Raw genomic sequence first — 255,215 nt, forward strand, 5'->3', positions numbered from 1 at the left:
ATTGACTTTTTCCTCTAGAAGTGAATCATGTCTCCCAAGACTGGCAAGAGTGCCCTTAGGATACTGGAAGGCCCCAGAAGCAGACAAAGCGATAAGACTGTCAAATAGCCTAAGGGTGATGGCTGCAAAGACAAGGCGAGATGTTTCCTGGGGAGAAGGTATACAGACTTTAGCTCAGACGTTTGAGGTGGGCAGATTGGAAGATCTTTATGCTAATTTTATCTCTAATACCATACAGCAAGGAGAAAAGCCTATTGAGTTTTTCTTCAGGGTGGAACAATGTGTACAGAGACTAAAAGAGACAGGAGCTGTGGACTCTGAGAATGCAGGAAAAATTACACTGAAGAAATTGTTCGGGGGCTTGGTACATGACCTTCATGCAACTGACATCATCAGAGCTATGCAGACACAGAAACCACTGCCCACTATGGTGTTCATACATCTTTTTGTCAGAGGTAATAAGCATCACTGTTTCTGCCATAGGTTGAAATAACAGATGTTGAATTAATTTGATGTCTTGGTAATCCATGGCCAAGGAGTCTTGATTCCATTCAAGAAAACACCTGAAGAATTCTTAGTTCACTTCTTAAAGCATCTTCTGAATATTTTTTGTTGAAACCTGATGTGATACTCCTACAATTCAGTTGACAAGACAGGATACATTTCCTACACTGCCATCTAGTGGAACTAGGATTTCCTTTGCTCACTGGAGCCCTCCAGCAAGCTGATGGCACCAAGGAGATTTCTCCCCCTTTGTGTGAGTATATGTATTCAATTAGGTGATGACAAGTGGAGATATGTTAGCATGAAGAAATTCGGGTTTTCCAAATGGTGAGGAAAGAATTTGGAATTAGCAAGCTTCAAGCTCCATAACCATGTGGCCAGAATTGAAAGCAGGTGTCCATTCTTTCATTCTCTGTACTCTTTCCAACAGGCACTACCAGAAGGGCACCATCCCAGAGATGTCTGTTCATGCTAAGGAGTGTTAAGAAGTATTACCAACTTGAATACCAGTAGACATAGATAAGCATGTTAGAAATAATTTGAATCTATTGTGAGAGCAGTCTAACTCACACAATGGAAAAAGGGAGACATGACTTGAATCTTTGGGGGAAACTGCGCATCTAAGTGGCATAGGGAATGAAGTGCTAACCTCAGAGTCAGAAAGACTTATATTCAAATCCTATCTCAAGCCACGAGCTATATGACTCTGGGAAAGACATTTAAGCTCTCTCAACCTCAGTTTTCTCATCTATAAAATGAAGAGGTTGGATTTAATGTCCTCCAAAGTATCTTCCATGTCTACATCTATGGTTGTAAGTTAGTTGTTGTTTTTTTTTCCTATAAGGTTTTGTTTGCTCTTTGTGAGAATACATATTTGTAGGTATAGGGAAGCTTCAACTTATGAATGCTCCATACATCCCACCAGCTGCGGAGCCTTTCCCATTGCTTCCAGAGCCCTCTCTTCCCTTTCTCTCAAATCTCCATGCTACAGAAACCGGAGAACTAGCTCAACTTGTCCTGTTCCATCATTGCCCAAAACTGAGGCCCTCACTAACTTCTCCCATACTGTGCAGAATTCATACTCTCAACTGTTGAATTATTTCCTGATATAGCTTGGTGTTTTGCTAAACTGCCAGAGTCCCTGCCAGGTCCCTCTCTTCTCTCCTTCCCTAGTCAGTCAGTCAATAAACATTTATTAATAACGTTTATGTGCCATGCATTGTGCTAAGTGCTGGGGTTATAAACATAAAAGAGGAAAAACATCTTTTGAGCAACTTGTGATCTAATGCAGGAAGACCACAGGAAAGAAGGGTGAAAGCCGGGGTGGGATGAAGAGGGAGAGGAAGAGTACCAGCATGGCAGCATGATGGAGTCCAATCCAAAGGGGTGCAAGCTGGTGGGAAATGAAGAGATGGACAGCCTGGGAGCCCCCTTTAAATGGAAGCAGGAGGAGTTCTTTACTTTGTCCTTCAATCAGCCAATAAACATTTATTAAGTACCCACTATCTGCCAAGCATTGTGGTAAGCCCTGGGGATATAAAATGAGGCAAAAGACAGTCTTGTCCTCAAGGAGCTTGAAATCTAATGGGAGACAACTTGCAAACAACTATACAAAGCAAGCTTTATCAGAATAAATAGGAAATAATTAACAAGGAAGGAACTGGAATTAAAAGGGGTTGGGAAAGGATTCCAGCTCTCTAATCAGAAGGATTGAGGGTACTGGTGAGATGCAAGAACTAAAATCGATGCAGTCTCACAGGAGGATGAGTTTCCTGATGAGGGCATGGGAAAAGGAGAGGTCCACTCTAAGGCGTGCAAGCTGGTGGGACCATTAATAGGAGTTTAGGTTTAGAGTTCATAAGATTGCTATTCAGCTTCATTTGATATTAAACAGGCTATTATCAGCTACCCTGGATAGCTAAACATGATTTAGAATAGGATTTCTGTGGGAAATGTATTCCAAGCTCCAAGCAACCAGCTTACAAATGAGGACTTGTAGAAAATGACTCATTTTAGAATGGGGAATTCAATGCCTATAAACATATAAATCTCCAGAGAGTAAAATTCATTTGTTCAATTTAGCTACAATATCAGTTAGTTATAAAAATGTCATGTGCTTTAAATGAAGTTTGAGAGGCAATGTAGTAGAGTGGATAGAAAGTAGGTATTAAAATCTGGAAGACCTACTTCGAAGTCCCACCTCTGACAGGTGCTGATTGGATGACCCTGGGTAATCTAATCTCTCAGTGCTCCAGGCAATTCTCTAAGACTCTTAAATTGCTGAGTGGTAAACTCTGCAATGACTCAAAGCAACATAAGGCATTATTAGTATTTAAGATAATTTTATTTTGTATAATTTTTATACTTTTGTCTAATATTTTTCTTCCTCTTTTGGGGTGGAGGGCTATGCTGATTAGTCTTTCAATACTTTCACCCAGTGTTTCAGTAAATTTCTTTTTCAGGTGCCTACATATTGCAAATATAAACTCTTTTTAAAATGTGTATTTTATTATAATTTACTCTAGCAGGTAGTTCAAGCACTGTGTTATTCCTGATAATTCAGATACTGAGCAATCAGAATTGCAAGATTTAGCAGTTATGACTATAAAGAACTGGAGAACATGAAATTAGGCATATTCCAAAAGAAAAAAGTCTACAACCCAAAAAAGCTTAGCTAGCAAATTGAGTATAATCTTATAGGGGGAAAAAATGAAACTTCAATGAAATGGAAGACTCAAATATTCCTGATGGAAAAGACCAGAGCTGCAAAGAAACTTTGAAATACAGATACATGAATCAAGAGAAAATTAAAAGTCTCCTCTGTAATCAGAAGAGTCTTCATAAGGATGAATTGTTTACATTCTAATGGAGGAGGGAAATGTTGAAAGGGTTCTTTCAGAATCCTGTCAGAAGAGGTCAGAAAGGTAGTCAATTGAGATAGAGACCTATAGATAGTTTTGAAGATGCTTTAAGAAGAAAGAAAAGTGGAGAAGAATACAGTGGAGAAAAATGAGAAGAAATGTTGAAGAGGTTGTTAATATGCATAATTGGGTTGTACACATAAAACCATATACAAACATAAAAAGGGGAGGAAGAACAGCTCTTACTTGAACTTCATTTTTGCCTAAACTGGTCAAAAAAGGGCAGAACCCATACACAGAGTTTGAGGTAAAAATACATTCAACTCAACACATATACACATAGAAACAGGAAGAGAGTAGAGGAGTAGATTCTGGGAGGAATTAATGATAAGTAGAACATTGTAGATGAGATAGTAAATAAAAGGTGAAAAAGAAAAAAAAGGTAATAACTTGAAATAAACAGGAAAGAAGGGACATCAAGAAGAAAATTTATAAGAGAATAGGATAGAGGGAAATAAACAATTAATTACACAACTGTGAATGGAATTGCCTCACCCATAAAATGGAAGAGATCAATAGGACGAACTAGAAAACTAAATCCAACTATGTGCTGTTTACCAGAAACATACTAGAAACATAAAGATTCACACAGAATTAAATAAGGAGTTGGAGCAAAATCTATTATGCCTTACCTGAACACAAAAAAAGCCAAAGTAATAGTTATGATTTCAGACTAGGAAACAGCATTATTCACTGTCACCACTTTTATTTGACATAGTACCCAAAATAATGGCAATAGCAATGAGACAAGAAGAAACTAATATTTTAACAACAATGCTGCTTGCAGCTGCTGTGGAGGTGTAAGGCCAATAACACCAGCACAGAGGAGGGCTGCTAGGACAAGTTCATTGATCTGCTTTTCTAAGGAAAGCAGCTTTAAGGGGTTTACAATCACATTTTAATTAAACATACATGTATCATTCACTTAGTTTAGGGGAAAAAGTCAGCACCCTGAACTTCAGAGAAAACACAAACAGAAATTACGAACGGAGAAAATATAAACAGAGCAAATAACACAAATCAACAGATAGCGCTTTTAACTGTCTGTCCATGGCAATACATACATAGTTACCAGAGAGAGAAGCACCAACATCTGCGTTTTCAAAGCCAGGGTTGAGGGGGGGGGCGCTCCTTAAAGGCTACCAGAGTCTTGTCTGGCCAAATCACACAAACGCTCTTCCAATGAGTGAGCCCCAAAGCAAAATGCTAACCTCAGAGTATATGTATATATATATATATATATATATATATATATATATATATATATATATATATATATGTATATATATATATACTCACTCAAGGACTCAATTCAGTCAAAGACTCTTGATTCAAACAAAGGCAAGACTCAATCAAAGGTACTTGATTGCCTTAGTGCTGAGAAGCACTCCAAAAGAAAAAACAGCAAAAAGTCCCACTTTGCTTCCCAATTACAAATATACATAAGTAAATATGAAATAAGAGTATCAGTTTTTGCTGGATATGATGGTATACTTAAAGACTCCTAGTCAACTAAAAATTAATCAAAACTATAACTTCAGCAAACTTGTAAATTATAAAATAAATACATACGAATCAACATTTCTGTATAACACCAATAAAACCCAACAGGAAGTGAAAGAAAAAGAAATTTGGTTTAAAACAATTATAGAATGTATCAAATACTTGGGAGTCTTAACTTCCAAGAAATGAGAACTATATAAATACAATTACAAACCACTATTGACAAGAATAAAAATAGCCCTAAATAGTTGGAAAAATATTAATTTTTCATTGGTAGAATAAATCAATATGATAAAAATTACAATGCCATCTAAATTAATTTGCTTATTCAATGACATACCAATCAAATTACCAATGATCACTTTATAGAACTAGAAAAAATAATAATAAAGTTCATATAGAGGCAAAAAAGAATAAGAATCTTAAGGGAAATAATGAAAAGAAGTGAGATCAGATATCAAAATATACTACAAAGCAGTAACTCTCAAAACAACTTGATACTCATTTAAAAAACAGAGAGATTGAGTGATGGAACATATTAGTTATACAACATACAAAAGGAAATGTATTTAGTAATTGAGTTTTCTATAAACACAAAGACCCCAGCCATTGGGGTAAAGACTCACTATTTAACAAAAACTGCTAAGAAAATGTGACAGAAGCATAAAAGAAATTAGATTTAGACCAATGCCTCACACCTTAAAACAAGATGACAAGATAAGCTCCAAATCAATATGTGACCTAGATAGAAAAGGTCACATCATGCACAGATGTTTTAAAGTTTTGTTGTATTATAAGCATTATGAGATCTTCAACACTTTGTGAATGGTCTCTTATAACAAAATAAAACAAATAAAATAATAATTCAGTAATTCCCTTCCTCCACCTCTCTATTTAAAAAAAAAAAGAACATAAATATTTTCTCTCCCTGTTGCATGCACCATGCGGAAAAATGAATAAACAAAGTAGAGAAACCTGGGGAAAATTACCTGTGAGATCTGTAAATATTATCTCAGGCAGCAGAGAGCAGTGGATAGAGTGCTAGGCCTGGAGTCAAAAACACCTGAGTTCAATTCTCATCTCAGATACTAGCTGTGTGACCTTGGGCAAGTCATTTAATTGCTGCTTGCCTCAGTTTCCTCTTCTGTAAAATGGGGGAGTGGGCAGTGATAATAACATCTATCTTTCAGGGTTGTTGTGAGGATCACTGTGAGACAATAATTGTTAAGTGATTAGCATAGTGCCTGGCACGTAGTAGGTGCTTTGTAGGTGATAGCTATTATCGCTCTCATCATCATTTGATCCTCCAAATAACCTTAGGAGGTAGGTGCTATTATTATTAATCCCATTTTACAGATGAGGAAACTGAGGCTGAGAGAAGTAACTTGTCCAGGGTGATACTACCAGCAAGTGTCTGAGGCAAGATTTAAACTTAGGTCTTCATGGCTCCAGGTCAAGCACTCTATCTATTGTACCACCTAACTGCTACTTCGCAGTGTGAGCCAATGGTCATTTTTAAAGATGGTAGTTACCAGTTTAAAACAAACTATTAAATTAAGTACAGAAGTATCAACAAAAGGCATAATCTAGTACTTCTTGAATTAGTTGATTTACCTTACTATCTGTCTACAATTTGGCTAATGCTTTTATTCCACCGTTGGTTCTATAGACGTGTGTCCTTTCATGTATGATAGTATAAGCTGCTAGGGAGCAGGAATTGTGTGTGAACTCTATTAAGGACTACAGCACCTGTCACAATGCCACCCAATGCCAGTCTCCTGGCATCTTTTTCATTTGCTAGTGTCTTATTTTCACTTCTGTGATGTACTTCATGGTTTAGGGTACTACTGATAGGTTAATTTCTATCTGTAGAAATAAAGCTGTGATGGATCAAACCATTGTTGTTGTTATTAATATTATCATTACTTACTGTCTTATTGGCATCGAGATGACACTGAATAGAGTGCTGAGCCTAGAGTCAGGAAGACCTGAGTTCAAATCCAGCCTCAGACACTTACTAACAGTGTGACCCTGGGCAAGTTACTCGAGCTTTCTCAGCCTTGGTTTCTTATCTGTAAAATGGGGAACATAATAACGTCTACCTCACAGAGTTGTGAAGAGCAAATGAGATAAAAGCACATTTTAAAAAACTTAAAGCACTAAATAAATGCTAGCTATTATGATGACGATGATTTATATCCCCGATGATTTGGCTCATTTACAGCATATCTAAGGAAACTGCAGGTACCGTATCCATTTGTTATTGCATTAAGCATGGTGTACTGTAATTCCTTTCTGCTTGCATGTTAACAGTTAATAGTTTTCTTTACAGCATAGCTGGCAGTAGCCTCAACAGTCCGCTTGCTAAAAAGTTCAAAAGGGTTTTTTTTCCTTTTCTTGTAACTTCTGCAAAATGCCTTTCCCACTCACCCAAACCACCACCACCACACACACACACACACACACACACACACACACACACACACACACACACACACAGAAACTCTAAGACAGGGGTTTTTAATCTGAGGTCCATGAACTTCTTCATACATAATTTTTATGCACTTTAAAACATTATTCTGAAAAGGGGTTCATAGACTTCACCAGACTGCCGGAGGGATCCATGACACTAAAAAAAAAGAAAGGTTAAGAATCCTTACTTTTTAAAAAAAAGTAGCTTCTGTCAAGGTGATTTTCAGATATTTATGAGTATCCAAGATGAGCTGACTGGCCGTGCTAAGAAAACTGCCACCTCCCAATGTCACCAACTATGTATCATCTTTAGATTAATTATGAGAACCAGCCTATCCTAGGTTTTCTTCCAGACAAAGGCACCTATCTCTAAGACTGTTGAAGATCTTGAATATGTGCCAGGGCCATGCTATCAATTATAAATGTGGAAAAGACTGTCCATGAGCTAGGCTTCTTATGCCCTTGCTAATTAATGCTCATAAATCTTCAAAAAAAACCTGAAGAGGAGAAGTCCTTACTTAAAAGGACTGATATCAGAAATGGAACTTATTCAGCCCAAATCAATATATATTGCTAACTGAAGACTCTTCTTCAAGCAAAGCACTGCTGCTTATATAGAAATGGAGAAAATTGGAGGAGGAACAGAAACTTCACAAAGCTAGAGAAGCACATCCATATATGGAAACATTCACAAAGGAAGCTTTGGTAGCATTCACACTCCCTGTTTACCTTTTCAAGGAACGAACTGTTGAGTTCACTGTAATTCAAATCTTTCAATAAACACTATTGAAATATGTTCATTCAATTGTGCTTTCACTTTTAGTGGTTTGTAGACAATGCTTACCACACAGCTATTCACTTTAATTTTATTTCAGTTTAAGCATTTGCTGTTAAATATTGAGCAGTGATCTGGAGAACTGGTTCACCTTTCCAACTCTTAGAATTATCCCTACAAACCAAGAACAACCAGGCATATTCAGCTGCCTAATAGTTTTGTAAATATGTAAATATTTTTGCAATGATGATAGTAGACTTATAAATCCCACTGCTGCTCTAATATGAAAACTATCTGTAATAGAATTTTTTTGAAAACCGAAATCAAATTCTAATCACTTATAATGTTGTTTTCCTAAGAAATAAAAGGCAAGTTCTATTTATGTCCCATTTTTCCACTTGAGCAACTGAGGCACAGAGATAATACATGATTTTTCCCAAACCACAGAATGTACCAATGTTTCAAGCCAATTCATGAGACCAGACTTTTGACATAGTTAATTTTAAGAAGAATGATGGAAAAATTTAGGCTTTATCTATAGATTGTAATGCCTCTGTTTATTTCTCATTGTGGATGACTAAAGTAGGTGAGCAAGCATCCCCTAAGGCATAATAGTTAATCCTCAAGGGAAGAAAAAGTGACTGAAGCATTAAGTTGGGAATTGGGAAAAGGATTAGCTTCAGTTCAATAAATATTTGTTAAGGACCTACTATGCCTGGCATCAAAGACATAAACCAAAAATGAAACAATTCCTGGCCTCGATGAGCTTACGTTCTATTAGAATCACTCCAGGGAAATGAGAGAGATTTAAGAAGATGACTAAGAATCAAAACCATGAACAAGAAATAGTTTTGCTAAAGATCAGGGGAAAATTGACAATTTGATGAGTTTCATTTTGAAACTCATTTAACCCCTAAACTCAAATCGAAACTCAAGAGGGTGTGAACTCACAGGAATCAAAACAATAACAGGTTTGCTCAAGTGCCCTACAAAGCAAAAAGTGGATTTTCACATAGCTTTACTTATCACCACCAAACTCGTGACTTCTTTTTTGAATTCTGAAGAAAGAAAAACAATGGTTTAGGGCATGTGTGTTTGTCTTCCACATTGTTGGTATGTTTTTGTGAGAGTGTTCTAAAATACCATTTGTGGTGATCTTCACAGATTGCCCTTTCACATTGTGGTAAAAGGAAACTGACAGAAGGTTCGTGCTTTTGTTTTGGCTGGGAAACTTAGATACTGCAAAGACAATGCCTTTGTGGATCTTAGGGTTTTCAGTTATTTTATTTATGTCTCCATATGGTTGCTCTTTTCTATGAGCCCCTCTTTTGTATTAGCTTCCTCTCTGTATGAACCTCACAACTAAGGTTGGAAAGCCTGGCACACTGTCTGCCTGTATTAGGGAATATCAGGCCATTTCTATTACCCACCCTGACCCTTGGTTCTTCTGGTGCTGGATCAATACAGCACATTCCAGATTTAGAAGAGAAAAACAATACCCCCAAAAGATTTAGATATGATACAGGATCAGAGGGTCATTGATTTATATCTGGAAGGAACCTTACAGGCCATCTAGTTCAACCTCCTCATTTTACAGATGAAGAAATAGAGGCCCAGAAAAATAAAGCGAATTAGCAAAATCATACAAGTATTAAATGGCAAAGGAAGGATTCAGATCCGGGTCCTTTGGCTCTCAATATGACACTCTTTCTATTGTATTGAGCTGAATCCCAAACAAATCCAGGGAAGTTGAGTGATTTGACCAAGGTTACATAGATGACTGATGGTAGGGCTAGGATTAGAACCCTGGTTTTCTGACTTCCAATCAAAGGTGCTATTCCTCTATACCACAATTGTGTGTGATGCTGCCATGATTGGCACTCCCTCTTTTACAGACTTTGTCCCCAAAACAGAGTCAAATAGGGATCCACCAAAAGAAGCATCAGCATCTTAGTGCTGCCTCCAGGTTTTGGTGTAGTGGGAACTATGCTGGACTTCTTTTTTTGTAATGGATAAATTTTGGGTCAGCAAATCATAGGAATCCCAGAAAACTTCTAATTCAGGGCCAAATAACAATTTCTATTCCCCCAAAACAATTAAGCAAAAAGCATAAAAGTGATTGTGACTAATGGAACATACAACCTCATACTTTAGTAGTTTACCATTTGTTAAAACAAAGGAAGGCATGCATACTTTACCTTTAATCATGATGTTTAAAAAACTAATCAGCAAATATTTATTAACTACTATGTGCCCAGTGTTGTGTGGCAAAAAAAAAGTGTTTAACACCACTGATATACAGGTAATTAATATATTTTCATTCTAGTTTATAGTATCTTATCTCAATTTAACAAATAACTAGTAAATATTTATTGACTGACAGTTTCATTGCCATTTAAGGTAATCTTCATTTATAGAGTTGTAATGATTTGCTGTAGCATTCTTTTAGTTCTGCTTTCTTCATTCTGCATCACTTCACACAAGTCTTCATGCCTGCATGCTTCGCATCTCATCCAGCTGTCCACTCTGGCCCTCTTGCCATCAGCATCTCTAGAACAAACTGCCAGAAAAATGCCTCCAACCCCTGGGGGAATTAATGCACTCAGCTTTAGAATTCCTATCCTGAACAAAACTGTCTTGATTGATGAATATAACCTCAACTATATGTAGCTAGCTTTGGATCACCAGACACACATTCCATTCCACCTGGTCATACTTCCATCCACCCACTACCATGTTCATGCTACCTATCTCATGCTATACCTCTATCAAATATCCCCTTGCTGTATAAGTCCAACAAAAGGATCACTTGGTCAAGGATATGAACATTTTTATAACTTTTCTTGCATAACTTTACATTGTTTCAGACCAGATGGGCCAAATCTTAAATTCACCTGTTTTCTGATAAACCTATCAACTTTGATTTATTTTTCTCTTTTACAATCTTTGCCAATTTCAAGGCTGTGAGATAATAACTCAAAATGTTTTAATGTGTATTTCCTTGTCCATTACCAGTTTAGAGCACTTTTCATGTGGCTATTTGTTTGTATTTCTTCTTTTGAAAATTATTTGTTCATAATCATTTCTTTTTTAATTTAATATCCTCTTAACAACTTATCTCTGGGGAAATGACACAATTATACGGATTTATGTCAATTCCTTATAAATTTTAAGTATTAGAGTTTTACCAGGGATCTATAATGCAAATATTTTCCTTGGTCCATATCTTTTCTTCTTCTAGCTTCATTGGTTTTACTCATATAAAAGGCTTTTCTTTCCATATATACTCATCTATTTTGTGTTTTATAGTCTGATCCATATTATGACCAATTACAAATTCATCCCAACAGTTGTGAAAGCTATAACTTTATGTTCTCTTCTAATTTTTCTTAATATGTGATGTTTTATTTTTAGGCCATTTAGCCAATTGGAATTTTTTGTGATATAAATGCAAGATGTAAATCAATTTTCCATAAAACTACTATTTCCCCCACCAGTTCTTTTTGAATTAAAAATTCTTCTTTACCCAGTTTTTGTGTTCATAGGTTTGATGGACTGTTTTATTGTACTCACTTTCTTCTAAGGCTTGCTCTACTGATCAACATTTCTGTTCATTTTTAAAACCAAGAGCAGGTATTTTTGATAATGACTTTATCAAAGTCATTTTATAATGACTTTATAATACAGTCTGAAATCTAGTGATATAAACCCACTTTTCTTGTTTTTTTTAAAAATTTCCCTTATTAGTTGACCTTTTGTCCCTCCATATCAATTCTGTCATTGTTTTATTTAAGGCTCTAAATTATTCTCATGATAAATTTATTGGTATAGAGTTAAATATGTAGGTTAATTTGGGAACTACAATTCTTATATTGGTATAGCCCAGCTACAAACACAATATTACTACAATTATTTAAGTCTTTATTTCTGAGACCATTGTTTTGTAATATTAACATAAATTCTCTGTGTTTTGGCTAGCTCCCAAGAATTTAGTATATTTTGTTGTTATTTTAAATGTTATTTTTCCACTTCTTCCTGGTTTTGTTAGCAATATACAAAAATGTTGATGATTTCTGTGGACTTATTCTGAATTTTGCTCCTTTGCTATAATTTTTGTTGATATTCTAGGGTTTTCTAAGAAAACAATCAACTTCTCAATTAGAAATAATTTTGCTTCTTCTGCTAATGTATATGTCCTTTATTTCTTTTTCTTATTTTATTATTATAATAATGATTGGTAGTAGACATCTTCACTTTTCTCCAGATCTTAATGAGAAAGCTTCTGATGTTTCTCCATTACAAATAATGTTAGTTCTTGGTTTTAGAAAATGCTTTTGATATATTAAGGACAGGTCCTTTCATTCCTATACTTTTTAACATATATCATTATAGTATTTTATAGAAGAATTCATGCATCTATTGATATAATCATGTAGATTTATGTGTTCAGAATGCTTACTAAATAAATTTAGTTTGTTTAAATGCAATTTAAATGATTTAATATATAAACATGAATTACTGAATAAGTATGTTTTCTTAATGTTGAGCCATTATAAATTCTACTTGGTTATTACAAATTATTTACGGATATGTTGCTGTAATTTCTTTGCCATTGTTTTATCTAATATCCATTAATTATATTGGTCTATAATTTTCATTCTCTGATTTATGCTTCCCTGGGTTGGAAATCTGGACATGTTTGTCTCATACAAAGATAATAGTAAAGTGACTTTTTTCCTCTATTTTAAAAATAGTGTTCATGTAGCAGATGGATTATTTATTCTTTAAATGTTTGATAGAATTCACTTGTAAATCTATCTTGCTTTGGAGCTTTTATCTTGTGGCAGTTTATTTATGGATTGTTCAGTGTTTGAGCTTGGGTTATTTAGGGTATCTATTGCCCATCTTGTTAATTTTGATATTTTATATTTTTACAGAACAATTTCATTCAAATTTTTAGTGCTTTTGCCATATGAATCCATTTGAAAGGTTCTGATGATTCCATTTCCACTCCACATATCATAAATTACCCTTATTTTTTATTTTGATAATTTGGTTTTAAGGGTATAGATGTCACATAAAATTAGTTAATTTTATCAATTTTCAGTCTTTTCAGAAATAGATTTTTGTTTGTTCATTTTTTTAAATGTTGAATTTGTTTATCATTATCTTAAATTTTCAAAGTCTTTTTCATTCTTGCATTAGGATTGAAAATTTATTGACTTTCTAGTTTTTAAGAAATTTAATACACAGTTGATTAGTCTTCTATTTTTCTTTTTTGTTAGTATAAATGATCACTCAAAAAATTTTCTAAGGATTGCTTTAGCAGCATGCTATAAAGGTTGGTATGTTGTCATATTATCAATCACTCTAATATAACTTTTGATTATTTCTACAAGTTTGCCTTTAACATAGTCATTATTTAATATATCATTTTATTAATATATCATTTTAATTATATAGTTAATGTATCATGTTAGACTCCATTTCAGCATTCACCTTTTGTTCAAATTTCCTTTATTATATACACCTTTTATTGCATTTATTTATAAAAGGTGTTAGAGATTTTTGTATTTGTTGATGCATTTCTTATGCCCTGGAATATTTGTATAAGTCCCATGGAGAAGGGAACTCTCATTCAAGAAGTCTTCATAGGCCAATCAAAAACAATTTTTCTAATACTCTGATCATTCAAATTTGATCTTATTTACCTTTCTATTGGATTTTTCAAGCTCTGACAAAAAACATCAAATTCAGCTGCAATTAGGACCTTATCATTTAGGTCTTTTTTCAGTTTGCCTTTCCTTTGATAATTTTGTGCATTCAGTACCTATATGTTTAATATTAATATTGTTTTGTTATCTCTATTTGCCTTTGAAAATAATGTAATCTTCCTGTCTGCATATTTTAATACTGTCTATATTTGCTACCACTCTATCCAAAATCATTATTATAGTATCTGGGTTTTTTTTTAATTTTACTGAAGCATAATAAGTATTATTCTAGTCATTCACCTTGAATATGTCTGAGTCTCTGCTTTAGGTGCATTCTTCAATAGCAAACTGACTGTCAGGCTTTGATTTCTTATCTATTCTGCAACTTGCTTCCATTGTCGTTGATAAATTTAAACTATTAGCATTCAATGTTACAATTAATTCTTCAGTTTAATTTTTTTCCCTATGCCATGTTCTGTTCTATCACTTAAGGTTATCAGAACAGGTTGCCACTTAGTCAGCCTTGCTTATAATAATTGCTTTTAATCCTTGAACTCAGAAACGTTTCTTTAGGTTCTTCCTCACTTTCACCCTCAACTTTAAACTAAAGCAAAGATGTATCTTTACACATCTCAATATCCTAATTTTACGGAAATCCTATTTTTTTTACACTCTTCTCCACTTTACCCAGAAAAGAACATGGTTTAGGAATCATTCAATTTACCCTCACTCTCCACCTCTTTGTTTAACTGACCTTTTACTTACAGTGCTCAATTTCAAGGAAAAAAAAACATTTACTTCTCTTTCAACTTTTACTCCCTTCAGTCATCAAGATGATCTATTGCTGATTGTTGCTTTCCTAAGGGACTTTGCCCTCAAATTCTTAGACTTTGTATTTTCATTGACCCTCATGCAAAGTATGACTTCAAAGCGTTATTCTTATTCCTTTCTTAGAGCTCACAGAGATTCACTATTTACTCATTTTTTTGCTTTCAGAATTATTTACTTTCCTAAGTTTCTGATGTTTGATCAATTTGCATGCAGAGGCTTTGCCCAATTTTAATCATTTTAGTAGGAAATTAATGAGTTTTATTAAGCACCTACTATGTATGAAGTATAGGAAAAAAAATAAATTTTTGGATTTAACTGGAAACCTGTCCTTTCTCATGATGGAGAATGCTCAGATTTACAGAACAGGCTATTCTGGGGGGGCACAAGCTGATTTCCAAGTATGCTAAATACCAGCATCTCCCCTTATTTCTTTTCATCAGTGAATAATCTTGCAGGACTTGATTTGGTGCATTTTCATATGTTAATTACTTTTTCCTGATCACTTGCAATGGTAGCAATGTAAAAGATCTTTGAGATTTCTACGTTTCTGCCTTTGTTGGTACATTCTTTATGTCTTAGCATGTGATTGAAGGCATGATTGGAAAGTAGGTTTTTTTCTAAGAAATATCCTGAAGTATTGTGAGTCATTATGGTCTTTAGATATTGAAGCTTTAGATATTGAAGTTGGACTTTGGCAACTTTATTTCTGGTTAAATTAAACTTGGTGTTTATATCTGTTTTTGTCCTTTGGAGCTATATCGATTTCTACCGTCTTCTGTTTTCATTATTTCAGGACAAATTTCTCATATGGTTTTCTGAAAAGAAATATTAAGAGTCTCCATATTCCTTGTTTGTTTTCTGAGAGATCAGTAATTTTCATATGGTCTCAATTGTTTGTAGTGATTAGTTTTCTTCTACTTGTGTCAAATTATTCTTATTGTTATTCCAAACTTGTGTTTTTGTACTCTGTCTGAGCCATTCTTTTTCTCACAAATTATTAATAATTAATCCTTATCTTTTCTATGATGTTGATTTTCATGTCTTTCTTCTTACATCATTCCTGCAATAACATTATTTCAATTCTTATAGATGTCAAATCTTTTTCATAACTCTTACTAAGATTTCTTTAAGTGTTTGTTTGTTGATTGGTTTTGTAATTTGCCCTTCTCTCTTCTGGAGGTCTGGTTATTGTTGTTGCAGTCTTATTCTTTCTGTGTATTTCTCTCACATTATATATATATATATATACATATATATATATATATTTTTTTTCTTTTACCTCATGGTACTTAATCATTTTATTCTGGTCTCCTTATAGCTCCTCATTCCTTAAAGTTTCTATTAGGATTCTTTCAAGATTTCCTTTTAGCATTTATTTCTTTCTCTCACATTTTATTTTCTGCTTTTCTGTATGATTTGTTACATTTGTCATTGTTTTGAGGTGATGCAGAAAAGCTAGACTTATCATGACATCAGTATTGTTTTCCTCTTTTTAACATACGAGAAAAATGAGACTCAAAGGAGTTGAATGACTTGCCCAAGGTCTCAGAGCTAATAAACAGCAGAACTAGAACTATCAATCAATGTCAAAAAAATTTATTAAGTACCTACCATTATGTCAGGCACTGGAATGCACTAGTGATACAATTACAAAGAATGTACTCTCTTACATTCTAACCGAGGTGACTAGTACAAATATGTAGTATATATAGTGTATGCAAGTATATAATATATAAAAGTACATAAGTACTATATATATATATATCTAAGTATAACATGTAAACATATAGATGATGTGAATACATAATATATACTTCTATGTTACACATATGTGTATATATATAGCATATGTAAATATATATACCAGTATATACAGAGTAAATATAAAATGAATAAATACAAAGTAGCTAAATATAAGGCAGTTTGATAAGAGGACTTTAGAAGTTGGGAGATGGTATCAGGAAAGGCTTCATGTAGAAGGTTTGAAAATAGTCCTCAAGCTGCATCTTGAAGAAAGGAAGGGATTCTATGAGGCAGAAGTGAGGGGGAAATGTATTCCAGGTATGGAGAATGGCCAGTGCAGAGGCATGGAGACAGGAAATGGAGTGTCATGTGTTAGGAACTGAGAGTAGGCTAGCTTTATCCTAAAGGAAATAGGGACCCCCTGGAACTTATTGAATAAGGGGAGCAGCATGGTCAGAACTGAACTTAGGAAAAATCACTCTGGCAATAATCTGTAAAGTAGGTTAGAGAGTTGAGAGACTTGAGGTAGGAAGACGATTTAGAAGGCTGTTACAGGACTGCTGAGTAAAGCAATGGATAATAGCACTGGCCTCGGAGTTAGGAGGACCTGAGTTCAAATCCAGCCTCAGACTCTAGCTGCGTGCCCCTAGTCAAGTCCCTTAATCCTGATTGCTGAAGAAGAAGGAGAAGAAGAAAAAGGAGGAAGAAGAAGACGGTTGTTAACAGCAATCAAGGTGAAAGATGATAAGGGTTTGAGCTAAGGTGGTAGCTGTGTGAATAGAAAGAAGGGATGCAAGGAAATTTTTGGAAGTAGAAATGGCAACTCATTGACTATGTGAGGAAAAGGAGAGAGATGACTAGAGGATACTATGGAATGTTTGAAACTGGGAGCCTGGGAATATGGTGGTACCCTTGACAGAAATAGGAAATTTTGGAAGAGGATACTTTGCCAATGCAGGGGAGGAGTAATGAGTTCAGTTTTAGACTTGTTGAATTTGAGACATCTCCTGGATATCCAGTTTGAAATGCCTAATAGGCAATTGATGATGGAGGACTAAAGTTCAGGTCAGAGAGAGGGGCTGGATCTGTGATTAAAGATGTGGCTTAGAGATTATAAAAGAATCCAAATTATCTGACAGGGTCATCAAGAGAGAATGTAGAAAGAGGGAAGTAGGGAGCCTGAGATAGAGCCTTGAAAACAGTCACAATTAGGGAACATGATCTATGATGACCCATGAAGAGACTGAGGAGCAGTTAGCCATGTAGAATGAGAACCAGGAGAAACTAATGTCATGAAAATCCAGAGAGAATATTCAAGAGGAGGAGGCAGTCAATAGTATTAAATGAAGCAGATGCTGAGGATGAGAAATGAAAAAAGATAATCAAATCTGGTTATTAAGAGATTATTGGTAACTTTAGAGAGAGATTGAGGTGGAGGTTGGAAACCAGATTACAAAGGGTTGAGGAGTGAGAGTAGAGTATGTGGAGGCAGTGAATCCTAACAGATTTTTCTTGGAATTTAGCTAAGTAAGGGAATAGAGGTACAGGAAGCTATCTTGAGGGGATGATGAGTCTAGTGAAAGTATTTTAAGAATGAGGGAGACTTGGACATATTTGAAAGAAGTAGATAAGTAACCAATAAATAGAGAGTTTGAAGATTAAAGAAAGATGGAGAATGCTTGATGTTACAATTTGCTTTTGTAGACGGGGGGAACAAGCAGCCCAAGAAGATTTGGCCTTGGCAAAAAGGGGCCTCTTTATTATCAGAGGAGAGCATTGAGGTAAATTTCAAAGGGTTTTTGAGAGGAAAAAAAAAGGAAGAAGGAGTTCAGGTCAAATGGTCTTAATTTTCTTTTTTTTCCTTTTTTTCAATTAACAAGCATTTATTTTCTCTCCCATCTACCTCCTTCACCTCCACACATCTCAATCGAAAAAGAAACAACTCTTATAACAAACATGCATAGTAAATCAAAAGCAAATTCCAGAATTGGTCATGACCAAAAATTTATGTCTCATTTTGCATCTTGAATGCATCAGCTCTCACTCAGGAGGCAGGCAGTCTCAATTTTCTCAGTGCAGTAAGGGTCAAGGTCCTGAGATGAGGGGGAGTGGCATGGCATCATGGGGGATGAGTATCAAAGACCTTAGGGGAGACAAAAGGTTTAGTAGAGCTACTATGGATAGTGAGACAAGGGCAGAAAAGGTGTTGTTTTGCTGATTGTTTAGAGTTAAGAAAATGGTGGAGAAAATATTAATAATTCATATTAAGTTTAGAAGTGGGTCATGGGTACAGGCTGTTGGTTTTTTCTCCCATAGAGTTGGTTGTTAAACATTTACCCACACACCCCTGAACTGAGGCCGTGTGACATCACATCAGACCCACTGCTCTTTCCACTACACCACAGCAGCCTACGTTGGAAACAGTCAGACATCGCGCCAGAATGAACACCTAAGAAATGCTGATGGTGATTGTGAAGACATTTGGCCATTTAATTCTTTCCATCCTATCAGAAGAAGTGATAATCTTGCTCCTATTACTACTACTTCAGAAAGAGCCTGGATGTTGCATTTTGACCTGAGGGATGCCCCATAAGGATATCCTTGCTGCTTGAGTTCCCCATACATGCAGTGGAAATGAATCAGGACTTTTGAACTGTTGAGCAATTTGTGATTAAAAGAATAATTTAGTTTCAGATGGAGCAGTGGGTTTTTGTGGTGGGCTCTTTTCCTGCCACTGCTGTTGTGGTTTTACTGTCTACCTGAGTGTTCTAAGCTGCTTGACAATATTTAGCAAATTAGTTTCAAGCATGAATTAGTTTCTCTTCCCATACTATTCCACACAGCATATCTAGCCCTCTGCAAAACACACACACACACACACCCCAAACCCTGTTTTGAAATCAATTAAGTACAAGAATTTGCCAAATGCCTACTGTGTGCCAAGCACTATCCTAGGCAATGGGGATCCTAAGGAAAACAAAACAAAACCATTTCTGCTCTCAAAGGGATTACGTTCTACTGAGGGAAAACAGCATGTTCACAAATTAAGAAAACACAAAGTAATTTTAGAGAAGGGCACTAGAAACTGGGAATGGAGAGGTTAGGAACAGCCTCAGAGAGCAGATAGCATTTTAGGGGATACTTAAAGTGAATATGTGGTGGTGTTTGTCCTTTGTTCTCAAAGAGGACCATGACATCAGGGAAATGATGATGTGACTTGCAGTTGACTTTGATTTGGGTGAAGGGGGGCCATGCAAGGTCACCAGCCTCACTTTCTCCTCCAGAGCCATCTGGATCCAGTGGCCTGATATTCACCAGGATGACTGGAGATGGCCCAGGATGCAATGGGAGAACCTGGCCCTTTTAGGCAAAGGCCTTTTCATGTACTTACTTAGAGTAAGGTAACACCCATTCAGTGAATAGGCCTCTTTAAGAAGTGAGTCAAAGAAAAAAGAAAAATAAATGAAGCTGGGAGGGGAAGACCCTTAGGGTTGCTGTTCCAAAGAGAAACAGTTCCCATTGACATTCACTCTAAGCCAGGAGGACCCAAAATATATCCATTAGTGAAGCTTGGGCAAGGACCTATTGTAGTCCAATCTATGAGCTTCAGAGTGAAATGGATCAGAAAAGAGAAAGAAAGAGAAAACTAGAGGAAGGAAAGAAGGAAGGAAGGAAGGAAGGAAGGAAGGAAGGAAGGAAGGAAGGAAGGAAGGAAGGAAGGAAGGAAGGAAGGAAGGAAGGAAAGAACAAATATGTTAAATTAAGAGGTATGTGGCAGTGATGATAAGAACACTACTTCAAAAAATCCATTATCCTTTTTTTTTCCCTTTTTCTATCTTTTGTTTTTGTTTTGGAGTTGGTTTGTTTTTTTGGTCCTGTTTCTTCTTTCTCATGATTCATTTCATTGGTCATAATTCTTCTCCATAACTTGAGTAATGCGAAGTTATACGTGGAAGTTATATGGGATTCCATGCCGTCTTGGGGAGGGAGGTGGGGAGGGAGGGAAGAAAATCTGGAACTCAAAATTATGTAGAACTGAGTGTTGTAAACTAAAAATAAAAAAAATATTTAAAAAAAAAGCGTACAAAAAAAATCCATTATTCCATCAGAGTGAATATTCCCTCCATTGATGGAGTTTGTAACCTTTAGTAGTCAGTCTTTGTGATGTACTGTAGCCTCCACACTGCCAAATCATCTGTTAGTGACCAATTTGCCTTGGAAAAAATAATGTTGATGACAATGATACACAATATTAATAACTTATTGACATAGTACTTTTCAATTACAAAGCACTTTCGCTTAGATTCTCTCATTTGATCACAGCAGAATGTAAGCTCCTTGAGAAATGGCAGAAAATGTCTCACTTCTGTCATTGTGTCCTAGTGCCTGGTATGTAGCAAGTGTTTAATTAATTTCTATTGAATTATGATCCTCAGAAAACCCCTGCAAGGTAGTTCTTGCAAATATTATTATGAACATTTTACATATGAAGAAACTGAGACACAAGGAAAACCACTTGACCAGGCTCCAATTCTATTAAGAAGTGGGTTGGGACCCAGACCATGATCTGATTTCCAGTGGTCTGGAGTAGATCAGGAGAATCATTGTAGGGACCTCATCTAGCTTTCAGCTTGGTTTCTATTCTAAAAAGAGCAACTTGGGAAAAGTTCGAATTGTCATGCTGGAAATGATTTCTCAGCACAGCTGACTAAAATCAACTATAAAACCAGGCAGCCCCAAAGGGATGTACTAATATAGATGCAGGCTAACGCTTAACTGGAAACGACGAGCTTTGTTAGACGCACATGCCAACAGAGCTGCCAGCCAGCACACCCCCAAGAAACTGGGAAGTTTCTTTGAAGGATACAGGGCATGCCTGTAGGACAGCAAAGCTAATTGGGAGAAAATAAATTAAAGAGAGGACAGGAAAAGGAAACTGTGAAAAGAAATGGTGCCAAGAAGACTCTTAGACACTGTCAAATGACCCACATAGGCTACTGCTTTTTTTATTTTTAGAAACAGCTTGGACACTCTTCAAAATTCAGCCTTTTTGTTATAATTCTCAACCTCAGCTTATCCCATCCAGTTAACCAACCATCCACCCAGGCCATCTCATCATCTTCTGACCTGCCCCTCTCCACCTGAACCAGAACTTTCCACACCCAAACCAGAGTCATGGATCTTCATACCAAGGTCTTCCTGCTTTTATGCCATGGTCCCTAGAAAAGTATCCCCTAAACCTGGAGCTCCTGCCTTGACACAGTTGATTGGTGATTGAATGAGCTTAACACACCTCTCCATTACCTGTATAGTCTTTCTCTAAGCTCCTTGAGGGCAGGGTCCGGTCTCTTTTCTTAATCTTCCATATCTCCAGTGTTTAACACGATGCCTAGCATTTAGTGACCATTTAATAATTTTTTTTTATTTATTCAGTGTCTTGAGCTCATCCAGGCATCATGACATAGTGAAGAGACCTGAGGATTAGAAGTCAAGAGGACTGGATTTCTAGTCCCAGCTCTGCTGGAAACTTAATTTGAGACTTCGAGTAAATCACTCCTCCTCTATAGAATATGAAAGTTGGACTAGGTAGTCCCAAAGGTCTCTTCCAGCACTGACCAAAGTCAGTCTCTAAACTAATCTTTAAAATTAAGAATGAAGTCAAGCTATCTTGAGTTCTAGAGTGTTTATGTTCACTTCCTACAGAAAAATGGAGATGATTTCCTGATTTGGGAATTACTTTTACTTTGAGTAGTTTCATTATGCTAAGTTTATTAAGCTCCCTTCCAACTCCAAGGACCCAGTTGCCATCTGGGTGAGGGCAAAGAACAGAACCCCTATATCTGATGCTTCTTCGCAGTAAAATGCTGTTATGGCTAAGCCAATTGGCACCATTTCAGTTGGCCCATTTATCTACTTCTAATTTCTATACAATGTGGTGACCAGAGTTATTATAAGAACTAATTAATTCAGTGTTAATGAATTCTTTTTAATTGTGTACAAGCTATTGCACAACCTAGCTTTTGGCCATTTGAAGGAGCTGCTAGTTCCTTTCATTCAAGGTCTGATGCAGGCCAGGGTCTCTTGCTTGCGGCTCTTGCTTTTGAGGAACCCACCCTTTATTGAACAGTTTCAATCAATGTACAATTTTACTATAGCATATTGAATATATTATTCCATGTGCACTTAATGAGTCAAAAAATAATAGATTCATTCTTTCCATTCTCAAATCATTCCACTTTATTAATTCCTTGGTCGCAAAGGTTGCTTATTTTTCCAATTTGTAATGTTCATTCATTATTTTCCAGTTACCCCATGAAAGCTTACTTTTCTGGACTCCAGTGAAGTCATTCTTCCTCAGATTGCCCCTGGGAATCCATTCTGGAAGAAGAGATCCATGGAGAATGTAGGTAAGGATCTAGACCCGGTCTTAACATGTGGTCCTATTGTATATATCTTTGGAAAGTTGGAGAGAGACACAACTCTGTATGTTGGCTGTATGGAATGCCACCCATGGAACATTAAAAAGTGTTTACTCAACAAGTGGAAGTCTGGGTGAGAGGTGTGTGTGTGTGTGTGTGTGTGTGTGTGTGTGTGTGTGTGTGTTTTCTAATGTACATCAAGCTGATTTAAAGTGTAAATGTTAGGATTCCAGTTTCAGATAAATTTCCTATAAGAAGACTTAGAAAAATCAAATTTTCCTAGAAATTTACACCTCAGTGGAATTTAAAGGTCATCTAGTTCAATCTCCTCATTTTCCCAATCATGAAACTGAGACCCATCAAGGTGATGTGACTTGACCAAGGTGTAGCCACCAATTAGTAGTAGAGGCAGAACTAAGCCTGTATCTTGGTATTTGTGTTCTCATTTGTCTGCTCCACTCCCACTTTAAACTTCTTTCATCTTTTAATTTTTTGTGGGGTTAGGTTTTTTTTTGCCAATTTCAACTGAACTAAAAAGAAGGATAAAGCCATGCTTGGTGCCTCATGAATATAATCTTTGTAAGGCACTAGAGAAATGATTATGACCCCTTTGTTCTCCCATATTCCCTTCATCCTGCACTACTGCAAGCTTACACTGACCATGACTGTTTTAGTTTCTTTTTTTCATCAGTAATAGTTCCCGCAAGTTCATGCACAAAGTATTATTTAGAGGTGATAGTCTAAGAGGGTCCAAGGGATAATTTAAGTAATATAGTCAAAATATATAATTTCAGTCAGCCATAAGAAAACCAAACTAAAATATAGGCAAAACATGGTCCAGCTGATGCTTCTATCCGTTCTGGAGTTGGCTACTTACTAGCTAGCCTCAGAACCCAGAAAAGGAATCATTTCAGGCCTGTGTTACTATCTATTACCTATGATTTTGAACCATTTGGAGATAAAATCAAAGGCTTAATTCTAAAAGTGATACTCCCTCCCTCCAAAAACAAACAAAGAAGTCACACTTGCCTGAAAATGATTACTTACATTTAGCTTGGCATTGGAAAGGTTTTATTTCTCCTTGGAGATCTGGCCTACAATTAGAGGCAAGTTATTCCTGTGTTAGCCAAGTAGTTTATAGATTTTTATTAAATTATGTATTTAATATTATTTATAATATATTATAGTATAGTTTGGGGACTTAATGTCAAGGAATTTTCTCACAGAGTTATGGCAAGGAAAAAACATTGTAAACCTTAAGGTTCTTGAGGGCAGAGATTGTTGCATGTTTTGTCTTTGTATCTCTAGTGCCTAGTACAGTAACTGACACAGTAGGTGCTCAATAAATGCTTGCTGAATGGTTGATAGATAGAAATATAATCTTTAAATCATTAGTACAAAAGGGACCATGTGTCAGTCAACTAGCATCTATTAAGCTCTGTCTTGGTGCCCAGAACTCTTCCAAGGTTTGGAGATACAGAGAAAAGCAAAAAATAGTCCTTGTCCTCAAGGAGGTGACAATCTAATGGGGGAAACAACATACAAACTATGTATAAACAAGAGGAGTCTCAGAATGAAGGCACTAAGATTAAGGAGGCCTGGGAAAGGCTTTTCTAAAAAGGTGAGATGAGCTGACATGTAAAGGAAGCTAGGGAAGCCAGGTGATGGAGATGAGGAGGGAGAGAGGTCCAGGCAAGGGGAATGAAAGGGAAGAACAGCCAGTGAACCCTCTCAGAGTCAGGAGATGTGGTGTCTTGTGTGAGGAGAAGCAGGAAGGTGGATATTACTGGATCACAGAGAATATGCAAGGGAATAAGGTGTAAGAACACTAGGAAAGCAAGAAGAGGCAGGATTGTGACCTTTAAAAACCAAACGTTATTTCTGACACTGCAGGTAATAGGGAGCCACTGGAGTTTATTGTATGAGGAGAGGGGAGCAATATGATCAGACCTACCTTTAGAAACATTAATTTGTCAGCTGAGTGGAGGATATTTTGAAGTGGGGAGAGACTTGAGGCAGGGAGACCAACCAGTAAGCTATTGCAATAATCCAGGCTTGAAGTGATATGGGCCTGTACCAGGGTGGTGGCAGTTTCAGAAGAAAGAAGCATATGTAAGAGATGTAACAAAGGTAGACATGGCAAGATAAGCACTATTTGGATACTGAGAGTGAGAGAAATTGAGGAGTTTGGGATGATACATAGATTGCAAGCCTGGGTGACTGTAAGGATGGTGATACCCTCGAGAGTAATAGGGAAGTTAGGAAGAGGGGGAGGGTATAGGGGAAAATATAATGAGTTCAGTTTTTGAGATGTCGAGTTTATGGTGTGGATGGGACTTCCAGTTCAAGTTGTCTAATAGGCAGTTGCAGATACAAGACTGGAGGTTAGGAGAAAGGTTTGGACTGGTCAAGTAGATTTGAAAGTCATCTGCATAGAGATGATAATTGTAAACCTTAGGAGTTGATGAGATCACCAAGTGAAATAGTATTGAGAGAGAAGAGAAGAAGGCCCAGGCCAGGGTTCTGGGGGACCCTCATGGCAGAGTGAGTGAAGTGTTGCCCTTTGAGTCAAGAATATGTGGGCTTAAGTCCTGTCTCAGCTCAGGGACCCTGAGTAATTCACTTAACATCTCAGGGTCCCAGACAGCTCTCTAATCCTAAATTACAGATGAGTTTACCTTAGAGATCCCTATGCTGATGAAATCACAAGTCTGGACCAGCAACAAAACTGGTTGCAATATTAATTGCTGTTATTTTGTGACCAAGACCTTGCTTGAGGTGACAGTGTTGCCAAACTGCTTTTTTTTCTTTCTAATTTTTTATTCTTTATTTTAAGGGTGGTTCTTGCAGTTTGAGAGGTGAAATGGGAAATTAAGGTGATGCAAAAACAAAATATATCAATAAAAATTTTAAAACAGTTAATGATTGTTACCAATCATGCTAATCTTAGATTCAGCACAAAATCATGCATTTTCATGCTAAAAAATTAAAATAATTAGCAAATGTCAAAATAATTTAACAACCTTCTAGAAACATAAACCTTTGAAGTAAACAAACATAAGCAAGCTTTGTACAGAAAATCATAAACTTCTACCTTTTACAATCTAAAAAAAATATGTAATTTAATTTAACAAAATAATATCAAACTCCCTATTTGTTTTCATGCCCACTTTTTATCCCTCATTTTCTATATATTTTCCAGATTTTGCTAGTGTCATTACTACTGACATCTATATAATCAGCATCTATATTGGTCTTTTTATTCTAATTTCTTCATTCTATGTCACTTCATAACAGCCATAAATTTTCCACTTGACATAATTTTCCATCAAAAATATGGCTCACTTTACAACATCATCCTGTATTTCAAAAGAATGCTTTTATTAAGAAAGGTCTTGGTTCAATGCCTTTAATTATTAAGCTGTGTCATCCCTATTCTGTCAATGGCTCTTGGACATAGTAACTGTGTGACCTTGAGCAAGTAACTTAATCTACACAGGCTTCAATTTTCTCATCTGTAAAACGAGATTAATTAATTCTGTATTTAGAATGTTTTCTTAACAGAGACTAAAGGGAGATACCAAGGAAATAGAATGGGAAAGGGGTATAATGAGGGGGATGTTGCAAGAAAGAGTAACAAGAATATTGGAATAATATGTGTTTATTTAAAGTTAAAACTCTGGCCATAGGGGCTGTCTTCTTTGTAGTCACAGATCTGCCCAGTGTATGGAAAGTCCTCTCTTAAAATGGTGAGGTTATGGGAATAAACTTATTTTGCCACATTATTACCTGCAAACTTTTACTTCTGAGGCCCCAGGATTTGATCCATTCCAGGGCTTCAAAACCTAACAGGAAACCATTTTTGCAGCAAAGGTTTGAAGTAGTTGTTTAACTGGTCTGTTTGCCGTTTCCACCCCACTCCCAAACCCTAGGACATTTCATCTTCCACCTGTGCTTCTGCACCAACTGTCTTTGATGACAAGGATGCTGTCTGCTCACCTCTTACTCTCGAATCCCTAGCAGAAAAAGAAAAAAAGTTCCTGTCTTTTAAGAAGCTTATATTCTAATGGACAAGATAACGTGTAAATAGGACAAGGGAAAGGCCAGTTCCCTCCATTGCTTCCTTTTCAAGGAGGTAGAAGAAACAGGTTTCTACCTGCCCCATGACTCCCTTTTCCAATCAAGAGAACGCTTCCCTCCGTCTGACTTCCATTTATTGCTTAATTCAGTACAAGCTTATTCCCCTCCTCAACATGTTTAATCGATCATTTAAATGAATCTTGGGTAAATTAAGTTGTTGATTCAACTGTTCCCCTAGCAACCATCATTTCTGACACAGATGCTTTTGAAATAGGTTAGAGTTAGAAAAAACTACTTCTTACAAGGGCCAATGCTTCTTTTAGAAGAAAAAAATATATATTGCATTTAAACAGAACAAAGCTTTTATTGTTACAATGGCTTTACTACAGTACTAATGAGGATGACTTACCTGACTACTAAGGGTCTCTTAGCTTAGTCAAAGAAAAACTCTCTTTTTTCCAGTCACAGATGATAGCACTAAACTCTGAAGACTTCTTGGAAATAAATGCTGTTGGTCAATGGAGCCACTCTCAGAGATGAGAAAATTTGGCTCACGATCCATCATCACCATAGGAATAGCAGTTCAAGGATCATCTCTTGCTGACTGTCAGGTCAGTGGCACTGTTGTGTAAAAAGTAAATTAGTGTCAGAGCCAGGTCTTGAACTGGATTCCCATTCTAATGGATCTGCTATTATTAGGTTATTTGCCTCATTCATTGTATGATAATAGCACCTTCAGAAGGGGGAAGAAAAGACAACTCAGGTGCTCAGATTCTTCTATCATTTCCTAATGATGCCTTGAGAAGAACCTAAGAGAATAGATTTGCTTTTGTAAAAATAAATTTTAATCATGTCTTTATTTTTTAACATCACTAAAAATTTTCTTCTGCATTTTTACCACTTCCCAGCCATCTCATATTCTAAAACAGAAAAAGAGAAAAAAATCAGCAAAACTGATCAGTGCCAAAAAACATCTGAAAATATATACAATGTAACATACCTGTGGACCTCCCACTTCTGCAAAAAGGTAGGCAAGGGATGTCTTCTCATATCTCTTTTTGGAGTAGCTCTTGTGCTTTATAATCTTGCGACATTCGCTTCTGATTGTTTTCTGGTTGTTCGTCACTGTTACATTGTAGTTATTGTATATATTGTTTTCTTGGCCCTGCTAGCTTTACTTTGCATTAGTTCATGTAAATCTTTCCATGCTTCTCTATATCCATCATAGAAATATTTCATTACATTCATGTACCACATTTGTTTGCCATTTCCTAATCAATGAGCATCTACCTTGTTTTCTAGTTCTTTGCTATCACAAAAAGTACTGCTGTAAAAATATAAGTGTATATGAGGATTTTCTTTTTATCAGTGGCCTCCTTGGGGCATGAGTTTTCCAGAATAATGTAGTCTCATTGTTTATTTCTTTTTATTTTGTGAATATTCATCTTTTATTTGTCTGATAGCATGATTTCTGCTACTGCTTTTTGGATTTGCCTGATACATTTGTTCTAGCTCCTTATTTTTATTCTGTATATGTCTTCAATTTTTACATGTGTTTCTTGTAAACAACAGATTGTGGGATTTTTTTTCCAATCTAACACTCTTTTTCATTTTATTGGATTGTTTAAACCATACACATTTAAAGTTATGCACTAGGTTTATATTTTCCTCCATTTCTCTCTAATTTGGATTTTTTAAATTAATATTTTTCTGCTTTTCCTCCATAAAGACAGTACTTTAGTCTCTTCAGTTAGTTTAGTTTAATCACTTTAATGTAACTCTATTCCTACTAGTTTTCTTTCCCTCGCCCTCAAATCTCTTTCCCCAACACCCCTCTCTTCTGTCACCCCTTTCTCTCATTTTAGAATTTTGCTTAACTCATTCAATCCTTTTTTTGCCCTTTTAGCTAGTTAGCTAATTTTTTTTCTTCCCAGTAAAGGAATCAGTTAAAATCTCCCTTCTTTTCCTCCCTTTCACCTTATTTTTATTTCATTTCCTGCACCTCTTTCTGTAAAGAATTTCTTTCCCTCATTCTCATCATTATTTCCCTTCTCTTTCTATCTATTCTAGATTTTTATTCTCTGATTCATAGCTCTTATAATTATGTATTCCTTCTTTAGATCCTGAATTTTTAAGGGAATCAACTGTCTTAAGGTACAAATTTTGAGTTCTCTTTTTTTTAAAGTTTTTTTTATTTCCTTTGCACATCTTGCTTCCATTTTTTTTCCACTGTGCCTCACTAATGGAAATACCAATTCCTTCAGAAGACAGAGAGGATAGAAGTATTGCCCTACAGTAGAAACTTTCCTATACCTCTAATTGTGCAGTTTCTTAGTACCCTTTCCATTCCCTATGATTATTTTTCCCCATTTACCATGAAATCTCCTCTCTAGATCCATGCCCACCCACTTTTCTGGGTGTTATTTTCTCCCTAGTAGATCTGGTTCTGAAATGAATGGTCTCTCTAAGCACTAAATTCCTACAGATTATACCCATTATAAGGTTGTCATTTCCCATTATAGAATATATCTCTCCCCTTCATTTATAACATTATTCATTGGAACCATCTCTCACCACTGAAACAAGATTTCCTCTTTCCCCCCTCTTTCAATCCCTCTCTTTTACCACCTTAACCAGTTTTTTACAGGCCCTCTTCTTCCTGAAAAATTACAGAGTTATTTTCCCTTCATTATTAACCTTTAACTTGTAAGATTACATCACATATTCCCTTCTGTGTTTATCCTCCTCCTCTTCTTTTATGTGCCTCCCCCTTCTGCAGTATAGTTCCACAAAAAACATTGATTCATCTGTAGGCAGGTGTTGTGAGGTTTAGACCACAATGTTTTAGTCCTATTCATCTACCATCACTTCTTCTATTTGATTTCTGCTTTCACCCTTGTCTCCTTTTAGGAAAAAAAAATATCTTTAGGGTTTCTCTATTACTATTTTGTTATTGTTGTTGCTAACCCCATAAATGTCTTTCTCTTTCTCTTTTTCCCTTTTTTTCTAAAGTTCATTTCATCAAATATGCCTTTCTAAGTAGCTGTTACTGTTTACTTTTATTGTATTTCTATCATCTGAGGTGTTTGCAAAGCAAATAATCTGCTCAGATCTAATTTCCTTTTAGGAATGCTTTAAGTATCTCTTTTGTATTTAATGTCCATTCATTTGTTTCTAACCCGAAATTCATTTCTAATTACAAATTCTAAATTCATCTCCAACCCTAAAGGCCATACTCCCTTTTGTTATTAATATCTCCCCTTTTGGTTTTTGTATACTAATGATCAATGACTTTAACCTAGTTTTCTTCCTCCTGAGATTTTTTTGGTAATTTAATCTTTCTTCTTTATATTTTCCTATAGCTCACTTTCTGGCTCTTTCCCTTCTGATAGTAGTTTCCCTGGAAGGCTAGACCTCAAGACTGTTTAAACCTCCTCTTATGTTGAGGAATTTATATTTCACCAGCCTCAGTCTCTGCCTAAAGTAGCTTCTAGGAGGATAGAATTGGCAACATCTGGATGCCAGTCCCTTTTCCTCTAGGCCCAACGGAATGCCACACACACTAGTACCATACCCTAGTTCACTTTGTCCCTCAATTCTCTGAGTGAGTACTGTTGAAGCACAAGGTATTTGCTGTTCCTGGTAGAGTAAGCCTTTTGGCTTTCCATGGTGCATTGGGGTGGTGAGAGAAGAATTCTGTCACAAGCTCCTGGGTAGGCTTGGGTAGCCCTGCCAGAATATGGTGGCCAGTGGAGGAGGGAGCTGAGTGAGCCATTAGCAATAAGGGAATTAGCTTTTTCTGAGGTTATTTAATTGGATTGTTTCCTCTTTAAGGTTTCTGGTGTTTTAGATTGTGGAGACAACTGAAATTTCTTTGTCCATTTGTAAAGCCAATCAGTAAGTGAAAAGATCTTTCTTGACCATTGAATAGGCTTCAGGTGGGGCCAACTAAGGGAGGTCTGATTAGGTGTGAGGCCCCAGGCTGGTTAGCAAACTAGTTTTAGAGAGGCAGGAAGCCCTCAGGGCCCTAAGAGGAATTGCTAAGACCAGAGCCAATGTTCTAGTCAATCAGATGATGTCTAAGGACTATATAAAAAGAGAGAACAGAGCTTGGAAATGGGAGAAGCTACAGAAACTGAGAAACAGAGGACTAGAAGCAAGAAGCTGAAGAAACTGAGAAACAGAGAGCAACAGGATTCAGGAGCGGAGGGCCAGCTTCTAGAGCATGCAGAGCAGAGAGTGCTGAACACAAGAGAGAGTTTTGGAACTTGGAGTCAGTGGAGCTGCAGGAGAGAGAGAGCTGAGCAGGGACTTAGGATTTGTGAGTGATCTTCTTATAGGATGGTTCTAGCATTGATGGGAAGCACAAGTATGGTCTGGCTTGCTGCTATAATATTTTGTTGTAACCTCCTTGTTACTATAGTGAGGTGGGCTTATTGGTTTTGGAATGTTGTTGCCATGGTATTGAATTGGGGGCATTGGTCCTTGGGTCTGATCCTTTGGAGTCTAAATAAATGTTATACTTCCTCTGCCTTCTACCTAGAGAATTCATTATACTCTGTGATTCCAAACCATTCAGGCATCCTCATGGTCCTCTTCAAGGTCATGAATTTTGCTTAATGATATACCATTGTGCATAAATCCTATTTTTAGAGGTTTGAAAAGGCCTGAGGATCAGAAAAAGTATCTATCCCTCCATCTTGTTAGTCAAATGACCCAGAAGCCAAATTTCTTGTTGAGAAAGGTATTTCCTTTCTCTAATGTCCAGAAATTTCTGCTGGCCTACTGGTGTTGGATTATTACAGCCACTCCCTGTTTTGTACCCAGGAATGTTGTCTGGACTAGTCCTGGGGAACCTGGCCTCTAATGAAAGAATGTATTAATAGAATAGCTTAAAACAGAATTCAGTAACAACTTATAACTATTATAGTCTGCTGGGAGACGGTTGCTTAAGCATCATCAGAACATAAAGCAATTATCTTATGTGCAGGACTGCTAGTTAGGCGTTGTACATTTTACATTGCCTCGGCACTGTCCAAACAACTGTTAGTATGTATCCATTGATAAAAGGTCTAGTTTTGGTCCAATGCTCTCATTGGTAATATCTTCTCCAATGCAGAAGCATCCCATACAGCCAGCCACCTCCAATTTTCTGGAACACAGGGCTTCTGGACCTCTAGAGCTTAGCAAATTACCTCCAAGCCTACACACATCCACCCCAATGTTTGAACACTTAATTCAGGGAAGGAAACACAAAACAGAAAAGGCAGCCAGCTCACTTATTTGAATCCATGTACCATACGGGAATAGCAAAAAAAAAGATGAGAGTGAGAGCGCCACATATTTCTCCCACAGTTTTTCCTGGAGAATCTAGGTAGGCACACTGCCTGCCACCCAGGCAAGTTAAAGTGCCTGACCCAGAAGCTATCTCTTCTTTTAATTGATGCAGCATAATACTTCCCTGCCACTATGATGTGGTATAGGGCAGGACTTTTCACTTTATATAATACTGTCAAGTCCTTCCATTGCAGGCCCCAAAGCTTCTACATGGTCAACTGAAACAGTATTGGAAACTCTGAGCATGATTCATGGGCTGGCCCCTACTGCAACTTTTTTTGGGGGGGCGGGGAGGCCTATGCCAGGATTGTCTTTTTTATATATTGTTTTTATTTTTTAAAAAATTTGTTAACATATGAGTTCTAAGCTGTTTCTCTCCTTCCCTCCCAACCTAGAAAAGGCCAATATCTGACACGGATATATATGAAAAACTATGTAATACACACTTCCATATATCAGTTCTTTCTCTGGAGATATATAGCATCTTCCTTCATAGGTCCTTTGTAGCTGATTTGAATATTCATATATCTCAGAATAGCTTAGTTATTCACATTTACTCTTCAAACAATGCTGCTGTTACTGTATACAATGTTGTCTTGGTTCTGCTCATTTCACTTTTCATTATTTCATGCAAGTCTTTCGATGTTTTCATAAAATCAACCCACACATCATTTCTTAGAGACTAGTAGTATTCCTTCACAATCATATATCACAACTTATTCAGCTATTCCCCAAATGATGGACATCCCCTAAATTTCCAGTTCTTTACAATTTTTTAAAAGGCATATTTTTATGTCTGTCCCATTTGGAGAAATGAGAACCTCTCAGAGGAAAGAAACATGCCTGTCCTTAAGAAAATCTTCTTACATTGATTTACGTGTGAAATCTCGGACTCGATTAAATTAAGATTCGTGATATTGTTAACTTTGTAGAGTTGTTGGGAAGAAAGCACATGTGCAAACCTTATGAGGCAGCATGGTGCGTGTACTAGACTTAGAGTATCCATGTGACATGGGTTTGATTCCCCCCTCTGTCACTTATTAGGAATGTAACTATGAAATAATGTCTCTAAACCTCATTTTCTTCATCTGTAAAAGAGGAAAATGTAGCATACTATCTAATAGGGTTATTGAAACGAAAATGCTTTTTAGCTTTAAAGAACTGTAGGACTGTAAGTTATTATTATGAACCCATCTACAAAGTATAGGTTATATTCAAGAATAGGGCTTACCTTTAAATCACTTTTGAACAAAGTGTCTTTAAAACATTTTAGAAGTGCATGTGTACATCAAACAATTGATGTCATTGGCGCTGTTCACTTAGCATTTGTGATGTGACAGACATCCTAATTACACATCATTCTTATCTGTTCATTAAAGCAGGGCCAAGGAATCTCTTTTTTCCCTTGGATAAAGTATTAGTAAGACTTTGTTAATGTTCACCATGTTATGGTACGAACTTGGAAGTGACGAAACTACTTTCTTTGTATCGCCAGGACCCAGCATAGTGCCTGGCACATAGTAAGTGTTTAATTAATGCTTTTTTACTGACCGAGAGACTGACTTTCCTTTTAAAGTTTTTCTTTAGTTCACATTCTCCCCTAATTCAAAATGGCCTTCCCCCAAATCAGCCTGAATTCATGAGATTTTATGGCACAGAAATTATTCAAAAATAGTAGGCAAGAGCTGCTGATTCAGTAGGTTTGAAAAGAGGCAGCAAGATTTCCCCTGGTTTTTACAGTTTGAAGGAAAGAGATCACACAAGAGAAGCCCACGCTACTGATGAAAATCTAAGCTATGTGGCATGTCAGTTCCAAATTTTATCTATGTGCATCTAACAGTATTTGGGAGGAAAAAATAGCTCGCACATAGTACCAGACCACATACTAAGTCATACTAAAGGTGTCTTAACCCCAAAAACAAAAGTTGGGGTACTTATTCTACTTTGAAAACCTTAAAGAAAATATTTATATCATAATTACAAATCTATCCTAGGAATAGATATAACATATAAATATATCTCCTTATCCTTTTACTAAGTTCAGCTAGGTGGCACAGTTGATAGAGCACTGGGCTTGGAGTCAAAAAGACCTCAGTTCAAATCTGGCCTCAGACCCTTGCTGTGTGACCCTGGGCAAGTCACTTAACCCTGTTTGGCTCAGTTCCTCATCTGTAAAATGAGCTGGAAAAGGAGATGGAAAACCACTCTAGTATCTTTGCCAAGAAAGCACCAAATGAAGTCATGAAGAGTCAGACATGACTGAAATAGCTCAACAACAACAGTCCCTTTATTGTGGCAGACTCTGAGAAGATAAAGTTGAGAAAGTGAACCCCAGGTTGAGGAAGACCTAGGTTCAAGTCCTTCCTCAGACACATATATTGACTTGGGACCTTAGGCAAATCACAGAGCACTCTAAAAATACTGGCTAATTGCAGAACAACTATGTTGAAAGTTTAGAAAGTAGAAAGTTTCCTCACCTAGGTCCCTACACCAATAAAATTAGAGGTCTAAACCCAATGAAGTCCCTTTTCCTTCCCACAAAAAAACCCTATTCTAGGTAGAACGAGAGCATTGTAATTATATCTCCATTCCACTCAGTTGTTGAAAAGTGACAAAAGGAGAAAGCCCTCGTAGTCCCAGAACAATTAATAAAGAGTAAAGGGATCCATTCCATTGGTGACCACAAAATATTAAAAGCCATAGAGGGACTCCTCTTACAGAGATTTATAGATCATGGGTTTCTGAACTGGAAGGTTTTTAGAGGCTCAACAAGTCTTATTTTTCTCATTTTATATGTAAGGAAACTGAGACCACAACAAAATTAACTGCCCAAAGTCACACAGGTAGCAAAGCCAAGATCGAAGCCCAGATCTTAAGAATGCAGATCCAGAGGCCTTTCTATTCTGTCACATGGAAGAGGTATGGGCAAGAATTCTCAAGAAGAAGAGGGCATGGGTGTGTTAAGATCTGCGCCAGTGTGGGGTAAGAAGGAGTACACAGATCTGTGAGATCCAGAATCCATCAAAGCATATCGTAGACAGAGAGCACTGAACTGGGAATCAAGCAACTTGGTTTCAGGTTCTGACTTCTAGCTATAGGATCCCGGGCAATTCCCTATCTCAGTTTAATTAGGATAGTAAAAATTGTACTCCCCACTTCACCAAGTTGTTGGAAGAAAAGAGAATCTGTTATCACCTAAGCAGTGCCTCTTGAATTGTAAGTCTGGACTGGGGTTGTACAACTGGATGTGGGAGGCGGGGTGGCAAAAATTTTGGCAATAGTAAAACATTTCTGAACATACAATGACCAAAAATTAATTCAAAATCAAATGTGTAACAAATCCAAGGTGTTTCTGGCAGTGCTTGCCTGTGTTGCATCAAACTACTTCACTGCAGCCTTGGTTCTGAACACACAAGATACGCACTTTGCACTGTGCATGCCATCACGCCACACACCGATGAATGCTGCTGGACATACCTCAGATCAGATTCGAAACTACTGTATGTTATGAATTGCAGTATTTTTACTGTACATACAAAATTGTTAAATGAATTTTGGCTTGGGATTAGGACAGAATTTCCAACAATTTTTGAAATGGCCCTAAACATACTTCTGCCATTTTGTATGAGAAGCAGTGTTCTCAGCATTGATGATTATAAAATCAAAGTATCGCTCAACTATAAAAAACATAGAAGATACTCTATGTCCTGCAGTGCCAAATATTCTGCCAATTCTTTATGTAAAAATAAAGAAGCACATGTATCTCATTAGTATGCAAATTTGCTTTTATCTTTAATAATTAAATGGTAAAATTATATGTATACCAAAGAATTGTTTTAAAATAAATTTCTTTATGATTTATTATCAGTAAATGTTTGATTTGTATGCCTATTTTATATACCTATACACCTGGGGTTGCTAAAAATTTCTTGGGCAAAAAGGGGTGGCAAGTGGAAAAGTCTGAGAAGCCCTGACCTAATGTGTAGAAAGATCTAGTCTTAAAGTGAGGAAGACTTGGGTTTAAATTCTACCTAAGAAGAGGATTCTGGGAAGATGGTGGAGTAGGTCAGAAAATTCCAAGTTCTTAAGATTTTCCCCCCACAAAAGAGATGAAATAATACCTCAAGATGAATATTGAGTGGTAAAAATAAATAAGAATAGGGAGAGAATAGGGGTCCTCCTGGGACAATCAGAGAAGATCTGAAGAAAAGTCCCAGGATGAGGTCTCTGTGAAGAGTAAGCACCTCCAGCCTAGGTCCTGGGCCCACTTAAACAACAAGCAGCAAGCCCTAGGGTTAGCTGGGCTGGGAAGCTACTTTGGCCCCACCCCCAGGAACTTTTAACCCCAAGACAATGAGAGGTGTTGGCCTTCTGAGCCGGGGAAGATCAAGGGAACCTCTGCTGACAAGGAATGCCAGATTCAGATGTGCCGCAGAGACTCAGCTGGGGCTAGACAATTAGCACACACACCCAGTGAGTGCAGAAGCAGTGGGGCAGGGACACTGCTAGCTTATGGGCACTTACAGAAGGCTGGAGGTCTTGGTTCCAGTTCCAGGACAAAAAGGAAAACTGAAGGAGGATGTGAGGCCAGAGGCACCATTCTCCATACCCCAGGACTAGAGGTAATCATAAAAACTAAGCCACTACAAATAAAAAAAAAATGCATGAGGACAGGAGAAAGAATCCAATGATAGAGAGTTTCTATGGGAATAGAGAAGACCAGGATTCATCTTCAGAGGAAGATTCTGAAGCAAAGATACTCTCTTTTATGCCAGAGAGTAATGTCAAATGATCACCCACTCAAAAAGAATTCATAAAAGAACTTAAAAAAAAACTTTAAGGGGCAGCTAGATAGCACAGTAAATAGAGCACTGGCCTTGGAATAAGGAGGACCTGAGTTCCAATTCAGCCTCAGACACTTGACACTTACTAGCTGTGTGACCATCGGCATGTCACTTAACCCAAATTCCCTCACCTCCTCCCTCCAAAAATAAAGACTTTAAAAATCAGATGAGAAAGATTGAGAAAAAACTGGAAAAAAAGAACAATCCAAGAAAAACAAGAAGACTATGAAAAGAAAGTCAATCAATTAGAAAAGGAGATCCAGAGTCTTAAGGAAGAAAATGACTCCTTGAAAATCAGATTTGGGCAAGGGGGAACCGGTGAAGTTATAAGAGATCAAGAAATAATAAAAATATATATATAAAGAATGAAAAAATAGAAGAGAAGGTGAAACATCTCATAAGAAGAACAACTGATCTGGAGAACAGATCAAGAAGAGAAAACATAAGAATAAATGGATTACCTGAAAACTATGATCAAAAAAAGAATCTTGATACAATAATACAAGAAAAAAATAAAGAAAATTGTCCTGAAGCATTAGAACAAGAGGGGAAAGTAGAAATAGAAAAAATCCACCAATCACCACCTGAAAGAGATCCTATGAGGAAAACCCACAGAAATATTATAGTCAAATCTGAAACCCTCCAGCTCAAGGATAAAATATTATGAGCAATAAGGAAAAAAACAATTTAAATATGGTGGTGCCACAATTAGAATCACACAAGACCTAGCAGCAGTGACACTAAAAGACTACAGGTCTCAGAACACTATGTATCAAAGAACAAAATAACGGGGGTCCAGGCTGAAAATATCATACCCAGCAAAGTTAAGCATAATCCTGAATGAAAAAAATGGACATTTAATGAACTATCAGACTTTCAAGACTTTGTTTAAAAAAACAAACAAACCTGAACTTTATAGAAGATTTGACATACAAGAGCCAAGACAAATAAAAGGTACATACCAAAGACTAATTACAAGGGACTCAATAAGGACCGGCTGTTTACCTTTTATGTATATAAAATGTAAAACACATGTCTAAGATTGTTATTAGTAATTGAGTGGTTCATAAGAAAGATTGGGGTAGACCTGAGTATGATATGACTTTGAAAGCAAAACCATTTAGGAACAGCTAAAAAGAGTAATTATTTTATACAAATGAGGTGCAAGAGGAAAAACTGACACAAAGGAATTAGATGGGCGAGGAGGGCTGTTAGTTCTGGAAACCTGCTTTCATCGGGAATGATGTCCAAGAGGGAACAATGCATGTGTATCTAGAAGAGTATAAAAGTTTTCTAAATTCAGGAAGAAACAAAATGGTAAGGGGATGTGGAAGAGGGAGAGGATAAGGGAGGGATCTCTAGAGAGGAGAATGAGGGAATAGGTTAAAGGGGGGATACAGAAGGGTGTTTAGATTAATGGGAATGAGAGGACAAGGAAGGGATCCTTGGGAAAATAAGGAAGGGAATCTTTAGAGGGGAGGGTGAGGGAATAGGTCAAAGGGGGATATAGAAGCGTATTTAGATTTATAGGAATGGGAGGATAGGGAGGGATCCTTGAATGGGGAGGTAAATTAAGTAATAGGAGGGCAAGGTAGCAGGTAGAAGTAGAGGAATTAGAAGGGACAGAAAATAAGAACTATGCACAAACATAAAAAGAAAAATCAGAAGTAGAATTTATTAGGGAAAGTATATGTCTATATATGTGTATGTATGTATATATATGTATACATGTATCTCTATATAAATATATCCGTGCTTAATTGTAGCCTTCTCGGGGGTGGAGGGAGGAAAGGAGAAAAAGAACACAGTAAAAAAATGCACAGCAGAGTACAAAAAAATATTAACAAGGAAGCAAAGAAAAGGTAGTCAGTTCTCAACACAATGCATAGTATTTATTACATAGGCTTTCTTGAAATGGAAATTTATTGTTATATATTTTGAATCCTCTCTCACATTCCGCTATACATATGATAAGCTTTTTTTTTCCTATTTTGTATTTAAGTTTCAATATTTAAGTTCATAATATGTTTCTTTTTCTTTTCTTATTGTGTATTTGTTTCAGTAATAAAAAAAAAGAAAAAATTTTTGCCTAGGACTCATACTGGCTTTGCAATTCTGGCAAGTCATGTAGACCCTGACACATACTGTTTGTGAAACTATTGGCAAGTCACATAACCTCACATTGTTCTAGGCAACTCTTAAAGACTGTAAGTTGTAGAGAATGTGCTATGGACATTAGCAGAGGAATTTTTCTCAAAGCAGAGTACCCTATATCAATGAAATCTCTTCTCCAGGCACTATGCCTATCCTTGTTGCAAGGAAAATGCTTTGTGTAACACGTATATTCAGAACTCTCTACATGTAAAACAAATACAGAACAGACAGGGGTATGCTGGAGCCAGTTCATACAGACCCAGGTACATTAAAGCTGATTGTTAAATTTTCCATGTGAAATTGGTGTTGTAAATTTTCCATGTGAAATTGGCAAATGTTAAAAATTCGGGTTCAATTTATTGTTTTGTTGATTGTCTAGATGTGATGGAGGAAGTGATGCAGAAAATGTAAATTATGCAGATTAAACTCAAAAGAGTTTCTTGTGGCTTTTGTAGAGCCAGTTGATAAATATTTATCAGCACACCCCTGAGAAAAAAGTTCTTAACCTAGAGTCAATGGACCCTTCAGATGTTTGTGAAAAGATTCCAAGAAGTCTGTGAACCTGCATGAGGCAAGGGGGGGCGGGGAGAAAATGTCATTATTTTCACTAATCATTTAGCATTTCCTTCAATAATTTAAAACTTTATTCTGAGAAGATATCGATCACTCCATTGGACTGCCAAAGGGGTCCATGACAAAGGTTAAGAACTCCTGATTCAGACAGAGCACATAAGGAATGTAAGACATGAGTCTCCATTTGTAGCATAGCTATAGAGTTCCACATGTATAAATGGATTCTTGCATACAGAGGAAATTGAAGCACTCATCTGTAAGGAAAGCTCACAAATATAGATAAGATCTCATATATAAAAGGATTTTGAACTGGGTCCCACCTAAAGTTTGCCCACAGATGTAAAAGGAAAGAAGGAAACCACCTACTATGTACCAGGTACTGCCGTATGTGCTTTATAAATATTATCTCATTTGATCCTCACAACAACTCTGAGAGGTAGGTCCCATTATTATCCCCATTTTACAATTAAGGAAACTGAGGCAGAGTGAGGTTCAGGGATTTGCCCAAGGTCACACAGCTAGTAAGTGTCTAAGGCCAGATTTGAGCTCGGGTCTTCCTGAATCTAGGCTCAGCATTCTATACATTGTACCAACTAGCTGCCTCTACGGTTTTCATGTATAATAATGATGCTACTCTAATATATATATATATATGTATATATATATATATATATACATATATATATATATATAGCCTCAGTGATTTTCCTTACTAGGTTTAGGGGTTGATGATAATTTGTATATTTTCTCTAGTGGGCTCTAGGCCTTCTCCCTTCCATACTTCAGCTTTTGCTGAAAAGTAAACATCTTCTATATCTTTTTAAAAGTGTTATTTTCTTCAGCATTTTTTGGGTCTCCTTTAGCAAGCTGTTGACTTGTTTTTAATGACTTTCTTGCATTACTCTTATTTTTCTTCCCAATTTTTCCTCTACTTCTCTTATTTGATTTTCAAAATCCTTTTTGAGCTCTTCCATGGCCTGTGATCAATTCATATTTTTCTTGGAGGCTTTGGATGTAGGAGCTTTGACTTTGTGGTCTTCTTCTGGTTGTATGTTTTGATCTTCCTTGTCACCAAAGCAAGATTCTATAGTCTGATTTTTTTCCCACTGTTTGCTCATTTTCCCAGCCAGTTACTTGACTTTTTAGCTCTTTGTTAAGGTGTATTGTCAATGTATTTTTGCTTAATGGGAAAATTTTTCCCATCCATTAATAGACCCATGTGACCAGCTTAAGTCACATGGAAGCCTAAGTCACATGAAGCCTGTGGTGGGAGGAGCTTGCTGAACAAGTGAAACGGGAAGGGTGGAGCGGGAAGGGTGGAGCAGAACAGAGGAAGTTGGTCAGAGCAGTTAGAGTTGAGGGAGAGAGAGGAAGTAGGCAAGCAGCTAGCTGTAAGTGTTTGTGGGAAGGTCCGAGCAGGGGCAAGGCTTTGGGGTGGCAGTGCCCCCTGCATCGTTATTGTGTATGAATTTCTTTGTCGCTGTGGTGGATTTGGCTTTCTGGTGTTTGAATAAATGTTTTGGTTCTGTCTTCCGTATAGAGAGTCTGTTATATTTTGCAATTCAGAACTACACCAGCATATTCATAGCAGCCATAGGCACTGTGAATATCATGTTAGTGATACATAAGGTAAGACTCTGCTTCCAAGGTGGAGGGCACACTGTTCCAAGCTTCAAGGGTTTTGTGCAGCTATTTTCACTGATATTTCAAGGGACCTGTAAATTTTCAGCTCTTCCAAGGTAGTATGATCAAAGGAGAGGTGTTTACTCCTCTCCTGGCCTGTGCTCTGGTCTATGAGTGACCACAAGCACTCTTTTCTGCCCTGGACCTGTGAGGAGGATTCCATCTCCATCACTGCCACAAGCCCCACCATGCCAGCACTTCTCGCACCAGGACTGGCACTCAGGACTACAACCCAGATCCAAGCAAGGGCAAAGCAAGAGAATCCTGCCTCAGTGCCTGCAAAGAGACCCCTGCCATCCCCTTCTGGTCAGCTGCTTGATCCCCCTACCATCTGTGGGCTGAGAGCTCTGGAAGCAGCCATTGCTTCTGAGGGTGCCACCCTGGGGCTGGGGCCAGACCATGCTCCTCTCTCACCCAGGTCTGAGAGACCTTTCCTACTGACCTTCTAGGTTGTCTTTAGCGTTTGGGGGTTAAGAAGTCTGGAAACCATGGCTGCCAGTGATTCAGTCCCCTGAGGCCTGCTCTGGCCCCATCTGTGCTGGTATGGCCCACACTGGACTGCACTCTTCTCCCAGCCCGGTGCAATAGACCTTTCCTATTGACCTTCCAGGTTGCCTTGGGCTGGAAATTTGTTTCACTCTGTCATTTTGTGGGTTCTGCTGCTCTAGAATTTGGTTAGAGTCATTTTTTACAGCTATTTGGAGGGGTTTGGGGGAGATCTCAAGCAAGTCCCTGCTTTTGCTCCACCCCTCTCTTATATCTTTAAAGACAAAAACCTTCTCTTTCCTAGTCTCTCTCCTGACATCTTATTTACTACATCATTCAGTATTGGTAGCATCTGTTTTCTTTAATACTAATGGGAATAAATTTCTAAATATAAAGAGGGGAGAATTTATCTTCTCCAGCTCAAGATGTAATCACAGAAAGTAAGGGGCAGGTAATGAGGTGTTAAACTAATAGTAAAGACATATCTATGCCCTATATCCCTTCTCAAAGTGTGAAAAAGCTTCTTGATTGAATTAGAAGGGACAACTGACATTGGCTGGCTGGAAATGGGCCGGGTTCTTTATTAGCTCTATACTTAATTCAGACTGGAGTCAGCAGAAGAGAAAGACTCCAGCCACTTAGAAGGAAGTGCTTTTTGTTTCTTAGGGTGGGGAGGGAGAAAAGAAGAAGGGTTTCTTTTTCCCTACCCCATTTATCATGGAAGTCTGTTATTATATAAGAGCTATTCACTTGCAGCCAGCAGTTGGCAGTAGTCAAGCAGTTCAGAGAGTCAAGTAATTTGAGGCAGAGAGCAGAGTACCTACTCTCTTCAGACAGACATAGAGACAGAAAGTCAGCATTAAAGACAGGAAGCAGCCTCATGGAGCATGACCTCTGGCAGCAGAGAAGAGAGCTGACTATGGATTCAAGACAGAACTATCCCTGGCAATCCAGAGTCAAGGAACAGATGCATGGAGCCTAGATAATGGCCCAGAAGAGATGCTGACTGTGGTAGGGAGCATCATGAGCATTTCACAAGAAGAGAAAAATTATGAGGGTCTGGCAGTGCTAGACACGAGCTGCCTTGATTACTTGTGTTCCTTACTACCATTGTACCCTGTATCCACTCTTCCCATGGACACTGTATATTTGTGGGAGAATGCACTCTAAGTTTACGGAAAAGAAGATATTTGAGAATGCTCCTGATCCCCCTTAATGCTAGTGCCTGCCTTTATTGATCCTATATATGGCTTGTTTTATATAGTTGTTTCCATCTCATTACCCCCATTAGTCTGTGAGATCCATGAGAGCAGGGATGGTCTTGCCTTCCTTTGTATTCCAACACTTAGCACAGTGCCTCACAAATAATAGACACTTAATAAATGCTTGCTAACTGAATGACTACACCATTTTAGTAAATACCTTTGCTTTGAGCTAATTGAGCCTACTGGCTTACTGGCTGACTATTAAAGGTAAGCTCACTAGTTCATAAGCTACAGTTTTATGAGTATGAACTATTGAGTATGAGGATAGCAGCCACCCTCTGTAGTAGTAGCTTTGGCAGAAGGCAGCAGCAACAGAAATCAATAGAGTAGATCATTTGTAATCCCAACTATTTTGGCTGGTAGGGGACCAAACAGATTTTTCTCCCTTATCTCCTCCCCTCCCCAAGGAGGAAAAGAGACTAAGAGGCAATGTGGTATAATGGACAGGGTATTGGACTTGGAATCAGGAAGATGGGAGTTCAAATCCTACCTCAGACACTTAATAGATGTGTGACTGGGGCAAGTCACTTAACTTCTACTTGCCTTGGTTTTCTTATCTGTAAAACTGACAGTTGGATTCTAAGGTCCTGACTAGCACTAAATCTATGATCTTAAGAAGATCTTAAGAATTGCAATAATTGTAAGTTGCTTAGCATGGTGTCTGGCTTATAGTAATCGTTACTTAAATGTTAGCTATTATAATTATCATGTCATTTAACTGCTCTGAGCTTCAGCTTCTTTAGCTACAAAATGAACAGACTGGAGTACCGATGGTCACTAACATCCCTTCCAACTCTAAATCTTAAGATTGTGTTACACTACAACCATTTCTTATGACCATTTACTGGCCATGTGAACCTGGGCAAATCACTTAATTTCTCTGCACCTCAGTTTTCTTCTCTGTAAAATGACAGGGTAGGACTCGGTCCAGCCTGAATATTCTATTAGCCTCTGGCCGCATCTGCTTCCTCCAAGTTACCACTTCTTCTAGCACTGTCTAACTCTCCTGGTTGCAATTTGGCTTCCTGAGCAACCAAGCCTTTTTCTCGGGCTCCTTTGCCATACACAGTCCCAGACCTTTCCTTTCTCTTAGGCCAGTTCTCAGGTGTGCAAGTATGCCCCATGTTTCTTCTATTAGCTACAGAAGTCAGATTCATAGATCCTAAAAGAAACAAAAATAGGAAGAGAAAAATATTTTTGGATTGTTCTTTTGCTAAAAAAAATTTTTCTGGGAAAGACCCAAAAGGTACACTATAGCCAAGAATTTCTCTTCAAACTCTCTACCATATTAAAGTGACTTTCCTTGGCATAGTACAATCCAATCATCATTCCTGTTCATTCATGTGGGGCCAAATTTAATCCATCCTCAACCTGTGAATGCAAAGTCAGTTTGCAGCCTTGTATTCCAGGCTGACATGACCAAATGAGTATCCATTAACTTTTAAACAACAGTGGGGTATCTAGTAGATAGAATATATATGTACATTATATATGTATTTATGCGTATGTGTGTATACATATACACATATACTCCATAATCCAAGAACCTAGGTTCAAATTCTGCCTCTGACATTTACTACTTGTGTGACTTTAAGCAGGTCATTTAACTCACTGGGCCTCATTTTCTTCATCTGCAAATTGAGGGAGGTGAACTAGACGGTATCCAAAGTCCTTTCCTGCCCTAGGTCTCTGATACTCTGAAATAATAGTCTTAGGCAAGAGTCTGCTGAAGCCAGCTCTTTGAGAGTTGGTTCTTAAATATCCTATATGTGCATTTAAACCTCAGAAGGCAGTAAATGCTACAAATCAGGACTTGATTTATTGTTTTGTTGCTTGTCTTGATTTAAGATATTTAGAGCTTCAGAGAGTTAGGAGTGAAGTCAAAGAGGGAACTGAATGTGACCTAGGCATCTCATGAAATGCTGCCTGGGGAAAAGGACTTTACTATGAGCAGCGGTCCGCAGAGCAGAGATTTCCAGGTGTGGACAAGTCCAGAGAGCAAAATTGGAGCCAGGAGTCCAGCTCATTTCACTTTTGAGCTCCAAGGGTTAGGAGGTTTTTTGTGTTAAGCCTAAATTTGCTTCTTTTCCACTTTCACCCATTGCTTCTAGGTTCTGCCTTCTGGGAATGAGTAAAATGAGTTTAATCCCCCTTCCAATCGACAGCCTTTCAAATACTAAAGGCAGCTGACATGTCCCTCCAGGAAGTCCTTTTCCCTACCAACTTCATTGGATCATAAATGTAGAGCTAGAAGGGCCTTCAGTAGCCTTTTTATATTTGAGGAAACTAAGTCCAATAATGTTATGGGTTCCTTCAACCATTTCTCATATCACATTATCTTATGGCCCTTCTTCGTCCTTCTTGCCCTCCTCTGGATATCTTATAGCATACCAACATACTTTCTAAAATGTGGTGCCCTGAACTGAGCACAGTACATTAGATAAGATCTGACCTGGGCAAAATGCAGTATAGCTTGCCTCCTCTTCACCGGTGGGAGACAATACTTTGTTGCTCCAAGGCCTGAGGTTTGAGAGTAAATGAGGGAGGACCCTTGTTCCCTGACCATTGGAATAATGGTACTTCCTTAAGGAATAGAGAACTTTTCATAGTGGAAAATAAACGATTAAGTTCCTGCTCAGGTCATTTCATCTGCCGGAGAGTTTCTGTGGTAAACCAGTCTCTCCATCCTGCCGCATTCAGGGGAAGGTGTTATGTTAGTAATTTCCTGCTGAGTTGCTAAAGACAAAGGAGAAAGATGGTGATGTGTATCAGAAACTTGCTGAATGTGAGCTGACTCAGAGTAACACCCAAGTTCTTTTTTTTTTTTTTGGTAAATAGCACTTTATTTTTTTCCAATTACATGTAAAGATAGTTTTCAACATCCATTTTTATAAGATTTTGAATATCAAATTTTTTCTCCCACCCTCTCTTCCATCCCCCTTCCCTAAGATGGCAAGCAATCTGATATAGGTTATACATGTACAATCATGTAAACATATTTCTACATTAGTCATGTTCTGAAGGAAGAAACAGAACAAAAGGGAAAAACCACAAAAACAAAAAAAGTGAAAATATGGGTGCTGTATCCTTCAATCCGCACTCAGACTCCCTAATCCTCTCTCTGGATGTGTATAACATTGTCCATCATAAGTCTTTTGGAATTGTCTTGGATCATTGTATTGCTGACGGGAGCTAAGTTAATCATAGTTGATCATCGCACAATGTTCTTCTGGCTCTGCTCACTTCACTCAGCATCAGTTCAAGTAGCCTTTCCAAGTTTTTCTGAAATCAGCTCATCATTTCTTATGAAACAATAGTGATCCATTATGTTCATAGACCACAACTTGTTCAGCCACTGCCCAATTGATGAATATCCATTCAGTTTCCAGTTCTTTGCCACCACAAAAAGAGCTGCTATAGATATTTTTATACATGTAGGTCTTTTCTCCTTTTTTATGATCTTTGGGATACAGACCTACTGGAGGTATTGCTGGATATGCACAGTATATATGTACGGGCACAGTTTGATTGTCCTTTGGTAATAGTTCCAAATTGCTCTCCAGAATTTTTGGATCAGTTCACAGCTCCACCAAGAATGCATTAGTGTCTCAATTTTCCCACATCTCCAACATTTATCATTTTCCTTTTCTGTCATATTAGCCAATGTGAGGTGGTACCTCAGAGTTGTTTTAATTTGCATTTCTCTAATCAATACTGATTTAGAGCATTTATTTCTTCATCTGAAAACTGCCTTATTATCCTTTGACCACTTATCAATTGGGGGATGACTTATATTCTTATAAATTTGACTCACTTCTCTCCATATTTGACAAATGAGGCCTTTATCAGAAGCACTTGTAAAAATTGTTTCCCATGTTTCGCTTTCCTTCTAATCTTTGTTGCATTGGTTTTGTTTCTGCAAAAACTTTTTTAACTTAGTGTAATCAAAATTAGCAATTTTGCATTTCATAATGTTCTCTATCTCTTGTTTGCTCATAAATTCCTCCCTTCTCCATAGATCTGACAGGCAAACTATCTCTTGCTCTCTGTATTTGTTTATGGTATCACCTTTTATGTCTAAATCATGTGCCTATTTTGACCTTATCTTGGTATACAGTGTGCGATGTTGGTCTATGCTTAGTTTCTGCCATACTACTTTGCAGTTATTCCAACAGTTTTTGTCAACTAGTAAGATCTTATCCCGGAAACTAGAATCTTTGGGTTTATCGAATAGCAGATTGCTATAATAATTTACTACTGTGTCTTATATACCTAATCTATTCCATTGATCCACCACTCTATTTCTTAGCCAGTACCAAATAGTTTTGATGATTGCTTCTTTATAATATAGTTTTAGAACTGGTACAGCTAGATCACCTTCATTTGCATTTTTTTCACGAATTCCCTTGATATTCTTGACCTTTTGTTCTTCCAGATAAATTTTATTATTTTTCTAGCTCTATGAAATAATGTTTTGGTTGTTTGATTGGTATGGCAATGAATAAGTAAATTAATTTAGGCAGAATTGTCATTTTTATTATATTAGCTTGGCCTACCAATGATATTTTTCCAATTGTTTTGATCTGGCTTTATTTATATGAAAAGTGCTTTGTAATTGTGGATTTGTCTTGGCAAGTAAACTCCCAAATATTTTATACTGTCTTTGGTTGTTTTAAATGGAATTTCTCTTTCTATCTCTTCTTGCTGAGCTTTGTTGGTAATATATAGAAATGCTAATGATTTATATGTGTTTATCGTATATCCTGCAACTTTGCTAAAATTGCTAATTATTTCAAGTAGTTGATTTTCTAGGATTCTCTAAATATACCATCATATTATCTTCCAAGAGTGATAACTTTGTTCAAGTTTGTGTAATTCCTTCAATTTCTTTACCTGCTCTTATTGCTAAAGCTAACGTTTCTAGTACAATGTTGAATAACAGTGCTGATAATGGTTATTTTTGTTTCACCCATCATCTTATTGAGAAGGCTTCTAGCTTATCCCCATTATGTATGATGCTTGCTCATAATTTTAGATAGATACTACTTATCATTTTAGGAAAAGCTCCATTAATTCCTTTGCATTCTTGTGTTTTTAATAGGAATGGGTGCTGTGTTTTGTCAAAAGTTTTTTTCTGCATCTATTGAGATAATCATATGATTTCTGGTACTTTTTTATTGATATGGTCAATTATGCTAATAGTTTTACTAATATTAGCCAGCACTGTACTCCTGGTATAAATTTCACCTGGTCATTGCGTATTATCCTTGTAATAAATTGCTGTAATCTCTTTGCTAATGTTTTACTCAAATTTTTTGCATAAATATCCATTACAGAAGTAGGTCTATAATTTTCTCCCTCTGTTTCAGCCCCTCCTGGTTTAGGTATCAGCACCACATTTGTGTCTTAAAAGAAATTTGGTAGAACTCCTACTTCACCTATTTTTCCAAATAGTTTATATAGTATTGGAATTAATGGTTCTTTAAATGTTTGGTAGAATTCACTTGTAAATCCATCTGGCCCTGGAGCTTTTTTCTTAGGGAGTTCATTGATGGCTTGTTCAACTTCTTTTTAATAAAATGGAGTTATTTAAATATTTTATTTCCTCTTCTGTTAATCTGGGAAATCTATATTATTGTAAATATTCATCCATTTCACTTAGATTGTAAAATTTATTAGCAACAGATGGGCAAATATAGCTACTAATTTTTGCTTTAATTTTCTCTGTGGTAAATTCACCCTTTTCATTTTTGATACTGGTAATTTAGTTTCCTTTTTTTTAATCAAATTAACAAAGGGTTTATCTATTTTATTGGGTTTTTCATAAAACCAAAACTCTGTTTTATTTATTAGTTCAATAATTTTCTTACTTTCAAATTTATTAATCTCTCCTTTGATTTTCAGAATTTCTAATTTGATATTTAATTGGGAATTTTTAATTGTTCTTTTTCTAGCTTTTTTTAATTGCATGCCCATTTCATTGATCTGCTATTTTTCTACTTTATTCATGTAAGCATTTAGAGATATAAAATTTCCCTAAGTACTACTTTGGCTGCATCCCATAAATTTTTTGGTATGTTGTCTCATTATTGTCATGCTCTTTGATCAAATTGATTGTTCCTATGATTTGTTATTTGACCCACTCCTTCTTTAGGATTATATTAGTTTTTAATTAATTTTAAATCTATGGCCCTTTATTACATGTAATTTTTATTGCATCATGACCTGAAAGGGATGCATTTAATATTTCTGCCTTTCTGCATTTTATACACATTGGTCAATTTTTGTGTAGCTGCCATGTACTACTGAGAAAAAGGTATATTCCTTTCTATCCCCAGTTTTCTCCAGAGGTACATCATATCTAACTTTTCTAAGATTTTATTCACATCCTTAAATTCTTTCTTGTTTATTTTATGCTTAGATTTATCTAGTTCTGAGAGGGGGAAGTTGAGGTCCCCCACTACTATAGTTTTTCTGTCTATTTCTTCCTATAACTCATTAACTTCTCCTCTAAGAATTTGGATGCTATACCACTTGGCACATATATATTTAGTATTGATATTACTTCATTGTCTATGGTACCTTTTAGCAAAATGTAGTTTCCTTCCTTCTCTCTTTAAATTAGATCAATTTTTGGTTTTGCTTTGTCTGAGATCAGGATTTCTACCCCTGCTTCTTTTTTAACTTGAGCTGAAGCATAGTATATATTCTGTTCCAGCTTTTTACTTTTGCTCTGTATGTATCTCTCTGCTTCAAATGTGTTTCTTGTAAACAGCATATTGCAGGATTCTGGTTTTTAATCCACTCTGCTATTCACTTTAATTTTATGAGAGAGTTCATCCCATTCACTTTCACAGTTATGCTTCCTAATTGTATATTTCCCTCTATCCTATTCCCCCCTCCTTTTTTTAAATTTTTCTCTCTCCTTTCACCCTGACACTCCTTACCAGTCTTTTACTTCTGACCACTGCTGCCACCAATTTGCAATTCTTTCCATTAGCCCCCCTCTTTTCTTTCCCTTTTCCCCTTATATTTCCCTATAGTTTAAGATAGATTTCTCTACCCAACTGAGTGTGTACGTTATTCCCTCTTTGAGCCAAATCTGATGAGAGTAGGGATCAAATAACGTACACTTCATCCCTTCTTTCCCTCTTCTGTTGTTTCCCTCTACCTACTGGTCTTTCATACCTCTTCATGTGATATATTTTACCCCATTCTGCCTCCCCTTTCCTCTTCTCCCAGCACAATCCTTTTTTCTCCCCTTTGTTAATTTTCTTCTATCATCACATCAAAATCAACTTATGCCCATACCCTCTGTCTATATATACTCCTTCTAACTGCCCTAATAGAAATACAGTCCTTAAGAGTTACGAGCATCATTTTCCCATGTAGGGATGTAAACAGTTTAACCATATTGAATATCATGCTTTTTTCTTTTACTTTTCTGTTTATCTTTTTTTTATGCTTCTCTTGAATTTGAAGATCAAATTTTCTAATCCAAGCTCTTTTGCCTTCCAGAATATCTTATTCCTAGCCCTCCAATCCTTTAATGTAGAAGCTGCTAAGTCTTGTGTAATCCTGACAGTGGCTCTTTGATGCTTGAATCATTTCCTTCTGGCTACTTACAGTATTTTTTCCTTGACATGATAATTCTGGAATTTGGCTACCAGTATTCCTTGGATTTTCATTTTGGGATCTCTTTCAGGAGGCAATCAGTGGATTCTTTCAATGACATTTTGCCCTCTTGTTCTAGGTTATCAAGGCAGTTTTCCTTGATAATTTCTTGAAAGATGCTGTCCAGGCTCTTTTTTTGATCACAGCTTTCAGTAGTCCAATATATCTTAAATTATCTCTCCTTAATCTATTTTCCAAGTCAGTTGTTTTTCCAATGAGGTATTTTACATTTTCTTCTATTTTTTCATTCTTTTGATTTTGTTTGACTCATTCTTGATGTCTCATGGAGTCATTAGCTTTTACTTGCCCAATTCTAATTTTTAAGGAATTGTTTTCTTTGGTTAGATTTTGTATCTCCTTTTGCATTTGTCCAATTCTGTTTTTTAAGGAGTTGTTTTCTTCACTCAATATTTGTGCTTCCTTTTCCAAACTGTTGACCCTTTTTTCTTAATTCTCTTGCATAACTCTCATTTCTTTTCCCAACTTTTCTTCTACCTCTCTTACTTGATCTTTAAAATCCTTTTTGAGTTCTTCCAAGACAGATTTTTGGGTTTGAGACCAATTCATATTCCCATTTGAGGCTTTGCATATAGGCATTTTGACATTCTTGTCCTCTCCTGAGTTTGTGTTTTGATCTTTTCTGTCACTATAGTAGCTTTCTGTGGTCAGGGCTCTTTTTTTTTTTTTGCTCATTTTTAAAAGTTGAGCTCCGCTCTTGGGGTACAGGGAACACTGTCCCAAACTTCTTGCACTGGGGACCAGAGGCCTGGTTACTGACTTTCTGTATCAGGGCCTCTGGAGCTAGCAGCTTGCCCACCATGCTAAGGTGGCTCGGTCTAGTCACACCTGTTGTGCCCTGAGTTCCAGGGCTGGCAGTTTGCCTGCTGTGCTAGGACTGGAGGCCTCACAGCTGGCCTGCTGTGCCACTGGACTGCTGAGCCAAGACTCCAGGGCCTTGGTTGCTAATTTGTGCTGTGGTTAAGAGCCTCCTGCTGGCTTACCTAGACTTCACCTTAGGCTGCACTCGCCTTTTATCCAAATGAGACAGACATTTCCTGAAGTCCTTCTAAGTTATTTTGAGCTGGAAAATTGTTTCACTTCATTTTGGGGGTTATTCTGTCACTCCAGAATTCTTTTAGAGGCTTGATGTAATGTTGTTTCTGAGGGAAATTGGGGAGAGCTCCAGCAACTTCCTGGCCTCTCTCTGCCATCTTGACTCCTCCCCCTAGAACAGCCATAACACCCAAGTTCTAAAGAGCACTTATGGGCTCCTTACTGTTTCCTAGGAAAGAGAGATCTTTTTTTCTAAGACTGAACTACTATAGTAGAAAGAACATTGTTTCAAGAGTCAAGAGACCTGGGTTGACTGTGTTCTATGACCAACTCGCTTCCCTTCCCTGGGCCTCATTTTCTTTATTTGTGTAATTAGGGAGTTAGACTCCTTTTCAATTCTCAAATTCTATATAGCCTGACTTAAAGCCTAAGGAAGGATTAGAAGTCAGAGCTTCCCCATATACTTTAGGTGAATTATGCTCCATGGGTGTGGCAACTTTAAGAATTACTAAAGAGACAGCCCATATCTGGGATAGCATTAGTGACTAGTGTAGGTACCTAACAGCCGAAGTTGATTTAGACAATCTCACAAAATGCTCAAGGAGAGAAAATAAGCCCTTGGATCAGAGGAGAATAGTCACTTGAGGTGAGGGGTTGGGGTGGTAAAGGAAACAATTGATAAGAAGTTATTCTACTCAAACATAGATTACTGAAGTCTTGGGCAAGATTCTAAAGACCTTATCATAAACGATACCTTTGGAAAGTTAGTGCTTCTAAAGAGAAATTAGATTTGGGCTACAAATGCCTGATTTTTAAAATGGTTTCTAATAATAGAATACAGATCTATTCTATGGCTTAAAATATAGGAAGGATACAGTAGGCTTTTAGCTTCTAGGGATGGAGTGCATGCAACAAGATCTACTGTGCTATTTTCTTGGACATATGTAGATCTAATAAGGAGAACTTTGACTGAAAATGGATAGAGAGGAGGAAAATGACCCACATCTCTCCACCAAGCAGATCCACAGAGAGAGTCGCAGATAGGATGCAGAAAAAAATTTCAGTGGAAAAGCCCAGTTCACAAGAAGAGAGGTAGTCAGTCCACAAACATTTATTAAATACCTACTATGTTCCAGACATTATGTTTAAGCAATATATGTAACAATAAAGTTCATGACTTCTGATAGCTATGCACAAAGCGTACTCTGTAAAAATATACTAAGCAACATGAATAAGAGACTTTAATGTGAGAGATAAATTCTACCTCATTGGTATTACTAAAACTTGATTAAATGTGAACCATGGCTAGAATATAGAAACAGAAGAGTTTATTGCATTGCAAAGAATAAATTAGGTAAAGGCACAAAAAAATGACATTGCTTTTCAAGATAATACACTAAAATGTGGAAATCCACAAACTGAAAGGAGAAAACATGGCAGAGAGTATTTGGGTGAGGCTCAATGGAAGAAGAAACAAAAGTTAAAATAAGCATAGTTTGGGCAGCTAGGTGGCATGATGGATAGAGTGCCAGGCTGTTTGCCTCAGTTCCTCATCTGCAGTTTTTTTTAATGAATATCAATTTATAATAATCCATTTATCCATTCATGCATTCATTTTGCTTGAAGTCCTCTAGAAAGTGGAAATGAAATACCTCATGTGGCAGTCAATTCTGCTTTTGGATCATAGTGTTAGGAAGTTTTTCCTTATATCAAGACTAAATTTGCTATTTTGCAACAAGTCTAATCCCTCTTCCACATGACAATCCCTTGAATACTTGAAGAGGCATATTGTGCCTCTCCTAACACTTCTCTTTTCACTGCTAATTATACCTAGTTTCTTCATCTGATCCTCAAATGACATCTTGCAGACTTCCACCATCATATTTATCCTCTTGACACTTTCTCGAGTCAACATCCTTTATAAATTGTAGCAGCCAGAACTGAACACAGTACTTAGGACACTGGAACTGTCACCTCCCTAGTCCTATACACTATGCCTCTCTCAATTCAGCTTTAGCTTGTGGGACTGCTATATCTAATTCAAAATGACTTCAACATCAATCTTATACTGAGTTAGGTGTTGTTCATTTGTTTTTTCAGTCATGTCCAACTCTTCGTGACCCCATTTGGGATTTTCTTGGCGAAGATACTGGAGTGGTTTACCATTTCCTTCTCTAGCTTATTTTACACATTAGAAAACTGAGGTAAACAGGATTAAGTGATTTGCCCAGAGTCACACAGCTAGTAAGTGACTGAGGTCAGATTAGAACTCATAGGGATGAGTCTTCCTGACTCTAGACCTAGCACTTTATCTATTGGCACCTATGGAAGCTTAATTCATGTTGAGCCGAGAACCCTTTAAAAATCCCAGCTATTATCTAGCCATCTCATAATTGTAAAGTGGTTTTTTTAAACTCACGATAAGACTTTACATTTATTTCCATTCCATTTTATCCTATTATATTCACCCACAGTATTCTGGCCTGTCAGGATCTTTTTGGATCCATTTTCTGTCTTCCGATGATTTGGGTATCATCTGCAAGATGTGTCATCTGCAAATTATATGACCAAGCCATCTTGCCTCTATACAAATAATTGATAAAAATAGTTGAACAGGGCCAAGTAGAGAACCTAAGGAACCTCCAGTGGGGTAGAGCAGAAAGTTTTAGCCCTTGACTCAGAATGTCTGGAATTAAATCCCATATCTTCTAGTTTTTACCAGTATGACCTCAAGTAATTCACTTAACCTCATTGGTCTTAGTTTCCTTTTCTATAAAATGAAGAGTTGGAGCTAGATGATCTCTGAGATCCCTTCCAGCTCTAAATCTATGATCTATGGTAAGATCTTTGATCTGTCTTCTTCCAAATTGACATCAAACCATTGATGACTAACTTCCTCTCTTCTCCTTTCTCAACTACTTGTAATCTGGTTTATCTCCTTACTCAGGTGAAACTGCTTTCTCCAAAGTTACCAGTGATATCTTCCTTGATAAATCCAGTGACCTTTTCTTAGTCCTCATACTTTTTGACCTCTCTGCAGCCTCTTGACCACTCTTTTATCCCAGATAGAAGCAGCAGTGGACAGACACTATTGGGCCTGTAGTCAGGAAGATGAATTCAAATCCAGCCTCAGACACTTACTAGCTGCATGACCCTGGGCAAGTCACTCACTTAACCTCTGACTCTGGAGAAGAAAATGGAAAAGCACTCTAATATCCTTGCCAAGAAAACCCCATGGACAGTATTGGCATGATACGGCATCAGCAAGAGTCAAACACAACTGATGAGCTAAACAACAACAAAATTCTATATTGGGGGCAGTGGATCACTCAGCACCCAAAAGTTCAAACAAAAAAATCCACCTAATAAAAATATCTTCAAATACCCTTGGTGAAAGCAGTTCCTAAAGTGACTAAAAAGAGGGTCGGGAAGTTAAAGGCAGCTTAGGTGGCACAGCAGATAATGCGCTAGAATTAGATTCAGTTCAAATCCTGCCTAAGACATGAGTGACCCAGGGCAAGACACTTAACCTCTTTCTGTCTGCCCAAGTTTCTTCATCTGTAAAATGGGGAAAAATAATAGCACTTACCTCCCAGGGTTGTTGTGAGGATCCAATAAGATAGCCTTTGTAAAGTGCTTTATGAATCTTAAAGTACTATATAAATGCCATGTATTGCTGTTATAATTATTATGATTATTAATTATTATTTTATAGCAGTTAAAAACCACTTGCAAGGAAGTTAAAAGCAATTGGCAAGGATTTTGCCTGGGGTCACAGGAGCTGCCCCCACCAAAGTCTTAACAACTACTTTTATATTATTTATATTATATTATATTATTTTATATTATTTTTGCTCACAGGGCCCACAGCTAGGTCCCAGATCAATCCACTTCAGGGAAAAGTTAACCCTACTGATACAAATTTGCCCCACTGCTCCCATGCTCACACCAGTCCCAATTAGTACTGTGGGGTGGGGGGGGGGGGTGGAGGAGGACCGTTAACTCATGCCTGCATGGTTGCAGTTGACACACATCATCCTTCCTCTCTGGAGGAAAAAATTCTTTCCTGTTCTGTCATGATTCTCCTCCTCACCTGTCTGATGATTCCTTTTTTAGGTTCCTTTGTTGGATCAGCAATCATGCCCTTCCACCTAATTGTAAGTATTCCCCAAGCCCCAGTCCTAGTCCTTCTCTTTTCTTAGCGATGTCATTAACTTCCATGGGTTCAAACATCATCTTTATGCAGATAACTCCCAGATCTATATCTCCAACCCTATTTTTTCTTCTGAGTTACAATCTAACAACAACAACTGCCTGTTACTTACATGTACAAAAATATTTATAGTAGCCCTTTTTGTAGTGGCAAAATATTGGCAATTGTGGGGATGCCCGTCAATTAGGGAATGGCTGAATAAGCTGTGGCATATGAACATAATGGAATACTATTGTGCAATGAGAAATGATGAGCAGGCAAATTTCAGAAAAACCTGGAAAGACCTGTATGAACTGATGCAAAGTGAAATGAGTAGAACCAGGAAAACATTGTACACAGTATCAGCAATGTTGTGTGATGATCAACTCTGAATGGCTCAGCTCTTCTCAGCAACACAATGATCCAAGACAAGTACAAAGGACTCACAAAGGTAAATGCTATCCATATCCAGATTAAGAACTGATGGACTCTGAATGCAGATCAAAGCATAATTTTTTCACTTACTTCATTTTTTCTCATGGTTTTTTTCCCTTTTGATCTGCTTCTTTTCTCACAAGTGTGACTAATGTGGAAATATTTTTACATGATAGCACATGTATAAACTATATCAAACTGCCTACCATTTTCAGAAGAGGGGAGGGGAAGGAGGGAGAAAAAATCAGAACTCAAAATCTTGTGAAAAATGAATGCAAAAAATTTTCTTGACATTTAACTGGGGAAAAAATAAAATACTATCTTTTTTTTTAAACTGCCTATTGACCTTTTTCCACTGGGTTATCCACACACATCTCAAACTTAATATATTCAAAATAAGACTTGTTATCTTTTCCCTAACATTTTCCCTTCTTCCTAACCCCCTTTTCAAAGGACATACCATGCAAGAGGAAGTATGATACAGGAACTGCCTTGGGGTCAGAGGATCTAGATTCCAGGCCTGCCACTGACATTTACTACTTCTGTGACTTTGGGCAACTCAGTTTCCCTGGGCCTCAGTTTCTACATTTACAAAATTGACACTGGCTTCTACAACATTCCTCCCTCCCCACCCCATATCCAATTAATTGTAAAGTCTTGCCTATACTACCTTCACATATTTAATGTCTGTCCCCCCCCTTCCTCTATCCGAGAGGAGACTTTCATCATAACAATTTCTCTTGGATTATTATAATAGCCTTCAAATAGGTCTCCTTTCATCTAGGTCATCTCCTCTCCAACCCATCCTCCACACAGCTGCCCAACTGACATTCCTAAAGCCATGTGTGACCATGTCATTCCCTTGCTCCAGAAGCTGCAGCAGTTCCTTATTGCCTCTGAGACAAAATAAATAGTTCTTTGTCCTGCAGAATCTGACTCTAACCTACCTTTCTACACTTAATATATGTCTTAATTTTTCTGAAGGCAGCTATGTGGCACAGTGGATAGCGCACTTGGCCCAGAGTCAGGAAGACAGGAGTTCAAATCCAGTCTCAGACATTTACTACCTGTGGAACACCAAGAAAATCACTTAACCCTGTTTACCTGAGTTTCCTCATCCGTAAAGTGAGCAGGAGAAGGAAATGGTAAACAACTCCAGTATCTTTGTCAAGAAACTGACAAATGGGGTCATGAAGAGTCATTCATGACTGAATGACAACTCCCTTTCTAGATAAGGCATATGACATTCCCCTGCTGTTACTGTCAAAAAAGGAAATATTAGTCTGACATGATCTGTTGTTGATGAAGACATACTGACTTTATGGTCACTACTTCCTTTTTTTAGATGTTCACTAACTGTCCTTTTGATAACATTTCTAGAATTGTGCTCAGAATCAATGTCAAGCTCACTGACCTCGAGTATGCAGAATCTCTTCTCTTCTTCCTTCAAAAACTTGAGATGACATTTACTCTTTTCTAATCCAACTGTACTTTTTTTCCATTCTCCATGATTTTTAAAAGACCATTCACTGGAAAGGCCTCAGCAATTACATCTGCCAGGTTTTTTTTTTTCAATCTAAAATGCAGTTCAATGGGATCTAATGACCTGACAATTGCTCTCTTCACAACTCCTTTTTTATCTTGCATATTAGTTCATTATTAGTCATTTTTAAATCTTGTTCTTTCCAGTCCAAAGAATATTCTCCTTGACAAAGAAAACTGAAGCAAATAAGTTAGGCTTATTTGCCTACTTGCTATCATCCTTTATCTTCATCCAATCCTCCTAGAGTTGCACCCTATCCGTTCTTGATCTTCATGTTTTCTCCAGTCTCTGCAAAGAATTAAATATCCTTTGTTGTTCTTAGTTTTCTTTGATAGCATCAGTTCATTTTGTGATTTAGCTATTTTTTACTTTTGCCCTTGTCCTGATACCTATCCTATTTTCTCTAGATGTCTGCATAAAAATTTAAATGGTTGATGAGTTCCCTGTGTATACAACTCATTTCTTTAGGCAACTCCCCCTTTTCCTTCTCAACATTATTGTTGTTCTTTATGTCTTCTGGATTTCCATCTTGAGAATGTCTCATTTTCCTTGGCCAACTTCTTGTATAGAGTTTTAGTTTCTTTTCTCTGAGCCTAGCAAATGGTAAAGAAAACAAAGAAAATGTCTTTTTAGCTATATGCAGCGCAAGATGGTGGTCAAAGAAAGAATATGAGCACTATTCAGAGTAAATGGGATGATATTAACAAATGACAGAGGGCAGGCAGGACCACTCAACTGCCTATAATGGATGGATCCAAATCATTGAGCCTAGAAGAACTGTATTCAGGGAACTGACATAACATAGAGATAGAAATACTGAGGTCATGCTAGTGATCTTTTTTAAATTATAATGAAGAAAAGACATAATGCCAAACTGATGGTGGTCAAATTCCTTGATTTCCAAAAGGAGAAAGAAGTTGCATTCTTCAAAATATAGGCTGATAAACTTGAATTTCATTTCTGGGCAAAATTCAGGACTTTATTTTTAAAGGTGTGGTCTTTAAGCACTAAGAAAGGGAAGTGGTGACTGCTAAGAATCATCATGGGTTCCTAAAGAATAGGTCATGCTAGGCTAACCTCATTTCCTTTTCGACAGAGTTACTAGATTGGTAGAACAGGGGAATTCCATAAACATAGTATACCTAGATTTTAGCAAGACACTTTTACAAAGTCATATCTATGTATATTAAATGGAGAGAAGTGGCCTGGATAAAAATAGGATTAGGTAGGCTTGATTAAATGAACAGAACCAAGGAAAAGTGATTGATAGATTATGGCAACATAGACACTCAAGTATCCTTAAGATCTGTCCTTGGCCTTGTTCTGTTCAACATTTTTTTCAGTGACTTGGATGAAGCCATAGATAATATAGTTTTCAAATTTATGAATGACACAAAGCTGAGAGGGGTAGCTAACAGGTTGGATGATAAGAGTTAAGAGTTAAAGAGTTCTAAGCTAGGACAATGGGCAAAATCTAAAAGGAATAAATGTAATGGGGATAAGCATAAAGTCCTATGTTTGGATTCAAAAAATTAACTGTACAAGTACAAGATTGAGGTGGCATGGCTAGACAAGAGTTCATGTGAAACAAGAATGAGGGGGAAGAGCTTATTCTTTCTCATAATTGAGGTATGTGAAAAGCATAAACACACAAAGAGGAGGGGTGAGGCAAGTAAGAATCTCAAGAGCCTCGTTCTTATTTGACTGGACAAAATAGAGGTAAACTCACAGAATAGGTGGATTAATGTGTTAAATATAAAAACAAGATGGGCCAGGAAGAGAGTAATTTAGAGATAAAATAGAATAGGAATACTTTGGAGAGAATATAGAGTTGGAGAGAGAAGTCACAAGCAAACCCAACTTCAACTTTGGAGACTATATCAAAAATTAGAGTTTAAAGGGAGAGGAGATAGATAGATATCTACATATAGATATCACGATAGATAGATTGAGAGATCAATAGATATACATGTAGACATAGTATTATGGGAAGGATTGGCCAATAAGGGCTCAGTTCTTAGAGTATATACAATGTTCACATAGAGGTTTGGTGACCTTACTTCCAGAAAAGTGTGATGGCAGGGCCCTTTCCCTCTATTTCCTTGAGAATCCATAGGTATTCTAAGATTATCTCTTGTTCACTTATTTCATATTGATAAAAAGCCTTTTAATTGGATGCTGAGCTAGAACTGAATTGAACACAAAAGGCTCAAACAGAGGAACTCTCTTAATTCTTCCTGGGTGGCAAACAAGGCAAGAAATTCTGTAAGACTCCTGTTGTAGGAGAGGTAACAGAGATAGAAGTGACAGCATCCTGCTACCTGCCATTCGCCTCTTTACTTCCCTACCTGGCTGGCATGTGACCATAAATACTTCTGTGTCTTCTTGTCTTTCTTGATCAGATGAAAGAGTAACAAAGTCAAAGTGGACCAGATTACAACCTTGTGAGCTTTGAAAGCTTGGGAAGGCAACAAAGAAGCCCAAAGTCACCAAAGCTGGTAGCTGCAGCAGACAGCCATGACAAGTAAGGATCTGCCCCTGAGGAATGACCTACTTGACCCAACCCAGCAGTGAATTTACCCAGGAGGTGAGATTTTTTTATCATGCAAGCAAGTGAGCAACTGATCCATCAGCTATGCCACACCCAGAAGTGAACTTGGTGGGGGAAATATTTCAAATGCAACCACTTCAAATTGGAGTCCACTTTCCCCAGAGACAAGGTGATAGCAGAGAGTATGTTCCCATTTTGGAGGGTTGTACTTGGTAAACCTTCTCAGTAAATTCTGCCTAGGGAAAAACAGTACTGCATATATGGGCTGAATTCTGACATGGCCAAAAGACAGAACAGGAGCCTTGTCAGATTAATATCAAGCTGCAGAAGCATGAGTGCATGAGTGTCCAGCACTGCCTATATTCTATGACTACTCTGGTTTGGACAGGTTTGGACGAGAGCCCTAGACACCTTTAATGCATTGTTATCGGACAGATGAGATACAATCCATAGTTGACTTTGATCTTTGCTTCCTCTTCGTACTCCTAAAAGTTGAATCAAGACCAGAAATAATTCTAGGGTGTAAAAAGGAGAACCTTGGGTCAGAAAGAGGTATTCTGATTTGCAGATATGCTTTTGTGTAAGTTCTGAGCTTGGACCAACCTACAGATACAGCTCCCCCAGTGTTTGTAGATTTAAAAAAGCCTTTCAGAGGCTGCCTTTCTTCAGATTCAAACTTTAGCTATTTAGCTACATGATCTGACAGGTGATAACATGCTTGTAGTCCCCAAAAAGGCTTTTAGAGAGCCATGAACCCCATGTGAGATACTGGAGTCATTGACTTGCCAACCTCTACCCTGTGCCTATTTGCCAAGCCTGGAGAAGTTTTACAGTGTAAGCTCACTAGAGACAGGCCTCCTGGGGCTTTCTCTGGAACAGACCTCAGAAGTCCCTCCAACTTTTTTTATTTTTTCATTTTACTTGACTAACTCAACTTTGTTAAGTTGGGTCCAAGAGAAGCCTGTCTAAATGGCTGTCTGGGAGTATTCCTCATTGCTGCATGTTGGCCCAGCTCCAGCTGCCAAGCCGAGTCGGCACATACTCAGCCTAAGGCATGTCAGCTCCTGTTGCCAGCCACTAAGTGGCTTTGATCCAGGAATTTGGCAGGAGGACCACATGGTCTCTTCTACATATTTTTACACAGCATCACTGCCCAGGCTGGGCTGCACCCAGGAATTTAGGTTTGGCCTTGGTACTGCAAAATCTATTTCTGGTTTAAAGGCATTGCCATTTCCCTCCTTACGTCTGTGACCTGTACAACCCTCATGCTTTCCAGAGGAGCTTGCTTAGCTCCTAATAAGGCAAAGCCTAGAACCTGTTGACCGAGGCCTTCATGATTAGAAAGAATGACATAAGGGAACAGGATGACAAAAACAAAGACTGGTGGGGAGGTGGTCCTAGAATTAATGCTTAAAACTGTCATACAGAAGAATATACGTATCTTTGAGGAACCAGGAAACTAGATCCTTTTTTCTGGCCCAACTTTGTTATAATAGTAATAATAGAGAGCATTTGTATAGCATTTCAAGGTTTGCAAAGTTCTTTACCTATAATAACTGACTTGATCGTCACAACAACTCTGGGAGGTAGGTGTTGTTATCCCCATATTACCTATGAGGAAACTGATGCAGACAGAGGTTAAGTGCCTTGCCTAGGTCCACACAACTAGCAAGAGTATGAGGTAGAATCTGAACTCAGGTCTCCCTGACTCTAGGGCTAGCCCTCTATACACTGTGCCACCTAGCTGTGGGAATATGTATGTGGTTCTTATCCCCATTTTACAGATCAGGAAACTTAGGCTAAGATCGGTTAAATGACTTCTGCAGGGTCACACAGCTAGTAAGTGTTTGAAGCAGGATTTGAAATCAGGTCTTCCTTGCTCCACACTTTATCTACTCTACCACTTAGACGTGTATGAACTAATGTGGGGAAAAATGATCAGAACCGTAATGACTTACACAATGACTACAATGATGCAAAGGAAATCAAACTACCAAACTGTATTTTAGAACTATGCAAAATCATGACAAAATCCATCTCAAAACACAGAAACTCAAGAACCTCAAGGGAAATAATTTTAAAAATACAAATGAAGGTGACATCACTTCACCAGATCTCAAACTATATTATAAAATGGATATTATCAAAAGTATTTGGTATTGATTAAAAAATAGAGGAGTTGATCAGCAGAGTAGGCTAAGTAGGCAAGATTTAGCAGCAACTGAACAGAGTAGCCTAGTGTTCATTAAACCCATGAACAGAAACTACTGGTGTGAGAATTCCTTGAGTCAACAAGAACTGGGAAAATTGAAAAGCAGTTTGTCAAGAATTAGGTTTAGGCCAATTTCTTACCTCATTTACCACAATCAATCAAGCAAGAAAGCATTTTTAGCAACTTCTATAGTGGAGGTACTTTTAAATCAAAGAATGAAATAATTCCTACAAAATCTTTTGCATGAACAAAATGAATGCTCTACCAGGGATCTAAGTCAAAGAGTCTGAGGGACCCAGTTGTGCAAAAATATTTTATAGCAGCACTCTTTGTTGCATCAATGATTTGGAAACTGACTGTGTGCCCATCAACTGAGGAACAGCTTAACAAATTATGATATATGAATATAATGGGGAATATTATTGAGCTGTAAGAAATGAGGAAAGGAATGGACTCAGAGAAAACCAAAATTCATATGAACAGATGCAGAGTGAAGTAAGTAGAATTTATATAGTGACTACAAAAATATAAAGGATAACAACTTTGAAAACTTTAAAATACTGCACTATCTAGCTGCCTGAAATGTCCTTAAATGCAGAAGATGAAAAAGTCTCAGAGGAGCCCATAGTCAGTCACAAAAAATACATAAAGTATTCAAATGGCCCCAAAGCTTACCTCCAAAGGAAGGAAACTCAGATTTGCCATTCCAGTGAATCCATAGATCTCTCAGAAAGTCTTTTACTATCTCCTGTAGGACTTACAGTGTCACCCTATAGTTTGGAAACCTTCCCCTTACTCCCAAAGCCAATCTACCCTGGAGCTACTGCACCAGCAAGCCCTTTCCCCATCAGAACTACATTCTCTCAATGACTCCCTATACTGGTATAGGGTGTCAAGGTCCTGATCTCTGTCTTCCCTCACACCCAGCTTTGGCCCATAATATGACCTGACTGCTCCTCTGGCTGTAGGAGCCACATGAGCAATCCTCTTCTTTTTCAAGAGGGATGGTACCCAGAGACACTGCTGCTGCTGGGATGGGGGAGGGGTTGTACCACTCTCTGGACCAGAACCCCAAACTCTCAAACTTATAGTTCCCCGTAAGGCAAAATCCAAGGCTGGTACCGCTCAAGAAATTTCTTCTCTGGCTAAGTTAGCTTCTGGGAACATGCTACCTCAGAAACTGAAACTTCCTCCTTCTTCTATACAGGAACACTGTCAATGAACTTCCCTCTTAAACCACCTGGGCCTACCACAATTCTACTTTTGCTTTGTCCTTCTGCAGATACTTATCTGTCATTGCCTCAATTGTTGCCATCTCTTGGGCTTGGAAAATATGCTCTCAGGTCCTATCGGTAAACACATGTCGATTGCTACCATTTCCTTCTGCCTCAAGATGCAGTGGCACTAACTGCTCCCAGGAGATGATGAGGGGGAAAGGGAATCCTCTTCCCCACCAACCCATACCCCATTGTACTCTGAGAGAAAGGCAGAAGGCCTGAGAGTACTCTGCTGCTCTCATTCACAGGCCAACATAGAAGCTATCGTCTGGTGACAGAGTCAGCAATCATCTTGGGGCAGCCCCAATTTCAGAAAACCAATCAGCACTTGTGGAACTGAGTGTTGTAAACTAAAAATAATAAAATGAAATTTAAAAATTAAAATTAAAAAAAAAACCCAATCAGCAGTTTTCTGTGTCCTCTCAACAAGGGACAGTGGGTATCCCCATACTCTCCATGGAGGAGTGCTTTCCAAAACCCATACAGACACTCATACCCAGTTACCTCATCAAGATAATTGCGGAGCTTATCAAAATCATCAGGGAATTCCCCTGATCAACACCCCCCCCCCAAAAAAAAGCCCTTATCTATACTAATGGCTTCTACTTCCTTACCACCTACTCACTCTTAACCTCTACAATGTACCTTCTTCCCCCTCCATACTCCTGAAACTGTTGTCAAAGGTTATTAATGATTTCTCAATACAATCACTTTTTTTCCAGTCCTCATCCTCCTTGACCTCTCTGCAGTATTGATGCTGTTGGCCATACCCTCCTTTTTGATACCTTCTCCTCCCTCACGTTCAGAAATATGATGTACCATGTATAAGCTATATCAGATTGCTTGCCATCTTGGGGAGGGGTGGGGAAGAGGGAGGGAAAAAAATTGGAACTCAAAATATTTCAAAAAGTGAACGTTGAAGATTGTCTTTACATGTAATTGGCAAAAAGAAAATGCCATTAAATAGTGAAAAAAGAAATGTCAGTTGAATTGAACAGAAAGAAAGAAAAAAAGAAAGGAAGGAAGGAAAGAAAGAAAGAAATATGAGGCACTAATGGTTCTCGTCTTACCTATTTGGCTGCTCTTGCTCTTTTTAACCCTTTCCTTGTCTTCTTCCTGACCCTTTAAGATCCTGAAGTTCTGTCCTTGTATTACTTCTCCTCTCTCTTTATATTATCTCCCTTGACAATAGCATTCCCTCCCACTACTTCAATTATCATTTCTATGCTGATGCCTCTAATTAATCAGGGTTCTAGTTCTGCATCTCCAGATACCTACAAGAAAGGTCTGCCTTAATACGGCAACAGCACCTCAAGATCAACACATCCAAAATTATGCTTACTATCTTTTCACCAAAACCTGCTTCTTCTTCTGACTTGATTATTTCTGTCTGTAGTTGATCCCTTAGGGTTATACCTGATTCTGCCCGAAGGAGATCCCTCCTCTGATAATCAATCAATTACAAATTCTACCAATAGCAGCTCAGTAACATTTCATGTATTTAACCCCTCCTCTCTCTTCCCACTTCTACCCTTCCCACAGTGTAATGGACAAACCCTCATTACAACCTGCCTTTCCTTCCTTCTTCCTTCCTTCCTCCCTTCTTTTTTCTTTTCTTTTCTTTTTTCTTTTCTTTTCTTTTCTTCCTTCCTTCCTTTCTTTCTTTCTTTTTTCTTTCTTTCTTCTTTTCTTTCTTCCTTTCTTTCTGTCTTCCTTCCTTTCAAAGCAATCTGGGTTAAGTGACTTGCCCAAGGTCACACAGTTAGTAAGTGTCTGAGGCAGGATTTTGACTTGGGTCTTCCTAGCTGCCACCTAGCTGCCCCTCTGGACTGCTAGTTTTCTCATGGATTTTCCTACCTCCATTCTCTCCCCCCTCCAACCTATCTTTCATAATGCTATCAGTCATTCCATCCATTGATAAGCATTTATTAAGTACTGACTTTGTGACAGGCACTGGGCAAAGCACTGGGCATACAATAAAAAGCCAGGCCATGGCTCCTGCTCTCCAGGAGTTCAGTCTAATCAAAAAGATGATGTGTAGATGATTACACACAGACAAAATATATACAGGATAAATGGAGATAATCATTAGAGGGAAGGCTCTAGCATAAGAGGCATTGTGAAAGGCTTCCTATAGAAGGTCAGATTTTAGCTAGACTTGATGGAAGCCAGGAAACAGAGATGAGAAGGGAGGGTATTTGTGGCATGGGGAACAGCCCTATGGAGATGGAATTCTTTATTTGAGGAAGAGCAAAGAGGTCAGTGTCACTGGATCACAGAGTATAGAATTGGAGGAGGGCAAGAAATAGAGGGTAAGAAGACTAGAAACATATGAGGGGGCCAGGTTGTAAAGAGATTTGAATGCCAAACAGAAGATTTTATATTTAATCCTAGATGTGATAGGGAGCCACTATTGTTTCTTGAATGGGGTGGGGGTATAGGGGTGGCATGATCAGATCTGTGCTCTAAGATAAATCTGACACGTGAGTAGAGGAAGGACTGGAGTGGGCAGAGATTTAAAGCAGGAAGATGAATCAGCTCACCATTGTGCTAGTTTGAGGTGATGAGGACCTGAGCCAGGATGGTGGCAATGCAATCTTTTTCCTTCAGAAATCTGATCATGTCACTCCTCTGCTCAAAGCACGTTAATAACTCCCTTTCTCCTGTAGAATAAAGTTCATGGTAATTTGCCAGGCTCTTAAGCTTTCCACAGTCTGGTGTCCTAATGCCTCTCCAGGTTTCCCATTTTTTATATTCTCCTCAAAGCTCTAACCAAACTATTTTCAGTGCCTTGTACTGTCTTTTGAACTTTGCTAATATTGTTTCCTGTCTCTAGAATGCCCTACATCTAGAATGAGTCAGAGTTCAGATTCCTAGTTCCAGATGCCAGGCAGAAGGAAGGGCATTCTAGGTAAAAGGAATAGCTTGAACCTTTAAAGGTGCAGAGATGTCAGAGAGTAGTGTGTTTGGAGAATAATAAATTATTCAGTTTAGCTAGAACATAGAAAGTGTGAAGAGGAGTAATATATAGTAAGGCTGGAATAGTAAGTTGGCACTGGGGTACAGAGGACCTTGAATGTCAGGTAAAGGAGTTTGAACTTTTTTCATAGAAAGCTATTGAAAATTTTTGCAAAGATTCTTGTTTTTGAATCCCCAGAAACTGGCACAGTAATTTCAAAAACTATAGTATGAAGGATGGATTTGAAAGAGGACAAATTAGAGGTCAATGACCTCTTTAAGGAATCTATTGCAGGTGGGCCTACTCTAGGCTAGTGTCAGTGAGAGTAGGGAGGAGTTAACAGATTCAAGAGACTTTGTGCAGGTAGAAATTGGCATTTTTGTGACATAAATTCTATAATAAATCAGTCCCAAGAAACCTTTAGTCTCATTAGTTATCCTGCTTCCTAATGTAATTATGTCTATATTTACATTTGTATCTGTCAATGTATCTACATCTATGTTTGTATATGTATATCTATATCTGTATCTGAAAATGTATCTCCATCTGTATCTGAATATATATATATATATATGTATCTGAATAGGTATCTATATCTACATCTGTTTATATTTGTGTATCTACAGCTGTGTCTGTGCTTATAATGTATATGTCTATATATCTATATCTATCTATCTATACATCTCAAGCAACCCATATGTCTCATTTAAAAACTGGCCCCATACTTGTGAATCAGTTACTGTTTCCTTGTTGTTTCAGTTGAATACAATCAAAGGAGAGGAGTGGAACCTCTTTTTCTGATTTCTCCCAACTTGGAAAATCCTTAATCTTTTCTCCAATTAGAAATCAGATGATCTGATTTTATATCCTGATTTCTAGCCTGTTAATTGTTTTCTTTTAATGCATAAAAATCGATCTTCCTCTGGGGTCCAGTGCCTAGCTGAGGAGAGCTGGTCCCAAATTGTTGTGTAATTGCATGCTCTGCCAATAAACTGATATGCTCAGAAGCTCAAATCTTTGTTTTCTCAGTTATTTCAGATTTCACCTATTATATATACTTATAGTCTTGACTTGAGAGTATGGCATAGTAACCTTGGATTCAAGAAGACTTGGATTCTAGTCCAGCCCCTTCAACGTGCTGGCCATGTGACCTGTTGTTGAACCTCTCAATGCTCAAAGCTTGAAGCTGACTTTCTGTACTGTTGGAGAAATTTTCCTTACTGGGAAATACCTACAATCAATATTCCATCCAATCTTGGCTTTAAAATGAAAGGTACGGAAACGACACTAACCTCCCACCTCCCGAGACGTAAAGTGGAGAGACTGAGGCTAAAAGCAACATGCCCGTAGCCGTGGGTCCCTACGGACAGTCTCAGCCCACTTGCTTCGACCGAGTGAAGATGGGTTTCGTGATGGGCCGCGCCGTGGGCATGGCGGCCGGGGCGCTGTTCGGCACCTTCTCGTGCCTCAGGATCGGTATGCGGGGCCGGTAGCTGATGGGCGGAATTGGCAAAACCATGATGCAGAGCGGGGGTACCTTCGGCACGTTCATGGCTATTGGAATGGGCATCCGCTGCTGACTGCGGCCGCTCCACCTCTCCCAAAACCCCCTCACACCTCCTTGTGTAATATAATAAAAGGCTTTGAGTAAAAAAAATAAATAAAATAAAATAAAATAAAATGAAAGGTATACTAAATTGTTTCATTTTGTAACCATGATCATTTATTTATACGCTTTCAGTAGTTTTATACTCTTCTCAAGGATGTTGGTTGCCACAGATTTCCACAAAATATATAACATTTTTCCCTTGTGTCTTTTCATTCACATAAGCATGTGTATATATACATCTTTTTGCATATATGTGTATTTGTGTGTATATGTGTGTATTCAACTCATAAGCCTGCTTCCCGCTAGTGACAAGCCTGGGGCATGTTGTAATTACTTCCAGATGCATCTTTTGGACACCATCATCCTAGGCATGTTGATTAAAATTCATATACCACTTTTCATCAGCAACAGTCTAATAGTGAAGGCAAAGGCCAGTGGCTCTACCTGGCAGCCTTGTGCCGACTGGGAGCTTATACAAATATACCACACACACACACACACACACACACACACTCCAAGTAAACCAGTAGAATGAATGAAGCATTTACTAAGCACTTAGTATGCAAAACAGTAGTAACACAAATAGAAGGGGCAGCTAGGTGGCGCACCTGCCGTGGAGTCAGGACGACCTGAGTTCAAATCCGACCTCAGACACTTGACACACTTACTAGCTGTGTGACCTTGGGCTAGTCACTTAGCCCCAATTGCCCTGCCCTCCCCGCTCAAAAAAAAAGTACAAATAGAAAAGCAAGATAGCCTCTGCTCTCAGGGAACTCCCATTTGAATGGAGGAAACAACAGGTTTCGGGTATAAGTCAGATAGAAAGGTCCCATGGTCCTTAGGGTGTAGCAGCAAAGCTCTTCCTTAGTGTCATTTTCACTGATAAAATCATATTAATTTCTGATGTTGAAGTATTTGGACAGTGCCAAGGACTTGGGTGCTGAGAACTCTCCTTTCTGGATCTTCTTTAGCTGGGGCTGACGTACTTGGAGGAGAAGTTGCCAGGCTGCATCTCCACAGGGGTTGTTTTCCAGGATGATAGCTGAGCGCATGGGGCTAAAGCATTGCTATTCCCAAGGCTCTTGGGCTTAGACTCTTGGTCCATCAGGGACTGAGGGGAAATAGTAGTCTAGGTGATGATTTGACTTACCTGACACATGCTACCTCCCGTCTCTACCTTTGGGTACCTTCCTGCTTCAGCTAGACACTATAACAACAAATGTTAACGTTGACAGGACAGAGAAACGATGCTAGCTTTCTTCCAAGAATAGCTCAGAAACCTCCTAAATATGGTGTCAGTGCTCTCCTCTTGACATTGCTTTATATTACCCTATCTACTCTTTTCTATGTACCCCCTAGTAGAATGTAAGCCCTTTGAGGGAAAGGATTACTTCATTTTTGCCTTTGTGTGCCCTCCACCCAGAATAATGCCCTGCACAATTGCAGGGAGGGAAGGGAAGCCAGAAGGGAAATGGCTCAGTGATTCATTGGTGTAGAAAACTACTCATGAAGAAGCTCCCTTGCTACAGGTACTGAGAGGTTAGAGTGACTTGTCTATGGTTGCAAAGATGGTATGGATCTTGAACTCTGGTTTTCCTCACTCCAAAGCCAACTCTTCATTCACCCTGCCATGCTGTTTCTATGCCGCTTTGGATGCAGGTGCTTCATACACACTCATTGGATCATATTCAGTTGAATCTTGTTGCTCATCAACCTTGTGTTTTGTGTTCTAGATAGCCTCTGTTCTCTTGTTCACTTTAGAAACCTTGTCTTTTATTTTTGTGAATGGAGTTCACAGTGGAGGAACGGAAATCTGGGCCTCCGTCCCACCGGCAACTGATCTCCACAATTTCCTTTATTAGTTGTATTCATGAGTGGTTGTGAAACTGGAAGGACAAGGTGTTATAAAAGAGATGCTTGATCTGATCCATAAAATTCATATCTGTCGTCATCTTTCATCCACTGCAGGAGGCCTGTCAACAGGATTGCTTTTCAAAATCTCCCCCAAATGCTTAGAAACATGAAGTCACCCTTTTAACCCACATAAAGAGAAACACCCCAGGGAGAACAGGAAAAATGTGTGTTGACATAAAAAGTAAGTAATCCTGAATAAGCATGGGATCTCTAAGTATCTGCAATTCCTGGGAGGTTGGTCCTTTTTGCTGGAGATTTGCAGGAACATATGTGATGGGTAACGGGATATAGCTCAGAGGCACCACGGGGCAGCTGGATTAATTACACTACCGGAATGGAAAGCGATGGTTCATTGCTGCCAGGGGGAAGGGAAGGTTAAAGACATAAAGAAGATATACACACTTGGGCCTGTGCACATCTACAGATGTGCAGATGGAGAAAAAGACACCACGATGTAGGCCAGTGTTTCCCAACTGCTATTGCATGGACCTATATAGTTGACAAAGTTTTCAGAATGTCTGAAAAAAGGAATTTAACTGTTGGCGCTCTAATTATGAGATCCTTGTCCAATGACTAACAAGTCAATATACTACTGGAAGAAATTAATGATGTCAGTATTGATATTCTTGCAATAAATGTAGCCAGAAGGCAAAAGGAGTTGTGGCTAAAAAAGAAGTTAGTTCACTGCTGTTCCCCATCCCCCTTCCACTTTTCCAAATGCTCCATCCTACCAATTCATACTGTCAGTACATGGAGGCAGCATGGTGCAAGGGAAAGAATTCTGAATTTGGAATCAGAGGACCTGGGTTCAAATATTGACTGTGCCATTTACTATCTATGTGACTTTAGGTGAGTCTCTTAATTCTTCTGGGCTTCAGTTTCTTCATGGGGAAAATGAGAATGACCTTCTAAGGTCCCTTCTAGCTCTCAGTCTAGGATCCTATGGTCCTATAAACAACCCACAAAACTCTTCTTATGAAAAGCGTTTAAGACATCTCAAAGCCTATGAACTTAAAAGAAAAATAAATTACTCATTTCCCACGTGGCTGCACTATTCTGGGATTTGTCTGACTTCTCTATCATACCCCAGGAAGTTTGTTAATAGGAGAACCTCATCATCCAACAAGATGCCATCAGCCTCGGTGCTCTAACGCTCGCTCTCCTCAGCCCTTGTGACTGGGGTGGGCTGGGGTGCCATGAATTCCAAAACCTCCTTCTAAGGACAGAACTCTGCTCACACATCTCTTCATTTCTCATCCAACTTCACTACTCTGGAACTTCTTAGATGTCCCTATGCCTGCTGTGTTTGGATACCTTCCTGCCTCCCCTTTTTGGCCTTTTGTGTGTTGTTTTCCCCAATTAGATTGCAAGTTCCTTGAGGTGTGGAGTCAGGGAATATCTTTTTTCATATTTGTATCCCCAGCATTTAACACAGTGCCTGGTACATCGATGTTTATTGATTCCTATTTCTGGTCCCTGAATCATGCTCTTTCCCTAACTAACTTTTCTTTTTCTTCTCTGTTTTTTGGATTCCATTAGATCGTAAGCTCCTTGAGGGCAGGGATTCTTTTGCCTCTCCTTGTTTCCCCAGCACAGTGATGGCACTTAATAAATATTTATTGATTGCTTATTTGATTGATTCTGATCCCCTCTCCATTTCCTCATGTGTGAAATGAGAGAATTGGACTAAATGGCATTCATGGCCCCTTCCAGAACCAAATCTATGATCTTCTGATCCCATAAACTACCAAAAGTTGACTCTGTGAGGATATGAAATTAAGAAGATTTTTCAATGCAGGATTTAGATGCTTTACTTTTCCACAACATAACGGTTAGAAAATGCTCATATTGCTTCTTGAGGGCAGGATTTGTGGTTATTTCTATCTTTACTTTCCCAGTATTTGTTGTTACTGTTGTTAAGACATGTCAATCTGTCTTGTCTCTTTGTGACCCCATTTGGCAAAGATACCAGAGTGATTTGCCATTTCCTTCTCCAGATTATTTTACAGATGAGGAAACTGAGGCAAACAGGGTTAAGTGGCTTGCCCAGGGTCACACAGCTAGTAAGTGTCTGAGGCCAGATTTGAACTCACAAAGACAGGTCTTCCTGACGCCAGGCCCAGCACTCTATCTGTGGTGCCACCTAGCTTCCCATATCAGTTACTCCATAAATGTTTATTTAATTGAATTATTGTAGCAGATTGTTTCTTTTGTTACCTTTAAAAGGAGTATTTTTAAAAAATTAAATACAATATGATTTTCCAAATTTTAAGTAGATAACTTACTAAGGTTTTATAAACAGCCAGGAGGTTGCTGTTGGTAAAGAATGTTTTCTGGCTTTTGGAAGAGGTACTTATGGGGCTGTCAGTTCTGGGTAGAGACTAATGACAAAGTCATGTAAATAGCTTTGTGAATTACCACATCTAAGCTAAGGTGATTACATAGTAATTCAAAAAACACAAGCCATTCAAAAGGCCTCTTAAAAGGTTCTACACGAAGTACAATTAAATAAAACATTGAGTTATCCCAGAATTTAGGAGCTTATTTTTCCTTGGATAGAGTCTTGGCTTAAAGTCAGAAAAAGAAGGGCAGGAAAAAACAGTAGCCTATTCTTCTGTATGGAGAATTACAAATAGACAAATTCCTATAGGAATCACTGCTAGGAATGGATGCCTTGAACATTTTCATAAATGATATGGAAGAGAGAGCGCATAGTGAAATCCCCAAGACTGCAGATGACAATAAGCTTTTCTGGAGACTGAAATGGCAAACTGATGGAGATAACCTGCAGGGAGTTTTTATAAGGCAGAAAAATGGCAGATCAGCTTCACTGGAGTGTGGTGACAGGGAGAGATGGCAATTTTAAAGTCATATGATTAAGGGAAGATAGTATAAAATATATTTATATACTGATGGGCTCTGAGCACCCATTTATGAAAAAGAGAAAGAACAGAATGTTGGATTGGATAGGCCTTGAGTCTAAGGCACAATGGCAATCCATTTGTCCACTTAACAGCTATGTAGGGCAGTGGAGAGAACAATGGGCCTGGAGTCAGGAAGCCTGAGTTCAAATCCAACCTCAAATACTTACTGGCTCTGTGACCCTGAACAATTTACTCTCTGTTTGCCTCAGTTTCTTCATCTATAAAATGAAGGTAATAATATTTACCTCAAAGGGTTGTTGTGAGGTTTAAATGAGATAATAATTGTAAAGTACTTAGAACACTGGTGTCTGGCACATAATAAGTGTTGTAAAGTGTTAGCCATATTGTTATCATCATCGTCATCATCATGTTGTTACTTGTTCAGAGTTACTGTGTAGATGCTTCAGAAAACTTGACTGAGTCAAATTGATAAGAAAGAGGGCCATTCCTCAGTTGATCGGTGTTCAAAGATTACAAGTAGGCAGTTTTCAAAGGAAGAAATCAAACTATCAATAGCCATAGGAATCACTAATAATTATAGAAATTCACATTACAACAGCTCTGAGGTACCACCATACACCCCTTAAACTAGATAAGATGACAAAAACAGAAGAGGATACACTAATGCATTGCTGTTGGAGCCATGAAGTAGTCCAGCCATTCTAGAAAGCAAATTGGAACTGTGCCCCAAAAGCTACTAAAATGCATCCCTTTGACTCAGCAGTTCCTCCAGTGGGTCTGTACCTCAAAGAGATCGAATAAAGAGGGAAAGGACTCACACGGTATAAAAATATAGCAGTTCTTTTTGTATTGGCAAAGAATTAGAGAATGAAATGTTCATCAGTTGGGGAATTACTGAATAAGTTATGGTATATGAATGTAATGGAATACTATTGTGCTAAATGAAATGAAGAAGATGGTTTCAGAAAAACCTGGGAAGACTTATATGAACTGATGAAATTGAAGTGAGAAGAACTAGGAGACCAATTTATGCAATAACAGCAATATTGTAAAGAAAATCAACTTTAAAAGACTTAAGAACTCTAATCAACACAAGGACTAATCACAATTCCAAAGGACTCATGATGAAATGTGATTTCCACCTCCACATAGAAAGGCAATGAACGTGAGTGCACATGGAAGAAAATATACTTTCTTAAAAAAATTTTTTAGACATGGCTGATGTAGCCATTTTATTTTGCATGGCTACACCTATTTGTAATGGGTTTTACTTTTCTTGCCTTCTCAATGGGTGGGAGAGAAGGAAGAGAGAGAGAATACAGAACTGAAAGTAAAATAAAATTGATTTTTTAAATGGGGAATAAAAGATCAAATGTGACCATGTTCCTAAAATTCCTTTGTATCTCTAAAGCACTCTTTAAATGTTTCGTTGTTGTCATCATTATTTGCTGATACTTCATATTATCGAGATGAAACAGAGAAATTCTGTGATTTCAGCAACTATCAGAAGAAATCTGGGAGAAAAACCTTTTTGCCTTTGATGAAGAGAACAATGGGGAGGTAAATATGCCTAAGGCATTTGCCTCTGAGGAAGGGATCCCCTGTTCTTTATTGATCCAGCTTCCTTCCATCTAGATTCATATTATTTGTTACCTGGCATGGAATGTTTATAAGATATAATAGCCCTCAATATCAGTAAGATCCTTTGTCCTTTGGAGCAAGCCCCAAGCCAGGATAGACTCCTAGAGACCCTGATAGCAGGTGTGAACTTCTATCCCTTTAACTCTAAATTTCTCATACCATTCATTGTTCCCCTTGACCCTGTCTGCCCCCACGCAAATAAAGAAGCCCAGAACCAGAGAGAGTTTATCTATCCAAGTTTGGCATTAATTTTTAAAAGGAAGTAAACATTAAAGAATAGGAAAAATTCTGGATTTCAGATATCTATTCTCTCTTACAAAAGGGAGAAGGGAACTCAAAATTTCACCAACTTCATGAATTCCTAGGGAAAAAAATCACTACCAATGGGATGACCCATCCTTTGCTATATCCTTTGTAACAGTCTTATCAATCATGTCTGACTCCATGGAAGAAAGTGCTGGTAGCCATTGTGGAGCCTATTCATCATCAATACCAGCCAAGACCATCCAATTGGCTGCCCCTCTACTCTTTCTAGAACCATCCCCTCTCCTCCTCACTCTCCCTCAAACAATTTCATTAGAATCCCTCTCATAGCCTTTCTTTTCCCAACCTAGTTTCCCTAGACACACTGGGCTCTTATGGCAACAACTTTGGTGGCTAGCAAGACCTGGCCCGCTACCTTCTGGAACTTCTCTCTACTGCTAGAATTGCACACTTCCAACCCTATGTGTCCATGTCCATACAATCTGTCCCAAGTGTCTCTCGTACTCTTCTAGGATGAGAAGAAATACCAATGCATCTAGACTTTCAGAAACTTTTCTCTTTGCCTGTAAAGAAATCTGTCTCCGCTAAACTTCACTCACTCACTCTCTCTCTCTCTCTCTCTCTCTCTCTCTCTCTCTCTCTCTCCATTTCTCTCTCCCTCTCTCTTTGTCTGTATATATAGATATAAATGTATATACACAATACATACATACACACACGCATATATATATATACACAGACATGTATATGTATATATACACATATGTATATTATATATACGTATATGTATGCATATTATATATGTGTGTGTCTGTGTGTGTATATGTGTACATATATATTTGTATCTCCAATCCTAGCAAACTGCTGTCATATCGTCGTTGTTGTTCAGTTGTGTCCAACTCTTCATGACTCCATGAACCATAGCAGGCCAATACATTCCATGGGGTTTTCTTAGCAAAGATGCTAGAGTGGTTTGCCATTTATTTCTCCAGTGGCTTAAGACAAACAGAGGTTAAGTGACTTAACTGAGGGTCACCCATCCAGTGAATATCTGAAGCTGAATTTGAACTCAGGTCTCCCTGACTCCAGACCCAGTGCTCTATCCACTGACCCACCTAGGTGCCTCCTAGGCAAACAGAGGTTAAGTGACTTGTTCAGGGTCACACAGCTAGCATTTGAGGTCAGATTTGAACTCAGGTCTTCCTGACTCCAGATTAAGCACTCTTTCCACTGTGCCAGTCAGATGTTTCTACTATCATAAAGTACTGCCTCTTAATAAATGCTCAATGATTGCTTAAGTCAAATCAAGTTAAGGAGCTTAAATTATAATGGGAGAAGACAAGTCATACATAAAAGGGAGCTGAAGAGAGGAGATGAGGCCTGATACCTGCACTGTGAAGAATGAAAGATGACTGGTCTGACCCTTTCTTCAAAATGGAAATTCTGAGACCTCAGCAATGAGTAAAAGGGGCCTACAGGCAGTGAGAGAAGGCAGCAGAGGCCTGCTGTTGAAAACTGAACCTCTCAGTGCCTCCTAGGCAACTTTTTAAACCGATACATTACAGGCCCAACATTGCAGATCTGCATTAGTAAATTAGTCAAAAATTAGTAAATCTCACAGGGAGTTTCCCAGTAAAAATGAAATCTCTGTTTCCCCCACACACACTAAAAAAAATCAAATTACTTACTATCATGTTCCTTCAGAGCAAGAAAATCAAGCTATCAACCATGCTTATTTTACAATTCGAGAAACCAAAATCTTGAACAATGAAATGACTTAATGTGTCATCCTGCCCATTCAGTGTGGAATCCCAATCACTTGAGTCCACCCAAACTCTCTATCCACTGTACCTTATGGGTCCAGACCTTCTATCAGGTTCACTTGGACTGTGTCCTGCCTAGCTCTAAATGAGATGGCTGTTATATCTTATAAACAAGCAAAAATACTCCCCCCAATACCAAATTACTTTATTATCACATACCTATGAAACAAGAATCAAGCTATTAACCTTCCCTATTTTACAATGCAAGAAACCAAATCATTAGGCACTAAAATGACTTCCTTGATGTCATTTTCAGAATAGAATTACAGTCACCTGAGTCCACCCCAACCATCCACTGAATCTTATAATACAATAGGAACAAACATTTGGGTTTTAAGAGTAATTTCAGACAATTAGGACCACATCAGTGAAGATTTCACATTGAAAAAGTCACTTCCAGAAATGGGACTGACTTTAAAGGTCAGATGGAAATTTACCCCACTCACCTTCCAAAACTCAACTAAGTAAATTTTTTCATGAGCCCTTTGGGGTTAGCCTCTTCAAGAAAGTGACTGTGGGAAGTCATAAAATGATTGTGGGAAGTTTTCATGTCTTATCTAAGGACTAGACTGTGTGTAGCACTTTTTTAAGAAGTGCATGAATCAAGGAGATGTGGGAGGTGGAAGATTTTCTATTATCTGAGATCATATATCTGGTTTTTGTAATTTCCCATTGAAGCCTCAATTCAAGAATACATATATGCATAATATTATATGTATGTGTGTGTATATATATGTATACCTGTATATACACATACATGTGCACATATGTATATATTCATTGTTAGGCCAAAATTAGCGCAAGCTGCATTGAATGGATCCATACTTTGTTGCATCTCAACCTCAGAGGCTGCATTGAGTATACAATCATCTGCAAACAGAAAATCATGCACCAACACTCCCTCCACTTTGGTCTTGGCTTGTAGCCTTTTCAAATTGAAGAATTTACCATCAATGTGGTAACTGACCTTGATGTTGTGTTTATCCTCATTGAAAGCATTTGACAACATGGCTGAAAGCATCATGCTAAAAAGCATGGGAGCAAGCACGCAGCCTTGTTTCACTCCATTAGTGACTGAGAAGGCACAAGAACATTGCCCATTATCTAGAACCTGGGCAAGTATGCCATCATGAAATTGATGTACAATGCTGATGAACTTCTCCAGGCAACCAAATTTTGACATGATTTTCCATAAGCCCTCATGACTAACAGTATCAAAGGCCTTGGTCAGATCTACAAGCATCGTGAACATACCTCTGTTCTGCTTCTGGCATTTCTTCTGGAGTTGTCAGGCAGCAAACACCATATCAACTGTTCCTTGGCCCTTTCTGAAGTCACACTGGCTCTCAGGTAGATGACCATCTTCTAGGTGAAGGATCAGTCTATTAAGGAGGACTCTGGCAAGAATCTTGCCAGAGATGACCAAGAGAGAGATGCCCCTATGATTGTCACAGGACAACCTATTCCCTTTACCTTTATAGAGATGGACAATGAAGGCATCCTTGAACTCCTGGGGGCCTGACAATTAACACCAAGAAAACACAGGTGCTCCATGAGCCACCACCACACCATCCATATGTGGAACCATCAGTTACAGAAAATGGAGAAATTTTGAATACTGTGGATAAGTTCATTTACCTTGGTAGTGTACTTTCCAGTGATGTACACATTGATAATTAGACTGATTACCAAACTAACACTCTACAGAGCTGTGATGCTGACCTCATTGTTGTATGCCTGTGAAACCTGGACAGTCTACCAGTGCCATGCCAGGAAACTGAATCCCTTCCATCTGAATTGTTTTAGGAAGATTCTGAAGATCACCTGGCAGGATAAGGTACCAGAAACTGAGATCCTCACTCGAACTAAACTGCCAAGCATTCAAACTCTGCTTCAGAGAGCGCAACTCTGATGGGATGGCCACGTTGTTCAAATGCAAAACATACGCTTGCCAAAAAGACTGTTTTAGGGAGAACTCATACAGGGCAAGGGTTCACATGGTGGTCAGAAGAAGCAATACAAGGACACTCTCAAGGTCTCTCTCAAGAACTTTGGAATCGATTGTGAGACATTGGAGACGCTGGCACAGGATCACTCAGCATGCCTTCCCACATCGAAGAAGATGCTGTGCTCTATGAGCAAGGCAGAATTGAAACAGTTCAAAGGAAATGAAGGATATGCAAATTTAGAGAATCCACCCCAAATGTTCACACGGATTATTTGTGCCCAATCTGTGGTAGAGCATTCCGAGCTCATATTGGTCTGATCAGCCACAGTCGAATACACTGAAACTTGACTCTAACAAAGTGATGTCATTTTGGTCCTCTTCAAGAACGAAGGACAACAACCAACCAATATATTCATACATATACATACATACATACATATATACATACATCATACATACATATGTACACATAGATAGATTGATGAAATCCCCAAGGCTCCACTTAGTTCCTCCATTCTATTTACCTGGTGCTGTTCAAATTAGTCTCCCATCATCCAGAAATGAGAAAATTAAATCATAGCTTCTTTCTTTAAGACAACAGCTAATAATCAAGTTCAAATGTTCCTAACGTCCATTTTTCTTCCTCCTAGGGCTTTGTTATTGTTAATAAAACCTAGGCTCTTGCAAATAAAATTGCATTTGGGGGCTACAGATTAGATTGAATCTGCCCACCAATGGGTAGCCATTCCTTTCCAAGGAGTGAAATGAATAATTCAAATATTCAAATATTTTCTGAGTCCCTAGATCCTGTTCTTTTCCTTTTTCTTTCTCACCTTCCCCACCCAGAGCAAGGCCTTTTCTTATTCAGCCCTTCTTTCAAAAGTGCCTTATCTTTTGTGTAGGAGTAATTGAATAGATGAAGTGACAGTCTGTTTCAGCTTCACTGTTCAACATTTTAATTTTGTATGTTTATTTGTCCCATATCTTTTGAAAGAAAAGAAGCATATTATACTGCATACAGTGCCAGGTGTAGCAGTAGAAAGGCCTAGGTTCAAATCAGCCTCTAATATTTACTGCTGTATGATCCCGGGTGCATAATTCGACATCTACGAGCCTCAGACAATTCTCTTATGATTTTAAGATGTAGATTGAGTGGCCAATAACAGCCCAGCCCAAGCTTCTATGGCTCATTGTTTAGCTTTTGATGGCTTTAGAATGAGTGTAAATAGAAACTGTTTTCTGCTCTGGCAGGAAAATTTGAGGGTCTTCCCCTCCCAGATTGATATTTTGTGATAGTAAATTAGTGCATCTTCTGTCTCAATTCATGCCTAGCCCTTGGTCATCGAATAGGCATTGCTTCAGACAAACTCGGGCCTAAGAATTGACCTTAGAAAGGTCAAGGTCATCTACTACATCCTGGGCCATCACCAGTCATCTTGACTTTTGTCTTGCCACTGGACTTCTGTGATTCTGGAGGAGAGAGTGAGGCTGATGACTTTGTACGGCTCTACTTCATTTAAATCCAATTCTTGGATTGTCAAGACATCACCCTTGTGTTGTCTTTGGTCCTCTTCAAAAATGAAGGACAAACAACGACAACAAGATGTAGGTGGACTGCAAGGGATTTTCCATACCAGGCATTCCCGCATGGATGAAATCATAAGTCCTTCCTCGAACTAACTTTTCATACATGGATAGTGGTTCTATTCATAAAATAACATTGAATGAAATCTATAGTTCCCAAAGCTGCTTGCTTATTTAGAATTCTTTGTCTCACCCAGTGAGATCACTGCTAGTCCTATACTCCAAAGAAATCAAAGAAAGAGTAAAAGGACCCATATGTACACAAATATTTATAGAAGCTCTTTTTGTAGAAAGGCTGAATAGTAGCTATCTTTTTATATAGCAGCCAGGCAAAGAACAAGAAATTAAAGGGGTACCCACCAATTGGGGAATGGCTGAACCAACTACAGTATATCAATTCATGGGATACTATTATATTTGTCAATACATGTTGAAAAAGATAGTTTCCAAGAAATCTGGGAAGACTTCATGACCTATTATAGAATGAAGTGAACAGAACCAGGAGAACAATTTATACAGTAACGACAACATCATAAAGACAGATAACTTTGGAAGACTTAAAAACTCTGATCAATGCCATAACTTAGCAGAATTCCAAAGATGAAGAATGCTATCTCCTGACAGAAGGGCGACAGACTCAAGATACAAAATGGGACACACATTTTTGGATGTGTTTGGACACAGCCAGTGTGGAAATTTGTTTTTGCTTGATTATGGATATTTGTTACATCAGTATTATTTTTCTTCCCCCCTGCCCCCGCCTCCTATGGGGTGGTATGGGGGCAGTGGGAAGGAGAGAAAATAAATACTGGTTAATTAGAAATTTTTAAAACAAACAATGAAAAGACTTCTTCATCTCTCTGGCTCCAATTACATGTCCAAGACATGTTGAGTTCCACTCTTTCTATTCAGTCCTTCCATCTCTCTAAGCATAGAGATCCATGATCAAATCAAAGGTGAATGGTAGAAGCAACAAATCCAGGCATGATTTTTATAACTTCATTACAGTCCACAGCTGTCATTTATATTGTATACTTTAAGGAGCCCACCTTGTGCTAAGCATCAGGCATAACTTATAACATATGGAGTCCTTACCGCCAAGGAGCCTTATGCCCTACCTCAGTGTTTCCTAACTGCCAAACTGTGGCTCTGCTATTTGTGCAGTACAAATTTTTACTGGTCTGCAAAAGTTTTATTGCCAAAGGCCTTTGCTAGAAATAATAATTTTTTAAAAAACAGATTCCTCTTCTTCCTCCTTTGATATCTTTCCTCTATTCTGCTCCTCCTAGCCCATCCCCCATGACTCTTACCTTCTACTAAGCTACAGCTATGCTGAAGCTACAATTGTTGTTTAGCTGCTTCTGACTTTTCATGACCCTGTGGACCATAGCCCACCAATACTGTCCACGAGGTTTTCTTGGCAAAGACACTGGAATCATTTGGGCAGAGCAAATTTTGGTGTAATATAGTGGGAATAGTGCTGGATTTGAAGTCAGAAAAACCTATATTCAAATCCTAGCCCTGTCTCTCTCTACCTATGTGACCTTGGGCAAAATATCCACCCTCTCTGGGCTTCAGTTTCCTCGGCCATAATAGGGGAGCAGATTAGATAACCTCAAAAGTCTCTTCCAGCTCGGAATCTAGAATATGTTGATTTCTATGGATCTTTAGTCTGGGATGGGTTGTTCTCCATGCCTACTTCTAATCAGGTGCTGTGGACCGCACAGGGGACGAAAGAGCAGCCCGTCTAGGAAACACACTTTCTCTTCATTCAACATTGGCTTCATTTTTTGTTTAGCAAGAAAGAATGGGTAGGAACTGCACAAAAAGACTTGGCTGTGGACCCAATGGCTAATTCTTTGAGGTAGACTGGGGTTTTCCACTGGCAAACTTTTATTGGCCTCCGAATGTAATGTAATACCTCAAAGCATCCTGTGTAGTGGTCTGCATTCCTAGAGAAGCTGTCTCCAGGCCTGTTACCCTTTAAAACAAGAGCTGGAGGCCTGGAGGATCAGGCAGCTGGGCTGGGCTGGGCAGGGGCCTTGATGAGGTGTGTCAGCAAAGAAGTGTAAAGTTGCCAAAGAAATAGCAAGAACCCCCTCCCTACCCCTGACCCCAATATTCCACAGCCAGGGGTGTGTCCCAAACCCCAGTGTAATTCAACATAGATTTCCAGACAGCCCTGCCTATATGTGGAGCCTTTTGTACAATCATCTGGCCAGCCGACAAAAACTCTTCTTGGATTCAGATTTGAACATTATGGGGTTTTTTTCCCTAAGTGAATGTGAAATGACTTATCCTCTAATTTTCCCTTTTCTTTAAGAAAATGTTTGTTTGGGGTTTTTTTAATCTTTTTTTTTCAAAAATTTTAAACTAGTTAATATGCCTTCCAGATGTTCCAGGGGAAAACACCCTATAGTGAAACGCAAAATTATGTTCAAACAAAGCTTCAAGTCTGACCTAAATGCACAGAATTGAGACAATGAAAAACTCAGGCTCTGTAGCTTTCATCTGATGGCCCTTAGAGACAGCATGGTGCAAGCAAAAAGTGTGATGGATTTAGATCCAGAGCACCGGAGCTTGAATCTCAACTCTGCTGCTATCTAGGGGATCATCAGCAAGTCACTTCCCCTATGAAGGCCTGAATTTCCTCCTCTGTGAAACAACAGGATGGGACGAGATGGCCTCCAAGGTCATTGCTTCTAGCTCCAGAGCTACGTTATGGTGCTGTCTCTAAGTAGTCATCCATCTATTTAATGGATATAGTGCTAGACTTGGAGTCAGAAAGACCTGAGTTAAAATCCTGCCTAAGACACCTACTAGCTATGTGATCTTGCATAAATCTTATAAACTTCTTTGAATTTCTGTTTCCTTGTCTGTAAAATGAAGATAATAATAGGACCTACTTTCCAGACTTGTTATGAAGACCAAATGAGATGATAGAAAGACATGGATAGATAGATAGATAAATAGATAGATAGATAGATAGATAGATAGATAGATAGATGATAGATAGATGATAGATAGATAGAACTTTACCAACCTTAAAGAACTGTGCAAATGTTCACTATAATCATCATCATTAATTTCATGCCTATTACTCAAGGACAGAACTGGAATTAGATATTCCTTGCTCATGAGTTAGATTTGGATACTGACACCTCACCCAAGTTTAGGAAAACAAAACAAAGAAAAATTGGGACTATGTGAAGACCAGCCAGGCAGACTATTTTGAACTCTCATGAGATTAAGTATATTCATGATAAATTTGCGTACGCATATCATTTAACACAGAGAATCTAATCAGGGAAGGGGTGGGGAGTAAATAAGCAATACTCTACTTGGGTTGAGGTGTAGTAAAATTATTTATGGAGTCTATGAAACCTTGGAGTCATTTCTGTTCACCCTTCGTCACCTATCTCTAATCCAAGAGTGCGGAACCTTCAGCCTTGAAGTCACATGTGGCCCTCTAGGTCATCAAGTGCGGCCCTTTGACTGAACCTAAACTTCACAGAACAAATTGGGGCTGCACTTGACCTAGAGCACTATATGTAGCCTTGAGGTCTTAGGTTCCCCATCCCTGTATCTGTCAGCAAATTCTGTTGCTTTTTCCACCAAAATGTTTCAGAGATTCATTCTTTTCTCTGCACTTTCAACTATGGCCATCCTAGACCAGATCTTCATTGCTTCCTATCTGTATGAAATATCATAGCTCTTATGAAAGCCTCTTAGCTTTTTTTCCTGCCTCCAGTTTAGCCCTTCTGCAACCCACACCACTGCCAAGACAATTCTCCTTAACCCCTGGGCATCATTCATTCATTCACCAAACATTAGTTAAGAGAGTGCTAAGTGTTGGGGAAAATGCAAAAAAAAATTTTTAATTCTTAATTTTTATTTTCAATTCCAAATTCTCTTACTCCCTCCCTCTACCCCCTCCTCTACCCATTTAGAAGGCAAGAAATATGATACTTATTATATGAAGCTATACAAAACATTTCCATATTGGCCATGTTGGGGGGAGGGAATAGGAAGAAAAATGATGTGGACAAATGCGCTTTAATCTGTACTCAGAGTTCATCAGTTCTCTTTCTGAAGGTGGATAGAATATTTCATCATGAGTTCTTTGGAATTGTCATGGATCATTGTATCGATCAGAGTAGCTAAGGCTTTTACATTTTATCACCATTAGAATATGACTGTTACTACGTATGATGTTTTCCTAGTTCTGCTCACTTTGCTTTGGTGCAAATATTTTTGAAAGGTTATGTCTCTCCCCCAGTTCAAGGACCTTCAGTGGTTCCCTACTGATTATTATATCTGACTTTAACTCCTCTGCCTCACTTTCAAGGCCATTCATAATTGTGGGATTGTCTGTATTCAGTACTTCAATACAATCTGCTGGTTTGTTGCAGTTTTTTTTGTTCCAAAAGCTGGCCTAAAATCTATAGTGAATTTTTATGAGTCACCAAATTCATGAACTCATTTTCATATTTGCTAGAATCATCCCCTTGGAAAATCCCATCAAATGACCATTCTAGCTCCCAGTGGGTTTCAATGGGTCCTTGCAAAGGTGATTCAGAACTTGTCAATCCAAGTCATGGGCCCAGTAATTCTCATAGATGATTAGGTGTCACCTTTAACCTTCAAAACTACCTACTAAGTCAACTATGTTTACCGTTACTCTCCAATGTACACCTTACACTATTCCAGCTTATCACACTACTCTGTACCACATGGCCATTGTAAGCTTCTTGAAAGTAAAGATTGTTTCATTCTTTGTCTTTATGTTTCCAGCATCTCTCCCAGTGTTTGACATGTAGTAGATACTTTAAAATACTAATTTATTGATGCTGTATTCTTTTCCATAGCCATACCTCCACTTATGCTATTTTCCACACCTTGAAAATCCTTCCTATTCCCTTCTACATATTGCAATTCTACCTACCCTTCAAGGCCTAGATTAATTCTTACTATTTTCATAATTACTAAAACCTACACAGCTTTTTTCCTTCTTTAAGCTCCCATATACATTTATACTTAGAACCACATAGCTTGGCATTTAATTGTTCATTATTTATTTCATGGATGCTCATATTCTCTCCCTGTCTAGAATGTAAACTCCCTAAGAGCAGAGACCATGTCTCAAATTTCTGTGTATTCCACATAGGACCTAGCACAGTACTGGCCCATGATTGGAACTGACTGAGTGATTGATTAGTGGCAGTTTTCACAGCCAATTATCTTGTGACCCCTTTCATTTCTTTAACTGATTAAAATGAAAGCTCAGTAAGTATTCAAAGAATGCTCAGGACCTACTCATCTAAACTATTCCAACTGCACCAATAGAATTTTCATATGTGCTGGTTAAATGCATGAGAAAACTGTGTGTGTTATAGAATGGTAAAACATATACCAGGCCTTTGATGTCAGGTATATATTTTACCATTCTATAATGCACATACCTGCTCCTAAAACTCTTCAGAGAAAATTTATTTCATGTGTGAGTTACCAATGGGGGAAATGGAGGCAGGGTTCCAATCCTCCCAGTAGGATGCAAGCAATAAGAACTCTTGACTTACCCAGAAATATTTTTCTCAGTGTTTAGAGTTGTCTGTCTTGTGCACACATTGTCTCTGGATGCATACTTACCCTGATTTACAGTCACAATTTAACTAACCAGTTGGGGGAAATCCGGCCTACCAGGTCTGACTTCAACAACAATAACCACAAAAAAAGCGAGAGAAAGAGAATTCACAATCCTGGTTTCCACTTTGGCCTTAACTAGCTCCCATTGTGCTCCATATGGCAGGACATATGTTTCTCCCCATATAAATTTAAAACATCTGAAAATAATATTATCTTCATTGGGCTGCATTCAAGAATGAGGCAGCTCTTTTTGAGCCAAGGCTTTAAGCTGATGCTAAATCTATGAGGTAGAATCACACAGAGCAATGGCTTCCAACACCCTTGACATAATAGCTAATCAAAGAACAATTATTGTGGTATTAGAGAAAGAACAACCCCTCTTCCATGAGTTTCTTCAGCCATCTCTCTAGACAGAGAGAAATCACTGGCATGTCACATCAGCTTCAAATATAAATAATTGTAAAAAAAAATGAGAAGAATAAATGTCATCCTCCATGTTCTACATTCCCTGCCTCCATGTCATGGTGGACAGAGGCATTGATACATGGGTAAATGTTTAACAATTGGTTCTCCAGGAGGGAAAATGTACTTATGACACACTTTTAAACATCCTACATTACTAACATTTTCTCCATCACTTTGTTATCCAGTCAAAAAACAATAAATCAAGCCCTGATTTGTAGCATTTGTTGATTTCTAAGGTATAGATAGATGCTCACACTGAAAATTTAACAATTGACTCTCTGACAATTTAACAACTGAACCTGCAGGAACAAGCTCCAGCACAGCCCTTAGACAAGGGTGTGTTAACTCAAAATGAGGTTTAATCAATTTAACTAAGTTGTAGAGATGCTCAGATTTGTTTAAGAAGAAAGTGGCATAAAAATGGACTCCCCAAAGCTACGTTCCTGAGACAACCTGGGGTAATAGCCCTTTACAAGATGCTGGGATTTCCAGATAGTGAAACTAGGAAGTTTGAGAATGCCTATGAGCTCAGAATCTATTGAAAAGAGAAAAGAGATAGAGTAAAAGACTAGTAATAACCCAGATGTACTGATCAGGTTAGAGGGTTCAGCTCAAGGTACTCAAAACAGAAAAAAGGCTGGTCAAAGAATTGATGTGGCTAATGGGTTTAATTATGTGTCTAATAGCCCCTTAATGAAAGAATTTATTCTGTAAAGTTTGGATTCAATCAAAGGGCTACACTTGAGGACCTGGAGGGCCACATGTGGCCTCAAGACCACAGGTTCCCTGCTCCCTCATGAATTAGTGTTCAGCTGGTTTCAAGGAGAGTAGTTCTGACCTGAAGCCAATACTATATCAGGAAAACCAGGACAGCTAAGCTGGTAAAGCATCAAGTCAGTAGCTTCAGTTAGAATTGAAGAGTGTGTCTACCTCTGTCCTACACAGAGACTGTCTAACATCAATACATAAAACCAGAGAGAAACAAGGATTTCTTGCTGGGGTATGAGACTAGCCCTCATGGTGCTGTTGATGTTGTGTCTTATGTTTTGCCTTAGAGAAAGAGAAGGGATATGTGAGGCTTCATCAAAGGATAATATTGAAGCAACAGGGGCAGGAGAGGGGAGGGTCTTTCTAGGCTTCTCTCTGCCTGTATCCTCCCTTTGTTATATATATCCCCAGGAGAGTCTAGCATTCCAGGTGATACTGTCAAGCTTTGAGAGGCTTGAGGTAGACAGACTATCCAAGGGGGCTGAATGTGATAAATGTGCCTCATAAGGTTGGAGAAAGCTACATACTTGACATTCCTTTATGAACCATTCCCTCTTCCCTTCCAGCTCCAAATCATGTAACCACCCTGTAACATTCCTCTTCCTCCTCCGGGAACTTAGACCCTCATCCCGGGGCCCTGAGGTCATTAGGTTCTGGGGTCCAGTAAGTGAGCTTCCACCTGATCTTCCCCAGAACTAGGCCCAACCACTGTCCAGGTCCAAACCATGCTGGGAACTGACTCAGCCAATCCATTGTCCCCATTTCCCAATTCTAGCTTACCTATATACACTGTCTTCCCCTTACAAAAAAGTTCATTGCTTGTATTTGCATTTCCAGGGCTTACATGCTAAGCACTCAATAAATGATTCTCCATCCATTCATTCATTCCTTAGAAAAATGGCTCAAATAGAAATAGGAACTACTAAAGCATACATAAGGATCCATGTTGGAGCACATTGACTTAGAAACCCACGTATTAACATTATCTATGTTTTATCCATTTCGTTAAACGTTTCCCAATTGCATTTTAATCTAATTCTAATTGCACTAGGGAGCATTGTAGGCTACATACAGCTACCTGTTTGACACCTCTGCTTTAGAATCTAAGAAGAGAAGATGTATCTAAGGAAGAAAGATGAAGAGGTATAGCTGGTATAAAGGCAGGAAATGGAATGTTGCATATGAGAAAGAAGGTCAGTTTGGCTACAAAGTTGTGTGCATAAAAGGGAAGTATATATACTGTAATAAGGATGGACAGATAGTTGTGGACCAGGTTGTAAAAATCTTTAAGTGCCAGAGGAGTTTATATTTAATTCCAGAAGCAATAGGGGACCACTGGAGTTTATTGAGTAGAGGAATAAGATGGTCAAGACCTTTGCTTTAGGAAAATCACTTGGGTGCCCACATGGAAGATGGATTCTAGAGGGAAGAGAATTGAGACTGACTTGGAGGCCATTGAAATGGTCCAGGCAAGAGATGATGAGAAAAAGAGAAAGTCCTTACATAGCATCTACTGTATGCCAGGCACTGCACTAAGCAGCTTACAAATATTATCTCATTTTATTGTCTCCTTTGGTGAAGGCCTAAAGCAGAGTGGTGAACGAGACAGATGCAAAAGATGTGATGGAGATATAAATGACAGATCTCACAATGATTGCAGTCAGAAGGCCCAGCAGTATCTAGGGACTTACTCCCATGGTGGCTTACCTACAAGACAAATCAGCAGCTGCTACACTCAAAGCCTACTCCAATTTCCCCTCCTCTGCTTTGGACTCACTATCATGGGTGCTAAGAGAATTACCTACTAGTGCATCTCTCAAGTAGTCAAAAGGAGGATGAAAGAGAGGACAGAGGCCTGGTCTAAGATTTAGGAGTCCTATGGTCTCATCCTAACTCTGCCTCTGTGTGACTTTGGGTAAATCTCCCATTTCTCTGAGTTTCCTCATATATCAAATAAAGGGTCAAATAATCTCAAAGGTCCCTTCCTACTTTGAAATATCATACTTCTGGGCAAAAAAACTAGACTTCCAGGAAAATAATTTGTTTTGCAAGGCCTGTTGGTCACATGAGTGGCTTAATAATTGCTTGTTGACTGACTAATATGATTAAATGATCATTATGGTCTTTTGTTTAGGTCAAGTATTTCAATAATCTACAAGATGCTAGATTACTTATCAAAATTTAGAAGATTAAGAGCGTGCACCCAGAGCATTATTTTTAAGGCAAATATTTGTTGAATACTCAGCCATCAATAAAAGAAACTAAAATTTAGCTAACATTTTTTAATTTTATTTTTTAAATTTAAAAATACAAACTTAAAAAGTGAAATATAACATGTCTTTTTTCTGGAGTCATTAGAGTATATAAAGTCAGAACACTTTTTCTCATGCCTATGTTGTTCATATAAGATTAGATGCACCCCTTTGCAAGTCAAGTCAAGAAGCATTTATTAAGTACCTGCTATGTGCCAGTCACTGTGCTAAGCATTGAGGTTACAAAGAAACTCCAGTCCCAGCACTCAAGTAGCTCGTGGTCTAATTGAGGAAACAATATGCAAATTACTATGTAAAAGGTATATACTGGGTAAATTGGAGATAATCTCTGACGGAAGGCATTAGCATTAAAGGAGATCAGAAAAGGCTTCTTGTAGAAAATGAGATTTTTAGATAGAACTTCAGCTAACATGTATATAGCTCTTAGCATTTGCTAAGCACATTACAATTATCATCTCAATTTACCCTGACAACACCCCTGGGAGGCAGGCGATACCATTATCCCTGTTTTATAGATGAGGACACTGAGATAGACAGAGGTTAAGTGACTTGCCCAGAGTCTATGAAGTTAGGAGGCAGAGATGAGAAAGGAGTGAACTCAAGGTATTGGGGAACCAGTGAACATGCCCAAGTTGGAATGTCTTGTTTGAACCACAGCAAGTAAGTTAGTGTCACTGGATCACAGAGTAGGGGCTGCGAGGGGAGGAGGGGGCAGGGATGGGGGAGGAAGGGGTAAGGTATGAGAAGAATGGGAAAGTAGGATATAGCCAGGTTATAAAGGGCCTTAAATGCCAGAGTATTTTTAATTTGATCCTGGAGGTAACAAGAAGCCAGTGGAGGTTATTGACTGAGGGGTAGTGGGAGGGGGGTTGTGACACAGTCAGACCTATGCTTTGGGAAGGTCAATTTGACAACTGAGTAGAAGATGAACTGGAGTGGGGAGAGATTTGAGGCTCAGAAACCAACCAGCCTACTACTGAAATATAGAAGTAACCCAGAAATGAGGTGATATGGGCTTGTCCTAGGGTCCCAGTAACAGTGCCAGAGAAAAAGAGGGGCATTTATGAGAGATGTCAGAAAGGTAGAAGGCTGACATTTCTGGCAACTGATTGGATATGCGGGTGTGGGGAGAGAGAGTCGAGAATGTCATCTAGGTTTTTAGCCATGGCAGCTGGGAAGATGATAGCAATAGGAAGTTCAAAAAAGGGGAGGATTTGGGGGAAAAGATAGTTTTAGACACGTTGAGTTTAAGGCATCTACAATACATCCAGTTTAAGATGTCAAATAAGCAGTTGGAGATGGGAGACTAATGGTCATGAAAGAGATTAGGGCTGGTTAAATAGATCTGAGAATCATCAACATAGAGATGAAAATTAAATCCCTGGGAGCTGATGAGATCACCAAGTGAAACAGTATAGAGGGAGAAGAGAAGAGGACCCAGGACAGAGCTTGTCTTTGGATCAATAGCTCTACTCTTTATAGTCCTTGGTTCTCTAAAACAGGGCTGTCCAAAATGTGGCCAGTGTGATTTATTCAGCCCTCCTACAAGCATAGAAATGAACATAAATGTTTTAATAAACAAAGCCGAGCTACCGCAGAGCTCTCACTAAGATGGCAAATCAAAATATTTCGTCTATTGTTTCAATGAAAACCTAAGGTTGGACAGCCCTGCTCTGAGACAAAGGTAATGAAGTGGGGTCCACATATTTTGAGTTCAACAAGTGCCATAAAAAGGGAAATTAACCTAATTTTTAAAAATATTTTAACGTATATTTTATTAATGTGCCCCTTTGATTAGATTATGGAGGTTTTTATTGACCAAAGAAACAAATTGTACACCCTACACACACACACACACACACAAGCAAACACTCCTTGAGGGCTTTCTTTTGAGATTCTCTTTTGCCTTTTTGTCTGTCCTGTGTTTAGCACAATGGCTGACACATAGTAGGTGTTTAATGAATGTTTATTAACTCACACACGCACACACACACACACACACACACAAAATCAAAGTGGACAAAACCATCAGAGAACAAACTTCTTTTTTTTTAAATCATCTACAAGTCAATGAAATAGTCTTAGAAAAAATGTAAATATTTTTTCTTTCTATGTTACAGGCAGAGTGTGTTGGAAACAGCTCACTGGGGCTCAAGAGAGTTGATTTTTTTATTTTCAGTGTGAGCATTTACAACTTAGAAATCAGCGAACACTATAAATCATGACTTGATGATTGTGGTGTTGATTGTCAAGACTTAAAGTGATGGATAAAATGTTCATCATGCAGATTAAACTTAAAAGTGTGTTGTGTGTACTTTTTTTGGAGAGCCAGTTGTTAAACGTTTGCCAGCACTGTAACTTACTCATACACAATATAAATGAGATTTCAATGTCTATTTAAAGCCCAACAACTCTAGAACCTAGACATATGTAGCACCATATTACTAAATTAAACAGAACAAAGAAAAACATGAGTAAGGAGAATAAGTCTGAGATTTCCACCATCTCTTCCTACTCTAAAGAACAACTAATTTTCACCAATCTCTTACTATGCATCTTTAGAGTTCCTGACAGGCCATCATTCAATCAACAAACATCTCTTAAGCACTTACAATGTGCCAGACACTGTGCTAAGCACTGGAGTAACAGCAAATAAAACCAGCAAAACCAGTGTCTGATCTTAAGGAGTTTACATTCTAATAGGGGAAACAACCTGTACGATAATTCACAACAAAACAATCTTCAATGATACATAAGAGCCTGACTACCACTTATTACTTATGTGACCCTAGACAAATCCCTCAACCTCTCTGGGTCTCAATTTCTTATGAATAAAATGAGTGGTTTGGCCTAGATGGCCTTTATGTGGTACTGTCTAGCTCTAAATCTATTCTCCTATGAACTCATAAAGCACTATATAAAAATTATTTTTATTACTTGAAGTTTATGATAGTGAAGAGAACAGATCTCCCTCCATTGCCACATAATGTGGAATGTCCTTTCTCTCTAGGATGGAGTCAGAAGGGAGATGATGACTCATAGTGCTGAAGGGATGGGAAAGGGAGGGGTACTCTGCATGTGGGAATCAGAGCCAATCTAGGAGCAACAGGAGAGCCCCCATCTGTGCTGACCTGTGACCCCTGATGAGCAAACTTAGTCCCCCAAGGACTCTGCTTAATGCAAAGAGAGAGACTGAAGCAGAGGAGGAGGGAACATAATGTTGTGGAGGGTAGTATGTCTATGGAGTCAAAGGACCTCAGTTGCATTCCAGTCTTTGGCAGTTACTTCCTTTGGGCAAGTCACTTAATTGCCTCCTGTGTAAACTTTGAGGATTGAACTAGATGGTTTCTATATTTGCACCTATGATAACCAGCAAAAGAGGACTTTTCACATAGGATGTCTCCTTTCTGTGGAGAGTATAAGAATCAAGACAGTTCTTAAGCAGCCTACATTCCATTCTATAGGACCCTCCTCTAAACTCATAGTCCTAGCTCTATGCATCATTCATTAGACGCTGATCATAGAGTCACGAAATGCTGAAATTAGAATTGGGAGAAACCTTAGAGATCATCAAGGCCAGCCCCCTCATCTTATACAAAGGGAAACTGAGGACTTAAGAGATTGTGACTTTTTCACAGAAGTGGTTGTTCATGGTGCGTGTTCAAAGAGGACCCAGTGTCATCACAGGGTGATGACTTGCTGGTGAATTGGATTTAAGTGAGGCAGAGTTGCCCAAAGTCATCAGCCTCATTCTCTCCTCCAGAGTCATCAAGGTCCAGTGGCAAGACAAAAGTCAGGATAACTCGCTGTGGCCCAGGATGCAGTGGATGACCTTGGCATCTTCCACGTCTGACCAAGCTCTAAGTGCTCCACAGCGCTTGCTTCAACTGCCTTCATAGTTGTTGGAACAAATTGTTCTCATCCCACCCATTCCACCATGGAAAGCCTTCACATGCTTGGGGTAGACATCCCCCTAACTCACCAATGGGTTTGAGACAGTTAAGTGCAGAGCTGGGACTAATCCTCGGTGCTCCTAATTCCTCCTTGAGTCCCCTTTCCTCAAACTATGAAATTGCCCTCTATTGTTTATCCTGTTTAAGTTATATTTTCGTATAGACTGTACTTTGTGTTCCTATCTAAGCTTCTTGAAGTCAGAGATCGTATCTTATACTTCTTTTTATTCCTAATGTTCTATGCATAGTAGGTGCTGAATAAATGGATTGTTTGACTAATTTCTCTGAGCCCAACAATCTTCCTACCTGAGACAGCTAGGTGGTGCTGTGGACCTGAAGTCAGGAAGACCTGAGTTCAAATTTGGTCTTAGATACTTACTAGCTGCGTGACCCTAGGTAAATCACTTAACCTCTGTCTGCCTCAGTTTCTTCATCTATTAAAATGGATTATAATAACATGTACCTCCAGGGTTGTTGTAAAGCATTTAGCACAGTGCCTGGCATATTATACATATTTAATAATGCTCGTTTCCTTTTTTCCTTCCTCCCAATGGAATATAAGCTCTTTGAATGCAGTAAATCCTTTGTTTTTGTCTTTGTCTTTTAGTGCCTAGCACAGTGTCTGGCATTAATAGTAGGCACCTAATAAATGCTATGAATTGAATTGAATTGAAGTGGAATATCCTCATCAGGATCCGAGGGATGAGATATAGCATCCTTGGCCCAGGGAAGGAAGGGGAAGGGATTATGAGAAAAGGACTCCATCTAGGAAGTCCTAAGCCTCATTAGTCTGGATGCCTGCCTTAACAAACTCTTTGTGAAACAAGGCAGTTTGGCCTCAGGGATAGAATGCTGAACTGGAAATAGTTGTCTGTTTATGCTTATGGTTTTATGTGTTCATTCTGAAATAGCTTAATTTTTAAATGAACTAGATCCTACCTTAGTTAGAACATGTTCACTTGGGAGAGTATCTGGATGCTAAAGATGAAGAGTGAGGAGTGTTTTCCAATTTTTATTTATGTTTTTGCCTTACTCTTTATTTGTAAGAACATCAAAGTTTAAAAAAATTCAAAACACAGCAAAGCAGTTCATTCTCGGGCATGTTCCCAAGGGAGGATGGGGCATCTTTTTAGCCTGACACTTTCAAGAAAAAAAAAAAGACCTTCTGTCTGAAATGGTCAAAGTGGAAGCAGGGGGATGGACCAGATGACCTGTAGAGATTCCTAGAACCCAGAGTGTTCAAAGCCTAATGGTGGAGGGGAGAGAATGTAGAAAAATTAAATGAAACCCACTGTCATGGTAAAATATTTTCTGCCAAATTGCACCCTGCCATTTGTATGTAGTAAATTGAAATGTTGCTAAATATAGCCCACAAAAGCTGAGTATATTTAGAAAGGGCCTGTTTGCCTTCTTGCACTCTTTCAAGTGCACTATCACAAAAGACATCATTCTTGAAAGGTGTAGGAATTATCTTGAAATGGCTTGGGATCTATTCCAAGCATGAGACTCACATTTATTTTTTCAGGTCTAATGGTTAAAGTCTCCTTCACACCCCCTTCCCTCCCTCTCATTGTCTCTGGACTGGACGCCCCAGTAGCAGGCCCATCTCTGGTTTGACCACAGAATAGATTTAGTCCCCTCTGATACCAATAGTGGCAAGGTGGGTGTCAGAGAGTCAGCTCTCAGCTCTGCCTTGCTGTCACACCTCCTGCACCGAACTCAGAAAAAATGATTGAAGCTCCAGTCACAATCCCCCTTGGAAAAGGTGTGATGTCTGTCAACTCTGTTAAGAGCCGGGGAGCAGCAAATCTTGCACTTTCAAGGCCCGTTGTTTTGCAGAAGTCTTGGGTGAAAACAAAGGGGGGTGGGGGAGATGGTGCTTTGTGAAAAACAATAAAATGCACTCAGATGCAGTTCATTAGTTCCTTCATGCCTTTCTCTTTTGCAAAGATATTGCATCTAGAATCATTCTCCTCTATTAGCCAGTCAGGTACATGTTCAAAACATCTTTTTTTTCCCCCTTAAATTCTTCTCTCCTCCCTTCCACTCCTCAAAAAAAAAAGTCAAATGTAACTTCCTTTTATTTACTCTATCCTACCAAATGCTCACTGGTTAAGGGGATTATTTCCAATGCCATTCCTTTTCCTTGAGAATTAAAGGAGACATGGGAAGCTTTTTCATGGGCTGAGCTTTATGGGAACAGAGTCCAAGGATTCCCAGAAGTATATATTCCTTTGTGCAGCCTGGAGGTTTAAAATAACTCTTCTCTCTACAAATGAAGCAACCCCCATAATCGGAGGGAGATGAGTGGGAAATGGCCTTATGTTTCCCTGCTTGTTTTATTTGTTAGCTATGATTCATCATGAACACCCAGAAACTGGAGATAAAAACAGCTCATTAGGGATCTGCTCTTGTCTCTTCCTAACAAGAAAAGTCTCGGTGCTTCATCTGATAGGGTTTGAAAGATTTCTAAGAAGTCATGCCTGCCTAGGAAGAGGAATTCACCATTAATGAGACTGCAGTTAGGGCTTTTTGCTTCTGGACTCGTGGCTCCAGCTTCTGTAGTTCAAGTTTCCAGAGCCAGTTGAACCAGGTCCAGTTGATGATTCTGGGAAACAGGGAACATCTGATCCCTAAATCACCACTATATGGTAAGACTTTGAAGCCCAGGGTTCATCAATTTCTGGTGTCTAAAAAATGAGCGCAGTTGACTAACCATGCTATCCAGGAGAGGTTAGGATTAAGAGGTTAGGATTCATTCATTCATTCAAGTACCAGCATACCTCAGGGATATTGCAGGTTCCACCACAATAAAATGAATATCACAATAAAGCAAGTCGCACAAACTTTTTGGTTTCCCAGCGCATATAAAAGTTATGTTTATACTATACTGTAGTCTATCGAGTGTGCAGTAGTATTATGGTTTTTTTAAATGCACATACCTTAATTTAAAAATATTTTATTGCTAAAAAATATTGCTAACCATCATCTGAGCCTTCAGTGAGTCATAATCTTTTTGCTGGTGGAGGTGTTGCCTCAATGTTGATGGCAGCTGACTGATCAGGGTGGCTGTTGAAGGTTATTGAAGATTTCTCTGTAGCATGCAATGCTGTTTGATAACACATTACCCATAGGAGAACTTCTTTCAAAATTGGAGTCAATCCTCTCAAACACTGCTGCTGTTTTGTCAACTAAGTTCCTGTAATATTCTTCAATGTTGTTATTTCTCAGCAAATAGGGAGGCTCATGGAAAGGGAGAGAGATGGGGGAATGACTGGTCAATGGAGCAGTCAGAATACATACAACATTTCTCTACATTCACCATCTTATATAGACACAATTTGTGGTGCCCCAGAACAATTACAAAAGTAATATCGAAGATCATTGATCGCAGATCATCATGATAGATATAATAATAATTAGAAAGTATGAAATATTGTGAGAATTACCCAAATGTGACACGCAGATATGATGTGAGCACACGCTGTTGGAAAAATGGCACCAATAGACTTGCTTAACACAGGGTTACCACAAACCATCAATTTGTAAAACAAACAAACCTAAAAAAAAAGTACAACATCTGCAAAGCACACAACAAAGCAGAGTGCAATAAGATGAAGTATACCTGTATTTACTAAGCAACGCACTGTGCTACTTCTCTGGATTTGAAGATAAAAAGAAACAGCCCCTGCCCTCAGAAAGCTTCCATTCTATTGTGAGGAAACACGTACTCGGGTAAATTAATACAAAATATATACAATGTAAATGCAAAGTAATTTGGGAGTGAGAGAGGGCACCAGCAACTGTGGAGATAGGAAAGGCTTTTGTAGGAGGTGGCATTTGAGTTGAGTCTTGCGGAAAGCTAGGGATTCTAAGGGGTGGAGGTGAGGATGGAGGGAAATAAAGGCATGAGGGCATAGCCTGTGAAAAAGGCACAGAGATGGAAGATGTAATGCCATGTATAGGCAATAGAACATAGGTCAATTTGGCTGGCAGGCAGAGTATATGAAGGAGAGTGTGTGGCATCAATCTAGAAAGGCAGGCTGGAGTTAAATAGCAAAGGGCTTTAAATGCGAAACAGAAAGAAGAGTGTATTTTATCCTAGAGGCTGGAAGGAATCATTGGAGCTTCTTGAGCAGATGAATGGCATGGTCAGACCTGTGCTTTAGGAATATCAGAACAAAACAAGACAATGAAAATCCCCACAAGATACACTCGCAAGCAAAAGGCCCTCCTGCCTGGAGAAAGAACCAAAGCAGGTCAAATAGGACAGTTATCCCTTCCGCATTGTGGGGGTTATGGGTGCAGTGCCCCCATGATCTAGAAAATCTGCATAAAATGTTTTGGCCCTCTCTTTTTACCAGAAAAGAAATTGTATAATTATGGTATTAAGAGATAAAATATGTTGATATTATGCAATACTACACATATGTTTTATGCATTTCTGATTTTCTAAAATTTTTTCTGTGTCATCTGCTGGCCTTCACATGTCATCTGTGGCTTCTGCAAAACTCCAAAAAATCCCCACTTAATTTCTTATGCCAACCTAAAACTATGATGGGGAAAGTCAAGATGTGGAAGGCATAACTGTACTTTTCAGGACACTCACAAAACACCACCACTTTATGATCCTAAGAAAGTTCATAGATACCCGTTAGGAGCTGAGCTTCTCAGCCCTAACCAATCCAGGGAAGGGTAGTGACTTGCCCAAGGAAACATAAGAAGTAAATGGCAGAGTTAAGATTTGAACCAAGGTTTTCTGATTCCAAACCCAAAGATCTCTCCACTGCATCCCACTACTTGGAATCTTTTCATTCTGCCTTAAAATGTTGTAGTATAATTGGCTCTACATGGCCCACATCATTCATGTGGCTCTTTGGGCTGTAGAATCCCATAACTGAGGGCTACCATGTTAGACTGAAGCAGCAAAGGCAATCATAGCTTATGTGCATATAGCTGTTTCCAGTTTGCAAAATGTTTTACATGCTTTGTCTTACTTCACCCTCACAACAACATTGTCCTATGATCCTATGTATAAGTATGATCTCCATTCGACAGATGAGAAAACTGAGGCTCACAGAGGTTGAGGGGTTTGCCCAAGGTCACATAACTAGTAAGGAGTGGAGCCATGACTCAAACTCAGGTTTCTGACTTCTAGTTCAATGCTCTTTGCAGTCCAAGGGCTTAATATGGCACCTGGAACATAGTAAATACTTCTTTATTAACTGATTGATTGACCATATTATTTGGTTCCTAACTAAAGGGAAGAAGGAAGGAAGGAAGGACAGAAGGGAAGAAGGAAGAAGGGAAGGAAGGGGGGGAAGGAAGGAAGGAAGAAGGGAGGGAGGGAAGGTAAGAGGGAGGGAAGGAAGGAAGGAAGGAGGGAAGGAAGGAAGGAAGAAGGGAAGGAAGGAGGGAAGAAGGGAAGGAAGGAGGGAAGGAAGGAAGAAGGAAGGAAAGAGGGAAGGAAGGAAGGAGGGAAGGAAGGAAGGAAAGAAGAAGGAAGGAAGGAGGGAAGGAAGGAAGGAAGAAAGGAGGGAAGGAAGAAAGGAGGGAAGGATGGAGGGAGGGAGGGAAGGAAGGAAGGAAGCATTTATTAAGCAGTTATTATGTGCCTGGCACTATGCTAAGCACTTTAAAAATATTCTCATTCCTCAAAAAAGAAGTTATTGCCTCAAGAAGAAATCAATTTTGATTATAAGCTCCATGAAGGCAAGGATGGTGTCATAATTAGCCCTGTAACTCCTCTAGCACCTACCATAGTGCTTTGTACATAGTAACTATCTCTCTGTCTCTGTTCGCTGTCTGCTGTTTCATAAATATTTGTGGAATGAATGAATGAACTTCTAAAGAACAATTCTTTCCTATCTCTACATTTTCTCCAATCCCTAGTGCTTTTCAGCTTGCAAAGAATCCATATTAAAATAAAGTGCCCATTTCTTGTTAGAATCTCAGACAAGATCTATTATTTCTGTATTTCAACAGGTGTATGTAGCCCAAGGCATATTGGCTATTCTTGCCAGAACACTGTCCCTCAAGTTTGCCTTTAATTTGCTTCTTGAATTCCTTCTGGTATTAATTGTTTATTGTACTGTTGAATATTTGTACGTTGGATGGTTTTTCCTTGGATGTACTAATGAGCTTTTTTCAAACTGAATCTCGCATCATGAGGTTCTGCACATCCACCAGACCAGGCTGCATGACTAATGCCAGCAAATGAGTATAAATCCTCTTGCATGTAGTCTATAAAAATGCTAAATAAGTATCTGCTCTCCTACTTAGATTTCCATAATTATTCAAAAGCTAAATAAATTATTTCTCTCAGGTCCCTCTTCCCACTGATCATTTTGTGGCTGCTTGTCATTCATTCATTTGTTCATTCATTCATTCATTCATTCATTCAATAAATGTTTGTTAATTACAGCCTAGGTTCTGGGGGAGACACAAAGAATAGCTATGACACAAAATCCCTGCATTCAAGAAGCTTACAGTCTTGGAAACATCCTGTTCTCACTCTCTACGTCGTCTGTTTGTCTGTTCTTCCAATTCCTGTCTGTCTGTCTGTCTCTGTCTCTGTTTCTCTTCATCTATGTCTCTTTCAATCTCTCTGTCTCTCTGTCTCCTTCTGTGTTTCTCTCTGTATCACTGTATCTTTCTGTCCGTGTCTCTTTTTGCCTCTCTGTGCCCTTCTCTCTCTGTATTTACTTGTCTCTGTAGGTCTGCTATCTGTTTCTGTCTGTCTGTCTGTCTATCTTTCTTCCTTCCCCATCTCACCCTCCCCCTTCAAAGGAAGATTGGCCCTTGTTTTGGGAATACTTGCTTCAGAACCTAGGATCCCCCTGAGTGCACAACTTAAAAGCTATATAGAGATGAACAATCTAAACCCATAGAAAAGATGTAATAAGCTTACCAAGCAACATGTGAATAAGAACAAAGTTATAAGAATGTTATTTGACATATATACTGACTTTAAAGTTTGTAAAGCATTTTACATATATTATCTTTCTTCATCTGACAAATCAAAGGATGGTACCTTATAAGGTAATTTCTATTTATAGAGTGTTATGGTTTAAAAGTACTTACCTCACAACGACATAAGGTAGGAGTGTAAATATTACAGTCCCCACTTTAAAGATGAGGAAATTCAAACATAGAGAAGTTATGCAAATTGTCCATGCTCATACAGTTAGCAAGTGTCAGACTTGGGATTCAAACTCCAATCTCCTGACTTTAGATTCCAAGACAATAGGTCTACAGTCCCTTCCAGATCAAGTATTCTATGTCTCTACCATAATGGGATGGAAGAATTGACAAAGATTTTCTGGAGAGTTGAGCTTTGAGCTCAGTCTGAAGGAAGCAGAGGACATATGAATGTGAGGTACCTCTTCTCATCTTTTGTGTTATTGTTTTTGGAGGGGGGGAAGGCAGGGCAATTGGAGTTAAGTGAGTTGCCTAAGGTCACACAGCTAGTAAGTGTGTCAAGTGTCTGAGGTCACATTTGAACTCAGGTCCTCCTGTCTCCAGGGCCAATGCTCCACTCACTTCACCACCTATCTGCCCCTCTTCTCATCTCTTGTGAGACCCTTCCCCATATTAGTACCTGGTCATTCTCCTCTTATGTTCCTACCTAGATAGAGGCATTTCAAGTAAGTGAAGGAGGAAGAAGATGATGCCACTCTTTGCCTCTTTACTTCCATATGGACCCTTCAGCCCAGCAGCAGTATGCATGAAAGTAAAAGAGAACCATTTCCAGATGAGAGCCAGGTAGAGCCTAGGTGATTCTTTGAAGATCACAGGGTCATAGGATTGTAGAGTTAAGGCTGGTAAAGAACTTAAGGCAAGGATGTACCAGTAAATATTTAACAATAGGATCTCCAAAAAAAAAATGTATACAACACACTTTTAAGTTTAATCTGATTAACATTTTCTCCATCATTTTCTTAAATCTACATAATCAACAAAACAACAAACAAGCCCCAGTTTGTTGTGTTTGCTGATTTCCAAGGTGTAAATGCTAACTCTGAAAATTTAACGACCAATTCTGCAGAGCCCTAGTGAGCTGGCTCCACATCTTAAGAGTTATCTAATTCAATGAGATCCAAAGAGGTTAAATAACTTGTTTAAGGTCATACAGGCAGTGATTAGTACTCAAAGGATTTGAACCCAGACCTTCTGACTTCAATCCAGCACTTGTTTCATTGTCTCTTGTTGCCTGCCCTCACAGAGACAGATTGTGCTTTTACTGCACTGCAGAGCGTTAAATATGCCAAATTTGAAATGTATATGCCTCTTCAGTGTCCTAATACTGCCTCTGTGAGTCTCTAGGACTACTTCAAAATTCTCCAGCCTCACATGAATCTTCCCTTGCCTCCTTCATAGCACATTTTTAGTAACTCCCTTCCAAATGTAAACAGATAACAAATACATCATTAAAAACCACCTTCCCTGACCTACCCATTTAATGTATTCTCCTAGTTCAAACAGTATTTATTTCTCTTAGCTTCACATCTATAAGGTCTTTGTATTCTGGTTTGCGTACTGTAAACAGTACTGGATTTGGAGTCAAGACAGCTGGATTTAAATCCTGGATCTGACACTTCCTAACTGTGTGACCTTGGGTAGGTCACTTAACCTTCCTGCCTCAGGTTCCTCATCTAAAATGAGAGATAATACTACCAGAGAAACAAGACCACTAGATCTGGAGTTAAAGGACCTAGATTCATATCCTGGTTTACTACCTGTGTGACCTTGGGCATACTTAATGCATCTGAGCCTCAGTTTCCTCTTCTGTAAGTTAGAAATTTGGAAAAAAATAATAATATCTCTTCCAGTTCTAAACCTTCTGAGATTAGTTTCTGCATTTAAAACCTTTCATATCTGGCTCCAACCTATCATCTCATATTTATTTCCTATTAGTTCCCACCTTACATCAAACTGAACTCTTTGTTCTTTCCAGTACACAGCATTGTGTTTCCTACTATGCCATCACATAGGCTGTTCCTCATGCCTTGAATGCTTGCCCTCTTTGCCTCTCTTTAGAATCGCTGAGTCCACTCAAGTGCCTTCCTTCATAGCCTTTCCTGATCACCCTAGCTGTTAGCACTTCCTCCAGCCCCTTCTGAAATTTCTTTGTAGTTACTTTGCATATCTTCCTAATTTACTTATCTGTGAGCACATTGCCTTTCCCCCAGTAGAATATAAGTTTCCTAAAGGCAGGGACTTTTTTCATTTTTGTATTTCTTTGCTCAGCTTCTAGCACAGTGTCTGGCACATAGACAGTATTTATTAAATTGAATCCTCTACCTCCTTGAAACCAAGAGATGCAACGGAATCAGGATTATGACATTCAGTGAAAAATTGGGGAAGTGCGAAAATAAATGTGATCAAAGGTACAAAGAATCAACAAACAAGTGGAATCAACAATTAAATCCCTAATATATAAAATTCTAGGTACTATTATAGGCATAGATATATAGATATAGTTGGGGATACAGAAACAAAAGTGAAACAAATAGTTCTTGCCCTCAGTAGTTCTTTATGTTAAAAAAAAAAAGTTGTCCTAATGAGTTATTGAAGGTTACAGAGCAGAGGAGTAACACTAAAGTTTATTCTTTATTAGGAATAATAATTCATATTTATATAGTACTTTAAGGTTTACAAAGTGCTTTCCCCAAAATAGTCCTATGAGGTAGGTAGCACAAGTATTTTTGTACTAATTCTGCTTCTCTTTGAAAGTTTAAGACAGTGGAGGCCAGAATGAATGGAGTAAATCAATGTGTGATACATGCTAAATACAGTGTGCTAAGTGTTGAGGACGTAAATATAAAAAGCAAAGACAGATTCTGAACCTAAGGATCTTACTTTCCAAAGCAGGAGACATCATATGAGGTAAAGCAGGGTCCAGAGAGGGGCCTTTTGGACCAGAAAATTACTAGGATGGTAAATGAGGCCATAAGAAAGTAGATTGACACATTCCAAGTCAGAAACAATGACAGAATTCATTTGATCATGTTTCGTGGTTTCAGAACTGGGATGGAAGTGGGAGATGACTGGGTCAGGGAAAAAAAAAAGGTAGCTACACTGGAAAAGGGGGAGGAAATGGCTGGAGAGTCACAAGTGAAGATCCATTAGAAGGCTATTGCAATAATCTAGATAGACGAGGTAGACAATTGGAATAGAGAAAGAAGGAAGAGATAAGAGAAATATTTTAGAGGAAGAATAGATAGAATTTTGTGACTCACCTAATGGAAGAGAAGGCCCAGATAAAGATCCAAGTTTTCAAGTCTGGATGCTATCTACAGAAATGGGGACAACGAATGAATGAATGAATGAATAAATTAAGGAGGAAAGATAAAGAGTTAGATTTTGCACATATTGAGTCTGAGGTGATGGCAAGAAATGAGCTGAGTACAAAGCTGAGGCTAGAGATAGAGGTTGAAAGTTGTCCATATAGAAGTAATAGCTGAAACCTAGAGAATGAATGCGTTCTCTAGCAGAGATAATGCAGTGAGAAAAGAGCAGAGGGCCAGGACTACTCAAAGGGAGTTCTCATTTCATAACACTCAATAAGTTTTTAAATAAATCAATGCCTTCTTCCACATGACACCATTTTGTTTTACTGGCTCAAAGGCTCTTTCTCTATCAATGGACTCTGCAGGAGCCAAGGATTTGAAAGCATTTTCATACAAATTCAGGAGAAAGTGGTATTCGAACTTCCCTTTTGCTATTGATCATGTCCAATATGACAACTGGAGTCCGGGACTTATCAGTTTCAGAAGAGAGAGATACATGAGTAGAAACATAGCAGAGTTGGTTGGGTTCTGGTCAGGAGTCCTTTACCCTACACTTAGGGAGCCTCCACTAAGGGAAAGTGAGTGATCAAATCAGCCATAGCTGGTCCCTGGCTCTTTTAACACAACCCCTGACAATGTCCTACAAGAGACGGAAGTCATGCCTGCTGCCAAATAATGAGGTGGTAGAAAGCCCTGGAGTTGTCATGTAATGGCATCCACATAGGGAGGGCAAAGTTAGGAAAGAGCAATAAAGAGCCCTACCTTGTAACATGCTGCTTCATCTTGAATCTGCTATTGGGAAGGAACTGTTTGAATTAGCTCTGGATGGGGAAAGGCTGTTTGATGGAGGAAAGAGAAGTGAGGCTGGGAGGATGAAGGAGTTTAGCAAAATATATATATATATATACACACATGTGTGTGTGTGTATGTGTATATATATATATACATATGTACATATACATATACATATATATATATATGTCTCCCAAACAAATCAGAATGAAGGTAGCATGAGTAAAAGGACTAGAGAACAAGCTTCTAACAAATAGGCATAAATGAACAGAGAAGAAGGGAGGGAATCAAAAAAAATTTTTAAATGCAAAAAAAAAAATGGAGGCAGCTAGGCGGTGCAGTGAGTAGAGCACCAGCCCCTGGAGTCAGGAGGACCTGAGTTCAAATCCTGCCTCAGATACTTGACACACTTACTGTGTGACCTTGGGCAAGTCACTTAACCCCAATTGCCCTGCCTTCCCCCCTCAAAAAATGCAAAAAAAAAATGGACTAGATTACTAAATGTAGCCAACTTGGAGGAGAAGAAAGCCTCCAAGGAAGTTATAATAGAGAGGGTATAGCATGCTGTAGTGGAAAGACCTCTGGATTTGGACTCTGAGGTTTCAAATTCATTTTCCACTTACTAGCTATGCAATTCACTCAAGTTCTCTGAGCCTCAGTTTTCCTCCTTCCAATAATGACATTGGACTAGATGCCCTCAAGAGTGCCTAGTAGCTGAAGATCTATAATTCTCTGACTTCTAAGACCCACCAACCAGGAGGGAGAAAGAGTGTGTGGTTTTATTGCCTTGTTTTCTAGAAAGTTCCTGACAAAATTTCAAAAATATGACACTATGATTTGCATAGGGTATAGAAAAACTAGATAAAATAGACACAGACCTCAAATAAATGTTTGTTATATTTTATCTGTAATCAATAACAGCAAATGATGGGTCGTTCTGGCATATTTTACTTAAAAGCTTTTGGAGAGAAATAAAAAATGTGCTTTGTTTTTGACACATGCAGACCAGATATTAATCCATTACTCCTGTAAACACTGAGCTTTAAATTCCCACTTTATTTTATTGCTGGTGCTTTTTCAAATAACATCCTATTAGTTGGTGGTGGGTAAACACTAGTTCTTTGAGGATGAGTTACAAGGAAGAAGGAGGGAGTTAAATGGGGTAGTACCTATTTTTATCATAAAAATTCTAAAACTATCTGCTCATCTGAGTTCTTTAAATGAAGCATCAAAAACAATTCTCTTGGATGCCTGCCTTGTCTTCTGTCTCTCATATGATCTCCACTGGCTGATGCTCTCCTCTGAGCATGCCTTTACATGACAGATCTGTCTTCTTGTTTTCAAGCATCACCTACTTCCCCCGTCTCTCTGGAGCCCCTCTAGGCATATTGGGGGTCCAGATTTTACATTTTCTCTCAGGCCCTATAATTATGTTGTATGGGGGCAGCAGGTTGGAAAGGATGGCAGTTGTAGACATGTCTACCAGCAGATGAGTGTTTAAAAAAACCCTCTCTTGCCTTCTTACACTGGGGATACTGTTCAAAAAGAGCTTATCTAGGTAAAAGAAAATATGACCTCTATCACATTGTCAAGGTCAGCAAAACCCATTGTGATGGGGTACCTTAGTGTCAGCTCTACAACCTTCACCTGCCTAGAGGCAACTTTGGCTTCTACACTCAAATGCAACTAGACAGCACAGTTTCTGAAATCCTAGAGAAAAGTACTCCTCCACTCCTTCCTCTGTCAGTTTATCAAGATTATCTGGAAATTCTCATTTGTTTCTATTTATATATACTCTATCTGTATTTTATCATTTCTAAAAATGTCCATAAATCACCAGGCAACGCTTCACATAATGTTGCGTTGCTTGAACAACAGATAGTCGGATTTCTACCTGACTGATATTGTCACATTAATAATCTTGTGACCTTTTGGAATAAGGAATATATAAATACAAACTGTTCCCACTAAGAATGGTGTTTTCTTCTGCTGTAAGAAAACTAGAAATAATCAAATAAAGAAATACACAGAAAAAATCCTTCCAAGCTTAGAAAAAGCCCGCTTCCTTCATTCCTTCATTTGCTATCACTAGCAAAAAGAATTCCTCAAGGAAGCTACGGAGGGATAGGGAAACCTACAGCCCTGGGATGAATTTTAACCAGTTAAAATGTCTGAAATTAAGGCTCTCAGCTGGCTGCTCTGCCTGGGGCTACCTTAAGTTGGTAAGGACACTAGGACTGCTGCATACTAGGCCACCACTGGCTGATTGGGTGGGTGACGAAAGGCTTCACAGCTGAAGATCATAAGTGAAGTCAGGAACAATATTGATGGATGGAGGAATCAGGGCAAAAGTGGCACATGTTTCTGGAGAGGGTAGAGAAAAGCCAAGAAGCTAGTCTTTCTTTTCCCCTCTCCTCTTTTGCATGAGATTCGTGTCTTTTACTCCATAGGTCTTAGAACTTGAAGCCAATATTCTTATTTTTATAATGATGAAACTGAGGATCAGAGAAGTGAATTGCTCCAGATCACACATAAGAGAATCAGAATTCAAACCCAAATCACAGAATTATAGCTCTAGAGCTGGCTTAGACCTCAGAATTCATCTAGTCCAACATTCTTCATTTTACAAATGAAGAAACCAAGGTCCAGGGAAGGTAAATTATTTGCCTAAGGTCATACAGGTTATAAATATCAGATATAGGATTTGAAGCAGCACCCGCCATTTAGCACAGTGTCTGGCACATGGTAGGTGCATAATAAATGTTAGTGGACTCCCCGACTAACTCTTAGGCCATAGGCTTGCCTCCAGAGCCAGGGCTCTTTTCACAGAGGCACACTGCACACTGCTTCCTCCATTTTGCTATCACACTTTAGGCTATTTACTTCAGCAATAATATAGAGATGGAGCAGATGTTTACTTATTTATCATATTTAGAATTTAATGTTCTTAATTTTAAAAGCAAATGAATGGTACTTTTAAAAAAATCCTCTAAAATAAAAACAAATCTACCCCCCCCATGGGGCAGTGGCCCTTGATAGAAAAAAAAATTTTCCTATCTACCCAAACAAGCTTTTCATCCTAAAATGGGTAGGATGAAAGAAGATAGAAGAGGCAAAAAGATTTTTCAATTAGGCAATCCTCTGTAGAGAACTCTATAACCTTGAAACAGCCTCATCAGTTTTAGAAGTTCTTCAAAGAATACAAACAAAACATTCTTTTACCATGCATAAAGAATTTTTAAAGTCTTCATTGGAAGAGAACCAAAACATCCCAAAAGAAGAAGACGGAGAAGGAAGAGAGGGAGAAGAAGGAAAAAGGAGAAGAAGGAGAAGGAGGAGAAGAAGAAGGAGGAGAAGGAAGAAGAAGAAGAAGGAGAAGAAGGAAGAAGGAGGAGGAGGAGGAGGTGGTGGTGGTGGTGGTGGTGGTGGTGGTGTCAGCGGTGTCAACTCATCTTCTAAAGTATTAGTTCAGTTCTGAGCACCATATTTTAGGAAGGACATTGACAAAGTGGACATCTTTCAAATCAGGGCAATCAATTGGAGAAGGGCCTTGACATCATACCATATGAAGACTGGTCGAAGGAATTGGGTAAATTAAATTTGGAGAAGAAAAGACTGAAGGGAAAGTGACAACAGACCTCAAGTATTTGGTGAACTGAAGAAAAGGATTAAGCTTGGCCTCAGAGCACAGAACAACAGGTGAAAGTTGAAAAGAAGGAAATTTAGGCTTCACTTAAAGAAAAGCTTCATTACATCAACATAACAATTAGGACTTATTTGAACGTGTAATGGGTAAGTCGACTCTCATTAGAGGTGCCCCAAACAAGGCTGATTTTTTTAAAAAATTATTTCGTTTTTCAATTAGTAGATATTTATTTTCTTTCCCTCCTTCCAGTCCTCCCCATTGAAAGAAAGAAAAAGAAAAGAAAGGAAACAAAAAGAACACCTTTATAACAAGAGGACAGTCAAGCAAAATAAATTTCTCACGTTAACCACTTCCAAGAATGCATGTCTCATTCTGCATCCCAAGCAATAAGCCCTTGCTTAGTGTGTTATAGAGGGGATTCCTCATCAGTTATAAGCTAGACCAGATGACCTCTGAGATCCCATCCAACTGAGTCTGTGAATCTGTGTAATATGAAGAACCACACTTTGGAATAGTTTCTGAGTCTAGTTTCTCTTTCTTTCACACTGCTGGAGACAAAAAGCTTAAGTCAGCCCGTGAATGGGTTTCTCAGAAACTCCCCTCAGCCCTAGAGGTGCTAATTGCTACTCCTGCAGTTATTAGAAGATCAAAGAACCACCCACAGACTAGAGCTGCATTTAGTCCTCTAGAGACTAAGCATGTGGAGAGTTGTCACCCTGGGCAGGCTCCTTTCCTTTCCCCCACATCCTTGTTCAGCTCCTCAAATAGTGCAGCACTCAAAAATAGGCATTAAGGAAACTGTTGTGGAATGAATGAATGGATGAACAAATGAATGAGTGAATAACTCCAAGGTTTTATTTGTTTTTCTCAAGCCTAAGTCAGAGTCAGGGGATCTGGGTTCAAATCCTGATGTTAGTATTCACTTACTGTGTGACTATATGCTTCTCTCTCTGTGCCTCAGTTAGAAAACTGCAAAATTCAAGATGATAATACTTACTCTATCTACCTCACACGGTTATCGTAAGAAAATCACTTTGTAAACCATAAAGTGTTATAGAAACATAAGTTATTATTATGATGCCTCCAATAATGTTTTTTGCTGATACTAATTCATCATTGTATGGAGGTGGCCCTGGGTTCTCCAAACCTATGAAAGCAGAGCATAAGCTCTGGTAGATTCATAGGATCTTAGATTTAGAGGTGGACAAAGCCGAGATTCAGGGGATTCTGATTCTCCTGAGATTTCTCCCCACTACACCACCATTCTCAATTGCCTTCTACCCTCTACACCCAGTTCTTCCCAGAACCTCCACTTTGAAGAATGGCCCAGACCAGCCAGTCATCCTTCTCTGGACTTCACTACCATGTATCTCCTGACTTCACACCCCCAAACCTACTTTTAAATTCCCTTTTATGTGTTGTCTTCCCCTATTAGATTGTGAGATCCTTGAGGGTAGAGACTGCTATTCTTTTTGCTTGTATTTGTATTCTCAGAATTTAGCACACTTCAAATCACACAGTCAAAAGCTCAATGAATGGTCATTGAATTGGAAAAGGCCATAGAATTCATCTAGTCCAATCCCCTCATTTTACAGGTGAGGAAATTAAGACCCAAAGAGGTTCTATTATTTATCCAAAGTCACAATTGGTAAGTGGCTCCTTGGGGTGTATGGGGTGTTCAGGGAGGACTAGAACCTCTGGTATGAAGGCTTGCCAAGCCCTTTTCAGAGCTGTTCATCCATCTTTGGTGTCCATCTTTTACCCAACTCTGACCTGTGGCTCCAAAAAACTGTAGCATGTGCAGCAGCCACACTCTGGTAAAACCATCTCAGCAGACAGGCTAAATGAAGTTGAGGGTAACTGACAGGCCTCAAACTCACTGATGAGCTAGAAGGATGTCTGCCCCAAGCATGTGAAGACTTACTCCCTATGGAAAGGGCAGATGAGAACAATTTGTTCCAATGGCCATGCAGGCGGCTGAAGCAGGTGCTGAGGAGTGCTTAGAGCTTGGCCAGACATCAAAGATACCAAGATCATCTGCTGCGTCCTGGGTCATGGTCACTCATCTTGACTTTTGTCCTGCCACTGGACTTTGATGACTCAGGAAGAGAGAGGCTTTGTGCAACTCTGCCTCACTTAAATCCAATTCACAGATGAGTCAAGCCATCACCCCCATGACGTCACTGGTACTCTTCGAAACAAAAGACAAAAAACAAATGACTCCTTACTAACTCAAAATCCAGTATCTTTCCATAGCAAAAAGTGCTAGCAAGCTAGAAAGGTTTTTGGGAATAGGCCTGGCAGCTGACTACAAGTTTATCTTCTGAGAGCCATCCTCTTTCAATTCAGAAAAGCTTATTGCCAAGCCAGCCACAGGGTGATGAATTTGTTTTACCCACAGCAACTTCCGAGGATGGGTTAGAGTCTGTCTCAGTTGAGAAAGTATCTCATATGATGCTAGCACAGATCCTTCAAATCTGGAAGCATCATCATCATCATAATCATTATCACTCAGAAAGCCTTCAAGCCCTAGACAGGAAGCTTCTACCACTTTTCTCTCCCTCACCACCCTCTGGAGATAGAGCAGCAAAATGAATGGGAATTATAGGGCTCACATAGAAGGGCATGATCTTTAGGAGGAGACTAAAAGGGCACAGCAAAGATGGCAGAATCAAGCCACTGTTGGAAAAGAGCCTAACGTAATTCCACTTTGCTACTAGTTTGGTTCTCTGCCTCTCTTCTACAGTGGCACCATCAAGAAGCCCACCTTTGCTGACTTATAAGATACCTCACCACCAGCCTAGATTGGCTCTACTTGCAACTCAGGATTAGACCCAAGCTAAATTATGGAGGTGGAGGTCAATACCTCCCCATTTGGGACCCTTCCTAGAATGAAGGAACCTTGAGGGCAGGATTATACAGAGATATTTTTGTCTTTTCATTCCCAGTGCCTAAAAGAGCACCTAGCATATCATAGGCACTTAATAAATACTTGCTGATCGATCACTTGGTTGATTCTTAAGTCTATTCCCACCATTACCCCCTGGGATTCACTGTGTTCATGGCCTCTCTCTCTCTCTCTCTCTCTCTCTCTCTCTTTTATTTTTTTTCTCCTGGAGTCTCTGCAGGGACTGCACGGGAAGCAAAGCTTTATTGGGGGGGGGGGGGGGTAATGTCAAAGGGAGGGCTGGCCAAGCTGGGGTAGGAAAGCAGTTTGTCTGGGCCTTGGGCTACCCATCCCGGGGTGAGGGCCTCGTCCAGCTCAAAGCCAAAATCATCCTCAACCTTGATCTGGCTGGGACCCAGCTTGGGTTAGCAAAACCCCACCTCGGCGTCCATCCTGGGCCGCCCTCTGCCTCTTTCTTCCACTGGGGCCTTCCCCAGGCAGGGGACTGCTGGGCTCAGGGGGTCGCCGAGGGGGAGGTGACAGGCTTTCCTTTTCTGGAGGCTCATTCTCTGCGTTTCCCTGGGTGGGGGCATCGGGGCCTTGGCTGCCCTCATCCTTCACTCTTGCCTGAGCCTCCTTGTAATTCTCTGCACCTGGTGAAGTCTGTTCAAGACCCGCTCATTCACCCGGCCTGCAGAGGGGCCAGAGGGCCCCAAGGCAGTCCTTCAGCTGCACTCAGTGCCCCACGTCTTGCTGTGTGCAGCCGCCGACGATCTTTTCTCCATGGCCTCTCTCTTTCTCATAATAAAACCTACTTTTAGAAGGGAAACAATCTCATAAGTGTACTCACACTGAATTGTAAAAGACTGATAGCTGTTCTATTACCTTTCCCCAGGGAAATTTGAATTTTAAGAGCATAAGATCTTAAGCCAAAGAAGTGGTTTTCTAATAGTGGATTTTTTCAGGAATAAGAGAAAAAAATTCAACTTGCAGGGCAGGGGGAACCCTCCCAGCTCTCTGAATACATACTACACAAGCATCTATTTAATCTAACTTGCTGCCAACCCTTCCATACTCAACTTTGACATAATAGAGCCCTATGGAGATATTAGGAAGAGAAAGATTCCAATGGCCACCTGAAGCCTTTAATAAGAGAGGCGAACTGGGACACTGCTCCCAGAGATGCAGCCTGCTCCCAGAGGCCCTGGTCTGTCAGACAGATATTTCATATAGGATTGTTTTATATACAAACACATACGTGTTATAGACAAATTTCAAAGTCAAAGGATTTCAGTTTGGATAAAAGAGGTTTGGTTCAAAGGAGTACAGATAAATATGTATAAACTTTTGGATCCTCCTCAGGAACTTGTTCAAGTGCCTTTGATCAAGAAATCAGGTTATAAATCTAAGGAGATTTCCAGGAGTTCCCAATTTCAGGCCAGATGCTGTAAATTCTTTAAAAAAAAAGATTTCTTGAAGTTTTTTTAATTAAGAATATTAACTCTTGTTTATCTTTACTAAAATTAGGAAATGAAATCACTAGCTGCTATCCTCCACACCTTCCACATACACTAAATCTTGTCAAATCAACCCACTGTTTTGCTTTGTTTTCTCTGAAGTTAGGACCAACAGGGAGGGTAAGGATTGAGCTTAATGATTCTGAGTCACTTTTGTAAAAAATTAGAGTTCTGTGTGATGGCTTACAACTGTTGTTAATATTAATAATATTATATAATGTTCAGTAGTTTCAGTTGTGTAGGACTTGTCATGATGCTCAGTGTTATTTATGGGTCACTTAGATTAAGCTAGCTTTAACACTTAGATGACATCTTCCTGAGCACAGGAGCATATAATTTTCCGGAAATGAGGATGAGAGCAAAGGTTCTAAGACTTGTGCTTCCTTCTTTCAAACAAAAGAAAAAGGATGGTTTTCAAATGGAAGTAGCTTAGCCAACTTTCTATAACTACCAGCACCAGACTTAGAATCTCGCAATCCTGGCTTCCCTACTAACTTTCAGTGTTCAATGGATGACAGATTAGATCCGAGGTTCTTAACCTTTCGTGTGTCATGGACCCCACTGGCAGTCTGGGAAAGTACATGGAGCTCTTCTGAAAATGATGTTTTCAAACAAAAAAAAAAAACAAAATACGTAAGATTAAAAAGAAGACATATTGAAATATGGTTACCAAGTTAAAAAAGAAAAATAAATTCATGGGCCTCACCCTAAGATTCTATGATTTTACTAATTTATGATTGTATAACACTTACCAAACCATGCTTAATTACATGGTAGCAAATATTGGTAAGGAGAAATCTGGGTAATTTATGTGTTCCCATACCAACATGTGGCAAGCTCATTGTTGTGGGGAATTTCAATCCATATTTCCAGTGTTGTTGACACATGAAGAAAAGTCATGGGGGTGGCAGGGTGCTAAACAACTGAATAGCAAGTCCCCCCTGATTCATCACATGTGCCAAGCATCAGCTCATAAGAATGAATGCCATCTTCCACTGGCCAGATGGAGAAGGCATCACAGATGCGACCAAAGTGTTGGTAGTAGAAATTCTTTAAATGGGTTGTCAGTCAGTGGTAAGATCTGAAGGATATGAGCCAAAGACATGGTAAAGTCAAAATAACGCTGGACTTGGAGTCCAAAGACCTGAGCTTGAGCCTCAGCTCTGGCCTTAGCACCCTTAGGAGCTATCAGCTTGTTACATGTGACCTTTATGAACCTCAGTTTATTCCACTTGTAAAAGGGAGATAATAATGATTAATATTTGCGAGAAAGGAAGAAGTTGATGTAATAAATAGAGGACAGGCCTTAATGTCAGGATCTAGGGCAAGATCCTGGGTTCAAGTTCTGCCTCAGGCATATGTTGACTATATGGCTAGGGCCAAATTCTTTAACACTTTAGTCCCCCCACCCCCACCCCCAGCAAGTCTCCCATATTCTAAGTTCATAGGTTCATAGGTTTAGTGCTAGAGATATCCTTGAAGGCCATGACTCCAACTCCATGTTACATATGAGGAAACTGAAGCCCAAAGTGGTTAAGTGACTTACCCAGGGTCATATAGCTTATAAATGTCTGAAATTGGATTCAAAGATAAATTGTCCATCTGCATAAACACACCGATTAAATTATAGACCTGGACCAAAAAATAAATTGCAATAATGTTTGTTCTACCTACCTCATTAGAGCTGTAGTGAGAATCAAATATTATCATATACATTGAAAGTGCTTTGCAGTTTAAAAGAACTATATGAATAGAAGATATCAGTATTACCATGGTCATTATGTTTCCCAATTGACAAACCCTCTACTAAGCCATGGAGAAATCACAAACTGCACTTGCTAGTGGAGGGACGCAGTGACATCACAGATCTTTTCAAATAAAATGTAAAAATCAAATCAATCATAAATAACGGCCCATGTTTCTGTAGCTCTTTTCAAGGTGTACAAAGAACTTTCCATATATTTTTCCCCATTCGATCATCACAACAACCCTTTAAAGAAGGTGCTATTATCAATTCCATCTTGTAGAAGAAGAAACAGGCCGAGAGAGATTAAGTGACTTGCTGAGGTTCACATGGCCAGTAGATATCTGAGGAGGCATTTGGGTCGTCTTGACTCAGTCTAGGGTTCCGCCTCCTCCAAAGCTGCCTCTCCACTTTAGCTAACCATTGTGTCACGCTGCCTCTCAAGAATATTGATGATGATGGTAATGATGATGATCTCCATTCTGTAAGGGAGGAATTAACTAGCATTGTTATTATTATTGTTCAAAGTCACTCAGCTATCAAGATGCAAGGTTAGGATTGGAACGCAGGCCTTTTGACTTCAAAATCATTGTTCTTTTCACCTCACCAAGGTGTCTCTCCACCAATACTTTAAGGATCTTATGGGTGTGGGAACGCCGCCCTCCTCTGATGTGGTTTTCTAACATTCCCCACCCCTCTTAGTAGATTGAGGCAGACAGACTCACCAGCTGCCTGTTGCGATTGTCCAGGTATGAGATGATAAGGGTCTGTGCTAGAGTGGTAGCAGTGTTGGAGGAGAGAAGGGGCTGTATTTGAGAAATGTGAAGAGGTGAAATCAGTAGGTCTTAGCAATAGACAGTGACTTGCTGAGCCCACACTCATAGAACTTTCCAGTTTGATAGAGTCTTCCAGAGTCTGCGCTATTTTCATTGGCTCATCTTTCAAGCATGTGGGGTCACCCCAACATCATCATCACTACGAGGCATCAGAGTAGGGCTTTAGTGGAGGATGAAGTCTTGCAACGAGCATCACAAGCCAGGGTTGCATTGTTAGCCATGTAGGCCTATAACACACCCAGTCTGCCAGGCTGGAAGGGAGACTTGCCACATCCCACAGTTCTGCACACTCACAAAGGACTCAGGACGGCAGGATTTCCCAGCTATTAGGTTAGCTGCAGTGGGGCACCTGCCAATGCTGTTAGGACTTCAAAAGAGACAGCATGGCTGTGGAATATAGAGAAGCAGCAGTGGGGGCAGCAGTAGCGGCAAAGACCAACCCAAAATGCTGCCGTCAGAAATGAGCCAACAGTCTTAGACCGAAGACACAAAGCATCCCAAAAAAGAAAACATCAGAACTAAAGCAGTCTCCAGCACATAGGTACTGGCTATCCAAAAGGACCCAGAGCACTATAAAGGAACACAGGGAGGAATGGGAAAGATGAACTAAAAAGGATTTCTTCTCCGGAAAAAATCTCTCCTGGGGTTAGGATCCGGCAGGAGACCAAAGGTGCCTCTTTGGTACTTTATGTAATACTGCCATATAAGGTCAATATGTAGCACAGGGTGTGGCACATAGCAGACTCTTAATAAATATTAATTGATTGATATATACAAAAGGATACCCCTATTCTGCTCCTAGATGTGTGTTTGGACCCCCTCCATTCCCCAAACCTGATGCCATCTCAGTAGGTCCACTTGTTTTGTTTTGTGGAGGGCTGTTTGGTCTTTTTGGTGAACATTCTTATTTATATAGGTAATGTGATAAAAAGGCATGGCTCAGTTTTGATCTGCACCCATAGGAAAAAAAAAACATACATATGAGTCGAGGGGTCCCCTCAAATACTGAATTATTATTTTAATACTTTGTTGTTACTGAGTGTCATTTCAGTTGTGTCCAATTCCTCATGACTCCATTTGGGATTTTCTTGGCAAAGACACTGGAGTAGTTTAACATTTCTTTCTCCATCTCATTTGACATATGAGGAAACTGAGGCAAACAGGGTTAAATGACTTGGGGTCACACAACACTAAATGTGAGTAAAATTAACTAAAATTGGGGAGGCTATTTGATACAGAGGAAAGAATTCTGGCTCTGGAATGAAAAGAACTGAGTTCAAAACTTATATGTGCCATTAACTACTAGGCTACTTGAGACCCATATCACCTCTGGCCTAGACTATTGCAATTGTCAGTCATTTTCCAGTTGCATCTGATTCTTTGTGACCCCATTTGGGGTTTTCTTGGCAAAGTTACTGGAGTGGTTTGCCATTTCCTTCTCCAGTGGTTTAAAGCAAACAGAGGTTAAGTGACTAGCCCAGGGTCACACAGCTAGTAACTGTCTGAGGCCAAATTTGCACTCAGGAACATGAGTCTCCCTGACTTCAGGCCCAGCCCTCTAATCCACTGTATCACCTCATCGCTGTTGCAATAGCTTTATTGGTCTCAAGTTTCTCCTCTTTACTCCATTCTCTGCACTGTTGCCAAAATAATCTTCCTCAAGCACCATTTCACTTCCCTTCCCACCTTCCCTCTCCATCCCCCCACTCCAAAAAGCTTCATCAGCTCCATTTTACTTTCTAGGATAAAACAGCAGTTACTTAGCCTGGAGTTTAAAGTCTTCCACAATCTATCTCCAAACTTTGTGGTGGTTGTTGCTCAGTTTTTTTTCACTTGTGTCCAACTCTTCATGATCCCATTTGGGGTTTTCTTGGTAAAGATACTGGTGTGGTTTGCCATTTCCCTTCCTGGCTCATTTTACAGATAAGGAAACTGAGGCAGCAGTATTAAGTGACTTGCCCAAGGTCACACAGCTAGTAAGTGTCTGAGGTCAGATTGGAACTCATCTTCCTGGCTCCAGGCCCAGGGCTATATCTACTGCACCAGCTCACTCATCTCCAATCTACTTTTCCCAATTTATTTTTTATCATTTAATTCACACCTGCTATGTTCCAGCAAACCTGGAAAATACTAACTGTTCAGTAATTTGCCTTTTCATCTCCTTTACCATGCCTGGAATGTGCTCTCCCTTCACCTGGACTTCCTTCTAGGCTCACCCTGGTGCTTCCACTCTTAAAGCCTTCCTCATCTCCTTCTATCCACCCAATTTTTAGTGCTCCTAACTTTCCCTTACTTAGCTCTCTACGGGTTCTAAACTCCTTGAGGGCAGGGACTTTTCTGGAGTTGTTTCTAGTTTTTTGTTTTTGTATTTTATTTGTCTCTTTGTGTTCCCAATTCAATTCCACAAATGCATTATACCTTCTACATGCAAACCATTACATAGGGTGTCTCTAAAGTCTGGTCACAGGAAAACTGAAGGCAACATGGAGTTATTGCATCGAGTTCACATGAATCTTGCAAAGCACATCAGCCTTTGCATCACAAATGATGGAAATCATATTGGAGATGTTATTTGTTACTATTCCAATTAAATAAAATGTGGTTGAAAATTTCATTCATTTCATTTCCTGAAAATATGCATTTTTGCTTATGTGTCCAGACTTTAGGAACACCCTATGCTAGAAGGGGTAAAAAGAAGAAAAAAAAAAGGTGCTTCCCTCAAGGAGCTTTCATTCTAGTGGAGAAGGGGAAATAAAATAGTTTATAGATAAGTGAATATAAAATATTTTTAGGAGAGAGAGGGAGAATGAAGTACTGAAGGGTAATAATAAAAGGTTTAAAACCTAAGTTCAAATCCGTCCTCAGACAGTTACTAGCTATGTGACCCTGGGCAAGTCACTTAACCTCTGTTCACCTTGATCCACTGGAGAAGGAAATGGCAAACCACTCTAGTGGTTTGGACAGCGTCAGCATGGTCCATGGAGCTATGAAGTAGGACACAGCTGAACAGCTAAACTAGTAACAGCAACAGAAATAAAAGACTTGGGAGGAAGTTATGTCTGGCTTGAAGGAGGATAGGTTGCTATGAGGTGAGGAGGGAGTACCTTCTAGGAAAGCATAAAGAACATGAAGACAGAATAGCTAACAGGCTAGTTTGACTGAAAGTGGGATATGTTCTATTTTTTTTTTCCTTTTTTGGTAAGGCAATTGGGGTTGTGACTCACACAGGGTCACACAGCTAGTAAGTATCAAATGTCTGAGGCTGGATTTGAACTGAGGTTCTCCTAACTCCAGGGTCAGTACCCTATCCACTAGGCCGCCTAGCTGCCCCAAAAGTAAGCGATCTTAAAGGGGAGGAATCGAAATAAGTTCAGAAACTTAAGTGGGAGCCAGACTATGAAAGGTTTTCAGTATCAAGCTTAGTAGTTAGTATTTATTCTAAATGTAATAAAGAACCCTTGAAGTTCTTGAGGAGATGAGTGATTTGATGGAACTTGTCTTTGCAAATGTTTATTTAGCAGCGATATGAAGAAAGGCTTAGAGAGGGTGCTGGGAATAGAAGCAGAAACACCAACTAGGAGACTCTTCCAGGAGTCCACATGAAGTTCTGAACTAGGGTAGTGACTACATGGTTGGAAAGTAGGGGAGAGATTTGAGAAATGTTGAGATAGTAGAATTAACAAGGCTTGGAAACTGATCAGACATAAGGATGAGCAAAAGGAAGACTCAAAGATGAATCTGAGTTTGAGAGCTTGGGTGACTGGAAGGATAAATTTGCCCTCAATAAAAATGGGGAGTTTTAGAGGAGAATTGGGTTTGGGGGGAGGGGAAGACAGTGAGTGCTACTTCAGATATTTTGAGTTTAAGATAGTGCTGTTACATCAAGGTATAGATGTCCAACAATCCCTTGGCAGTGCTGAACTAAAGTTCAGAAGGGAGACCATCTGCCCAGAGATGGAACTATGGAACTGATAAGGTTGCCCACCAGAAAATGTAGAGAGAGAAAAGAAGGGACATAGTCTTGGGATCCGTCTTAAGTAAACAATAGATATATGATAATAATAATCAATAACCATTTATTAAGCACTTGTTATATGTTGGGTCCTGTGCTAAGCTCAACACAATAAAGGAGACTGAGTCAGACAGATAGGTGGAAAGTCAGGACCACACAGTTTCATGGAAGCCAAAGGAAGAGAGTTTTCAGGAGGGAAAAATGATCAACAATGTTGAAAGCTACACAGAGGTCAAGCAGAATAAGGATTGAGAAAAGATGTTGAGAAAAGGATTTAGCAGTTAAGAAATCATTAATAACCTTGGAGAGAGCTATTTCGGGAGAGTAACAAGGGTAAAAGCATGACTTCACGGAGTTGGGAAGCTACTGAGTGAAAGAGGTGGTAATGAAAGCAATAAGTTTATCTTTTTAAATTCTGAACTTAATGAGTACTAAATAAAATTAGCATTTCCTTATTCAGAGTAGAACAGAGGACTGTCCATAGAGCCCTTAATCTCTATTAAGTACAAAGTAACATTAAGATGAGTCTAGCTTAGACTAGTCTGACTCAAGAGTTTGGCTGTAAAAGGAAGAAGAGATAGAATGTTTTGATTTGTTTTTTAATGGGATGGAAGGGTCAAGTGAAGAGGATTTTTTTTAAGGACAGGAAAGATTTGTAGAAAGTAGAGAAGGAAGCTGTGGATAAGAGGAAATTAAAGAGAGACCATACAAGTCAGAGAGTGAGAAAGATATAGATATATAGAGAGATAAGAGGACAGAGATAAAGATAGACATAGATGTTGAAACAGGAGAAAAAGACAGACAGACAGAAAGACAGAGACAGAGAGAGACAGAGAGAGATTGATTGACAGTAATTTGAAGAGGTAAGCCACCGGAAGGGACAGCAGATGAATCAAGGACATGGTTACAAGATTTGGCCTTGGCAAGAAAGGGCACATTTTCCTTAGAATCTTCAATAAAGGAGGAGAAAAATAGGGGGTTGATACAGAAAGGATTTAATGTACAGAAGAGGGCAGAAAATGGAGCTCATGGCAGGTGATCTTAATTATTTTTAGTAAAGTAGGAGGCCGTGTCCATTGCTAAGTGTGAGATGTAGGAAGAGGTGGAAGAGAAAAAAGGGGGTTTAGAATAGCCATTGTGGGAGTTTAATAGAGAATAGATCAAGGAAAAATAAAAAGACCATCACGCAGCAATGAGGGTGCAGGTGAAATTACATCACAGAATTTTATAGTTGGAAGAGTGGTCTTTAATTCAGCCTGTACCCACAAAGGACTCCCCACAACATACCCAACACATTGTTATTCGGTCTCTGCTTCAAGACTTTCAAAGAGGAGGAGTCCACTATTCCTTGAGGCCTCCTGTGATGGGAATAATGTTCTATCCCTTCCTCCATGCAGATTGGGCTGGTTTTCCCCAGTAACATGACCTTTGCAAAGTCACTTCATTCATCAAGACTTCAGTTTCTCCATCTGTAAAATAAGGGGATTGGATTACATACATTCTAAGACTTTTTTTTTTTTCAGCTCTAACGTTTTATAATCCTGTGTTCTGATTTGGAAATCCAATATGGCGTTATGCAAGGTCAGTCAATCAATAGACATTTATCAAATGTCTACTATGTGTCAGGCACTGTGCTAAAGTTGGGGATACAAAGAAAGCTAAGAGATAGTTCTCGTTCTCAAAGAGCTCCTAGTCTAATGGGAAAGACAAGATGAAAACAAGAGTATAGTTATATACAAGCTATATACAGGATAAAGTGGAAATAAGCAACAGAGGGAAGGTACTAGAACTGGGGTGGGGAACCTGTGGCCTTAAGGCCACCTGTGGCCCTCTAGGTCCTCAAGTGCAGCCCTCTGACTGAATCCAAACTTTACAGAATAAATCACCTCAATAAAAGGATTTGTTGTATAAAACTTGCACTGAGTCAAAAGGCTGTACCCAAGGACTTAGAAGGCCACAAGTGGCCTCAAGGCTGCAGATTCCTCACCCTTGTGATAGAATAAAGAGGGATTAAGAAAGTCCTCTACTAAAAAAATGGGATATAGCTCGTATTTAAAAGAAACCAGGGGGCAGCTATGTGGTGCAGTGGACAGAGAGCCAGACCTGGAGTCAGGAAGACTTGAGTTCAAATTCTGCCTCAGACACTTACTAGCTGTGTGAAATGCTAACTTAATCCTGTTTGCCTCAGTTTCCTCATCTGTGAAATGAACTGGAGAAGGAAATGGAAAACCACTCCAATATCTTTGCCAAGAAAACTTCAAATGGGATGAGGAAGAGTTGGAAAAGACTAAAATGACTGAATAACAACATAAGAAAACCAGAGAAGCCAAGAAGAGAAAATTAGGAAGGAGAATATTCTAGGCATTGGGGGACAGCCAGTGAAAATGCCTTAGTGGGGGGAGAGAGAGGGAAGTATAAGAAGACTAAAAAGACGGGGGGGGGCAGGTTATGAAGGGCTTCGAATGCCAGAGGATTTCATATTTGATCCTAGAGATGATAGAGAGTTTATTGAGTAGGGAGATCACATGGTCAGACCCTGCACTTTAGGAAGATCACTTTAACAGCCGAGGATGGAATGGAGTGGTGGAGGAAAGAACCCAGGACTAGGAATAAAGAGGTTGTAGAGCCAGAGATTTAGAGCTTGAAGGGACCTCAGAGGCCATCTAGTCAGTCAGTCAACCAACAAGCATTTATTAAGTGCTGCTATATACTAGGTAGTATACTGAGCACGAACACCAGAAACACTGATCACTGCCTTCAAGAAGGTCTCATTCTAATGAATGATAATATGCAAATAACTATGTACATCTTGATATACACACACACACACACATATATATATATATACATATACATATATATATATATATACATATACATATATATATATATATATATATACACACACACACACACACACACACAGAGTTTTATGGTGTTAATGTGATTAAAGATCTTCCCTGACCATTAATCCCATTAACAGGTCTCAGGTGAAGCTAGTTAAGGGAAGCTTGATTAGGAGAGGCTTGTTTGTAGGAAGGCCCACACCCTTTTGCTAATTAGGTCATGAGGGTTGTGAAGCTCTCGGGCTCTAAGAAGGGTATATAGATTCTGAGGGTAGCTGCTAAGTTCTTTCTCAGAACTGCCGGAGGAGAGGATGCAGGCAAGCAGACAGCTAGGATTTGTGAGTGAGTGTTTACGGGAAGGCCCCAGCAGAGGGAAAGGTTATGGGATGGCTTGGCTCCCTGTTGTGATATTATATTTTAAGTTCCTTGCTGTTATGATGAAGTGCGCTTACCGGTTTGGGGATATAATTGCTTCTATGTTGAATTGGAGTAATTGGTTTTGGGATTTAATCCTCTGGTGTCTGAATAAATGTTTTACTTCTTCTGTCTTCTATATGGAAAGTCTCATAGTCTATGATACAGAACTACACAGACATATTTATGGTCACCATAGATGTTGGGACACTTGCCTTACTGATACAAGTTTAAATGTGCATACATATATACATATGCATACATACACACACACAGAGTTTACAAGGAAGGCAATCTCAGAGGAAAGATACTAGCAATGGGAGGTATGGAAGAAGGAGAAGAGTGGAATTTGAACCAATTCTGAGCTAACTGAGTGGAAGTCAAAGAAGCCAGGAGGTAGAAGGAGGGAGAGCATTTCAGGTATATGATATAGCCAGTGAAAAAGGCCTGAACCCTGTCATCTTGGAGAAACTGAGGCCCAGAAAAGTTAAGTGACTGGCCCAAGGTCATACAGGTTGTATTAGAGATGGCATGTGAGTCCCTATCCTACAGCAATTGCTCTTTCCGCTCCCCACCTCTTGACTCCATGGCTCTCTACCTTGATCTATCACTGACTACATGTGGTAACTCCAGGCAATGCATTTCCTCTCTCTGGGCTTCAATTTCCACCTAGCCCAGATGATTTCTAAGGTCCTTTCCAGTCCAGTCTGTGATTCCAGGATGCAGGGGTAAGAATATCCAAGGACAAAGATTTTTCTCTGTCCTTGAATCCTCAGTGCCTAGCACAGTGCCTTGTACATCGCAGATACAATAAATATGAATTGAATTCAATTAAATTGAATTGCCACAAAGAACCATACATCCTCACCTGATGACTCCCAAACTACAGCCCATCTCCCTGCACTCTCACTAATGAGCCCATTTCTCTCTTGACTTAGTCAGTGTTTTTGGCCCCATGACAGCCATCGGAAATAATCAGGTTTGATCAAAACCATGCTCTACTGGTGAACATAGAATATTTCCGTTGGGTTTGTGAATGCAACCTGCCCTGTCATTTTCCTCCTTATGGGTGATGTAGGGTGGGGGTGGGGGAGTAGTATCAGAACACGGGGAGTTGTATCAGAAAGAAGATAAATTCCATGCTGAGGGGAGAGGGGAATGGTGTTAGCCAGGAATGTGGGAAGAATAGAACCCAGGGGAGAAGAACTCATTCGCTTATGTGGGTAACGGATTGTCTGCCTCTGCCCGACATTAGCCTTTCCCAGCCAGCTCAGAAATCTTGATAAAGAAAGTGATGATGAGATGCTTTCTGCAGCAAGGATTCTGAGGGCTGGGTTTGCCCTCCCACACACCCTGGGTGGGCAGGCAAACCGCATGCTGTCATCTGTGAAGGCAGTCAGCACTGGGTACACTTAATTACTGTGTAAGCAGAATTGGATAACACTTTCTATGCCAAGCCCTGGATTCATTTTTATCATTGCCTTTTTTTTAACATACCCAAATGGAATGAGTCTTACGAGAGTAGCAGAAGCCAGGGCTCTTCTCTCAGGTACTCAGGATCAGACATAAGGCCAAGGGGAATATTGGTTTTCTTTTTTAATTAAATTTAACAAGCATTTATTAAGCTCCTACTATGTGCCAGGCACTGCACTAGGTATTTTAAACTATTATCTCATTTTAATCTCACAACAACCTTAGGAGGTAAGTGCTATTATTATCCCCTTTTTATAGATGAGGAAACTGAGGCAGAGATTAAGGACTTCCCCAGAGTTACATAGCAAGTGTCTGAGGCCAGACTTGAACACAAGTTTTCTTGAATCCAAATCCAGCCCTCTATCCAATGAGCCAACTATTTGTCTCATCTAAGCTCAGAAATTCAGTGCTTTTCTAGTTCCCCCCAATTCTACTTTCTAGTTCTTAATAGCATTTCTATCTCAAAAACCCGAACTGTGGTGGCAGAAATTTGGAACTGTTTCCTAGGGTTGTGTTTTTGCATTCTTCCTCGTTAAGAAGAACTGAGGGTCGGTGTGATACAACGGCAAGAAAACTGTGATGGAAGCAAGGATAGACTGGTAAATGTTTAACAACCGGCTCTCCAGAAAAACTGTACATACACATGACACAATTTTGTATTTTATCTGCATTAATTACATTTTCTCCATCACTTTCTTAAGTCTAGACAATCAACAAAACAATAAATCAAGTCTTGATTTGTCATGTTCACTCATATCTGAGATGTAAATGCTCACACTCACACTGAAAAATTTAAATGTAGGCTCTCCAGAGCCAGTACCAGCTGACTCTAGCACATTCCTGAAATGGAAGTCAAGACATCTGAGTTCTACCCCTGGTTTTCCTTAAGCAGTAAGACAGAGACTCTCAGCAAATCACGCAAATCTTTCTGTGCTTTAACTTCCTCAGCATTCTTTTTCATGTTGACGTAAGGTGAGTGTCACCCACACTTCTCCACTGAATCAATCGAGATTTTGGTATTTATCTAATGCTTTATGGTTACAAAGAGCTTTCCTGCACATCAATAATAATAGTTCACATTTATATAACGCTTTAAAATTTAAAAAAGAATCTACCTATGTTGTCCCATTTGACTCTAACAACAACCCAGTGAGGTATTACTATCACCATTTTAAGTACAACTTAAGGAAACTGAGGCTAGAAAAGTAGTAACTTATCTATGGCAGAGCTGTAACTAGGGCAAGACTGCTAGACCCCAACAAGTTGTCACCAAAGGGTGCAGGGGGGAGGGAGACCATTTCCTTGCTGCGGCAGTCCTCCAATGTGCCTCCACATTTCCTGTCATCAAATCTACTCTCTATGACCCCATTTACCATCCTTGTACCTTTCTGGTACCAAAATGCCCCTCCCTGGCCACTATTCCTCTAAATGTGTTGTCTCCTTCATTTAGAATGTAAGGTCCTATAGGGCAGGAACTGTCTTTACTCTTGTGTTTGTATTCAATCTATCAATCATCAATAAATATTTATTAAGCACCTACTATGTGCCAGGCTCGCTGCTAAATTCTGGGGATATAAAAAAGAGACAAAAGACAGTCCATACCCTTGAGGAGTTTACAATCCCAGAGCTTAGTGTAGTGCTTGAAACAGAATAAGCATTTAATAAGTTATGTTCATTGATTCATTCGTTTGTTCATCCATCCATTCAACTGCCAGCCCCACCGCCTAAGATACAATTGCCCATGACAATCGGCCAAACCTAAACCCCTTCTTGTCATCATAATATTCCTCTTAAGGAGGCCACTTTACCCACCACCACAATACCCCATTCCCCTTTTACTTTCTCCTTTCCCCCTCAGACCTGTAGGGCTTAGGAAATTGAAGAGCGTTTATCATCACCAGGGGATATAGGCCTAACTGTCTTAGGGGTGGGCCAGGCCCTCTTCCAGCACGAGGATATCTAGGTGGACTGAGCTCTACATTCCACTCCCCCAACTGAATTTTCAGAGAGGAAAGGCAAGGAAGAATTTCTGGTTAGGGTATCACCTGTGGTCATATGGATTGGAGATCTAGATTCAAACCCGGGTTTCCTAACTCCATCCCAGAAGTCTTTCTCTAAGGTCCCATCCACCTCCAAAATTCTATGATATCACAATCCTATGAAAGCCGAGCCTAGATCATGTGTTTCTGATGAAATACAGTTACAGCATTCTTCCCTTTCCCAAGATGGGTCCCTTCCACCTGGCTTCCAGCATTATGTCAAAGAGTGCTTTGTAAAGCAGAACGCCTAAGGCGTTTGTAACCTGACACTCAGGCAGACAGTTTGCATGCCCGCCGGTAGGAAAATGACGTGCGTGAAAATAACAACTCGAGTGATGGATAGGGGATTTTTCATTTTGGATGTGCTTTTTTTAAAAAAAAAGTTTGTATTTCCAAATTAGAAAAGCCTAATTATAGACCAGCAAAATTTAAGGATGCAGATTCAAGGTTATTTATTGCAAGTGATTTCCTGAAATATTGAACACATAATGATTGTTATTTTAGTCCTTATAGTCAGAAATAACTTTCTTCTCTTCAAGCTAATTGATCAGCAGCTACACAGCACAGTGGATAGAATGCAGGGCCTAGAATCAGGAGGACTCTTCCTGAGTTCAAATCCAGCCCCAGACACTTACTAGCTGTGTGACCCTGGGCAAGTCACTTAACCTTGTTTACCTCGGTTTCCTAATCTGTAAAAAAATGAGCCGGAGAAGGAAGGAAATAACAAACCACTCCAGTATTTTTGCCAAGAAAACCCCAAACAGGGTCACAAAGAGTCAGGCACACTGGATAACGAAAACAATTTTAAGCTAATTAAATTAGAAAAAATAATTAACATGAGTTGGGTTTGTAGATTTGGAAAGGACCTTGTAGACAATTTAGAACAATGTCTTCATTTAACGTATGAGGAAACTGAGGCCATGTGGCTTGCCCTTTAACAGCAGAGCCAGAAAAGGAACTCAGTCCTCTTGACTCCCTGGTAAGCGCTCTTTCCACCATATATACTATATCATCCTTTGTCTTGTAATTGGGCTACTGCTCCAACAAGTTACTAAAACTATTCAAGCTAAGGCAGGAGTTCTTAACCTTTTTTTGTCATAGGTCCCTTTGGCAGTCTAGTGAAACCTATGGATTCCTTCTCAGAATATTGTTTTTAAATGCATAAAATAAAATGTATAACATTACAAAGGCAATCAGTTATATTGAAATATAGTTATCGAAATATTGAAAAAAACAAGTCCATAGATCTATAGGCTAAGAGCCTCTGTTCTATATATTACAGCAAGAAATGAAATTCCATTTTGATTTTCAAGAGGAATTGTTATTTTTTGATGGTTTCTAGCATTTTGCAATGACAGGGATATTGATGAAACAAACAAAGTCTTTGTTCTTAGACATAATTGAGAGAGTCAAGTTTTCCATGCCTGTCCTTTTTTTCTTTCTGATTGGCTATATGGGGATAAAGAAAACTTTCATCATGCAGTAAAATATGCATGAGTTCCCCCAAATATATTCATGCTCTAATGAGATTTTATTGTTGTAAGTTTGTCCTCTCATGTACTCTACTTCCGATTGCATTGTGTTGCTTCTATGCCTGGTAACCATATGCACAGTACAGTACAGGGAGGAGGAAAGAGGAAGTGGTACAAGGGGATTCCCTTACAAAAAAAGTAACTCTAAGATGGAGCTGTTGTCAGATGAGGAGGAGTTCCTGGGGTAGGGGCAGGCATTTAGAGCAAGTAAAGCAAAGTTTCATTCCAGCATACACAACAGTAATACACATACAACTGAAAAGCTGACTCTGAATAAAATTTCTTTACATCAAAACACAATGTTAGAGTTGGAAGGGATCCTAGAAGTCACCTAGTCCAACACTTGCATTTGAAAGATGAAGAAAACAAGTCCCCAGGAGGTTACATGATTTATTCAAGATCATACAGCTATGAATGGCAGAGCCCATTTCTCTGGACCCCTTCCTAATCTTCTATCAATTGACAAGTATTTATTAAGTTGCTCCTGTGTTCTAGATGCTATTCTAGGTTCTGGGGACACATACAAAGAATGAAGCAATCTCTTACCTCAAGGATCTTAAATAAGTACAGCTAGATCTCTATTAATGTGGGACCTAGCTGTACATACATAAATATCTACAGAATTAACTTTAAAAGAATGTTGTTTAGTCATTTTTCAGTCCTGTCCAACTCTTCGTGACCTCATTTCTTGGCAAAGAAAACCACTCCAGTATCTTCTTCCAAGAAAACCCCAAATGGGGTCATAAAGAGTCAGACACAACTAACCAACTGAACACCAACAACTAGCAAAGATACTGGAGTGGTTTGTCATTTCCTTCTACATCTCAGTTTACAGATGAGGAAACTTAGCCAAACAGGGTTAAGCAACTTGCCCAGGATCACACAGCTAATAAGTGTCTGAGGCCAAATTTGAATTCAAGTCTTCCTAACTCCAGGCCCAGCATTCTATCTGCTGTGCCACCTAGCTGCCCTAAAAAAAAGAATAAATACAAATAAATATATCACAGTCAAATATATAAGAGTTTGAGAGGGAGGACACTAGCAGTTGGGGTGATCAGAAAAAAATTCATGTAGAGAGAAGTGGTACTTGAGCTATGTCTTGAAGGAAAAGAGTGATCCTGTGAGGAATGTTCATCAATTGGAGAATGGCTGAACAAATTGTGGTATATGAAGGTAATGGGATATTATTGTGCTATAAGAAATGATGAGCAGGCAGACTTCAGAAAAACCTGGAAAGACTTATATGAACTGATGCTGAGCGAAGTGAGCAGAACCAGGAGAACATTGTATACAGTAACAGCCACCGTGTGCAATGACTGACTTTGATAGACTTAGCTCTTCTCAGCAATGCAAGGACCTAAAACAATTCCAAAAGACTCATGAGGGGAAATGCCATCCACAACCAGAAAAAGAAACATGAAGTCTGAATGCAGATTGAAGCAGACTGTTTTCTTTTTTTATTTTGTTTTATGTTTTTCTTTCTCATGGTTGTTCCCATTGGTTCTAATTCTTCTATACAACATGACTAATACGAAAATATGTTTAATAGGAATTTGTATGTAGAGTCTATATTGGATTGTACGCCATCTTGGGAAGGGGGAGAGGAGGGAAAGGGAGAAAATTTAAAACAGGAAGTGAATGTTGAAAAATAAAATTAAATAACATAAAAAAGAATGATTCTATGAGGTAAAGGTAAGGAAGGAGTACATACAAAGCATGAGGGATACCAAGGCAAAGGCATGAAGATGAGACATGATTTGCCCAATGTGAGGAACAGAGAGAAGGCCAGTTTGGCTGAATCACAGAGTACAAGATGAGGAGTAAGATACAATAAGGCTATAAAGATACATTGGGTCCAGGTTGTGAAAGTCTTTAAATGCTAAACAGAGTTTATGTTATCCTATTATCAATAGGGCATTACTGAAGTCTATTGAGTAGGGGAGTGATATGGTCAGATCTGTGAATAAGGACAAAAATTTTGGCAGCTTTGTGGAGTGGCGAGAGGTTTGAAGCAGGTAGACCAATTATGAAGCTGTTGCAGTGATCTAGGTGAGAGATAACGAGGGCTTAAATTAAAGTGGTATCTGTGGGAGTGAGTACAGAAAGGATCAAATGCCACATAGGTAAAGATAGGAATACATAGGGTAACTGCCGTGAGGTGATGGAGAGTGAGAAGTGGAAGATGGCAGTGAAGCTAAAAACCTGAGAAACTGAAAAAGTGGTGGAAAGGAGGAAGAAGTGTAAGATGGGGTCGAGGGTTGTTTAAGAGGAAAAGAAAGGGAAAAGGAGCTCATAGCAAATGACCTCCATTTTCTTATTAAAGTCAGAGGCAAGGTCTTCAACTAATAGAGTTGGGAAGGGAAGAAGTGTGTGAGGCTTGAGAAGAAAAGAGATTTGGAATACCATCTTTGAGAAATGAAATAGGAATTAAATGGGGAGAACATAAAGTACATACAGTGGGACCCAAATGAAGTTGGAAAATATTAATTTATAGTGTTCAAAGTCAGCAGAGTTGTGTGGCTTCCTTAAGCTCCTTTCATAAACATAAATGTCCATGCTTATTATTCATCATTACTAAAGTCTTAAAGGAAAAAGGAGATGAAGAGAGTGAATGAAGCATGGAGTTGAATTGGTTAACTATAGGGTAGAGATTTCAAAGACGGGAAAGCCAAGCCACTGTAGCCTGAGTACAGAGGGGTAGAAGAATCATAGCAAGGGTGAAGAAAACATTTAGGAGAACTGAAGCATAGATAGAGACAGAATGATAGGAGGTTAGGTACAGATAGAAGAAATTTACAGTTTTTGTTTAAGAAACTGGAATACTTGGGGGTCAAGGTGAGATAAATGGGGCAACCATCCCTGCATGTGCCTGAGATGTAGTCACAGTGGGTGGATCATGAGATTTAAGATTATAAAATCGGAAATTTAGGAAATTTGAAGGAACATCAAGATTAATCTTGAAGTCCCCTAGTATAAAAACCAAGAGCTGAGGAAAATAGTGAGCCAGGTGCTAAATTCCTTGAGAAAAGACAGAGAATGGCCTGAAAGATAGTAGATAAGTGTGATCAACACATGGATAGGTGTGTGGTAGAAGTGTCTGTTATCACCCCTCACCACATAGGTGGAGAGAGGGGAAGATATGATAGCTGTCTTCAAGTGTAAATATTTGAGGATTGTCATGTGGAAGAATGATTAGATGTGTTCTGCTTGGGTCTGCAGGGCAGAAATAGTAGTAACGGAATGAAGTTGCAAAGAGGCGGGTTTTGGCTTGATATGAGGAAAAACTTCCTCATAATTACTTCTATTCAAAAATGGTATGGCTGCCTTAGGAGGTATTGGGTTCTTTCTCACTAGAGGTCCTCGAGGAGAGATTTAGATGACCATTTGCTGGAGATATTGTGGCTGATTTTCTCTGTTGGAGAGGATTTGGATTAATGGTCTCTGTCATCCCTTCCAGTTCTTTGATTCCCTGATCATAAGAAGAATGAAAGAATTGCCAATGCAGTAATATGGTCCTAAACAGAAATTTGTAGTGGACATGGCATTACTTTGGCATGATTGTCTGACTTCCTCCAGCAACATTCAGCAGTTCAGGAATAGGAGCATAAAGGTAGAAGGTAGAGATAACCCAGGCCTGTGGATGACAGAAAGACGAGAGACTAGGAATTCAAGGACAATGCTGAGTAATGATGAGATCGAGACCAGGAAGAAAAAGAAGTGTGGTCAGGATAGGAAGATGGTCTAGGAGAAATGGAGGAGTGGAAAGACTCAAAGTCACAGTGAAAATGAGGAATAGATTTAGTGGAAGTTATAGGAGAGGAAAAGAATCTGTCAGGGAGAAGAACTTCAGAGTTCAAGATCATGGAAGCAGAACATCTGGGGTGAAGCCTTGGGGCAGGGTGAAACTTTGGGGTGAAACTTCAGGTACGATCACCCCACGGGATGGGGTGTGACTCAGGTAAGCTATAGGGGTTGAATAGGTTAATGAATTGGGAATCCAGAGTGCACAAAGAACCTCAACATAATTGAAATTTCCAAGGACAATAAGTGTAAGTAAGGAGTGGGGTGGAGAGGAAGATTATGCAGCTAGGTGGTACAGTGGATAGAGTGCTGAACCTGGAGTCAGAAAGACCTTGGTTCAAATCTGATCTCAAGCACTTATTAGCTGTGTGACCCTGGGCAAGTCACTTAACCCTGTTTGCCTCAGTTTCCTCATCTGTCAAAAGAGCTGGAGAAGGAAATGGCAAACCACTCCAGTATCTTTGCCAAGAAAACCTCAAAAGGTGTCACAAAGAGTCAGTCAGACATGACTAATGGATTGAACAACAACAAACTGCTTCCTTTGAGAAAGGAGGGACAATGACCAGAAGAAGACAGAGGAGGAGAGGTTACTGAGTGATGGCAATAGAAGAACTTGGAAATAAGGTTGGGAAGTAAAGAATATTCCTCCTCCTCCTCTTGGCCCAATGCATTGGGAGTCATGAAGAAAAAGGGCAACTAGCTTGGAGAGGATGACCAGGGAAAAGTTTCCATAAGAGCCAGAAGATAGAAAGAGTGTAAGAAGATAAGATCCAAGGTGAAGGGGAAATTGTTAATGAAGGAGTGAGGTATCTAGAAGGGACAGTGAAAGAGGAAGGCAAAATAGGAGAGGAACTGGGGAAGAGTGGAGAGCAGTGGGACTGATCTGAAGAGTAATCCAGTACAAGGAGAGTTAGCAGGAGAGAGGACTTTTTATGTTGGCAGAGAGTGACTCTGGCCAGGAATAAAACAAAGAAAAGTACCAAATGACTGTAGTTCTCATTTGATCAGAACTTGCAGGAAATTCCTATAATTAAGGAGGCCACAATGAAGCAGGAGCGCTCACTTTTCTGCTGTTATCCAGTCATTTTATGCCATAATCCTGCACTCTGGCCTCCACCTCTGACCCAGAAGTCCTCAGATTATTCCTACTGTTGGCTGCCTTTGTTACTATTCACATGTTGCTGAACACAACTGGAGGAAAATTATGGAGCCATGCTGACTGAGGATCCAAAAAGTTTATATTGCACAAACCTCAGCTGGGCTCTCACTAAGGCAAGGCAATCCTTTCCTACCTCCCTAATCAATTCACTATCCTACTCCCCATAGTGGCTTTTCTAAAACTTTGTATCCCCCCCCCCCGCCCCGAAACCTCCTCTGGTTCCTCCTACCCCTACATCTTCATCACAATCCTGGTATATTCTAGGACTCTGGTGGAAGCTCAGGCCACAATACTGATGGTGGTGGCAGTGATTCTTCCTTTATCCCAGAGTTGTAACTAGGAATTTTTGTTCCTGGGCCAAGGGCCACAAACTTTAACCTGGGCAAATTGCCCAAAAGTCATCTTTAGTTGAGTTATGTTTATGGAGGAGGGTGGTAGGAGAGGATACCACCAATGGTAGGAATATAGAGACCCTGGGCCACCAGAATGAAACTGCTTACTGGGGAGACTATGGCACGGAGCAGGAAGAAATCAGCCTGGCAACCATCTGGTAGCTTACTAGTTTAACTAATTATTATTGCTAACTTCATACTACACACTGTGGTTTCTGTGTTGTTGAAGAACTACAAATGTGGATGCTCTCAATTCCACACCCTTGTGACACAACTCTCTCCAGACTATCCTAGTTATAGCTCTGTTCTGTCCTCCTGAGTTGTGTATGGCAGAGGGTAAAGAGGGTGTTGATTCCAGATGGTAGTGATAAGCAACAATCAGTGACAGAAGGCAAAGTAAATGCCACTTCTTCAGCTGACAAGGCATCTAGGAAGGCTTTATGGCAAAGAAGCATCTGATTTCATTTTCTTAAGGGGATTAGGGCTAGGGCTTGGCTAGGAACAATTGCATCAGTGTTGATAGCATCTGTGTTTTCTCTATCATCAGCCACAGTGGCCCCCACCTGGGTTGCATGGTAATGATTGAGTATATGAGAAAGTGTTATACAATTGTGAGCTGTTACTTGTTAGCTTATTACTTATTGTGTGGAACTCCAGCTTTGTGGAAATTCCCTTAATCAGTATAGATTAGCAATTCATCTGTTTTAAATAAATTTTTTTACTTCTTTTGTTTTTACATTGCCAGAATTTCTCCCAGAATCCCTCTCTCCACCCCAAGAGCCATCTCATACAACTAATAATTTTTTCCAGAAATAAAAGAAAATGAGGAAGAATAGAAAAAAAATCACAAAAAAGATCAATATGTGAAAAAGTCTGAAAATATATGCCATGTACCAGACAACTCATCTGTTGACTTATAGCCTTAAAGAGTTAGCTGGAGCGTTGACACAGTAGAAAGGGCACTGGATTTGGAATCAGAGGACCTGGGTTCCATCTCTGCTGCTTACTACACTGTGTGACCTTTAAAGTCACCTAACATCAGTAGGCCTCAGTGTCCTCACATTTGAAATGAGAGTGGTCAGTTGATGGCCTCAAAGGTCCCTTCTAGTTCTAAATCTATTATCATACAACTCGTATCTATCAGACCTTCCTAACCCTAAAGCTGGCCCCCTATCCACTACCTGAGAGATTCCTCTCAAGCTACTGTGATGACGGCCCTGATGGTTTCAACTTTTGCCTGCCAATTTAATTCTTCCCTTCAAAGGTCTCCTCAAAATCAGTCCCTTCCAGTAAGTCTTTCCTTGTTTCATCTATCTCCCCAAGCCTGTCCTTCAGTTTGCCCAACCCCTAATTCTCAATTTGATTAGACTTTTCTGCAGTTGTGGTTATTCAAGCAACAAGCTTGGGCAAGGTTTTCCCAAAGCTCCTCTGACAAATACCACATACAATATTTACTTGGATTTCACAATGACAGTCTGTTGAAGTCGTAACAGTGTGGTCTTGAATGTGTTCTTTTGTATAGGATCCAGAATAATGTATGCTATGTGCTCGATAAATATTAACAGATGACAAGAGAGCCAGAGAAAGGCATCTGTGCGCTTTAGGCAAAGTCTGAAAAAGTATACCCCCTGTGTTTAAAAATTGTGCTCCCTGTGAGTTTCTGTCCATCAGAAATTTTAAGCTTTTTTTTTTTTTTTACTTTAACACATGGCGATTGACATCACAAAACAAATGCCCATGTGCCATAGGGAGTAGAATTTTCTGGTATTAAAATATGTAAATTTTTAAAAATTTTAAGTGTCCCTCATTGCATAGGCCCCCCGTGGGCATACTACACCTTAGGCATCTGCTCCCTGTACCTACCCCTAGCTGCAACTCTGTCTGACAGTTTTTAATTTACCTAGGTGTCAAGTCAAATCAATATACCAGATGTTAACTTCTAGAATGTTGTAGGAGTCCTTTAGGAAAAGTAGATTAAGCATGACACAATGAACAGAACCATAACTAGCACAGGGCTAGCAGGTCTTTGCCCCAGAGGGCCAAGGCAAGGCTCTTCCTCTGTCTGTCTGTCTGTTGTTCACTCTCTTTCTCACCAGACCTCTGATTCCATTGGTGTAGGAATCCTATGGTCCAGTGGAATGAGTACACATGTCACCTCACCTCTCTTGGCCTCAGTTTCTTCATCTGTAAAATAAGGAAGTTGTACTAGTACTGTCTATTGCTTTGTATCCTCCACCAGCCCAAGCTGAAATGTGGGGTAACCACTGCCCTTAGACCACCCCCTCTCTCTAGGCTTCCACCACTGTGCCATACTTCTCATGGGCAACCGAGATCCTCAGTCGTCCCCTAACCCAAGATCAACCCTGTCATCTCTTTCCCCTCTCCCACTAGCCAGGGATTCTTGCTGCTAGCTATCTCCGCCTCTCTGTATCTCTCTCTTTCTGTATGTCTCACTGCCTGTCTCTTTGTGTCTGTGTTGGTATATGTGTTTCTCTGTGTGTGTCTCCCTTTCTCTCTGTCGTCTGTCTCTCCCCCTCTCTCTGTCTTCCCCCTCTCTCTCCTTCTCTCTCTCTCTCTCTCTCTCTCTCTCTCTCTCTCTCTCTCTCTCTCTCTCTCCCCCCCTTCCTCCTTTCCTCCCTCCCTCCCTCCTCTTTCTCTTCCCTCCCTCTTCCCCTTCCTATCCCCCCTCCCCCTTTCTCTGTAACTTCACCCATTGCTCCTAATTCTGACCTCTGGGGCCAAGTAGAACAGTTCTGAGAGAGCTAACATCCCGGCTCAAACTTTTCATCGAATAATCAACAAGCATTTATCCTGTGCCACAAACTGAACTCACTAGTTGTATGACCCTGGCCAATCACTTTGCCTTTCTGAGTCTCAGTTTCCACATTTGTAAAGTATAGCAATGGGGTACAATAAAAAGAACACTGGATTTGTAATAGTAGGGCTGGGGTTCAAATCTTCACCCTGCCACAGATTAGCTTTCTGATTTTGGACAAGTCACCCTCTGCTCAATGTTTTTGTCCCAAGTGAAAATATTCCTATTTATAGGTCTACACTCAGAAAACTAATTTATTTTGGCTTTGAAGATTGGCCTTTTGACCACCTCTCACCCCTCATTGGCCTGTGTGCATGGCATGGACTTCAGGGAATTCACATAGCTGCTATCTTCAATGTTTACACTCTCGTAAAGATTTCAAATCCAAGAGTTTGATGTCTCAAAAGTTTGCTCCAAAAGTCATTTCTCACTTTCACGGTCACTGGAATTTTTCCACAGTGTAAGATAAATAATATTAAATCTCTGATAAACAAGCATACAGATGGCAAGAAGAAAATTTATTTCAATACAGCCTAACAAGTTGAAAATGCAATCTCAACAGCTATCACACTAACTACCCATACCAAAGAGCCCATATGGTAGAGTTAAAATGCTAGAGTTGGAGTCACAAAGATCTGGGTTCAAATCTTACCACAAATATTAGATGTGTGACTGTAGGTGAGTCACTTCATCTATTCAGACCTCAGTTTCTTCTTCAGTAAAATGAAGAGTTTAGATTCCATGACCTCTAAAGACCTTTCAAGCTTTAAATCTATGACCCTACTGAAAAAGGAGGGAAGAATTCTTGGACCATACCTTTTGTTTTTAAACCAGAAAACATTAATTTCCACTTCCATTTATTTCTTGCGATCTAGTTGAGCAACTGGGAGGACTGAGATGAGTTAATCTTCCAGTAACACAACGCCTTATATCTCCAAGAAGTAAGGTGGTTTTGTTTTCCCCGCTTGCCTAAATTGTCATTTCTGGACTGCATTGATAGCTTTCCCTTTCACATGGAACTCCCTTCTTCCTCTGGCTGTTTAGTTTCCCCATCACCACTCTGAAATTCATTCATGCATGAGCCCACAGCTGAATCTCAGTTGTGTTAATGCTTTTTTTATTCTACTTAATCTTCTCTTCCCTCTCACCCACGTACAACATTTAAGGCCTCACGCATACTACTGTATTGTGGAACATCAGGGCCCTCCCTTCCACTTGACTGCAAAGGGAATTTTATCCCTCCCTTGATATCCCAACCTGGCTTTTATGCTCCATTCTAATAACACTAGTAGTATGTTTATAAGATGACATGCTTTTAATTGTTTCCCTCGCCCCAGAGATGCGTGGAGTAAGTACTCTAATGGGCTCTGTATCTTCCATCTTTTATTTTTATTGCTAATGGCCTCTCTAGTAATATAAAATGACTGATGAGCACAGTCTGGAAAAAGCAGAAAAATCGATAGTCTGTCCAGACTCCATATTAGTTAAAAGCAGGTGAGGAGCTGGGATTATTAGACAATAGAATTTCCTCTGGGCTTTCAAAAATTTGGGAGGATATTTTCCCCCACAAGCTGTGACCATGAGCAAAGCAGAACTTCCTATAAACACAACAGTGTTTGGACAAAAGACACAAATTGTTTGGGCATCACTTACATATCCAGGAGCTCGTCTGAGCTAACCTCCAGTAGAGGGCAGTGGTATGTGTACACTCTGGGTCACTGCTCTGAGCTGAGCTCTCTAAATAGACTATGTCCCAGCCCTTCTCTTCAAGTCCCAACAAACCATGTGACCAGAGTTTGGTGTGATTGAGCAACTCCACCAGAATCAAAATAGAAAGCATAAACTTTAGCAAACATAAGCATCACTTAAACTATTGACTTTCTGAACCATTCACTTGCTCTTAATAGTCTTAGCGCCCCTTTGATATCCAGTTTTCTGATGTAAACTCCTTGAAGGTAAGGATTGAACTTTGGACCCAATAGCACTTGCCACAGTGTCTGGCATACAGACTCTAAAGTGGGATCATGGTCTGACCCTAAGGGCATGTGACCACCCAACAAGAGGTTGGGAAGATGGGTCAAATTCTATCCTCCCAATTGTAGGGGCTTATCTCCAGCAAAACGGCACCTATCCCTATCCCACACCACTCCCTAACTCTGTCCCTTCTCTCAACCATACAAGCTCCCAAGTGCCACCCTTCTTAGACAGACGTTGGTCCTCAGGGCAATTAAAACTTAACTTCTACTTGGGTACCCACAGCAGCAACTATACAAGTACAATGGGAAAATTCCCCTATCCCCAAGCAGACATCTATGTCTTTATGCCCTGTTTTACCTTGTGACTCTAATGGGCACCCATTCCTTCAATGGTCACCACCTCTGTACTATGGAGCAGAGGACCACCTGTTCCCTTTTTGTTTTAAGTGGGACAGTGATGCTCCCAGGATGAGAAGGCATAGGTGGGTTGGGATCTTCATCTCATTATATCATCTCTTCCCCAAAACCCAACCTTCTGGTCTTCCCTATTCCTGTCAAGGGCACCACCATCCTTCCAGTCACCCAGGCTCACAAGCTCAAAGTCAACAATAACTCCTCACTCTCCCATATATCCAACCAATTTGTCATATCATTTTATTTCTCCCTTCACAACATTTCTCCCTTCTGTCTCCTTCCCTCTACCCTCTCTACATCATGTGCAGACCCTCATCAACTCTCCCTTGAACTATTGCAATACCTTCCTTATACGCCTCCTTGCCTTCAGGCTCTCCCCACAGGAGCCATTCTCCACACAGCTGCCAAAGGGACTTTCATAAAGTATGGTTCTGACCCTGTCACTCACCCATTCAAACTCCAGTGGCTAACTATTGACTCTAGGATAAGAATCATATTTCATCTTCGTATCTATTAATATGTATTTTAGAGGCAGCTAGGTGGTATAGTAGAGTGCTGGTCATGGAATCAGGAAGACCGAGTTCAAATCTGGCCTCAGACATTTACTAACTATGTGACCCTAGGCAAGTCATTTAACCCTATTTACTTTAGTTTCCTCATCTATAAAATGAACTGGAGAAGGAAATGGAAAACCACTCCAGTAACTCTGCCAAGAAAACCCCAAATGGCAACTGAAACCTCCATTTTGATCCAGTTCATCTCTTTTTCTTTCTCTTTATCCAGTCTTCCCTTTCTTGCCTCTCAGTCTGTGCTAACTGTCCTGACTGCATAGAACAATATTCAACTTCTTGGACACTTTCTCAGAATGTCACCCCCTCGTTAGGCAATTCCCTAAATTCAGACTTATCCTTGACACTTTCCTTCACCCCAAGTATCAAAGCAGTTGCCAAATCTTGGTGTTTCTGTCTCTACAATCTCTTTCTATTTACATAGTGGCTACCTAGATTCAGGTACTCTATCCATTGTGCCACATAGCACCCACTATTAACCCTACCTCGCAATTTACCTTGTATTTATTTACTTTGTATTTACTTGTATTTGCTATTTTATATTTCTTCTGTATATCTTTATATTATGTAGATAAGTACATATTTCTCTTTGGTTTTGATGTAAACTCCTCCAAGTAGATATCGTTTTGTTCTTTTTTATTTATATCTCCAGTGCCCAAGTATAGTTCCTGGCACGTAGTAGAAGCTTAATAAATGTTTGTTAATTGATTTTGTTCATCTCACATTCTTATCCTCAGTTCAATGAGAGTATGGAAACTACTCCCTCTGGATTGCTTGCCCATTTCACCCCACCCATTCTTCAGCAGTTCCCAATTCCAAGTTCATCCACTTCGTCTCATCCCACTTCGAAGCACAGGACTTTAGAGTTGGGAGAAACCTTAGAGAGCTTCTAATCCAAATTGCTCATTTTACAAATGAAGAAACTGAAGCCCAGGTAGATTTGGTGACTTCCCCAAGGTCATACAAGTAGTACCATAACTGTGATTCTTCTCGTTGGCTGCATTTGTACAAATTATATTGATTATTGTTGTATTCTAGATTTCCTCTGATCTTAGCAACAGGATTTTAATCACAGACACTAAGTGCCTAGACCAGTGCTATGTACCTAATAAAGACTATACTACTTTAAGAAGATGTAATTGTGTCAGTATGGTTACTCCCTCCACTGATGCAAATTTGCAGTACTTCTGTAGGTGGTCTTTGAAAGTTTCTGTGGCCAAAAGAGTCATCACCCTTTGGTCAGCCTGGTGCTGACTCTCTCTGAAACTAGAAGGGCTGATCTTCACCTAACACACACATCATCCATCACTGGGTCCACGTTTGAAGTCTTTCCAGTGTGGTGGAACCTGACAGTTTATTCTTCACTCAGGGATGTGAACTTCTGAGACATTATTTAATTTTCAGTGTGAGCACATACTCCTCAGGAATTATCAAATACTACAGATCAGGGCTTGATTTATTGTTTTGTTTATTTTCTGGACCTAAGAAAGTGATGAAGAAAATGTTAGTAATTCAGATTGAACTTGAAAATGTGTCAAGTACATTATTTTTCAGAGATCCTATTGTTAAATATTTACCACAATACCCCTTGCTTCACTAGTATAGTCTCTGAGGATATACGGTCATCTTAACACTATGGTGAGACAAACAAGGAGAATTTTATTAAGTAAGAATTCTTAATACTGACTTTATAGATAACTGACATTTGCAAGGGCAGGATTAGGAAGCACTGCCAGTTTTTACATTTGTGAAAAATTTAATAGTCCTATGAGGTAATGGCTCCTTGAACTGGTGGGGGAAAATTTCAAGCATTAAATTAGGCAATAATCATAACTGTCTTTCCATTTTCTTTGGCCGGTGTGCCAACAAAAAAGAAAATTAATCCAGAAAATTTAGCTGAGAGTGTAGGAGCAGTGTGCAAAAGGCATGGGATTGGTATTCAGAGGACTTAGGTTCGAATGCCATTCTGCTTCTCACTACCCATGTGACTTCAGACTCCTAGTCCATTCAAGGAGCATATATTAAGCATCTGATGTGTCCCAGGCATTGTGCAAGAGATACAAAATTAAAAAAAATTCTTCTCAGAGCCCCTATATTATAGCAAGCAGAAATAATGTGTACACAAATAAGTAAATAAAGATAATAGAAGTAAATTCAAATTAACTGGAAGGGGAACTAAACTGGGGAGATCAGGAAAGCCCTCTTGCAGGGGATGGCTCCTGAGCTAATCCTTGAAGAAGACTAGAGATTCCATGGGGCAGAGGGGATAATGAGAGCATTTTAAGCAAAGAAAACAACCTGTAAATGATCATAGGAGTGGGAAAAGGAATGTTAAGTACAGGAAACAGTTAAGTAGGCCAATTTGATTGAAACATAGGTTATGTGAAAGGAAAGAATGTGAAATCATTCTAGGAAGATAGTTTAAAACTAGATTGTGAGGATTTTAAGTGCTAAATAGAAGGGTTGATTACTTATCTTTTAGGTAATGGGGAGCCACAAATGCTTCTTGAGAAAGAGAGTGGCAGAGTCATGCCTGTGTACTATAATTCAGTACCTATATGGAGGATGGATTAGAAGAGAAAGAGCCCAGTTAAGATATTAATGGAATAATCCAGGTAGGAGGTGATGGGGTTCTTAACTAGCGTGATTGTTCTATGAGTGGAGAGAATGGGATGGCCATAACGGATATTGTGGATATAGAACTGATAGGACAATTACTTACTGAATTCATATATAGTCAAGGGTAAGGAAAAATGAAGAGTAAAGGATAATATCATGTTGTGGATTTCAGTGATTAGAAGGATGAAGCTCTTAAAAAGATTGGGTCGGTTCGGGGGCGAAGATGACACTTTCCTGATTTTGGATTTAATTTGAGATACTTAGAGAACATCCATATAAAAATATACAGCAGCAGTTGGTGATACAGTACGGGAGCTTTCAAGAAAGATGAAGTCTAAAATTTGTAGACTTGACAATCCTGTACATAGAAGTGATCATTAAAGCTATTAGGATTATCAAATGAGAGCAAAGAGAGGAAAGTTGGTGGCTCAAAATACAGTTCTAAGATAACCCCTGAATAAAGGCTGACCCCAGGTCTCCCTTTCCTCATCTGTAAATTAAGGAGGTTGTATTATGTGATCTCTAAAGTCCTTTCCAACTCTCACCTGTCAGTATGCTTCCCCTCCTTTCACGACATTTGAAGTTGAGCTCAGCATGCCTCTTGGCTGATATACCCTCACAGCTCATTAACTTATTTAGTATTAATTTAACTTCTAAGTGATTTAATTTCCAGAATTGATCCCTTCATTTCCAAGTCAGAAAGCACAAATATACTATATTCAAATATCACAGTCTAGTTTTTTTCTCTTAAAAATGCATTGGTATCTTGTTTTTATTTCACCTTTATTTCCCAATATATTCTTTCTCCTCCCTTTATAAGAAAAAAATAAAAAAGAAGAGAAAAAAGCATTTCAGTAAAACTAACCAACACATCAATCAAATCCAACAGTATTTATTACGTTCTACCTCACTTCTCTACCTTTGCAAATAATGGAAAGAGGTGTATTCTCATACCTCTACATTAGGACCAATGCATATTATGCTATTTTCACTTTTTTGTATTTTTATTTATTTTGTTAAGTATTTTCCAATTATTATTTTTCAATATTCATCTTTAAAAATTTTGAGTTCCAAATTCTCTCCTTCTCTCCCACCTTTCCCCTACTCATTGAGAAGGCAAGCAATGTGATATCAATTGTACATGTGAGGTCATGGAAAACATATTACCTTTTTTGAAGAAATAAAACAAGTAAAATAAGATGGAAAAGTATGCTTCAATTTATGCTTAAGAGTTCATCAGTTCTCTCTCTGAAGGTAGATCACACTTTTTTTTTAAATCATAGCTCCTTTGCAATTATCTCGGATAATTGTCTTGATCAGAGTAGCTAAGTCTTTTACAATCGATCATCACTACAATATTGCTGTTCCTGTCTACAACATTCTCCTGGTTCTGTTCACTTTGCTTTGCATCAGTTCATTTAAGTCTTCCAAGGTTTTTTCTGAAATCATCCTGCTCATCGTTTCTTATAGAACAAAAGTATTCTATTACAATCACATACCACAACTTGTTCAGCCATTCCCCAATTGATGGGCATCCCCTCAATTTCCAGTTCTTTGCCACCACAAAAAGAGCTACTATAAATATTTTTGTATTTTCCTTTGATCTCTTTGGGATATAGACCTAGATACTGCTGGGTCAAAGGGCGTGCACAGTTTTATAGTCCTTTGAGCAAAGTTCCACATTGTTCTCCAGAATGGTTGGACCAGTTGACAACTCCACCAATGATGAATTTTTTTCACATTTTCAATTTTTCCACATACCCTGCAGCATTTATCATTTTTCGTTTCTGTCATGTTAGCCAATCTGATAGGTGTGCAGCAGTATCTCAATGTTGTTTTAATCTGCACTTCTCTAATCAATAAAGATTTGGGGCATTTTTTTCTTATTTATTTATTTAATTTATTTAACATTTTTAGTTGTCAGCATTGATTTTCATAAGAGTTTGAATTACCAATTTTCTCCCCATTTCTACCCTCCCCCCCACTCCAAGATGGAATATATTTTGGTTGCCCCATTCCCCAGTCAGCCCTCCCTTCTGTCACCCCACTCCCCCCCATCCCATTTTCCCTTACTCTCTTGTAAGGAAGATAAATTTCTATGCCCCATTGCCTGTATATCTTATTTCCTAGTTGCACGCAAAACTTTTTTTTAAACATCTGTTTTTAAAACTTCGAGTTCCAAATTCTCTCCCCTCTTCCCTCCCCATCCACCCTCCCTAAGAAGGAAAGCAATTCAACATAGCCCACATGCATATCATTATGTAAAACCCTTCCACAATACTCATGTTGTGAAAGACTAGCTATATTTTGCTCCTTCCTATCCTATCCCCCTTTATTCAATTTTCTCCCTTGACCCTGTCCCTTTTTGAAAGTGTTTGTTTTTGATTACCTCCTCCCCCTATCTTCCCTCCCTTCTATTGTCCCCCCTTTTTTATTTCCTTCCTCCTTCTTTCCTGTGGAGTAAGATACCCAATTGAATGTGTATGTTATTCCCTCCTTAGGTTAAATCCCATGAGAGCAAGATTTACTCATTCCCCCTCACCTGCCCCCTCTTCCCTTCCAATGAACTGCCTTTGCTTGCCACTTTTATGCGAGATATTTACCCCATTCTATCTCTCCCTTTTTCCCTCTCTCAATATATTCCTCTCTCATCCCTTAATTTGATTTTATTTTTTTAGATATCATCCCTTCATATTCAACTCACCCTGTGCCCTCTGTCTATATATATATACACACACATATATATGTGTGTGTGTGTGTGTGTGTGTGTGTGTGTGTGTGTGTGTGTGTATATATATACATATATATATTCCCTTCAGCTACCCTAATACTGAGGTCTCATGAATCATACACATCATTGTTCCATGTAGGAACATAAACAAAACAGTTCAAATTTAGTAAGTCCCTTATGATTTCTCTTTTTTGTTTACCTTTTCATGCTTCTCTTGATTCTTGTGTTTGAAAGTCAAATTTTCTATTCAGCTCTGGTCTTTTCACTGAGAAAGCTTGAAAGTCTTCTATTTTATTGAAAATCCACATTTTGCCTTGGAGCATGATACTCAGTTTTGCTGGGTAGGTGATTCTTGGTTTTAATCCTAGCTCCATTGACCTCTGGAATATCCTGTTCCAAGCCCTTTGACCCCTTATTGTAGAGGCTGCTAGATCTTGTATTATCCTGATTGTGTTTCCACAATACTCAAATTGTTTCTTTCTGGCTGCTTGCAGTATTTTCTCCTTGATCTGGGAGCTCTGGAATTTGGCAACAATATTCCTAGGAGTTTTCTTTTGGGGATCTTTTTTCAGGAGGCGATCATTGGATTCTTTCAATTTCTATTTTACCCTCTGGCTCTAGAATATCAGGGCAGTTCTCCTTGATAATTTCTTGAAAGATGATATCTAGGCTCTTTTTTTGATCATGGCTTTCAGGTAGTCCAATAATTTTTAAATTCTCTCTCCTGGATCTATTTTCCGGGTCAGTGGTTTTTCCAATGAGATATTTCACATTGTCTTCCATTTTTTCATTCCTTTGGTTCTGTTTTATAATATCTTGATTTCTCATAAAATCACTAGCTTCCACTTGCTCCAGTCTAATTTTTAAGGTAGTATTTTCTTCAGTGGTCTTTTGGACCTCCTTTTCTATTTGGCTAATTCTGCCTTTCAAGGCATTCTTCTCCTCATTGGCTTTTTGGAGCTCTTTTGCCATTTGAGTTAGTCTGTTTTTTAAGGTGTTGTTTTCTTCAATATTTTTTTTTCAGTATTTTTTGGGTCTCCTTTAGCCAGTCATTGACTTGTTTTTTGTGGTTTTCACACATCACTCTCATTTCTCCTCCCAAGTTTTCCTCTAACTTGCTTTTCCAAATCCTTTGTGAGCTATTCCATGGCCTGAGACCAGTTCATGTTTTTCTTGGAGGCTTTTGATGTAGGCTCTTTGACTTTGTTGACTTCTTCTGGCTGTATGTTTTGGTCTTTGTCACCAAAGAAAGATGCAATGTCTGAGTCTGAATCTGAGTCCGTTTTCGCTGCCTGGCCATGTTCCCAGCCAACTTACTTGACCCTTGAGTTTTTTGTGGGGGTATGACTGCTTGTAGAGTATAGAGTACTTTGTCCCAAGCTTGAGGGGCTGTGCTATTCTTTTCAGAGCTATTTCTACACAGCAAGCTCTGCCACACCAGCGCTACTCCTCCCTCAGACAGGACTCAGATCTAAGCTGGCTCTGCACTCCCACTCAGATCTGCCACTTATTTCATCCCACCAGGTGGGTCTGGGGCCAGAAGCAACTGCAGCTGTAGCTCTGTAAGCAGCCTCAGAGCTGCATCACCTCTGCTGCTCCCGGGGGCGGTGGCCAAACCAAGAACTCCTTTCACTCTGTCCCAGAAGCTTTTCCCACCAACCTTCTCTGTTGTCTTTGGTGTTTGTGGGTTGAGAAGTCTGGTAACTGCCATAGCTCACTGATTCAGGGTGCTAGGGCCTATTCCACAGACTCCCAGTCTGGTTGATCCAGGTGCAGCTCATGCTGGGCTCTGCTTCGCTCAGCTCCCAGTGCCCTGCAATAGACCTTACCCTGCAACCATCCAGGCTGTCCTGGGCTGGAGCCCTGCTTGCCTCTGCTATTTTGTGAGTTCGGCAATTCGAGAATTTGTTCATAGCCATTTTTATAGATGTTTGGAGGGACCTGTGGGGGGAGCTCACACAAGTCCCTGCTTTCCAGCCTCCATCTTCTGGGGCATTTTTTCATGTGACCAATTTTAACTTTGATTTCTTCTTCTGAAAACTCCCTGTTCATATCCTTTGGCCATTTATCAGTTGGAGTATGGCTCATATTTTAATAAGTTTGGCTCAGTTCCCTATGTATTTGATAAATGAGACTTATCAGAGAAACTTGCTGCAAATTTTTCCCCAGTTTCCTTCTTTCCTTCTAATTTTGACTGCATTGGTTATGTTTTACAAAAGGTTTTAGTTTCAGGTAATCAGAATTATGATCCTTTCTCTCATTTGGTCGCAAATTTTTCCATTATCCACAGTTCTGACAGGTAAATTTTTCTGTTCCCCTAATCTGCTTATTGTATAACCCTTTATGTCTAAATCATTTACTCATTTTGACCTTATTTTGGTATATGGTATGAGATATTGGTCTATGCCTAGTTTCTACCAAACTGCTTTCCAGTTTTCCCAACAATTTTTGTCAAATGACAAGTGTTTGCCCTAAAAGCTTGCTTCTTTGCATTTATCAAACACTAGATTACTGTGGTCATTTCCTACTGTGTTTCACATAATTAATCTATTCCATTGATCCACCACTCTATTTCTTAGCCAGTGCCAGACTGTTTTGATGACCACCACTTTGTAATATAGTGTGAAATCTCATACTATTAGATGACCTTTCTTTACTTTTTTTTCACTGATTCCCTTGATATTCTTGACCTTTTATTCTTCAAGATGAATTTTGTTATTATTTTTCCTAGCTCTATAAAATAATTCTTTGGTAGTTTGATTGGTATGGCACTGAACAAGCAAATTAATTTAGGTAGAATTGTCATGTTTATTATATTGGTTCAGCTTGCCCATGAGCAATTAATATTTCTCAATTGTTTAGATCTGTCTTTATTTGAGTGAAAAGTGTTTTATAACTGTATTCATATATCCCTGTGTTTGTCTTGACAGGTAAACTCCCAAGTATTTTATATTGTCTGCAATTATTTTAAATGGAATTCCTCTTTCTATCTCTTCCTGCTGGGTTTTGCTGGTAATATATAGAAATGCTGATGATTTGTTTGGGTTTATTTTATATCCTGTAACCTGGCTAAAGTTTTTCATTGTTACAATTAAATTTTTTAGTTGACTCTTTAGGGTTCTCTAAGCATATCATCATATTGTCTGCAAAGAGGGATAGTTTTGTTTCTCATGCCTGTTTTTATTCCTTTAATTTCCTTTTCTTGTCTTACTGCTACAGCTAGCATTTCTAGTACAATATTAAATAATAGTGGTGGTAATGGACATCCTTGGTTCACCTTTGATCTTATTGGAAAGGCTTCTTGTTTATCCCCATTACAGATAATGCTTGCTTTTGGTTTTAGATAGACACTACTTACCATTTAGATAGATATTGCTTACCATTTCACCAGATTCCATTTATTTCTATGTTTCCTAGTGTTTTTAATAGGAAAAAGTGTTGTATTTTGTCAAACACCTTTTCTTCATCTTTTGTATGATTTGTTATTGATATGGTCAATTATATTTATAATTTTCCTAATATTGAAACAATCCTACATTCTTGGAATAAGTCCCACCTGGTCATAGTGTATGATCTTTGTGATGCTGTTCACTTTGGATTTTTATTACTGTTGTCCTTTTCATCTACAGTGTGGTATTCGCTGTGGATATTGTTTTCCTGATTCTGCTCACTTCACTCTGCATCAATTCATGTGGGTCTTACCATGTAGCAATAGTACAATCTTCATATGCATCAACAAAATCTAGTTTAATATTTTTTTTAAAAAGGCGCAGTAACTCACCACAGTAGAATTGTAATTATAAAGCAGTATCAAATAAATAGGAGATCCCAACGGGCCTTTGCCACCCTTTCTTCAGATGATGCTTATTTAGAGAATAAATATATTAAAGAGAGTCATCCCATTATAAAATAATATAACTAAAAATACCCCCCCAAAAAAACAAGAAAACAAAGCAAAACTAGAAAAAATGGAGTATAATTCTGATCATATAAGAAGAAATGTGAATTAGAACAAATGGACATACAATGAATTCTGGCAGGAACTTGGAGTGACTGAAAAACTGTCATTATATTTTATACATTTAAATTCATTAATTTGGAAGAAAATAGTTACTACACAGATCTACTTGGTTTTACTAATGTTCCATATTATGTTTTTAATCGAATATTTAATTTTTGTACTGCAAGTAATAAAAGGAACCCCTGATTTGTTGGACATGTTGTTTTGATACATATTTGAAAGTTACTCCATAGAGAAGGATTGCCCTATGGAGAGACAGTGTGACATACTGGGAATCTAAAGACCTAAATTTATGTCCCACTGCTGACACTGATCTTAGAAAAATTATTTCAACCTTCTAAGCCTGAGTTACTCATGTGCAAGGTGTGGGGTTTGGGGCAAAGTCCTTTTAGGTTCTCCCACCTTATGAAATTCACTTTTCAAAGGTATTTTCACTTCTATTCATCTCCTATTCTGTAGAGACCTATGCTGACGCCTAAGAGAGAGAGATGTATTTACATCTTGAAGTTTTAATTAAGTGTTCTCAATTGTTGAATGAAAGCCTGGGTCACTTGGGATAAAAACCCAGTTGGATAAGAGGGAGGCAGTGAAGATCATCAACTCCTTTAGCAAAGAGACAAATTCCTAAGAGAACTGCCTAATTAGAGGCTTTTTCTCTTACCAGGCATCAAGGGATAGGCACTGTGACCATAAATCTAAGAGGCTGCCATGAAATAGTTAGGAAGGTAGGCATGTAAATCACCAGCCCAGTTATCTTCTATGTTAACAATGTAATTTACCACAATTTGACTCCAACTCCAATCTAAACACCAGGAGATCAGGAGAAAAAGGCTGTGGAAGGAGACTCTAAGCTTGGCTCCCAGAAGGAGAAAAATTAGTAGCTGATCATTTCCCCATTTGACTTAAGGATTTCTCCTTTTCTACTTCTGAGAGTTTTGCCTGGCTGCCCTGGAGAGAGGCAGAGGCGGGGGCAGGTGGCTAGAATCTGCCTTCCTTTGAGAAAGATGCCTCCATTCTGAGGGAAAAGGAAGGTCCTGCTATTTCATTACTTCTGGACAAATGATGTGTTTGAAATTACTTTTGAAACTTAGGGTCATTCCTCATTCTTTTTTTACTTGAAGTTTCTTCTTCAGAGTAGAATCAGCCATTTACTTAAATTTGCTGTGTATTATTTTCTTATTTATTAATTTCTCACTATTTCCAAACCAATCATAAAAATAAGCCCACATCTCTCAGGCTAAAGCTAGTGATAGGACTGTGGGTGAGTCACTTCATGGATCTGAACCTGTTTTCTGTTCTGTAAAATGTGGTAATAATAGCACCTGCCTCACTGGGTTATTGTAAGCATCAACCCTGACCAAATGACCAAAGAGCCACAAAGGCTCAGCAACTGCTGTTAACTCTTGAAAAAAAAAAAAAAACAGAGAGAGCAGCTAGGTAGCAAAGTAGAAAGAGCACCAGCCCTGGAGTCAGGAGGACCTGAGTTCAAATTTGGCTTCAAACACTTGACACTTACTAGCTGTGTGACCTGGGGCAAGTCACTTAACCCTAATTGCCTCACCAAAAAAAAAACAGAGGGCTCACACAGGTTATCACAACCACAGTTAATTCTAAAAATAAAATAAAACAAGACAAAATAAAAACAAAGAGCTTACAGTGGTTATAAGCAAAAAGTTTTTGGAGGAGGGAAACTAGACACCTATGGGGTGCTGCCACCCCACCACCACCACCACCACTAGTAGGAGACCAGCTTGAGTGTGGACAAATCTCAATACTTACACTAGTAGCTGTACAGTGAGCTGTAGCTCTGACAATGAGGGATCACAATAACAATGTGACGAGTTTGATTCACAGCAGGACTTCATGATGGGAACACGAGTACTACAGGCACTTCCAAGCTCAGAGACCACCTGATGCTGGTGTGAAACAGTTCTGGTATTTTTCTGTGGCTGAGATCATCCAGAGGGTGAGCACAAAGGATTGTTGCTATGCCAAGCTCAGAACACAGCTTGCTTGCTGGGCCTTAGCTCTGGGACACAGGGTGTCTCGTAATAGTAAAAAGAGAGGGGTGGTCTTGGCATGGAGATCCTGACATTTCCCCCTTTTGGCCAAAGGGAGAGGGTCTGAAAGAACCCCTCCCACTGTGGCCAATAAAGGAGAGGTAGGTAGATGCCATGAGAGGCCAGTTGGACCAGGATGAGATGTTGAGTTGAGGGACAGTTGTAGGCTTAGATCGATGAGCTTAGGGGTTAAGGTGGTGAATCTAACAATTTGTTTGCCCTTCCCCCTTAGCAATGATGGAATGGCATTTTTATCCCAGGAAGTCAGTTCCTTGAGGGGACCAATCAGGGAAGTGTGCCCCAGGTAGGAAGGCCAAGAATGTAGAGGCGGAAAAAAAAAACCTTCAGCCCTCCTCTGGTATCAGGATAGCTGTCTCATCTGCATGTCAGCTGCTTCTGGGTCCATTCTAGACGGAACCTTGAGGTCCCTGGAGGGTTCTGCCATTCACTCAGTAGTAGGAGCTTTCTTCAGATGGTCCAGGAGTCTTTACCCACAAGTTTGGCAGCTGTGGGAGTAGTCAGGAGGACCTGGCAGGGCCCTCAGAAGCAATGGTTGATGGATCAGTATGGGGTCAGTTTTCAAATAAGACATATGGGTTGCTTGAGATGTACAATTATGAGAAAACGCCTTGCATCAGTCTTTGGATCTGAATGTCTGGTCAGGATAACATAGTTCCTTGGTCCAGTTTCCTAGCCATGCAGGGCTAGGTTCAAACAATGCAATAAGTTTTCTCCCAATTCCCACAATTGAATAAAGTTTTCTCACAAGACAGAAGTTGGACTAAACCCATAATTGAATAGGTACTAAACAAGTTCCAGGACTGAGTCACAAAATGGAGTCAAGGTGGTTCACTCAATTTATATCATTAACCACTTGCTGTCCTAATCCCCTCAATTCACTATAAGCTAAACCTATAAGGTTTTTCATAAGTTCATAATCATAATTACATTAAGTCACATTACATGAATGTCAGCTTACAGATCAAATTACTTAGAGGGTTCACAATGAACTAGTTTTGAGAAGTGGGATTTACAAGTCACCAAGGTGACTAGAAAAACCTAAATATAAACCATGCAAAGCAATACAATAATTATCACCACCATTAACTAACATCAGGTCTCCTTTTATTCTGGTGACCCATTCTCAACATCCATTTAACCAGTACATTTGGAGTCCCAGATGTCTCAGATAGTTGTCTAGTCCCTAGATATCTTTTCTTGGACAATAGGTTTTATTCTCAGGACAGCTCCGAAGGGGCTCTGCTTCTCTGGCTCCAAATGTAGAGGTTCCTAGATAATTCTGACTTAATATAACTTAGTGCAATCACTTAAATTTGGTTGTCCAAGTTTGAAGCTTCAGAGAATTTCAGTTTATATACCATTTTCTGTTTCTATCCTTATATAACAATCTTTTTAAAAATTTATGATGGTTCAACTGTAAAATGACCTCTTCTGTCATTTAAAAATTGTCAGATACTTTGAAAATGGGAAAATAATTTCACTTTCTTTGCCATTATCAATACAATTTATGTGTAAAATCCTTAATCCAATTTTGAGAACTTATTACTAAAACATACTCAAAGCCTGAATTTCCATGATAGATAAATTTGGAAGCCAATCACATGCATATATTTATAGTTCTTAGAGAAAGCAATCTAGGGACAGCTAGGTGGCACAGTGAACAGAGCACCAGTCCTGGAGTCAGGAGGACCTGAGTTCAAATCCGGCCCCAGACACTTGACACGTACTAGCTGTGTGACCTTGGGCAAGTCACTTAACCCCAACTGCCTTGCCTTCCCCCTCAAAAAAGAAAGCAGTCAAATCCTGTTGCCTTCTCAAAGTTTACTATTCCATTTATTTAGAAAACTTTTTCATTACATCTTTGTCTTATTACTTCATCAAATCATTTCCCCCTTAGGAGGATATCATCTCTATGTTTGACCACAAATATAGGTTAAAATCGTAAGATGTTCACACCTACATCCTATTATAGAAACTCAGAGATATTTTAGTATCAATCTACTATTTAATAGATTTAGTATTATACTTATAAAACTTCATTACAGAAATTTGCTATAAAAGAAAAAAGAGGAACACAGTTATAACAGTGCGTAAGAGGAGGGAAAACTCCTGTAGCTCTGCTTGATCCCAGGCATGAGTCATATCTGACAGGCAATTATGTAGTCACAGACTGTTAAAGGCAAGGCTCAGGATTAACCAGGTGGGGAAATTTCCTTTTCAGAAAGGAAATAACACAATGGGGAAATAAAATCAGGGGGATCCTACCTTGGGCCATACCAAAGTCATCCCCAAAACTTTTCCCAGGCACAGACATCCATGTTTAGTAGTGCCCAGACTACGGTACTTGCCATTTTCTACTACTGGCTTTATGACAATTCAAACAACCATTCCCGTAATCAAAGTTCAAAATAATAATAAATTGCGGTCCCAAGAATTTTTACCTTAGATAGCAAAATTTCACTAACCACAACTTAGGGTTTGAATATCTTTCCTGGTGTTTCCCTAAAAGTTAACATTTCATTTATCCTTTACTTATAAATTAAAACTACTCATGTTCTGGGGCTTCAAACATACAGCAAATACCTGATAGTTGACTCATCATTAATATGTCAAAGCTACATCTTTAAACCACTCTATACACTTTCATAATAGCCAAGAATTTCAAATGAAAATTTGCTATTATATATTATTATCTACTTTATAACAAAATATATCTCATTAAATATTTAACAGTTTTCAAATATCTATTTTTATCGCATCCTTTAAAAGCCCAATTCATAAATAATAGCATCCAGATTAAAAAGCTGTTTTGTCTAACAGTATTTGTTACAATGGTCTCCCAAATTTTACAATATAAGAGAATTTAGAAATACAATAATAACACAAACAGTAGCATGTATTTAAAACATGAAATGAAACTTCAGATGATATTAATTCGGTTAAACGCATTTCCAAATTATCCCATATAAAAATCATTAATCTAATAACCTTTGGCATTTTAAATCTACTTTAGATTTAGTCATCAGGTATGAAACAATTACATTCAATTAAAGAAATAATAGTAACATAGCACTTAGCATATGCCCAGTCACTGTGTTAAGCACTCTGCCATCATTATATCATTTTGAATCTCCCAACAACCCTGGGAGGTGGGTACCATTATTATTTTTTCTCTTTACATATCACGAAACTGGGACAAACAGAGATAAGATAACTTGCTTAAGATTACACAGTTAATAAATTTCTACAACCAGGGTACAATTCAAGTTTCCCTACATTTTTCTAACATCTGGGTTTTTAAAATTTATTTATTTTGAGTTTTCAACATTCACTTCCATAAGATTCGAGTTCTAAATTTTCTCCCCCTCCCCAAGACGGCGAGCAATCTGATATAAGCTCTACATATACATTGGTATTAAACATATTTTCATGTTAGTCATGATGTAAAAAAGAATTAGAACCAATGGGAGGAACCACGAGAAAGAAGAAACAAAAGAAAACAAAAAAGAAAGAGCAAATAGTATGGCATTTTTTTTTCAATACTTGTATTTGAGAACCTGATCTGAGATGAGACAGGTGAACAGGATGAGAGGGAGAGAGTCTTTGAACTGGGGGTGGGGGAGTGGGGAGAGTCATAGCAGATCTTTGGTTTAAACAATCTTTTCTCTTTTCATGATCAAGGAAGGGTTAACAAGAGGTTTACCTTTTTTTTTTCTTTTTTCATTCTGGGATTACTTCCAAACTAGCTGCCTTCCTTCACATGGCTCAGATGACATAATGAATGTAAAGCAATTTGCAGACTTTAAGAGGCTATATAAATGTGAGCTATTATTGTCTTTTCATCTTTTTTGATGGAATTCAGGTAGAAATGGTCCAAAGAGAAGTTGCTATCCCGGTATTATTCCTTTATATTTTAGTGTTCTGCAGACCAATTCATGGGTGGATAAAATGTCTGCTTTTGTTTAATTGACTAAGAGAATTGGGAATGTGAGTTCATCTTCTGTAGACTTAAGGAGAGTATCTTTGGTTTAATTCTAGGATCAGAGAGGATAAAGATGACACATGCAGCATTCAGTCCTTGTTTCATTTTAATTTCTCCCACTGGGGAGATCTCCATATTTTGAAAACTTTTAATTCTATGTGGTTTGGACACCATAAGTATTTGGTATACTGAAATGCGGTTGTTTTTTTTTAAAACACACATTGTTCTAAAATGTTTATTATTGTCGTTGTCATCTTTGTAGCCCAGGCAAGTGCTTCACTCACAATAGACCTTTAATAAATGCTATTTGAATTGAATTGCATTGACCTAAAATCTGCTTCCCAACCCCCTTGTATCTTACCCTGGGCATGACTCCTACCACCTCCTTTAAAAAAGTGCCTGTAGGTTGCTAATACAATTATCATTTTGAAGATGGATTGGGGTAAAGTCAGGACCAAACAAAACACAGAAACATGAGGTCTTCTGGAGCCTGAACAGAAGGAGGCTGTGTTCTCCCATTAGTATAGATGGGAGACCTCACAAGATTGTAAGAGGAGTTCTGTAATCTGACCCAGACTTCCTGACTCCCAGCCTGCATCCCTGAAGGGAACCGATCACTCTCTGTCCAACTCTGGGTAGTTTGGAAGTCACCCATGGTGCTTGCTCTTTACACCCTCTCCAGAAGAACTCATGCTCCCCTTTGCTCATTTCCCCCTCCCACTCCCAAACACAGAGATAAGGGAAACCAAGTCTCTTAAAATCCAATCTCTGGCTAGTTTACAGTTTCTGGCAAGTACCCTATGCCCAAGTTTATAAACCTTGGACAATAACATCATGGCTTGTTTTGGGAACTGTGCAAATTAACTCGTTACTGGTAGTAAAAATGTTTGGCAAACATAAAAGCCTCTGTAAATGCTTAGAGATATTTTTTTCCCTTTTCCCTCTTCTTTTAATTTTTTTTAATTGCCTAGCCTGCTGAAACTCCTCTTAACCTACAGTTATATACGTGGTTATAATAAGCAGCAATACAATTTTTGAAAAACAAAAAATAAAAACAAAACCCTAAAAAAACACATGCATACACTCCCATATCTCTATTTTTTTTTTATCCACACGAACAGCATGTTATTTCTTGGATGTGTTGCCAAATATTGCTTGGCACCCCCCATCTATCACGCTGCCTTTTGTGTATATATGGGGCTTAACTAATTGATGCCTTTTGGTGTCATATACATCTTTGCTGCTCAAATTCATCCCACAACAGCCTGGCTAAAGAGCATTTTTTTATGATGTCAATGAACTTAATGTTAGTGGCTGAAAGGGAGGGGTGGGGCACACCATGAAGAGCAGCAGAAAGGCTAAACAGAGATATTTCATTCCGGCGACACTGGCAAGCTGCATCTAGTTCCCTCCCCACCCTCCTCGTCCCTAGCTCCCTACAACCGCCGCTCCCTTCCTTGATTTTACAAAAACACATCCAAACCCATCCAGGGGCCCCCTTTGAGTCAGAGCTGCCAGTGATTCCTAACTTGGTAGCGGTTTTGTAAATGCACAAAATGATACCACAGAGAGACCACCAACTAATTCTTCCATGTAACCTTACTCTGGGATTTGAATCCAGGCCCCCTCAGTACACCTGTTTTCCATATAACTCAGCTGGAGAACACAATAGACACTAACTGCTTAGATTCACTGAAGGAAAGGGGTGTGGGGGGAGTTCACTCCAGCACAGCCTCTGATCTGGAGATTATTATAAATCCTTTAGCACTGTTGAGACAACTAGATCACTTGATTGGCCTTAACATTCCAATCCTATAAATTAGTCTGTTGGGGGTGGGAGGACTCCTGTATGCATTGTTCCAGCATCAACATCAGACTAAAGGAAGAATAGACACATTTTCATTTTTAACTTGATGAAATTATACCCACTTCAGGCTTCGTGACAATCTGAGGAACATCTTTTAAAGCGCTGCTGACAATTTGTAACAAAATTGCATTTGCTCTGTATTTTTTTGTTGTTGTTAAATAACATAAATTGAACTTTAAAATTAACTTTGGTTTCAAAAGCCACTTTTTGGAAATAGATTTTTTTTTATAAACGATAATGTTCTTTCAAAATAGGCTTTTCCAACACCATATTTTTGCAAGTGGCAAACACGGACTATATTATGCAGATTTTCACAAAGCAACGAATGTTGTGTCATTCAACAGTGAAGCACTGTGTCCTTGAGGGTGGGAAGCATTTTTCATTTTGTCTTGTGACCTCAGCATCTAATATAGAGCTTGGCACATTGGAAGGTGCTTAATAATGCTCGTTTGGATTAGATTGGTTTGGTTTACCATCTGCTTTAGCACTCAAAGAAATAGAATATAGGTTCCCTAAAATTACTATCTTAAAAAACAAAAGTATAAAACAGAACTGTATCAACCACTAACCCTTGAAACTAAAAATGTATGTGTCAAAGTCATACATTTTAATATGTATCCAAATATAAATGTATTTTATATTATATGTGAATTTATATCTCACTTATTAGAGGGCATAGAACTGGTGTATGTGGTAGTGATGAACTAGTATCACTGAAGAAGGGAGAAAGCATCTGTTGCCATTCTTCTTCCAAGTTGCCACTCTTTCTCCAAACCTAAAACAGGAACATATCAGGTATGATATAAAATAAAATGACCAAATTTTGCAAGAACGTAACAGAACTTACACAGTGGCAAAAGTATTGATTCAGAAGGCAAGAGATCAGGGTTCAAATCCCACCTCCAATGTTCATTATCCATGTGACCTCAAATAAATCACTTAACTCTCTTGACCTAAATTTCATCATTTTAAAATGAAGGGTTTGAATTAAATGATCTCTGAGGCTTCTTCCATCTCTGTGACCCTATATCCAAATGTGTTATCCCTGTCAAGGTAGGGACCCTGGGAGCAAATTCACTTATTCAAGTGTGAGGGTGTATATTTGTGAAGACTATACTCAGACTTTTGGATGGAATGTTTTTGTAACAAATACCTTTGCAAAAAAAAAAAAAAACTAATTGGCAAACTGTTACTAGGAAACATATAGGTGGGGGCTCATAAGCAATAATAGTAGAAACCCAGCCTAGAGAGTTACCCCTAGCCATCTTGAGAAAATAATCACCGTATTTCACCACATAGTTGTCACAGATTTTATGCCACAATTTTTTTCAAAAAAGTGGGTTGCAACCATTATGTGAAGCTTTTTTTTTAATTGTGCCGGTATTACTTAAAAATCATTTATTACCAAACTGCCTTTGGTGCAAGATTAGGATGCACAGAATACTTGTGAATATAGGTTAAAATTGAATACTGACAATGCACGTGTGCTGAGAATTCTAGGCTCTCAGCTTGCAATGTGAGAGAAATAAATGGGCATCCATATGCCACTGGTGAATACATCGCTGCTCTGTTTACCTTTTAAGCAGCATGATGAACAGAATCATACCATGTGAGGATTTCACAATGAAAGGTCATAAACCAATTTTTGGACTTAAAAACAGGCTGCGATAATTATGTGAGATGCAACGAGTATGCGGTGAAATACAGTAGCTGCCCTCTGGGGAATGAATGGTCAGCGAGTACCAACACACATTGGAAGAGTAGTCAGTCCCAGAGAGGACACTACCCAGGAATGCCACGTTTGCTCCAAACACTTTGGACAGTCCTCTTTTCAAATTGTATTCCAGGGTTTCCAACATGTTAATCTGAATACAGCAGAAACAATTAGGATAAAAGTTTGATTTACATTGTTTAAAAGTTTGTAAAGTACTGTGTATATATTATCTCATTTGACCTTCACAACATCAGTAGGAGGTAGATACTCCTTTTATCTCTATTTTAGGGTTGAGGAAAGTAAGGTTCAGAAATATAAAGTGACTTAATTGGGAATATCTAGCTAATAAGCATTTAGGACACGGGATTTGAACCCAGGCTTTCCTGTTTCCAAATTTAGGGCACCCTCAGTGAAATCAAATCTTACCAAGAGCATGAATTAGTCAACTGGAAATGGTCAGAAGTGATTCTGAACCAAGTCTGATGAATAAGGTGAATAATTAAGTTATATAATACTACTTATAAGAACTTTGACCTGCTCAGTTTCCAACCTGGGTCAAATTGCCCTTCCTTAGGAAAACCTAACATCTCCCCTGCTCCACAGGGCTCACCATATTGGTGCTAGACTCAGTGCAGACACTTCATTGGCTTACTGGTCCTGGAGTCCTGAAGACCTGAATTAAAGTCCCACCCCAGAAACTTACTAGCTGGGTGACCCTGGGTAAGTCACTTAACCTGTTTTCCTCAGTTGCCTCAACTGTAAAATGGGGATAATAACAGTAGCTATCTTGCAGGATTGTTGTGACCAAGTGAAATAATATTTGTGAATTTCTTAGCACAGTGAATGGCATGTAAGAGTCACCATATAAATGCTTATTCCCTTTCCCTTCCCCCTTAACTCCCTGCAGTTCAGTACTCCCCAGCTCAAATGATCCACCAAGCTCAGTCTCTCAAGTCACAAGGATCACAGGCATGTACCACCTCATCTGACTGCTACCTGAGTAATTAATTCTCATCTGGCTAAGGAATTGAGCTGCAGCAAACAGATATCTCCTGTATGTTAAAAGGGTTAAACTAAAGAGTATGTAATATAGAAATGCAGTTTTTGTAGGGCCTTAGCTGCCTCTAAGAGTCTGTAAATAAATATCCCTTGTTGAATTAGGAGAATCTAGAAGGAGAAAAGAGGTTTCTCTATTCTGTGATTTCCAAAGTGTTCTTTTCAAGACCTTCTGCTCCACTCCTTCTTAACCCACTTTAGTCCCAAAACATGCATGCTTTACTTGGGTAAAAATAAATTATGGCAAAATTATTCTACCATACCTGGGTAGAAAAAGCAAGCACTCTGGTATAAAAAATCGGAAGAGAGAGTTAACAGTCTGGTCTGGAATCTGTCACTGACTATGTAACCCTAGGCAAGCCACTGTAACTTTCTTGGCTCAGTTTCTCCCTCTGAAAAATAGAGATAACAACGCTTGTCTCATTTCATGGTTTAACGCTAAAAGAGATGATAGTTGTGAAAGTCCTTTGAGCAGTTCATAAAAAAATGGGCCATATGCGTAAAAATATGTTGTCTTCTTTTGAAGAGTCTGATTCATCCAATAAGTCAGTTTACACAGTACACAGGATCATAGATAGAGAGCTGGAAGGGACCTCAGTCCCTTTTTGTGTCATGGATCCCACTGGCAACCTGGTGAAATGTATAGATCCCTTCTCAGAATAATATTTTAAAATGCATGACAAAATACATAAAATTACAAAGGAAACCAATTATATTGAAATGCAGTTAGCAAAATATTTTAAAAACCAGTTCACGGACTCCAGGTTAAAAACCCCTGGTAGGCCCCGCTACTGTCATAGTATCCAAACTTTTTCATTTACTGGTATTCAGGGCAGCAAATTTGCTATGCAAGTTGGACTAACAGCAAAAAATAAACGACATTACTAATATTACACTAAGTAATTCATTATGATCAGTAGTAACGCTGCACGGTAAAAATGTACTATACACTTCCTTTCTCCAGGTAGGACTCAGTTTTGTCATTTCTGAAATGGGAAGTCTGGACTAGTGATTCTTCAGTTCTACACCAATTCTTATATTCTAGCAATAACTCGGTTTTTTCTTCATGGAATCATAAAACATAAAAGTTACATAGGGTATAGAGATTGTCAAGGTCAATTCCCTTCCAATTCTAGAGTAATGCTATCTCAAATATGTCCATAGCACTTTGTAATGGTAATCAGGGAGGGACTTTTTTGTTTTCTCTTTTAGAATGCTAAGGTAATCAAGTACCTTTGATGAGTCTTGCCTTTCAAATGTAATGGCAAGCAAAGTGGACTTTTTGTTGTCTCTTGTTTCTTTGATTGAATCAAGAATCCTTGACCTGCTTAAGAAACAAGAAAGCCACATAGGTTTGAGCTGCATGGTTATGATGCCCTTTGACCCTGAAGAAGTGTATATAAACTCAGAGGTTAGCACTTTTGCCTTTGGGGGCACACTCCTTGAAAGAGTGTTGGTGACAAGACTCTGGGTAAGCCGTTGAAGCAGCCCCCACCCCCGGCTTTGAACACCCAGATGTTGGTGCTTCTCTGGTAACTATGCATTGTGATTTGGTTAGACAGAAATGTTGATGTGTTTATATTGTCTCTGTAATTTCTGTTCGTATTTGCTCTGAAGTTCAGGGTACTGGCTTTTCTCCCTGAACTGAACGAATGGTATATGTTTATTTAAAGTAAGATTGTTAACCCCTTAAAGTTGCTTTCCTTAGAAAAGCAGACCAAAAGACCTAGGCTAGCAGCCCTCCTGCGTGCTCTTGTTAGTCTTGTGTTGGTCTTTCACCTCCACAGCAACGGCTAGCAACGTTGTTGTTACACACTTAAAGATTTTCAAACATTTTTACATCTTTGCAACAACCCAGTGAGATAGGTTCTCTTATCAGGAGAAAACTGAGACTTTGGGATGTTAAGTGACTTGTTCCATGTCAAATACCTAGGAAGTATTTAAGTCAGGACCCAAACCCAGATCTTCCAATCCACTATTCTGAATATCCATTTTTATTGACTGCTTCCCAATTACACTGTGATTAAGCCAAAAAGAATCTTAGAGATCATCTAACCCACTTATCTTATGTTACAGATGAGGAAATGGAAATCCAAAGGTTCCTAAGGCCATCTAGTCCAACAACTTCTCATTTTACAGATGAGAAAACTGAGGAGAGATGAAATATCTTGACCAGGGTCATACAGCTATTGAGTGTCAGAGAGAGACTTGAACTCAGGTCTTCCTGACTCCAAGTCAAGTGCTCTCCACCATATTGCCATTTTGGGGGGATGATGCAATATGCCTAAAATTACACAGGTTGATTCAGGGTTTGAACCCAGGTCCTTTGGTTCCCTTCTACTATATCCTTGGCAAGTGCCCAGCAAACCTCAGCTTGGATACCTCCAGGGGCATCCCCTACCTAACTGGATAACCCATCCTACTCCTGGGAAGCTCTAATTATTAGAAACTTCCTTATTTTCAGTTGAATTCTGCCTTCCTGCACCTCCTACCTCTTCATCTTCATTCTGCCTTCCCAGAGCTCTTCAGAATAATTAATCCCTTTTCCACATGACAGCCCCTCAAATATCTGAAGACTCATTTGCTTGAAAACTCGCACAGAGAAGTGATTCCATTGCCGTGGGAACATCCTCCACATCTAACTACAATGCTTCCACAGACAGTGTTCTTGAATTTCTGAGGCTGAAAAAAGAATCCATCCCTTAGTTACTGGCCTTCTGGTAATAAGCTTCTCTGAATTTAGCTCGGCCGGTGGTCCCTTGATGCCAGATGTATAGTCAGTTCATTGCCAGGCTTGAACCAGAAGGCTTTCCAGTTCAATAAAGCCTGCCTGATAAAGCCTCGTTCCTCCCTGACATGGCGTTCAGGTAGGGAACCAGGATTGCCTCTACTATTGCAGGATGAGAGGCATTAGCTAGGACTGTAGTGGGATCGCAGGACAATAGCTAGAGACCTTAGAGGTTATCTAATTCAACTCCCTCATTTTATAGATGAGGAAACCAAAGCCCAGAGAAGGGACTTGCTAGGGGTCACACAAGTCATGTGACCAAACTGAGATTTGAACCCAGGGTTGCTAATCCTTTACCATGGAATTAGCATCCCTATCTATAGGGATAGCATAGGTCCTTTCTTTTGTTTTCTTTTATTTTTCAATTAATAAGCATTTATTTTATCTCCCTCCCATTCACCCCCATTTTAAAAACAAAAACAAAGACTTCATTTTCAAAAATGGGCATAGTGGAGCAAAAACAAATTCCTACATTTTCTGTATCCAAACATCAAAACGTTTGTGTCATTCTATATCTTGAATCCACTGGTGAACATCTCTTTTCCAGGCTTCTCCCCACTGTTGAAGTCAAATGTCATGGGATCATAGATTTAGAGCTAGAAAGGACCTTAGAGGCTATTGCGTCCAACCTCTTCATTTACAGATAAGGAAACATGAAGCTGATGAGGTTAAGTGCCCTACCTGAGGTCACCTGGCCCTAGTGTCTGAGACAGGGTGTAGAGCCAGATTTTCCTGACTCCAAGTCCATCTCCCTGGCCACTAGCCAGGCTGCCCCTCAGCATTGGTCATTGTTATTCAGCCTTCATTTTTGAAGAGGACCAATGACGCCACAGGTTATGTCTTGACTTGTGTGCAAATTTAAGTGAGGCAGAGTTACACAGCCTCACTCTCTCTTCCTGAGTCATCGAAGTCCAGTGGCAAGACAAACTTCAGGATAACTGGCATTGGCCCGGGATGCAGCGGATAACCTCGGCGCCTCTGATGTCTAACCACCTCTACGTGCTCCACAGCACCTGCTTTAGCCGCCTTCGTGGCTGTTGAAACAAATTGTTCTCATCCAACCATTCCTCTGGGGGAAGCCTTCACATGCTTAGGACAGACATCCCCCTAACTCACCAAGGTGTTCGAGACCTGTTGGTGATCCTCAGCTTGGATTAGCCTGTCAGCCAAGACAGTTTACCAGGGTTTGGCCACTGCACGTGCTACAGCTTCTTGGAGAAGGTGAGAGTTGGGTGCTGATTGGACACAAAAAGTGTGTAAGCAGCCTTGGAAAGGACTCAGCAAGCCCTCACAACAAAAGTGCTAGTCCTCCCTGAACATGTAGTAGTAGTAGTAGTAGCAGCAGCAGCAGCAGTGTTTATGTAGTACTTGAAGCTTTGTTACGTAGCATTTATCTGGAGAGTTGAGTGAAGGAGTGCAACTTCCCAATTCCCGCGTTTGCTGATACAGACAACAGGTTTTGATTCAAGCTCAAATGACTAAACTATCCTCCAGACCTAGGTGAGTGCTTCCTTTCTGGGTGTGCCCCCCCCCCCCCCGAAGGAAGGGAGATGATGGACTGGGGCTACTTTAGGACACAAGCCAGGTGGAGTCTCAGGCATATTTCACCACAGAGAAGAATCCATCCTCAGATATCAGCAAAGCTTGGGAGAAGCTCCATTCAGCCATCAGAGGAATCCTCACACCTGAGTGACTAAAAACAGTAGTGCTTATAGGAGCAGGGAAGGAATCAAACAACAGGAGCTTTGAAAGGATTACAAAATACAATTGTACCGGGGGCCATGAGCAAACAGTTTCTGAGCCAACAGGAAGAAAGTCTATTATTTTTATTTAACATTTATTCAATGTAAGAGGACTGCAGGACAGGCCCTCACAATCTGAACTCCTTCCTGGCCGAGGGCGTAGCTTGCTTCTTCGCTGTGATTTCAGACGTCTACGTTTTCCCCATTTGCCTTACAAACAAAGATGCTTATTGAGGGGCAGAGGAAGAAATAATACATCATGAACTACAGACTCACGAAAAACCTATTAAATGGATCAGAGGACTCAACCTGTCCGTTGCCCCTTTGTCAACTGCACTGAGGCCCAGGCCTCAGAAATACATTCCATTGGAAAGAATCAAGATCCCAAATGCTGCTGACTGTCCTGATGGGCATAGAGAGAGGCAGAAAAGTCATTGGCTCCAATTCAAAGGATCCTACATTTAGAGCTAGAAGGGCCTTAGAGGCTATCAGATCCAAAACCTGTATTTTATAAGTGAGGAACCCGGACAGGTGAGGTAACTTGACCAGGATACACAATTCCCACACACTATATGCCATATCACCTAGCTCTTCCTTGTTGGTCAGCTATAAAGTCCTTGTGAGCTTGTCCCTGGGCAAAATTGTAAAGGAAGCAGAGTTTGCGTAGGGTGAGGCAGCCAGGTTGCACCGTAATAGAATAGATAGAACTCTGCATCTAAAGTTCAGACATCCTGAGTTCAAATCCAGCCTCAGATATTTCCTAGCTGTATGACCCTGAGACCCTGCCTGTGTTTTCTCATCTGTAAAGTGGAGATAATAATAGTACCTACCTCCCAGGGTTATTGCAAGGATAAAAGGAGGTAACATTTGGTTTTTGGTTGGTTTTTAAAAATTTATTTTATTTTCAATTCACAAGCTTTTCCATAACACAGTAGAATAGAAAAGATGATTGCCCATGAAGCTGCAAATCTACTATGTACAACTGGCTATTCCCTCCAAATATACGGCAAAGAGATTACAAAAATCTTTATTGTTGTTCAGTCATTCTGACTCTGTGTTTTCTTGGCAAAGATCCTGGAGTGGTTTGCCATTTCCTTCTCCAGTGTGTTCCCATTTTACAGATGAGAAACTGAGGCAAATAGGGGTTAAGTGACTGGCCCAAGGTCACACAGTTAGTAAGTGTCCAAGGCCAAAGTCGAACTCAGATCTTCCTAACTCCAGTGCTCTATCCACTGAGCCACCTAGCTGCCCATTATAAAATCTTAAAGTGTTATATAAATGGCAGTGATGATGATGATGATGATGATGCCTCTTCTTCCTACAACCTTCCCTCTCCTCACTCCCTTCCCCTCAGAGGTTAACATTTCTAAGGATAATTTGTTCATCCTACCACCGAGGAGAGAAATCTCATGAATCAGTTTCATTGAGATAAATTGAGGTGTTAATGATTATGTGTTACCTCTCACAGTGGTATTTACAGTTTCAGAGAGGCTATCCAGGAATAAGGAATGCTTAATACATATGTAACAACCTGGAGATGAGCTGGCCGGCCACAAATCTCCTGGAAATTGTAGTTCTCAGTTTGGAAAAAGAGAAAACTAATTAGAGATTAGCCCTTAATGGGGAAGAAGGTTTTTTCACACTGAGCAACCTAGGAGAATGAGGAGAGAAGAAAAGAGAGGTGGCCATCATCCCAGGGCAGTGCCATGAGATGGAACTGCAACTGGTACCACTTCTGTCCTTCCCTTCTGTATGGCCATGTGAGGTGACCTCCATCCGAATGGTTGAGCTGGCAGGTTTTATCGCACACAAGAGACTGTGAGCAGAGGGCTCACTCACCCAGGAATGGAGGAAAACATTCCCTTCAAGAAAGGAACAGTGCAAGAGCCCTATCTTGCCTCAGTCTTACTTCTATTTGTGTTTTTTCTAAAACTTATTGTTAAAGAATACATTTGCTGGATTTTATTTTTCAGAAATACCTGTGGTCAATCCCATCCTCCTGTTTTTGGGTTTACCTTTGTTTGAGGCATGAGATCACAATGGGAACCAAACAGGAGAGAGGGGCCTTTCCTAACACATGGCTGGGATTTCCTAGTACATGGCATTGTTGAAGAGCTCTCTCATCTTGCTAGAGGTATAACCAGGCAGCAAGGTGATCCATGAATAGAGTTCTGGGCTTGGAGTCAGGAAGACATGTCTTCATTAGTCCAGATCTGAACTCAGACACTTACTAGCTGTGAGGTCCTGAGCAAGTCACTTAACCTCGATTGCCTCAGTTCTTCATCTTTAAAAGGAGATGGAGGAGGAAATGGCAAACCACTCCAATACCTCTGCCAACAAAACCCCAAACAGGGGAGATGACAGTCACATGGTTGTTGTCCTTTGTTCTCAAAGAGGACCAAAATGACATCACTATGCTAGAGTCAAGTTTCAGTGTGTCTAACTGTGGCTGGTCAGATAAACATGAGCTCGGAATGTTCTACCACAAGTTGGGCACAAATAGTCCATGTGAACATTTGGGGTGGATATTCTACATTTGCGTATTCTGTGTTTCCTTTGAGCTGTTTCAATTCTGCTTTGCTCATAGAGCACAGCACCTTCTCTAACGTGGGCAGGCCATGCTGAGCAGTCCTGTGCCAATGTCTCCTATGTCTCACAATCAGTTCCAAAGTTCTTGAGAGAGACCTTGAGAGTGTCCTTGTATTGCTTCTTCTGACCACCATGTGAACCCTTGCCCTGTATGAGTTCTCCATAAAACAGTCTTTTTGGCAAGTGTACATTTTGCATTCGAACAATGTGGCCAGCCTATTGGAGTTGCGCTCCCTGAAGCAGAGTTTGAATGCTTGGCAGTTTAGTCCGAGTGAGGATCTCAGTGTCTGGCATCTTATCCTGCCAGGTGATCATCAGAATCTTCCTAGGACAATTCAAATGGAAGCAATCCAGTTTCCTGGCATGGTGCTGGTAGACTGTCCAGGTATCACAGGCATACAACAATGAGGTCAGCACCACAGCTCTGTAGACCTTCAGTTTGGTAATCAGTCTAATACCTCTTCTTATCATACTTTCCTTTGGAGCCTCCGAAACACTGAGCCAACTCTGGCAATGCATTCATCAACCTCATTATCAATATGTACATCCCTGGAGCATACACTACCAAGGTAACTGAATTTATCCACAGCATTCAAAACTTCTCCATTTGCTGTAACTGATGGTTCCACATATGGATGGTGTGATGGTGACTGATGGAGCACCTGTGTTTTCTTGGTGTTAGTTGTTAGGCCAAAATTCCCACAAGCAGCAGAAAAGTGATCCATACTTTGTTCCATTTCAGCTTCAAAGGTTGCAGTTACATAAAAAACAAAGCAGCCTATGAAAGGTGCCTCAGAGAGACATTGGTTTGGAGTTAAGATCACTCACTAGAAGTAGTAGAAGCAGGACTAGAACCCCTGGAGCACTAAATCTATCTAGTTGTGTAATATTGGGCAAACCAAGGCACCATTCTATGCCTTGGTTTCCTAATCTGCTGAATTAATGGGTTAGACTATATGGTCTCTCAGGTCTATCTATAAATTACAAAGACTGTCACTTATGAAACTGGGCATCCATTTTCTAGTAACTCGAGTACTACAGATTTTTTCCACTTATGCTTTACAATTTGCAAAGCTCTCTTCTGGAAGGACAAGTATTTTCATTCCTATTTTTAAAATGAGAAAGAGTTTACCATGGGGCTAAGAGCTGAGGCAGGACCACTGTTGGGCACCTCAGCTGACCTTCCCCTTTATTCTTCCCAGAAGTTCTTCAGAGCAGGCTGGGGACATGGCTTTGAAAGGCAGCTAATGAGGATGTGAAGGCCATGAGGGTGGGGGATGGAGGGAGTGGTAGCAGCAGTCTATGAAGAGGTGGGAGGTTGGGGAAGAAGGAGTCAACTTCGGGTCCCACCTGGGGCATTGGCCTGGCTGTATTGTGTTAGTTCTGGCTTGGATTTTCATTACAAAAACATTTGAATCATTTTTAGACCTTTTTCCTTTTCTCTACTAAAAATGTGAGAGGCATCCTGGCAGAGGGGACAGAGAGCTGGCTTTGGAGCCTAGAAGACCTGAGTGCAAGTCTGACACATAATGACTATGTGACCCTCCCAGTACCCAAGACTATAAACTGCAGAGGAAGTGCTGATCAGCTTTGGAAGAGAGAATTTCCTCATTATAGTTTCAATCCCTATCCTATTAAAAATATATGTAACATACCATATATTTAGTGCAGCACTCTATGTAAAAGACTATTTCTAAGTCAAAAGTTACATTTTAGAATTATATAACCTCTGTTTTAAATGGCATTCAATATTCAAAATTAAGAAGGTTATGCCTAGGTTATAAAAGTATTATTGTCTAAATGCAGGCCTCCTGGATTAGTTACAATGAAGCCTAACAGAATTATTCCCAATGATCATCGAGATGAGATAAGGCAGCCCCATTTTGTGGATGGGGTCACTAAAGGCAAAAAGAGGGAAATATAAAATTCCACAGAGTCACTGGGCAAACATCCAGAATCATTCACAGGAAGCCAATGAGATGCTAGTAAAACACAAGAAGGAAAACCAGTTCATCTGGATTTTCCATAAACCCCAATAAATCTGTCCCCTTTATAGTCTGTGCTATAGTTTGCCAGCATATTTTTTTAAGCAAAATGGGGCTATTTTCTAATGGAAAAAATGTCTCAATCCTAAACTTATTTGGGGGGGGTAGACTATTCCTTAAAACATGAATTCACAGTTCAAAACCAGGCCTTTTCATCAAGTCTCAATCTGGAGTGAGTTTTTCAACACCAAGTTACAGACACCTGAAAGCATGAGGCTGAATGGGCACATTGCTAGGCTCTTAACGAGCAGCTCTAATATTTGCAATTTGCACTATAAATAGCTCTTTGAAGAGCCTGGCTCAGGAGACCAGTTCAGTTAACCACTGACTGGAATGCATTCAGTTTTCCACCTCAAAACATGCTTCCCTGGTACCAGTTTCTGAAAACTTAGCCAGGTGTCATGTCATTTTGTTTCCTAAAACAAAGGTCACATCCCTATAGGCACCAAGAAAGAAGGCCTGATAACCTAGCTTTGAGAAATGTACCTGCAACCAGAGTCATCCTACAATATGATTCATTAGTAGGTGGTCCCTGTACAGTTTCTCTTCCTGAAAGAGTCAAGCCAAACACATCCAGTTGAGGTTATATATTGATTTTCCTTAATCCAAGAACTTCGAAGCTGTTCCCAGTGTTGGTCCAATGATGTCCTTTCCCACAAGGGTTATAGAATATTCTTTGAGAATTTTGTGCCTGTCATCGAATGCAACTCCAGGATATGTGTGCATCTCACAGTTGCTACTATATATATTCCCAAACCATAGTTGATCTTCTAATTCCTTATCTACTCCCCTTCCGCCCCCTGCCTGACTCCCAGTCATGGATACTATTTGTATTCTTGATCTTCATATCTGTCTCTGCCTCTTCTGATTTCATCAGAAGCCTTCAACAGTGCCTAAGATGCACCACACAGTGGGCCTTTATGAGAAAGGAAGTTCTGGTTCTACAATGCTAACCCCAATAGGTTTAAAGATTGTTTCGTGTGCAACAAAAAATTAGTTTTCATTTCTCCAGATACCTCAGGTGACTCTTTAGAAGTTCTAAGGTCCTTGGGACACAGTGGAAAGGGCAGAGGACCTGGATTCAAATCCTGCCTCAGATGATCCTGGATAAGTCATTTAGTCTACCTGGGCCTCAGTTTCTTCAGCTATAAAATGAGGGGGTGGGACTAATGACCATTGAGGTTCCTTGTAGTTCTCTCTCTGTGTGTCTGTCTCTGTCTCATCTCTCTTTTTCTTTCTCTCTCTCTCTCTCTCTCTCTCTCTCTCTCTCTCTCTCTCTCTTTCTCTCTCTCTGTGTCTTACTCTCTGTCTCTCTATCTCTGTCTCTGTGTTTGTCTCTGTTTGTATGTGTATATACACACACACATACATGTATATGCTTTATGAGATCATAGGTGTATATGATCTAATCAAATATATTTTATATAATATGACCACACACATATGCTATATGAGATCATATGTAGACATGATCTCATAAACGATATATATATATATGGAAAGAGAGAACTTTGGTCTTAATGGAAACTTCAAGGGTCCTGTTTCTAGTTCTCCCTCCACACCTTCAGATTCCCAGTCCCTTAAGGCACAGCTGATAACATAGACATGCTGGAAAATAATTCATATGAATATAGAGTTAAAGCTGGAAAGAATCTTAGAGGTCACAGGATCGCAGATCTAGAACTAGAAGGGGCAGTCTAAACCAACCTCATCTTACAGATAAGGAAACTGAGGCATATGGAGGTTAAGTGACTTCCGAGGTCCCACAGATAAGTAACAGCAAACCCCATTCCTCTGAATCCAGCCCCAGTGCTCTTTGACAGTGAGTCAAGAGTGACTCTTTTTTGGAAATCAAGAAAAAAAACAAATGTGTGCTTGGTATTTTTGGTTAGTCCCCAAATTTTCAGAGTCATTTGAGTCTTGAAAACCTTCAAGATTAGAGGGAGGGGAGGAAAAAGGAGGAAAAATGAAGAAATAAAAACATTCCTTCACTGTACTTAATACCTACTAGGCCAGCTTTGAGCTGTCACTGTTATTGGCTGAATCAACTGTGCTTTTTGTTGTTTTGTTTTTTTTTTTTTAATAAAGTAACTGAAGGACTATAAAAAGCTTAAAATTGAAGAAAACAACAAACATCTGTGGAGGATGAGCAACAAACTCTAAAGAAAGAGCCCGTCTGGGTTGCAGAAGGTCACGCTGCTGTAAAAGGAAGTGTTTGAGCATCACTAACGTTTGCATAGCTGGGTGTTTTGCACAAAACAAGCCACCTTTCCCTGACTGTTCAAGCTTCCCCTCCTCCCACCCTTTTCCTCTACTCCCACTCCCCTATTAAGATATAAGGGCAAATACACAGCACCAAAACTCATAGTAATTATTTCCTGAAAACAGTATTTATTTTAAATGAACTCAACCATGTGTTAGGTGCCAGTACGCTTGAGGAGTTCCAAAACATCAGAGTATATAGCACCCCCGTGACACTGCACTTGGATCCGGAGGTATTCACCCTCTGAGTTTCATTCCCTTAGGACTCATGACTCAACTAGCCAAGTGGCCCACAGCTCTCCTCCTCTTTAAACATATACCTCCACTTGTAGGGACTACAGATAGCTCAACGTAATAATTCCCCTTCCTACAAGAAATAGGAAGTATCCCAGGCTCATATCCCCCATCTCTTTACATTGCTTCTTAGCCTGGGGCCTGTCCATTTGTTTTTTTAATATATTTTGATAATTGTATTTCAAAATAATTGGTTTCCTTTTTAATCACATGTATTTTATTCTATGAAGAAGTTCATAGGCTTCACCAGACTGCCAAATAGGTCTGTGACCCAAGACCCCTGCTCTAGGGGAATTCTCACAATCAGGAAAGTGGCAGTTACCATCTGTTCTATGCCTTTGAACACCTGGCAAGCTCCCAGCATTGTACTTGGTACTGTGAAATACGGACCCTTCTACCCATCTCCCTCCCCTGACAGAGAGACATTTGGATTGCTTTACACCAGAAGAGACCTTTAATCTTTGCGTGGTCTTTGCAGGAGCCACTGGAGGTATGTGGCTGCATATTTGTTTCTCTGAGTCTAGTTTTATGTGAACTGGCTCTAGAATTTCGTCTGTTCCCAAACCCAGGCTGCCATCTGCTAGTTCCCATATCCATCGATGAAGCTCTCAAAATTCTTCACTGGGATGTTTGAAGTGTTGACTCCAACAAATGTTTAACCATCAAATTTCATACGTGCTGCCTTGGGCAAGACTTTCACACAAAGAGACTATTTAAGGTCATGTGGGGGAGATGGAAGCACTTTAGAAAGTGTCCATAATGAAGGAATTTTATTTTTAGCTAGATCCTCTCAAACACATGCTATGCAACAACTCCCTACTCTTGATAGCAAATTCACATTCGTTCTCACACAGTCCATTTGGGTAAACAGCAATGTTTAAAAAAAATCACTTTCAGAAAAAGTGAGGATGAGCAATCAACAATGTTGTACAGTGGAAAGAAAGTTGGATTTGGACTCCCAAGACCTTGGTGCAAATCTTGGCTTTCCTAATTATGATCCATGTGACCTTGGCCAAGTCACCTCTCTCTGGACTTTCTTTTCTCTTCTATGAGGGAGGTGCACTAGATCTGTGGTGTCAGACTCAAATAGAAATGGGCCACATTTTGACTTAGTTGTAAAATGTAATGTTGTCTGTGTTTTGTTGTGTTTTCATTTATTTTGTCAATTTCCCGATTACATTTTAATATTGTTGGGGGTGCTTGGAGTACGGCAGCCAGTTGCCTGAGAACTCTGTGTTAGATGATTTCTAAGGTCCTTTCCAGCTATAATTCTTCATGGGCATTTTCTCTCCTGATGTCTATTTTTCCTGGGATGCTAGACTCTGTCCAAACATTTTGTTCCTTATGTATCTGCTGAGCAGAGATATGGTCCAAGAGCACTACTTCTCCCCGAGGAGTATGATTCAGAGTTGTTCAGTAGGTTCCATGTGCCAAACATTGTGCTAAGGACTAGAAGTACAAAGAAAAAAAAGGAAAAATAGTCTTTGTCATAAAGGAGCTTACATTCTAACAAGAAAGATAACATAGGCATAGAGAGAGGTAAATATAAGATACATACAAAATAGATATAAGGCATTCTTAGGAGAGAATGTTCAATCAGTTGGGGGAAACAGGAAAGGCCTCCTTTGGAAGATGGCATTTGATCTGAGTCTTGAAGAAAATCATTCTAGGACTGGGGAACTGCCAGTGCAAAAGCAAAGGGAGGTGGGGGTGGGTGGCCTGTGACAGGAACAAGTAGTATGCGGAAGAGAATAATTTATAAGAAGACTGCAACAAGTAGGAAGGAGTGAGTTCTAAAGGCCTTTAAATACCAGACAGACAAGATTATATATGATTGAGTAGGGGAGTGTCAAATCTTAGCTTTAGTAAAAATCACTTTGGAAGTTCCGTGAGAATAGATTGAAGAAGGGAGAAGTTTGAAAAAGGGAGACCAAATAGAAGACAATTACCATTGTCCAAAAGAACTGGGGTGACTGGGACTTGGTGAGTGAAAAGAACGGATCACGTACTAGGTATGTTGTAGAGAGAGAAATTTCAAGATTTGGTCACTCATTGGCCGTGTGGGAGAAATGAACTTGAGGAGAGAAGATGACACTAAGGTTGTGAACCTGGGTGACTAGAAGAATAAGGTTGCCCTCAACAGGATAATGAAAAATAATGAATTATATTTTTGAAACGTTAAGTTTGAGGTGCTGATGGGACATCGAGTGTGAAATGTCCAGGGGAAGGTTGTTGAGGTGCTGGAGACTAAGACTGGATTTATAGATCTGTGAGTCATCTGTGTAAAGACAATAAGTGAATCCATGGGAATTGGTTGGATCATCAAATGAGATGGTACAGAAAGAAAAGAGAAGAGAGCCTTAGAGAGAAGGATGGAGAAATGGACGAATGAAAAAGCAATTATTTCTTATTAAGCACCAGGCGCTGTGCTAAGTAAAGGGGATAAAGCTAAGCACCAATATAAAAAAGTGAGATAGTCCCTGCCCTCAAGGAGCTTATATTCTAATAGAAAGAGACAAAATATATTAGAGGAGTCGTAGCTACAAACAGGAGTTTTAGTCTGGGGATAGAGTATTCAGTACCATCTAGAACCAAAGGTACTGTACCACAGCAAGAGGAGGAAAGTGGCATGTCAGAAAGGGGGGCAGAAAGTAGAATGGGTGCTTTGATAGAGTAGATGGCAAGATATCCTGGTGGGTGACTAGATGGGATGTAAAGCCTGGTCTGCCCTAGAGCCAGGTACAATGGACTAGGTAAGTTTCTCTTTTAAATTTGAAAATTTAAGTCTCAAATAGATGAGATTTTGTGTAGCAGGTTTATAGTGATGCAAAAGCATATAAAATAACAAGGTTAGAAAACTACTGATATTAATATTTTAATAGCTATAATTTCTTTTCCAGCATTCCATCCATAGGTATAGCAACCACTCAAGCAGTTCCTGTCACTTGGAGACCCATGAAAAAAAAAGGATCTATCCTGGATGGATTCCATATCTGGTGTAATGGACCATTCAGACTATTCAAAACCATTGAGGGCTCAAATAATAAATTTACCAATGATGTACTTGGTGACCCCTAGGTAAAAAAAAAGCCAGAAAAGAGCTTCTATGAGTTCTTGGAAGCCCACTGCTCAGTACATAAAACTGTCTTTATATACTCCTTGACCAAAGGGCCCACAGCTCTGTTTCAAGTCCCATCTCAGGGCTAACATAACTGTGAAGTGCCCTGGATCACAACCTCCTGACTCACAATGGATTTGAGGAGGAGAATAGGGAGAAAGCTAATGCAAGCTGGCCCATGTCTGTATTATAGCACCCTGGTCCATAAAAGTCTTCCAATCACCCAGGGAGGTCAGCATCACAGAGGTCATCTTCACAGCCCAATACCTCCTACCCTCTCATCCTTCATCCTTTCAGCAAATTGGAGGAAGCCCCACTGCCAGCAAGGGCTACCAAGGCACTGCCTGTGTTACTGCTTGTGCTAGTGCCCATGTTACTCAGTCCACCGTGGGTACTCTTATCACCGCCACTCACTTCATTGCTCCTGGTGCTGTCTAAGCTGCGGCCTGAAGGTTTGAGGTCACTGCCTCATGACCAAAATTTTAATAACAGCAATTTCATGGTGGCAGAAAACAGGAAACAAAGCAAGTGCCCGTTGATTGGAGAACAGTTAAACAAATCGTGGTATACAAACATAATAAAATATTACTGAACTGTTTTAAAAAATGAAACTGAAAAATAAAATGTTTAAACCTTCAGGAAGATATATGAATTTATATAGAGTAAAGTGAGCAGGATCAGGAAAAGAATATATACAAGGATAAATAACATAAATGGATAAAAAAAAGAGATAGTGCTTCATAGCTATACTGACCAAGCTTGACCTTAGAGAAGAGCCGAGAAGTACAGCTTTCTCCTTTGTTTGCAGGTGTGGGGAACTATAGGCATAGAACTATTGCTTATACTGTCAGATATTATTAATGTTGACTGGTTTTTCTGAACCTGTTTTTTCTTTTTTTACAAGACTCTCTGGGCAGTAGACAGGAGATATTAAATGAACATAATATAAAAACATAAGGCATTGATACATTGTTTTTAATAAAAAATAAAATTGGCAGTTCTAAGATGGCAGACTGGTAAGTGCCCATTTCATTTTCTTTAAAATAAAAAGGTGAGCTCTTCCCCACCTGGTCCAGTTCCATCCCCTACACAGGTAGACCCCCAGAAACAGCCAGCATTCTAGTCTCTGATGTCTCCCTCCCTATACTAGTGTGCTGGAGTCCCTGACTCCCACCCCAGGCACATATTGTATCATTTCTCTCAGGCACTGTGTATGCTGCTTAGCCCAGGCACAAAAATGTCTAAATCTAGTTTTGCAAACACCATCTTCCAGAAAAAAAAAAAAGAAAAGGGAAAAAAATATAATAATTTTCTCTTTAGATTAGCAAACACATTTAAAACTATGTTACATGCAAACACACAAACTTGAGACTTGCCCATGCAACATGATATAACATCATGGTTTACAATGTCCACTCTTTATCAAGACCAACAATGTTCATTGCAAGCAGAACCCTACCTGGGTAGAATGCAGAAAACAGTTTTTAGTAGTTTTGATGAAGAGCAGCAAATTGCAGCCCATCTCATTGGGTTCCATGGATTCAAGTATCATCGCTAGGTAAATGACCCCCAGATTTATACACTAAGACCTGGTCTCTCTCCTGAGCTCCAGTCCCCATACCAACACTACTTGTCGGATGGCTCTAACTGGACTTCCTATAGGTATTTGAAACTCAACTTACCTCCAAATAGAAATCATCTTTTCCCCTGAGCCCACCCCTCCTCCAAACTTTTCTGCTTTTATTGAGGGCACCCTTATCTTTCTAGTCACACAAGTTCATGACCTCAGAGTCACTCTCAGCTCTTCACTGTTTCTCACCACCACCAACCCTTCCCCAGCCCCATATCCAATCCTGGCAATTCTGCCACGTAACATATCTTGGAGTAAAATACTTCAATATAATCCAACAAGTATTTATTAGGCATCTACTTCATGCAAGGCACTGTACAAGATTATTGGAATACAAAAATAAAATGAAAAACAGACCCTCTCCTCAAGGAGCTTACGTTCTACTGGACGCAAAACATGCAATCATATGCCTGATAATTTGAAGAGGAGGGAGATAACATTAAGGGAGATGGAAAGAGTACTGAACTTGGAGTCAGAGGGCCTGAGTTTGAATTCTGTTCTGTAACTTATAACCTGTGTGACCTTGGGAAAGTGATTTAACTTCTCTTGGCCTCAGTTTCTGATCATGTCACCCCTCTGTAACAATAATGCTACTGGCAGCTGCTGTGGAGGTATAAGGCCAGCATACAGGAGGACATACAGGAGGACAGCTAGCACAGGTTCTTTGATCTGTTTTTCTAAAGAAAGCAACTTTAAGGTGTTAATAATCTTACTTTAATTAAATACACATATATCATTCTCTTAGTTCAGGGAAAAAAGTCAGCACCCTGAACTTCAGAGCAAATACAAACAGAAATTACAAACAGAGAAAATAACACAAATCAACAGATAGGCTTCTGTCTGACCGTAGCAATACATACATAGTTACCAGAGAGAGAAGCACCAACATCTGTGTTTTCAAAGCCAGGGGGCTCCTTAACAACTACCCAGAGACTCCTCTGTTGAAATCATGGGACCACTCTTCCAAAGAGTGAGCCCCCAAAGCAAAATGCTAACCTATACATTTCTTCAGGGTCAGCCCACAGAGGGTGTCGCAACCCTGTGACTCAAACCCATGTGACTTAGGCTTTCTTGTGACTTAAGCAAGTCATCAAAGACTCTTAACTAACCAAAGACTCTTGATTCAAACAAAGGCAAGTGTCAATCAAAGGCACTTGATTGCCTTAGTGCTGAGAAGAACTAGAACTCCAAAAGAAAAAAAGAGCAAAACAAAAAGTCCAACTTTGCTTGCCATTACACCCTCCTACTCAATAAACTCCAGTAGCTCCCTATTGCCTCCAGGAGCAAATACAAAATGTTCTGTTTGGCATTCAAAGCCCTTCATTACCTAGCCCAGTTTTCTTAACACCAAGTACTCTTCAATCTGGTAACACTGGCCTCCCAGCTGTTCTGAAAATAAGACACTTTTGTGTCTCTGATCCAAGCATTCCCTCTGGTTGTCCCTTATGTCTGGAATGTTCTCCCTCCTCTGAATCCACTAATGATCTCCCTGGCTTCCTTTAAGTCCCAACTAAAATTTGACCTTCTTAATTCTAGTGCTTTCTCTCTTTTATTTCCTATTATTTTGGTATATAGCTTGCTTTGTACATATTTGTTTGCATGTTGTCTCCCCCATTAGATTATAAGCTCCTTGAAGTCAGAGACTATCTTTTGCCTCTTTTTGTATCCCCATATAGTAGGAACTTAATAAATGTTAAATGAATGAATGGGTCATATTACACTTCTTGGTAAGGTCCCTTCCGGCTCTCGTTATCTGATCCTGTGATCCTTTGAACTGAAGGTACCACAGCTGATGCATCCTGAACTGAGCCTTAAAAGAAAGCTAGGGATTCATGATAAGGTTGAGTTTATACTCTTGACTTGACGTGGACAATTCTTCTTGGTTTTGAACTCTATGGAATAAGATGCCCCTCCCAAGATAAGCTGATCACTAGAAATCTCATCATCCTCCACTGAGCTGCACTTAACCCCTTCCCAAGTCCCTCAGCCTCCTCTCCCCTCTGAATGGAGGGATAGAGTGTGGAGCACCAAACTCCTCCCAAAGCTTTCCTTTATAGAGGGCAGGATCCGGCCTTTATAATTCACTCTCCACTTGCTATCTACAGTTCTGCTTGATTTGAATTCCACTAAGGCTGGGCAGCTAGGTGGTGTGTAGTGGATAGAGTCCTGGACCTGGAGTCCTGAGTTCAAATCTAGCCTTACTGCATGACCCTGGGCAAGTCATATAACCTTGTTTGCCTCACTGTCCTCATCTGTAAAATGAGCTGGAGAAGGAAATGGCAAACTACTCCAGTATCTTTGCCAGCAAAACTGCAAATGGCATACAAAGAGTCTGAAACAGGGGTAGGGAACCTGCAGCCTTGAGGCCACAAGTGCGGCCCTTTGACTGAATCCAAACTTCAGAGAACAAATCCCCTTAATAAAAGGATTTGTTCCATAAAACTTGGACTTAGTCAAATGGTGACCCCCCAAGGACCTAGACATGTGGCCTTGAGGCTACAAGTTCCCCACCCCTGGGAAACAACTCAACAAATAATCTTTTTTTTTTTGGCAGCTAAGTGGTACAGTAGTTAGAGTGTCAACCCTAGAGTCAGGAGGACCTGGGTTCAAATAGGACCTCAGAGACTTACTAGCTGTGTGACCCTGGGCAAGTCACTTGGTCCTGTTTGCCTTAGTTTCCTCATCTGTAAAATGAGCTGGAGAAAGAAATGGCAAACCATTCCAGTATCTTTGCCAAGAAAATCCCAAATGGGGTCATAGAGAATCAGACATGACTAAAAGGATTGAACAACAACAAAAAGGCTGAGGATCCCTTGATGTCTCTTATCCCTTACATGTTCCAGATTCCTTTTGTTTTCCCCCATTAAACTGCAAACTCCTTGAGGGCAGGAACTGTCTTTATTTTATTTGTATCCCCAATGCTTAGCACAGTGCCTAGTATGTAGTAGTAGTAGTAATAAATAATAATAATACTTTGTAACTAATTAATAAAGTTAATTAATAATAAAGCTTAATAAATATTTATTGAATTAAATTGGAGTTGCAATAGGCTCAGCAGCTAGGTGGCATGGTGGATAGAGAGCAGGACTTGGCAGTAAGGAAGACCTAAATTCAAATCCTGCCTCCAACACTTTCTAGCAGTGTGACTGTGGACAAGTCATCTAACCTTTCTTAGCCTCAGTTTCCTTACCCATGAAATGAAGATAAGAATAGTGCCTACTTCACGAGATTATTGTGAAGAGTGAAAGAGACCACCTATGTAAAGCATTAGAAAAATGCTAATAATGGCAGCAGCAGATTTTTCCAGCTTAGCTTCCTTTTGTCCTAACTCTCCTTCCTCTATGTTTATGACCTGACAAGGGAAAAATGCATATATGTGTGTGTATACATATATATTGCTAGCCTCCTCCTGGACATAGAGGGGAAAAGAATCAGGCTCGTTGTCTGATTTATCCTCTCAAAGTTGACTGGTTGGCTGTTGTCCTTCATTCTTGAAGAGGACCAAATTGACATTACTATGTTGGGGTCAAAGTACCGTGCATCTGACTGCGGCTGATCAGACCGATATGAGCTTGGAAGACTCTATCACAGGTTGGGCGCATAATGCCCATATAAACATTTGGAGTGGAGATGTATCTAAATTGGCACATCTCACGTTTCTTTTGAGCCTCCAAAGTAAGTCACCAGTAGCAGGACAGACAAGTGATAGGTACAATAGAGAGAGTGTCCTGGGTACACTTTGGTTATTGTAATTCTTCCTCTTGCAAACCTCCGGTGTCAGTTACCATTAACAAATCGTGAGCCCTGTGGTAAACACAGAGTGAGAATTCTGCCCTCATATTCCCCTTCATGCAAGATACAGACATCATATTCCTAGGGCCAAACAACTACATACTCCCACAAAATATATAGAAATGTGAGTCCTAGTTCCAATATGATAATAAGCACACACACATATAAACGTCCACATGGCCCTTACCATGGCATTACTATTCAGCAATGAAATTCCAAGAATCTCCCAGGAAAGGGAGGGCAAAGTCCCAATCAATACCACAGTGGTTCAGAGGGTCAATTGAAGGCAGATGATGATTAGAAGATAGTCATGCCATCCCCAGTGAAATAAAAACAAGAACAGAGGACCGCCTGTGGATTGATTGGGGGCCAAGCCAAATCTCAGCCTGAAACTGGTCATAAATTATGGTAAAAACTCTCCAGGGAAGGTTACGATTGGTGCTTTCCAGCCACACATTGCATCCTTTTGATACAGACATCAGGGCAGCTTTGGAAACAATTGGAGAATCAAAAGGCCAAGCAAGAGAGGGTTTCTGAAAGGGGAACTATTGGGCCCAAAAGCTTTCAATTTTGGTGAAGCATTCACACAGCTGCTTTAAAACAAGCTGTTATTATTATTCTGCTCCTCCATTCAAGTCCCTAATGAGGGGCAAAGCCAGCACGCAGCAAGGTAAAGAGAATTGTAGATGAAAAAGTCAACGGACAGTTAAGAGGGTTGCAACAGTGTCTGAGCTTTCCAGCTGGATGCATGGATTGAAGGAGAAAGAAAGAAATTTAAAAGAGAATGGCCCTTTTAATTTTTTTCCCCCTTATTCTTCCAGGAACTCTTAGGTCTTGTCATTTTTGTAGTCAGAGACATTCATTTAATCACTAGCATACTTTATGAAAGAAAAATGTATAGGCCTTCTAGCCCACAAATCTATTGCAACGGGTCCAATTTTCATTACCAGAAATAACGAGAGGAAATCAGAAGCAGGTGTGGGAAGGCTTCCCTGAGCAATGCCAGGGCTCTGTTTTAATTCAGCTGGAGGGAAATATGCCCTGCCGCTAGCTCATTGCCTTGCTGCTCACAGACTGAGAGGTCAAGCTATTAAAATCAGCCAAATATGTGCAAATTATTTTTTTTAGTCCACACCACTGAACCACTAGCCAGTGGGACATTTGGCTGACTTTTGACAGATGCAACAATAAATCTGTGGGGTGGTAAATATAGTTTCTTAGACGACTGGAAAGATTCAGGACATAAGCTGTGGGGATCTCACAATTAATCAAAGAAAACTGCTCATATGAAAAACATGAAACTATTTTTGGGAGGCAATGGAAACGTAAAATAAGTTCCATATTTCTTCCACTAGTTATACAAGTCTTACTGGAACAGGGACTGAGGAGATGCCTGCAGGTTAATATGATGAGTTGTTTGCATCAATTTGATACGATGTCATGTCAGTATGAGAGTTGGATTGAAGGAACGGGATGGTGAGCCTGGAATAGAGAAGACTCATGGAAGACATGATAACTGTCTTCAGCTATCTGTAGGGTTGTCACATGGAAACGGAATAAGACAAGAAGCAGTGCCTGGGTGTTACAAAGAGAACAGTCTGGGCTTCGTGTTAGGAAACAAACTTCCTAACGATTAAAGGTATCCAAAAATGGAATCATCTCCCCTGGCAAGCAGTGGGTTTCCTCTCACTGATGATCTCCAAACAAAGGCTAGACCTACTGGAGAGCGGATCCCTTCAGGCAAAGTATGTACTAAATAATTACAATGGACCTTTCCAATTCTGAAATTCTGTGATTCTGTGATATCTCATAATGTTCTTTGTCTGTGTACAAATGCTAAAGAAACTCAGCCAAATGTTCCACTGGCTAGTGGTTCAGTGGTGTGCGCTAAAAAAATCCCTAGAGAATGTAAGGAGAACAGAGACAATGAGCTGGATTTGACATTTCTACTTTTTTTCCACATTCCCAACTTGCCCGATGTTGATGCCTTTTGCTCTTTTAGACGTATTAATAATTTTAGAAAATTTATAATTCTCCAAGATTTAAGAAGAGGTCAGTATTCAAACTTGGATATGTTGTATGCAAGGACATCAAATCAGTCAACACTTAAAGAAGTCAATTCAGACTATTCACTAGAAGGTCAAATACTGAAGCAAAGCTTAAATACTTTGGCCACATAATGAGAAGACAGGACTCTTTGGAAAAGACCCTGATGTTGGGGAATAAAGGCAAAGGGAAAAGGGGACCGCAGAGGATAAGATAGTTAGAAAGTATCATGGAAACAATGAACATGAACTTGGACAGACTCTGAAAGATGGTGGTGAAAAGAAGGGCCTGGCACGTCATGCATGATCCATGTGGTCGTGAAGAGTTAGACATGACTGAACAACTGAATAACCACAAATATTGTATGTACCCAGTCTGCTGTCAATAAGTAGAGAATGACAATTTTTAAATTCACTCATTAAGGTCCTATCTGAAGCTCTTTTCTGAAGGATAATCTTTTGTTAGGATAAGTTACACCGTATGACATGAGTTATCACACAATTAGCGTCATAAAAAGAGCCTTGTATTAGGTACTGGAAAATCTGGCTTCTAGTCTGGGTTCTGAACTTATTAATTACATGACCTCAGGCAAGTCACTTATTCTCTCTCTGTCTCAGTTTCTTTCTCTGTAAAATGAAAGGGTTGCAGCAGATGATCTCTAAGGTCCCTCCAACTCTAAAATTCTAGTTTCTATGAAAATGTCCTTCGTAAAATTATTAAAATTTCAAGACTTCAGAAATCATTTGTGGATTCTGAGCACATACTTTCTTAATGCCATTACCAAGAACTAATATATACCTCAGCTTAAAGTAACAAATGAAATGATTACAGTTGACCAAGTGTGGACAGGTCCTCCAGAGAGAGGCAGTGTAGAATGTATAGTGGACAGAACACTAAAGTCAGAAGGACCTAGGTTCAAATCCTGTCTCAGACACTTAATAGCTGTGTGTCCCTGGGCAAGTTACTGCTCTGTATCATAATTTCCTCACTTGTAAAATTAGGAGGTTGAACTGAATGGCCTCTATGGCTCTTTCCAGTTCCAAATCTGCAAGCCTTGGTGATATTTGCAAATAATTCATTCCGGCAGTAAGAACATTAGCACAAATTTAGTCTTTTAGCTATTAAGTTAGTTATTCAAACTCCAGGCTCCTACACCTGGGGGAGCAAGTTTTGTCTAAGAGGATATCACAGAGCCTGGTCTAACCCTCCGTGGAATGTGACCTCTAGCCTTTTTGTGGGTATGAGGAGCTTAATGATGTGTTCCTGCCTTCAGACACTAGTACTAAAAGGACAAGGACAGATGTAGATGATTCCTTCAGGGGAACAGAGATCACGTTGGTCAATAGGGCTCCCTTTATGCCCAGAAACCTTGTCATACACCCCACTTCATCTGCTAGGACTCCTAGTTACCTCATTAGCACAGAACATTAATGCATATACACAGCATGGAAAAATTACAAAGAATACATAAGCATATGAGACAAGGCATGACATAGAGGAAGAAGGACCATATGCTAGTTATATGACTCCAGGAAAGGCACTGAAACTCTTTTTGCCCCAGGAAACTCTCTAAAACTGAACGTTACATATTAATTGTTTTTATTTTCTATTGGTGCAGGGTGATTGCACACTAGGAATCTACTACACTGATAAAATCATAGGTCAAGACCCTATGTGTGTGTGTGTGTGTGTAATATTTATGGAATATACACACACACAAATATGTGGAATATATATACTCATGGGTGTGAATATATGTACATATATGGTCTGGACCTATGATTTGATCAGTGCAGGAGATTTAATGTTACATGTGTGTGTGCATATATGTATGCATACATATATGTGGAATATATATTCATTGATGCGAAGATGTATATATGTGTGTATGTATGTGTGTATAGAAAAATCTAGACCTACAATTTGATCAGTGCAGGAGATTTAAGCTTACATGTATGTGTGTATGTCTGTATGTGTATATGTGTATATGTGTAATGGCAAGCAAAGTGGGACTCTTTGTTTTGCTCTTTTTTCTTTTGGAGTTCTAGTTCTTCTCAGCACCAAGGCAATCAAGTGCCTTTGATTGAGACTTGCTTTTGTTTGAATCAAGAGTCTTTGATTAATCAAGAGTCTTTGATGACCTGCTTAAGTCACAAGAAAGCCTAAGTCACATGAGTTTGAGTCACATGGTTGTGATGCCGTTTGACCCTGAAGAAGTACATATATGTGTATATATATATATATATATATATATATATGTGTGTGTGTGTGTGTGTGTGTGTGTGTGTGTGTGTGTATGTATGTGTATGTGTATATATGTATATGTATATACACATACATATATATACACACACATATACATATACATACATATACACATATATATACATATACATATATATACTGTGAGGTTAGCATTTTGTTTTGGGGGCTCACTCATTGGAAGAGTGTTCCTGTGACTTGGCCAGATGAGATTCTGGATAGCCTTTAAGGAGCCCTCTGGCTTTGAAAACAAAGATGTTCATGCTTCTCTCTCTGGTAATTATGTATGTATTCCTATAGACAGACAGCTAGAAACCTGTCTGCTGATTTGTGTTATTTTGCTCTGTTTATATAATTTCTGCTTGTAATTTCTGTTTGTGTTTTCTCTGGCGTTCAGGATGCTGACTTTTTCCCCTGAACTAAGTGAATGATATATGTATGTTTAATTAAAGTGAGATTGTAAACCCCTTAATGGTGCTTTCCTCAGAAAAGCAGATCAAAGAACCTGTGCTAGCAGCCCTCCTGTGTGCTGGTATTGTTGGTCTTGTTGGTCTTATACCTCCACAGCAGCTGCTAGCAGCATTGTTGTTACAATATGGAATATATACACTCATGAATGTGAATATATGTTTTGTGGGTGTGTATATATATATTATATATGATCTGGACCTATGATTTGATCAGTGCAGGAGATTTAAGATTATATTCATGTATGTATGTGTGTATGCATACACATATGCATATGTAGATATACACATATTCACATACATAATGTATGTGTACACAAACATTTATATTTGATATGTCATATGTATATATGCATATTATATACTGGATAGGAGTTGACCTTGGAACTAGGAAGTCCAAAGTTCAAATTTTGCCTCTGACCCATACTAGCTAAATAACCCTGGGCAAATAACTTAACTTGTTAGTACCCAAAGCAACTCTCTGCATTGGTAAAGTTTCCTCATCCAGGAGATCCTATGCTAATGAAATCCAGGTCCAGTTCCTAGCCATGTATGTACATGTGTGTATATCTGCATGTGTGTACATATGTGGGTGTGAATTCATGAACTCATCTCTACTAGAACCAGGAATATATTATCTTAAGTCTCTTCTATGAAGAACTGCCAAAATCTATGAAAGTGAGCATTAAGGTACATTTTATCAAATCTATACCCTGTTTAATCAGTCATATGAAAGAAAATTCCATCTTGGGGTCTTTATCAATTAGGGCCTCCACTGAGGTTCTATAATAACACATAATGACGATGCAGAGATGAGTTTGAGTTCTCTAAGGTAATGTCCATGGAACATGAGCTCTGGCAGGTCCCATTAATTTGAAAATGCTTTCGATAAAATCCCAGTGACAGCCTGTGTGACTGCTGCCCAGAGACCAGCCCAGCTAAGCTCGATGAGGCTTATCACTAGAACATTGGACACCTGGTGATGAATTTTATTGGACAGAACAAATCGGAGAGATTCAAGATCTGATTGTCTTCTAAAGCTTAGAGTTGTGAAAGGATTGTGAATTGTGAGACTCAGGGGGGCAGGCTAGCTGTCTTTAAGCATTTGACAGGCTGTCATATGGAAGAAGGCTTAGCTCCTTTTGGCTCTAGAGGGCAGAATGAGGAGCGATGGGTAAAATTGTAGAAAAACAATTTTAGGTTTGATATTAAGAAAAACTTCCTAACAACTAGAGCTTTTCCAAAGCAGAAAGATCCATCTTAAGAGGCAATAGGTTTTTCTCTCTTTGGAGGTCTCCAGGCAGAAGCTGTTTTTCAGTCATGTCCTACTCTCTGTGACCCCATTTGGGTTTTTGTTTTTTTACAAAGATACTGGAGTGGTTTGACATTTCTTTCTCCAGCTCATTTTACAGATAAGGAAACTGAGGCAAGCAGGATTAAATGACTTGCCCAGGTTCACACAGCTAGTAAGCATCCAAGGCTAGATTTGAACTCAGAAAGAGAAGTCTTCCTGACTCCAGGCCCAGCACTCTATCCACTGCGCACGTTGTAGTGGGAACATCTTTTGGGTGTGGATCAGAGTAGATGGTCTCTGAGGTCCCATTCAGCTCCTTCAAAATTACAAATCCTTAGAGAAGTGAGAAATGTAGTAATGCTAGCCCTTAGCTATGTGCCAGGATCTATGCTAAGGGCTTCACAATCTCATTTGATCCTCACCACAACCCTTGGTATTATTATCTCCATTTTACAGATGGCGATTGTAAGGCAAATAGAGGTTAAGCCACTTCTCCAGGTTACACAGATAGGAAGTGTCAGAGGCTGGATTTGAATTTGGGTCTTCCTGACTCCAGGCCTAGTGCTCTATTCACTGAGCCACTTAACTCCTCTACACATGTATACATATACATACATGTTCCACCTGTTATCTATTCAACTGAAATTTTAAAAATTTATTAAGCACCTACTTCATGGACAGAACATGAAATCGAGTAAGGGGACTATAAAACACATGCAAACGACCAGCACAAAACAGTACACAAATGACTGGAGAAGTACATGCAAAGTACTGAGGACTAAGAAGAGAAAAGCCTTTGCCTTATAAAGTAATGAGACTGATTTTCATGTGTGCTTTATGGAAATCCATCTTATTATTTCATAGCCGAACCTTATTATAGGAGACAAATTAAAGAGATGTGAATAGTCTTAATCATTTTCCCATGATTTTGGATTATAGGATATAGAGTTGGGAGGGACTTTAGAGATAGAGCCTAATTCCTCAGTGCTTTTCATGACAAATCCAAAGCCCAGAGAGATAATAGGTAAAGTGATTTACTCAAGGTCACACTAGAAGTAAGTAGCAGAGCAGTGATTCCACCACTGTCTACGAATTCAAAATCTAGGACTCTTTCCTTTCTGGCACACGGCCCTTTGAAGGGCAATGTATTAGAGAGGAAAAACTTCAAACAAGAGCCTATTTTCTATTTAAATATCCCGTCACTGATGAAAAATTTTTCACAAGACCAAAAGTGACAGGCTTGATCAGAGAGTTATAATACCAGCAAAATAAGTGGGACATGTAATCAGAAGCATCTAGGTATCCCAGTGAATAGATTGCTAGACTCGGAAGACCTGAGTTCGAATTCTGCCTCAGACACTTAGTAGCTATGTGACTCAGGGCAAATCACTTAACCTCTCTGTACCTCAGTTTTCTCTCTGTACTCTCAGTATTAGGAAATTGGATTCAATGGCCTCTCAGTTCCCTTCTAGCTCAAAATCTATGATCTTAGGGCAAGTGATTACAAATGGATGGTCTGTAGGCTTCACTGATACTCATGAAATGCCAAGAGATCTGCTCTAGAGGCTTAAAGCATTGGATGGTCTTCCCCAACCTCCACCCTCCACTCCATGGAGGGTTTTTGGCAAGGCACAGACAAGAATAGTATAGGATGAAAAGACATGAATAGGTTCTGACCTGTGCTATTAGAGGAAAGAGTTGTAACCAAGGTAGGGCAAACGGGACTTTGTCCCAAGTGTGGCTGAATTTAGCCACAATTGAAGCCATAGGCATGGGGGACCAGCTATGGTCCTTGCTCAGAAAGGTGATATGGAAGGGGCAGGAGTACCAGCACACCAGACTCTGCCCCTCCATCAGGGTTTAGTCATTTAACTTTTCCATTCCTCAGTTTCCCCACCTATTAAATAAATGTACTATATAACCATCCAGCGCTAAATCTATGATACTATGATTTCTACTCTATAAACAAATATTTATTAAACGACTACTATGTGTGAGGTGCTATGCAAGGTGCTAGGGATATAGAGTAAAAAATTAAATAGTCCCTGACTTCAGGGTACTTATGTTCTACAGGAATAGGGCATCTCTTCTTCCATTCAGTCTATAGCATTTCCAACACTGAACAACTCCCACTCAAGCCAAGGCTGGAGGGGAGCGAAGGGATGAGTGCAGCGGACAACCCCTAATCTCTAAACCTGAGGGTGAGGGGAAGCAGGGAGTCGTCCACCTCCGAGCAATCAATGCTCTACCCATCAGTGCTCTATTCTCATCGGCTGCTATGGGTTCAAATTATCATCTCTTTGCAAACAGTACCCGATTTCTCTCTATATATAGCCCTAGACTCTCTCCTGATCTGCAGTCCCACCTTTATAGCTTCCTATTGGATATCTCTAACTAAAGGTCCCACAAGAATCTCAAATTCAACATATCCAAAATGAAACTGATTATCTTCCTCCATGGAACCTATCCCTGCTCTATATATCTCTCTGCTCAGTGACCATCACCTTTCCAGTCACTTACAACCTTAGAGTCATCCAGGATTCCTTTCTCTCCCTCACCTGCCATAACGCATCCAATCTCCATGTCTTAACTCTACTTCCACACCACCTTTCACATTTGTACCCTTCTCTCCATTCCCACAGCCACTATCCTAATTCAGGCCCTTATCATCTCCCAACTAGACTATTACAAACTGCCTCCTAATCAGCCTTCCTGGTTTCAGCTTCTTCTCCTCTCTGCAATCTACCTTCTTTGTTGTTATTGAGTTTTTCAGTTGGTCCAACTCATGACCCCACTTGGGGTTTTCTTGGCAAATATACTGGAGTGGTTTGCCATTTCCTTCTCCAGCTCATTTTACAGATGAGGAAACTAAGGCAAACAGGACTAAGTGACTTGCCCAGGGTCACACAGCTAGTAAGTCTCTGAGGTAGATTTGAACTCAGAAAAATGAGTCTTCATGACTCCAGGCGCAGCACTCTATCACTGTGCCATCTATCCTCTACTGGGCTGTCAAGCTGACCTTCCCGAGGCACGTTTTGTCACACTACTCTACTGCTCTGGAAGCTTCTTGGGCTCCCTAGTACCACTAGAACAAACAGTGGACTTTTCATACTGGCATTGAAAGTCGTTCAGAATCAGGCCACAGCCTCCCTTTCCAAACTTATCACACATCACTCCCTTTCACACGTTCTGTATTTGAGACAAATTCACCTGCTTGCTGTTCTCCAAACTTGAGACTCCATCTTCCACCTCTGTGGCTTTTCATGGGCTATTCCTCCTTCCTGGAATATACTCCTCCATCACTTTCATCTCCCTAATTTTCTCTTGAGATTCAGCTCAGGCTCTACCTTCTATGGGAAATTGTTTCAGATATTCCCAAATGTTGATGCTCAAACTATCATGTGTATAATCATCTGTTTACATGTTGTCTTATCCCAGCAGACCCTAAGCTCCTTGAATTGGGGTTTGTTTGTTTTCTCTTTGCATTTTCCTGGGCCTGTGCGGCAGCATGGCATAGGGATAGAAAGCTGGCCTCATTGCCAGGAAGACTTAGGTCCAAGATGCACCTCTGACACGTGATGGCTATAGGACCCTGGGTAAACCACTTAACCTCTCACTGCTTGAAGCAATTCTCTAGAATAGAATAAACTCTCAAAACTAATTTCTAAAGATCATGCCAACTGCACTGGGAGAGAGGGTTTCCTTAGCTGGGAGGTCCCTATATCAATGAAATCACAGCTCCAATCCCAATCCTATCTCCAGAGATGCCTTAAAAACAGTAGCTTAAAGCTTTATTATGTAGCATTCATGTGGAATGTAGAGGGCTTGAAAAATGCTCTACACATTTTATGTCATTTAATTCTCACAAATACCCTTTGAAATAGATGCATTATTACTCCCATTCTACAGACAAGGAAACTGAGACTGAGAGAGGTTGGCATACACCTTGTATCACAGAAGTCGAACTCAGATCTTCCTGTCTCCTAGTCCAGTGTTCTATCCATGACTACACTGTGTAGTTGACTATCCTTTGGAGTCCTGAGGTATCAGTGAGCATATATATATATATATATATATATATATATATATATATATATATATAGGCCTGTGAAAAGCAAAATCTGATGCCTCTTTCTGCTAGGTTTTCCCATATGGTGTCAAAACTGAATGTCCTTCACCATATGTATCCACCCAGCTCATTCCTTCCGCTAAATAGAAACATACATGCACACACATGCACACTCACACATTCACACATGTACACAAAGGACAACCAAGCCCAAATGAGAAAATCTATTCAGGAACCTGGTTCTAGTGAAGATGGTGGTTGGGAATGCCCTTGGGGCCCAGCTCACGTTGTAATGATGCACCATAAACAACGACCACACGTCTTTCCTCTCAGATCTGATTCAGTAGAAGGAGGTGGGGGTGAGGGGTAAGGCACACTTGCGTATTCTCTGTTTTGGACCAGTCATGACTCCTTTCAAGATGCTGCCAATAGATTTTAGTCATTCTCTGGCAAAAGTTTCTCTCTTAACCACAAATACTTCATACTTGCTGAATGAGTCACTGCCTTGAGTAATCAAATTCCTTGACCAGTATATGCCTGCTTCTTAACAGCACACAGTATCATTTAAATTTTGCTCCTTTTTAAAAAATCACTTTATTTTTAATCAGTTCTCTGGTGAGGAGGAGAGCAATAATAGCTAATAGTTAACATTTATGTAGACCTCACTATGTGCCAAGCCAAGCACTTTACAATTATTATCTCATCTGACCATCGAGGCCTCTCTGGAAGGTAGGGGCTATTACTATCCCCATTTTTACAGATGAGGAAACTGAGATCGAGTGACTTACCCAGGCTCACACAGCTTGTAAATGTCTGAGGCTATATTTGAACTCGGGTCTTCCTGCCTCCAGGAATTGTACTCTATCCACTGCACTGCCTGAGTAGGGTTAAAAATTTCTCTAGATCTAGAGAGCCAAAGAATCCTTCCCATTCAGCTGAAAGGGGGCCAAATCTCACCAACAAGGACCAGAATACTCAGCTCTCTCACCTTAAACTCAGGCTGAGATGGCCTTTCTATTACAGGGGAGCAGCAAGTCTATATTCCAAGCAGCAAACCTTTGCCTAGAGCGTCTGCTGGGGTTAGACATGGGAAAGGTGGGGGATGAAATAGAATAATGTGTTTGAAGTCACACACTGAAGGGAAAAACAAAGAAACCTTCGTCTCTTTTGTGGGATCTGACAGTATCACTGACAGATTCACATACAGCCCTCCCTCCTTCCTGCCAGACCCTTAAGTGAAAGGGTGTGCCTTAGACCACTGATGACAGTTTGTGCATGTATACAGGAAGGAAATAAGAAAATGATTACCAAAGGGCTATTTCTGTCAATGGGGATGAATACAAACAAATAAAAAGTCTTCACTTGTTTTCACAAAGTCAACTTTGAGACTGTGTGGCTTGAAGGTTCTTTTCCCTCCTTACATAAGAGGAAGTAGATTAGCTTTCTTTAGCTATTATATTAGCTATTATATTCTCTAAATCAGGGGTTCTTAATGTAGGTCTAGGAACTTATAAATATATATAGATATAGAGAGAGATAGCTTCATTTCAGTGTAATTGGTTTCCTTTGTAATCCAATGTATTTTATCTTCTGCCTTTAAAAACAGTATTCTGAAAAGAGGTCCATATGTAGATTTCACCAGCCAAAAGGGGGTCACACAGAATAAGGTTAAAGCCCTAGGGCAAGTTATTTAAAGACAATTATTTAAAATCACTGCTCTACTACTTTTATGGTTTAGTAGATGGGAAGCCAGACTTGTGGATGGTCAGCTAGACTTGGATTCGAATCCCACCTCTGATTCTTTTTAGCTCTGTGATCAGGAAGGTGTTGATGAACGTCTCGAAATCTCCATCCCCTTATCTGTAAAAGGGAGATACTAATGCCTGTGATGCTATCATCTCATAAGGTTGTTATAAAGATCAGATGATATAAACTATACAAAGGGCTTAAAGCACTCTGTAAATGTCACTTATTACTACTTGCTACCCGTGTGTTCTTGGACGAGTCATTTCACTGAGCTTCAGTTTTCTTTTCCGTAAAACCAGAGGTTTTGATTAGATGACCTCTAACTTCTCATCCAACTCTAAATCTACAATCCTATGCATTTTTCAAACCTTTCTCCAAATAAAATTTTATTGATATGGCACCCTTTTAGTTTTTTTTTCTTTCTTACCTGTGCCTTCAACCACAAACCTGATGTTTTATTGTAGAACGAGGCCTCTCTCTATGAAATGGATCTCATTTTAAAGGAGAGTTAACATATTCCTCACACAGGTTGTTTGTTCACTCGTTTCTCAGTTGTGTCAAACTCTTCATGACCCCATTTGGGGTTTTCTTGGCAGATACTAGAGTGGTTTGCCATTTCCTTCTCCAGCTTCATTTTACAGATGAGGAACTGAGGCAAACAGGGTAAAGTGATTTGCCCAGGCTCTCTCACACGCTCTCTCTCTCTCTCTCTCTCTCTCTCACACACACACACACACACACACACACACACACACACACACACACACACAATAATCCTCAAAGAAACCTAAAACATAGCTCCAATGTAAAGGCCAAATGGGGGGGGGGTGGCATTACTAGGTTACTAGGTCAAACTGAATAATGGTATATTTGGCAGTATTACCAATAATAAATGCTACCTATTGCTCAGTCATGTCCAGTTCTTTGTAACCCCGTGGACTGCACACCAATATCATCCATGAGGTCCAGACAAAGATACTAGAGTGGTTTGCCATTTCCTTCTCCATAGGATTAAGGCAAATGGAGGTTAAGTGACTTGCCCAGTTTCACACAGCTAGTAAGTATCTGAGGTCAGATTTGAACTCAGGTCTTCCTGTCTCTAGGCCCAGAGCTCTATCCCCTGAGCCACCTAACTGCCATGATTATTACCTGATTTCTATTACTTATGACATAGTTTTCCCTTCTCTTTCAGTTGAAGCCATCCATGTTTGCTCCAAGCTCTTCGGAGCTGACAGCCTAAGGAAGATGTGCGGACTGCAGAAGGTCAGACCTCTGAGTTCTAATCCTATCCGGTTAGGCTGTCCTGTTGCTCCAAAATTAAACTCTGGATGCTCATAAAAATAACATCAAAAGTGTTAGTACATGCCTATGGCAGTGTATCACTTGAACTGTGAAGGGAAAGTATATACCCCATTCCCTCCAATCCTAGACTAGAATGGCTGCTCAGGCAGTATTCATGCAAACCCTCCCACTCCTGCTACCCAGGAGCTAACCGAATTTAGCTGCTCGATGTCTCAGCTTCTCTCATTATCAACAGTAGAAGCTCTGAGAGATGCCAGGGCAGTTAGTTGTTCAAGTTCTGTGAACACACACACACACACATATACACATGCATACACACGTCCCATTGACTCTGGAGCTCTCTCTGATTCCTTCTTCTCTCTTCTCCTCCCTCCTCCCTATACTATATGTCCTTTCTCAGCTTCTCGATGTATTTTACATGGCACTCCGACTTATCACCTATTTCCATGGTAGGTATGTAGGTGTCTAGCAAAGTGGCCAGGCAGCTAAGCAAGTAGTGCAATGGACAGAGCAGTGGACTGGGAATCAGGACAAACCATTTTCCTGAGTTCAAATCTGGCCTCATGCACTTTCTAGCTGTGTGACCCTGGGCAAGTCACTTAATTCTATTTTCTTAGTTTCCTCATCTGTAAAACGATCTGGAGAAGGAAATGGCAAACCACTCCAGTGTCTTTGCCAAGAAAACCCCAAACGAGGTCATGAAGAGTCAGACACGACTGAAACAACTGAACAACAAAAAAGGAAGGTGGCTTGTTAGGCTCCGTTCAGCAGAGGCCAGAGAGGCTGGCAGTCTGCACCAATCCACATCCTTCACCTGGCCTCACAGTTTGCCCAGATTTCAGCTCTAGGGAAAGCTTGGAGTAGGCTCCCCAATTTTCACATTCCTTGGTATCTCACCAATGTCGCTTTGAACAATAATGCATTAACAGCTAGCACATAATTATTATGACAATAATAGCAACTAAGATTTCTATAGCACTAACGTGTGCCATGCGCTGCGCTAAGAGCTTTAGAATCTGGTAATTTATCACAACTATTATAATTATTTATGAGACTAATATTCAAGCCTCATTGGAACATAAAAATTATTGCAAGTTCAACTTCAATGAACCGTCTGATCAAACAAGATCTTCTTTCCAGAGGCCCCTTCCTTTTCCGTGCTGACTTTTCCTGTGACGTCCATCAGTCAGCCATTAAACATTTATTTAGGTGCCTACTATGTGTCAAGCATAGGGGGTACAAAAAAAAAAGAAAAATGCCTGCCTTTCAGGAGCTCACAATTTAATGTGTGGGACAATAGGCAAGCAACAATTTACCAACAAGATATATGTAGGATGGAGAGGAGAAAATCAACAGAGGGAAGGCATGAGAATTAAGAGGGATTGGGAAAGGCTTCCTGTAGAAGGTGAGATTTTCACTGGAACTTGAAAGAAACCAGGGAATCCAGGAAGCAGAGATGAGACAGAGGATTCCAGATATAGAAGATCAACACTAGAGGAAAGGAAACACCAAAAGAGAAGCCAGTCAGCCAGGGACCATCAGTACCATCTGAGTAGCGGCATCCATAGGGAATAGGGGACTGCAGTGTCAAGTAGAATTACATTTTTGTCTTTTTGTTGTTGTTATCATTTTGTCTTCTCAAGGGCTGGCTTCAAGAGACACTCCCCCCACTCCTCCACCCTAGCCAGAAGCTGCCTCTTCTACCAAGTATGACAACCAGAAGCATCATCGGTTTTTGGCTCAGAAACCAATGTGGGTGTGGGGGGTGGGGTGGGAGGTGAGTGGGAGGAAGGCTGTTAATCCAGCAATGAGTCATACTTAGCCCAAAGCAAGTAGAGGATATCGGCACAAGATCAAATTTCCACGGGGTCACCAGAAAAATGGTGTGGTCACCAAAAACAACAACTGAGTATGCTCTGCAAAAGGGGGAGAAAGGGCAACTATAAAGGGCATGGGCTACACATACGTATCATCTCTCCTAGACCTCTTCTAAAAATAGTAGGCTTTTCATCAAACTTTCTCGCAGCCTCCTGCAGTGGAAAGAACACTGGATCTGGAGACAAAGGACCTGGGTTCAAATTCTGACTCTGTCACTTACTGATTGTGTGATTTTTCCTCAACTAGAAAGCTAAGAGTTTGACTAGATGTCTTCTAAGGTCCCCTCCAAGTCTAAATCCATGTTTCTATGAATTGAATTAAATCTTAATACATTTTTTTTGCAATAGTAAAAGCCACCTACAGTCTTAGTGGTATGGTTATCTCTATAAAGTAATTGGAGTCTGACATCTGAATAGAGCTTTGAAGAATGTTTTAACAGGAAAAATGTAACAAAAAACAATTATCAATTAATCCTAAATTTTAACTGTCTCTGATTGTGACTATTTCTTAATTCACTGATGCATCCGCATCCCATGTGATGAGATTTCAAATCAGTAAATTTTCAGTAACTTAGGTCTAAGATAAATGAGGAAAGAATAAGAAAGCATCTAGTTGCCTTCGATGACTTTTGATCAATAGATCTATATCAATTCTATCTCAATGTGCCAAAAAAGTGAAGAATGTATTTGCATTTGTGCTACTGGTGGTATCTAAAGATCCTAAAGAAAGGGAGAGGTGCTACAGAACTGAAGAAGGGCAAATAGATGATCTACCAAACTTCAGGTAAAAGGGAAATTGCTGGCATCTTCAGACTGTAGGCAAATGAGCAGCATTTTGTGCCTGGCAAAATTCTACAACATCATAGGAGAGCTGGTTAGAAATCATTTAGAAAAAGCAATGGTGATCTCTAAAAGGTAACATGGTTTCTTCATCAAGAACAGATCTTGCCAGAATGATCTCATTTCCTTTTTTTTTTTACAATTGCCTTCTCACCAGATTAGTAGGTGAAGTAAATGTCAATAGTTCACCCGAATTTCAACAAAATATTTCACAAAATCTTTCATGCTATTATTATGGATGTGATGAAGAGCTGTGGGCTTCCTGGAATTCCCGTTAGATGGATGCAGAACAGGTTGAATGACTGGGTCCAAAGAGAAATTATTAATGAGTCACTGTCATCTTCAACTGGTTTCTAGTGGAATGCCCTAGGGATATGCCAGTGACCCCAACCTGTTCAATATTTTTATCAGTAACTTTGATGATATGATGGATAATAAACTGACCTCAGAAAGATGAAGACATGGGTTCAAGATTCACCTCTGACTCACACTGTCCTTGTGATCCTTAACCTCTCATTGCTCTACCCAACTCTAAGGCTATAAATGACAGCACAGTTACAGTCTCTGTTCTTAACTTTATAAATAGCATTCTTATCAAATTTGCTGACACAAAATTTGGAGATATAAGTAATAATATTAATTGGTATTTGTATGTTACTTTAAAGCTTGCCAAGCATTTGGTTTGTTTCTGCCAAGGGTACCACCATACTGTCAGCCTCCCAGATTTGCCACATAAAAGTCATCCTCAACTCTGCACTCTCACGTCCTATAATTATTCAATCAGTTACAAAGTCTTATTGATTCTATCGTCATATCACTTGTGGCATCTATACCCTTCTCACCACTCATACTGGCCTTGTGACCCTTAACCCAACCACTCTAGTGTAGGCCCATATCACCTCTCACTTAGACTATAGTGATAGCCTTCTAATGGATCACCACACATCCAGTCTCTCATCTCCAATCTAGCCTCTGCACAGCTACCAAACTGATATTTCTAAAGCACTAGTCTGACCATGTCACTCCCTTTCTCAGGAAGTAAAGAAATGTTGATGGCTTCCCCTTGCCTTCAGGATAAAAAAAAACTCCTCTTATTAACATTTGAAGCCCTTCATTATTTGTCTCCAAACTATCTTTCTACGTGAGTTACATATTACTCATCACTCTACATTCCAGCAATATTGGCCTATTTGCTATTCCTTCTGCAAGACATTTCATCTCTTGTCTCCAAGCCTGTTCCCCATCCTTAGGATGCTCTACATCCTTACTTGGAAATTTAACTCCATTTAAGGCTTAGCTCTAATGCTAACTCCTTTAGGAGGTCTTTTGCAAACTCCCTTCCCTCCCCAATTGTTAGTGACTCCATCAAAATCACTTTGCACTTATTTTGTTTACAAATTACATTCACATTGTAACCCCGAAGTAGAATGGAAGTTCCTTGAGGATATCTCGCTATTGTATTTTTATTTCCAGCACCCAACACATAGCAGGTATTTTAATGAATGCTTTTTAATTCACCGATCCTCACAACAACCTTGAGAGAGAGAACCTCATTATCATCTTTTGTAGATGAATACATTGAGGTGCAGGGATGTTAAATGCCTTGCTCATGGTCACACAACTGGTAAATATTAAGTACCTTCTGAACCCAGGTCTCAAGCACCTTATATTATACCATGCTGCCTCTCTAGGTATGAATCTAGGTATTGGATCATGGAATCAAGATGCCCAAAGATCTCAATGGAAAAGAAGGAAAAGCCAAATTTATAAGTGAAATTTAATAAGGACAAATTAAGTCCTAAATTTGGGTTCAAAAATCGATTATAGAGTATCTAAATGAAGGAGCTTAGTGTATTAAATAGACTACTGCTACAATAAATTTCCTAAGTGCTGTCCTGCTCACTCATCAGAGTAATTTTAATACTTTCCAAGTAACTCTCCATTTTCCATCAGTAGCTCTACTTCATGGAACATCATGCTTCCCCCAGGATAAACTGATTGTCTGAAATCTCATCACCATGACAATGACTCAGTTTTTGATACTCAGCACTTTCTCAATAACCTCTGATTATTGCCTCTGCCCTCTGATTGGAGGGCTGGAGAGTGGAGCAATAAACTCCTCCTGAAGCCTTCCTTTATAGAGGGCTCAGATCAGAAGTTTCTAGGTATCCCCCCATTTTCCATCAGCAGCCCTTCTCAATTTTGATTCCATGGAACATCATGCCCATGCACCAGGTAACCACTAGTGATCCCCTCCCTATTTTTTAGCTTCCTTTTGTGTATGGCCTTGCCCCATTAGATTGTAACCTCCTTAAGGACAGGGCCTTTCTTTTTTTCCTTACGTGTACCATTATCATTTAGCATAGTACCCAGCACATAGTAGGCAGTTGATATTTATTGAATTTAATTGAAATAGCATAACACAATGGATAAAACACTAGCTCTAGAGCAGATGTTCCCAAACTTATTTGGCCTACAGACCCCTCTTAAAAATATATTACTCAGCACCCCTCCGGAAATCTACTTTCTTTAACCCTTTAACGTTTTTTTAAAAATTTGCATCATTTCAAAAATATAATTTTTTAAAATAACATCTTAAATTTAATAATTTATTGTAAATTTGTAGTTTTTTCCCTGCATTGGAATTTTGATGATGCAAAATTGCATCGAGTAACCATATAGCATCAAATTGTAAACAAGTCATTACACACACATATTCCTGCTGAGCATGCTGGACTTTCTGACAACAGGTGACATGCTTACCTGCCAATACTTGCTTGCTAAGACCTGTCAGCAGACTTAACCACTAATCCATTATAACTTTCATTTTGTGTGTTTATTTGGAAAATAATGTAATCAATGTGACTTTAACTCTGTTGTACAACAGATGAAATATGTACAAACAGTTTTTCAAAATTTTCCTCTCTTCTCTTCTTTCCTTATGCTTCCACTGCCCCCCTTTTTAATTCAAAGCCCCCGCAATTGTACCTGAGGCTACTAATGCCCCCCCTGGATCATTCCAGCACCCCCACAGGGTGGTATCACCCACTTTGGGAACTTGGGCAAGTCTGTTACTTATTGCATGTATGACCTTAGGAAAGCAACTTAGTATCTTTTGGACTTATTTTCTTCATCTGAGAGATAAGGTTATTTGAACTTGATCATTTGTATGGTCCCCTCCAGGTCTGATTTTATGATCCTAGGATTCAATGAACAGGAAAAGTATGACTAGACAACCGTTCGTTGTGTTCTAGCTCAAAATGAGCTAACATTGAGACATGGCAACCAAGAAAAGCAAACACAAAGAATTTTGTGTGGCTTAAGAGAGGTATGCAATCTTATTGCAATTTGGTTTGCTTTAGAATGTCTTGGTAGAATCTTCAATAATAAAAATGGGGTAGGGAATGTTAGGAAACACTATTTTGAAAAAGTTGCCTCAAAAATAGAGAAAAACCATTTCCTTGAAAAAATAAGAAAATAGAATTATTTGCTGAAAAACATAAATAAGCTTATAGATTTATTAAAAAGTAAACTAACAAATTTGTTCATTTAAAACAGAAAGAAAGGCATTGGTCCATTGGTTTCAAGGAAAGACTGACAAAAGACCCTTGCTCTCTGGTCTCTGTGGACTGGGCATCCTGTCTACACAAAGCAGTAGTACAAGGATGACTCCTGGCAACTTACCAAGAGTCCTAAAAGCTACTACTCTCCTCTTTAGCATTTTTGTCCCCCTTAGTGTGAGGTTTTGCAAAGTTGCACCCAAAGAACTGAAGATTGAATGGGAACTTTGCACCATTGCTGGTGCCAAATAGGTAATTTATTGAAAATGCAGAAAGATACGTAGAATTCAGGGCATGCCAAACTGTACAAAGATTTTTCTTGCTAATGATCTGCTGTAATATGGGTTTGGATTTTATTTTGAAGTGGGTATTATTAGAATTTTTTCTGATTTTCTCCAATATGGCTGTGGGTGCTGGGAAGCACCATTTGCAAAAAAGTTGCCCCTCAAAATAGAATAATCCAATTCTTTGTAAAAAAAAAACAATAAGATGTAACCCCTGTCCCAGAATCCACTGTTATGGAACTCTCTCCTTATTGGTGGAGATGAAGATCCTGCCCTATATGAGAGGCGGGGTAGAGTTGGTGAGAAGCAAGATCTTCAGTTCTCAGCAGTCCCAGCTCTCCTGGCTGCTGCCTTCAAGGGAGAAGATGGAAGAGGCCTTCTGGCTGCTGAAGGAAAAGACTCTGGGAAAACTTGAGAAGAGCAGACAGTCTCCATCACATCCAGATTTCCAGCTTGCTAACCTAGAGACTTTGGGGAGTTTCCCCTTTGGTGAGATCCAGTACACTCTCTCAGTTGACCTGAAGTACTTCACTCCCAACAGGAGAGTTCCTTCATGCATAGTAACTGGTGTCTATTCTCTTATGTATACCTTCTCTGATTTCTGTTTTGCTATAATTTGGATAAATGGACTTCTTTACTTTTTACTGTTCATTTTGGAACTGGCATCTAGTGGGGAATGGGTTAAGTCTTGGATATAGAGGTTGGAGTCACCACTTTTTTCCCATGAAAATGACAAAGGGGAACAGAGGTTAGATAGAACCTGATCATATACCCTAGATGAACAATATTTAAGGGAGCAGATAAATATACTTGTAGACCAATATGCCCTCTCTCTGAGGAAGGCAGAGTGGGGACCCTCAAGCCCAACTTTCTGCTTCTCCTCCTGGCAGAAATGAAAGTCTCCCTGGTGGAAGGAGGGAGGAGAAATGGGCTCTTAATAGATAGATAGATAGATAGATAGATAGATAGATAGATAGATAGATATAGATATGTATATATACATATATATATGTATATATATATATATATTTTACAGTCCAGCCCCTCAAGGAAAGCTTTTCTTACATGTGGAGTCTCAGCTATACCATTTTCTCAATTCTCCATCCTAACTAATGGAATAGTTTTGTCCACATAAAAAAGAACGAATAAATTTATTGATTTACTTCCCCAAAATCAATAAATTTGTTCATCTAAAATCAGAAATAAAGGCACTGGTCCATTGGTTCCCAGGAAAGATTGAGAAAAGTCCCTATCACCTGGGAATTATTCACTCTACACAAGGCTGATTCCTTGCAATGGCCAAGGATTCCTGAAGTCTACCTATTCCATCTTTGAATTTTTTTCACCCTTAATGTGAAGTTTTGGAAAGTCAAGCAAAAACAAAAACAAAAAAGACTGAAAAAAAGCAAAAAAATTAAAAAGCACATTGCGCCATTCATTGAGCCAGGGAGGTGATTTATTGAAAATACATCAAGATAAATAGAATTGGCAGCATGGCCAAAGTGACCAGAGTCTTACCATTATCTTGCCTCACATATGGGAGTTTGGATTTCATTTTGAAGTGGAAAATTTTAGAATTTTTCTGATTTTGTTCTTTGTCCTCGGGTTGATGGGAAACACCAATGTGAAAGTTGCCCCCCAAATAGAAAAATCCATTTTTTGTAAGAGTAAGGGAAGAGTCTTGTTCACTGAAAAAAATGAATACATTTACTAATTTCATTATTTATTAATATATTTTAATATTTATTAAAATAAATCTATGAATTTGTTCATGTAAAATAAAAAAGTTTTGGTCCATTGAATCTAAGGGAATGTTGAGAAAAGCCTCCAGAGACTGGGGGTTTTTGCTGAGGGTTACAGAATCCACCCTTTGGAAACACAAGTACAAGGATGATTCTTGAAGACTTTCTCAGGAATCTTGAAGGCTAACTCTCTCCTCCTTAGTGTTTTGTCACGGTCATACCCAGAGAACTAAAGATAGAAGGGGAACCTTGTAAATTTTGTTGCACAAGGAAGGCGATTTATTAAGCATGCAGTAAGGTACGTAGAGTTGGAGGCTTGGCCAAACTGTCCAAAGTTTTTTCTTGCACCAAATGTATTTTAATACAGTTTTGAATTTCTTGGAGTATTTTTGGAACATTTTTTAATTTTCTTCCATGGGGCTGGGTGCTGGGAAGAACCATTTGAAAAAAGTTTCACCTCCCAAGATAGAAAAATCCATTTCTTTGGAAAAGTAAGGGAATAAATTTGATGTCTTAAAAAATGCATTCAGTTAAATTAGAAATAAAACCAATGGTCTGTTGTTTCCAAAGAAACACTGAGAAAAGCCCATCCTTGTCTGGAGCACAGCGTTTGGGTATCCTGTCCCCAAGAAGCAGTAACATAGAGATGATTCTTGGCAACTTCCCAGGAATCCTAAAGGTTCTCTCTACCCTCTGTAGCTTCTTTCTTCTTCTTACTGGAGGATTTGGAATGTGAATCCCACAGAACTAAAGACTGATGGGGAACTAGCACCTTTCATTGTGTGGGGAAGGTTATTGTCTTGAACACACAATCAGGTACATAGAATTGGGGGCATGGCCAAACTGTCCAAAATTTTTTCGTGTCCAAGATGAATTATAACATCAGTTTGCCTTTCATTTTGCAGTGGATTTTTTTTAATTTTTTTGATTTTCTTCCATGGGCCCAGGAGTACTGAGAGACACCATTTTCAAAAGACTGAACAAAAAAAATAGAAAAATCCATTTCTTTGTAAAAATAAGGGAATCATTTTGTTCACCAGAAGAATAAATGAATAAATGTAACAATTTATTAAAATACCTTTATTAAAATTGTTAAAATAAATTAATATATTTATTCATTTAAGATAAGAAATAAAGACATTGGCCTATTGATTCCAAAGAAAGATTGAGAAAAGCCTAGCCTTGCCTAGCATATGGGGATTGGTTCCCAGGAAGCAGTGGCAAAAGCATGATTGCTGGCAGCCTCCAACGACTCCTGAAGGTTACTTGTCACCCTCTATTGGTTTTGTACCTCTTACTCTGAGATTTGCAAAGTCATGCCCACAGAATGGAACACTAAGGGGAACATAGCACTTTTCATTGTGCCATGAAAGTGATTTCTTGAACGTGCAACTAAATATATAGAATTTGGGGCATGGCCAAAATGTCCAAAATGTTTTCTTGCCCAAGATGAATTGTAATATGGGTTTCATTTCATTTTGCAGCGGGTATTTTTAAACTTCTGATTTTCTTCCATGGTCTTAGAGTGCTCAAAAGCATCATTTTAAAAATATTGACCAAGGGGCAGCTAAGTGGCACAGTGAGTAGAGCACCAGCCCTGGAGTCAGGAGGACCTGAGTTCAAATCCAGCCTCAGACACTTGACACACTTACTAGCTCTGTGACCTTGGGCAAGTCACTTAACCCCAATTGCCCTGCCAAAAAAACAAAACAAAAAAAATTGACCAAAAAAAGTGGAAATGTCCATTTCTTTGTAAAAATAAGGGAACAGTTTTGTTCACTGAAAAAAAAAAAGAATTAGGGGGCAGAGCCAAGATGGTGGCTGTAAAGCAGGGACTTTCAGGCTTTCTCAGTGAAAAGACCAGAGCTGAATAGAAAATTTGACTTTCAAACACAAGAATCAAGAGAAGCATGAAAAGGTAAACAAGAAAGAGAAATCACAAGGAACTTACTAAAGTTGAACTGTTTTGTTTACATTACTACATGGAAAGATGAGGTGTATAATTCATAAGACTTCAATATTAGGGTAGCTGAAGGGAATACATACACACACACACACACACACACACACACACACACACAGAGGGCAGAGGGTGATTTGAATATGAAGGGATGATATCTAAAAAAATAAAATCAAATTAAGGGATGAGAGAGGAATATATTGAGAAAGGGAGAAAAGGAGAGATAGAATGGGGTAAATTATCTCACATAAAAGTGGCAAGAAAAAGCAGTTCTGTTGGGAGGGAAGAAGGGGCAGGTAAGGGAGAATGAGTGAATCTTGCTCTCATGGGATTTGACCTGAGGAGGGAATAACATACACACTCAATTGGGTATCTTACCCCACAGGAAAGTAGGGGGAAGGGGATAAGAAAGGGGAGATGATAAAAGGGAGGTCAGATGGGGGAGGAGGTAATCAAAAGCAAACACTTTTGAAAAGGGACAGGGTCAAGGGAGAAAATTGGATAAAGGGGGATAGGATAGGAAGGAGCAAAATATAGTTAGTCTTTCACAACAAGAGTATTGTGGAAGGGTTTTGCATAATGATATACATGTGGCCTATGTTGAATTGCTTGCCTTCTTAGGGAGGGTGGATGGGGAGGGAAGAGGAGAGCGAATTTGGAACTCAAAATTTTAAAAGAATATGTTCAAAAAAAAGTTTTTGCATGCAACTAGGAGATAAAATATACAGGCAATGGGGCATAAACATCTATCTTGCCCTACAAGAAAGTGAGGGAAAAGGGGATGGGGGAGGGGAGTGGCGTGACAGAAGGGAGGGCTGACTGGGGAATGGGGCAATCAGAATATATGCCATCTTGGAGTGGGGAGGGTAGAAATGGGGAGAAAATTTGTAATTCAAACTCTTGTGAAAATTAATGCTGAAAACTAAAAATATTAAAGAAATAAATGATTTTTAAAAAGGATTAATTTATCAACTTATTAAAATAAATAGATAAATTTGTTTATTTAAAAAGAGAAACAGAGCCATTGCTCCACTGGATCTAAAGAAAGACAGAAAAGCCTAGCCTTCTCTGGTGTGTGGCGGTTGGGCATCATGCCCCCATGAAGCAGTAACACAAGGATGATTCCTGGCAACTTCCCAGGAATCATGAAGGCCCCCTCTAAACATGTCAGGGTTTTTATCCTCCTTCCTGAGAGGTTTTACAATCCCAAGACCACAGAATTAAAGATTGAAGGGGAACCTAGCACTTTTCATTGTGCCCAGGGAGGTGATTTCTTGAACACGTAGCCAAGTATATAGAATTTGGAGTACGGCCAAAATATCCAAAATTGTTTTCTTGCCCAGGATGAATTGTGATATAGGTTTCAATTTCATTTTGCAATGGACATTTTTAGAATTTTACTGATTTTCTTTCAAGGGCCTGGGCAGGGGCGTGGGGGGGGGGGTGTCAGGAAACACCATTTTCAAAAAGTTGACCAAAAAAATAAAAATCCATTTCTTTAAAGGAAAATAAACAAATAAGGGAATAGTTTTGTTCACTTAAAAGAATAAATGAATAGATAAATTAATACATTTGTTCATTTAAAATGAAAAACCAAGCCATTGGTCCACTGATTCCAATGAAAGACTCAGAAAAGCCCAGCCTTCCCTCGTACATCTGGTTTGGGCATTCTGCCTCCTTGAAGCAATGTCACCAGGATGATTTCTGGCATCTTCTGAGGATTCCTGAAAGTCATCTGTCTCTTTCTTCTAGTTTTTCTCTTGTCAAAGACAAGAAATCTATCACTTTGTAAAAATAAGACAAATAGCCTTTTTCATTGAAAAAAAATTAAATGAATAAATTAAAATAAATTGACATATACTTATTTAAATTAAAATAAATTTATACATTTGTTTATTTAAAATTAGAAACAAATCCATTGGTCCAATGGTTTCAAAGAAAGATTGAGAAAATGCCAGCTGAATAGGGCATCCATCTTGCCTCTCCTGCCTCCAAGAAGCAGTGCCACAAAGACGATTCCTGGAAATTTCCAAGGATTCTTGGAGGTTACCTCTCTCCTCCTCACCATTTTTCTCCTCTTTATTGTGAGGTTTTGCAAAGTCACATCCAGAGAAGTGGAGATTTAAGGGCAACTTTGGAACCTTCGTTTTGCCAGGGAGGTGATTTATTGAACATACGTTAGAGCATATAGAATTCAGGACATGGCCAAACTGTCCAAAGAATTTTTCTTGCCCAAGATGAATTGTAATATCAGTTTGCATTTCATTTTCCAGTAGGTATTTTTAGAATTTTTTTTCTGATTTTACTCCATGGGCCTGAGTCTACCGGAAAACACCCTTTTCAAAATCCTGCCCACGAAAGTAGAAAAATCCATTTCTTTGCTAATAATAATAATAATGATTTAATTCACTTAGAAAGAATAAATTTATAGATTTATTCAAATAAAACTATAAATATATTCATTTCAAGTTAGAGATAAAGTCATTGGTCCATTGGTTCCAAAGAAAGATCGAGAAAATCCCAGGCTTCTCTGGTATATGGGGTTTGGGTATCTTGTCTCCATGAGACAATAGCAGAAAGTCACTACTGGCAACTTTCAACTATTCCTGAAGACTCACTCTCTCCTTCTTAGTGTTTTTGAACCAGTCACTGTGAGATTTTGCAAAGCTGACAATGCTCTAGATTGTTCTACTCTTACTCAAGAGAACAAAACTCTAATTTTTTAAATGTCTTTTCATATGTTAAGCTATAATCAAGCCTTAAATGACTCTAAGTGGTGAAATAAAGTTAATTTTTGTGGCTTAAAAAGAAGAGAAAGTCACACACAAAGAACTTTACAAATGAACCTTATACCATGCCTGCGTGGTAATTGAATGAAAACCCATCGAGGTACATAGAATTCAGAGCATGGACAAACTGTCCAAAGTTTTTCCTGTCCATGATGAGTTACAATATGGTTTTGGATTTCGTTTTCAGTGGGTATTTTTAGAATTTTTTTCTGATTTTCTTCCATGTGGCTGTTGGTGCTAATAAGTACCACTTTGGGGAAAAAATGTTTTCGAAAATGGTGTCCCCAAAATAGAGAAATCTTATTCTTTTTAAAAATTAGATAATATTTTTTTACATTTTAAAATAGAGTGGGGTTTTTCATGAAACCTCTAGCTCAAAATGAGTCCATTCAGCCAAAGTAGTCAAAAAAAGCTCTTATGATTTTCTCATTTATTAACAGAGATCCACAGTCTTGCTCTACTTTGAACTCATTCATAACTCCATGATATCTTTAATAATAAGATCACAGATCCATTCATAATGTATTGTGAAATATAAGTTGATGGTCTCAGTCTTATTTCTGTGTGACTACTTTCTACTTTTCCAAATATTGCTGTTTGGTTTTTTTTTTAAATCAAATAGGGAGTTCTTTCCTAAGGAATTTGTTTTCTGGTTCACTGAAGACTGAAATAGCTATAGTATTGTGTTGAGGATTGTGTCTTTCATTTTAGGAGTGATATTGACAAACTGCATCATTCTCAGAGGAGCATGGCCAGAATGATGAAGGGATCAGGCGGAAGAAATGAGGATGTTTAACTTAGAGAGGAGAGACTTAAAGGAAGCATGAAAGGGCTAAGCTGTAAAAGGGCTCTCATATTTTAAAGAGATCAAACTTACTCTGCATAGCCCCAGAGGGCAAAATTCAGGGCTATGAGTTAAAGAAGCAGAGAGATAGAAGCAGGCTCCATGGAAGGAAAAACTTAGCAACAATTTGAACTATCCCAAAGCAAAATCTGCTGATTAGCATTGATAGAGGGAATCTGCTCCCTTGGAGCTCCCCGCACCAATAAAGTCACAGGCTCAGATTTAAAAAAAAAAATTCTTTGCTTAGGAGTATATTATTCCACCTCTCAGACTTCACTGTCTTGTCCTTTTTCCCCTGGATTTATAGCTCTATTGAAATATGTGTGTATATATATATTGTGTATATATATACACACACGTATTTCAATAGAGCTATAAATATATACACACATATATGACATATATATGTTATACATATAATGACAATTTCATTTCTCCGTTCAATAGACATTTGTTGAGCATTTATTGTGTATAAAGCCTGAGGGCTAAAAATTTGGTAACCTACAAGATAAGATCTATGGGATTTCCTCACCTAAAATAAGTTCTCACTAGCTTTGAATCTACCCATCAGAATGTCTTGTTTAAGAGGCGATAGTACATGGGAAAGGTCATGGGATTTGAAATCACAGGACTACAAGGTTCCAGTCTCAACTTTGCCTTCCTGTGTGACCTTGGGCAGGTTATTTAAAATTTCTGGGCTTTAGTTTCCTCATTTTTATGTAACCTGACTCCCAACAAGTTTGATTGTGGAGGGGGCAATAGAAAGGAGGGTAGCCCTGTGCTGCGTCCTGCCTATAGAATATGATTCTTGGGGCAACTAGGTGGCACACCAGCCCTGGAGTCAGGAGGACCTCAATTCAAATATGACCTCAGATACTTACGAGCTGCTGTGTGACCCTGGGCAAGACACTTAACCCCAATTGCCTCCACACACACCCCTCCCCCCCCCCGCAATAAAACTCCCACAAGATTGTGATTCTAGATTGTTAGGGAATAACGTGGATAGAACCCTGAGAAAATGAGAGAGGTTGGACAATGACCACTACGGTCTCTTCTAGACGTAAATTTAATTCCACCACGGCAAAAAGCAGGGAAGTACTTGTTCTTCTAAAGAGAACCTAGGATTATATCATGTGAGAAGCAAGCTGCAGGAGAGGAAACATTTGCCTCAGCATTACCCAGGCTAAGTTAATATTGCCTCTCTCCTATAGAGCAGTGAAGAAAAAACAAAGCAAAAGTTAAACTCCTCCCACAGCAAACTTTCCCACTTAGACTAATTCTTTCTTTCTCAATCAGTGGCCAAGTCTTGTAAATTCTACATCCGCAACCCTTCTTACAATCTGTCCCCTTCTCTCCACTCACTTGGCCACCACTCTAACTCAATCCTTTCTCACCGCCTAACTATACTATTTTAATAAGGCTCCTAATGTGGCTCTCTGCCTCCAATCTTCAATCCCTCCACCCCACAACTGCCAAAATACTCCTCCTGAAATACTTATCCTACTGTGTAACTCCTCTGCTCAGGAATCTTCATTGGTTCCCTATTACCTCTAGGATAAAATGAAAATACCTCCAGTTGGTATTTAAAGATTTTCACCATCTGACTCCTGCCTACATTTCTAGGCTTGTTACATTACTCTTCTTCACCTACCAAAGTGACCAATCTGCTCTTCTCCAGAAGCTACGGTCTCTTTCCTATCCCGATGTTCCCCCATTTCTGGAATACATTCCCTCCTTACTTCAGATTTTTAGAATCTTTAACAGGCTTCATGGTTCGTTTTAGGTACTACTTCCTACAGAAAGCATTCCCTAACCCCACCCTTCCTAATTGTTAGTGCTTTCTCTCCCTCTTCAAATTATCTTCATATGTAAAATAGGTATAATAATAAGGTTGCCTTGAAGATAAAATGAGATATTTGTAAAGTGCTATGCAAAACTCAAAGCACTATTTAAATGATGGCTACTATTACTTATTGTGTAAATGTATCATCTAGTGAAGGACCAGGGTTGTTTTGTTGTTGGTGTTTAGTCTTGCATCCCCAGCTCCTAGTACATCTTCTACATAGTAAGTGCCTAATAAATGCTTGTTACATGGTATCAAGGGGAGAGGGGGAATAAGCATTTATTAACCACCTACTATAGGCTAGGCACTGTGCTAAGCACTTTACAAATATTATTTTATTTGATCCTCGCAACAAGTTTTTGAGGTAGATGCTACTATTATCCCCATTTTACAACTGAGAAAACTGAGTCAGGAGGTTAAGTGATTTGTCCTGGTCAAACAGTTAGTAATTCCCTCTCAAGGCAGGATTTGAACTCAGGTCTTCCTGACTCCAGCCCAGTGCACAAATGAGCTGCCTCAGCAGTTGAATTCAAGTTAAGCAACTGAATTAAGAGAATTTCCTTATGTTCTAGATGGAAAAGTGTGCATGTCTGTGTGTGTCTATGTGTGTCTGTGTGTCTATGTGTGTAGCAACTAGGTGGTGTAGTGGATAGAGTACTGGGCCTGGATCAAGAAGACTCATCTTCCTGAATTCAAATCTGACCACAGACACTTAATAGCTGTGTGACCCTGAGCAAGTCATTTAACTCTGCCTCAGTTTCCTCATCTGCTAAATGAACTAGAAAAGTAAATGGCAAACCACTCTAGTGTCTTTGCCAACAAACCCTAAATGGAGTCACAAAGACATGACTGAAGTAACAGAACAGCAACCAATACGTATTACAGAGGGCCTCCCACTTTTTTCTCCCTTCCCTTTTTTTTCTTCTCCTAGTTCTTAACTGATTATCCATAATCTTGCCGTATTTCTAGTCTTCTTTTTCTTTCTCTCTCTTCACCCTGTCAGCTGGTGACTTTGACTTCCTTCCTCTTCCAATGTTTCTTCCTGTCATTGCCTCATCATACCGAACCTCCCCAAGTGACATTTCGGAAACTAGATTACATGAGCCAGCTCCTTATGCAGTGCTAGGCACTTGCCACTACATTTTTCCAAACTTCAAGGTTTGGGACAGTTTAATAGTTAGGCTTTCCATTTTTTTATCTAGATGCAAAAATTATATTCAAAAATTACTTCTTGTTAAGATGTGGGGATGTTAAGCAGTCATTAAGGAAATACATCCACAAAGAAGCTTTTAAACAAATTCTCATGAGTCTGAATAAACCCCCAAATGAAAAGATAAAGAGAATGAAATTAATCAGAATAGACTAAGTAAGGCATTCTTATTTTTTTCTATTTTTATTCTATATTTGTTTCTGAAAAAAAATGAAAAAGGGATCGTTCTTTCTGAAGTGAGCCAAGCTCCAGGAATACATCCCCCACCTTTTCATGGTACTCTGTGGCTCCTGGGTGCTTTATCCTTAAAGTCATGAGATATGGATTCCATTCCTGTTGCCTTTGTCACAGCAATGAGAATCAAGAATCAAGGAAGAGTCTCTCCTTTCAGCATCCCAGTTACAACCTCTACACAAAAGTCTACATTTCTGAAAGTCTCTTTTAAAAAGGCGAGTGTTTGAAATCTCTACATAGTAACCAGGGAGAAACTCCAGCATAGCCACTAGGTAGGAGAAACACAAAGATTAAGTTGTTCTCTCCTGTGCTTTTGGCTTGACTGATGTGACATTCTGTTGTTCCAGTGCCCCAACATCTCTGAATAGACTTATGTTCCTTTACACAGAAATGGAAAAAGCCCAATAATAATAATAGTTTACACTGTATAATCCTCCTTCACATATATCATTTGGGCCTCCCAAGAACCCTCAGGAGTAAGGGAGTTATAACGTAAAAGACAATTATCTCTATTTTATAGATCCAGAGCTAAATTTCAGAGAAGGAAAATGATTTACCCAGGATCACACAGCCAATACGTGACAGAGGCAGAACTCACATCCAGGTCTTCTGACACCAAGACTAGTCAGTCAGTTAACAAGCATATATTGAACATCTACTGTGTGCTTTCCCACTGTTGATTAGTTCCCATTCATCCAGTATTGTTCATACATAATTGTTTGAATGTTATGAGTTCCTCCAGGGCAAGGACTGTCTTTTGCCTTTCTATGTATCCTTAGCCCTTAGCACAGTGCCTGGAACATAGTAAGCGATTGATTAAATGCCTATTGACTGACCGGTTGACCGCCAGGCACTGCGCTAAGCTTTGAGGATACAAAGAAAGGTAAAAGGCACAAGGAGCTCACTTGTAATGAGGAGACAACATGCAAACAACTACGTACAAACAAAGCCATTACTTATTTGCATCTACCCCATTTCCCAGACCCGAGACCAATTGTCCTATTCATTAGTACCAGACTTGGAGTCAGGAAGATTTGAGTTCAAATCCTGCCTTAGACATTTATTAGCTGTAGGACCTCAGGAAAGTCATTTAACTCTCTACACCTCAGTTTCTTCATTAGTGAAATGGGGACAGTACTATCATCTACCTCTCAGGGCTCTTGTGAGGTTCAAATAAAAATATTGTACGTGAAGCTATAAGCAAGCCTTAGAAGTCCTATATGAATATCAGCTATTATTAGGTTACAGAAGTCCTCTAAAACCCAGTGAATGGTAGGGGACTCCTAATTTGCCTGTGTATTAGGCCATATAAAATGTAAAAAATGTATTTAATATACACAGAAATGATCCCTTCAAACCTTCAAAGTCCTATGGTCAACACCGAAAGGAAGCCAGTTTACCTGGGATAATAGCAAACATCAAGGGGGATTAGCGCTTAGCTTAGAGGTGACCTCCAATGAACAGCATCCAATCAGAGAAGGAAATAGTGTCCCAACAGTAACGGGTGTTGTGACACTGCCCTCTAACAGACCCTTTTCACTTCCCAGTAGGGCCTGGGGAGGACTTTGATAAAGGGCAGTATTCAAATGGACAGGATTTCTTCCAAGAGCCTTGTGTTTTAGAGAAACCCACAGTTCACCAAAGCAGTTTGGTTCGACTCTAATTAGAAATCTGATTGCCGGTTGGTCTTACACAAAGGACTTTTAATTAGGGCTGAGAGAGCTTAGAAAAATCCGCTTGGCAAGCAAGCTCCCTCTCTCTATCTCTTTTTTAACATCATGCCAAGATCACAAGGAAAAAAGAGCGCTTAATTACAGTCAGTGTATATATCTTTAAGAAAAAAAATACATTAAGTGCTTTAAAATAGGCTCTCTTGGCTCCAGGATCAGAAAGATTTTACTTACTTCTTATCCCTGATTGGTCTCATTCTCAGTTACAGATGAATCAGACACATTTTGAGCAGCTTTAAGATTTGCTTTTCATCCAAAGCCAAGGAGGCAAATGGCAAGGAATTCACAAGCTTTTCCAAGTGATCTCATAGGTTCTTCTCACTTCACTTTCAGGACCTATTCCCACCCTCTGATACATGCTGCCTATCACCATTTATCTTAAATAATTGCTGATGGTGCCTATGTACGAATCAGGACAATCTGGAGCCATGTACAGCAATGCACACCCCCTACGTGAAGGCAAGTTTGGGCCCCTAATAAGTACATACTTAATACTTTTGTCGTGAATCAAAAAAAAGGAGAATAAAGACAGGAAAGGAAAGACCACGAATAAGCCGCAGAAGGGAGGAGAGAGGGAGGAGGGGAGCCTTCGGAGATGGGCATCTCTTAATCCTTTGCTCTGGCATATCATCTCTCAAAACTGCAGTAAAGCTACCCCCTCATTAAGTTTCTCAGTCCTAATACAGGTGACCCAAACTCCCCTTCTATCCATTTGATTCTGGCTCTGACAGCCAGTGACTTGTTAATTATTAATATGAAATATTTGATGGTACATCGAGCAGCCGAACCCCGCTTAATGTATGCTCAGGGCAGCTCTCTGAAGCTCAAATTAACCATTCTGATGCTTGAGATTCTCCTACTGAAGTTTCCTTTTTTCCTCTCCTTTTTAGTCTTTGCCTTCTTTTTTAATGTCTGTATGCCCCTATGCTGATTTCTTTCATCTAAACTTATGAACTCAGAGCTCTATTGCTGGATTGCATTTCTTCACTTGTTATTACCCAATGCCTTTAAGAGAGAAGCCTTGCAATTTCATATAAAACACTTATTTGCTTATATCTATTTTCTAGAAATTATTTAATAATTTCTGCTATTCAATCACATTTCTTCACTTGCTATTACTCAATGCCTTTAAGAGAGAAGCCCTGCAGTTTCACATATACTTACTTGCTTGCATGTTGTCTAAAAATTATTTAATCATTGCTATGGAAAGGCAGCATATTTTCCTGATTCTACCTCTCTCCCCCAGTTTCCTTCTTCACATTCTCAATTTAGTTTCAAGAATATGAGTTGATTTCCTTATCACTGCAATTCTGGATGCTAGTCATAGCCATTTAAACAGCATGATACATAGTAAAATAGCTAACACTTAGAGGTTTACAGAACACTATATACCTTTATATTATATCTTACATATAATATTATATATAACATGTTATCTATATACTATATATAACTTATATATCAAATCTCATTTTATTCTTACAACTCTGAGGTAGGTGGCATTATGATCCTCATTTTAAGCAGCGAGGTGACACAGTGGATAGAATCAGGAACTTTGAGTCAGAGTTCATATTCTGACTCCAATACTTACTAGACATATGACCCTGGACAAGTCACTTAACCTCTCTGTGTCTCAGTTTCCAGATCTGTAAAATGAAGTTGATGACAGCACTTACCTCACAGGGTTGTAGTGAGGATCAAATGAGCTAACACATGTAAAGTGTTTTATAAAACATAAAGTGCTGTAAAGAAATGCTAACTATTATTTTACAAATAAGAAAACTGAGGCAGAGAGTCAGTGACTTTCTCAAGGTCATACAACTAGTAAGTGTTAAGGGCAGGTTTTAAACTCAGATTTTTCTGACTTTGAGTCCAGCACTATACACTAGGCTACCTAGGTGCAATAGATACTGAGGACAGAACATTGGCTATGGGAGTCAGAGGAGTTGCCTATACTATTTACTACCTGTGTGACCCTAGACAAGTCACCTAACTTCCTTAGGCTTCAGTTTCTTCACCTATAAAATGAGGAGTCTGGACAGGCTGGCTCTCTAACGTCCATTTCAGCCCTAAGGTATTATCCTATGATCTACTTATGCTCAATGCAAAAATAAGAAACAGAAGAAAACAGGATACGGTGTAACTTGCTTAGTTCAGAAAGGCACGTGCTTCATCCAGAAATCCCCAACATTTCAAATGTTATTCTTTTCACCCAGAGTCTTGAGGATAATTCTCCCCACATTATTTTCATCTCAGAGTGAAATCATCTTGCTTCTGCTGCATTGGGTCAGAATAGGATTTGAAAGACTTCTCTCATCTGACTCAGGGCACATTTGAGGTAATACAGTTTGCTCAGGCAAAGATTCCCATCGTGGGAACATAATGGCCACCTGAACATGCCTCTATTTCACCATATTGTTAAGGTCACTGTACATCCGTGGTAACAACAGTAACAAACACATTAAATTAATTTCTACTGAGGCATCACCTGACTAACAATCCCTTACTACAGAAGTACATGCTACATGCAATTGATGGAGGGCATATAGGTTGACTAATTCCAACCAGGTGAAATTCTGTGACATTCCACCTACTTGACATGCCTCGCCAGTGCATGCTTCCATTGTAGTAAGCTAGCCTTACCCTAGCTTCAGAGAAAGCCACCATATATTTATCATTATTATTATTTATGATGTTATTAAAAATAATCATGTTTATGTGGCATCTTCCTTCCAAACTGCCAAGAGCACTTTTCAGAACTTTGCCCTATCTTTTTTTCTATGAGCCGGAAAGACAAATATCATTATCCCCATTTTACGGATGGGGAAATAGAAAGCACAAGCAGGCAGTTTTGCCTAAGGTAATAGTTGTTTTAATCCTTGAGTTTTATTTTCATCTTTTCAAATTTCTTTTTGAGGGTGGTAATGAGCTTTGAGGATTCATCAGAGCTGAGCCTTGTCTGAAGACTTGTTTATAAAATTATTTCAATAAAATGTGCAATCAGATTGGCTGGAGTGGGTTTCAAACCCATGTAATAACATCTCTAATGAACCTGTCATGTGTTTACCAGCCAGATTCTCCCACCCTTCATCAAGACAGGGTGTGGAGATTGAAGAAAGATTATTAAGAAAGACCAAAGCACTGAACACTAGCTATGAGAGTTAGAACACTTGCCTCTGATATTTACTATCTATGTAACCTTAGACAAGTCACATAACTTCCCTAGGCTTCAGTTTCCTCAGGCAGAACCTGGTTTAACTGGCATTCAATTATTTTAAAAGTTAGGCTGAAAGAGGCAGTTAGGTTGCACAGTGGATAGAGCTCTGGACATAGATTCAGGAAGCCCTGACTTTGAATCTGGCCTCAGACATTTATGAGCTGTGTGGCCCTGGGCAACTCACTTAACTTCTGCCTATCTCAATTTATCCATCTGTAAAATAAGGGTAATAGCAAATGGTTCTGGATTGGCCAATAATACCATCTCACAAAGCAATGACTGATAGATTCCGAAAAGGAGAATAAAGGTGTGGTTTTCCCTCAATGGAAGCGTTTAAGCAGAGGTTATGACTACTTACTGAGCATGTTGGATGGGGTGGGAGAAAAGAGGGAGAGGAGGTAAGGAGAAAGGAGAAGAGAGAGACAGAGAGATAGACATAGAGGGTGCACATCTATTACACATTTACTATGTGCTAGCCACTGCGCAAAGTGCTGAAGATATATATAAAAGCACCCAAGACAATGTCTACTCTCAAGGAGCTTACATTTCTTATAGGGAGGATGACACATAGAATGGTGCTAGAAAAGTGGAACCTCCATTCACCCAGTAGAGAAGGCCAAAGGCTAACCTATCAGAACCAGAGGGGAGCCAGGAGTGAAGTCCTAATCTCTGGTGGGATGGAGATGACATGGAGAGAGATTGTTGTTGAGGAAATTATTTGGCAGTTTCACTAGACGGCTGCCAAAGACCTTTCCAACTTTGCCATTGTGTAATTCCGTAAACATTCAGTATGAAGGCTGTCTGAATACTGGATCTTCCCACTGAGATATTCTCTCTTTATATCCTCTCCTTGTACCTAAGCTATTTTCTTCTCTAACCCCTCACCTACAAGTAGTCTCATTCTTGAAACAAAAACTGGATTCTGGCCTAAAACTCTAGTGTTTACATGTTTCCTAAGCTGGACACATCCAAATGTGGCTCTGGGATGCCACAGTGGAAATAGCCCACCATTTGTTGTTTACATTCATTCTGGCTATTTGTGTTCTTGCTTTTAAATATAGGCCTCTTAGTTATTTAGAGTAGGGCAGTATCATTCTAGATCCAGGGCCAAATTACATATCAAGGCCATGGAAGAAGGGCTTTTGCCAAGGGCACTAGTATTATTTTCCTATCTCTCGGTTTGACACCTATGAACTCAGTCACAGTTTCATCCTCAGTTGCTATGTGGAGAGGGCCCACTAGGTGAAAAGGTATCACATTTTGGTCCAAAGCATCATGGTAGCCTTGCTAGCCTTGAGTCTACTAAAACTATACTTCTGCTTCTAATTTGAAAACCTATCCCTAGCTGAGAGAGGAGGGGGAGGCAGTTGTTGGGAATTTTCATTTTAAGATCTCATAGTGTCAAGTAATATATTTGGGAAGAGAAAAATAGACACAAAGAAAGAAAAACAAAAAGAAAGTAATAAAAGGGAAGAAAGAAAGAAGGAAAAAAGGAAGGAAGGAAGGGAGAGAGGGGGGGAAGGGAAGAGGAGGGGAGGATCCAAGCAAAGCCTGAATGATTGCTTATTGGGCATGTTAGGGATTATTCTGGGGGGAAAGGGAGAGGAGGGAAAGGGAAGGAAGAATCTTATAGAGAGGATAATTTTTTGGCTGTGGATTGGAAAAAAAGAGGAAAAGGGAAAATGTGTTTAAATAAAAAAACAGCAAAAAGGGCATCTCTATAGTCTGCAGTGAGACCAAATAAATAACACTTTGGGTCAGCAATGTATAAACAGTGTGAATGGAAAGGATAGCTATCAGCAATAGTACTATTGGGATAGAGGTGAGTCCATTACAGTCCTAGATCGTATCCTATAAGGGACAGAGAAAAGGATAGAACAGCACAACGGAAGCAGAGTCAGAAGTCTCCGAAAGGGCAGAGATTGTGCTGTATTGGCAGGACTGAGTCAGAGACATCCAGCGGAAGGAGCTATAGAGACGACAAAGAGATTGTGCTGAGGTTGAAGAGGTGGTTGAGCATAGTTAAGCTAACTTGATCTGGGTATAAGATGTGCAAGTCTAGGCACCCATTAAGAGAAGCCTCTGAGGAATATCTTGTCCCATGCTCTCGCTAAAAAGTAGATTCAAAGCTTAAAATGAAAGTGTTCCTTCTCAAAATCATTAGAAATGGGGCCTACATAGTAACCAATATTTATATAACGCTTCCTACGTGCCAGACACTGTGCTAAGCACTTCACAATTATTTGGACGTCACAAGAGCCCCATGAGGTAGGTGATATTACTGTCTCCATTTCACTGATGAAGAAACTGAGGCGTGGAGAATTAAGTGACTTGCCTGAGCTTCTATGGCTAATAAACGTCTAAGGCAGGATTTGAACCCAAATCTTCCTGATTTCTTTCCTTGCTGACCAATTGCCGTATTCATTAGTACCAGATTTAGAAGTCTTTCTGACTCCAGGTCTGTCACTCTATCCACTACACCACATTTCTGGATCATAACTGAATTCATGAGAGCCGATGAGATCACTGAGTGAAATGGTGTAGAAGGAGAGGAGAAGAGGGCCCAGGAGAGAGTCCTGTCCGACACCCACATTCAGCCCGTGTGACCTTGCTGAAGATCCAACAAATGAGGGAGATTGGCCAGAAAGGGAGAAGAAAATCAGACGATAGTGTCACAAAACTTAGAGAGAAGAGAGCACCAAGAAGAGGATTATTGACAGGGTTAAAGGCTGCAGAGGTCACTAAGGATGATTGAGAAAAGACCACTAGAGTTAGAAATTGATGCTAGGTAGATAATAACTAGAGCAGCTAGGTGGCGCCATAGTGCACAGAGCACCGAGCCTCTCATTAGGAAGACTCATCTTCCTGAGTTCAAATCTATCCTCGAGCACTTATTAGCTGTGTGACCCTAGGCAACTCACTTAGCCCTGTTAAAAAAAAATGACTGGTGAGTTGATATTGGAGGGACAGTAACTCGATGGGAGTTCGTGAGCAAAGCATTAGAAAGTACCTCCAACCCCTCAGGGTTAACCCTAAGGGGAACCATATGTAGCTCCTCTTTGGAAACCCAACCTGCTATTCTGAATGTGGGTTGAAGGAGTAAGCACAGAGCCTACATGTTAATATATAAAACCAAGGGCGATTCACTAGTGAATAAATGGTCAAAGAATAGTTTTCAAAAGGAAAAAAAACCCAAATCTATCCATGTTTTACTAAGATCATTGAGCTCACCATTTCTTATAGCACAGTAGTATTCCATCACAATTGCATACCACAACTTGTTCAGCCATTCCCTAATTGGTAGGCATCCCTAAAATTTCCAGTTCTTTGCCACCACTGTAAATATTTTTGAACATAGAGGTTCTTACACAAAATAATGAAGAGCAAAATGAGTAGAACCAAGAGAATGTTGTATACAGTAACAGCAATATTGTTTTCAGAATAATTTCGAGTGAATAAGTCATTTTGACTATTATAAATACCCAAATTAACTACAAAGGACATGTGAAGGAAGACACTATCTGCATCCAGAGAAAGAACTGATAGATAGAAGTGTGTATAGAATTATACATACATACACATACACACACACACACACACACACACATACACATACACACACATCTTTGTGTCTAATGGTAGCTATCTCTGAACGGAAGGGAAGGGAGGAGGGAACCCCAAGGAGGCAAGAGTCATTGGATGCTAGAGTATGTGGAGGACAGTGAGGTGTAAGAAGTCTAGCAGGGTAGGAAAGGAACAGATTATGAAGGTCTTTAAAAGGTAAACAGAGGATTTCATATTTGATCCTGGAAGAAATAAGGAGTCACTGGATTTACAACTGACTTTTTGTGCCAGCAAAAGACTGGAAATAAAATTATGCCCATTGATCATTGTTTTTCAGTTGTGCCTGACTCTGTGACCCTGTCGACCAGCTGTCCATAGTGGTTTTCTTAGCAGAGATACTAGAGTGGTTTGCCATTTCCTTCTCCAGTTTTATGCAGGCAAAAGTTAAGTGACTTGCCCAGAGTCACACAGCTAATATACATCCAAAGTCAGATTTGAATGCTGGTCTTTCTGATTCCAGGACCAGTGCTCTATCCACTAAGCTACCTAGCTGCCCCCTACAAATCACGGTATATGAACATAACAGGATATCGTTGCCCCTTTGTAATCACAATTTAGATTTGAGGATCTTCCCCACACATTAATAGGCCATGTGACCTGCTTACATCATAGGAAGCCTACATCACATGTGGTGGAAGGATCTTGCTGAGAGGAAAAGGAAAATGTATCATAGGAAATACTGAGAGAGAGCGGTTAGAGTTAAGGGAGAGAGCAGATGTGCTGTGCTGTGCTGTGCTGTGAGTGATTGTTGGTGGCAAGGCCCCAGCAGGGGGCGGGAAGGTTATGGAAAAGAGTAGTTCTCTGCTGTGATATTGTGTGTTGAATTCTTTGCTGCTGTGATAGATTGGGTTTATTGGTTTTGGGATCTGGTTCTTTCGTGTCTGAATAAATGGTTTACTTCTTCCACCTTCTATATGGAGAGTCTCTTATATTTTGTGATGCGGAACCACATAGGCATATTGACAATTATCGTCTATGTTGTGTTTATTGCCTTGCTAATACACTCTTATGAAATGATGAATATCAAGGCCTCAGAGATGCATAGGAAGACATATAAAGTGATACAGAGGGAAATCACCAGAATCAAGAGAACAATATACAAAATAATCATAATAATGTAAATTTTAACAACCCTAAAAGCGCTAATGAATTGAAATAAACAAGTCTCAGTCCTGGAGAACTAACAAGCAAAGTTACCTTCCTCCTACTTTGCTTAAATATTTTCCTTTGTTACAAGGATGGATTCAATGGGGAAGAAGTTATGGAGAAATATTGTGGCATAAAAACAAAAAGCAATCATAAACCGTTTTTCTTTAAAATGTATTATCATGAGGTACATGGGAGGTTTCTTCTTTTCAATTTCTTTAATTTTTTAAATTTATACACAAAGTGCATTTCTATATACACAGAAGAACACAAAAAGAAGTATTCGATACCAAGCCATCAACCTCCATTTCATTCAACTTTGTTTTTTTTAAGTACATCATAAATTCCACATATTACTTTCAAAGTTGTCCTTGCTTAACTGTAGTTCTTTCTGACCTTCCTTCTGTTCTCCTCCGTGTATTTTAAGAACCGTTTCAACAGCTCTCTTTTCTTTTGGCATCACTTTTGTTGGGATGCCAACCCCTCCTCCCCAATCCCTACTACACCTCCACCCATTAAAAGCAGAAAAAATGAAAACCCTCATAACAAATAAACACTGGCAAACAAAACAAATCCTCTCAGTGGCTGTGCCCAAAATTGCTTGCTTCTATGAGTAACAGTTCTTTAGTGACTACTGTGCAGCCATAGCTACTATGAAGGTTGTTTTTTTAAAGATATTATCTCTACCCTTAATCAACTAACAACCTAGCTGTTGAAAAAATATATGCTGTACATTATAATGCATATGACACATGAAATGAGAAAACATTTCAAAGACACTTGAAATACAGGTTTTATTACACAGGTGTTAAGGGAATTTGAGATAAAGGCTGGTATGACCATAAAGAAAAGATAGTCAAGGAGAACTTGAATCTTGAAGATGAGCATTTAGATGGGTCATGAACAAGGGTATGATTTGGTGAAGGAGAAGGAGATAGGAATTCTAGGTTGGGGTTTCAGAATGAATAACAGCACAGAGGTGGAAACGTATAGGGAATGTGCACAAGATGTTAAGGAAACCAATCTATTTGAAGTAGTCATACCATGTTGTTAAAAAGTGTAGAATAATATTTGCAGCAAGGTAGAGTCAATGGACCTAAGGGGAAGGGGAGAGAGAGCCTAATACTTGTCTGGTATGATTGAATGGGATAGCTCATAGGAAACTTTGATCAGGGAAGAAATATGATCAAAATTCTATTCTATTCTATTGTTTTTTCTTTGTTATAAGGAATGGCTTTGAGGGTGAGGGGAGGATGTTGGGAAATGTGAGTGATGTCAAAATAAATCAAACTGATATCAAAAGATATCAATATATCAAAAGATCTATCCACATCAAATAACACTTTTTTAAAGAAAGGAATCTTACACACCGTGGATTGTGGTCACACATCCAAGTCTGAGAGCAGATCACAACTCAGTTCTCCTAAATAGCACTAGAGTGATGCTCTCACATATTCTGTATTAGCAGAACTACTAGAGTAAGTCTCATAATCACTAGCATTAGTGACCTGCTACTGCTGCCTTTTGCATTTTCCCTATAAGCCCACATGCAGTGACATCAGATTAACGATATATGTTTGCTATATCTGTATATTTGTTTCTTCACACTGATAATCTCTATGTTAACACAGGGTCTAAACTTAGGCAAGCTCTTAGCCATTGTATTTTCTACCTAGAGTCCAAAGTGGAGGAGTACGGTAGCGGAGGGTAACAGTTTACAACCAGCTCTCTGGGGAGTTAGGGGTTGGGGGGTGGGGGAGGACACATGACACACCTTCAAGTTTAATCTGCATTATTAACATTGTTTCCATCGCTTTCTTAATTCTAGCCCAGGGCTGTCCAACCTTAGGTTTTTATTGAAACAATAGACAATATATTTTGATTTGCCATTTTAGTGAGAGTTCTGCGGTAGCTAGGCTTCATTTACTAAAGCATTTATGGAGATTTCTATGCCTGTAGGCCGGCCAGATAAATCGCACTGCGGGGGCTGCATGAGGCCCGCAGACTGCATTTTGGACAGCCCTGTTCTAGACAATCAACACAACAACAGATCAAGCCCTAATTTGTAGCTTTTGCTGAGTTCCAGGTTGGAAATGCTCACACTGAAAATTTTTTTTTATTTTTTTTTTCAAATTTATTTATTTATTTTTAGTTTACCACACACGGTTCTACATAATTTTGAGTTCCAGATTTTCTCCCCTCTCTCCCCCCTCCCACCCCAAGACGGCCTGGAATCTCATATAACTACCATGTATAACTTTGCATTGAATTAATTTATACACTAGTCAAGTTGTGGAGAAGAATTATGACCAATGGAATGAATCATGAGAAAGAAGAGACAGAACCAAAAAAACCAACCAAACAAAAAAAAAAAACAAAACCAAAACCAAAAGAGAAGCAAAAAAGGCAAGCATGTAGTGCGCCTCAATCTGTATTCAAACTTCACAGTTCTTTCTCTGGATGAAGATAGCATTCTCCATCATGAGTCCCCTGGAGTTGTCCTTGCACCTTACATTGCTGAGAAGAGTGAAGTATGTCAGGGTTGGTCCTCACATAATCCATATATCTGTGGTTGTCACACTGAAAATTTAACAATAAGCTCTTGCAAGCTGGTCCCAACATACCACTGGATGGTCAATAAAATGAGGAAGGCTTGATTCTAGGAGATGTTGTAAAGGATAAAGGAAGAGAAATTAGGGATAAAGGAACAGATTGGAAATGAGGGAGTAGTTGAGAAGGAAGATTCAAAAATAATTCTAAACTTAATTGCCTAAAAGCAGAAAGTAGAATCAAACAATCTCTCAAGATAGATTTAGAGCTAGAGAGGACCTCAGGAGCCATCTAGTCCAAATCCTTCATTTTATACATGAGGAAACTGGGGCCTACAGAGGTTAAGTGACTTGCCCAAGGTGATAAGCATCAAAGGTAAGATTTGAACCTAGTTCATTTGATTCCAGAATCAATGATCTTTCCATTATATTGCACTGCCTCTGATCACCTACAACTTTTCTTAAAGAAAAAAAAATTAGTTAATAATTTTTAATTCTATATTCACTATCTACTAACTTTGAAATTCAGCATTGTCCTGAGGAATAATTCCAGTTTTAAGTATTTATAAGGAAAATTTGGCATGGAAGCTGAGATTCCACATGGTTTCTTGGTCTCCAACATTTCCTTTATTTAATCAGTCAATAAACATCTACTAAGCCCCTCCTATGTTGCCAGACATTGCACTAAGTGCTTGGGATACAAAAAAAGACAAAAAGTAGTCCCCACCCTCAAGGAACTCACAATCTAATGGCAGAGACAACATACAAACAAACTATAAGGAGGGTAAATTGGAAATAATCAAAAGAGCGAAGGAACTAGAATTATGAAGCATTGAGGGAGGCTTCCTGTAGAGAATAAGATTTTAGTTGGGACTTAAAAGAAGCCAGTAGGCAGAGATGAAGAGGATCATTCCAAGCACAGGAAAAGTCAGAGACAAGACATGGAGTTTCTTGTTCATGGAACAGCCAAGAGGCCAGTGTTACTGGAACAAAGACTATATGGTGAGGAGTAAGATGAAAGAACATTGGAAAAGTAAGGAGGGAAAGGTTATTAAGGGCTTCGCATGCCAAACAGAGAGTTATTATTATTATTAGATACAATGATAGATGAATCTGCTAAGTTCTCTACAGAGAAGATGTTGTCTTTGGAGCTTATATTTAACTGATAAAACAGCTCCAAAAACCAGGACTGCACCTTACTCCAGGACAAAAGATCAAAATCTATGTGTACAATGTGAGGGAGCACTGAGAAAATTGCCCCACCCAAAATGTTTCCCCAATCTGTGTCTATAATTCCACCTCTAGAGAAATATTCTTTTGCGTTAAGCATGGCCTTCTCCCCAGAACTTTTTTTTTAATGCAAATAGTCCTAGGATAAGTAACACATTAAGTTCCTGATATACTTTGCTTTCTGATAGGATAGCATGATGGGGACGAGGCAGAAGAGTACTGAAATGTTCAAAGAGACAAAGTATAAAAAAGGTAATTTTCAGAAAGCTGCTGAAAACAAACTTTCAGTATACCTTGTTAACAAAGCAAGGCTTTAAGAGAAGGCAGAAAGTCATTTTTTAAACATGTAACATTATTTGGAAATAATATTGATGAGAGAGGGATTCATACTATTTTAAAGGAATCCTTTGGATTGGAAAACATTGGGTTCATGGGATTATAGATTTAGAAGGAACTTTAGAAGTCATCAAATCCAAGAGCTCCCCCACCCCCCTGAATTTATAGATGAGAAACTGAGGCACAGTGAGGTTATTGATTTGCCCAGAATTTTTATAACTAGTAAGTATCTAAGTAAAGATGTGAATGAAGTCTTCTTGACTCTAAGTCTAGTGACTAGGGCCCTTTTGTGAAAATTAAGCACTACCCTTTTTGTTCTCATGGCTTCAGCTCCTTTTTAAATTGCATGTCTAAATTCTACTAGCATTAGTGAACAGTGAACTAGTGAATTACTGCTTTTTGCCACCATTACCTACTTTTCAGGTCTAATAAAAGTCCAAAAGACAAGCTCTTGTGTGTGTTTTCACAAATGTATTTTATTGCTTATACAGTAGAACATGGCTGCTCAGAGCAAACATAATTACAGTAGCAAGACACTCCCAACCAGAATATATTCATTTTCTCATTCTAGCACTGGATTCTCATTCTTTCTGCAGAGCCACATAACTCTGGAGATAAATATGTATATATATGCATATATATATACACACATATATATGCACACATACACATATATGTATATGCATATATATAGATACACACATATATGTATGTATATGTGTGTGGATCTTGTTTGTACTGTGAACTCCTTGAAGGCGGGGATTGTTTTTGCCTTTCTTTGTATCCCCAGAACTTAGCATGGTGCCTGGCACAAAGTAGGCACTGATTGGTCCATCTGTCTTGAACCCACCTCAGCTCATACCAAAGGGATCCACTGATACCCAAAGGAGTCATAATTTCCTCAAGGAGGAGAACTCCCTCTACCAACACAAATCTAAAAGGGTCGATAACTTAGGGAAGCCTAGAGAGTTGTCTGAAGCTTACAGAATTGATGTGATTTACCCAGGATTTCTTAGCTAGCAAATGTCAAGATTTGGCTCTGCAACCCATCTTGCTATCTCTATGCCCAACTCTATTCACTATACCACATTAACTCCAAAGAGAAAAGTCATGGATAAGGTTTGTCTCTGCTCCATATAATTCGGGATCTAACCCTGTTTAAATGCACAACATGAAGTTATAGGTAGCCCATAAAAAACCTCATTGAAAACATCTTTCTCTCCACCCCAACTGCCTATTTGCTGTTTCCACCGGTTTACTCCCCAGCTCCATCCCTACATTCCATTTTTAGATTCTCCTTCCTGAGAAGTGCTCAATCCAACAGGTCTAGTTATTTACTTCCATCCAAGAATTTGCATATTTGGTAAAACATACAAATGTTAGGAATTATAATTAATTTTGCTTCTTAGACTCAGCTAAACAATGACCCCCCCAAAAAAAGTCCCCCATTTTTCTTAATATTGCTCTAAAGAGTTGAGAAAAATAAGTCCAGGAGTTTCACTTTATTCTCTACTTGCATCGTGCTGGATGTTTTGTTTCATTTTTTTAAATGTCAGATATTTCTTTTACAATTTTATGAAATGTTGAATTTTTCCACTACTATCATAAACAGGGCCAATGAGCCACAAAGGCTCTTTAGGAAATTGCCTACATCCTCTAGTAAGTGGTACTTAACCATATGGAAAGAGGTGGACTGTAATGACTCAGGAAAAGTGTCTCTCTGCTTGCCTGAATGGAAAAAACATTCAAGAAGGTTACTTGATATGTTTCAGTTTTTGCAAAGAATGCTACTGACATACAGCAGTGGGATTCTTAAGTGATTTCAAAACATAAAGCCAGACTGCTTCCTATGGAACAAGAGGATATTCTAGCAGAAAAATACCAAGCTCTGTGCTGTCCATGCTGCACAAGACATTGATTAATCTGGTGGGTATTTACTCTTTTAAACACTCATGTCTCTGTTATCCTGGACTCACCTTTTGGCCCTCCACCCAAATCCTTAATATTGAATCCATACTGAAATTCAGATATAGTCAGGGGAATGTAAAGCAGGAAAGTATAGTTTGAAACTTGAAGTCTTAGTGTTCCCAAAATGTTGGTTATTGCTGTATAATTCTGGAAGTGTTTAGAATTACCTATGATGCTTAAACAAATCTTAACTGTAGACTCATTGTCAAATGAGCCTATTATTTGAACCCTCATGCATTTGAACTCCCAATAACTGTTCAGAAGGTCAAGAAACATTTATTAAGTGTTTACTTTGTGCCAGGCACAGTGCTAAGTGCTTGGGATACAAAGAAAGGCAAAATATACCAGCACCTGCTGTCAGGGAGCTCACATTCTAATGGAGGATACAACATGCAAACAACTATATACATATTACACACACACACACACACACACACACACACACACACACACACACAGCATAAATGACAGATAACTTCAAGGCAAATCACTAAAAGGTTAACCTTTTACAACTCGTCATTTAGTAGCAAAAAGCAGAGTCTAAAGTGAATGTAACAAGAGTCAGGTAAGTTTTGATGGGGAAAGGAAGAGAATAGAAAAAAGAATATGGAGCACCACCAAGGAGACAAGACTGGATTGGCTGCCACAATGGGAAGCCCAAGGCAACCAAGAGTCCTCATGTAGACACTGGGACAATATGGGGGTGGGGGTAGGAGGAAGGGAACAGTAATATGTAAAGAAAGATTTAGGGGAGTAAGGAATATGTGCTGAGCTAGTAGCTGAGAGGATGCCAAAGACCATCTGGTCTTTGCTTACCCCATAATTTTCTATTCAGGTTTTTTTTTAATGGGTTATATGCATGTGGGCAGTAGTTCATCATCTGCCCCCTCTCTGTGCCCTTCCCTAGTTATATAAATGCATATGGGGGCAGGATGGACAGGCATAGATGGATTGCAAACACCACCAATGGAAAGATTGTCCATCTCACTAAGATGACTGATCCATTAAGTGTCAGCGTGTACTAATACATAGGACATTCAGTATAGCTTGTTTAAAGAGGAAATACACAATCTTCCATCAAATCCATCTTCGAATCCTCCCATAAGTCTCCACACAGTTCCTTACTCGTACTAGGTATTCAGCAAATTTTTTCTGATTCAATTCAATATACAATTATTAAATGCCAACTATGTTCATGATTGCGCTAGTAATGCAATTATTCCGCTACTCCACCAAATCCTCATCAAAGGATCCCAAAGACTAAGGAAGCACAATTAAGGACAAGGCAAGGTCTGTCGTGGGGAAGATTGGAAGCAGAGAATATCCACTATAATTCTCACAGCTTAATTTTTTTACCCTCCTCCCCAAGCAGTACACACTCAGACAATACATAGGCTCACTATCCCCTTCCCCTTCTCCCAGTCACAGAGATACATGAACGCTCAATTCCTAATGTGTGTTACCAAAATGAATTGCTGAACTCTCTATCAAAAAGTGACTTTCGGTTTGAGTGACACTGATGTCTCTGGTCTTGTTGCTCCTATCTACTTTCCTATTTTTAGTTCTGTGACTTCTCTCTAAAATTACATCTCCTGATACAGAAAGCAGTTGCCAGGAGTTATTTAACAAGCATATCAAACTGCCTTTAAAAGGCTGCTCTCTTCCTTAGATTATGTCCTGCCCTAGGACAGGAATTTCAGAATGTCTCATCTCACTACACACCTGGTCTTAAGGATATTTGCTTCTAGTCGTAATTTTTGTCCTATTTGATAATAAAAGACACAAGAGATGATCAAAACCAATTATGACTGCCAGCCCCATATTCTCCAAGGATAATCTTCAGTTCAGTTAAGAGTTTGTACATCACATTTTTCTTAGCAATATATCTCTCTTAGCCTTGATTTCTCCTGTATAATGGGGATGATTACACTTCCTCATCCTACTTCACAAGGGTACTTACTATAAAAGAAAATGAGATAATAAATGGGAAATGCTATGAAAATAGATGCACTATAAAAATCCAATGTTGATGATAGGCAGTGTTGCTGATAGGGAGATGGGCTTAGAGTCAGGAAGACCTGAGTTCAAATCCTGCTTCTGACACATACAGGGTCTGACTCTGGGAAAGATAGATATGTAGATAGGCATAGGTAGGGGAGAGACACAGAGACAGAGAGAGACAGACAGACAGACAGACAGACAGAGAGACAGAGAGACAGACAGAAAGAGAAAGTGCTTCCTGTATGCCAGGCACTTTGCTAAAAGCTGGGGAGATACAAACGCAAGCAAGTGAAACAGCTCCTTCAAAGAACTTATAGTCCAATAGGCAAAGACAAAACAAAGGAGCTAGAAAGAGAGGAAAGGGTTGTTAACATGGCCATCCAGGAAAAATAAGAGGAATCTAGAAATAGAGTCCAGGAACCATGAGGTAAAGTGTGAAAAATCACTTACCCAAGCAACTCTCTAAGACTGTTAAGTCACAGAACAGTAAAAATTATGCATGAAGCCATAGGTTTAGATCTTTAAAAACCCATATAGGGGTATCCCAAAAGTCTCAGTGCTTAGTGCTTAAAACTTCATTAAGACTTTTGGGATACCCTGTAAAAATATATCTATAGAATATTATTATACTATAGGAATATGTGATATTATCTAGTAATATTATAGTAAGCTCCTGATCTACAGATTATATATGCTGTGTATAATATGTATGAGTTGGGAATCAATCCAACTGGAGTTAAGATGATCCTTACTAGGTTAGTAGTCTAGTTTTTAAAAAGTGAGAAAAATATGAATTTTGCCTTCAGGGAACTTATAATATATCATAGTATATTATATATACTATGTCATATCATGTATCATATTTATCATGTTGACTCTGTCCACTACAAATTTATATGAAACATATATATAATATATTACTTTAATTAATTAATTATTCTATATAATATGTTATAATTCATTAAAATTATATATGTATATATATATATAAAACTTCTTATCCAATTTCCCTTGAACCCTTACCGCAGCAAGGCAATCCTTTTATTCCTTTCTTAATTGATATTCTATCACACTTCCTATAGTAGCTATAGCCGAGACCACAGCACAGTGCCTGGCACACAATTAATGTTCAACGAGTACTTGTTGATTGATTGATATGTCACTATCCTGCTCGATAAATTCTGGTGGTTCTTTATTATCTCTGCCTCTAAGATCAAATACAAATTCCTCTATATTGAAAGCCTTTCACAACCTGGCTACATCCTACATTTCCACCTATATTATATATTGCTCCCCTTCACATATCCAGGAATGTGGCCTTCTTGTAGTTCCTTGTACATGACATTCCACCTCTTATCTTTGTGCCTTTGCCTGGGCTGTGGCCCCTCCCATCCCTGGAATGGACTCCTTTCTCATCACCACCTCTTAGAAGCTCTAGATGTTTTTCAAAGCTCAGCTCAAGAGCCACCTCTTACATGAGATCTTTCCTGATCTCTATAGATATCAGTGCCTCCCTCCAAAATGACTTTGTTTTTATTTTGTATATGTTTGATATATAATTATACGCACATGGGTTGTTTTCCCCCAATAGATTATAAGAACCTCAAGGGCAAGGACTTTCATTTTTGATTTTTGTTTTTATTCCCAATGCTTGACAAACAATAGGTGCTTAATAAAGGCTTGTTATTTAATTGCTTTGAGGGAGATAGGGCAAGTGTTATCCCTATTTAATAAAAGAAACTGAGACTCATAAATGTTAAGTGGCTTTCCTAAGGTCGCGTGGTGAGGCAACTCTATTTACTTTAAGCAAAGTCTTTACCCCAAACTCTAAACCAGATTGCACCAGATCTAAAGACCTGAAACATCATATTGAGCTCTTCCATTCCTGTGTTGTTTTGTTTTGTTTTTCAATTGAAGGAACTAGGAGAGAGTAGGATTGAAGATATGGTTACTTATTTAGGGAGATAACGGCTGAAAATAAAAAGCAAAGAGCTCACTGGCACATCTAAGTGGGCAAACCACCACATATATGAAAAATCAGCAAGTGTCCTTTCAGCATTCCTAAAAGACAGAATGTCTGTTAATGGGATGGATATCTTATTAGAATGAGGAATAGATGTGGAGAAGCTGGGAAAGAATGAACTAATTTCTTTACAGAGAGAGGAATAAGTATTTCATTGATTAAAGGAAACTAACTCCCTGAGGAGGAAGCTCCTTCTACCAGTGCAAGTCAACACCTTCTAGTCTTAGAGAGTTGTCTACAACAGAGGTGTCAAACTCATAAAATTCCTCACTGGGGCTGGAACTAGATTAAAATGTAAATGGGAGATGTTTAACAAAATAAGTTAAAACATAACACAACATAATGTTAATTTGTGGTTTTCTAAGTCAATATTCAGCCCAGAGGGGTCCACTTCTGTTTGAGTTTGACACCACTGGTCTACAAAACCAAGAGGTTAAAAGACAAATGGCCACTAAGTGTCAGAAGTAGGCCTGGAACCAAGAACACCAGGAAAGCCTACTTTCCATCCACTATGTCATAGCTGTCTCTCACAAAAGAGAACAAGAGGGAAATTCCTAACCCAAAGGCAAATTTGACAGAAAATCATGCCTTGATATTGAAAAAGGAGAATCCTTCCCATAGAAGAGTTAATGGACCAGTTAGAGTAATTCAAGCACAGTTAATCATCAGGAGTGGGAGGTATTGATCGAAGTGGGATGACAGAAATAAAATATGGAACCAGGCTGCTGAGCAAACCATATTGGAAGGAAGCTTTTTTTAAAAGTGGCTCAGGATTATAGTTGCTGAGTTGAAGCTGGAGTCTCTCCCACTGTAGCTCTCCCTTCCTTTCCTGATCCCTCAAAGAAATTGACACTGTCTATCCTAGAGATCTCAAACACCCTTCTGGCTTCAATTATCGCATCTATACTCTTATCTTCACACCTAACCTACTAGTTTACTTCCAACTGCCTACAAGGCATTTCTATTCCGATGCCCTGCTGGCAAATCCAATTCAACCTGTTGGAAACCAAACTCTTCATCTTCGCCCCAAATGAGCTCCTTCCTTTTCTTTACAGATGTGGTTGAGCAATTTGCCCTAGTCAAACTGTGGCAGAGCCAGACTTATAACTAAGGTATCTTAACTTCCAGTCCTAGTGTTTCTTCCGCTATGACATGCACTCTCCTATTACCCTTATTACCATGATAGATATGTACCTATGCATACATGTGCATTGGTTTTTAGATAAATTCATGGGTATATGTATATCTTGATTTGTAGTCTCAGTATTCCTCCTACGACACCACATGATCTCCTATTGCCCTTATCACTACATAGGTACATACATATACATTTGTTTATATATACATATGCGCACACAAATTATACATACACATCTATTTTGCCTGCAGTGATTCATTTGTATAGCATTTTAAGGTTTGCAAAGTACTTTACAAATATTATCTCATTTTATCCTCACAATCCTAGGAGGAAAGTACTACTATTATTCCCAATTTACAGATGAGGAAACTGAGACAGACAGAGGTTAAGTGACTTGCCCAGAATCACACAGCTACTAATTTTTTGAGGTCATATTTGAACTCAAGTCTTCTTGCCCCCAGGTCCAACTATCTATCATTCCGATCTATAAAGTGTTTGCCCACCACCCATCTGACTCCACTTTTAAAAAACACAACTTTCATCATGCTAATATATTCCCTGCTCAGCAATCTTCAATGGCTACTACTACCCTGAAAATCACTTATGTGCAAGCAATGAAGACCTTAGTAAAGTATGATCTGAAAGATTTCCCTGTGCCCAAATTTATTCCCCATTCAGGTTCCAAAGTGTCTGAAACTATCATTAAAAATTCATAACCTTCTCCAGCTATCCCCTTTTCAAAAAGGAATAATCCTGGGAGATCTAACACATCAAGTCACTAATACCTAAGTGAGAATTAATTTATCAAATGACTTCCCTCCATAACAGGAGGTATTGAAGCAGTTTGAAATCACTGAAGTGGGGTGGGGGACCAGAAAGTACACATAATTTTTCAAAGAAAAGCAAGCTATAAGGAACAGAGATTTGCTGTTTCATATAGAATGTACTTTTTCTGTTCTACTTTGTGTATAGAAAATGTTCACCTTTTGATGTCTGTTATTAAATTCAGAATAAGATTTTTAAAAAACCAAGGTGGATAGGAAGAGGCTGTGGGTAATATTAAAAAGGAGTATAACCTAATCCGGACTCTTCATGCTAGCATTCTTCAGTGCTCTTGCCACATTCTGTCTTTTTTATTTAAACAAACCTATGATTTCATTAGCATAGGGAGCTTGCCATGAGGAACTACCAATACAGATCTTCACTGTCTTTGTATCTTAAAGTGTTTTGGAGGGGGGGGGACACTGAGGTGTTAAGTAACTTGGTCCAAGGCAGTATTTGAACCACGGTCTTAGCTCTCTAACCACTAAGCCATGCTGCCACTAGCTAGCTGTCCTTACTTCTCATTAATTACCATTCACCTTCCACCTTAGTTGTGATAATTTTCTTTGCTGTTCTAACAGGACATGCTTATTCTTGCTTTCTCAAACTTATTCTTTCTCCAACCCAAAATATCAATTTCTACCTATCCAAGGCTAATTTTAATTTCCACCTTTTTCAAGAACTATTCTCCAAACAATGCCATTCCCTACTCATCTCTCCCACCTTTGTTTTTGTTTTTTTGGGGGGGTCAGGGCATTGGGGTTAAGTGACTTGCCCAAGATCACACAGCTAGTAAATGTGTCATGTCCTCCTGACTCCAGGGCCAGTGCTCTACTCACTGCGCCACCTAGCTGCCCCTCATCTCTCCCACTTTTGAACTGCCAATGAACGCATTTCTTGCCTGCACTGTACACTTGACTATACTGATTATCTTGTTCTGACTACCTAATATGCATAAGTCGAAGCTTCCCAAGAAGATCATAAACTCCTAGAGAGCAGGAACCTTGTTGCAAACTGCCTTTGAAATTCCCACATCTGCTCATCTGGTGTTAGAAGCTTAGTTAGAATTCAATAAATACAATACTCAGAAGGGTCAATCTATGATCTCACCTATATAGATGACCCCTCCACCTCTGCAGACCCACATATGCCTCTTCCTTTCATTCCTTCAACAAGCATTTAGTGAACACGTTCCATGTGACAGGCACCATGATAGGCACCAAGGATAAAAAGACAGACATGAAAAAGCCCGTGCCCTTGTGGAGCTTATGTTCTATTGTGATTTGTGTCCATGTATTTTTGCACATCATCAACAGAAGTTTCATTTTAGGTCCCGGAAGGCTTTTAATAATTCAGAGGTACCAGTGTCAAATTTGGGCTGTTCTTTGGTCGTCTCTCATTCATACCACATGCCCTGCCTCCCTCCTTTTCTAGTCATTCATATCAATAGTATTGTCTTTTACACTACTTCCTAAGAGCAAGTCGTCATTGGTAACATTCTATAGCCTTCTTATATCTACTATGTCTGTATCCATTGCCTTTTGGGTGGCTCATAATTTATCTTCTTCTGAGATTGTGGTGTTCCATGATTTGTAGCCATCTCCCTAGGAGATTCCCAGTGTTAAAAAAAAATAGGCTTTCATAGCAGTAAGCAGTTTGAGATCATGACCTGGAACACAGTTGGCACTTCATAAATGCTGATTAGCTATAATTGACTAAAAGCACCACGCAATTTCTCATAGGGCAGCACAGACATATCACTATCCAATAGCAGCTGCCTGTCTAACACAATCACACATGTACAAATAAAACGCAGTGTGTCATTGTGGATTGAGGATCAGTTTTAAATTTAGAAAGACTTGAGTTCACAAATTCTACCTCTGGCAAATACCAGCTGTTTGACCATGGAATGGTCAGTCCCTTCACAATTCTCTAACCTTGCAAAGAAGTCACTGAGCAAAATGGGGATGGGGATCCTAAAAAGAGTTCTCTATAACGAAAAGGAAGCTAGGTGGTACAGTGGATAGGATGCCAGACCTGAAGTCAAAAAAACTCATCTTCCTAAGTTCAAATCTATTCTCAGATACTTACTAGCTGTGTGACCCTGGAAAAGTCATTTAACCCTGTTTGCCTCAGTTTCCTCATCTGTAAAATGAGCTGGAGAAGGAAATGGCAAGCCACTCTAGTATCTTTGCCCAAAAATCCCCAAATAGTCACAAATAGTGGGAAATGACTAAATGATAATGACAACAAATGGCAGTGAAATCGCAGATCAGGGCAAAAAAAAAGTATCTGAAAGATGAAGCTATAGATAGTTACTTATGTATGCATATATAATTATATAAAAGTAGTAGATATGCTCATATATAATATTACATATAATACACATATACATACTATATCATGACACGTACATATCTATCTTGACTAACTCCATGAATTTCCCATGAAGCTGCATGCCCTGGCAAAATGTATTTATTCTTTCCCTCTATTTTTCCAGTGCAAATGGTTAATCCAAAGTCCTTTGCACTATGTTCTATAGTAGACTTTATAGTGGTGTGTGTTCTGATGTAATTAGTACAGTGTCATCTTCAAATAGGAACCTTCATTATTGATAGGGAATCCTTTTGTTTGGACTTCATGCAGGACAAGACATCTTCCATGAACATGGTAGGTGAGCCTATCTTCGTGTTTTGTGCCTTGCTTGAGATCATTACCCACTAGATTGCTGAACAGAGTTATTGCCATAGTCTCATCTATCAGAATCTTGTATAACTCCAGGTCTGTTAATGGTTAATCCCAGCCCTGTAGGAATACATGTTCCTCAGTGATGACTTAGTAGAGATCTTGCTGAGAGCACAGCGAAAATTCAGGTAAACAGCATGGTCTCTACCAGCTTAATATGCTATTGAGAGAATACTCAAGAACTTGAGGAATTTCATATGTGAGATCCAGGCTAGAAAAAAAAAACACGTAAATTTGACTTTTCCTCTTTGTTTCTCTGACCACGATTGGGTTTTCAGGTGAATTTCCCAGAAAAAAAAGGCAAGTCTCACTGAATTAGCATTTCTATTAAAATCATTGGTTCATTTCTAGAAGGGAAAGTTCAAGACCTAAAGATTCTCCTGTCATAATTCAACAAATCAATTAAAAATAACTCAGTTCAATTCAATTAATTTCACATTTATTTCTATATAATTTTTACATGTAGACATTTATATAAACTTATAATAGATACTTATTAATTGAATTGAACCAGACTAACTTGAATTGTTCTGACAATACAGTACAATTCTCTACTGAAATGAAAAATTAACTGCACAAAAGGAAATTAAGAAAGATGTAATTGGAAAGGTATGAAAAAGAAATCTGTACTTTTGGATAGGTAATACTTTCTATCATTGCCATAATGCAATTAGCCATAGAAAAGGTTATGTGACTCATAAGCATGTGACTGAATAGGCTTATACACAATTTTATTCAACAAATATTTATTGTATTTATATGCTTTGCAGTGCCCTGAGGAATTCTATAAGATATAGCCCAACTAATTGGGTGGCCAGATATCAAAATGGCACATGGATTTAGCATCATTGATAAATGCGCTGTGAAAAATAACTAATCTTTCATAAAGGCTCATCAACTGCTTAGTTGCTGAATGCTAGATGCTGAATAGTATGGAAAAGTACTTGGGACTCATTTTTCATAGCTCAATGAAGACATCTGGCCAATGTGTATCATATGTTAAATAAGTGGGAACTCAGATACATTAAAAATTAATAGAAAATGATATGAATAATGAAACTGCAGTGGTGTATAAAATGATCACATATTACCTCCAGGTTAGGAAATACATCAAAGACATAGTATTGCTATGTGACCTTACAGTCCTCAAATTGGTGACCTGAATGTGTCAAAGACAATTCCTAGAAAAATGGTAACAAGGGACAAAGTAAAGAAATGAGATAATGTCTAAGGATATCAAGTTGTACTTGCTAGTTCCTTATAAAAGGAGGCACCTACACTGTACTATTCTGTAAACCTTTGGAGAGGGTAACGCAGAGCCCTGAGAGAATACTAAACCTAAACTATAATGACCTTAGCCTGAGCAATGAACCAGTTTCCCTAGAACCACATTTATTAAGTATTTACTATGTGCCAGACACTGTGTTAAATGTTGGGGACACAAAAAAGGCAAAAAACTGCCTCTGCACTCAAGGAGATTACAATCTAATGGGGGAGACAACATACAAACAAATATATACAAAGCAAGCTATATACAGGATAAATAGGAAATAATAGAGGGAAGGCACTAGAATTAAGAGAGGTTGGGGAAATTTTCTATTAAAAGATGGAACCTCAAAGACTTTGTGAGCCAGAATGGTCCTGTCTTTCAACACGTATAGAGGGCATCCATACCTATTCACACTTGCCTTGCTTTGCATTTGTGATTTCCAGAGAAAAATATCACACATCCACAAACACATAGATGGGATCATTTCCCAAAAGGTTTTCTATTTCCCGTTTTCTTCCTCTGCTATTTTCACAGCCAACATCTTCATCATCACATTTGAACCCATCCCAATACCTATTCCTAGAGTACATTTTTAGTCCATTCATGCTCTGAATATATGCATTGGTCCAAGAAAAGGAAATGTGTTTCTAGCATTTCCTAGCAAATTAAAGACAGGTAGAGACCAGCAACACAGGTGATGGTGCATGAATTTACAAAGACTGCCTCGTCCAATGTTTCTTTGATGCAGCTCATTTCTGCCTGAAAGGAATTTCATGATAATGAAATCTCAAAAATCATGCTTTCCTAACAAGAGATATCTCGGAACTGTTTGTTCTCTTCAGCATTGCTGTGTGTGGCATGACCATGTGTGTGTATGTGTGTGTGTGTGTGTGTGTGTGTGTGTGTACACGCTTGTGTTGTGTTGGTGTCAGTGTGAGATCTTGAGTCTGTTTTGAAGGCTGATTTCAAGGAATAAAACAAGATAGGCTTCTAATTGGATGAAACACTAAATTCTTCTAACAGTCTTAGCTCACAAAATTCTAATGCTTGCTTTTCATCATAAGGATCTGGAGTTTATGCTTTATTTACTGTCTCACTGTACATTTTCTCTCCTGTAATGCTAGTGCAAAGACACTGATTTACAAACTGAGAGGTTTCTGAAGTACTATTTTTAGAACAATGCTGCACCAGATTTACACGAGGGGTGGGGGAGGGGAGGGGGAACTACTCCACAGTCACTTTTGAGCAAAGTAGCATTCACTGCATAATAATGAGGTACTAATTGCTCTTTGTCATCACTTTTTATGCAAATTGCTGAGAGCATTTGCCCAATATGCATTTTACATTTTAACAAAGAAAGTGGAATCTTGACAAACAAGATTGCTATTCAGAGGCAAAAATAAAAAAAATCAGCTATGAAATACAACCGGTGAGATACATGGCTAAGGATGTCAATATTTTCCTATTATGCCAGTTTTCCATTATTACATCCTTTTGACCAATGGGTTTTCTTTGACTTTGAAGTAATGGCTTATATGTCAAGAAAAAAATAAGTTTGTATGTGAAATGGGCCTATTTTGCTCATCTTCCAATTTATAAAAGAAGTTTGATGTGAAATTATCTTTCTCACAGAATTTGAATAGACTAGGTTAAAACGCAAGCTATCAAAATGAATCAAGTTATGTTTCCTTATCCCAGGTACGTGTCTCATCATATGAGGGAGCACTTCAGTCCTTCCAGTGGATTTCCACTTTTAAAGGATGAGCAATGGGCCTCATTAGACAACAAAAAATTAATCAAGTATCGTAAGTAGGTGCATTTTGGTGACAACTGGGGTATTTCAAACACTAGTCTCCACACTAATACTGGACACACACACACACACCCATGCTATTTATACCAGTCCATTGAGTAACAGAGGTGGGTTTTTACAGCATGCTATAAATTCCTATGTCCTTTCCCTATTCTTGCCTTCTGGTCCATTCTTCTGACCTGACCTATGACCTTTTCATTTCCTGTAACCTGAAGGAGTGGCTTCTGACCACTAACCAATGTCATCTTTCTCTTTTGCCTTTTTCCCCCCTTTTTCCGTCTCTTTGTATTGTATTATCTTTATCCTTGCCTCATGCCAAATATCATCAAAATTGCACTAGAGTGATCCGTTACTGAGGCGTAAAAGTATGGGCATATTTAAGGATTAATATCCTTATGGAACTACTTTCATCATGTCTCAAAAACCTTTAATGATTCCCTATTGCTTAACCATATCAAGTTCAAATTATGCTGCCTGGTTTTTAGGTCTGCATCATATTGTCCCATACTTCCTATCCAATTTTCTTTCCCTTTATTCCTACACACACTCTATCCATTGTAGTCAGGTGCATTTCCTTATTCCTCTATCCTCCCCCTTCCACCCCCACAAATACTTCACTTACTTTCTTTCTTCCTTACTTTCACTCACGTTGTTCCTCCTACCTGGAATGCCATCCTTCTTACTTGCCTATGTCTCTAAATCCAATCCATCTTTCAAGACTCAATTCAAGTTCTACTTTTTTTTTTCAAGGTAATCAGGGTTAAGTGATTTGCCCAGAGTGACACAGCTAGTAAGTGTCAGAGGTCAGATTTGAACTCAGATCCTCCTGACTCCAGGGCCTGTGCTCCAGGGCACCACCTAGCTGCACCCAAGCTCTACTATTTTCTTTTTTTTTCTATTTTTCATATTTTATTATTTAATATTTTAGTTTTCAACATTGATTTCCACAAGATTTTGAGTTACAAATTTTCTCCCCATTTCTACCCTCCCCCTATTCCAAGATGGTGTATATTCTGATTGCCCCATTCCCCAGTCAGCCCTCCCTTTTGTCACCCCACTCCTCCCCCCCCATCCCCTTTCCCCTTACTTTCTTGTAGGGCAGGATAGATTTCTATGCCCCATTCCCTATATATCTTATTTCCCAGTTGCATGCAAAAACAACTTTTTTTTGAGCATCTGCTTTTAAAACTTTGAGTTCCAAATTCTCTCCCCTCTTTCCTTCCCACCTACCCTCCCTAAGAAGGCAAGCAATTCAACATAGGCCACACATGTATCATTATGTAAAACCCTTCCACAATACTCATGTTGTGAAAAACTAACTATATTTCTCTCCATCCTATCCTGTCCTCCTTTATTGAATTTTCTCCCTTGACCCTGTCCCTTTTCAAAAATGTTTGCTTTTGATTACCTCCTCCACCTATCTGCCCTCCCTTTTATCATCTCCCCTTTCTTATCCCCTTCCCCCTACTTTCCTGTGGGGTAAGATACCCAATTGAGTGTGTATGTTATTCACTCCTCAGGTCAAATCCCATGAGAGCAAGATTCACTCATTCCCCCTCACCTGCCCCATCTTCCCTTCCAACAAAACTGCTTTTTCTTGCCACTTTTATGCAAGATAATTTACACCATTCTATCTCTCCCTTTATCCCTCTCTCAATATATTCCTCTCTCAACCCTTAATTTTATTTTTTTTTAGATATCATCCCTTCATATTCAAATCACCCTGTGCCCTCTGTTTATATATATGTATATTCCCTTCAACTCCCCTAATACTGAGAAAGGTCTCATGAATTACACACATCATCTTTCCATGTAGGAATGTAAACAAAACAGTTCAACTTTAGTAAGTCCCTTACGATTTTTCTTTCTTGTTTACCTTTTCAGGCTTCTCTTGATTCTTGTGTTTGAAAGTCAAATTTTCTCTTCAGCTCTGATCTTTTCATTGAGAAAGCTTGGAAGTCCTCTATTTTATTGAAAATCCATATTTTGCCTTGGAGCATGATACTCAGTTTTGCTAGGTAGGTGATTTTTGGTTTAATCCTGGCTCCTTTGACCTCCAGAATATCATATTCCAAGCCCTTCAGTCCCTTAATGTAGAAGCTGCTAAATCTTGTGTTATCCTGATTATGTTTCCACAATACTCAAATTGTTTCTTTCTGGCTGCTTCCAATATTTTCTCCTTGACTTGGGAATTCTGGAATTTGGCAACTATATTCCTAGGAGTTTTCTTTTTGGGATCTTTTTCAAGAGGGGATCAGTGGATTCTTTCAATTTCTATTTTACCCTCTGGTTCTAGAATATCAGGGCAATTTTCCTTGATGATTTCTTGAAAGGTCTTTTTTTGATCATGGCTTTCAGGTAGTCCAATAATTTTTAAATTATCTCTTCTGGATCTATTTTCCAGGTCAGTGGTTTTTCCAATGAGATATTTCACATTGTCTTCCATTTTTTTCATTCCTTTGGTTCTGTTTTATGATATCTTGATTTCTCATAAAGTCGCTAGCTTTCACTTGCTCCAATTTAATTTTTAAGGTGGTATTTTCTTCAGTGGTCTTTTGGACCTCCTTTTCCATTTGGCTAATTCTGCCTTTTAAGGCATTCTTCTCCTCATTGGCTTTTTGGAGATCTTTTGCCATTTGGGTTAGTCTATTTCTTAAGGTGTTATTTTCTTCAGTATTTTTTGGGTCTCCTTTAGCAAGTTGTTGACTTGTTTTTCATGGTTTTCTTGCATCACTCTCATTTCTCTTCCAAATTCTTCCTCTACTTCTCTTACTTGCTTTTCCAAATCCTTTTTGAGCTCTTCCATGGCCTGAGACCAATTCATATTTTTCTTGGAGGCTTTTGATGTAGGCTCTTTGCCTATAACAAGTTTGTTGACTTCTTCTGGCTGTATGTTTTGATCTTCTTTGTCACCAAAAAAGATTCAACATTCTGCAGTCTTTTTTGCTGCCTGTTCATGTTCCCAGCTAACTACTTGACCCTTGAGTTTTTGTCAGGGTATGACTGCTTGTAGAGTAGAGAGTACTTTGTCCCAAGCTTTAGGGGCTGCACTGCAGTTTTCAGAGCTACTTCTACTCCACCACCACCACAAGTTCTGCCACAGCAGCCTTCCTCCTCCCCCAAGAACAACCAACCAGGACCTCTACCCAGATCCAAGCAGGGCAAAGCAAGAGAACCTGCCTCTTCGCCAGCAAAGCACTCCTTGCACTCCTGCTCTGATCTGCCGCTTGATTCCTCCCACCATGTGAACCAGGGATTCCGGAAGCAGCTGACTCTGGAGCTCTGGAAGCAGCTGCAGAAGCTTCCTGCTGCTGCCACTGCCACCACTGCACCACCTCCGCCACCCCCAGGGCTGGGGCTGGACCTCTCCCACTCCAATCCAGCAGTTTTCCCACTAAACTGCTTCATGGTCTTTGGCATTTGTGGGTTGCGAAGTCTGGCAACTGCCAAGGCTCAATGATTCATGGCCCTCAGGCCTGCTTCCAACTCCTGGTCTGGTTGGTCCTGGAATGGCCCACACTGGGCTGTGCTCCACTCCCAACATGATGCAATAGACCCTTTCCAGCGACCATCCATGCCATCTTGGGCTGGAGACCTGCTTCCCTCTGCTATTTCATGAGTTCCGCAGCTCTAGAATTTGTTCAGAGCCATTTTTTACAGGTGTTTGGAGGGACCTGGGGGAGAGCTTAAGCGAGTCCCTGCTTTCCAGCCACCATCTTGGCTCCACCCCAAGTTCTACTATTTTCATGAAAACTTTCCTGGCTGCTTCAACCCTTGCTGATTTCTTCTGTCTGTAAATTTCCATGGCATTTATTATATAGTCTATACCACACCATTTACTAATGCACTTAATGATATATGATCTTCTAATGTTTGCTATTCTTACCTCTCCACCTCATTGTAAACTCCTCAATCGCAGGGCTTGTGTCTTAAAAGAATGATAATACGTTAATTATCAATTGATAATATGTTAATAATAATAAGCTCATGTGTGTCTTGTTTTAGAGGCTTCAAAACCCTTTCCTTAGAAAAACTCTGTGAGGTAAGTAGTAGAAGTGTTGATCTCCATTTTACAGATGGGAATTACGAGGCTTACAAAATCTATGACTTATCCAAGATCATAGCTAGTAAGTGTGAGAACTTGGGTTCAAGGTTTTCTGACTTCAATATTAACATTCTTTCCACTATACCAGGCTGTTTCTATAATTAAAAAAGAAGTCTCAGACTGACTCTCTGTCCCTTCCAGTGGCTTGTACAAGATAAAACTAGAGGCACAGATTGATTAATTGATTATTGATATAGTGAAGCCAATAGGATAAAGTGCTCAAATATTTAAATGGAGATAGAAAAAAAGAGAGAAGGAAAGAAGGAAGGAAGGGAAGAAAGAAAGAAGGAAGGAGGGAAGGAAGGAAGGAAGGAAGGAAGGAGGGAAAAAATGAAGGAAAGAAGGAAGGAAGGAGGGAAGGAAGGAAGGAAGGAAGGAAGGAAGGAAGGAAGGAAGAAGGGAAGGAAGGAGGGAAGGAAGGAAGGAAGGAAGGAAGGAAGGAAGGAAGGAAGGAGGGAAGGAAGGGAGGAAGGAAGGAAGGAGGGAGGGAAGGAAGAAAAGAAGGAAGGAAGGAAGGAAGGAGGGAGGGAAGGAAGGAAGGAAGGAAGGAAGGAAGGAAGGAAGGAAGGAAGGAAGGAAGGAAGAAAGGAAAGAAGACCAAATGCCAGATCTAAATCTATGATCCTATGACTCATTCTTTACATATTTTTTACATTTTCATTACATTTCATTCTCCATTAGAATGTAAATACCTTGGGGGCAAAGACTATCTTTTAAATTCATATCCCCAGAGCTTAGAACAATGCCAGGCACATAGTAAACGCTTTTCTTTCATTCATTCCTCATTGGTTATTTGATGCAGCCTGTTTACATACATCACGTTATTCTCTATTGCTCTCTGTGTGATATTAGTTTTTGGATAATTCAGTGACTCTAGTGTTTCATGTTCCATAGTCATTAAAAAAAATGGGAAAAATATTTGTACTAAAAATTAGGGCCTTTGTTTCCCAGAGAAACTTGAAGTCATGAAAGGAACTTTGCAGTTTCCTAAACGTAAAACTGTCCTCTCTCCTCCTACTTTTGAATTCTGGGCCCAAATCATTGTTCGTTTGTACTATCTGTTCCAAACTTACATAGCAATGACAAGCTCTTTAGGCTGCACGTCATAATCAGGACAACAGACATTCATCATCCACTAGGTTTTTCCTATATGGATCTCCTCTCCCCTCCCCTTCTCTCCCCTCTTCTCCCCTTATCTGAGGGTGCTCTGACCAAAGGAAGGTACATTTGGTTGGCTGAAAGCTGCCTCATTAACTCGGGGTTTACTGGCTAGATTCCTTTCTCAAAGACCAAGCCTTAAACCCAATTCATAGATGGGACAACAACAGGGCCCTGCCCTCCTAGGGCACAGTGAATGTAAATAGTAAATAGTAACTGTTTCTCTTTTGGCCAGTGAACCAGAGGGTCCTCCCTTCCCAGTTCGATTTTTCTTCTTGATTAAAGGGGTTATCACATGACTCCCTTCTTAAAGAGGCCTATTCACTGAATAGGTGTTACCTCAATCAAAGTGAGAACATGAAAAGACCTTAGCCTAAAAGGACCAGAGCCTCCCATTGCATCCTGGGTCCTCTCTAGTCATCCTGATGAATATCAGGCCACTGGACCCAGATAGCTCTGGAGGAGAAAGTGAGGCTGGTGACCTTGCACAGCCCTCCCTCACTCAAATCCAAGCCAACTATAATTCATGTCATCATTTCCCTGATGTCATGGTTCTCTTCAAGAACAAAGGACAAACACAACAACAACCTATATGGATGGTCAAGCTAAGATCTTTAGTGCTTACGGATCTCTTCCAGGCGACTCTGAAATGTTCTAGGGCCTGGTGCAAACTGCACAATGTCATCCACAAACAGGAACACTTGTTGGACCTCACCACCCATATGTGATTCTTCTTAAACTTGGACTCCACACGGGATCTCCTCCAACACAGTGGTAAACATCTTTTTTTTTAATATTTTCTTTTTTTATTTTAATTTTTTTTTTGCAGGGGGAAGGCAGGGCAATTGGGGTTAAGTGACTTGTCCAAGGTCACACAGCTAGTAAATGTGTCAATTGTCTGAGGCCGGATTTGAACTCAGGTACTCCTGACTCCAGGGCCAGTGCTCTATTCACTGTGCCACGTAGCTGCCCCGGTAAACATCTTTGATGAGCATGTTTCCCTGTTTTATGTTTCATCTGACATTTATAGTTTACAGGGTTGTTGAAGCAGGTAATTTCTATTGTTATGTATTTCATCATATCTTCAATAATTCTGATGTGTGACACACCTTGTTGGAGAACCTTTAAGGTAGAATTCTGCCTTTCTAGCATGGTAGAAGTTAAAAGATTAGGCAGAGCTTTTCAACTCCAGGAACACCATCATGAGACATCAGAGCAGGACTTTGTGGAGGTCAACAAAATGCACTGCTGTAAAATGCTGCCAATAACCATGAGAGGATAACCTTTATATTTCGTAGTAAACATTGATACAAGTAGGTTTATCTCAGACCCGCCCACCTACTTCAGAAACATAAGCTTCAACTAAATCTTTGCCTGTTGATTCAAAAAATAAGACAGAAGAATTATACCCAGAAGGGAATGGATTTTAAGGGCTGGTATCTGGGCTATATGACAATATAATATGAATGTTTTACCAGATAGCATGAAATGATCCAGGCTTTGTTCACCAAATAGAAATATGAATGACTACTGATAATGAGTGTTCTTTCCAAAAGCTCTAAGTCTTTTTGTGTCATGGACCTTTTTGGAAGCCTGGGGAAACTATAATCTCCTTCTCAGAATAATGTTTTTAATAACTGAAGGAAATGCTAGATTTCTTTTAGGGATCAGTAAAAATAAAGGTGCAATTTTTTTTATTTTTAGAAGTTTTATTAATGTGCTTCATTTTTTACATTACATAAATTTCTAGATTACTTCCATTTCTTGAGAGGCCTCTTGTAGCAAAGTAAAAAAGGTAAATAAAACTAATAATACAGTGACAACATCTGAAAGTACATACATTTCACATCTGTAACAGCCTCTTGCCTCTCTATTTAAAAAAAATTAACAAATCTATTTTCTCTCCCTCTAATCCCTCACTCCATCAAAAAAAAAGAAAAGAGAAACAAATTTCTTGTGACAAATATCCATAGGTAAGCAAAACAAATTCTCTGAATGGTTGTATATACACATATACATATATCTCATTATGCACCTTAAAATGTCATATCTCTGTAATGTTTTATCATCAGTCCTCTGAAATCATGAACAATCATTGTACTGATCAAAGTTATTTCAGCTTTCAAAGTTATTTTTGCACTGTTATTATTGTAATTTTTTCCCAACCAAATTCACAGAACCCCTGAAATCTATCCATGGACCCTCTTGGAGTCCATAGACCTTAGGTTAAGAGCACCTGATCTAGAATATGCTGAAATCTAAATGACTATATCCCCCAAACATCTTCCATGCAGGACTTAAACATGATTTATAATCCTCAGATAATTAGCTCTTAGCAGCTTCCTCCGTGTTGGAGAGGTGAAAAGTATCATCTGCCTTGTCTAACAAATGCCTCAACACAAAGCACAAAGAGAAATGTTTTACCCAAGGTCAGAGTGACTCAAGGGCACATGTGGGAAGCAGGTTTTCTCAGACCAAATAGGGTCTCTCCCCATTAGACCACACTGATAATACAATGAATTGCTAACTGTAGCCACACAGAAGCATATGCACTTAAGAAATGCACTGTGAAGTGCCTAATGAATTACTCAGGCTAGGAAGCATATGTATAAATCATATTAGAGCATGCTGAATAGTGCATTATCATACCTCTATTTTACATTACAAAAGTAACTAATGTGAAATGCAAAGCATACTTTTAATCCATTATTTATTCTTTAAAAGGACTGAACCAAGACCAGTACTGTACTTTATGAACCATGGGAGGTACGGACACTAGCCAGACAGCTTTTTACTTTGTGAAGAAGATAAGTGGATTTTTAAAAATCCATTTTAGACAGCCCTAAATAATATTTATCAGAACATTATGAGATCAATTGATGCCTGATTAGGACAGAGTGAATTTTTCCAGACCAAAAGTATTTTAAAAACATGAGATTATAGTTTTTGAGCTTAGAAACAGTGAGCTCTTCCACCATCTTTATGCTATGCCTCCTGGTCTGTGACTAGGCTTGCCCACTGCCACCCTGCAGCTCAGTGCTTTTAATTGGTGAGGCCCTCCATAACTAATACAACACTGATCAGCCAGGCTGACTGCTGCTCTCTGGCTATCATCATGGCATACTGCTTCAGGCACATTCTTTACCACTCCTTCCATTTCTAGCTTTGAGAACAATAATCCAATCCAATCAATATTCCCGTTCCTGGAAAAGATGTGTCAATCAATAATCCTTAGGCTCCATCCACCATCCCTGTGACTTCCAAGTTCAAAGCACCCCTCTCCTGACCACCACTTTCTTACATATGTTGTCTTCTTCTATTAGAATGTAAACTCCTTGAAGGCATGTACTACCTTACTTCTTTGTATTTATGTCCCCAGCACTTAGCAGAGTGCCTGGTATATAGTAAGTTGTTCATAAGTGGCTTTTTTTTTTTCCCATTCTACCATTCATTCTTCTGATGGACGAACTTTCTAGAAGCTTAGCTCTAGTTTTAAGTTGTTGATGATTTTATTCACGATTTTAGTTCATGGATTCACAATTCATTCACAATTTTAGTTCATAGATTAGTTTATGCTAAACTAAAATTCATGGGTCCCTTAAACACCTTCTTCTCTTCGTTTACCTTCATCTGTATTTCATATTCTAAATTACCTGGATGGCTAACTTAGCTTGATTAACTCTTCCTCCATGCCTCACTTCCTTTGTGTGTATATTTGTTTCATATGGATGTCTATGTCTTTCAAAACCCATGCATCAGGTTTCATTTTCAGTCACCTCTCTTTGGATCTTTCCCTAGGCTTAGTGTCAATTTAAAGAGAACCAAACCAGGAGATTACGTTTAAAAGGTACTGTGGGAATATAACTAGACAACAGCTCTTACCGTTACTGTCACTTTATAGGTTTCATATTCCAGGGTCATTTTGCAAGAGAGTGTTTATTGCCTCATAGGTCCTTTGCCTACGATAGGAGATATTATCACCAAGTAGCCTTGAAAGCGTTGCCCCAATGGTGATTCTTGAGTATGCCCTTCTGAAACAAAGAACCATACTTCCCATAGGTATGGTGAACTGAAAGAGAAAACAACATTCTTTCCCATTCAATTATGTGTTCGCCCCCCACCACCCCACCCCCCACCAAGGCAGGAATTTTTATTAAGCTAGCTAAGTGTATAAAATGACCTGTGTGACTAATTATCATATTTTAAAAGTTAGACAATTAGAAAAAGATTTAAAATACAAAAGCATGCCATTTGATATCTTTTTCATTAATCACTGATTAATCCAACCCTGATTTTCTGCCCAGATTTAACTAGAATGTTTCTTTTGATTCGTACTCAATCTATATATCTCAAGTTAAAAGGCCTTCTTAGGTCCACATATTAGTTTGCCTTAACTCATGCTGCCTCTGTTTTAAGTGTTTCTACCCACTATTAGCTCAGCTTTCCCAGCCTCTTCATCCATTGACAGAGCAGAAAAAGAAGGCAGAGGGCATCTCTATGCTCTTGGGAACATGAAACTGTATGACTGCCTTTTTCCAATCAGAAGTGAACAATTTCCACCCAGCTCACAGCAAAAGAACTCTTCTTCCCTGAGCTTGAAGCTAGAGCTTGTGTAACCCTAATTTTAAAACTGTTGTTCCCATAGAAACAGTATGGCAGCTTCCCTTAGCAACGAGGGCAGCTTTTTACAAACTTGATTCACATTGAAAACTGCTTTCTGAAAAAGATTTGAAAAACCAAGCTTACTAAAACATAACTTAAAAAAAAACAGCATCCAAACAGAGAATGATATACTTTTAAAATGGAGATCCAAAGGGAAGTATGCAATACCAGAATCAGGGAAGAAGGACGATTGAGTTATGACAATTGGGAGGGCAGAAGCATCTGCTATTAGCCCTAACATAGACCAAACTCTTTCCCACTCTATGGCTGCTGGGATTCAGTATGTAAAAACAGGGAGACCTCAAACCTTTGGGCTGGTGTTATTAAGATGGTCCGACTTAGGTGACAGGGCTGTCTTGACAGTAGGATAAACAAGAAAGTCATGTGTCAGAATTATAGAGCTAGGGCTGTAGGGGAAGGAGGGTCTAGTGTATACAAGTGGATCTGCTATATATTCAAATGTGTGTTTCTCTGTAGTGAATGAGTGAGTGAGAGTGTGTGTGTGTGTGTGTGCGCATGTGTTTAGAAGGTCTTGTACAACAGGCTGTGCTATAAGCTGCCTGTGTTCTTAGGTACCAAGAATATTGATGGGATTGGGTAAAGGGGACTATCTCACAAGGTCTACAACAGTTGTCTTGACACCCACATTAGAGGTTGTAGGATCATGAAAATAATACCTGTTCTATATAGTCTACAACTTTTTCCCAACAATAATAGTAATTCCCCCCAGTAACACTAGTGGGTCTGATTTTATGGTAGTTTTCTGTGGGTGAGGTGGACAGCTATAGAAACTTATAGGAGGTGACTGCTTAGCTTGTGGAATTACAGGAATACCCTATACATATAAGGGCGATGGCAGGACCAGACTTTGATCTTCCTAGGTCTTTATGAGCTGATTAAGCTCCACAATGTAGCAACGAGTCTAGTTAGGACAGCATACTGTCCATTATTGGCATATTGGGTGACCTCCTTTACTCTAGAGAAGTCCCCTGGTGGGGTTGTTGTCGTTTAGTCGTTTTTCAGTTGTGTCCAACTCTTCATGACTCCATTTGAGGTTTTCTAAGCAAAGTTACTGGGGTAGTTTGCTATTTCCTTCTTAAGCTCATTTCACAGATGAGGAAACTAAGGTAAACAGGTTTAAGTGACTTGCCCAGGGTCACACAGCAAGTGTGAAGTCTGAAGCCAGATTTGAACATATGAAGATGAGTCTTGACCTCAGGCCTGGCACTCTACTGTGCCACCTAAATCTGGTGGGGTACTATGGTGTTTTAAAGCTGAGTCCTGATAATTTGAGGTAACTTTGAAGGAAATAGGACTCTGCTGTGTAAGATCAGATATTCAAAAGGGAGAGAGATAATTACTGGCATATCATTAGATTTGGGAAGAGTGACTAAGTTTTCTACTTTAGTTGTGGTTGACAGGGTACTTTCTCCTGATCTAATAATCTAATGAATATGTTTCTAGAGTACAGCTAAGTGACCACCAGGAAGCCAAGAAGAGAAAGAAAAGTCTGGATTAAAAGAGGGAAGGGCAGATAGAAAAAAAGAGCCCTGAGTAATCAGAACTTGAGGGTCAAATGATAGTGGCAGACTTCTCAAGACAGGCAATACCAGGTATGGTATGGCATATGCTTCAGATGTGCTGTTCCAGATTATCTTGCCCAGAAACATGTATGGTCCTGAGGTTAGGGAAGGAAAAAAGAGGCTTTGGGAAGGTATGAGAGAGTTTAGAATAGATCAAGAGGAATGAACCAGATACCTTAGCTACCTAAGGCATAGGCAGACTAGGGCATCTAGGCCCATATGTTTGTGTGGTAGGCCTGACCCTCTAGCCCAAGTTCAAACCCTTGAACATCTAGCCCTTGTTCAAGTAGTACTATTGTTTTGTTGATGGGAGATCAAGGCAATACATACATAGACATACACACATGTACATCAATGAGGCTCAGAGAGGTGGGTGCCATGATTGCTGAAGCAGCCTAATTCTAAAGCCACTTGTGGGAGGAACTATACAATTGTGGGAAGAATATACAATTAGATGGATAGAAAGTGGTTGAATGGCCCAACCTAAAGAGTGGATTGAGTGCTAGGCCAGAAGTCAGGAGATTTGTTGTTGTTCAGTGTTTTTCTTCAGTCAGGTCTGACTCTCCATGGCCCCATTTGGTTTTTTCTTGGCAAAGATACTGGAGTTGTTTGCTATTTCCATCTCCAGTTCATTGTACAGATGAGAAACTGAAGCAAACAGCATTAAGTGACTTGCCCAAGGGTCACACAGCTAGTAAGTATTTAAACTCAAGAAGATGAGACTTCCTAACTTCAGGCCTGGCACTCTATCCACTGTGCCACCTAGCTGCCCAAATTCAGGAAGAGCTGAGTGCAAATCCTGCCTCAGACACTTACTAGCTGTGTGACCCTATACAAGTCATTTAATCCATTTGCCTCAGTTTCCTCATCAGTAAAATTATGATAATAATAGCACCTACATCCCAGGGTTACTGTGACAATCAAATGAGATAATAATTGTAAAACACTTAGCATAGTGCCTAGTACCTAGTAAACACTATATAAATATTAACTATTTATTATGATAATGATTATTTTTGTATATGGGTTTGATTATATGACAGCTCTGTGTTTCTGGGATTATAAATAGTTATTAACTGTTCTATGCCACTTTTAAAGGAAGAGTTACCCTGAGATCTGTGCCTGGTCTTGTTCAGGTTAATATTTTTGTCAGTAATTTGGATAAAGAAATTCACCGATGACACAAAGCTAGGAGGAACAACTCATGCAGCAGATGACAGTCAGGGCTTAAAATGATCTTGACAGCTTTGAACATTGAGCAAAGTCTAATAAGATAAAATATAAAGGAATAAGTGTACCTCCTTATAATTTGTTTCAAAAAATTAAAATCCCAAGTATAAAATGGTTCAATGATCAGATAACAATTTGTGGATAACCTGTAAGCTCATTATGAGTCAACAGTATATGTGGCAGCCAAGAAAAGCCAATGTAATTTTGGGCTACAATAAGAGAGGCACAACGTCCAGGACTAGGGAGATGATGATCCTGTTGCTCTCTGCCCTGGTTAGGCAGCATCTGGAAGGCTGTCTATCCACTATGATCAGTACTAGGACAGGGATCGACATGCACTAGACAAAGGTGACCTTGTGTAGTGAAGGGTCTCAAGACAACTCCTCATGAGTTTTGGTTAAAAGGACTGGGTATGTTTAGCCTGGAAAGGTGAAGATTTGGGGCTAGCATGGTGGGAGGGAGAGATAGCTATCATCAAGTATCTGAAGGGTTGTCACATAGGAAAAGGATTAGATATTTGTCATCAGAGGGAGAATTAGAAGCAATGAGTGAAAATTATAAAGAGGAAAAGCTAGTTTTGATTATGGGGAAAACATCCCAGTAATTAAGGATCTACAAATGTGAGGTCAGCTGCCTTGTTCCTCTTCACTGCATGTCTTCCAAAAAAAGCTGGATGGCCACTGTCAGGTATGTTGCAGAAGGGATTATTATTCTTGTACGAGTTGAACCAGATGGTGTTTGAGATCCCACCCAAGTCATATTATGTGCTACTACCCCAAAACCTCAAAGCACAAGATGGTAGAGGGAGTAACTAGAGTGATCATTACCAAAAATCAGCCCTTTGAAGACAAGAAATAAGGAAGATCTGCAAGTAGAAAGTGTTCACTGTGCCTTTGGTTACTCCAAACAGCTGGTGTCCAGCAAACAACATCCTGGTGCAGACCTTGCAAGTTTAAGGCTATTTTCTCTGGATGCATATAAGAAGGTTCACTACCAGTGGTTTGGTTACTAAATGATATATTCTTTGGCTTACCAACCTGTGAAAGAAAATAAAAAGGATGCAGCCTTCAGCCTTCTACATAGTCTCTCTTGTGTCTTTAATAACAATGGTGGAAGGGCAGCGTGCTAAATAAAAATCACTTAGTTTTTATAGCATCAATAAATATCAACTTACCCTACAAATACTCTAAATGTGAGATCTTTATCAAATGACCAAAGAATTGACATACTCTTGGAAGAACTGAATCACATCATAGATATCAGATTTAGAGCTGAAAGGAATCTTAGAGTTCATGTAGTCTAACCTCCCTTTTTTACAGGTGATGCAACTGAGGCACAGTGTGCTTAAGGAACTTGCCCAAGCCCACATAGGTAGTAAGAGGCAGAGCCAATATTAAACCCAAGTCTTCTGACACTAAATCTTGTACTCTTTCTACTACATCACCTTCCCTTTCCTGTCCTCTAAGTCACCTTTTCTCTAGGCTAACAACTCCTAGTTCCTTCAATTAATCTTCATATGGCACAATCCCTAGTCCGTATGTACATATTTCATCCCTCTTCTAAATTATAAGGCCCTTCAGGAAATTTAAGTAATTTTGTCTTTGTATCCTAGCTCTTACCATGGTATTCTATACGTACACATGGACATAACTTGAGTTCCCTGTCTCCCAGGTCAGAACGTGAGCAATAGGGAAATATAATGGGGAAAAGACTAAAATCACCTAAAATCTCAGGAGGAAGAAAAGGTGGTTAAAAATCCATAGCACAGGAAGGTAAATCAGAGATGTTCAAACAGAAGGGAGGATGGCTACCAAGATTCATAAATGACTGCAAATATCTCTAAATGAATATTGTAAAACAAAGGAAAACAAACCAACTTCTGAGGATGCAGAAGACTCTATGGATTCCCAGGAGAGCATGGTACTGCAGCACAGTGTTCCCGGATGGTTCAAATGAGAACCATGGTAGAGGAAACTAAAAGGAAACAAATGCTAGAATTTGGGCTGAAGAACAGAAATGCTTAGGTTGTTGTGAGGATCAAATGGGAGAATAAACATAAAGTGCTTTACATCCTCAAAGGACTATACAAATGTTAGCTGTGACTGTTGTTGCTAGAATTCCCTCGTGTAGTCCTCCAGTGACTTCCCTAGACTTCCCTAGAAGCATATTAGAAACCTCTCCGTTTCCCTATATGGGCTTCTTGCCCTACCCTACCTTCCCCCTCACCCCAGGTATAAATGTTGCTATTTACAATTCTACCATTAACTAAAATGTTTTTCGTCCCCTATCTTCATGGGAGCAATGAACGTGTTTCCGGGGCAAATGAATGATGTCATGAATGGGTTCTTTTATGTGCTGGAAAAATTTTGGCTCAGTGTCCTTTCTATTTCCCTAGGCTCTGAGTAGAGCCCAGAGGAGTAGGTTTCAGTGCTTACTGACATGGAAGTACTTAAGGAGTAAGCTTAAGCTCTTAGGACTTAACATAAACCCTAGATTTCCATGGTCATCAATTCCCTTTACAAAGGACTATCTCCACAGGATTTGTTACTTTTGCCCTTCCTTCAGTTATGACTAGGGTCTGAAAGCTAAACTAGTGAGGAAAAGGGCGAGGCACTGAAAATGGTAAAAGTGTTTCAAGCATCTTGATAAACACTACCTTCCAGTCCTCCCTCCCTCCATCCTCTAACCAAAACATGTTGGAGTTATGTGTGGACACAGCCTAACTACAGACTTCAGTTTTATTTGGATATGTTGCTCAACACACCAAAGTATTTTGGGCACGAATTCCCATAAAATATACCTTTAATTACCTTCTGCTGTCCTACTACAGGTTAGAAAATCTATATCTACACAGGGCACTGTTCATAGGAGCAAAAATCTTTTTATGGCAAAGACCCTTTAAAAGAGATCTCAGAGCCCAGTTTAAATCCCAAAGGCAGGAAAAATCAGAAATTCCTTTATTTGCTGTGCACTTAGTGATTTCAGAGTCTCAGTGAATTGGAAAATAATTCATAAGGACAAGACAGTTGTTATTTCAAGTCCATTAGAATTAAGTTGAAGTCTTGTTTTTAATTTCATTTCCTTTTTTCTAATGCTTGTTATTCACATTTCTATAAATTACACTTAAATTTGAGTACAGCAATATGAGGCCTGCCTCTTTGCATGGTCGCTCACTAGATAAAATATAAATGTATCATAAACAAAGCAGCGGCAGCCCAAGCAGCCTGGCATAGCCAATTAAGTCTGACTGAAGAGGAATCAAAGGGATGAGACAAATGACATTAGCGCCTCTTCCATTTAGAATTATATAAGGGATTGTCAAAATTTTTGCACAGGAATCTATTTCCTACTTGGGGAAAAAATGACAAGAATTTAGGCAATATTTTAAGTTAAAAACCATTAGAAAGACAGAAGAATGCTATGAACTGAGCAAAAGATCCTAAGTAGAAAAGGCTCTGTTTTCCAGTTCAGCATCTTTGTGATACTTTGCAGGACATAAACCTGCCCTACATTGGTTTCCACAGCTATGAAATGGAAATAATAATCATAATAATGATGAAGAAGAAGATAATGATGGTGATGATAGCAATGATAATATGTCACTTACTATGACAAACATGTACAGACATGTAGTTACATGAATAAAATCTGGATAAATCATATTAGAAATGTATAAGAAGAACCCAGTATTAAAAGAAACTTTGATGATTTCTTTTTGTGTTGTTGTTCATATAACTCATCATTTCACTTATTTGTACAAAATAGTGAATAATCCTACCCTGGTTGAGAAAAAAAATAGTGGTTTAGGGCTTAAATAAGTCCATCTATCCTGAAGCATCTATTTTGAAGGCTTGGGACTAGTAGCTTTAGTCCCAGCACCTTTGGGTTTGGCTGCCTTTGGGTTAGTGGACTCAGTGGGCCTGGAGTCAGTAGGCTTAGCAACCTTGGAATCACCGGGCTTTGTAACCTTACAATCAGACTTGGTAACTTTGGCTTTGGACTTTGCTGCCTTGAGATCAGACTTGGTAGCCTTGGGATCAGGTTTGGTGACCTTGGTGTCAAACTTGATGACCTTGGAGACCTTGGTGTCAGACTTGGTGGCCTTGGGGCTAGATTTGGTGGTCTTGGTATCAGACTGAATGATCTTGGTGTCAGAATTGGTGATCTTGGGGTCAGTGGGCTTGGCAACCTTGGGGTCAGTGGTTCTGGCAACTTTGGAGTCAGGTTTCTTGGTGCATTTGTGCTTGGTGGCCATCTTGAGGTTGGCACACTGGGGATCTCGGCCTGAGGAGCTTGGTCTTACAGACCTTGGTGCTCAGGGACTTGATGGCCTCTGTTCAGGCCTTGATGGCTCTGGCATTGTTGGCCTGTATCTTCTTCAGCCCTTTCTCCTTATGTTTTTTGGCAAAACATATTCCTCAGAAACTTAGGGTCATACCTCTATGAGCCATTTCTGTGCCATTTGCATGATTAATAGTGGATGAAATGATTCTCACATTTAGCCATCTTTACAACAGGAAAGGATGAGAATGAGAGATAGAAAATTACAAATTATTTTTTAAAATAAATTTGCTTTGTAATGTGAATAACTGCTTCCCCTTATTAATTTGCTTTAAGTTCAAATTATTTTATATTAGATTTCCATAAAGTAGGATATGCTTAGTGGAATAATAGCACTACAAGTGGTAAATTAACCTTATTAATGTAATGCATTACTTTTTTGGTTGGTGTGGGGGGGTATCTAAACTTACTTTAGCAATGGTGGTAGGGGGATTACCTCCATTCATGCCAACTGGCAACTCTTATATAACATACAGTATTAGAGTGTGGTTCAGGATGCTGAGAGATTAAGTGACTTGTCCATGGTCATGTAACCAGCCTATATCAGAGGTAGGATTTGACTCCAAGGCTGGTGTTCTACCCACTATATTACTTTACCTCTAGTTATATAGAATAATTAATAAATTTAACTTAAGAAATTTATAAATAAGGCCTTATGTTAATTTTATGTGATCTCCAAGAAGGGAAGCAACACA

General features: G+C 39.2%; 2 pseudogenes; one reads left to right on the plus strand and one right to left on the minus strand.

Annotated features, from left to right (window-relative positions):
- Positions 1-68,540: 68,540 nt before the first annotated feature.
- Positions 68,541-68,780, plus strand: LOC118858788 (annotated as a pseudogene).
- Positions 68,781-111,853: 43,073 nt separating this feature from the next.
- Positions 111,854-243,426, minus strand: LOC118857726 (annotated as a pseudogene).
- Positions 243,427-255,215: the final 11,789 nt, after the last annotated feature.

The sequence above is a fragment of the Trichosurus vulpecula genome, chromosome 7, assembly GCF_011100635.1.
Source record: "Trichosurus vulpecula isolate mTriVul1 chromosome 7, mTriVul1.pri, whole genome shotgun sequence".
NCBI lineage: Eukaryota > Metazoa > Chordata > Mammalia > Diprotodontia > Phalangeridae > Trichosurus > Trichosurus vulpecula.